This window comes from Morchella importuna (genome assembly GCF_003444635.1).
Source record: "Morchella importuna strain M04M26 chromosome Unknown Morimp01GS003, whole genome shotgun sequence".
Taxonomy (NCBI): Eukaryota; Fungi; Ascomycota; class Pezizomycetes; order Pezizales; family Morchellaceae; genus Morchella; species Morchella importuna.
Genome location: NW_025763400.1, coordinates 622,379 through 895,037, shown reverse-complemented (window position 1 = coordinate 895,037; position 272,659 = coordinate 622,379). Strand labels below are relative to the sequence as shown.

Here is a 272,659-nt window from a genome sequence, read left to right as displayed (position 1 = left end):
CACGTATTCTCTATCTATCTCTACGTACCTCTCTACCCTATCCTCTAGCTAAATATATGTATACTCCTCTGCATGCAAGTTATCGATATCTAGTCTCTAATCTCCAATGACCAGCCTTAAATCTTGATCCCCAGACAGTTTCCAATCAGTCTTCAGTCCAACCAGATCTCCAGTCAGTCTCTCTCGCCTCTCTCCACCTATTGTGTAACGATTTTGGTGAACTCTCCTTCACACCCCCTGTTATTTCGTGCACGCCTGCTCATTCCCCATGCAGCTATACGGACATATGCTCTTGCTTGTTTGCCCCACATGCCAGGACGCGGGGCATCATCACTTGACTCGACGTCATGAAATGAAATAAAATAGACCAAACCTCAGAAAGAGCTTCTTGACTAAACCCTCATGTACGATCATGATTCTTACATACTTACCTACATACATACTGTACTCTACAGGTACTACATCGTTTCCAATTCTTCAATCCTTGCCCATTGCGCAATCTACCTACTACCACGATCATCATCCCTTCCCGCCCGTCGGTGGCCCCGGCTTTCATCAATCACTCCGTCTTTCCCGGTTACATATAATATTATTATGATCCACATAGGTACTTACATGATGTACTCTCGTGTGTCCTAACCTCCCACCCTTTCTCTGGATCTAACCAGTTGCAACCAATCAGAGTCTGGATCGAAAAACAGCTATCTATCCAACAGACTTATCAATATCACCCTACCTTAAGTTCACCTACCACAACGTACTACACCTACTACTAAACAAACATTTTTTCCTATTTCCCACGTGGGTCAGAATGGCGAAGTCGAGTCGTGTCTTCTGCTGCTCGGGGAATTACTTACATCCCACAAAATCTTACTATGAATCTCCCAAAGAAATTAAATGAGGAAACAATACTGGCAATCCCTTTACATTTCAGCTACAGCTACCTCCAATTATCACCACGGCAAACGACCCCGCGTCACTTTGCGCCAACATTTTATTTTTCACTGCATGCAGCTAGATTTCCTCTCTGTAGCTACCCGTCCAACCAAGCCATTGTGTGAAACCCACACCGCAACCACTAAAGAGCAAAGTCCCGAGCAAGTATTTATAACAAGAAACATTTTGTACTATTGCATGGCGTACTTGACGCCTCGATGGCTGACTGGTTGGCCGTATTTCTAGAAATATGGTGTGTGGTTGAGGATCGTCCGTTCGTTCGTGAGGCGACTAATCGAGTGAGGGTGTGTGTTAGTTGTGCGGGTACCCGCACCTCAACGCATATATGTATAGCGGCGCCGCTTTTAATGCCTCAGCACCCCTCGAACGTGCCTCTTATGCCGTAAGGCCGCGACCGGACTGCAAGCGATCACTATATGTATCTCCCTGATCGTTGGATACAGCTGAGGTTTTGGCCTCGCGGGCTTGCTTTCACATGTAGCGGAATCGCTCACTCGAACGAGTCGGCCTCTCCGGTCAAATGGCCGGCGGGCTCTGCCATACACAGAAAATACCCTCAATGCCTACTTTCCCCCTTTCCTGTTATGTTACTCCTTGATTTCCAACCAGTCCACCGACCGACAGTCTTGAATCAATTATATTTTCTTTTCTAGCTAACGAGATATTTCCATGGGGATCTCCGTTCATCTGTGCTATCGAAGGTTCTCCTCCCGCTCTGCTATCATATCTTTATAGCCCTCGGCATTCACGATTTCCGCGATGAAAGCTGGGCCACTCATCCTCTCGCAGCATCGAACAAGGGCAAACTGAATCTCCAAAACCAAAGAGTTCCCAAGAGATAAGACGAGACATTCTTTCTGTCCGGGCCGCCGCAGCTTCTCTTAGCCTGTCAATTATGGTCTCGCTTTTTATGCCCTATCTATTCTAAATCATCTTGCTTTTATAGATTTTTTAGCCAAGGGGTAATCAAAATATCCACCATATTCATTTACTTGAACGTCACTTTGCAACCTCTCTATGCAGATACTGTGTTGCACAAACTCTTGTTTCTTCGTAGACCTTGCAGAAGGCATATAGATCAAATTTAGGGCTTACCGGTCTGTAAACAGGACTGCAGAAGCGGAAATAGGGAGCAATGTGGAGAAGATTCAGTAATCATCATTGGCCACTTAAAAGGGCAATAGGAGGCGAATTTCACTTGAGACCTAACCACCATAAACGCCAAGAAGAGGCGAACTCTCTTTTGAACCGGGTTTTTAAATATGCTAAACGATGAGCGTGCAAGTACATTTGAAATAAGGTGTCGGATGCCGAGCAGATATGCTACCATATGTGAAGGTTGAGTCGGTCACATGGGAATTTCACAGGTTATCACTCGATGGTTTAAAGTCTTAGCAAATTTTCCCTTTTTAAATAATCCAAGGTCATGCATGTCTCGTGATCGACCGGTAAATTAAACCATGTGATAAGCCAGCGAATTGGAAATTGATACAGAGATGTTGAGGGGAACACTCAATCAGGTTCTATATACCGAGTATTATTACACTTTGGTCTTTAGATCATCATGCGTACAGACTTGTAGGGTTGAGTAAGTACATGATGTAGTATGAAGGTTGTAGGTTTGAAGTATGAAGGCAAATAAGTGGATATAGTATTAGCAGATGATCACTGGGCACGGTCTCTGAATACCTTGCTGGTTTGCTGGCGGCTGGAATCGTTGCATCGGCCATCATGTATGCTTAACGCCACCCAAACACCGGTTTTCCACTGACACGTTCATCTGTTTTAGTTGTATTTGAGCTGGGCTCTGGGGTGATTTGGCTTTTTATCTTCTCTTCAGTCTTGACAATTCTTACGAACCATTCGTGAGATCCGCCTATCCCTTAAATCTTCCATATATGCCCGAGACGTGTAAATCATGCCAGATTCTTCTTTCTGTCCAAGTTAATTCTCAATTGAAACCAGGAAATAAGATTTTTGGACTTCGGATGGACACCAATTCTCTTGAATACGGATAGGCCATAGCCTACAAATAATTACCCTAAAATAATGAGCACATGACAGGTGATCGGAGGTAGCTTCTATCTTCGATTTCCTTATATGTTCTGTTCTATTGCCTTCTGCCGCTGAAACCTGAGCCCGTTGCCGAGCGGTACTGTATATCTTTGACACATAAGTCATGAATAAGACAACGAAATCCGGCTCCCTCCCTAATCCAACGGGAGGCACTGCTTTTTCTTCCCTGTGGCCTTGAAGACCACTCAACCCGTGTGGTACGAACTTATTGATTCCAAATCATAGAAGATCCGCACATCACCCTAACCTAGGCGGGGTATGTTATATCTCATTTCGGATTGCGGTATTGAACTATGTTGGTGTCTGATGAAATAGTTGGGCAATATATCACCAATATATCTATTGCAAATAATTAGAGAGATCACCCAATGATGTACTCTATCAAGAATCATTGCTGTTATATCTACTGCAATAATAATAAGTGGGCTGATCTGGCTGATACTTCACTCCGAAAGTCTAACAGCCTTCTTGCATATTCCAAGACAAAACTTTCACCTGATGGCTGAGACTGATTCACATATTGACGCCTACATGAAATTGGTAGATGATATATCTGGTATATTAAGGTTGACCAACAAATCGCCAGATCCATGCGCCATGATTACGGTGAGTTTTACCATTCTTACTTTTATGAAACTCTTAATGTATCTCACACTCGTGGCTCCCCGTCAGAGCATTTACATGTACTTGCTCGGCGTTTTATCAAGAACGATTAATCAGCTAAAGCTAGAACTAGTGCCGGAGGGGACATATACAACCAATCAATATTCAACTTCAGAAAAAGGTCAGCTTGGAGATATTTATATTGATATCTTCAGCTGCATAGATCTTTCCCTCCTTCCTAGGCTTCTTTCCCACCTGAAGATCAGTGGTAGAGTATATATATGTATCTTCTATTTTACAAATAGATATATACATATACGTGTTACAAGAAAACCAGTAACCGTATGCATTCCTATTGCTATATATATATCCATACCCCATGTTCTTTATTCTATAGATCATCTCATGGCCCATGCATTTGTGCCTTTATAATATGCCCCTTTCATGTCAACAATATGAGAAGAGATAATTGTCCGAAACCGTGCCAGTGTATGACGTTAGGAGCAATTGACACCGTATATATTGAGCTGGTTGACGTTGTCGGGGAATACCATTCAGATGACAGCTAGTACTCACGTACGGAACGGTATTGATCTGAATCTGATCGATGTTTTACCATTTATTTTAATTTTAATTTAGCCTTTGGGAAGATTGGGCGCACAATGCTTGATGTAAGGGTATCCAATAGAATTAAGTGACCGCACAGTTCCATAATAATAATTGTCATCACTATTGCATCGAGTCAAAGCATACACAAAATAAAGCATCCAATCCAGCTGCCCAAGAGTTCGTCAACGTACCACAAGGCCCACCACCCCGATTAAATCTTCCTCTCCTATACAATACGGAGAACACAATCCCAACCCCCATCTGCCTCGAGCTCTAGGGTATTGGATTAGACTGTCTACATGTATACAGGAATTGTGAAACAACGTGCGTACGTACGTACGGTAGTTTAAGTTCTTATTGGGGAAGGGGAGACGGAGGGTCGATCCGGTCTGGGTAGGGTCATGTGTGACAGGCTGAATTGATTGAATGCAGTGTGACGTGACAATCACTCTACTCATTGCTCATTGCCTCAGTCAGTGTGTCAGGGGGTGAAAGGGGGGTAGAGATGATGGAGTAATGGATTCTTTACATGAAGTCTAAATGAGAGGTGTGGTGAAGTAGTGCCTGATTTGGTAGAGAAACCTTTTCCTCCACATGCAGCTCAGGGCACCCTCTTCCTTTTATAATTAGTCTTTATTCTCCGTAGCTAGGGGAGTTAGTGTCGATGAGAAATCGATTATTTACTCCAGTATGATTCACTGATTCAATCATCCGGACCAACCAACACACTCAGTGGGCTTTTTCATCTTCATATCATGGCGCAGTCAATGCAACTGAGACATATAATGATAAGGCTAGATGTTGATAACCTAACTATATTATAATTATAGGTCGAAAAATTCATGTTAATTTCTAGTCCACACCTAGCTCAAGGCCTAGGGGCTTATCTAGCCACTATCAAGGAAATATGATCGATTGGTTTATATTTAATTTATAAAAAAAAGGCTTCAATATATCACATGAATCAGAGGTTCTCTTAGAATTCAATAGTTACTAATCACGATTCACTTTTCCACTGTGAACAAGCCCCATTTCATCGGGGTGCGCATCTAGAACCCTCCTCAAGTAGGAAATCCTTTACTTACTGGTTAAAGATTACAGTTAAACTCACTTCGATATACCACGTCAATGGTAAGATTGCATTCTACACATCCCCGGCCCCGGCCCCTGCCAGCTGCCCTTGAGTGGCATCATCGAGTGCGATGTCAGAGATATAGCCTTTGGTAAAATCCTCTGCAGGTATAAATCTACTTTTCATGCGGCATGATCCATGTGGATGCGAATATCAGATACGTATCTTTACCATGAAGGGAACGTCGCGTGGTTTCTGCTCATTGGTAACTGAATCACAGATAATCACTCGGCCACGTTTCTTGCAGAGGCATCATAAAAGTATCATGCATATTATCCTGTCAGGAAAGATATTTCTAGCTTGTATCAATGGATGAAACCTCTCCTCCATCTAATCTGTTTGCTTGTCTTGAAACGGCATTTTATAAATATTATTACATTCCAAGACCATCCATTAATTTGGGGGAGGGGGATACTAAGATACTAAGTGGCAGCTTGCGATCGGACGCGCCACTTAATGTAGTAATAAAATAGCACTCTAATGTGCACTTTCTTTTAGGTATTACCTAGGTTTATCTAAACATATACGTATATACGGTCAACGTGTATGGGAACACAGCGTTAACAAAAGAGTCTGTTTGTGGTATGCATTGCGGGGAATAACGGGTGCAGCGCGGCGCTGAACCTCGGACACTGGTCGGCACGTATTCATGCATGACATATGCATGTACAGCTTGGGGAAGAAGCATAGGAAGATGAATCTCAAGTGCTACCATAAGTTAACACCAGTGCTTAGCTACGTACATCAGATAGAGATCGGTTCCGACAGGACAGGAGGAGCGCACATATATGGTCTTTATAATCATGGATTATTGTGCCGAGATCTCCATATAGCTAGAATCTTTAGTGAAGTGCAAGTGCGTATAATCCTCTCATTCTTCGTTAAATACCGGAGCCAACTGATATCGGAAGACAAAGTACATGTAACAGCCATGCAATATGTCGGGTTGTTGGATACTTTGGGCTTCCTATCAGAATGTTTGCATGTAGTTCAGTAGGCTATCATGACTCCTCGCCCACAGCGAGATCCACAAGGTCATTCGAGGCGAGGAATAGCTAGGGATGCCAACAAGGTACCTTGATCTTACCTGCTTCTAGCCTTTCTCAGCCTAGGGGCCCTAGCTCTAGCTGTGAAAACGACCCAATGGCCAGCTCAAGATCGAGGTATGTTAGACAACCTCGTGGCTCTCAGCCTTGTTTAACATCCCTCGTGACCTTATAGACTGTACTTTTTCATCCGAATCAATTAGATACTTTCGATTAATTCCCCATGAATTATTATCAGTCGTTCCGGGCGAGGCTTCAAAGTGCTTTTGTACATAGATGTAGTTTTATGTAATCCAACTCAAAGATGATGTAGTGCGGCGGAATAAGTCACGTTCTTCCCTTGACCAATTAATCTGCAGGTTGCCCTTTATCGCACCGTTTAATTTCGCCCCTTTGTTCCAATCAGCTACAGGTATCTACCCACTCTCATAGTGCTAATATTTGTGTCGTACGTACTAAGTTCAATAGAATAATCTGTCATATATTTCATTAGCCATTCCACAAATCATCCTCACTCTATCTCGATGTGAGAAACTAGTAGTGTATTTCGAGTGTAGGTAATGTGGTCAATAAAGTACCTCAAGGCACGTGATTGGTGATTCGGTCGATCCATAGTGTTGCACAGATTTAAAGAGAATTATGCCTCGGGTTAATGCCTCGAGGAATGCGCCTCGGAGGCCTTGTGAACTAGCGCTGGGTATATGTCGAGTAATTCCGCCCTAGAGTCTATGGAACTTCATGCTGCATTAAATAGTTGTCCCCAGTAGATGCTGTATACTCTATAGACGCAGTACTAGTAGATGACAGTTGTCACCAGCAAAAACTCGGCAAATTATAAGTTTCTATACTAACGGCGGACTGGCATGGCCTGCTGTCTAGGCAAGGAGTTTCTTGGATTTTTAAACTATAGTAAAGGCATTTCTCCTGGTGTGAGATATATATATTCAACCTCGAAAGACGTGCGTCTACGGTTTCTAACAGAACCGGATGTGGCTCGATACTCGAGTGATTCCGAGTGGCAGGTGAGAAGTCATGGAGCTCTTTCCTTATCATTTCCACGTGCTAAGCCCCAAGCGGCATAGCTTCGCTAGTATGACACGTGAGCGAGTGATTAACTATGATGGGTAGCTAAATGTTTCAACCAGACGAAAGGTTGAAAACATAACTGTCAAGGACCGAAGTGAACCCAGAAGTATTGAGTCTACCGCGTGACTGAAGAAATCATATATATCTACGTGTGGCTGCCAATGATCAACCTGCTAGGCCTCCAGCCTCTCTTGGCTCGAGCTATCATTAGTTACCCGGCTTCAAAACTATACTAATCCCAATTGCAACCTACACCATTGCAACCCGTACCCCAGACACATCAAAAATCCTCAATGCTCGCCAGTCGCTTTCCCTGTCTCATCAATCCTCCGTGGCGGGCATGTATTCAATTTACAATAACCAGAAACAAATTTTCAGCCAGCACGCGTCACGAGTTAGACGGTTTAAAATGGACTAAACTTCGAACCGAACCGCTAACTAAAGCTCCAGCTAGCACTGTGTCGGCGAAGGCAGGGGAGAGTAAGAAAAGTATAGGAAATAATGGTACAACCACTGGAACAACCCAATCTAAGAAAAGATGGTTTTTCTGGAAGAAACCGCGACGTGATAAACTACCCACCAGTACTACTGTCAAGAAGAATTTAGGGACAAAGTCAAAGAAAACACAACCGAAGAAAACACAACCAAAAACACCGCCGAAGAAGAGAAAGAAGAGGAATATCCCAGAGGTTGGGCCCGGGTTGGGGGTACCTGAACAAGTGTTTGATGAATTAATACAAACACCAATAAATACCCCAGTTTTCGAAATAGACAGTCTAGGAAGACGCTATGAACTGCGATATATTGACTGTAAACCAGATCCAATGACTGCCAGGTTTGTGTTGATCGACCAATCTCTACATATAACAACAAATCGGGGCACCACTGATATATACATCTTCACCCCAGGATCTACCACCCAGAGGCTTCATCTAGCCTCAATGGAAAGATTCTCTATCTACCTACCACAATCTCAAATAGCTTCTTCCCATCTCACGACAGCATAATTTCGACTCTCTCTAAAATTACGTCTTCAACGATCATATACCCCGTCCCACCCGACACCCCCGAGCCCTTCCCGCAAAGCATTCACAACCTCCTTCGTATCTATGATGCCACTACCGATAAGGCGCCGACGGCCATAGTAACTTCAGGCATAGCAGCGACCACGGCCACTGCGATGGCGATGACCGAGCCAAACATCAAAGGAATCGGTATCTGGAGCGGAATCTTCGACCTCACAAAGTCCTCCGCGACCTCAACCCGCTGGAACCGGCCTCTCGAACACTGGGAGCACCTCCCGACCAATGCACTCCCGCCAGTCCCGGAATCAACCAATTCCCTCGCAATAACCCGAGATGAATTCAAGGCGCTGCGGCGCCACTACTATCCTAATCCGGAAACGTGGTTGGACCCGTTTGCGAGCCCGTTGGCCTTTTTCATGGGATCAAATGTGATATTCTCGCGCATGAATTTGACCGAGATCATGGGCGAGGACATACGTCAGAAGATGGCGGGAATGGTCAGTTATAGTGAGAATGACTGGGAGGCGGAGGTGTATATATATCCGCGCATCGACTTGATGTTACGGACATGGAACTCATTCCCACCGGCTAGTAGGAGGGGGGATTTCCCGAAGATTCGGATTGTCGTGCCGGAGAAGGAGGAGGGCGCGGAGGAGAATGGAAATGATGTTGCCTTTGCGCAGGCAGAGAAATTTGGAAAAACTGCGAGAAAGGGGCTGGCAAGTTGGTTGAAACCAAGGCTACGGTCAACGACGAATTCGCCGGGTATCTCGGCGAGTACGCCGACATTAGATGCGGAGTTAGATGAGGAAACGGAGGCCAAGTCCGAGGCAGAAATGATAGTTCAAGTGGACACATTATCCAAGGAAGATACTGGAGTAGAGGAGGTGAGCCTGATGGCACGTTGGATAAGATGGGTACTTGAAGGGCCGTCGGCAAGTGGGTAGACCTCCCTCAATACTGTATGTACTTTTATGCAATTCATAGCTATCAGGAATAACTTTAGCGGTTATTTAAATTCATAGACCAACTAGCGCTAGCATAGTGCTCGCGATCACTGTCTCTAAAGCTCTTTTTATTATTTTTTATAACTTTAATGCCTACCAACATCAAGCATGTACATAGCTGGCAGCGATTTAATCATAGGGCACATGTATGAGCTTGAAACAAGAACGATATTTAAACATCTGAGGGTTAGGGTTCATTTGTATTTAGCCATCTAGTGTCTACTATTTATCCAAACTAGGACTCTTGATGGACTAAAGTACTCATATCGATATTAGTTTAATCGCATGTACTTCTTAACTTGAATGTATAGAAATATAAGTTACCTGATACGTGTCTCTCCTGGTTCCTCTTCGTAACCTTGATTTCGTCACCAACATTAATCGTTTGCCCTATTAATTGCTCATGCCCATTAGCACCAACTCTACCCGTTAAGTTTTTCCTGACCTCTAAGATAGTACTTACCAAATTGCTCACAAAACCCATATTTTCCAAAACAGGGACTAAATGGATGCTCAGGGTTAATCCTCCTATCCTTCATCAGCTTCTTGTATACTTGCTTCTCCGGCGGCATCGCCTTCCCCGTCGCATAGTCCACATTGATACTCGTACACCTCGGCGTATTAAAGGTCATATCCAGCCTCACTGCCTCACCACTCCCCCCATCTTTCCTCACCTCCACCTCCGCCCATAGCTCCTCATCATACGCGTCCACCCCAGAACTAGTGGTGTCCACGTATATATTCGGCCTAAACTTCGTGATATCAAAGTCCTCGCCCGCACGGTTTGAGACGTCCTTCAATGAGACGTCTGTCGCGAGAAGAATAGGAGCTACGTCGGCGAAGGAGATTCCTTGTGGGTGCTGGGGAGATGGGGTGATTGTGGGGATTGTGGAACGGTGACTGGGTCCGATGTGGACAAGGTGTGCGGGGTACTTGAGATAGGTGCTGAAGAAGAGGGAGGCTTCAGGACCCATATCGTAGCCGGTGGTGGATGTATCACAGATGGAGATGGGATAGGTCTTAGTTCCAGCGGCGAATGTGGGGGTTAGGGGGATGGTGATGGGCGTGCAGGAGGGGGTGGATTTGTGCGTGACGTGAAGGGAGGTGAGGTCGTCGGAGAGGGAGGGTTGAAATAGACAGAGCTATGGGGCATCAGTATCATTAATTATATTGCTATTTATATTTATATTCCTAATTGAGGCCAGGGCTAGTAGGATGTAAAAGCAAGACCGAAAGATCATTTGGGATCTGATAAGCCATAAAATATATAGCGCAGGTGATACCATTTCCCAAACGATATCTCAGATTGCCCATAGCTAGATATAGACCCCGACTAACGGACTAACCTCTGGGTTATCCTTAACCGTCAAATTGACGACCTTGCCATCCTCGGGATCCACGCGGATCAGCATAAACGTGCGGTCATGCTGCAAGCCATTCGGCGTGATCGTGGCACTAGACACAGGGATGGGGAGTATTGATTTGATGGGATGGATAAAAAGCTACCAATCCTCTTAGCTATCACCCGCAACACAAAAACTATTAGAGAAAGTCGAACTTGCCTTATCGATTTTCATAGTTGCGATAATTATTAGTTCGTGAAGGAGGTGAAGAAAGGCTTTAAAAAGCGGAGGCACCCTCTGGCTAGCCGTGGCAAAGTAGCTCAGGGCTACAAGAGATGTGGGGTTAGTTAGCTAGAGTGTGTGGGGGTTGCCAATAGCGGGGGCGGAGAAACACCTGCCAAGGAATAGGGCTTAGGGTGCTGCTAACTCTGAGGATTGCCGCTTCTGTCGGGATTAGTACTGCAGAGTGAAGGAAGCTAGGCCCGAGGCGATTTGCTAAGACCGCTTCTCATAGGGAAGCCTCAACTCGAGCCATCCATGTAATAACGCTGATCTTATAAACGAGAAGGCTACTGATTACTGGTAGAAAAGGGCGTTATGAGACACCTATTATATCGCCCCCCAAGCACTATTCGCACGCCGTAGCTGTCCTCAGTAACCAACTGGGCAATAAAAATATTAGCCGCTAGGTCTGGCCTGACATTCTCAACGATACATGGCTGCAGAATCTAACCTCCATGCAGACCTCATTGTTACCCGCAGCTAGTACACCTTCAAACTCCGCCAAAGAAATCACATTGTCTTATTCACCTCACCCAATCCAATTTCTCTTCCCAGGCAAGTCCGACTCTCGTGCCACGCCCTCCCCCCTCCCTCGCCCTAAACACGCAGTCTAGATTCTCGGATAAGATTCAGCCGCGTTACATGGCTAAGCATGGCTACTTTCTTGGTGACTATGGAGAGGTAGTGTAAATGTAGTTCTGGCCCATCCGTCAACCCCTCCTCTCCACTAACCTTTGGCATACCGGAGGTTGTCAACTGGCACACCACCCATCAATTGCAACCCTCTCAATATATGATCATCGTCGTACCGACGAAAGCAGTTCTACATCAGCTCCAGAAGCGGATCCTTGAAACAACGGTGCTCACAAGGAATGAAGCGTAGCAGCAGCAAGATACATGACAGAACACCTCTACCCTGTGACGTGGACAATGTCGGCTCCCTTCTATTGGATTTATTGCAGTCTACGCTAATCCTACCACCTATGTTTGCAGTGTAGCTTAGCCCCCTCATCCGAAGGGACCAGTTTTAAACACGCGTTGGCCACCTCCATAGGAAATGAAACCCTCGCGCGGAGAGTTTATCGGTGCCCTATTCGGCTCAAAAGTATGTGCTAGACAGGAATCTCTCTAGACGACACGTATGTGTATCAGTTAGGGGCAGAATTGTGCTGGGAGATCCACCACTAGCAAGCCCGCCAAGGGCGTATAGACTACACTACTAAAGCACTAAGTTTTCGACAACTACAAGAGATTCCACCAACATATTTACCTCAATGTTTCATCTAATACGAAAGCAAGCTCGGAGATTATGTGATAATAGAAACGGGCAATGCATACTACCATCCACACCAAGGACAGAGATGGACAGCCCAGAACTTTGGACTGGGCCAGGTCTCTGGAATCTCAGCCCCATAGATGTTAAAACTTCGAACCATTGTGTTGGACAAACCATTATACTCTGTTGTGTATATTTCAAAGCCCTTGGGCACATGCTCTCGTGGTGACCAGAGCGATGGCATAATCTTTCTTCCTTTTTTTTTACGACCAAACGCCTTCAGAATCAAAGGGACGCTTAACAGCCCCATACCAAACCTCCCCGAAAGGTTTTCACTTACCCTAAGGGTAATTAGTGCAGTGAGAGCTAGCTGGCGTCAAGCTTGCCCTAAATTTGTCGGAGACTTTCATTTCTCTCATTTTTCATCATCTCCTCGCTGCAGCAAGTCGACAGCGGAAAGAAGAGGCATTCTAGCTTCTAAGAACTTACCCTTTTAGATTAACCATTCTCCTACTCTCTACGGGTAGTTTTCTACGTACCGTATGAGCAATCACGACAGTATAGGTCAGCTAGGATAGAGCCTCCATCTGGGGTTTTCTATTTAACCAGACGCGTTTTCGCGTTTTCACCTTTTCACCATGGGCTCGTCGTATCCAGAACAATGAAAAAGAAGCACAAGCGCAAGCATTCCCCAAAGATATGATTAAGTAATGAAGGCACAGAGAGGCAGGTATATATGAGTGATATTCCATGACTGGGCCTAGGATCTCTTTCCCAGGAAACTGGCGAGTATGCCCTTGTATCAAATCTGGAAGACATAGAGTACCTACATACGCTCTCCTCGCTTATTACATCGTTCAACCTGGCCGGTTTGGCTAGGGTTTGCTGACCGGGATGTGACAAAAAGAATTTCTGATCTCTCTAGATTCCTATGTCTGGTGCTGCATAGCTGCCTGGCGTTTGTTTTTCGGGACATTATTGCTGTTCTCGGTATGGTTAGCTTGACCTGTCAACGATAATCCCACATCCACTATACTAGCTGGCCGTTTCCCCGGGACTCCTTGTCAATGTCCCGGCCGGTTGGCTATATGCATGTATGCGCACGAGCTATCGGAGCACATACCCACCTTCTGCTTTCGGCGCGGTTTTGATACATATCACCACCATAGTGCTAGCGAAATAGCAATACTGAATGGGGCCGCGAGAAGTAATCAAAACTGAGTATATATAGACCTCGCCAACTTCACTACCCCTAGCTCGGTGAATCAACCTCGCATTGCATCACAACCTGCACTCCATTTTAAACAAAGGTCACAACAGCCCCTTCAAACGACTGGTTAATTCGACAAGCCGATCTGATAGAAGTCCCTTCTGTTCCGAGCGACTAAATTACTTTTTTCAGTGAAGATTAGGTACGGGTATCTGCGAAGCGTAAAGATTCTGGTCTTGTGCCAGTCCAACATAGAATAGTAGGGCCTTTATATGAGATCCTGGAGCCCCAATGAATTGGTTTCACATGATCATTGACCCTACCGTGTCGAAAAAGAAAAAAAGGTGAACTTGAGGATCGAGCTCATACTTCCGCTGAGAGGCTTCCACGCTTCGTTATTTCTCATTACCTCCTCGCCGCGGCCAGAGGATAATAAAAGCAAAGGAAGAGGCGTGCATGAAAGCCTTATGTAAAAACATCACTATACCGGCCCTTAGAGCTACCTTATATCCATCCTATCTTTCCAGGTGCCGCAGTAAACAGCTCCTTCACGGAAGGACGGACACGAGACCGCTTCAAGGGTCGATGAAGGTTGATCGGCTTCTAGGGCCCTTTTACTAAGAGGCTTTCAATCCTCCCCTAAAAGGACCTACTAGCGGCGTCAAAAACTGATGGAGCTTTTCTTCGTGATGTAGGCACAGATCGGCGCTGTGGAATTTGACGGTGAGGAATGAATGGAGGGGATGTGTTGTTTAAATAGTTTTGGTGAATTGGTGCCAAGGGGAATGTTTAGCCAATTCTAGAGCTATTAGGAGTGATGGCGTGACTCTATTCCCTTCTTTGGATATAGAGATCTTTTCTGGGTGAAGGCTTTGATTATATGTGGGTCCATGATCTCAAAGGCACTAGTTGCAATTGGGTAGAGTACTAATTGGAGAAAGCCCAGCATAATTTAGTAATCAGCAACGCCTTCAACCCCGCAGTCACTATCCCCAATTATGCCGTAAATTATAAAACTACATATAATTATCATTATTCTTTAACTACTATTTAACATTCATACAAACTCCGTATAGGTATAGTTCTCGTTCAAAAATCATGGGACAACGCAACCACGAGTTGCTACGGGGGCTTGTCCCAGGATTTTTGACATGGAGTTATACATATAGCCCTCTTAACTACACACACAGCACCAACTCCCATGCCTTCCCGATACCGTAGCTTTCAAGGATCATGCCTGGTATAGCGGGTCGGCCCGAGACCGCAGTGTCGGACCAGACTAGAGTATACGCAGAGGAGAGCAATTCTTTCGGGCCGAGCACCCCGCGCGCCTTGGCTTTCTGGCCGGATACAAACACAGCCCTGCTTTTCCCTCAGCCCAAGAGCACACTTTACTCCACCTGGCCATTCTTACCGGGCTGCATCCACATACATGTAGTGCATACAGCCAGCCCTCTTCACCCAGTCTCCAATTCTTCCAACCGAGTAGAGCAATCCTTGAGAATCGAGCTCAATTAGCCATCTAAATACTCTATGGACATGGAAGTACTGTCAATGATCCTGCACCTTCTTGAGCGAGACTAAGCGCGTTAAAGCGCTTACGCGGCGTGGGTTTTCCACACTCTGGGTGCTGTTGTAGCGAGGAGAAGAGCCATGGTACTCTCCGTGTAAGAGATGCAGTGGGTGCATATGCGCCCATGCATGCAATGCATTTCTACCAGCACTACCATGGCAATATAAACAACCCTCCCCGGCCGCGGCCTTGGAAGCGATCGAGCTTGGGTGGCTTTTTTTCGCCTGTGGGAGGGTATATAAATGCTGCCTATGATCTCTGCGCTTCCCCGGGCCGTTGGAACTCGATTACTACTCAGCCCCACGACAAACAAAGATATCATTACAACTGTAAAGCTGCTTGCCGACCCGACCCCACTCAAAAACTACCTTTGACTCCAAAATGGCAGATACTCACGAAGAATCGCCTATTATAGTAGCTGATGTTAGTTCCTCTATGGATTCCCCCCCCCCCCCCCCCCAAATACTGCTTGACAAATCGTTTCTTTGTCAGCTGATCATGATAATACTCAACCTTTCAGGACGAATATAGCAGTACTTCTGATGATGATGGCTACTCATCCGGACCAAACAGCTATACCACCTCCCTAGCCTCGTCCATATTAAAGTACAAGTACGAGAATGGCCGCCGCTACCATTCCTTCCGCGACGGTCAATACGTGTAAGTACTCCCCCTCAGAAGAAAACACTCAAAACCTATCACTCACCCACCACCCGTAGCCTGCCCAACGACGAAGAAGAGCAAGACCGCCTAGATCTCTTCCACCACATCTTCACCATGATCTTTGAGGGCAATCTGCACCTGGCCCCAATCGGGGACAACCCCCAGCGTGTCCTCGACATCGGCACCGGCACCGGCATCTGGGCCATGGACTTCGCCGACCGCTACCCCTCGTCCACGGTCATAGCCAACGACCTCAGCCCCATCCAACCCGCCTGGGTGCCACCAAACTGCCAGTTCGAGGTCGACGACGCAGAGAGCGAGTGGTCGTACTCGGCAAAGTTCGACTTTATCCATATCCGCGCGCTTGGCGGCGCCATCACAGACTGGCCGAAGCTGTTCAGGCAGGCGTACAAGCACCTCAACCCCGGCGGGTGGATCGAGGTGGTGGAGCCGCAGCCGAGGCCGTATTGCGACGATGGCACGCTGTCGAAGGACGGGTACATGATCAAGATCTCGGACCTGTTTGCGGATGCTCTGAGTAAGATTGGGAAGATTGGGGACCCCGCGGAGAAGCAGAAGGATTGGTTGACGGAGGCGGGGTTCGTCAATGCGGCGCATATAATGAAGAAGGTACCGAATAATCCGTGGCCGAAGGACCCGAAGTTGAAGGAGTTGGGGGCGTATCAGTTGCAGAATATGCTTACGGGGATTGAAGCGTCAGTATTTTTTTCTTTCTTTCTTTCTTTCTTTATTTTGCTTCCTCGGGGTTATCTGGAAACGTTCTTTCGCTGATGGTGTGTGGTGGTAGGTATATGATGGCCCCCCTGACGAGAATACTGGGCCTGTCGACTGAAGATGCCAAGTTGATATGTGATGGCGCCTGCAAGGAAGTTGCAAACAGGAGAGTGCACCTTTATTCGAGAGTGTAAGTTTATCTTTTTTTCTTTTTATTTTTCGGTCCTGCCCCCCTCGTATGCCTATGCTTCGGTTTCTGACATCCATCCAGTTGGATTTCTACTGCTCAAAAGCCACTTGAGGACGAAGAGTAGCGGGTTTTGGTTTTTGGAATGCTTGGCCCTTTCCGATCTATATCTAGCATAATATATAAGGATATGGTGTTGTGTCAATGTGAAGGTCCCCTCTTATCTTCGTTTTGCAAATATATCAATGTCATTTTAGTAAGTAGCCAGCTTGCTGTATGTAGGTACAGCTCTGCATGGTTGAACTAGTCGGGAGGTGATCCAGTGTAAAATATTATCACAGCCCAGGCTCGGTGTATATATTCTTTTGGATACACTTCGATCGACAACATAACCCACAATTACAACCACTGGAGGTACCTGTACCTTACCTCTACTGTAGCACAAAGCGAGCCAGCAACCAACCAGTAACACCTCTCAACATGCACGCTAACTACTTCCAACCCCCATGCCCAGCCACCGACTAATTCAACATGCAGCCTCCGATTTAGACGCGGTGAGCGTGTAAATGAAAGAAAAAAACTACCGATGCTCTAGTCGAGCACCTAGCTATGGTGCAAGAGGGAGTAGACGGTGACCCCGCCAACCCTGTACACACCACTTCAGTCAATTCCTTCATTGGCTCCGGGGAGCAAACATTGAGGGGCCTCACCTTTAACCCGACTTTATGGCTGTAAGGGCTACAATACTGAACTGGTGTGAACAGGGATGGCAAGGTCGCCCCCCAAGGCCTCTCGCACCATAGGTGCATGTACCCAAGCCATGCAATTCCTTAGCTTTGTCGGGCCGGCCGGAATTCCAAAGTGGGGATGGCGTTGCTGCTGGTTTAGGTAAGCAAGGGGTCAATGATTTGTTTGCGGGTTATATGGATAAGGCCCTGTAAGTCGGGTTGGAGGTTGGTAGAGATGTTGTAGATGTGGTTGGGGCGGATGGAGGTGTTGAGAAGGGAGAGAGGGGGGGCAGGGGTAGGTGTGAGTCAATATGTGTAGAGGCATTGCTAGGCTTGAGCCTGTCACGTCACTTCTATCGGTCAAGCTAACGTAAACTGCGAGCCCAGACGGCTTATATGGAGTCAATACTACCCACAGAGTAACTGTGAGCCTGGAAGTTTACAATCTGTATCGTTCAACACATCTAGAGGCTCCCAGGTGGAGACTCATTGATGAGTTTCTCTCTCTCTCTCTCTCTCTCTCTCTCTCACGTCACTTATAGTTCTTTTACTATTCTCCATGATATCCTTCGGACCTAGTCTTGTCGCGTCTTGTGGAATGAGTGCATTTGTTTTGTTTTGTTTTGTTTGTTTTGAGATAGGTTTGAGAGAATCGAGTGAGTGGTTGTGAGCCAAGACTCCAACAAAACGCCTTTTTTCTTTTTTCTTCGTTTGTTTCATTAATTGCATAACAAAACGCTTTGCACGATAATACCTTTGGAGATATTACCTGTTTCTTTATCTATCTTCAGCTGTTAAAACGCCCATAAGACCTATGACATAGTATATTTTGGCAGATTTCAAGCTGGTCTCGAGACAAAAATAATATTTGGTGTCCTGTTCGAGACAAGGGCCTCGAGACAAGACTTCAAGAAGTTTTGTTTCATGAAAAACACTAAAGATTTTGCTATTCTCTCTGGAGAAGGCTCAGGAGCGACTGTTAATTACTCATTAACCTGGAATAATGTAATTGTGCACTGGCTGTGTTAATCACCAACTGGGCTCTCTTCCTCCTGGGATTTCGTGTTTGGTTAGGTAGAGCTACTTGCTGGAGAATCTACCGCTTAGTACTTGACCTTCGTTCAGAAAAGTTTCCAGATCTACGTTATATGCTCAAAGATTATTATTTGTGGTTTGTGTAAAAAAATGTGGTGATTAAATCTGCTTCCTTACAATTTTCTATCTCCCGTTCGGGTGGAGAGCCCAGGAGAACCCCCCGGTGGGCCGGGGCCCCAGAGTATACTTTCTTAAGAGGCCAGCGCCAAGACGCATGGTAATCCCTAACCCTGCCAATGTCAATGTCGAATTCGGAGAATAAAAAGCTTATTTCACTAAGCTTGGCATCTGATCCACAGGAAATCTGGCATACCTCTTCTTCTAGTTCTTTCCCATGTTTCCCTTATTTCTTTACGGCCGATCATCAGCGATCAACAAAGTTCGTTTCCCTAGGTGCTAGGCGATGATTTTTGGTATTAATGAACTTTAATATTATTTTCTAACGCTACTACTCACGCAGGTTTACGGTGGGGAACGCTTGATAGAAGACGAATCTACTCAAGTGAATACTTCTTTAAGAAGTAATCAACGGTATATTGTCATATATGATAGATAGTAAGTTCCCCGCCCCTTCGACCCCATGCACACAAGAACTTTGGGATTTTCCAGGGCAAACGACCCAGTGGTCAATGCTTGCTAACGATAGTCTTTTCAGGTTGGCTTACGGGAAATTGGGGTCGGGGACGCCCGAAAAGCAGTGGGGTGGTCTGAACAGGCCAGAAGTCGAAAGACCTTCTTACGGCATTGAGGATTTCTGAAAAACTTTCTGGTGGTAGAACATTGAAATATAGAAGGAAACTAAACACATAGTCCGGGATAGCGAGCATCTCCTAGTTTGCTTCACTGTTTGCCAGTCATCTCTCCAAGATTCACCCACAACCTCAACCCACATCTATAGGACGACCAGGTGATACCTTAGGGACTAAACGCGGAGAAATATGACGGAACTCGAGGGAGTTGGAGGTTCTCCTGGATTATTAAGGGCCCGCTCTTTGAGAATGTTGTTTCTTTTTAGTATCGAGTGCCAGGGAATCTCAATAGGACCCAAATCGAATGACGACACACTTTCTGGCCGAGCCTGTGCAACTCTGATTCTCTTCCCCATCATGAGTTGAAGAAAATGCAGTGCATTATAGAAACAAGTTGAATCCAGCGTTTGGACCAGTAACGTGCTGCGCGTTGTTGTTTAAATTGCAACTAACCAGTTGTCATAACTATATTACAGCATGGGGTATTCGAAAAAAAGTCCAGTTGTGGGTGGAGTCGATAAAGTTACTGAAATTATCTGTAGACATGGCAGAAACCCGTTTGTGCGGTTAGTTGACAGGATCATAAGAGATACCGCTACTATATACGCCTTCTTTTTGCTGAGGGAGCTTAGAGTTATCTGAGAACCAAGCCATAGATCCCTGTATAAGTGATATAGTTAATTATTCCTATCCAATGGCCCATCATGCCACACCGACCCCTTTCGCAGGGTCAAAAAAAAAACGTCTTGTGCCATAAATCTCTTATCGACCATTGAGTCTCTCGCCCAAACCTTCTGCGGAAGTTAGTTCCAATAACAATTGGCAATAATTGGCGGGCTATGGGACACCATGACATATGTGACGTAGCGGTTTGTCTCTGCGATTCTTAATCCATATGCCAAATATGACTCGTCCCATGTTACCCAAACCGAGATCCTGGGACTGTCAACAACGATCTGACTTAACGGGGATACTCTACACTAGATATGATCGAATGTGCCATATCGCTTTTTAAAGATTTACAACTATGGGGAACTATCCGGTGATGGTATACTGACATTTGGATTTCTCCCTCTATACATCGTTACCATAGGTATTTAAACCTGAAAATCTCAGAAAATCTCATCCCGCTGCTACATAACTCTTAATGGCTTTGAGGGCTTGTATATGGTATAATCTCTACGCGTATGTGGCTTTAAGTAATCACACGATCTGGGGGCGGACATGAATGCCATAAATTTGCGATCTATAAGTTTAGGTTTGTCTTATGTAGATACTACTGTGTTCAGTTCTTAAATATCGATGGCCTTGGACCTTTCATTCCTATAAACAATTGGTATTTCTATTCTTTCAACTTTGTCGAGTGATAACCCATGATTAGATGAAACATGTTATTAACCCCTTGCACTTATCCTCAGATCACCTCTTTTCATCTACCAATCACTCTTATTGTTGCTTCACAGTCCTAACTTTTATCTCACTGCGGCATTTGTTTCTGTTTTCTCTAATCTTGGCATTATGGTTACACTCGGGCATTTCACTATATACTACATACACACGGAAGGAACCGGTCCACTAACGAGGTATTCCCACAAACAAATCAGTTTCTCTTGAGTGGCAGAGTTTTGATCTGAACAGTAACTGGCAGAAACAGGAGCATTTGTCGCATAGCTAAATTCTGACGGATATGGATTAATGCCCATCTCTCGTCCTGCCCGCTCGTTTCCCCTCCTTGCGGGGCCATCTACTCTTATCTATCATCCCTACATCCACTACTACGCATGGCATCAAGACTCGAGGTCTAAAAGAACTAGACTCAATATGCCAAGTGATTTCATCTCATCCAGAGACACCATGGTCTCGGAGGTTTGAACCGGATACAGTTAGTAAAGCCGCTCGGGGTTGATGACAGGTTAAAAATCAAAGTTCCAATTAGGCAGATAGGTAAAATGACTGAGTGAGTTGGTGATTTATGTGCGGGGAGTGAGACGTGGCACAAGGCGTAAAACCAAAGGAACAATTCGTGATGCGAATTAGCAGAGGTCGATATACTTACCCGCCTATGTGCTTCAACGCGGTCTAGGGAGTATAGACGTGCAAGTCTGAACAAACTGAATGGGGGTTGCATGATCTGAGGAGAATTGGTAGCCACTCTATACCTTAGCTTTAAGGATTATCGAAACAGGTCATTACGTCTTTTGTGGAGATCATCCATGGTCATAGGGCAATCACTGCATACAGTAATTCAAGCCTGTCTGAAAAGCACGAATTCACAGTCAGAATGTTAACGGCGGATACCCACTTCGATCTTCAAAGGCCCAGGCCCTGGTCTCAAAGCACCGAATACGTCGGCCGGTATTGTATCGAGTGAGATCTCTTGATCCTCAAGTGTTTATTGGTTCTACCAGCTTCTTGACCTCAAAGCTAGGCAGTGTTTCTCTTGGCATACATACTGACCTACATATAAGTCGGTGAGACGGTCGGTCATATTCATGACCATGGGTTATATGTCGTGCAATAGAATTCTTCCTCGATCCGGATATGTGTCAGACTTGTCTGGATCCCACGATAGGGTAGGGACGGAGCGTAAATCCGTCTTTACGTCAGTTTCCAATCGATTTTCAGTGTATGAAATCAGGTGTGCAACATAAAATGAGGGGGAAGTGTAAATCTACAGGATTTGACGACGTCGATTGTGGTTGGGTATAAATGATCCAAACGTGACTGCTGTTTCTGATATGAAAATCCGGTTTTGGCACAAATGAAAGTGGATATGCATACAATGGCAAATTTAGAGTCCAATGGCACTATGACCATCTGTCAATATGAATTTCGACGGTAGAAACATTGAAATGTGTCTTTGCGTTTCTGTTCAAGTAAGTCAGTACTGAATCATATAGATACGTCTCTAAGATAAAAATAAACATTCACGTTGGAAGCACCAATTAACTCTCATCTTCCCATAGAATTAGACGAATCTACTTGGCCGTTATTGCAAAGCTGAGAAGTCTTTGAAAGTTGTAAGAATTTGAAACGAAGGTTGGGTACGAGCCGAGAACCGCAGGGGTCCGTTAGGTAATAGCGTCCAGCTGACAGATTCGTAATAAATTTTCTCGACGCCTTGTCTTTTGGTACTAAACGAAAACTGATTTATACAATTTCAATATAAACATAGAGGGAGTATGTTATGTGCTCTTTTCTTACCAATCATATACAGCCGTTTCTACCTCACATATAATAGTTGCCATATTCTCTTTTCGGCTTAGCTGTGTCTCATCTCACTCGTACTAATAACCGGGATTTCAAAATGTAGTGCCGAGGCTATCGTTCTACGCAGCCATCTCGTTTTCTATGGAATTTGAGCATATCCAAATCTTCACTTTGGGGAAGTGATACAAGCGATTCGGGTTAAATACGAGGTCGAGGCCTATGTGCGCCTGTTCAGTTAGGAATCTACAGTCTTCTACTAATTTCATTCGCACCAGGCGTTTCTCTCTCCATGGAAACCATAATGATTCCTTACCTACGTTTAAGTAAGGCACCCTTTACATCCTTCATACGTAGCAAGACAGACTCTGTATCCACGCATTATCACTCGCAGACTATACATGACTGGTAATTTCTTTGAAATCAAATAGATCTATGTCTTTAGATTTGTCATATTCAGGTCGCTTATAGAAGATTAAGTGGCAGAATCATCTGTATCTACGTTTTTTTCATTACTCGCCGACGCATCTCCCTCGCATAGGCCATGGTCTCAACCACTGAAACTAAGCTAGGATGAAGCCAGTCGGCGATTATTGTTTAAACTACGCCACACCGGTAGGACTTGTATTCGCAAAGTAGTTATATCGTATCTGTGACCTTTCTAGGTCCGCCATACATGCTACCATAATTACCCTGTTGAAAACGTGCCCCCCCCCCCCCCCCCCCGGTAAGTCAAGTACCGAATTTATCGTTGCAGTTAACAAGGTCGGAGCGGGGCGGGGTGGGGCGGGCGAACTTTCGGGGTTTCCGGGGCCCGATGCAGTGTCGAGAAGTTCGCCCTGCCACCGATTTCAACGGGGTGCGGTCAAATTATTGCTATCCGAGCGAGTTTCGGCGCCACATGTCAAGTAAGCTCGGCCTACACGATAAAATGCGACATTTTTTTGTTTTTCCTGTAACAAGGGAGGCGATGAATATTCGACGGATTCGAACATAAAAGTGCCTCGGCGATATGATTGTCTTAGGCGGAAGCCGATTAACGAATCCCGAGCCGAGCTTGGTGCCTAGGCAACTGTGCTTACCGTCATGTGCTCTCACTCGTGAGCCGGGTAAACGTGCGTTGTGGGTCTGGGTGTCAAAATTGAAATTGGATCCCTATATTGGCTGCATGATATAGGCTGACACTAGTTTGGGTTACCTAGAAAATCCATCAATATCTAGTAACTTAATTTGCTTTGTATGATTGGGGCCCTTAAGAAGACATCTCGTTGCACGCAACACTATCACCACCAGACGAGTGGCCAACCGCATACTAGTTACTGTGCCTCGGGAACTTGATGATATAACCCAGCTAGGTGCAATCGCATGTACCATAGATCAACAGATCAGTATATAGCACACGCGGTTTGCCGAGGTCGGGCTGAAGGCGAAACAACGCAGGCAACTGTTGGAAAAATACCGCCTCCAAGTAAATGCTCATCTCCCGGTGGAACAGGGTAAGTGGAGGCGGACAACTTTAAAAACCGCGCCCCTATTTTGCGTAAATAATGTGCAACACATCAATGACCTCCCAAAGCTCAAACTCGGTGGATCACTATCATATATTAGCCCCAGATTTCTTCACTCTATGTAGATACCCGGGGGTGTACCTACATGTGCCACCCTGCCGCACCGCACCGCATAGCGCAGTGCAGGTGCCCTTCCCCGAGCCCGACCCATGCTTTGATCTTGTGAAATCGGTACCATAAATTCAAAGCCGCCTTTTCCGGATTAACTAACTAGGTTCCTTCCGGTTGCACGCATGCTTGGTAAACCATAAGCGCAACTAAATCATAATCAACCATTCAAGGAATGCCTAGCCTTCGACATTTACCTACCTATTGCAATTTCACGATTAGAGATTCTAAGGATAATATGTGTAATATCATTATCATTATGAATTATGAAAGCGGCGACCCCCGATCATGGTTATCGCAGTGTGTGAATACCTTTGTGCAGTGTAAAATACCACTATAATTACGAGAGTACATAGTACATATCTGCAGACCAGGTTCATTGTAAATAGATTAGGGGTGAGGTGTGGATTTATTCTCTCTACGTCTTTATTAGCCCTCAATTAATCTATCACGAAAAAGTGTCAGGAGAAGTGGAAATGAAATTATTGGTGCACTACTAATTATAATTACAATTCAGCCTATAGCAATATTCTCTTAATGTACGTACATACATGTACCTATTAAGTAGATATGTAAGGTATGTATTCATGTACGTATGATGTGATACGTTCAAATTGTTCTGAAACCCTAAAAGTAAATCAGATGATTACTGAATATAATAACTCTCTCCGCTATCCGTTGAATGTTGGTCAGTGCGATCAGCTAGTGCAAATGGCGGGGTACTGAAAACTCGGGGTTGGGTAATAAAAAAAACAGGATATATACCTGCATAGCATATGGTTTCCTTTCACTATTCCCCTCAATGCCCATGACCACGGGGCTGAGCATCAGGCTAACTGTGGGCTTCGACATATCATAAGCCCTGTTTGCAAGTAAGTGGGCCCCCGGTATTGGTTCGAAATGACCTCTTTCATACAGCGGCTGGATCTTAAACCATGTGAACACGATCCAGCGAATCGATTGCCCCATAAACAAATGCAGTGCATCTCCTCTAGCCAATGCAAGATGATGAATCGAATGATCACTCGTAGACCCTACCGCCAAGGTCGAGGATAGATAGACAGATGGAAGAAGATAGGGTGGGTATTTCGGTACCCCTCGTTGTCGGTGTGGACGTTAACGATAATAAGGATGGCTGGTGAATCCGGCGGGGCAGTGGATGGGGGGATGAAGTGCGTTGATGGATAGATGGATGGGATAGGTGTCCGCTCAAATGTCATATGTGTCGCGATCGACTTTGATCAGCCCAGCGGTGGCTTCATCGCCCCCATAGCACGAACAACTTTCCTGATTATCGGGAGGTGAGAACGGTAGTTAAAAGAAGAGTACCGGCCGTTGGTTCGCGCTTATCCCGCTTGCTCCCAATCATCTTGTAGGTACTCTATGTATTACTGGCACGGCGTGATCTACTCCACTGGAGTACATGTAGTGTACATGTGCACCACACATTGCCCTACTGCCCGCTTCCTGCAGCTGCGGATATATGTACATGTATGTATGTAGCTGATCACTAGGTAATCCGACCTTCTCTCCGAGTTATGTAATTCCCAGTTACCACTTCTCGGTACCGGCACGGCTGTCAAGTGATGGACCTACTAGTACCATGTTTGTGATCATGAGGAGATATGTACTTGTAGATAGATAGAGTAGCATTTATGCTTTTGTGCCTTTGTAAACGCCACATGTAGCTACATGTGCTCAACTCGAATTTACAGTCAAGTCGAAAGGGAAGAACAATATGAACAAGAAAATAGATAACAATGCAGCACATACACAGTACGGATACATAGACAAAAAAAATACTTCTTCCTGTAGCTTTCCCACCACCACAACCTTCCTAGTAGGCCCCTATCATGATAGAAAATACACAATGAGAAAAAAAAAGAAAGAAAAAGCAGGATATACAAAAAAAAGGTATGAGCTGATAAGAGGAGATAATATAGTAGTAAAGAAAATTGTAGGGATTGTGTGATAGCAGTATCCAGATAATTTAGAGGATAGCATCAAATGCAAAAAGGTGTCGATGTAGAAGTTTAAGGAAAAAAAGGTTCCGCGATGACGGCGACGTAAAAAAGCAAAAGACCAACTGACCGTATTAGCCCTCCCCCACCCACCCACCAAGTCCATCTATCCCATGCCTTCCCGGATATGAAAGAAAAATGCTCCCAATAGTTAAAAGAAAAGAAAAGTGAAGTTTTTAAAACATAAGACAATATTTAAAACCAAATATAGTAAAAGCAATTCCCGCTCCCTAATGCCCAAAATGAAGAAATATCAAAAACCCAGATTATTGAAATATAAGTGGATGGAGAGAAAAAAAACACTCAACATCCAATAAAAATGGACAAGAAGTTAAAAGAGAATCACACTCAGAATGCTGAAAGGGCAGCATCCCAAAAGAGCGGACCATTGATGAGTGCGAGGGTACCCACCGGTAGACTGCCCATCAGACTCGACCAATCCGCTGTTCGAGCTGAAATTAAGAAAGAGCCGGGTGTCTTGAAGCTCAACGCCATAAATATAGTCATGACGACGAGACACGACCGCAGAAGAAGCCTGACAATCTTTTCGTACAACTCTAGACTCTCAGCTTCTCCAAACGCAATACAATCGATAAGAACAGCAGTCATTGTCGTCTTCCGGTATAACGGTTTCATATCCGCTGTGAGGAAGTGTTCATCGAGAGTGCTCATGCTAGAGCACTCGTAAACCGTAGGCGTCTGAGCGTCTTCCGGCGGCAAGCTATCGAGTTCTGCAGATGTTTTCCTACGTCTCCACCACGATGTGATCTTCCATCTCCAATCCATCCAGCTACTCGACGGGAATTTTCTCTCTTGTTTTGGTGAAAGAATATCCTGGAACAGCGGGAGATCATTGATTTGTGCCAACTTTCGTTCATCTGGCTGTGAAGTAATATCGAGATAAATTGTCTGCTTAGGGTCCTGGTGCGAGAAATATCGCGCAAAAAACCGAGGATTTGAAACCCGGACTGTCAGATGGGTGGGTGTAGGAGGTGGGGTTAATTCCGGTGTTGCAAATATCGGCTCAGAGGACAGCGTTAAAGCCCGAGGTTTTGGCCGTGTCTTGGACTGGAAAGTCACGACTTCCGCAACCTTGGTTGCATTGGACTCGGGCAAAGTCAAGGTGACTAAAAGAGGTTCATTGTAAGTTTCCACCCGGCACCTGAAATAATCCAGCCAGAGTTTCTGCATGCAACTGTAAACATTTTATGTCAGCGCCATACGATTTTGAATGCGATTTTTCTCGCAGAAAAGAATTACAAACCTCTCCGCTTTGGTTGCGTCTCTTTGACCACTTCCAACAAGGACCTCCGGCCTTGTATATACAACGGCCTTCTTTCTGTATAATTTCCATGCCTCATACATAGTTTCAGGCACTGCCAGAAACGTGTTATATCCCCATGTAACGACAATGTTTAACCCCCTCCATGTACTTCCGGTAACCATGTCAAATGATGGTGACACCGAAAAAGCCCTTGCAACCATGCTCTTCGTCCCGTCTCTAGCATGCACTACCATGTGCATATCCACCCTTGAGCCCTCACTTGAAAAATTATCCAGCGGATCCCGCACTTGGATGTGATAACTTCCTGATCGATGATTAAATGGTGAAATATGAAATGTCTTTTCCATTTCGCCTGCAAATGTATACCCTTTCCGGGCCGGTGGGTTCGCCGGGTTGTCGCTATGGAGAATATAGAGATGTTTCTCGCCGAAAGTGTTGTTTACCTCTAGAACAACGAGTTTAAGCTCCTGCTGAGCCGAATAAAGATAATAATAAGAGACAGGATTGAACGAATAGCCAAAAAAGCGAGGTGTTGTGACGATATAAGTGAATGGATATAGTGATGGGTCAATTCCCTATTTCAAAAAAAAGTCAGTTTCGGGGATTTTACATTAAAAGAGTCAAGTATTCAGTCTCATACATGATGAATCAAGACAGATTCTAGCTTCTTCTCGAACGGAAGTTCTGGGTTTGTATAACCCGCCGGGTCGATAGAAAAAAAGGTGAATCGATCCCTCGATTTCCGGCCCAGCTTCAAATTCTCCGCCTTCTCTGACTGTGACTCCACCACTGAAAATAACCCTCCTACAGCATTCTTCATAGTGACCGGAAATCCGACATAGAGTAGCGGATATTTGAATGTATGTTTCTTAGGCAAGAAACGAGCGTGTGTCGTTGAACAGAAAAAGAACAACGGCCTAAACTTTCCGGGAAACTTCTCCTCCAAGTTCATCCGACTGCTCCTCACGACCATCCAAACGAACGGAGCCACCTCGAATAGACATATCCCCAGACATACCAAGGCGAAATTCCTCAAAAACCCAAATGTCAAATCCCAGATGTCGAGCAATTGGAGTGCCGAGGCGAAGACAAGGGCGACAGTCGCGGTCCTGAGAGCTCTAGTCTGGAGTAGCGGTTTGGTTGCCAGTAGAACGGACGATGCGTTGAGCAACAACAACCCCCGAGTTAGGAGGTCTCCGTCGCAACACATCGATGGTAGCGGGATCAAGAGACTCCGAAAGCCTCTTGCACACTTCCTTTTCTTCCAACCACACACGCACACGCCTGATGTGAAATACTAAGGTAGGTATCGATAACACTAACGATATGTATGATTTCCCAGTGGACTGGTTTTGCTCGGAGTAGTGACAGGAAGGATTTCTTGATGTGCCTCTCTTTCCAGTCAGTGTTGCCTCTGCCCTCAGTCTGTGGTGTCTCCGGAGTGCAAGTACTGTTTTGCTGTGTCGGAAAATTTCCTGTATAGTGTTGTATCCCCGCGTAGGGTAAAAATGTGGGAGAGCCGCTTTTGTATATGTGGGAATGCCGAGAGGCCAAAGAGAGCTATCACTCCGTTGGGTTTGGGGGAGGGGGGGGGGGGGGTGCTTGTGGCAAGTGTGTGCAGCTAGTGGTGACCCACGGGTCTCGATTGGGAGGGGGGTTATAATTATAATGCCTGGGGGGGGTTTTATGTTTTATGTTGATGATGCGTGTTCGCTCGTGGTAGATTCGTTCCCTGGATGTCGCATGATATAGCTTTCTTATTCTGGCCCTTTTCCAATTCCAGGCTGTACGTGCGTCTGAGGGAAACCGCCGAGGTCTGTGTCTTGTATGTACGCAAAGTAGAGTAGTTATACTAAGAATTAGATGCGCCTACTTTTATGGTCCTATCGGGACTGTGCAGAACGACCAATGAGATATTATACAGTTTAAGGTTGGTACAGCGACGATATAGTATCGAACTGCAACCGCAACTGTATGTACTGTACTGACGATCCGGGTACTCGTAGCGGTGGAGGGCCCAGCTAGCCAAAACAGAGGGAGAGAGACAGAGGGAGAGAGACAGAGGAAACAGGTCCAGATTTGATGGAATTGGGGAGAGGTGAACAATTGGACAGAGTGATCGTCGACTGATCAGTGGACAGGTCCGAGGAGAGGTCCTTGTACGGACGCTATGTACGTACGTAGATACAGTAGACAAGGTAAGGTAAGGTATGGTATGGTATGGATGTACGAGGGGGGAGGGGTGTGTGGATATGGGTGGGATGTATGTAATGCGTGTGTGAGATTCTCGTCTGGACCTTGATGCGGGGACGAGAGCGAGGACGATAATGTCTCTCCTTCTTTGCTGCTTTCTTCTACCAGATCAATTCGGGATATTCCTACTAATACTCGACGAGACGATGCATAATTCTAATTTGGGGTAGATTGGTTTAAATGATTGAATTGCGAAAATGCAAGGAGTTCAGGGAGAAAGATGAGGAAGGTATGATGGTGGTGATATGATGATATGATGATGCTGGAGGTTTCACGATACCACCATATAGAATGACAATGAGGACAAATGGGAATAAAAGTACAACGCAGTGCAGGAGCATCTAGCGAGGAAGAGAACCGAACTTGAAAGCTGTCCCTCTTTCAGATTATTGAACTGTCAACAGCTGTGGGGACTTGGATCCACAGTTGGTCCGTCCCGGTCACAGACTGGGGAGGCAGCATTTCAAGGTACAGGGCAGCAATAGTAACCTGTGATAGCGTAAAGGGGGGTGTGAGTGGGACAGAGGCAGACTACCAGACTGACTGAATGAGGTTTGTCTGGGAAGGGGGGGGGGGGGGGGGGGGGGGAACTGACTTGTTGCTGAGGTTGGCAGGTTGGCAGAAGAAAAAAGGGAAAACACTGGTGTCCGTAAGGGAAACCATCCCCGAGAACCAAGACCGTCAGAAGCTTCAAGCATTTGTCCCTGGTGTCCCGGTATTCTGGTGTTATTGTGGTGGTAAACGGAGCTATTTCTCAAATGGGTCCGAGATCCGAGACAAGGCTCGGAGGAGGACGCCTAAAGCAGGAGCCAAGATACATAGCGCCTCATTAACGGAACCGAACCTTTTCGCTACAGTTTACTATCGCGTTAGTAGAAGGGGAAAGGAAAGAAAAGCACGGTCATAACTAGAGTTTTTCTTCATGAAACGGCTGAGTTTGGGCATTTATTTAGATGCAGATTGTTAGCTGACAAAATCTTTATTCAGCACCAGAGTTCTTCTCTACTGTATCAGACTACTATTTACTAGCAACAAAAACCGCAATTGATAAGTGTAGTAGCACGTGCAGTTCTACTATTTAGCTGTGTGTACCTGGATGGATGGATGGCTGACTAGTGTCGGAGGTAGGGACTGCGGTTGTGGAGCCTGGGCGATGTGGGGGAATTATTCACACGACGTTGCCTTGCTACACGACGTCGCCCTGCCTTACCATGCAATTCCTATATCAGTTCAACATCCGCAATCGAAAAGCCACCTTCCCAAATATAAGTCAGCCAGGTAAACGCTTACGGTCTCGACAACAGCTTCCACCTTGTGCTGGCTGACGATGTATGCGCAACCCACCTCTCGTTCAATTAAAGACCTCCACCCCCCTCCAAAAAGCTGATCCGGATCGCTCAACCGGGGTACCTACATACATACATCAATAAAGGGCAAAAAAGAAAATACAAGAGTACGCCCGCGGCGCCACTACAGCTGTTTAAGCTTGTGATCGTTATCCGCGATAAGGTGCATGGCTGGTAGTACCTGTGTTAGGCATCTTGACATGAAGGATGGGGCGACAAAACTTAATCGTGAGGGGAAAGATGAACGTTTTCCTCTCTACTTGCCTGCTGACGCAACTATTCCGCGATGCGTGATATTAATTATCATGTCAGGGGCCTTGGAAGTCAGCCAATTATTTTCTTTGTTCCATCTCGAGCTTTAATTAGGTGGTGGTGTGCGCAAATATCTGTATTATGTAGGTTTCCTGCCTGATGACGAACGAACGAATACAGCTGCATGCTTTGCGAGCTGTCAGAACTCATCGCTCCGCCTAATCAAGCCCCTCGGCGCCACCGCCATCATCATCTTGGTGGTTTAAGGGGACTCGGAAAATTCCGAGAACCCTGAACCTGAAATCTGAACATAACATGAGCCACACTCCTCCTAGCTAGAGTCATTCAGTACCTCTAACAACCTCCTTACCCAAGATGAACCCCGTTTTACGGCAACCTCACCGCGCGAGCACGACATGGACCAAAACGCAAACTGTCAAACAGCAAATAACCATGATCAAAAACCTACCTACCCTACGGGTCCAATCTTAAAAAGAAATAGGAAGGGATTTGAAAAGATAAAAATAAAAAAAATAAAAAATAATACCTAATAAAAAAAACAAAGCGTGGAGAAAAACGATTGCGAGTTTCGGCTTCTCTCCCCAGGGTCTCTACTATCATCGCATCGCCCTGATATCGCCCTACCATCGGCCTCGGACGACGATCCTTCCCGTCGCCTCACAATCGGGTTCCGTCCTGTTTGTTGACCCTCGCTTAGGTACTCTAGAGTTGAGTATTGAAAATTAATATATTTTCATCGCCCCCATCTGCATACATCGGGCCCCTGGTCCCCCGGCCCTTCTTGCCCTGCCCGCACCTTTCGACATGATCGACATCCACGATGCAAAAACCGGGCAAGGGGGTGGGGAAAGAAAGGCTAGATACCGAGACGAGATGTCGCCGGAGGCACTGTTTACGCTTACTTTTTCTAGCTGTCTTTTCTCCTCCTCCCTTCCCTTCCCTCCCCTAGCTCAACTCCTGACCTGGCCTGACTGCTGCTACTGCTGCTCGTTTAGATCTCGCGGTGTTAGATTTGCCCCAATTTGATTTGATTTGATTTGCGTGCACCCCAAGGAAACGGGAAACAGGGCTGCAAGGGCTTCTCACCTCCACTCTAGCTTTTCCTCGATCCCTGGACTATTGCTTTTTTTGTCTTGTGAGCCATCTGTCTGTCTTCCCAATTCAGGGGAAACTCCCCGAGATTTCATAGAATTAACCCACTTTAACCGCTACAGACAGAGCAGAGAAGTGGTACACAAAGCAATCGTCATGCAACAATGGCATTACACTGCCTTTTCTTTACTGTCTCTCAATCGACTCATATTCTGTTTCGTTCGTCGATAGCAGATTCTCGTTTGATAGTCAGTCAAGCGCAGTGGGGTCGTGCAGCCGAGTTGGGACCGGGAGGGAGGGGTGGTGGTGATAGTAAACGAAACGTTTTCTCACCGCTCACTCGCGCGAGCAAAAAACACCGACTCACTTACTAACAGACACACACACACACACACACACACACATACACGCTAGAGGAATATTGACAGCGGCGCACGTGCAACTGTTTTTTATTTCGTTTCACCGCCAGAACCACAAACAATCAAGGCCCCAGAATTACCTGCCTCCCAGGGAAGAAAAAAAGGGAAAGGATATTGGAAAGTAGTAATAACACCGACGACCGGGAGATCCAGGCACAGCGGGTCACGACTCACAAAACCTCTTTCTTTCACTCAAACCCTTGCGGCGCGATATTTACTCATCACCATGAGCAATTGAGTCGACGGCAAGTCCCGCCTAAGAAATAAAGACAAAAAAAAAAAGCTAGACGGCATGTTAATATGTAAGTACACCTACCTAGATCTCAAGGTGAGACTACAGCACATACGATCTGGCCGCCGCCGCCGCCCCCATCCCTCCGGAGGTTTCCCAGAATGAAAGATGGGGGTTCGAGGTATGTGAGGTTGATGGCTGAATCTGAACCCCTTCCCGAAAGCTCAGGGCCACCAAACCGATTATTTCACCACCACCCCTCACCCCGTTTTGATAAGAGGAGCAGTGCATGATTGCAATGGACCGATGAGGATTACTAACGATGTCGACAAAAACTAAAAGAGAACAAAAACCGGCTCTTAGAAATCATTGACCGGTAGATGGATTCAACCTGAGCTGACAGTTGCATATAAAACTTATATAAACACCATCTATATATATGCTCCACGCGTTCGGAGTTTAATTGGGACAGAAAAAAAAAACTGTCATCCCCCCCTAACTAAATAACGTTCGTACCTACATTCATATGTATGAAAAACCAGGTATGGGGGTGTGACATACAGGCCATACCCAGAAATATAAGAAACAAGCACTACATATTATACGCTGTACCATCTGTGGTCGGAATTCGCTAGTGGTTACACCTTTCCCTTACCAAAAGCAAGGCGATGTAACGGGAATGCTATATCTCGTATATCAAGATCAGATCTCTCCGCCGCGGGGAACGCGAAAAATTCCGGGTGACGTTTCGTTTCGGAAGGGGACAACATGTAATCTATTATCTATATCTATATTACCGAAGAAAAAACAAATGGGGTTTTTGTTTTTGTTTTTGTTTATATACATTTATATATTTATATATTAGTTTTCATGCAACTGTAGCTGGATGGAATGGATTGGAAATTAGGCTTGATGCATACAGTATTGTACATCTCATGTTGTGCTACTGCTACTGCTACTGCAACGAATACGTGCCTGGGTTTATGGATTTAAGGTGATGTGATATTGGTAATTTATGTAGTTATATTGTTGGTGGTAGTGGCCATGGTAGTGATGGTTATTGCCGGTTATTTTAATTGGCTGCAGTAGCTAGGTAGTAGCTTGCTTACCTAGCTACCTCGAATTTTCATCTCTCCCTAAGTTCCTAAATATATAATTATAATTATAGCGAAAGAAATTGGCATCTCCTGCGTTGCTTGCAGATCTTAACATTAACACTCATCCCTTCTGAACCCAAAACCAAAACCCAAAAAGAAGCGCCTCGAAGCCCAAAAATAAGCGCGCCACCGCCAAAGAGAAAGGGCGAGAGCAACGACTGGTTACCAATCTCTCCTTCCCTCCTCTCCACAGTTCCCTTCCACACTTCTGCATTTGTCTTCTGCGTGCATCATCCATCCAAAGGGGGAAACACACCACACACTGACACACACACAGAGACAATACAAATTGGTACCTGCGTCTACACGCTAACGAACGCTAACCCTCCGCCCATCTCTCCACGGAAAATTGCGTTTGCTGCGCGCGCGCGCGACTTTGACTTACTAAGGGTCTTGTAGTTTCCTGACCTAAGTTCGCCCACTATCCTTGCTCGCCAGTGCGCAGACGTCGTCGACAGGCAGACAGACAGACAGACAGGCGGTTGCGCGTTAGAGCCGTCGACGACAACGTTAGTTTTAACGCTCGAGCCACATATTCCAAACAGGACCCGCACCCTTTTTCCTGTTGGAAGTGCTGGGAGGTGGAGGTAGTGGAAAGCCACCGTTAGAGGAGTAGGGGGTGGGAATTTTCAAGAGATCAGGGCAACAGGGACGCAACAACCCGGATTCCGACAGGGCAGGCTGCAGGATCATATCAACTAAGGATGGGGTTGGGGTTGGGCGCGCCCGTAATATGGGTCAGTGCGGGTTGGTCTGGCTGGGTGAGTGTTCGCCGTCCATCTATCATGCAGGAAGAAGGTCTCGCTACTCTAGAGTACTCTGCTCTAGTTAGAGAGCACTAAAGAATATCGCGATGCAGTAGAGTAATAATGTTAGTGACATTGCTGTCTGTTGCTCCACTACAACAGCTCGACTCTACATCGCGATCATCCAGATGGACTCCACAAATAACGAATGTTCCACTCCCCTGATTCACCTCCACGAGGGTCACGCTCTCATTCCTGCCCCTACTTTTAGAAACACGAGAGGGAGAGGAGAGGAAGGAACGCAAGGCGGAAGAAATAAAAAGGAACGAAAGAAAACAAGGAGAAAGGGAAAAAAAAAAAAAAGACCGATCGACGCAAGGGTTGTGTGTGAGTGTGTCGCTAGCATAGGTCGCGTGGTTGATGATCATCCGTCACACAAGCAAGGGCGGGGCAGGGCAGGGGGTGCACGTAAATTCAAATTCTGCTGCTCATTTGCCCGCCCTACGTACGCCGGCCATCGTTTTTCCCCACCCGCCTGCAAAGACGATTCCCGAACGAAACAAAGGGTTTCAAGCCTCATGAACGCCCACAGAGGAAGAAGATGCAGAGGAAGAAGGGGTAGGATTAAAAAAAAAGGGTTCAAGAGTTATTTGTAGAATTCCTCACCCTTTTGGGGAGGCTCATTCGCAAAAATACACAGCACGACGCACAGCTCGAAATCTCGGTACAATAGGGGGAGGCCGCCGCGATCCGAAGTCGCAAGTAGGAAAATCATTCAGAACGCCTATCGTGCATGCGCCACGTGGATCTAGGGGTCGAAGAGAGGAACTGCACTGGAGCGAGGTCCCAAGAGCTTGTGCTGCATATTCAACTATCACGCCTTTGGTCGTTGTAATAACTATTATGTATGTACCCTACATAAAAGCGCCCTAATGAAAGGTCTACTGTCAAGAGTGGGGAGGGGATTGGGCAGGTGGGATATCGTAGAATCGCCTTATGATACGTCTATGGCCTCTGATTGATTAGAGTACAGCATATACTAAAGCTATAAGTATACATAGTAACGGCCAATACTCCTTGGAAGGGTCTTACAACCAAAAAAAGGGCGGCAAGCATAAAAATGATTCGTGCGGAAATGTAACCGGAAGATCCCATCTCAGGAGGAGGGGGAGTCTTGGAAGAATGACAAATTCGGACCTCGCCAGATTTCCTTTTTTGACGATGATGGTTGTCTTGACATATCTTGCATACATCGAACATGTTGGGTTCTTTCTGGTTTTTCTCGTCATGATCTTCCGGGAACGAGTCAGAAACCTACATTGATTCTGATATATGCAGGTCACCCCAAACATGAGAGTGTCTGTGACCCAGGGCGGGTTCACAACTGTCAAGACTTTTTTTTTCTCTCGGAAACCAGTTGCGTGATTGTAGGCGATAGGCCTCCGCTCAGCTATGGTTGGTTACCTTTAATTAAGGTCAGGTACTTTTACCAATAGGTGTCTGTATCACCCCTAGCCCTGAACGAGAGAACGTCTTGCATATCTTTGTGATTCGAAGCATCTTTAAAAACGATGTTCCTAATCCGCGGTCTGGACTTGGCCCCCTTTCAACAACGTGATCTCCAGTTCAGTTCATCAGAGACACACAGGTACCCGGGTGATTTCCAGCTATGCATGGATTCACTCTTCTTTTTGGGGCGGAGCTTCCCATGAAAATCGGAAGAACAGAACCTAATCAAGCGCTGCAGCTGTATGAAAAAATATCCGCGAACGTTGAACCAGTAGATGACGAGCTGCATGGGTTGTCACTCGAGGCGAAGGGCCCTCTGGCCCAAGCCAAGCCAAGAATCCCCCCAAGAGAAGGGAGATTACGCACTCGTGTTACCGCGATAATTGCCGAGATTCGCCGTCTTGACCTTGGGGTGTTGTTATTACAAGGGGATTTCCTTTTTTTCTTTCTCTTCCTTCTCAGCTCCGTACATAGTCTGTAGTGGGATTCTTTGTGTCCTAAATATAGGTAGAGAGATATATTGCAATTGCAATAGAGCTGCCAAGAGTCGTTGGGGTGCATCCTAGGGAATTGATAGGTCCCAGGGGCAACGAGGCGGATACAGGGTACAATAACAATCAGCTCGGACAAAAGGATGTAGAGATATAGGTCTCATATTTCTCATGACAGCTTTGTATGGTAGATAGCTCAATACATACCGATATAACCCCCCCACAACCTCGTGTAGTATTATGTACCACGTCAGTAATAACAGGGGTGTAATAGGTATGTACTAGTAGAGTAGGTAAGTACCTAACAAGTACTTGGGATTCCAACACAACTGGCGAAAAAGGCGGGCGCATCTGCACAGTACGTAGTCGGGCATAGGAATTTTATCACGCGTCGTCAGGGTCCTGCTGTAGGGAGGAGCAGATCGAGACGCTGCCGGGTGTTGTTCGCGCGTCAAAATCTCCCCCACAGTCTGTTGTAAGCAAAATTTCGTGCATCGGTAGGCACTGATCTAGAGCATTGTCTTGAAGCTGTTGTCAGAGTCGGCGGGATGGGGGAGGGAGGGGTGTGAGACTGCGCGCGCACAATAGGTACATACACACATGTCAGACTTTACCCTTCTTCTTCTTCCTCAGCAATTGCGCATATGTCGGAAAGACTTGACATGTATCGCCTCCGGCATCTTGTTATTAACGAGTTGCAGGACGCTGTGCTAGGACGTTGAAAGAAGCTATGTCTTGCCAATGTTTGTGGCTGAAATCACGACCCGTATCGGGCTAGACCCAAAGCGAAACCCATCAAATTCCTGTCCCTTTTTTATTTTTCCAGATCCAATAATCGCCAATAATTCGGTTATTTGTGCCCCTATTGGTCGATAAGACAGCCTGTCGCCCATCGCCCGTCACCTCCGCGTTTCGACTAACCAACTATCACTCTCCTGTCATTATCTGCAGGGCCATTTCCAAGAGAAAATAAGTAAAGTACCTCGATAGATGCCGCACCATCCGTAGAGGCTGCTGAACTATTGCTGCTGATGATGGGACTTTTGGGTATTTGATAGGGTCTGGGATTTTCCGTGCATAAGACTAAGCGAAAGCCCAGCCAGCCAATGCAAGCCGGGGGGGGGGGGGGGCTAGGTAGCTTATTAGCCTTTTCCCTGGAATTCGAGATTGATTGATTGCCATCTTGGCGGTCTTGGGAGTGAGGGTTTGAATCGTCGAGAACAGATAGCTAGCCAAGGGAGTGAGCATATTATTACAAAGTCAAATTAGCACTTACGAGAAAGGCCATGGGCCTAGAACAACAACCCAATGACCCCGGTGCGGCAGACGTATTTGTAATCATGGATTATCACTCGCTGTCGACATCGATCGGTTTTGGCTGCCTTACTGCAACCATCGTGATAGGCAAAAATTTCGTGATGACTTGCCTTAATTGATAGTCCCGACAGTGTGTTACTGCAAGAAAAATGTTCCGTTGACCATCTTTGATCGCCGGTGTGGTATTGATCATAGATAACAGCAGCCGCTAGTCTACGAGGCCGAGGTGCTTCGTGCCTAGCTCGCGTCGAGATTCCTCCTAGGCCTCCTGGATAAAAGACGGAAGATTTTGAGTATGATTGAGTACAAAGGAAAGACGAGGCTGGATGGAAGTTTTGTCAAGTAGGTGCCGGGATGGATAGTCATGTGAGAGAGAGAGAGCAGTTGACAGCAAACTCGCTGTCCACGAGTACATGTAGTTCCATTCCAGACAGACAGATAGGCAGACAGACATCCGTTAGAGACACTCAGCAGCTAGCAGCAGGGCAGATGCACCATGACTGCATGTTCGACTGCGCTACCACATGTAGGCACAGGGAGATCTGTTAAACTCAGACAGCAGCCAACGTCATCTTTCTGCACTTCCCCTTCTTCTTCCCCTTCTTTTTTTCTTTCCTTCTTTCTCTCCTCTTCCTCTTTCCATTCCACCCCCCCTTTCCGTTCCAGTGATCGCCGACCAAGCCATACCAAAGCATGCAAGGGCCACACAACACACCCACATACTGAATCATGAAAACTCACTCACCCGCCCTGCAGTTCTTGGCACGCACCCCCGTGCTCTGATAGGCTCTCCACAGCACAGCCAATGGAAGCGAAGCAGTGCTGCACTGCAACTGCGCCGTCTATATACAACACCCCATCAACACCACCACAAACATCTACACTTCGGACATGACGTTTCACCCCCAGCTAGAGTACGTCTCTACCACAACGACGGACCTCTATTTTGGGCGTGGTGGTACGTACGTACGTCGAAACCGATCAATCAGCTCATGGCTCGGCGGCGCGTATGAGATTGCGACAGTTCGGCGTTGGGACCGTATGTCGGTCCAGACAGGTAGATCACAGCATAGCCCGCCCCGGACCCGGGGCTCGTATCAGAATGGGACCTTAGAGGGCCAAGGCTCCGGGTGTGGGATTGCAGCATTCAATAGGCTTTGTCGCTATCGTAGCAAAATATTGGGATTACCGGCCGCCTGGGCCGGAGGGGCTTTGCAGATCGGGTAGGTGGAGCTATCCGTACCTGCGGGGGAAGGCTCCGGTTCCACCCGCTGCGGTCGAGCGGTCATAATGCGCCCGGTCGGGTAGGCCTGGATGTCGAGTCTGAGGGTATCCGGCTCGTTTGCAGTAGTAATAGGAAGAGTGAAACAGAGAGAAGATATCACTAATCCGGCGGGCTGCCGCTCAAGATCGCACTGCACAATGCTTTTTCAGCGTGCTGACGACAACTACCTAGATGTATATAGTTGATCCACGGCTCCAAGACCCGTCTCTTCCTTTTGGATAAAGGTAAAGAAGGAGTTCCTGTTTTGAACCTAGAGCCGACAGGAATTGTTTATATAGGGTAGGATTTATCTACTACAATATATGAATGTTTTAATAACTATGGCCCTCATTGGCCATAATGGCGGAAACCAACCCTCTTCCTAACATTGAAGGTTATCTAGACATCAAGTGAGGGGGAGCCAAACCTACTTCCGAGTTGTAAAGTGGCAGGTTCATGGTATCTGTACATAACCTACCCCCATAGTCAAGGTAGTCTCCCCTTTTTGAGAGACTCGAGCGAGACCATAATCTCCTAGCTAGCTGCAAGTTCTCGATATAAACATCTCGGTCTCCCCAATTGCTTATTATATTAGTACTTGACCGCATCGCCGCCCCCAGAGACAGAAATAAATTCCCGATATACGTTACTTAGCTAATGGTTAGCACCACAGGAGATAAAACTCGGATCTCAATTGACGCATTATCATTTTTTCTTTTTACCTTTAAGCCTCGTCTAGTATTTGAACCTTACCTCGTAGGTATACACAGAGTGTATTACTCCCGGCAATATTAGACTACCTCATATCTATCTAAATAGTAATGGTGGTGATATTAGAGATAGCCACATCACCTACACTTCCGAAGACTGATCGGTACCACAGTGAATTTACATCATGATATATCACTCGCACCATAAGACCGTCCGGCTCCTATCATTGATACACCGCCCCTATTACGCTTGATGATAACACCCCCGGTTTTAGAATAGCGCGGTATTGTATCTCTCGATGCCACTATCCCTCCGTTGTCCCAAGGTGAGCTGGTTAATGTATTAATAACAAGTTAATATCCCAAGGCAGGCTATCAACATGATTCGCTGAAGTGATACCCATGATCCAAAAAAAAGCTCAATTCAAACCTTCCCCATAGTCCACCACACAGTCGTCTATAACCTATAGGTAACGCCTCTACTTTTCCAAGGATTGGGAAGCGTAATCGTTCCCCTCTATCTATTTCTAGGATTTAATTTAAACAGCAATAGTCACGAATGTAGTATAAGATATATACTCATGCCCACCCACGCCCACACCGGCCCAACCAGGCGCACATGGCACCAGAGCCTGCTGTGGTGCGTGTCGGGAAGATCTGGCCCCACAACAAAAGAAGTAATGACCCCTCCCGAGTCTCTCAAACAGCAGAAAAGCAAGGGAAGGGGGAGAGGGGGAAGGGGGGAGGGGGGGGGGTATTTATTGACGGGGTGCTGCGGCTGATGAGCAGCAGCAAGCTGTATCCCACACAGTGGCGTGAAATCTACCAAAAACAAAGCTCTTGGAACTAGAAAAAAGGTCCTACTAGGGCAGGCAATGTAGGGGTAGTTAGAGCGAGAGGGAGAGAAATGCCAAAATTACACGCAAGATTTGCACCAGGAAAAAAAAAAAAGCCAAAGTAATGCACTGTAGGAAACGATTTAAACGAACTAAAACGAAGATTGATAATATCATGAGCCATCATGTCGATTGATCAAGCTCAAAGAAGAGGTTGCCCTAAAGAAATAGTAACAGTGATCTCATCCGTGGCAATAGCAAAACTTTTTTCGTTCCTTCCTTATCCTCCCGTACTAACTAGTTGGTAAGTTATAAAGGAGTAGGATTGTAAGAGGATTGATATGCCGAAATAATATTTCGTTGATATCAATCAGGAGACACATAAAAAAGAAAAATTTGAAACTACAGAAAGGTCCCCCAACCAAACAGGTAAAGAAAATGATATAATAACAGAAAATGGGGTATGCAGACCATGTACGAGGTATACTCCTCTACCCTGTTACATAAACGTGATCATGAGAGATACTATGATGTAAGAAGAGTGAAAGAATGGGAAGGATGGACACACCGCCAAGTAAGCACGCATATTCCATGCGTACGCTAGGTAGGCACACAAGATAAGAGAGGATATAAAAAATAGAGCCGTAAACTAAAAGGAAACAGTGATGTGCAGCCAGATAAGCGGTGAATAGATCGGGATCTGTTCGCCAAGCTTTTGGAAAATGGTAAAAAAAAAAGTCCTAGTAGGGCGATGCTGTAACGGAATACTGTGTTCGACATCAGGATATCAACGCTCGCTGCCTTATCACCGCAAAACAAACATCAAAAGTAGGAAACAAAAGAAGGGAGGGAACTGTTACCCATGGATATTAATTAACCCCACTCACACCTCCGCCACCCCTCCCACCACCTGCACCCTTACGTCGTTCCTTCTTCTTAACAATTCGTCCTCCTCTTGGCCGTTTTGGCTTCGTAGGTCCAACTTGAACTCTGGGTTGTTGTGGCTGCTGGTTTTGAACAGGCCCCGGAGGCTTCCCGTCCGCAACAACCTTATTCACCTCACTGGTTGCATTGGGGGTTGCTTCAACTGGTTCAACACCAGAGCTCATACCTACATTCTGCTGACTGTCGTTTGGTCCAAAACCATACATCCACCCTGCATTCGCATAATCCATGTGCCCAGGAACCCAATGCATTGCCTGTGGGACTGGTAAACCCCCACCCATGAACGCGGGGCCCTGGCCTTCATCGTGCTGCGAGAATACGGGTGACGGCTGAGCCGAATGTTGGTATTGCGCTTGTCCTGGGTACCATGGCTGCGCATTAGGATCTCGTATATTGGTATTTGGAATCATGGGGAACTGTTCAGCCCAGGGTGTCTGTGGATGACCTGGTGCCATGGGATACCCAGGTCCCCAGCTCATATTGGGACCGCCTTCTGAAGACTCCGGATAACCCTCATTGCCATATCCCCACCCTTCACCTTCGCCTTCACCTTCTTCTTCACCCTCCACCTCACCTTCCTCGCCATTTTGCTCATCCCATGGCTGCTCCATTCCTGTAGAGAAATCGCTACGGGAATTACGGTGCTGGTGCCGAGAGTTCCAGACATTCCCCCGATCCTCGAGCCGGAGCTGCGAAAGGCCATGATCATCCGCATCGACAGGGTTGTTAGCTCTTACGAGAGTACATTCAACCGCTTTTCTTCCCCGCGTCCAGACATCTTCCAGGGTAGCGCTGATACCCGTCCATTGAGGTTCTGCTACTATCGCTGCCTTATAAGAGCCCCCAGGCATGTAATCAATTGCATCGCCTCTCAGACTGGAGGCCGCTCCTTTCAGACTAGACCCAGCAGACCGTGTATCCCAACCATCCTCCTTCTTGACAATTGCCTCCTTTATTATACCAGCCCTTCCTGTCTCATCGCCATCACGGTAAAATCTCTGCCCATCCTCCCCTAGCATTTTTTCATCATTTTCTTTTTCAGCTGTTGGCTTCGGGTTCGTCCCCGGGAAGTAAAGATGATCGCCGTCCCTTGCCGCACCGAACAAACCTAATATAGTAGATATTGGAGTACTTAACGGTAGCTTCTCGGTCCTCAATACAATACTTTCACTTGGGTTCGTCGGGAGCGGAACTGTTATACGAAGTTTAAACCCTTCTCGTGGCGGCGGTCTTTTGGGTAGAAACGGGGGAAGAGCATTTGATTTCGAATTGACAGAAAGAGGAGGATGCGGTTGGGTCCCACCACCGTCTTCATCTGATGATATCTCGATTGGTGAATATGAGCGGTTGATTACACGTGTAGGGCCAGGATCCTGTGTCGGAGGGTTTTTATGAATATTGACTGCAGATGAATTCTGTTTAAGATTATTACTCCTTTCGAGTAGCTTCCGCCGTAACTCGGCTTGACGGGACTTGATAAACTCGGTACCCGAAAGCGGTTCTGGGGCTACATCACCATTCTTTGCAGCTGTCGAGGCAGCAATTGTATGGGGGGAGGTGGCGGTGGTAATTCAATTTGTGCAGGGGGCTGAGGATTTGCAATTGGGCCAACAGTTGGAGGAGGGGTGACCCTTTGCCGCTTCCCTTTTCCATCAACAATGGCAGTCTGTCCCTCAACCAGCGGCGAGGATTTTCGTTTCCGAACCCCACTCTCTAAGAGTTTACGTCTTAACTCGGCTTCTAGTGCGGCAGGTGTCTTAGAAGACTTGACCTCATCCTCTTTGATTTGGGGGGATATCGGTGCAGGGGAAACAGGCAAGGCTTCTCCTCCAATTGGTGATTGTACCGGTACGGGGGCTGGGGACTGTGGATGAGAAATACGAGGTAGACGTGGAGGAGGGGGAGGAGGAGGTCTTTCAATTTGTCTTGAAAGCTTCTCGCGCAACTCAGCAGCACTAGTTGAAGGCTTTGGTGGGGGTTTGAGTTTTGGCGAGAGTGTAGCCGTTGAACCACCGCTACTACTACTGCTACTACTTGTGTTGCGTCTTGGTTCTAGTTGTTGTTTCGGTACTGGCTCGTGTTTCTTTATTTCCGGCTTTTGATGTGGCTCGGGTTGGTGGTGCTGTTGAGTCTCCGACGTGGTTTTCTGTTCTCGCTGTTGTGATTTCCGACCGCAGTCTTGCGGTAGTGATGTATGAGGCTCGTCCGAAGGCAAGCCTATCGACGCCAGTAATTTGTCGTAGAAGGAATCCGCGTCTGTCATCGCTTCTATTGTGCCTTCCTCCAAAGATATCCCACTATTGTTCCAGAAAACTGCAGCACCAGCAGCTCAGTCTTCCTCTAGCCCTAGGCAAAGAAGCCACTAATATTGCATTTACTTCTGTTGATACACGGAAGGAATGTTTATTGTCAGCGAAGCCCTGCCAAACGTTTGAGCTATCACAAAACAGAATGGATGGGAAAAGAGGAGGAGATAAAGATAAAAGAGCCCGAGAAAGAGAGATGGAAAGGGTCTCTTTCAACGCTGCGAGAGGATAGGTTTTGTGAACCGTTTGGGATCAACGCACCCCAACGGATCAGATAGTAAGCGAAACAAAAAAATCTGTGGTATGTGGGCGACCAGGGAAGCAGAGACCAGGCAGAATGTAGATGGTGAAATAAGGTAGTGTGGTGAGTAAGGCCAGGACAGAGCAGGAAAGAAAGAGACGATATTCACTAAGATCCTGTCGAGGGAAGGCGCATTAATTTGGACACCAAGTGGCTTGTTCGTGCGTTGCAGTGGGGTTCCTTTGTGGCAGTGCAATACATGGTGCTTCTACTAGTAGTAGTAGATTACATGTAGTCGACCTCGAATACGCGGAGATAGTACATGTACTTACCCCTCCTTTTTACGATTTACAATATATCCACTTGCTATTCTTTACATAACCCGAAGTTAATAGTTACAGGCGCTAGCATTCAAACATATCTTCCTCCAGCATTTTCAGGCCTAGCAAAATGGGGCTCCTATCACTTCCTCCTGAACTTTTTATCCAAATCTGCTCTTACATCCCTCTCCCTTCAGCATATTCTCTACTCCTCGTGAACAAGCATTTGTTCCACTTGTTATACGGACATATCACGCACTCGTCATTTGCTCCATGGCGGAAACATTATTTCAGGTATCAGCGTATCTACACGCGTGTTTGCAGAGAAGCAGATAAATACATAGCACAAAAGCAAGATATGATGCGCAATAGAGACCAAGCTACAGCCGCTCTTAATGGGCAGGAGCAAATCGGATTTTCGATAGAGCTGGAACTTGAAGCTATTAGTCGGGAAATGGCGGGGCACCTTGGCCTGCTTCCAAAGCATAAAGAGATCTCAGCTAGCAGCAGCAGCAGCAACAGTAGTATCGACCCTGGTGCAATCTCGCTACCTCAAATTACCATCAATAGCTTGTTCACTGCACTTCAACATGTTTCCAACCTAGAGACCGGATTCCAAAGACTGCAACCTCTGGAATGCCCGCTTTCTAGTATTATCGAGATCCTGCACAGAAAATACCCCCATATAGAATTTGTCCAAAAGCTCTGTCCTGTTGCTCTCATACCAAAATCATCAACATTTACCATGCCACTTGAGACAGCAGCAACATATCGAGTCTTCACAGCCTATCTCTTATTCACCTCTCTCACACCTCATGATATTCTTGAGATACTGTCGGATGCATTGCTAGCCAGTGAAAAAAGCACCTACTCCATGGACTCTATTAGATGTTCCCAGGAAGCTGCATTAGTGGAATATTTCCATTTTCTACTTTTATTTCTCTCCATGTATAATTTTGATTATAGAATTCGCCACCTTGAGACTTTACCCCTACTAGACAAGAATATCAGCTTCCACGCGCAGCGAATTCTCAGCTGGAGGTTGACTACATGGATCCAGGGATACTTTCGCCCAGAAAGACCTCTATTTCCGCCCCCATTGAAAATGGAGAGCGATGGTATACCCCAAACAGAGCTGCCGATAGGCATTCTGTCGGGGAGGGAATCAATGAATACTACTCCTTCCTCCCCATTTCTGGAAATGGGTTCGGTGCCTAGCGGGGCATCGTCTTGGCCGACCTTGAGATCGCCTCAAACATATCCAGCTGTCGCTCAACAGCAGCAGCAAAATCCAGCATACTTCTTGACGCAAGAACAGCAGAAGGTTGTAGACACAGATGTTAGCGTGGGTGAACTCATGCATGTTATAGCGTATGGTGGGACAGGAAAGACCATATGTTTGGCGGAGTATGCAAAAAAAAGGTACGGCCTCTACGCACATATCGCCCAGTTTTCAAATTGATATTTTGAAGGCCTCATAAACGTTTCCTGTATATTACTTCCAGTAGCGTCGCCGCGTCAAGTGCGGAAAAGAGGTTCCCCGGTAATATTGCATGTGAGTTTCGTTTCCTGGGGCATGCTATTGAACTGTGGCCACTTACTCCGTAAAATCCATAGGTAAACCCATGTATTCCGTCGCGTATGACGCTATAGTAGCGGGTGCCTCTAAGACTAAGGGCTCCCTTCCCGATAGCGGAAAGCCTCTCAAAGAGCGACGCCATGATTATGAACTCGAGGAAGTAATTGGTGTATTGGGCCTGGACGAAGAAAAAATCGGATCAGCACTTATAAACCCACAAATGCATTTGCAGCCAGGCGCGAGTCGTGGCCGTGAACAAACAGAAATGAAAATATTTCCTAGCGTTAAAGAAGTTGCGTTGATGGTTCAGAGAGTGTTGGTGAAGTACTGGGAATCCAAGGATGTTGAGATTGGATTGACTAGTCGTTTTGTGGAAATAGACAATATGGGGCTAAATAGAGATATTATAGTAGAATGGGCGAGGCAACTCTGGAATGAGATGCTTAATACAAAGTATCTGCTCCATGACGCATATACTAAGATTCTACAACTCAAAGGAGGACTGCCAGATGGATCAACTATAGGGCAGGGAGATGTCGATACGTTGGCTTTCGGAGAATACGATATCATCATATGGGATAGGGCACAGGTACATTCCCTAACTTTATTTCATTAGTATAGTATGGAATCAAATGAACTGATATTGGGGTATCAGTACTTGAGTGGTAGCGTGATAGAGATTTTTCTTCGACAGCGCTTGCGGGCAGGCTTAATCATATTAGGTGACCCTTATCAAAGGATTCACGGCCCCGAAAGGAAGAAAGATGAGGCTTCAGATATCAAAACCTATAAGCCGACGTATTCTTACTATCTCACGCACTCCTTTCGTTTTGGGGATGCGATTGCAGGAGTTGCCAATGTACTCTTAGGATACTTAGGGGAGGATACTGCTATCAACGGTGTTAGAAAGCATGATAGTGTGGGTGTGAGCTACTCACATATAAGCGGGAAAAGTTTGGCTCAAAAATCAATTATACTCAAGCCTGGTCCTACGGAAAATGGAGGAAGTGGGAAATACACTGTAATATTCAGACGGGATGCTGGTAGGTTCATAATCCTCTCTATTTAAAGCTCCCGGCTTCTTTGCTTACCTTTGTAAATTATAAAGATCTGATTGACTATGTCATTGAATACTGTATGCTCCACTCGAATTCTGGGCATCGGATTAGTCTCGGCACGAACTGTGGCTTTAACGGGAGCAGTCTTCTCACTCTTCTCAGAGATGCATATACTATCTATACCGGGGGGGCCGTTACACATGGCGTCCTCGCAGAATACAAAACGTGGAAAGCTCTCGGAGAAGCTGTCAATTTACCTCATAGTGGCCCTGCCCTCGTCAAAGAATCCAAGCTTCAAACTAGATTTCGATCGACAGATTTCCTCAGCACTCTTGAGCTTTGTGAGAAGATGGTCCTTGACGATTCCTATAAGGAAACAGAGGCAGATGTTATATTTATCACTGTTCATAAAGCAAAGGGTCTTACATGGGACCGTGTTTTCGTTCCGGACAGTGTCCTTCGGTACCGTTTTAATCTTTCGGCGGAGAACCTCAACAAGAATCAGAGACACTGGTTTTCGAGGGATAAAATGTCACTATTCTATGTAGCAGTGACAAGGGCAAAGAAAGAGCTCATTATAGGGAAAGGGATTGCGAGCTGGTTGGTAGCAAAGATGGGACTCTATCGGTTCTATCTTAGCCCAATACAAGGGAAGGGTGCTTGCCCTTCATGTTTGGATAGGATAGAACAGGGTGGTGTTCATGGGGAGGCTAGACCCAAACGCGAGGGTGTGGTCATTGGCTGGGAGTATCTACTCCCACAAAAAAGCTTCGGGGTTACTGCCGACAGTTATGGGAACTCACTCCCACAGAGCCCCAAGAAAGATGCGGTTGCTTGCGATATCTGTGCAAAAAGTTGGAATCGTATGGCGAGGGCAGCGCATATGGAGCTGAAAAAATTCGCGAATCCAATCACGAGAGCACTCGATGGGCCTGATAGTGCTATGAATCAAATTATCCTCCCGAACATACGATGGCGGCCACCGCGCGCACAGGTGGGGCGCCCAAATTCGAGGCTGTTCAAAACTATGTACAAGATGCAGACCGAAATGGTACAAGATTGCGATGAGACTCCGTACATGCATGTCATGCCTACGCGTACACGCCGACTATAATAAACATAATTACATACAAGTATCTGTAAGTAGTATATGCTTGGTTATTTACATGTATTACTCAAGTATTTGGCTGTTTGAAAATTGAAACTTGCCGGTGTATTCCTGATGTTATTACAATTAAGATTGAAGTATGCCAATTATGAAAAAATAAGTACATGTACATGTACATCTTCTACATGTACACAATTATTTGTACAGTCGCAATTACTTATTTGGATATGTATTCCAAGAAATACAGATTATTTGACTTGACGATAGATAATATATGTAATGCAGTTAAACACATTAATAGTCCGTGGCCATAGCCAGGAATAAATTCATCCCATGGGGGCGCATCATCATAGCACCACTACATGTAGTATCATATACTAGAAGATGAATAAACACTCACTTCCAAAGCCCCAACAATCCAGAAGTATCCTTCCCCTGCACCGGATCATCTTCGGGTACCTTTTTCTCCACCAAATCCCCTCCGGGGTGTTCACCGCCATAGTTCATATCCCACTTCTTCGCTCCATCCGGGTAAGCTCCTACCATAGTGAAACCGTCTTTTTCACTAATACATCTATGCGCCACGCCAGCAGGAATGATAATCACATCGCCCGCTTTCACGTCCTCCTCCACACCCTCACTAGCATTTTCCTTATCGGAAACGCCGAATCGTAGCCTCGCACTTCCAGAAAACACGCCGAGAGCCTCATGCGTGGTCGAGTGATAATGGGATTGGTGAAACATGGAGTAACGCCATTGTGGGATCCAATTATTTGACCTAAAATGGGCTTCAATTGCTTCTGTAGTGGTTTCAGGCGGAAAGGCAGAACGGTAGAGAAGGAGCGGAAAGGCCGAGTTGGGGATGAGAGATGTTGGGGATAGATTGATCGTGTGTGGTTTTGGGAAAGGCATGTTGAGTTGTAGGAAGTACGCTAGGCATCTATCCTTGAAGAATTGGATTGCACTTTGTGAATGGATTGCTAGCTGCTTAAATAATAGTAGGGGGTTAATAAGTGACGTCATACTTCTCTTTATGGCAATACCTAGGTCGATTATCGTCCGGCCACTCTACCTGAGTCTCAGGACCACACAAATAGGTCGACTTCTTGACCTACTCGTTTGGCATCTACTGCGACAATCGAATCATACATGGAGCAGGCGCTAGCAGGTGGTACCACTAACGTACTTCACATGCAAAATTAATAAAATCACTCGAATACCAAAACGCATTAAGAAATCTGCATGTTTCAGTTGGGTTGGATGGATCACCAATGCAAGTAATTTACCAGGTACTCATAAACGAGTGCTATTTACTTCCCCCGTGACTGAATTTGTACATGGCACGAGATGATCTACTATGGTCCTTATGTACTATAAATCAAATTAGGTGTTTAGATCTAGATCTTAGTCGGCTTTATAGCGCCATACAAATTTAATTCCGACGACCGCCAACTTAAGACCTGGTCCACACACTACAACCTGTTGTTACAATGATTGAGAAAGCCATGTATGTACAAGGCTCTGGCATTTAGTTAGTGGACGGATCCCCACCTATCAATACCCCCATGTAGTTCGCTCACTTAATGCTAGGGCCTTGTATATACACCTCTATAGTATAGTACTGTAGTGTTACTGAAACCGAGATGCTACTAGATCACATATGACCACTCGATCGAGTCTCTGGGAAGAGAGATTAGCGATTAGTACCAGTGGCTACGGTTGTCTACTATATCGGGGCACTTTAAATGGGTAATTTGAGAGCACTGTAGAGAGTATCGGCCTATAACTACGGTGAAACTTGATTCGCACGCCGAACTAGTCAATTATACAGCTAAATAAGGTCGAGAGGTTTTATTTTGATATCATGCCATGGAAGGGAAATGCCGAAGGCAAAGTGTCTAGCTAAACGTCTTAGGCGAATGAAGATAATATCTCGAGAATTAGCAAAGTTAAAACTGGCGTACATTTATCACATCAAGAAAAAGTTTAATAAAAGAAAGACATCAACTCCTGTTCCCCCAATCCCAGCAACCCTTTCTAAAATCGCAAAGTAATCCGTCTCAATCGTCTACCGGTACCCTCAGCATACATATATGGGGATAAAAATAGTATGCCAACATCAACTACAAGTGGCCTTTTGTTCCCAACGCTTCATAGCTGCTCAGAATCTCGCTATTCTCATGCGTATCCTCTTCAAACCCAGTGACTTCCGCAACAGCTTTTGCCAGTCCCTTTTCCTTAATGAGAGCTTTCAAATCCTCGCTCTGCGAGTCATCCGAGTTCTCGTACCGCAAAGCTGCGGCAATCCCCTTGATTAGGTTGTCGTACTTCAATCCGTACTCCTCCGCCATCTTTACCGGTCCAATGAGACGGTCATCGGGAGCAAGTTTCCGCATAGGCTCACGCCCAACACGAACGACATCATCGTGGATGTATGGGTTGTGGAATCGGCTTTGGATCTTATCGATATACTTTTCGTGCTCCTTCGGGTCAAAGCCATGCTTTTTGCAAAGCGCAACCCCAGATTCGAGCATAGCTCCTCTCACAATCTCTTCGATCCTCTTATCACCTAGAGCTTCATCAACGGTCGAATAGCCCTTCAAGAAGCCTAGGTATGCACATATCGCATGGCCGGTGTTGAGGGTGAATAGCTTGCGTTGGACAAAAGCGATAAGGTTATCAGTCAACTGCATCCCTGGGATATTGAGCTTAGGACCCTTGAGGGCGGTCTCGTCGACAATCCATTCGTGGAAATTCTCGACGCCGACTGCGAGGATGCCCTCGCTTTCTTCGCTAAATGGTGGGACGATGCGGTCTACGGCGCAGTTTGGAAATCCAATCTTTTCCGCAACGTATTTCTTATCTTCTTCTGAAGTAAGGTGCTTCAGGACTTCATCGTGGAGTAGAGAAGATGCGCCGGTACGGTTCTCGCAGGCAATTATGTTGAGCTCAGAAGTTACACCAGCAGCGCGGCGTGCTTTCAACCCCGTTGCGATGTTGATTGCGACCTTTGGTAGCACGTTGGGACCAACGGCGGTGGTAATGATCGAGGCTTCGGTGATAATCTTTTTGACATCTGCTTCGTTCGTTGTGAGGATTCCAGAAACATGGTCGACTGTATCTGTCTTTCCTTTGTGCTCCTGGTCGAGTATGTGGATTTTGTAGGAATGGTCCTTATTTAGGGCGGTGATGAGAGGTTCGGCGACATCGGCAAAGGTGACTTCGTAACCTGCGTTTGCGAGAAGATCACCAATGAAGCCACGGCCAATATTGCCTGCACCGAAGTGAAGGGCTTTCTTTCCCGCGTTTGGAGACATTGAGAAGATGGAGGAGAAAAGGTGTTTCAAATGCTTTAGAAACTTCATTGTAAGTACTCGTGCTTGTCGATACATATTTGTGTTTGAGGGTTTTACTTAGATCTGTAGAATCCGTGAGAGTAACTGACCAGGTTTTATATAATGTTACCAAGTCTCGCAAACTGATAAAGCCCAATATTATAAATCTCCGTAATAACAAAGATCTGGGAAATCCGTTGTCAGTGAGATGTTTTTTACGCCCAATAAGCAAACAAGCCACTAAGCTTGATATCTAATTAAAATATCGCCGCACGCAGGAGGGCTTAGAAGAAGGAGAGAGAGCGGTGTTTTTACCGATGAGTTTAATCTTTTAATTGGCCGAACACGAACTTCTCAACGCAGTTGTCGAACGACTTTTATCTTCCAAGTCAATCGAACCAGCGATGGCGGGTGTAGGTAGGCTGTCAGAGATAGCTAAGTCAAAGATCTTTTTCACTTAATCGGGTCAAGGTGGAAGTTTGGGGTATGGTCAGAGAAGATAAATAAAAGGTTGTCAAGGGACCGAGAGGCCCTTAATTAACCACGAGGCCATGAGCTGATTTTCCCTTATCCCCCTCCTGCGCTCGCGCAGGTACGTTGGGGTTACGTCAAGAAGACCGAATCGTTTTTTTTTACCGCAACGTCATTCTCGCTGCAATTCGCGCCGGCAAGCCGTAAGCTGGAAAAGCAGGGCTTTTTTTTTTTTTTTTTTGCGCAGATTAGACAATAACTTTATGAAATTCAGAATTGTGATATCGGGTGAAAGATTCCAGACAGGTAAAACGGAGCTCTTGTACTCTACTCTGTACAGTTGTGTACCTTGGCACTAGTTTATAACTACACCTAGCCCTGCATCGGCGGCTCAAGTTTGAAATCCAGCACCACGCCAGGACAGTGTTCGCCAGTGAATTGATCACTCACCGCCCTTTTTATTTTGCTCTCTCTTAATTCTCGAGTGAAAATTATTTTTTATGTGCCCCATCCGGCTGCATCTCCCAGCTACCAGAATTAATAGATCATGATTCATGGTTTGAAGCGACTTGAATTATGAGGCCCAGGTTCCAGGCAAGCTAGCCCGCGCAGCGCATCGTTGATCACGAACCCCAGTCCAGGGTCGTGTTGATCTGTTACAAGGGTGATGACGACGTCAGTCAGCTACTTACTTTGACGAGTGGAGTGCAAGGAAATCTTAGATGAACACATTTGAGACTTCGTAAAGACAGACACAGATCCGCTAGTATACCGTCATCGTTACCTGTTTATGTACCCATGAGCATCGCGGGTAGATGATAATTGACAGGACTAAAAGTAGAACCGGCCCGTAAAGATGCCAGGGGAACGGGATGCAGCGGCTACTTTTCACTTCCATGACAACCAAAATGCAGCCTTCCCAATCATTACCCCGCAAGCGTCACTATTTATTAGTAAGTCATTTTGACACCTCGTCAAGGTGTTACCTTCGGCCTTTCCCAATACAAATCACAAGATAAGACTTTATCACTATTAATTTAACCAAGAGAGTACCAGTGAACAGGTTTTTATAGGATTCAACGCTTGCATCTCAGCACTAGATACGTAGGTTTTCAATTACTGGCCATATTAATATAGTAGCCCAGTATGCGGCAGCCAGGCTACCAGTACGTAGACTGCGTATTATTTGGCATCAAGTGGCTGGGCATGAGGCGGCTATTGGTTTACATATCCTTCTTTGAATTTGTCGTCACTAGCTAGTGTCCGAGTGAGGCAGGTGGTCTTATCGAAGGGGCGGGATACAAATCTATAAACCCAGCATTACTAACTTATGAGAGTGGAAGTGGTACATATTATGAAGGTATGGCTGGGGGGTGGGGAGATTGTAACTGAGATATATGTATCGGATGTGTTTTGGCACGGAGGTTGATCTTCCCGGCGCCGAAAGGTGAACAAGTGCTGCACCCGGATATAATAGTTCCAAACTTCGTACCCCCGGCGCTTTCGGATAATGCTCGTAGTACTGCTACTTGCGGCTAACTTACTTTTTACCCTTCGAAGATAGCGAGTGCACTTATAAGTACACGCAGTCTTAATTATAGAGCATATATATATACTGACTATAGGTTCTAGTATATAACGAGTCATGTGAAATCACTCGTTTAGCTGTTCGCATTTGCGGGGCTGTGCCAGGAGAGTAAGGCACTGCGGCATTTGCTTCTGGTATCGACATGTGTCGATATATAGTACACGTACCCAGGGGTGCCGGAAAGTGATGCAACGGTCAAATAGCCCATACTTCTCAACAACCAAACTAGCTAACAGAATGTGGAGCAAATCTATGGTAATTTAAAAGCTGGAGACCATAGTTATGGCGAGAGTTGATGTGGTTGACTGTTGCTTCTCCTTTTATTACTGTCTCTTGTCACAAGTTGTCCTTCCCCAGGCTAAAAACCCCAAACCAATGACCTGAAAAATTGCAGACTCTGTTCTAGAGACTCATTTATCATGGGTATGACTAAAATATCTATCCTGCCCAAGCATTGTGCTGTGTTAAAAGTTGAAGTTCTGAGTACATTTCGGCGTTGCTAGGTCAAGCGTTGCATCACTTTCCGGCACCCCCGGGTACATGCAGCTATTATGCGTAGCTAAGTCTCATACCCATCCACTACGAGAAGCTTTATAATATGTGTTGACTCGAACACACAGGTGTCACCACCCTAGGGTTCTCTACGTGCATGTGACAAACCACATGCACATGTCGTGTCCGCACAAAATCAACGCAAAGCCTTTGATAAGTATAACCCTTATCGGTTTTTTTTATGCGAAATGTTGTGACTTGTATTTGCTTATACATATATCTCTTCCGGGAGCATCGATTCCTGCTTATGCCTACTAACAAAGGGCGGGAAATTTGTGAGTGTACCGAGAATAGCGAGCTACCCGTATACTAAGAGATAGGCACAATATTGCAACATTTGGGATAACATCCTAGTTGGGTAATTAATTTTTGCAGTTAATCTGCTTTGGCGTAGGTAGTGCAGGTCGAGTGATATATCATGATGGAAGATTGGTTCGGTATGATTGGTTTTCATCACACTACATTTATCCCTGTTTATTTCTTTGATCTACATGCATAGTATCTGCCTATACCCGGCTGATACCCTTGGGAATGTGACTAAAAGACAAAGAAAAAGATGGCCGGACAAGCGGTTTGTAAAAAGCCGGAAGCTTTTGGGGTTGGGGATGGACTACACTTATGAAAGCAGAACGAACCGTTCAAAGCCTTGATGGCTCTGGGCAAATGTTTCCTTATACTTTCGTGGTGTGGGTGTGTATATATATGTCACAACAATGGCGAAGAAAGTACGCCGAACATGAGGCCTTCTGTCACTAGTTAAAGCTACATATAAGGAAGTGAAAAACACAGAAATCCCGAAAGATATGTATATAGACTAAAGTATCGAGAGCATCTAGATACTTAGTGTAGAGATGTCCATGTGTTCTGCACTCCGCTTATTTACCTTAAGATTAGTGCCAAGCATTGTAGCATCGTGATGAAGCTATGTATCTCTAAAACTTTCGCTTCTTCTTTGCAGGCGCCTTCTTTTTAGCTTCCAGCTCTTTCTCCAGCTCTCTTCGTTTTCTATCTGCCTTCTCGTCTTCATTCTCCTCCGGCGTTGGCTCTCTCGGTGCCGGAGGGGGCGGTGGTGGTGTCGGTGGTTTAGAAACCGTCTGCAATATACAAAATCAGGACATAGAACGACTTGGGCGTTCATTAAGATGTGGTGACATCAGTTGATCGGGCGAATATCAAAACTCTATTCCACGCCCACAACAAAGACAAAGACTAATCAGGAGATCTGATAAGATCTTTGATTTTCATTTGAGTTGCGATAAAGCTTGAATAGCATACAAGTTTTGGTAGTCGCCCGACTTTGTTGATTTCACGAAACCTTGATAAACACTCAACCAGGAAGAGAATATAACTCACCGATGGGCCCCCTCTATCGCTCTCGGTTTTAGTTTTACCAATTCTCCCAATTCTCCCAACTACCTTCTTGACCTCTTTGGGCGGCTCTACCTCCTCATCCTCCGTGTCATCCGGAACTACGACCGGCTTCTTTTTCCCGCCAATTACCATCTTCTGTTTCGGCTTTGCGACACTTGGGACTACGACTGTGTCTGAGTCTTCCGTTTCATCATCTGCAGCCGTAGCCGCTGCGACGGGAGTATAACGCATTGGCTCATCGACGCTTCTTCGGGATTTGGGAGGAGGACTGAGACTAGGCTTTTTAATGAATTTTCGTGGCGGAGGTAGGTCGAGGGTGTCGGAATCAGACTAAAGAAAGGATTTAGTAGAGAGACAATAATATTAAGGAGACAACTTACAGCAGTATCATCGGGTTCAGGTGCCACAGGTTTGGGTGGAGGGGAGGGCTTCTTTAGTGTAAAGGCGTGATAAGGCTTTGGTGGAGGTGTTTTTTGGACCTAAAAAATATTAATATCATCCTTAAAACTATTACATGGAATTATTTCTCGGCAAGTGGGGAGATATGTACCTCAAAATCATTATCCTCATCATCGGAGTCGTCAAACTTCATTCTTTTTGGCGGCGATAAGTCTCCACTGGTGCTTTCCCTCTTGGGGGAAGCTATTCTCCTTGGGGATATATCCCGCGTCAATGATCTTATTCCGTCGTCTGCCCGTCTCGGTCTTTCGCTCGACTCCCGCTTTTCAATCTTGGGCTTGTTTTCATCCTCTTCAATGGTTGTCCACCATCCTTCTACCATTCCCAGGCCCCTCACTCCCGGCGCTTCCCCGCATCGTACGCCCTCTCCGAATACCTCTTTGACTACCTCCCCTACCCGTTTCTCTCCTTCCTGAATATAGTCCTCTCTCCAGGCCTCCACCTCGAACCTTTCCAGGCCGCGTCTCCTCGCCCTGCCCCCACCCAACAAGTTCTTTACATCCAGACCCTGCTCGGCGACTTGGTCCGTAAGGCGCTCTATTATCTTATCTTTATCCTTTACCACTCTCACGAGACTTTCAACCTGGTCAGCAAGCGTCGACACGACACTCAACACCGGCAGGAGGAACAGATTTGTAAACTCTGCGTCTGGAAGTCTGGTAAGGGTAAACACCCATTTTAGCTCTTTGAGTGGCGGGGGAAGCTCTGTAGACGTGTGGATCTGGAGGCCGCCGGTGTAGGTGGAAGTAAGCGTGACGTCTGTGTGGGCGGAGGCTGTTGACAGGGCAGATTCTAGCTTTGTAAGGAGGATCGTGAGTTGCGAGGTTTCGGTGGGGTCTATGGAGGACTGGAATGTGTCTGCAAGAGCAAGGATGGCCGGTTTGGTGGCAGTTGTGCTCCAGATATGCACAAGATCTGTAAGGAGGATCGTGTAGGTAGAGGAGGTAAAGGTAGACTGCAGGAGGAGTGGTGGGGCCCCACGGATCGGAGTGGTGAGGGGGAGGGGGTGCCAGGGGGTTTTGCTGAGCGGAGGCATTTTCAACCGTCTTGAAGCAGGAAGAACAGTATCACAGGGGACTGTGGAAACAGTGACCTGGTGATACAGGCAAGAGTTGTGGGGAATTGTTTACACAGCTCGCATGGAGTTAAGGCCCCTGTAGCTAGGGCTCATCTAGAGCCGCAGCAGACGTCACAACCGCAAAATTCACTTCATAGATGATCATTCGGTCGTTTCAAATCTTCGGTCTCATAACGGACATCCATCTTGCACTTCAAATTCCAAAATCCAAAGGGAAAAATATCATTTCGCCTATGCCCTTGATACCAAATAATAAAAAAGAAAAACAGAAAAGACAACTCCGCGAAAAAAAGCTTTTGTATTCCCGCTTTTTTAAGACTTTTTTTACATTTCTCCCCCCCTCCACCGTACACAGAAGGGTACCTAAAGAAAAGAGGAGTCTTCACCAGCACCAAGATAGATGAGATGAGAAGAACGAAAAATATTTTTATTTTAATTGGTCCCCCATTGATCCCGATCCCTCTATTTCTTCTTGGCAGCGGCTTCCTTAAGGACCTGTATTCAGAGGATTTAGTTAGTGTTTCTGTTATTTTTCGCCGAATATCGATATTTGCGGGGGAAGCTCGGATGCTGACCTTCTTCACAATCTTCTGCTCCTCGATCAAGAACGCACGTACAACGCGGTCCTTGACACAGTTGGCGCAGCGAGAACCACCGTAGGCACGCTGAACGGTCTTCTGGGGCTTGGAGATTTGTGAGTACTCACGGGGGCGGAGAGCAGGAACCTGGTAGCAAGGGTTTTGTTAGTAATTATTGTGTCAATATCTCTATAGATATTGGCTTTTTCTCCTCCGCTTCGACTGGCTGTGGCTGGAGGTGGAACAGCTGGGGATCGGTGCCGCGATATCTCCAATATCCAGTCCATATCTTAACCTCCAACCATCATGATACGCCCTCTTTCTGCAATGTCCCAACTCAGCACAGCAAAACCCCATCCAACCTATCCTACCCGTTTCATTCATCCAACCAGCCAACCAATCCAGCAGTCGAGCCAATGTCGTATCCAAAACCGAAGGAATTCATAAACTCACTCCAGGAAGCTTGATGCCACAGTCACCACACTTGGGGGCAGTTCCCCTCTTCTTGATGTGGAGGTAACGAAGCTTTCCACCCGGGGTCTTGATGACGCGGACCTTGTTGGAGCGGGTGTTGTACCTGTGAGCGGCCGACCGTTAATATTACGCCCCAAAACCGGCGCCCCGGTTCCTAATGCGTCGAGCGAGAGCACTTACGGATTCCTCCGCCTCTATTGTCAAAAAGTCAGTAAAGTTTCAGTTTCCTCATCCGCCCCTCCGTTCGCGGAGGAAAAAAAAACTCACGTAAGTCAATCTAGAGCTGGCCATTGGAAGAAATGTAAACTACTCCTGGGGTGGGTGGATGGTTAGTTGAATTTTTCGTCGTTGGCGTCGAGGTTGGTCGGTGGGAGGAGATGTGAATTTTCGTGATAGTATCCAAGTAACCGCAGTGGGGGAACTTGCGTTGTGGGGCGCCACACAGAGCAAATCAGGGAATAGCAGTCACGTCAAGGGGCTGTAACCTGTGGCGCGCCAAAGCGTGGCTAGCCATTGATGACTAATGGCTCATCCCGGTCACTTTAGCCTCAAAGCTTGCCTCCTGCGCCACTTAAGTTAAAATCTCAAAACGGGTAATTTACTTCAATTTCCTCCAAATCCAGCAATCGTGACAGGCAGGCGCGACCTTCTGCTTCACATCGCGTTTTTCTCCCAGTCGCCACACCGAAGTGAACACCTCCCCTCAAAGGATCATCTACCAAACTAACTTCACCCGATACTTCAAACCAGCTTGACTCCAAATCTTAATTCCCAACTCCCTTCCTTCCCGCCATTGACTATGGCTTCTCTGCCACCACCTCCTCCCCCAGGCTGGCAAGGTGCCTCAGCTCCCGGCGCTCCTCTTCAACCTCCTCCGCCAGGCTACAGACCCCCAGCGGATCCACAGCAAGCAAAATTCGACCAGAAGAAGAAGGAATGGCTGCGGATACAGAAGAACCGATTCGGAGAGAAGAGGAAAAATGGTTTCGTTGATACTCACAAGGCGGATATGCCGCCAGAGCATCTTAGGAAGATCGTTAGAGACATTGGAGATGTTAGTCAGAAGAAGTTCTCGGCAGATAAAAGAGCTTATCTTGGAGCGTTGAAGTTTATGGTATGTCCATTTCCTTTCTGTTATGAGTGGCTCTCGAGATGGAGACTGACGCGATTGTTTGTAGCCTCACGCGGTCTTGAAGCTCCTTGAGAATATGCCTATGCCTTGGGAGAGTGCCAGGGAGGTTAAAGTGCTCTACCACGTCAATGGATGCTTAACACTTGTGAATGAGATTCCTCGTGTCATTGAGCCCGTTTTCCACGCGCAATGGGCGACAATGTGGGTATGCATGCGACGAGAAAAGTCCGACAGAAGGCATTTCAAGCGAATGAGGTTCCCGCCGTTCGATGATGAAGAGCCACCATTGTAAGTCTATATCTTCCTACCCCCAGTCTAACATGTTGACCTCGAATTGTTTCTGATAGGGCTGCTATGTTAGGTCATGGAGCGAGAATATCGAAGATGTGGAACCCCAGGAGCCCATTCAGATGGAGCTCGACGAGCACGAAGATTCACCTGTGATTGAGTGGTTCTATGATCACCGACCATTATTGGATACTCCGCATGTAAACGGGCCATCCTATAAATCATGGAATTTGGATCTTCCTCAGATGGCGACACTGTACCGTCTTTCCCATCAGCTACTATCAGATTTAGTGGACAAGAACTATTTCTACATGTTCGACAGAAAATCATTCTTTACAGCCAAAGCCCTCAATGTCGCAATTCCTGGAGGACCTCGGTTTGAACCTCTTTACAAGGATATCGACCCTAATGATGAAGACTTTGGCGAATTCAACGCAATCGACCGTATCATCTTCCGTTCTCCTATTAGGACAGAATACAGAGTTGCGTTCCCGTATCTTTACAACTCCCTACCCCGATCTGTACACCTATCGTGGTACCACTACCCACAAGTCACCTATGTACGGGCCGAGGATCCCGACCTTCCAGCATTCTACTTCGACCCTGTCATCAACCCCATTTCTTCCCGTAGTGTAGCGCCCAAGAATCTTACTGTCTCACATGAGGACGAAATCTTTGGCTTCGGTAATGATGAAGACGACTTTGAGCTTCCGGAGGAGGTGGAGCCATTTATGTCGGATGAGGACCTCTACACAGATAACACGGCTTCAGCTATTGCTCTCTGGTGGGCTCCTTACCCATTCGATCGCCGTAGTGGAAAAACTGTGCGTGCAGAAGATGTGCCGCTAGTAAAACAGTGGTATCTAGAGCATTGTCCTCAGGGCCAACCGGTGAAAGTCCGAGTTTCTTACCAAAAGCTGTTGAAGACCTTTGTATTGAATGCCCTACATACAAAGACCCCTAAAGCACAAAATAAGCAGGATTTGTTCAGGACCCTGAAGGGGACCAAGTTTTTTCAGACGACTACTATTGATTGGGTTGAGGCTGGTTTGCAGGTGTGCAGGCAGGGATTCAATATGTTGAACCTGCTGATTCACAGGAAGAATTTGACTTATCTGCATTTAGATTGTAAGTTTCCCTTTCTCCCATGGGATATGGGCTTAGCTAATACATCCCAGATAATTTTAACTTGAAGCCCGTTAAAACACTCACAACCAAGGAGCGAAAGAAGTCTCGTTTTGGAAATGCTTTCCATCTCATGCGTGAGATTTTGCGCTTAACAAAACTCATCGTCGACGCGCAGGTGCAATACCGTCTCGGTAACATCGATGCCTTCCAGCTCGCTGATGGTATTCTATACGCCTTCAACCATGTCGGTCAACTCACCGGTATGTACAGATACAAATATAAACTTATGCACCAGATTCGTGCATGTAAAGATCTCAAGCACCTGATCTACTATAGGTTTAATTCTGGCCCCGTCGGAAAGGGTCCTGGATGTGGTTTCTGGGCTCCCGCTTGGAGGGTGTGGCTGTTCTTCATGCGTGGTATCCTACCCTTGCTTGAAAGATGGCTTGGGAATCTCCTTGCAAGACAATTCGAGGGACGTCACTCAAAGGGTGTGGCAAAGACTGTGACCAAGCAGAGGGTAGAATCTCATTTCGACTTGGAGCTTAGAGCGGCGGTCATTCACGACATTACCGATATGATGCCTGCGGGTATGAAGTCGAACAAGGTCAACACAGTCCTGCAGCATCTTTCGGAGGCATGGCGTTGTTGGAAGAGTAACATTCCGTGGAAGGTTCCCGGACTACCGGCTCCCATTGAGAATGTCATTTTGAGATATGTTAAGAGTAAGGCGGATTGGTGGATCTCTGTCGCGCACTACAACAGAGAGAGAATTAGGCGTGGCGCTACCGTAGACAAGACTGTGGCAAAGAAGAATCTTGGACGTTTGACGAGGTTGTGGCTCAAGGCTGAGCAGGAAAGACAACACAATTATATGAAGGACGGGCCTTACGTTTCCTCTGAGGAGGCAGTGGCAATCTATACTGCGGCTGTTCATTGGCTTGAGTCTAGAAAATTCTCCCCAATTCCTTTCCCTAGTGTTTCGTATAAGCACGATACAAAGATTTTAATTCTTGCCTTGGAACGTCTCAGAGAGGCGTACTCTGTCAAGGGCCGTCTTAACCAGTCTCAGCGAGAGGAGTTGGCCCTTATTGAGCAGGCATACGATTCCCCCGGAACTACACTTACACGTATCAAGACTGCGCTATTGACCCGTCGTGCATTCAAGGAAGTTGGAATTGATATGAATGACAATTATAGTAACATCAACCCTGTATACGATGTTGAGCCTATTGAGAAGATCACAGATGCATACCTTGACGCATATCTCTGGTACCAAGCTGATCAACGTCATCTGTTCCCGGCATGGATCAAGCCCTCAGATTCGGAGGTGCCACCATTGCTCGTGTACAAGTGGGCACAGGGTATCAACAATCTTCACAATGTGTGGGAAAGCGCCGATGGCGAGTGCAACGTTCTCATTGAGACACAACTGTCAAAGGTCTACGAGAAGATTGATATCACTTTCCTCAATCGTTTGCTCAGGTTGATCATGGACCACAACTTGGCGGATTACATCACGGCAAAGAACAACGTAGTACTCAACTACAAGGATATGAACCATACCAATATGTACGGTCTCATCCGTGGACTCCAGTTCTCAGCCTTTGTGTTCCAGTACTATGGCATGATTCTCGACTTGTTGATTTTGGGCTTGGAGAGAGCAAGTGAGATCGCCGGACCCCCACAGAGGCCGAATGAATTTTTGCAATTCCAGGACCTCAACACCGAGACCAAGCATCCAATCAGGCTGTACACTAGATACATTGATCGCATTTGGGTGTTCTTCCGCTTCACTGCGGATGAAGCTAGAGATCTCATCCAGAGGTTTTTGACTGAGCAACCGGATCCAAATTTCGAGAATGTAATCGGATACAGAAATAAGAAGTGCTGGCCTAGAGATTCAAGAATGAGGTTGATGCGACACGATGTCAACCTTGGCCGTGCGGTGTTTTGGGATTTGAAGAATAGGCTTCCGAGGTCTGTTACGACCATCGAGTGGGATGATACATTTGCGAGTGTTTACAGTCGTGATAACCCGAACTTGCTGTTCTCCATGTGCGGCTTTGAAGTCAGAATTCTTCCCAAGATCCGCAACAACAATGAGGAGTTCCCGGTCAAGGACAGTGTTTGGTCGCTCGTAGATAACAACTCTAAGGAGCGCACTGCGCACGCCTTCTTGAGAGTTACTGAGGAGGATATTGCGAAGTTTAACAACAGGATTCGTCAAATTCTTATGTCCTCTGGGTCCACTACCTTCACTAAGATTGCCAATAAGTGGAACTCTGCTCTCATCGCGCTATTCACCTACTACCGTGAGGCAGCAGTCCAGACCGAGCAGCTGTTGGACACAATTGTCAAATGTGAGACCAAGATTCAAACTCGTGTTAAGATTGGTCTAAACTCCAAGATGCCTTCGCGTTTCCCGCCGGCCGTCTTTTACACCCCTAAGGAGTTGGGAGGATTGGGTATGATTTCTGGATCGCATATTCTCATTCCTACGAGTGATCGCCGATGGTCGAAACAGACGGACACCGGAATCACCCACTTTAGGAGTGGAATGACCCATGATGATGATGTCTTGATTCCCAATATCTTTAGATACATTCAACCATGGGAGAGCGAGTTCATTGATTCCGCCAGAGTGTGGTCCGAATACGCACAGAAGAGACAGGAGGCGAACCAACAGAATAGGCGTCTTACTTTGGAGGATCTGGAAGACAGTTGGGATAGGGGTATTCCTAGGATCAACACCTTGTTCCAGAAGGACAGGAGTACCCTGGCGTTCGACAAGGGTTGGCGTGTCAGAACTGAGTTCAAGATTTACTCTATGATGGTAGGTTGCCCTTACGGAAATACTAGAATTCGAGCTAATATCACGCTGTAGAAATCAAATCCTTTCTGGTGGACGTCTCAGCGCCACGATGGTAAGCTGTGGAACTTGAATGCATACCGTACAGATGTTATCCAGGCCCTCGGAGGTGTTGAAACTATTTTGGAGCACACATTGTTCAAGGCGACTGCATTCCCATCTTGGGAAGGATTGTTTTGGGAGAAGGCGTCCGGTTTTGAGGAGAGCATGAAGTTCAAGAAGTTAACCAATGCCCAGAGATCTGGTTTGAACCAGATTCCCAACCGTCGGTTTACGTTGTGGTGGAGTCCTACTATCAACAGAGCAAACGTCTACATTGGTTTCCAGGTTCAATTGGATTTAACGGGTATCTTCCTACACGGAAAGATTCCTACTTTGAAGATTTCCTTGATCCAGATTTTCCGAGCTCATTTGTGGCAGAAGATCCATGAGTCTATCTCTATGGTTCGTATGAACTCTTCTTCTAGTTTGAATATTTCTAATTTTCTTGTAGGATCTGTGTCAAGTCTTCGATCAGGAGATGGAGGCGTTGGGTATTGAGACGGTGCAGAAGGAGACTATCCATCCCAGGAAGTCCTATAAGATGAACAGTTCTTGCGCCGATATCCTTCTCTTCGCCGCGTACAAGTGGAACGTGACCCGTCCTAGTTTGCTTCACGATACCAAGGATGTCATCGAGCAAAACGCGACCAACAAGTTCTGGATTGATATCCAGTTGAGATACGGAGATTACGATTCCCACGATGTGAGCAGATATGTACGTGCCAAGTTTTTGGATTACACCACCGACTCGCTCTCAATCTACCCTTCGCCCACCGGTGTTATGATCGCGATTGATCTGGCCTACAACTTGTACGATGCATATGGTCAATGGTTCCCTGGTCTCAAGCAGCTCATACAGCAGGCTATGGCAAAGATCATGAAGGCGAACCCTGCTCTGTACGTTTTGCGTGAACGCATCCGAAAGGGTCTCCAGTTGTACGCCTCTGAGAGTAACCAGGAGTTCCTGAACTCCCAGAACTACTCTGAGTTGTTCAGCAACCAGATCCAGTTGTTTATTGACGATACAAACACCTACCGTGTCACCGTCCACAAGACATTCGAGGGTAACTTGACTACCAAGCCCATCAACGGTGCCATCTTTATTCTCAACCCCAGATCTGGGCAATTGTTCTTGAAGATTATTCATACCTCTGTCTGGGCTGGTCAGAAGCGTCTTGGACAGTTGGCGAAATGGAAGACTGCTGAGGAAGTAGCGGCGCTTATCCGTTCACTCCCTGTTGAAGAGCAACCGAAGCAGCTCATTGTTACAAGAAAGGGTCTTCTGGATCCTTTGGAGGTGCATTTGCTTGATTTCCCCAATATTTCTATCAGAGCCTCCGAGCTGCAGTTGCCTTTCCAGGCGGCTATGAAGATTGAGAAGTTGGGTGATATGATTCTTCGCGCGACGGAGCCCCAGATGGTATTGTTCAATCTGTACGATGATTGGACAAAGACCGTCTCTTCGTACACTGCCTTCTCTCGTCTCATCCTTATTCTTAGGGCATTGCACGTCAACCAGGACAAGACCAAGTTGATCCTGAGACCAGACAAGAATGTCATCACTCAGGAGCATCACATCTGGCCCACCCTCTCGGATGAAGACTGGATTAAGGTTGAAACATCCCTCAGAGACCTGATCCTGAACGACTATGGTAAAAAGAACAACGTCAACGTGTCTAGTTTGACCTCCAGCGAAGTCCGAGATATCATTCTTGGTATGGAGATCTCTGCACCGTCCATGCAACGCCAACAGGCTGCCGAGATTGAGAAGCAGCAACAGGAGCAGGCACAGCTCACTGCTGTCACCACACGGACTCAGAACGTCCACGGTGATGAGATGATTGTTACTACAACCTCCAACTACGAGCAGCAAGCATTCGCCTCTAAGACCGAATGGAGGAGTCGAGCCATCGCCGCAAGCAACCTGAGGACTAGGTCAAACAACATATTTATCTCGTCTGATGATATCCCTGACAACGGCCAATACACGTACATCATGCCCAAGAATATCCTTAAGAGGTTCATCATGATCTCGGACCTCCGCATGCAGGTCGCCGGGTATCTATATGGCTCCTCACCCCCCGACAACGATCAAGTCAAGGAGATTCGCTGTATTGCCATGATCCCGCAGATTGGCTCTCTGAACACCGTCCAGTTGCCCCATCTCCTCCCGCAACATGATTACCTCACCAAAGAGAACGGCCTTGAGCCCCTTGGTTGGATCCACACATGGGCACAGCCCAACGAGACCCCCTACCTGAACGCGTTCGACACCACTCAGCACGCGCGGCTCATGTCGGCGCACAAGGAATGGGACAAGAAGACCATCACCATGACCGTCGCCTTCAAGGCTGGATCCGTCTCCCTTGCGGCCTACGGGCTCACCCCCGCCGGATACGAATGGGGTGCGCAGAACAAGGATCTGGGCAACGACATGCCCCCGGGCTTCCAGACAAACATGGGCGAGAAGTGCCAGCTGCTGCTGTCGGACAAGATCATGGGCTTCTTCCTGGTGCCCGAGAGCGGCGTGTGGAATTACAGCTTTTTGGGGGCCAGCTTCAGCTCCGAGGCGGAGAAGAGGCAGTATCATGTCAAGATTGATACGCCGGGTGGCTACTATGCCGATATCCATAGGCCGCTGCATTTCCAGAATTTTGCGGAGTTGGAGGACATTTGGGTTGATCGGAGTGATAATTTTGAATAGTTTGTTGGCGAATAGTTTGGGTTTTAGGGTAGGGTAGAGGAGGAGGGGGTAGGGGGGTAAGGATGAAAAAAACAAATATATGCTGTCATGGTTCTTTTTTACGTTTGTCTTTTTTTTTCCTTTTTATAAAAAACTAGAGATCATGAATGGTGGAATGGGTTGTATCATACGTACGAGCTGATGTGGTTTTTTTTTTTTATTTTTCTGTTGCTTTTTGTTCTCTTGTGTTGTCTTTATGGGCCGACTGGGGGCATCGTTCATGGTTTCTGGCTGTATTACTATTGATTTTTTTTCTTCCGTGTGCGTCGTACTGTTTTATATCTATATCAAATTTTCATGTCGGTAATCATGCACGCGGCCGGATGGATGGATGTCTGTGAGAACAAATTGATAAGTGCTGCTCTGTTTGGCATCAGCCCTGTGAGAGTAAATACTTTAATGGTAACAATATCCAGGGTAGTGGTAGCACACAGTGCACACACAGTCAGCTATTTGTTGGTAGCGAGTGAGTGATAGTGCACAGCCACCCGCACAGGGCTTTGTTCAGCAAACATTTGGAAGCACGGATCTGCAGGGCGCCCGTCCACTGCCGTTTCCTCCACAAGACAACAAGACAGACAACAGAAGACAGGGTTGCGCCAAGACCCCGATCTAGCGTCAACCTATTTGTCATGACGCAAGCAGCAGCACGGGTGGGGGAGCTCTGGATATAAAGAGGCCGAACCCAAGACACTCGCAGCAAACATCAGAATCTGCAAAATCCAGTCTATCAATCCACTGCAACATTGACCCGCCCACTCTCGCCCATCCACTTCCTACTACTACTGCTACTGCTACTACTACTCATACCAGCAATGATACCAAACCTCCTCCAAAAGCTCATGCGCCCATTCTCCAGCGCCACCATGGGCGTCGCCGGCCCCATCGGCACCGGCATCGGCTCCATGCCCGCGCACACTGAGAAGCTGACTATCGCCGCCGGGTATGTTTGTCCTCCCAATCCCTTCTGGGAAAATAGTTGGGGCAGCTAGTTAATATGCAAGTGTGCAATAGGTGCTTCTGGGGCGTGGAACACATCTACCGCCACCATTTCGGCGGCGGGAAGGGACTGCTTGATGCCCGTGTGGGCTATATCGGCGGTAACACGGAGAACCCGAGTTATCGTGCGGTGTGCTCGGGGAGTACTGGCCGTTTGTCTCCCCCTCCCCCTTCCTTCCTCTCCCCCGCCTCTCCTCGCCCGCCATATACTAACTCTCAGGATATAGATGCGGAAGCGCTACAGGTCCTCTACGACCCCAGCGTCGTCTCGTACGAGCGCCTGGTCGAGTTCTTCTTCCGCATGCACGACCCGACGACGGCGAACCGCCAGGGGCCCGACGTGGGGTCGCAGTACAGGAGCGCCATCTTTTACCACTCGCCGGAGCAGGAGGCGGGGGCGAGGAAGATCTTGGGCGCGGTGGAGAGGGAGTGGTTTGCTGGGAAGAGTGTGGCGACGGAGGTGCTGCCCGCGGGGAGGTGGTGGGATGCGGAGGATTATCATCAGTTGTATTTGGTGAATAGTGAGTGCTGCTCTTTTCTTTCTGTGTTTGAGGGGAGAGAGGAGAGTGGATGTGCTAACGGTTGTGATAGATCCTGGGGGTTACGAGTGTCCGTCGCATCATGTCAGGAACTTTCCGGAATTGTCGGTGTTGTAGTGCTGGCGGCGCGGAGTGCGGGTGGCTTTGTGATTTTCTTCTCTTTCTCTCTTTCTCTTTTTTTTTATGTTGTAGACAAAAGGGTCTGCCCATATGTGTTATTACAATTACAACACTACGTGGGATAGAATCCATTGAATTATATCTTCACCTTGACCAATTAATCGCGGGTGCTACGCCATGGTGCATCAAGCCCGGGCTCTTGAAGACAGAAAACCACATATCCATGAAGCTATCTTACCCTCAAGGCAATGTTTGAACCTCTTAACTCATGTAGACAGTTTCGTACTTTCCGGGCTTGTTTGAGATTGACACTATAATGCACATTCATCACCCGGTTTCTATTCAAGTCCCATACATCTCCGCTGGCCCTCATGAGCGGTGTGTGCGTAGGGCGGAGAAAGAGAAGACCTGTCAATGCAAAACCTACAGCAGCCAGAATAACAGTCCCTTGATTGACAAAAACAACCACAGTCGCTGTCGCGGGGGCGGGCGGATTGTAATCGGTGCTAATCCAACAAACAACCAGCACGCCCGGCCTATGCGCTCCTTCATGAGATATCACTCGCACACCAAACCCCCCCGTTAATAGACTTTCAATATCACCCACGCAAGTTATGGTAAAGTGAGAAACAATGAAATGGCTTATGTCATGAAAACAAAGATACATGGCCCCCGCGAGTGATCTCTCGTTAATTCACCGCTTTCCATCCCACACCCAGTCATGAGCAAAGTAAGCCAAAGACATGCACCAAACCATATTCCCCAGCTCACCACAGCCAAATAAGGCCCCGCTTCCAAACTTCCAAAGAAGAACAAGAAAACTTAGTAGAAGAGGATTATCTTGCGCTATAAGCTCTTGTGTATAAAGGCTCACACGCACACAGCCACCACTGGTATACCGGACACAATCCAGCGGCTTGTGGTGCACCTCATAAGTAGAAAGATTACAGGTTGCTGGTTGTAGGACGCAGGTCTAAGGGTGGCAGTCATTAGCTACATGTAGAGTTCAATAGAGTGTTATTCCCCGCCACTGGTGCAAGGCTAGCTGTGGTACTCAGAAAACCTCGCTCGCTGTGACATCTATTTGGCTATAGCATTCTAGATACAGGGAGAAAAAAGATGCTTTGTACCGTAGTCTTTTACCGTTAATATGTTAAAAGAATTATACCAAGAAAGAACAAAAAGTACTGCATTTATGGTCTGGGCCATATATACTACTCCCACCCCTGGATTGAACCATGAACCTTAAGCCATAGCACAACCTCGCGGTGTTCCGGAAGGCAAGTGATAACCATTAGACCACCACTCGCCCTTGTGTAATTAGAGCTGGCAATGATAGTTCTGCGCCAAGTCTGGTCGTAGGCGTCTACTGAATTAGGCGCGCCAGTAGCTCGCTGATGTGGCGCTGACTTAACCCCCCCCCTGCAATTCTGTGAGGCTGAAATCTAAACAACACCAAACCAGATCCGCACGTTCAACAACTCATCCAGAGCTATCGATATTAATCTCCGCCCACCCCACAAACCCCACAAAAAAGCTCAAGCTTCACCAGCAAAAAACCCCCCCGCAATGCTCATATCTCTCACTGTCGGCAAGGTTGATGCCGGCCTTGCAATTCTCCTCACGGAGGAGAAGCGTATGGTACAAAAACACACCCCCGACCTGACTCCCCGACTCCCCCGACCCCGCGAGAGCTCGCCAGTCGAAAACTAACCATATCTCCTTCCACAGATCGAATTCCCCTCTGTCCTCCTCCCAGCCGGCATATCCAGCGGGTCCATAGTCGACATCCAGGTCTCGCGCAACCACGCCGCGGAGGCTGCCCAGCGCGATGCGTTCCACTCGCTCCAAGAGGAGATCTACAACCTCTACGGAATAAACTCCCCCTCGCGCCCCGTGCTCCGCGTCCGCAATGCCACGCAGACCTCGGTGGTGCTCGAATGGGACCCGATCCAGCTCGCTACGGCAACGCTGCGCTCCCTGACCCTGTATCGGAACAACAGCAAGGCCGGGTCCATCCCGAACCCGACCACGCACACGAGCACAAAGATCTCGGGTCTGGCCGTGGACACCGAGTACTCGTTCCATCTCGTACTGCGCACCTCGGCCGGCACGTATAGCAGTGAGAAATTGACTGTCCGGACCCACAAGATGACGGATCTCTCCGGGATCACGGTGTGCCCGGGCATCATGCCCGGCGAGATCCGGGAGGAGCTGGAAGTTGTCCTGGCGAGGATTGGCGCGAAACCGCTGCAGGACTTTGTCCGCATCGATACGACGCATTTCGTGTGCACGGAGGGCCGTGGGCAGCCGTGGGAGCGGGCTACGGAGATGAATATCCCGGTCGTGAGGCCGGAGTGGTTGCTGGCGTGCGAGAAGGATGGGAGGATCGTGGGGGTCAGGCAGTTTTACCTCAGCGCGGATATATCAAAGATGCGGCAGGGACTACCGATGCGCGAGCGTGCGCAGACCGGTGCGAGCGTAGCATCTTCTGTGAATCAGCAATCCCAACACAGGCCTACGCAGTCTGTCAGCGAGATACGATCGGAAGCTGTTGTTAGCCCCCCTCCGGTCGAGACTCCGGCGAAATCTCCCTCGCCGCCGCCAGTTGCCGAGAACCCCAGGCCAGAGCCTGAGGCGAAGACCCCCGAGCCAGAGGCAAAGGTGGAAGAAAAGAGTCCGGATCCAGAGAAGGCTACGAGTGGCGATTCGGGGACACCTGAAGTGAAAGCGAAGGTGGAGGAGGGGTTTGAGGATGTTTCGCTCTAGTAGTAGAGAGTATAATGTATCAGTTATAATTAGTACCTGAGTTCTGCCGCCCAGGCCTGAGCTTGACAGCTTTAGGTGTGCGGAAACCTGGACTATATAGCAACTTTATCCAATACCTTTTGCGTTCGCAACTAAAATTAATACCACTATTTCGCAGTTCCTAAAAATACGTAATTGTGAAAAGCTGATATCTGTGGTAAAGGTTGGATTCTAATACATGTACGGATAGCCTATCATTGGATGGTCTAGCTGTATGTAGAGTAGTAAATCATGTTCTTCATGAGGCGGTCATTCGACTTCCGCGCCTAGTGAGCCACTTCCGCGATAAACTTAAATTGGCATCGTAGAGCTTACTTGGAGCTTCTCTAGTTGCTACGAGTATTTTTAAGGGGCGATTATTGCTTCCACTAACGTCGATAAGCAGAAATCTAATTACTCTACTAGAGTATCGAGTATACTGACAAAAGCATTCCAGCATGGTTTGGGCTACTTCACCAGGACGATTTAAGCTCCACGACAAACTGTGTCCATAATTTCAAGTATGTGGAGGGATATGACTTGCGCCTGCGTTACGAGAGAATCCAACACTAATATTGTGATACCTTCACGTGTGTCCACGCAGAAACAAGAACTCCAGAGAAAAAAACAGAAAAACAATAGTAAGAACCCGTATATTCCATCTAGAAATACGAAGTCCGGGCCCGCTTCCCCTTCCAGTTGCACAAAAGACCTCTGTCGAAAAAACCCAGCAGATACTGAAAATTCCCTTTTTCATATGTTTACAGAAGGTAAAAAGCACGCCCAGAAGTAAGAAGAAAAACCCCCTCCCTTTTTTTATTTAATGACAGAAAGAGTAGAAGACCGACAAAACACTTAGGCCTTGGCCGCAGCCTTCCTGACGTCGAACCTCCTCTGCTTCCTCAGCACCATGACGCGGAATCTCTCGAAATCGGTCAGCTGTCGTCTCCTCTCCTTGGCGACGAGCTTCTGGGCCCAGGCGGACTTGTTCCACTGGTTGTCGACCTCCTCCTTCTCCCAAACCTTGGTAACCTTTCCGTTGCGGGCACCACGAGGAAGGGACTTGCAGACAATGGGGGTCAAGATAAGGTGGGCGAGAGGAATCGAGTGGCGGACGAGCCCGGTGCAGGAAGGAGCATCAACGAGGACCTATTCATTAGGTGTCAGAATAATGCATCTGAGAGCAAAGATGAAAGCTAGTTTTCTCGTATTATACGTACACGCTTGTGGTCGATAACCTCTACGATGATGGCCAGTTTACCGGCGTATGGTCCCTCCTCGATACGGACGATACGGCCGATCTGGACAAGGCTATATTCAGAAAAGAAAAAAAATACGTCAGCGCCATCTTCTTTCAATAAATGAAAAATTCCGCCCCTTCTCCCCCACTCGGTTGCAAGCCCAATTCTCCCCTCCACTTCCAAGACCGCCGGTCTTTCCCCCAAACCATAAAAAACCAGGAAAATGAAAAATCGGAGACATACCGCCAATTCGAGGTCTGAACTTCGGTGGACATAGTGGTTGTGGGAGGTTACCGGTTAGTCGATTGGGCTCGGGATAGTTTGTTGTATTGATGGTCGTGATCGTGAAATCGAAAAGAGCACACACTGGAAATTCGCCGGGGTTCTCTCTGCGTGGCTTGGCAGAGGATTCCTGACTTGTGGGTGTGTACAACAGGGGGTGTGACGGTGGTTAGGGAAGGGTTAGACCTAGCGAACTCTTGGCGGGGCTTTAAATTCTAACTGACTTTTCTTGAGACCAGGAACGCAACCTCATCAACACGTCTTCCTCCTCCTTCCTGTCGCGTGCGACTGTGACGCCGTCCGCGAAGAGAAGGAGGAGGTTATAAATGTCAAGGTATGTCCACTATCTCATCATTCCCATTTCCCCATTGCCCTGGATTTCATGTGATGAAATAATTTGCGATTGAGTGCCAACTCGGCGAGTTCACGCCTGATCTCAAATGTCGACTGGCACTTATGATATTCAATTCTTACATATTCTGATACCTTTATCCCCCTCCCATTTTTCTACATCATCCTTTTACTCTTGTTTCCTGTGGATCAAAGGCTAATGGTCTTGAAAGATTTCTAGTTGACCGACAATAATGCCCCGGAAACCGCCGCCCCACTTACTACTGACTTGAAAGGTTTGTCTACCCTCCTCTCCTGATTTCCACCACCCACAACCCTATGCCTGTGATGATATCTATGCACATAGATAGTATGCGATCCTTCGGGAAATGCGCTCTCTTTTAACACCAAGATCACTGAGGACACATCCTTCTACACTTTTATGCTTTGAAAAGTTTTGTAGTGGACGTCAGCTAATTCGAAAATCAGATAGATATAGGTTCACTCTCTCAATGAATCAATTCAGCTGGTCTGAATAAGGGATTATTATGTCAATAGTAATAAAATAAATATTTGCAAATATAATTTTCTCCCATATATAATTTAACATAATGTGAAATTCAGAAGTTGTCTTTCTTTTGGTGTAGCCATATCCCGCTCCAAACCTATATGCGAAATGAAGATATTATATTAAGTGTAAATGTATTTCTCGTATTGAAGTGCCATGACTACCTGACGAACTATTACATATATTAATCGTCCATCGCCACGACGAATAGGGATCTTTAACAAGGCAGTGGTGTCCAGGGTCGAAAGTAGAGTATCTACTATCTAATTGGCGGCGATCTGTATTTTATCGTTGCCCTCCATTTCATTCGACCATCATATCATGTTCCAAATCATATCATCGGTGCATGCACCAACGTGGATTAATGTTACTTTAGAAGCTTCTTATCCCTTCCAGTCATATTTAACTCTCAACCCTTAATAATTTGTGTTCAAGCCCATGTTCACCACTTGATGGTTGCCCTGCATTATGTCTCATATATGATATCATCTACCATGCACATAATTACCCTACCGTAAGCATATAAGGTTTAAAGCTCCCATGCCAGCAATATATGACTCGAAGCTTAATCAAGCTACGCATGGGATTAAGCAAACAATGACAACCATCGAGGCTTCCCAAAGCCAAGTCAAGCTCTCACTGCCACTGGTACGCTCTTGTAGTTCCAGGAGGAATGTGCTGGTCGTTAACATAATATAATTAGGAATACCAAAAAGACTTATTCCATGAAATTGGTCAGGAAGATGAGCTTGTAATCTTAGCGCGCGGACTCGGTCTCCTCCGTGTCATTACAAACTTTCTCCATGCGCATGATGCTGCGGGTGACAATCTTATTCTAATTGTTGGCGCTGATGAAAGAGAAAACGGGTGGATTGGGGAAGGTAAGTTTGTCTATATCATGAGTTATTTTACGTGAATATATGATTTATGATTTCGTAGCATTGGCAGAGAAGGCTGCTGTATCTCAAGCCGTGAAGGCAAGGGGGTTAAGTATTGTCAATACAGAAAGCCAGACCGTTGCAGCGAGGTACCCATCTATCTAGTCTAAAGCTGAACAGTACTAATAGCTATGGGTACATGTAGGGAGAAGTTATATGCTAAAGGTGGAATCTTCTCGGTAACGTCGAGAATATTGGTGGTGGACTTATTATCGAGTATGATGTCAAAACGCCAGTCGAATATGCGAATGGATTCTCACAATACGCAGGCTTAATAAAACCGGAGACTATTACGGGCATCGTAGTGCTCCATGCAGATAAGTAAGACATCCTCTATTAATCAGGATTCTCTAAAGCACTCGATGCTCACATAAACAGAGTGATTGCAACCTCTCTCGAGGCATTCATTCTTCGTATTTTCCGTCAAAAGAATAAGTCAGGTTTTATCAAAGCCTTCTCCGATAATCCTGAACCATTTTGTACAGGATTCGCCCCACTTGCAACTATGATGCGCAATCTCTTTCTTCGGAAGCCCTCACTTTGGCCACGCTTCCACGTAACTGTTGCAAAGTCACTAGAGGTGAAGCAAGCAGAAGTAGTTGAACTCGAAGTAGCAATGACGGACTCCATGCGGGAGATTCAAACTGCTGTACTCGAGTGTATCGAGGTTTCTATATCTGAGCTTAAGAAAGGCAATACTGTGCTCGATATGGAAGATTGGAATATGGACAGCGCTCTCCACAAGAGTTTTGATATCATTATACGACGACAGCTGGATCCCGTGTGGCATAGAGTTAGCTGGAAGACAAGGCAGATTGTGAACGATTTAACAGTGCTAAGGGGGATATTGCACTCTCTGTTGACCTGTGACTGCGTTACGTTTTATCAGCATCTTGAGACAATCCTTGCAACGCATTCTCCGCCTGCAGGGACGACTCGGCAGTCACAATCTCCATGGCTGTTTTTAGATGCTGCCCATACCATCTTCAGTGTTGCGAAAGCACGGGTGTATACAGGCACTGCGAGTAAAGCCGTGATTAATAGCAACCCAATTGGAAAGATCCCGTCAGCTCTCACCCCCGTATTAGAGGAACAACCAAAATGGTCTTTGTTGACAGAGATACTCGAAGAGATTGAGAGGGGAGCTCATTTTAATCAAGTACCCCAAGACTCAACATACGGGACTACACTCATTATGTGTAGCGATGAAAAAACATGTCGTCAAATACGGGAGTATCTACAGACTATGAACGAACGTCCCCTAGAGGATGCTGGTGATAATGATACCGACGAATCTCTCAAGAAAGAATCATCTGCAGCATTTATGATGCGCCGACGACTCCGTGGGTATCTTACTTGGAAAAGTGATTTCAGTAAAATCAGCGCCTCCCTTTTTGCTGAAGATCAAAAGGCAAGACTCGGCGGTAATCCCTCTTCCGACGGACCTCGACGACAACCAGATTCCTTTCGTGGTAAAGCACCACCCAACAAACGAAGAAGAGTCCGAGGGGGGGCTAGTGCTGCATCTGGACCAGGACGCAGTGCCACCGGGGTCATTACGATTTCGGAGGATCAACCTCTAAATGTAGCGGAGCTATTGTCTGGAGTAAAACCAACGGAAGAAGAGAAGGCACTCAAGCAAGAAATCGGAGTAGATCCGTTCGATAATATGGAGGATTATTTTCAGCCATATGAGATGGGAGACCTGATTGTAGTACATCCATATGATGGTGATATGGATGAACGCGTCCTTGAGGAGCTAAAGCCTAGGTATGTAATTATGTACGAACTAGACCCGGCATTTATAAGAAGAGTAGAGGTAAGTAAATCTAAATTAATTCTTGCATGAACATGGTGTGGTTAATACGTTTTTGACAAAGGTGTACCGGAGTTCGCATAGAGACCGCAATATCAGGGTGTATTTTATGTATTACGGGAACTCGGTAGAAGAGCAACGCTATCTTAGTACCGTTCGAAAGGAAAAGGATTCATTTACAAAACTAATCCGTGAGAAGGGGGTCAGTTTTTCCACATGATTAGAAGGGCCGACGATCACTAACAGATCTAACAGAACATGTCGGTCACCCTTACTCTCGACTCAAAGGGTGTAGACGACCCACAGGAGATGTTCCTCAGAACAGTCAATACTAGAATAGCGGGTGGGGGGCGCCTAGTCGCGACTGCAGAACCTCCACGAGTCATCGTTGATGTCCGTGAGTTTCGTAGCTCTCTTCCTTCACTTCTGCACGGCCGCAACACCTTACTTGTGCCATGTACTCTAACGGTGGGCGATTATATCTTATCACCCGATATATGTGTTGAAAGGAAATCAATCAAGGACTTGATCGGATCGTTTAAAGATGGGAGACTCTATAGCCAGTGTGAGACTATGCTACTACACTACAAGTCTCCAATGCTTTTGATTGAATTCGACCAGAACAAATCCTTTAACCTGGAGGTACCGTCGATCATACGTTCTCACTCGCATTCAAGTTGAAGCGAAAAATAAGCTAACAAAAGACGTTGGAGAGATATAGCCATTTGCAGATTTAACATCTACTATTGGGCAACATGATCTTCAGTCCAAGCTGGTGCTCCTGACAATCGCGTTTCCAAGAATCAAGATTATTTGGTCATCTAGCCCTTATCAGACCGCGGAGATCTTTGAGGAGCTCAAGGTAGATTCCCATTATCAGAAAATTTCTTTAAATTAAATCTAATATGTCCGTGAGAAGAAAAATCAGCCAGAACCTGATCCCCTAACAGCGATCAAAATCGGTCTCGAGGATGGGGAGGACTCCACAAACCCACGTGCACATAACCAGGCCCCACTGGTAAGTATGCCTTCTCTGTCCTGCTCGCATCTAGATTTTAATGGCTTTATTTTTTTACCTTAGGATATACTCCGAGCGATTCCTGGAATAACGTCCAAGAATTACAAGAATATCATGATGGATGTGGAAAATATCGTAGAACTTAGTAATATGGAAGAAAAGGAGGTAGCTGCACTTATTGGCCCTGAAGCAGCTAGGAAGGTGTACAGATTTTTTAATAAATCTGTATTTGAATAAACTTTGCGCGCGTTCTACATAATCATTATCTGTCATTACAGACTTGTTAATGGCTTGAATTCTCGTATTCGATAAGTAGCTATTAGTTAGTACAAACATAATCAATATAGGCAGGTTTGACGACTCCCTTATTCTCTCACCAAGGTCGGCGCCCAAACCCTGCCAGAAAGCCTCGAAGTGGCAGAAATATGCTTTACCATTGGTCACATAGATTGCGCATGGGCACTTGGTTAGATCGAGATTGAGAATGCATGCCCTGCAACTTCGAGGGCTCTATCTTCTTTAGATCTAGTAAATCCCGAGAGCGCTTCGCGTCTTAGGCCACCAATACAAATGACTGTCATACATATACTCTCTCTCAACTTGACTTTATTTCAAATTTATGTTCGAAACGCCACGATTACTGAAGACAGCGTGCTGCCTACTCTGCATGATAGGGGTCCCATGAGTGGATCATCTACGTATGTCATCGTAACCCCCCTTATACACAAAGCCTCAATTAGCTCTCTCCAGCGGGTGTTTTGTCTCGTTACGTTTCTTGTTCTATTCCTGTCCCCTTAGTTCTTCCTGTGCTTCTTTAGATAATTCGAAAGATCTGTACAGAGGGTCGGGATGGAGGACAGCAGTGGAACGTTGATCCCTAAACAAATACCGTTTTGCGCGGCTTTCCTATTCGACTTCCCGAGTAAGGTTGCACGCAATTGATGAATTAAACAAAAAAAAAAAAATTTCGACTTCCCGAGATACATCACAGGCTATCACTCGATACCATTCGATCCCAGATCTCACCTGGTACGCGATAACGACGACTAGTACCAAAAATATTTATGCATAAAACTGTGGGTTGAGTGTCGATCTCTATATTGTCTAACGAATGTGCATAGGATTAGCAAATGTGTAATCGCTATCAGGGGGGCTGGGAAACTGAGACACGTATAGAGAATAATTAAACCCAAGTCTCGTGCTTAGACCTTCTTTTTACACTTTGGATGCAAAACTCTGTTCTCTGATGCATTGGGAGCAGCTAACGCTGAAAACCAATCCTCACCTTTCTCCCCCTCCCCATCAGAAACGGCGAAAAGAAAATCTACAAAAGAAAAAACCTCTATCATTACCACAATTTCCCGCTCCCCAGCTAACTAAACGATAAACACACCAATCTTATATAACTACATCGGAGGGTCATGGACATACGCTTATGCGACTATTGACCTGCCAAGAAGGTAAATATAGATAGCCCTTAGAGGAGAGAAAACCAAACAATTTGTTTTCTATGGCACAATTATTGTAGAATCTGTTGACGACCACAGGAGGCTAGTGTACCATAATTAGCGGCGGAATTAATAGTTGTATAGTCGATCATTGATGTATTACTAATAGTGGACGTTTATGCTTAACCTTTGAGGCGACAACAAGTGACGTAACACTTATCTCTCATGCTAATACGGACGACACGAAATACAGAGGGCCAATGCACAGTATCTCTTTTCTACATCCGATCCACACCCGACACTCCACGTTCATATTCTTTAATTCCCTTGTGTGTACCTTTAGAGCAGAAACCATGCACAGGGCAGTTGTCGAATTTAGGGACGACGTGTTTCTCATAAGCTCTCTATAGCCAGAACAGAATGGGCGACCAATACTTCCTGGAATAGCGGCCACAAATACTTGAACCCCACCACACCATAATGTCAAGAAGAAAAAGGAGTCCGTAAGATATTGGTGGATGTTTCATCATTTACAAACTTGAGCCACATCCATGCGTCGATAACAATTTGCCGTTGGTGTTGTAATTACGTGTGACAATACTCTACAGTGAAGGGCTATGGAAACATGGATATAACTTGCAAAATTTTGTAACTTATTTTTGGTAGAAGTAAACATTTCGAAAACTTGGTTGAGCAGTATGTAAGTTAGTGAGGTAGGTTAAATCAAACTGCATACACCAACAAAACATTGAAAAGTAAACTAGCGCACTGTAACCAGTCTTTCTCATTGATAACTCTGTTCTAAAACGCTAACATTATACAGAAATTTCACCCCCTACACTGCTCAAAAGAAATACTATACTGTGAATGGTTAAAGGAAAATGGTAAGGGGAAGGTACGGCAGAGAGAGATAGCCACCCAAGTATTTGTGCCTTTGAGGAATACGAGCCAAAGAAGGAAAACATGGTAACAATAAAACCAGGAATAATCAATCATCTCTGTAAACCTAATTAGCAATTGAGGCTCTAAGCTCTGAGACTTACTGTCCTCCATCTCTACTAACACCTACGTAGTCACCAAAGTTGTGGATGCTAACATCCATCCGTTCTCTTACAGTCTCACTCATAGGCTCATCAAAGCCGTGGCCGTTGACTTTAACCCCGTTCATTTTCAGCACATCAGCGACATCGCCCTCATTAGCAATACCGGCGGCGACAGCTTTGATAGCGGCTTCTTTTCTCTTCAATTTGGAAGTCTCGCCACGAATACTTTCGAGCTTTTTGAAGTAGGATGGATCCACGGGAGTGACGTATTCCCCGTTAAAGACTCCAACTTCAAAGTTCTTAATATGGCTGGAGAGAGAAGAGCAGGATTCAATGAGATCTGGGAGAGTCTGGTAAATGACCGCATCTGCACCGATATGCTCTGAGATTTCTTCTTCTGTTCGGCCATATGCAACTAGCTCTTTGGTATCGGCAAGGTCGATCCCGTAGATGTGGGCATTCCTATACAAGAATCTCAATGTGGGTGACTATGACTTTAACAAAAACTGGATCTTACCTGATGGGGGGTGCACAGCTGGCAAAGTAAACCTTCCGTGCACAGGCTTCCCTAGCCATATTCACGATTTCCCGACTGGTTGTTCCTCTCACGATACTGTCGTCAACAAGTAAAACGTTCTTGTCCTTGAACTCTTCTTTCATAGCATTTAACTTCCTCCTTACAGACTTCTGCCTCTCTTGTTGCCCAGGCATAATGAAGGTCCTTCCAACATACCGATTCTTGACAAATGCCTGGCAGTACGGAATTCCCAGCTTCTGGGAAAGACTGAGGGCTGAAACCTCCGAGGTTGTAGGGATAGGAATGACAACGTCAATCGTTTTGACAATTTCTGCGCCAAGCTTTGCTAGAACAGTGTTCGCTAAGGCCAATCCCATATTCTGCCGGGATCTATAAACCGAGATACCATCGATGATGGTGTCCGGACGAGCGAAGTAGACATACTCAAAGATGTCCGGAGCGTGATTGAGGATGGGATGAACCTGTCTAAAGATAGGTTTACACCCCTTCTTAATGATAACAGCCTCTCCTGTTGAGAATCTGTTAGTTTTATGATCAATTTACACAGGGAAGCCTCAAACCTTACCTGGGTTGATATTACGGTGGTTAGTGAAACCGAGCTGGTCCAGTGCAACACTCTCGCTGGAAAACATATAATCCATCCCACCATTAATACCATTTCTCTCTCCCAGAACGAGGGGCCTAATGCCGTAAGGATCCCTAAACCCGATGATTCCAAACCCTATTGAATGTCAGCTCTATCAGGCAAACATTCACAATGATTCCTAGGATAATTGGAGATATTACCTGCAAGCATAGCTATACAAGCGTAACCACCCTGGCACCGCCGGTAGATAGCCTTCAACGCAGTGAACAAATCTTCTTCGTTAACACGGAACTTTCCAGTCTCCTGCAAGGCACTAGCGAAAATGTTCAGCAGTGTCTCGCTGTCAGAATCAGTGTTGATATGTCTATGCGCTTCGTGATCAAGGTAGTCTCGTAGCTCTGATGCATTAATGAGGTTGCCATTCTGTTAATCATGTCAAAATACGTCGTTTTATACAAAGTGCAAGAAGGGGATTTACATGGGCAAAGCAGATCCCGTATGGCGAATTTACGTAGAATGGCTGGGCTTCGGCATTTGCTGATGAGCCGGCGGTAGGATAGCGCACTGTCGACACCCCAATACCATACAGTCAGACACCACCTCGTATAAAAATTTATCCATTCGAAAGACATTTACGTGGGAAACAATAACAGTGGGTGTATCGCTAGACAAGGAACAGGTTGGAGCGATGCAGCATGAACCGCTGCGATACATCATTTCAAATACGGGGATTGATATAGGGAACAAATTCAAGGGAACCATACAATGTCCAAGCCCCATGTTCCCTGGCAAATCCATAAGCTGTTCAGGGAACCTAAAGACCTCAGAACAAAGCCCATTGCCTTTGCGAGTATAAATTCGACCCCTCTGACCGCAGGTAGCAATTCCGCAAGCATCCTGCCCTCTGTGTTGAAGAATTGGAAGACCGTTATGGATATCGGTGACGGCAGATCCGTTAGGATCAGCAAGGATGATTGCGATGATTCCGCACATCTTATATATCTTGAGCCAAAGAAATATTAGCTAAGGAAGTTGTTGTTGTTTAGAAGTCGTAATGGATGGAAGGGGGGGTTAAGCAAGTGCGCAATCAAGAAAAATATTTCTGCAGAGCCCCTCAAGGAGACCTAGAAGTCTAACATAAAACATTCATGATGTTGTAGCAAGAGTAACAGTGTGAAACAAACGAAACAAAAATCTAGGTTTTCAACATACCCAATTGAACTCCGAAAAAACCTGCTATTTGCCCTATTTGTCGATCAATATAGCCTACTTGCTATGTCGAGGAAGCAAGTATGTTCTAAACTTGATGATAGACCTGTGGTTGCGTACGTGCTTGTGACGGAGGGGGAGGGAGAAAAATCGCCCGACCACAAATACAACCAGATGACCTCAACCGGAAATTGTTCTCGAGCTAGGGATCGGGGGGATCAGAAGTATAAAGAGAACGAACAGACTGAAACCCGGACTTGGCTGGTAAAGACGGGAGTAAAGTCACGGTTGTAAAAGGGTTCTCTCTCGCTGCCATCTTCCCCTCTCTGAGTGTTTGTAATTTCTTCGCTCCTGGGTGGAGTAAGAAATAGGGCACTGCGCGCCGGGCAACACGCAAAAAAAAAAATTTGTGAAAAATTCCGTAGTGCAAAATTCTTATCCACTAGCGCGCCAAGATCATCTAGGATTGATGATTCCCCCCACCTTTCCCCATAAACCAACCCCCCCTCAAGAAAAAAAAATCTAAAACGCGAACAAGCGAAATATCCACAGTGAACCAGAAAAATTTAATTTTTGCATGTAATGATATCCAAGAATGATTTATAATACAGCGTAACAATTAACTAAAAACATAACGTTTCATGTTCTGTGTAAAACTACATGTACATTACACCAAAAAATAAATCCTTTCAACCTACACTCCTATGGTTGTATACATGATCTACTGTACGTAAGTACATGTACATATATGTACTTATTAGTGTTACTTCCTTGCCTTCCCACGTCCCTTGGTTGAGACTCCGCTGCTGGCTTTTGATTTTGCTGCAGGTTTGCTTCTGGTCGTTTTGGGCTTCTCATCCTCAGAAGTCTTTCCCTTTCCCTTTCCCGTTACCTTCTTCGGGACCTTGACATATTTGTCTTTGCTTATATCCATTGAGTCATCTTCAGCCATTTTTGCTTCTGCATCTTCTTCACCAATGGCACCTTCATCCTCGCTTTCTACAATTGCGTCCTCAATGTCAGGGACTTCTTTTTTCACAGCCTTAGGTGCAAAGTCACTGGTGGCTTTCATAAATGGCATGGGGTGAGACATCTGGTTGTATCTGTATATCCGTTAGTATAAAGCTTTCCATTGTTTTGTGATCGAGGGATTATACAGTCTAGTAAATGAACTTTTCGTTTGAGAGGATATGTTTAAACTGCTATCAGCCATGGGGCCAACGCCAAGTTCTACGATAGCATCCCAATCCTCCTTTGTTAAGAAGTAATCATCCATGAGTTGAATGATATCTGGAATGACATCTTTGCCTTCAGACTCAAGACGTCTAACAATCAGGTTGTGCAAGGTTGGTATGTAATTTTGTCGGACTTCATGGCGGTCTCCAGACGCACGCAGCCGAATATGCGATTGAATTTCCTTAACATAACGTACCAGTTTGCCTAGAAGTTGTGGAATTTAGTTGATAACATCCAAGTATTACTTTCCAGACAGACTTACCTTGCTTGGAGTTCATTCCTAACCACTGCGTGAAAGAATATTGAGAGCCACCGTATCCGCCATACATATATGAAGATGGTTTCACAGTTGAAAACATGCCATGAACCGGCATTAGGCTCCATTGCTGCTGTGGCCCATGAATAAGCGCGTCAACCAAATCGCCATCCGAGATACTTTCAGCAGCATTATCCGCCAACTCTAGTAATTTCAAGGTTCTCTCTCTTCCCCTAAAATTACCAGCCCTCGCAGGATTGGTTTTGAGGTAATTCTCTTGAATCATGAGATACGAAAACTCGTGGTCGTTGAAATAAAGCTCTATTTTGTCATTGAGCGTCTTTTTACTATTAGGGTTGAACATTTCGGTGCTTAATAGCTTCTGCGCAATATCCCAAGGTTTGAGGATTACATGCTTTTCCCATGATTTAGCTCTACTTAGTGTCAGTTATCTCAAGGCCATCACTGTCTATAAGGCGAGGTTTCGTACAAATCTTTGCTTTCCTCAAAACTCATACTTGATTGAGTGGTGCTGTATGTAGACAACATATTAATGATTTGCCGAATATCGGAGTGTGTTCCCTCAACAAGTTGGTCAATGACGTTTCCGGGAAGTTTGATTCCCTCGCGATAAGCAATAGACATAATTCTAGAGCGGACTTCGTTGACATTTGGCCGCCTAAAAGGCATATCAAATGTTACATTGTTGAAAGGCTTCATTTTTTGAAGTTTTCGTTCATTGCAAATGCAAATTATGGGAATCTAGGATAATTAGATATTGGGATTTTCTTGATATGACCAAGGTCGAGAATATACCTGAGTTTTTCTACATAGGCTTGCAAGTTGGCCTACACCGCCGCGGTCACCGGCGGACATACCGTCCACCTCATCCATTATCATAACAAGCTTCTGCTTGGAGGCATCGACTTTCTGCTTGTCTCCGGCAAAGTAGCCCATGAGCGACCTATTATCAAGAACTCCACGAAGAGTTTCCTACTCTGATGTCAATTGTGATTCATCATTAATATAGAAAAACTCATCCATACCTCCATTAACTTTTTGCTTCGAGTATCACTGGCATTGGTTTCAACGACATCATAACCCTCCAACCTGGCAACTAAATGCGCAGCACTAGTCTTCCCGATACCAGGAGGACCATGAATCATGGCCACCCGAAAAATTCCGTTTCCATCTTCTCCTCTCTTTTTAAAACCAGACTTCAAGTTTTTTGGCCAGTTTCTGAGCCACTTTTGCAACTTTTCCACCTGACCTTTATTGCCACAAATTTGATTTATTTGTGTAGGGGCATATTTAACCGTCCAAAGCTGATCAGCCTCCTTTAGAGCCGCCTCTTTACCCTTCGACTTGGTCGCTTTATCCATTTCTTTTGCCATTTCGCGAATTTTGGTTTCTTCAATTGCTTTTTTGGCTTCGTTTGCCTTTGCGGCTGCGTGGTCGCCACCGTTCGCAGGAAGTGTGCGAATCAAGTGGAATAAACCCTCCTCTCCAATTGTTTTCAAACCGTGTTGTCGGATAGTTTCTAGCTTTTTTGGACCAGCATCGTCACCTAGGACTACGTAAGACGTCTTTTTAGACGGTGCTCCGGTGATTTTACTGTTGATGCGTTAGGTCATGGGTGGGGGAAATGTATGGGAGCATTACATACCCTCCATATTTCTTGACAAGTTGCTGGCCATCCTCCCTTGATAAGCTTCCTAGAACGCCCGTGAATACAAACGTTAAGCCAGTCAAACAATTTTCTTCACCCTCTGGCATTTCCACAGTTCCTTGTGCTACTGGGCCAGCCCTTTGTTTGAAGTCCCTAAAGTTAAACTTCTTTTCTTCCCCGGAACGTGGCGGGGGCGAAGGTGCTCTAACGGTGGGGACACTATCAAGTATTTTTCTAACTTCCTCGTCCTCAATGTGTTCTTCCTTCTTCTTCTTGGGAGCGGGAGCCCGTGTCTTCTTAGCAACTGGTTTTTTAGCCTTTGGCTTTAGCTTTTCATCCTCTTCCTCAACCTCTTCCTCTTCTTCCTCGTCCTCGGAGGGTAAAGATCTTTTTTTCGTCCTGATTGTGGGTTTCCTCCTTGGTTTCATTACAACTTCTTCATCTTCATCATCAGAAGGCAATTTCTTCCGCTTGCTACTTGAGGCGGCGGGTTTTCTCTTCGGTTTTGTTGCTTCCGCTTTCTCGTCCTCCTTCTCTTCATCTTTTTGCTCTGCGTCGGGAACTAAATCTTCCATCTCATCGTCCCTCTTTTCTTCTTGATAGTCGTCCTCATGCTTTTTGAACTGGTCGGCAAAAATTCCGAGATCGATATCGTCATCATCGTCAATGTAATTTTCCTCTGGGTTTACCTCCGGCTTCACTTTTTTCGGCCTGACTGGAGCAGTCCGCACAATTTTGTTTTTGCCGTTACTCTTGAAATAGTCAGAGGTAGTTGTGGGTTCTAATTTCTCCTCTTTCTTCGCAGATTTTGCTGTTGTTTTGGGTAATGCTATTTTCTGAGTTGTTTTCTTTAGAGGTTCTTCATCGTCATCATCAGAATCTGGTAATCAAGGTTAGATCGAGCCTGTAAATTGGATATGTCTAAACCGTACCGACGACCCTCCGCTTTCGAGCTGCAGCTTTCTTCTAGAAACAATCGTACTGTAAGTGCCTTGAAAACAGTTTCGATTCAATCCCGGGGGTGAGAGCTACCTTAGCAGGGGTAGATGTAGATTTGGCTTTATCATTGAGTGAAGGTTGGCTACCTCCTTTGGGAGCGAAGAAGCTTCTGATATCGGGCATGTTTATTTTTTTTCAGTACCTTTTTGGCTTGGACGGTGCTTTCTTTAAATTGTCGAAACTTGAGCAATTGGAGGCAAATAATAAATAGACGCGTTGAGAGGTGACGCGCCCAACTTTTCTTGGTGGAGCTGGTCAATTTTCTACTTTGGGTTAGACCAGCCAAGTGCAGTTACCCTGTCCATCCGTTTCACGTTCTCCCAGAAGAAAAATATCTAGCTAGCGAACCATTTTCATTATCGACATAATCATGAGCAAAAGACCTCCCCAAAATAACTCACACGAAATGGATAATTCCAGGAAAAGAAAACGGCCGAATACTTTCACTAGCGCAGGACCTTCCGTTGATATTACTACAGCTAAGCAATTGGAAAGTTTACTAGGTGACCTTTCAAGCCAGGAGGGTTTGGAAAAGGGTAAGATGAATCAACTAATTGATTTAGGATATCTGATTGGCACGCAAAAGATTAACACATAAAAATAGGCGCCCATCAGTTTTATTCATTCCTTATACAATGCTCTAGAATACACAATTGCTCCGAAGAAACCTTGCAACAAAATTTGAAAATTTTAAAGCAATGGTTGGAGACCCAAAGCAAGAGTGCCGGTGATACTGAAGAGGGGGAAGGTCAAACAAACGCATTCAGGAGCATTCTTCAAGTTTGCAGTTTTGCTGCACAGGTATTTACAAACTGCTCCTGGCCATTTCTTCAAAGCATATCTGAACAAAACTTCACCTTAGAAACCCTACCATACAGTAATGATGTCGGTCATGTCATCCCTGACTAGTCTTGTGCGCACGTGCTCGCAAAACGATGAGCTAAAGCCATACGGGACAGTATTATGCAAAGCCATTCTTCAGCCAACCTACTTGAAAATTGTGTATCAAAATTTGAGGTCCAATCACGACCGTATCTCCACACCAACATTAAAGTTACTCACTGAAATCAATAAGTTTGATTTTGGGAGTATTTGTGGATTGCTGCATTCGGCATTTGATTTTACAACCAAAGATATCACTAAAAACTTTGGAATACGAGGAGGGAAGGAGGAAGTCATGGTAGCTACGGAAGAGACCAGAAAACCTTCGGTAAGAACATCATTTGTGAGGTTCCTTCTTTCATTTTTCCAACATGGAAGCTCTTCTGTGAAAAATGAAGTGCTCCAACAGCGAGTATGGATTACAACACTATTCAAATATCTCAAATATGATGCACCTTTTGTTGTGCACGAGGTCTTGGAAGCCATTGGCAAGAGGATATTGGAGGATCGTGGTATTCCTCGAGCGACCAAAACAAGCATTTTCCATGAGGGGACACTTACCTCTATTCTCGCCCTATATGATCGCACTGATGTCGTGAATCTTGAAAGAGCGGGAAAGACTGAGGAAAAAGCAGTCAAGGAAATATCACACGAATTTCTGATGAAAACATGTACTACACCCGGCAATGGTGTTTGTTTCCCGGATTCTGGATGGTATCCGTTAAAGCGTGGCGAAAACGACGAAAAACGCGCCGGTCCGCTCAGTGTACACAATCGTGCCCTCGCATCGTTTATCATAAAAGTCCGTCCATATTTCGACATCCTACAACAAGATCTTTTGTTGGAAATTTTCAAAGCCTGCCCGGAACTGGTTGCAAGTTACTTTCAGAGTAATCCTCCCTTTAGCTTTGATCCAAAACTTACATCCACATGGATCGGATATTGCGCCTTCCTCACATCTACCGTACAACTACCTACACCAAAAAACTTTGGTATGAGCGAGTTGTCTGTCATTCCTCCACCGGTCAATATCGCCATTGAGAATGTAGTTCCAAAACCGCTCAACAAGGCTACGTTGACAAAATGCTTACAAGAAAACTCTCTTATTAAATTTTCTGTCACTCGTCTTCTCATATTTTCGTTTCAAAAGCTCCGAGCTGTACTTGATGCGATTGATGATGCGTCAAAGTCGATGGTTGACCCTTCCTCAAATTGGATCCGAGTTCGATCTGAGCTTATTGAAGAGTTTTGTAAGCGGGTACCAGATATGTCTTTCCTGGTGGGCCTAGTCCACTCTTCTTTCAAAGGCAAGAACCAAATTCAAGGAAAATTGCAAAAGGAGGCTTCCAGCAGATTACTTGCGGATTATTTTGAATTGTTACCAGAGGTTGCCACGGCCGGGAATTTTGATATCTCCACTGCTCTAGGAAACTTTTTTGCAAACAAAGATAATGTGGAGGACAGAGGGTTTAGGGTCCTAGAGATGGGGCATTTATTAAGGGTCGCAGAGGATGCCTCTGACATCAAGTGGTGGAATAAAGGTTCGTTTGAAAGTTTCACCTGAAACGGGTTTGGTTCTAACCAAGCACTAGGCTCAATGCAGTTTTCGCCTTTCGTTTCAATCCTCAACATATGTTGCGGCCCTGCGTCAAAAATGCCTTTAAAACAGATCAGGAAGCTTCTCCGCTCTTTTATCACCCCAAGCAATTTATTTCAGAGCGACACGATAGCATCGCCGCTCGAGACCCTGCTGGAAAGCCTGTCGTGCACACAAGACCCACTGGCCCTCAACTCCATCCTTTTATTTATCGATCAATGCGCGATACGTTGTATACGTACTCCCTTCAAATACACCGATGACTACGCCGAGCTCGCTCTGGAGACCATGAGATCGAAACCACTGACTGAGAAATTTCCTGCCGTAAGCCCTCTAACAATGACACTAGTGGAGCAATGGAAATTCTTCATGAAGTCGGACTCAATTCCTGCCGTAAAAGACACCGCTTCAATCTGGCTTGTAAGATTTCTTGAGTCGAGTGTGATATTAGGAGAGAATAAATATGTTCTCGCTGTATTGTGCGGACGTCTCGCTACCATATGCGAAGAGACGGGTCATTTAGATGGTAAGATAGTATTTACAGAGCTAAAGCTTCAGCTGGAAAACGAAAAGTATTTGGAGCTCGAGAGTGGGTCCTCAAACCAGATCGCACCCAATTCTCTAAACGATTCATTATCGACTAGAAGGTTATTCAGAGACCTGTGTCATTTCAATATTGCCAACATCGAGCGAGTAACGAAGTCTATTGAAGAAAGGGAAATTGATGTATCGCTACTAGATGTTGCAGTCGCTCAAAAGGCAATTATCTATGTTCTAGGATCCCAGAAGATAAGCTCTGATGATTCTTGCTTGGCATTGTCCAAGTTAATGGATCTTATGGAAGCCATTCTAGTACGCCTAAAGGAAGGAGAGGATACTGGAATCTGGAACGATGCCAAGAAAATGCTTGCAACTAACGAAGATTGGGTGAAATTATTCCTGGGACTACCTACAGAGCCAAGTGGAACCTCGACAAAATTACGAGATTTTGCAAGATATGCATACTTCTCAGAAAGTAAGTTAAATGATTAATCTCTAAATATACTCGGTAAATACTGACCTTTCTTCTCCAAGGATATTCAAATCTCCTTAGGGCTAGTTTTGATAGTTACGAGCCAATATTAAAAATCATTTGTGTTCAAGCACAATCTTCCATCGAAAGCCTGGGTCGTTATCTTGAGGACAATCCGGATGACCACTTTACAGAGGTATTTTGACGCAAGAGTCCTAATTTAAGATATGATGTTAATTTCTTTCTAGGTTCTTTCTACGTACAAGTGTATAATCACACAACTTTTTTCTTATGAGCACATGTTGGATTTCATCAAAACTTTTATTCTCGTTGAAAGTGAACCAAGTGAGCTTAAGTTCGAGATTCTAGCATTATTATTACAACAATTATCTTCAAGGGGGCAATACCTACCCCTTAAAGATTTGGAAACTCTTTTGGCAACAGGCGATGCCCCCAAGACATTTTATAATGCTCTTGCTGGATACATACTCTCTGTGCCGAAGGAAGAGATTGAAGATCTTGATATCGAGCATTACCATATGGATTTTGAAGCCGAATTGCACGAATGGATGGTCTCACTTGATTGTGCCTTGATAAAGCAGGTCAAGTCTGTGCGCGAAGCAGCCCTATCTACCTTAGACACGAATTTACGCAATGGAAAAAATATCCCGCATCTAGAAAGACATTTCTCGACACTCCTAGCAAGCTTTGCGGTACATAGGGAAGACGCTGCTGGATTTGAATGGGAGGAACCAACAGGCTCAGAGATTAAGGAAAAGATGGAGAGACTTTTCTCTGTGATCCAAGACAAGATGTTTGAAAATCCTCCTGATGCACCCCAAACCGAGGTCTTCCTGATGGCGGCATCGCTGTTGAACTCGATAGACAAAAACCGCCTTCTTAAATTTATCACAAGTGATAATCGAAGAAGCACTTTGACGGCGAATACAACCGCACTGCTTAACGTTTTGATTCGGGATATGAATTCAGGGGAGGCAGAGTCCGTCGAACTACGTAACTGGCTGTTAATGGTGTTTGATCACCTTACAAGGCGCTTTGCTGAGGACAAAATGCTCTCCGATAAGATTTTGGACTTCACTAAGCAACTAGGTATGTTCTCCTTCCAGATATTTCACTAGGAAAAATTCTAATGTTATCAGAGCGGTTGCTCAATCTTGGAACGATCAACCTCAATTCATCTGTACCACGACCAACACTGAACGCCGTGCTTGAAGTCGGTTTGGAAAACCATATCCACATACCGGAGGTAGTTTATTTCGCCGCCGTGATAGTTTCTCAGTTGCCGGCAAATGTAAGATACTAGTTTCTTCCTAATACGCTAATAAATACTAACACTTCAATTTCGAAGGCTCTTGAGGTTGCAAAACTACTACAGATTGTTCTTGGACATTCTCAAAATCCCCTCCTTCTACGAAATAACTACTTCGATACCCAGGAAATCTCATACCACACGGCGTTTCTTATCTACAGACTGTTTTCCATGGCCAGTTCTAGACAATCTAACGTCACTACTTTAGATGGGGTTTTGTCTCTTTATCGAGGTTCAAATGATATCATCGATGCCGCCTTATATATGATCATCTGCGATATCGAAGCGCATCTGGCGCGCAGTATTGGAGACCGAATCGCCTCCTGGACAGTTGTGGAGAGTTCAGATATACCTTTGGTTTCGCGAGTACGAGGACGTCTTACAGTCACGATTGATTCAAAAACACTGGCAAGGAGCGTTTTTCAATCGTCACCCAATCGACCAATAATTCCGAAGGAAAAACTGAAACAGCTAGAATTCTTCATGACCATATCAAAAAATGAGGATCAACATCTCTCCAAGACTTATGACCTTGAGTTTATTCTACCCGCTCTCACATTTTGTCTCAATTCAGAACAACAAGTTATCGAGATCACAACTATCATCGAAAGACACTGCTTGGGGTTCACCATAACAGGTCTTTGCTCCGACCGCAGCCGTGTGCGTGGTATGGCGATTGGATTCATTATGACTTCGATCGCAAAGTTAGAGGTAACAATTCCCTCCACTCCCTCCAAATAAATAACTAGATCTAACATCACTAGAAATCGTCACATCGCGAAAAACACCAAATTCTTGGATTGCTCTGTACACTAGTCGCCTCAATCAGCGATAAAGAGAAAAAAGATGGCGAACAAGGCTTGAAGCACCCGATACCAACCGTCCTTGGCGTCTTTTTCGCCCAGTGTGTTCAAATTGTTATAAACCCTGGGCATTTCCTCTATGAGAAAATTATGACATTGCTTCTTCAACAAGGACCCATTATGGATCTTTACGATCTGCCCTACATCTTACAAGTCGCAAGCCTAGAAAGAGGCGATGACTACTATAAAGAGATCTCGTGGGTCCTGGGGATACTGGTTGCAGGGCTAAAAACAACTCAAGTATAAACCTAAATTCGTCATTCCTATATCGACAATACTAACCAGAACACAGGACCTAGCGATCTATCACAACCGCAGGATTTTTGGTGGCTGTCTCAATGCTTACGTTGCACCCCACTGCAGCGACAGAGCTAAAGAGAGGATCCTTGAACTCCTCTGGAACACCGCCGCCGTTGAAGGGGGTGCAACCACACTCATCACTCGTAACGCCATCATGTCCTTCATTGAGACCCAGGCAAACAGTGCCGAAAAGGACGATTTAGTTCTGTTAAAGAGACTTTCGGCTAGACTCTATGAGGCGTCATCAAAGGGGCATGTAAAGGAGTGGGCAAAGGGTAATCTGGAGGCTCATTTAGAAGATATCTTCGTAAAATAGGTAGATACACAGAAATTAGTGATACCATGTGAAGCGAGAAAGCTGTTACTATCGGCTTTGAGATTTAGGCAGTAATTCAGGGCTTGTTAGATCGGTGTTTCCCTTTTTTCTTTTCATTTTCATGGCATTTCAATCATTGCCATGTGTTAGGATCATATCATATCACTCGGATCTCAATCATGACTAATTCAAAAAAAAAAAGTGTTATACATATCGTTTATCCCTTAAGTCGTCAGGACCGATTTCAATCTCGTTACTCATACCTGATGCGGAAGTCGTGATATGAACATCGCAGAGAAGTGATCATGATTCGTAGCTGCTCACGCTAATTCTTATCATTACAGCAAAAGCTTGCTATAACGGTACGCTCGGGACCGGAATTTGGTACCGTTATAGAGAGATTACCCTTATATAGGAGGTGCTGGTGCTGAAAGCCAGGCAAAAAGGACCGAGAAGTGCTACCGTTATAGAGAGATTACCCTTATAGAAAGTACCGTTATAGCAAGTTTTCGCTATAAATCGTGATAGATCTCCTCTGTGACGTTCATATCACGACTTCCGCATTAGGTATGAGTAACGAGATTGAAATCGGTCCTGACGACTTAAGGGATACTTCTCTTTCATTCTAGTGATAGGATGGTAGGTGCACTCAACCATTGGCTCTGCGAAATTATCAAATAAAAGTCGGCGGAGTCACGATTATGACTCTTTCACAACACTTGTGTAGAGTCATAACACTTAACACGAGCTTGTGTAACCCACATTAGCTTACCACGGATGCACACATAGCTTATCACGTGATATGAGTCATCACGCGTACCGCACAAGGTCCCCCGCGACGCGCCTTCATTAACGCGTCTTCCCCATGCGTGTTCCCAGGTGTCTCCCTAAGCTGCCATACTGCACCTCCGCAAGAGCTGTATATCCCCCCATAACATCACTATTTCTTTCCCGCAAAATGTCTTCCACGCCTAGAAAACGTAAGGCCGAAGCGAGTAGTAGCACCAATGCCACCAGCGCAAAGAAGAAAACTACATCTACCGCTACGGCTGCGACGGTATCCAATTTCTTCAAACCGGCATCCCAGAAGGAGCCGGAGCCAACGACGTGGAGACTGGTCTCAAAGTCGCTATTGGTCGGAAAGTACCAACCCAAGGGGACAGTCGGGATTGATGTAGCCGCGGCGGGGAAAGTGAAGATCGCTGGATTCGATCTGGTTAGTCAATGCCGTATCCACTGTCTAAGGAGAGATACATGTACCCGACAGTGCCTGAAGGCCAACTGACAGCGATTGAATAGGACTCAACCCTCATCTCCACACTTTCGGGAAATAAGTTCGCCAAAGACGCTACGGATTGGAAATGGTGGGACCCGTCTGTGCCGACCCGGCTTAAATCACTACAAGCCGAAGGCTATCAGCTTGTCATCTTCACGAACCAGAACGGCATTCCCGACCCGACCAACGAGTCGGTACGCCTAGCGGCGTTCAAGACAAAACTCGCTGCAATCTTTAAGACGCTGAATATACCGGGTATGTTGGTATATGCAGCGACGGCAAACGATCGATTTCGGAAGCCGAGGCCAGGAATGTGGGAGGAGCTCTTAGACGACCTGGACTGCGATGGAACAGTACCCGAGAGGGCTGCTGAGTTGAAGGAATGTTATCTAGTTGGTGATGCGGCGGGGAGAGAGGGCGACTTCTCAGATACGGATCGGTATGTGTGCCTATTTGTCCCTATAATTAAATGTCGACATACTTAACCGGCACAGGAACTGGGCAATTAATCTCAAAATCGGGTTTCACACGCCTGAGGAATACTTTCTTTCCCAAGCTCCAAAACCTATGTCCCACAGGTTTGACCCGGCACTCTACATAACCCCTTCCACCAGTAGTAACGGTAACGAATCTGCATTCACCCCCAACCCCCAATCTCAAGAGATCATCCTTTTATGTGGCTCTCCCGGTAGCGGTAAGTCCACGTTCTACCGGCGCCATCTCCTTCCCCATGGCTATGCGCACATCAACCAAGATACCCTCAAGACCAAGCCGCGCTGCCTTAAGGTCGCGCGTGAGCACCTCTCTGCAGGCAAGAGCATTGCCATTGATAACACTAATGCCGATATTGCCACGCGCAAGCTGTGGATTGATCTGGCGGGCGAGTTCAATGCGCCGATCAGGTGCGTGTACTTCGTAGCAGACGAGGCACTGTGTATGCATAACGCTGCTGTGAGGGCGTTTGGTGGGACTTTGGTGAACCCAGAGGGGAGGGAAATGTTGCCGAGGATAGCGTTTGCCGGTTTTAAAGGAAGATTTGTAGAGCCGAAAGTGATAGAAGGTTTTTCGGAGGTCTCTAGAGTGGCGTTTAAGTGGGAGGGTGAGGAGGAGGAGAGGGGTGTCTGGAGTAGATTTTGGACTTAGAGCCCTCCACTTCCTTCTGTCTTTCTTTTTTGTTTTAGAAGCCTTTCTAGTGTATTTTCTTTTCTTTCTTTTTCCTTTTCTTTTTTATATGTAGTAAAATGCGGATACCACTTTTTCTGTTATGTCACTCTGACTTTCTTATATGGGGGTATGCTTTTAGCAAGACTTTTTGTGGAACTAATTGTCTCCTCCTAAGCTCTCCTGATGGATTGGGTATAATGTCGCTCGATCCCCCTGGCTCCATAAGGGTAGCTTGGGCCATGTTAGCTTCATTCAAGAGCGAGTGATAAGTAGTGATTTGCAAACCAAAGGTATAGCTTAGAACGTAATTTTGAATAAGAGCAAAAATGGACGACCCTTTGGGGTGGTTAACCCCGGGTCATACATGTAGGTATTGTCCATCTCAATACATGTATTTCCATGTTGGCTTGGAAACTACACGTAGGTTTAGCCTAGGTTTAGCCTAGGTTTAATAACAGTTTTATTCTCGTGCTGACTACGTGTATTATATAGAAGGCAAGACCCTGTTCGGCCTGCCTGAGATAGGCTTGCTAATTAGGCCGATGAACACTTATATGGGAGCACACGTTGATAAACCTTAGCTCATCAAAAATACCGAGTGATATTTTGTGAGCCATCACGTGAAGAGGCTTTACCTTATCCGGAGAGGTTATGGGAGTTTAGAAACACACCCGAGAGACATCAACCAGGAGGTATTCCCTAGATCGAAGCATAATTCTTTGAATCAGGCAGGAAATTGTGAAATTATAGTATTTCAGTATTCTACTTTTTTTCATGGGATTTTCAACCGATACACGTCCTTGGCGCGCTAGTCCATCACCATCCTTATCTAAAGTGGAAACAACGCTCGACGCGTTGCCGCCGCGGGTCCGAGTATTGTCTGCAATCCGCGACACCTCCCCATATTATACGCAACTTTGCTTTTCCTCGGGCTCCCCCTGGTTTCGTTTATTTATTCTCGTCGGCTTAGACGTCGGTTTTCTTACCTTGCTGTCAGTGATAAATTAACGGTGCCATGGGTATCACAGGTAAAATACACCTTCACCCTTCAGCCTACGTAAATATTGTGCTTACCACCCTCTACAGGGCTCTACAAATGGCTCGATTCCATCAAGCGTGTAGAACACGTCAAAAAATACAACGGCCTCACCCTCGGAATCGACACCTACAGCTGGCTGCACAAAGGTGCATTCTCCTGCGCCCTCGAGCTCGTCCAGGGCACACCCACAACCCGTTATGTCGACTTCTGCGTCGAGCGCATCAAGATGCTACAGTATCACGGTGTCACACCCTACCTCGTCTTTGACGGCGATTACCTCCCCTCTAAAGCGGGTACCGAGGCAGGCCGCGAGGAACGCCGTGAAGAGAGCAGGCAGAAAGGCCTTGAGCTGTTAAAGACGAATAAGAAGGAGGCTATGGATATACTGCAGAAGGCGGTGGATGTGACGCCGGCAATGGCGCGTGCGGTAATACAGGCATGTAAGGAGCTCGGCGTCCAGTATGTCGTTGCGCCGTATGAGGCGGATGCGCAGCTGTACTATCTCGAGAAGATAGGTGTTATCGACGGCGTCATATCCGAGGACTCGGACCTACTAGTATTTGGCGTACGCCTGCTGGTGACCAAGATGGATCGTTTTGGAGACTGCGTTGAGGTTAACCGCGCGGATTTTACGAAGAATAGAGACATTACGCTAGCAGGATGGACGGATGCGGAGTTTCGTATGATGGCGATATTGTCTGGGTGCGATTATCTGCCGAGTATCAGGGGTATTGGGCTCAAAAAGGCACATGGCTACGTGCGCTCTCATAAAACAGTTGATCGTATTGTGCGTGCGATCAGGATGGAGGGGAGGATGACTGTACCGCCAGACTATCTCGAGAAGTTCAAGCAGGCGGAGCTTACATTCCTGCATCAGCGGGTGTGGTGCCCGAAGGCTGAGATGATGGTGATGTGCAATGAGCCAGATGAACCACTTACCGGGGAAGCTCTAGTATTCATCGGCGGGTATGTAGCTCACCCAATTCCTGCTTCCGCCTCGTCTTAACACCCAATAGAGTAGTGGAACCTCAAATAGCCCGCGGGATTGCACTGGGCGAACTCGACCCAATAACCAAGCTCCCTTTTGACCCTATCCCAACGACTACGCATACAGCAAGAGCCTACCCGTCACAGCCATGCATAACCGTAGGTCACCCTTCATGTTATGCCTACCTGTTTCTAACCCTTATCCCAGTGCTAACCCACCCGCAGTTCCGGCCCCGTCCCCGCCCACCCGCTGCAAAGCCTGTTAGCATCGCAGCATTCTTCCCCAAAACCTCAACGCCAAGAACACCACTCGCTGCAAAATCGTCAAATATTCAAGCCATTCGTAAAGCCTTCACCGCACCGAGACCATCCTCAGCATCATCATCATCATCGTCGTCGTCGTTTTCATGTCCGCCTAAGAAACGCGGTGCAGAGGAAGCACCCAATCCGGACACTCCAATCAAGAAGTCGCGGACGCTTGCCGCGGATGAGAATGTGAGGGTTACGGGAGAGCGAAGTGCCTTCTTCAATACTCCCAAACATCTGCAGTCGCGTCGCCCACTTGCCGTAACTGTGGAAACACCTACGACCAAGAAAACAGTCACCGAAAGCGCTCCAATTCCCCCAACCGTGGCGGACTCTGACCTGGAAAAAGCGATCCAGGCGTCACTGCAGCCCGAATATCTCCCTGACACGGAGATTGAAACCGGTGTTCAGAAAGTCGCACGCTCACTCAAAGCCGATTTTTCAAAGAGTGGTCATGGGAAACTGGCGAAGTTTGTTGAGAAGCAACGGGTTGGGGCGGCGAAGGCACGGTTGAGCACGAGTGCAGCGGGAATAAAGAAGAACGGCGGGTTTATGCAGCAGTTTAAGAGGTCTGTCGGGACAAAGATGCAGATACCGCATACGGTAGGCGTGGGTGAAGAGAGTCAGGATAGTGCTGGCGGCGATAGCCAGGGTGCAGGCCTTGGGCTTGGCGTTGGGGTAGAGGAGAGCCAGGGCAGTGACATTGAGAGCCAACGGGAGTTTGGACGTGGTTTGGAGGCGTTCAGGTTGAAGCGGTAACGGGTTTTTTCATCCAGAGATACACAAAGACTATTTTGTGCCTTTTTTGTTGTCGTTTTGTACTCAATTGGCGTTAGTCTTTTTTGGTTGTTGGTTTAAATCTCTTTTCTGGCATGGGAGCGTTTTATTCTTTCCTTTTTTTATATTCTTTGGATTGGTTAAATGAATGGGATGAATTATGGATATATTACAAACAAGTGTCATATCTCAATAAATTATAGCGATATCAGGCTTCTGTCTGAATTCGTTGTTAACTCTCGAATCCGTTTGTTTCTAATCCCATACCGCACCAGAATGTTCAATGACACTTCTGCCGTTTTTTATAGTTGACCCTCGGTAGTTTAGCGCGGGTAAATGACGTAATTCCACTTCTTATTGCATGCAGCAGCTTAACTCCGTGGATTAGATATGCTTCCCCGCGACAACATATCTCTGAATCTCTAATGCTTCTACCAAGAGCCAGTGTTCTAAAAACTCGACGTCTACTACAACCTCTTAAATTCGCGCAACAGTCTCGAGCTATGCAGATCAAGTCGATTCCAATGTGTATGTTGCTACACTTGTGCTCTAGGCCAGTCGCTTGAATTAATTTGATGTAACTTAGGGACCGGAAGCCATGATAACTATGCTTATCTGGTGGTAGACGACAAGACGAAAGATGCAATGATTGTGGATCCAGCGAACCCGCCAGAGTATGCCCTGCGGCGTCCTTGGGATTGTCTGTTGAAGAGACTTTATCTGACGGTGGGCGTGTAGGGTGCTACCGTACTTGGAGAAGACGCTGGCGGCGGAGGGGATTACCCTGAAGGGTATTATCAATACGCACCAGTAAGTTAAGCCTTCAGGGTGGGTCGGGCTGGATATAGCTAACTCAGGCATTTGAAAGTCATTATGACCATGCCGGCGGTAATAAAGAGCTGGTAAGCATCCAAGATGCTTCTGCCTTCCAGGCTGACTGCTAATATTCTCTCCCGCCAGCTCAAAAACTATCCAGTCCCAATCCTCGGCGGAAAAGACTGTGAGGGCGTGACAAAAATCCTCAAAGATGGCGAGACCTTCACCATTGGCAAGGGGATTAGCGTCAGGTCATTGCACACACCGTGTCATACTCAAGATAGTATCTGCTATTTTGTCCAGGATGGGGATGAGAAGGCAGTATTTACGGGGGATACTCTGTTCATTGCCGGTGAGTGGTTGTATATGTGTTGGACTAGGGAGTTGGTTTAATAATCGTGGTTTTAGGCTGTGGTAGATTCTTCGAGGGTACGCCAGAGGAGATGCACAAAGCATTGAATGTGACGCTGGCTTCACTCCCGGACGATACGAAGGTCTACCCGGGACATGAGTATACAAAGTCTAATATCAAGTTCGGACAGCATGTCACGGATACGGTGCCGGTGCAAAAGCTGGGAAAGTTCTGTGCAGAGAACGAACAGACACAAGGGAAATTCACTATTGGGGATGAGAAGGTGTGTGATGCTTCCCTGCTGTATCATTTTGATGGTGGTCTAGCTCATGTTACTTATACTGACGATTTCTAGCAACATAACGTTTTTATGAGAGTTGATGTTGGTGATATCTTTCTATAATTTGAATTTTGATGCTCTTAATGTCAGCTAATATAAATGGTGGTGTATAGGACCCGGCTGTTCAGCAAGCCACCGGTGAAATTGAACCAGTTGCGGTTATGAAGAAGCTTCGGGAGATGAAGAATAGTTTCAAGTAGTTTGGTCCTTTTATTTGACCTTTGTTAAACTACTTTATTCAATTAGTCTCTAATATTTGTGCAGACCTCCTGTGAAGTCTATATTGTAGAGTTGTGCGTGAAATATGAGGTTGTAATTTGAGTATAATTTTCGGGACTGGTGTGTTTAGTTTGTGTCTCGAGATTTAATCCATATCCCGGGGAGTCCATTAACGATTGACATAAGTTTGAACACTGGCTGGATATTTCCTAAGTTGGTATTTCGGGAGTGTTCGCATAATCTCAGCAGACCTAAAGAACTAATATTGATACAAGGGTTAGGGGTACGCTTTCGACTCATGAGGATGAGGCTCTGAGTCAACCCCGCGCCGCATAAAAATACCCCGCCATCCCATCTCGAAAGTCCATCGCAACGAAAAACCCCACCAACCATAGCACTTCCGCCCACAAACCCTCAAATCTAATAAAGCTCAACCTCAAAATTTAGCTTTTATGGATTTCCCCAAGGAAGAAGAGAAAATCCTCGAGTTCTGGAGGGAGATTGATGCCTTCAGGACCTCGGTCAAATTGTCAGAGGGGAAGACGCCGTATTCTTTTTATGACGGACCTCCGTTCTGCACTGGGTGAGTTGCTCTGAAGATGATTGTGAGCTTTGGAGCAGAAGCACTAAACATTTTTTGATCTGGGTGTATAGATTACCGCATTATGGTACACACATTCGCTTTGTAGTTTTCTTGTCTGTGTACTGACTTGGTTCGTTTGACCGAAGGCCACTTGCTCGCCAGTACCATCAAAGATATTGTCCCCCGTTATTGGCACATGAAAGGCCACTATATCGAGCGAAGGTTTGGTTGGGATACTCACGGTCTCCCCGTTGAGTATGAGATTGACAAAAAGCTTAACATCACCTGTAAGGACGATGTTATGAAGATGGGCATTGATAAGTATAATGCCGAGTGTAGGGCTATTGTCATGAGGTACTCCACAGAGTGGAGACAAACTATCGATAGGTTGGGTCGCTGGATCGACTTCGACAACGACTACAAGGTTAGTTTGTAAATTGCTGTTAAAGATCGGGCTGCAGTTTCGGCTACTGACAAGTGCTAGACCATGTACCCGACATACATGGAGTCCATCTGGTGGGTTTGCAAGCAGCTTTTTGACAAAGATCAAGTGTATCTTGGATACCGTGTTATGCCCTATTCAACTGCATGCACCACCCCGCTTTCCAACTTCGAATCTCAGCAGAACTATAAGGATGTTCAAGACCCTGCCGTAGTTGTCAGCTTCCCACTGGTAGAGGATCCCACTACCGACCTTCTTGCTTGGACCACCACACCTTGGACTTTGCCCTCTCACACCGGAATTGCGGTCCACCCAGACTTTGAGTACATCAAGATCAATGATCAGGCGTCTGGCAGAAACTATATCCTTCTCGAGTCATGTCTGAAAACTCTATATGGAGAGAAGGGGCTCAAAAAGGCAAAGTACACTATTGAGAAGAAGTACAAGGGTAAGGATATGTTAGGATGGAAGTACGAGCCGCTTTTTGACTACTTCTATGAGGACTTTAAGGAGCATGGTTTCAAGGTATTGAATGCTACCTATGTCACATCGGACAGTGGTACGGGGTTGGTTCATCAAGCACCTGCATTTGGTGAGGAGGATTACAATGTCGCGATGGATGCGGGAGTCATCACGGAGAAGAGGCCTCCGCCAAACCCGGTTGATGAGTCTGGTATTTTTACTAGCCAAGTTAGAGATTTCGCTGGGCTTCACGTTAAGGTACTTTTTCTAGCCCTCTCTCTATATAAATGATGTACTAACATGTGAATTGAAGGCTGCAGACAAGTCTATCATTAAACATTTGAAGGAGAAAAAGAGACTCGTCGTCGATGGTCAAATCACCCACAGTTATCCGTTCTGTTGGCGTTCAGATACCCCTTTGATTTACCGAGCCGTTCCCGCTTGGTTCGTCCGTATCCCCAGTATCATTCCCCAGATGTTGAAGAACATTGAGGGCTCGCATTGGGTTCCTTCAAACGTGAAGGAAAACAGATTCGCAAGTTGGATTGCAAATGCTAGGGACTGGAACATCTCTCGTAACAGGTATTGGGGTACACCGTTACCCATCTGGGTTTCGGATGATCGTGAGGAGATTGTGTGTGTTGGAAGTGTAGAGGAACTCAGGGAGTTGAGTGGATGCGGAGAGATTCCGGATCTCCACCGCGACAAAATTGACCACATCACCATCCCGAGCAAGAAAGGAAAGGGTGTTTTAAAGAGAGTGGAGGAGGTCTTTGATTGTTGGTTTGAGTCTGGAAGCATGCCTTACGCTAGCAAGCACTACCCTTTTGAAAACAAGGAGCAGTTTGAGGGCTCTTTCCCAGCTAACTTCATTGCCGAGGGATTGGACCAGACGCGTGGATGGTTTTACACTCTCCTTGTCCTTGGTACACATCTTTTTGGAGTCTCTCCATTCCAAAACTGCATTGTCAATGGTATTGTACTTGCCGAGGACGGAAAGAAGATGTCCAAGCGTCTCAAGAACTATCCTGACCCCACATTGGTCATGGATAAGTACGGTTCTGATGCTCTGAGACTGTACCTTATCAACTCACCAGTTGTCAGGGCACAGCCGCTGAGGTTCAAGGAGTTGGGTGTCAAAGAGGTTGTCGCCAAGGTGCTGTTACCGCTTTGGAACAGTTACAATTTCTTCGAGCAGCAGGCACAGCTGTTGAAGAAACTGACTGGTAATGAATACAGGTTCAGCCCTGAGTCAGGCGGTAACAAGAATGTGATGGATAAATGGATTTTGGCCAATTGCCAGAGTTACTTGAAATTTGTGAATGAAGAGATGACTGGTGAGCTCACTCAAGAGTTGACGGTTATTGTCCGTTGCTAATCAGCTTTAAACCCTTAGCGTACCGTTTGTACACCGTGGTTCCTAGAATGCTGGAAATGATCGACAACACAACCAACTGGTACATTAGATTCAACAGAAAACGTCTGAAGGGTGAATATGGCCTCGAAGACACAACACATGCTCTAAACGCACTTTTTGAGGTTCTATTTACGCTTGTGCGTGGCCTCGCCCCATTCACACCATTCTTGACAGATAATATCTACCAACGCCTGCGCCCCTACATTCCCGAGTCACTCTTACCCAAGGATTCTAGAAGTGTACACTTCCTGAGCTTTCCAGAGGTTAGGGAAGAACTGTTCGATGAGGATGTTGAGAGGAGATTTGGCAGAATGCAGAAGGTCATTGAGCTGGCACGTGTTTCCAGAGAGAGGAAGACTGTCGGCTTGAAGGTAGCTAGATCCAATAACTTATAAATCACTTATAAATCACTTTGACGCTAACTGATATTTCAGACACCTTTGAAAACACTTGTTGTCATCCACAAAGACCAACAATATCTCGACGATATCAAGTCTCTCGAATCTTACATCACCTCTGAGCTTAACGTCCGCGATCTTGTCCTTTCATCGGACGAGGATAAGTACGGTGTACAATACAAAGCTGTTGCCGATTGGCCTGTCCTTGGAAAGAAATTGAAGAAGGATCTTCCCAAGGTTAAGCAAGCTCTCACTAAGCTAACGAGCGCTGAGGTCAAAAAATTTGTCGAAGACAAGGAAATCGTAGTCGGTGGGATCACACTTGTGGCCGAGGATCTCAACGTTGTCCGCGAGCTCGGGGAGTCATCATCGGGGCATATGGAGACAAACACGGATAACGATGTCCTTACCATCCTTGACACAGAGCTACACAAGGAGCTGGAGAGTGAGGGACTTGCGAGAGAAATTTTGAACCGTGTTCAGAGGCTACGAAAGAAGGCGGGCCTCGTGGCTACGGATGATGTGAAGATGGAGTATAGAATCCTCAAGGACCCGATTGGACTCGAGGAGGTCTTTGTAGAGCATAGGGATACTCTTGAGAAGGCGCTCCGAAGGCCTCTGGATAAGGCCACTATCACGCATATTGAAGAAATAAATCCAGGTGAAGATATAGACAAGATCATTATGGAGGAGGAGCAAGAGGTTGGAGAAGCCACATTCTTGCTGAGGCTTCTAAAACTTTAAGGTTTAGTGATTCTTAGATATATTCAATTTATTTAGAGTTCAAACGTTTTAAGAAAACCTAAAGATACTTCGATCAAGGAAAGAAGAGAACCATGTAAAACTGGACTTCTATCATTAAAGGCACCCATGATGTATGATACCATGTGATACAAATAACTACAACTACAATTTCCACGCTGCACTAAACTAGGTTATGGCACGAGACCACATTTACGTATGTGTGAATACCGAGAATTCGAGTCCTCTGTACTTTCCCTCAATTTCTCGTGTAATCAGAGCCTACATGTATCTTATTACTCGCCACGTCTTTATTCAGGGAAATACGATAATTACTACTGGTTTACAGCACCTAATAAAAGTATTTTATCTATAAACTAAACAGCCATGACTAAATAATAGAGCTCTAGAGTAGAGATTATTAGCCTTGTCCCCAGGCCCTGGTTTAGTTCTGCTATACTTTCGATTTCTGGCTTCCGAGTCTGGAGGATATATTATTGCCGCACTTAGCCACTTCCGGTACGCCAAGAGTTATATGGGTATATCAAGGCCTCTATATACATTATATTACACGATATTAGGTCGGTCAAGCAACCAACTCTCGTACATTCCACAAATAATATAAAGGAGCTTCCCTTTACCTTCATATACCTATCCACAATAGGTAATTCCCGAGATAAAAATGATCCAACAATATGATATAAATCATATGACTAGATATCCTGTGTAGCTATAAATAATTCCAAATGAGGATATTCAAACGAGTGAAAGGCAAAATCAATAGCTGGGGGGTGATTCATGAAGACTACATGTACTCTGGATCCAGTCGCGCTATGGTTCTGGTACGCCAAGAATTATATTGGTATGTATAAGACCTCTATTATAGTAGTGTATGTAGTGAATAAAGAAACCAGTATCGTACACTTCACTTTACATGGATATTCACTTTTATCTTCATATTCCCGTATTTACTAGTAAGAGAACAGGACCTAGAGCTAAAAATCCGTCACTAAATGAAGGTAACGGGCATCATACGTGGTATTCAAAGTAGATCCATAACCAGAGCAACAAAAGGAATAGAAAGCTAAGCCTAATTAGGAGTTCTACACTATTGGGCTGCAGATTTCGCATGAAAAGTGCCGTTTCCGTAACTACAAAAGTTTTTCAAAATTGCTTACATGTAGCAAGCTAGACAAGATCGGAGATGTTGTTTTGTCGATCTTAACACTTGTTGATCATCATTGGCCATAGCCCGATCACCAATTACACAGGCGAGTGATACTCCATGCTTAAGATATACATGTATTGTAGTCTAAAATAATCTATTTTTGGTCGTACACGACATTACATTACATTAAAATAATCACATGCAGTGAGAAATATTCTCGCTAGTCCTTATACCTACCCCAACTCTCTATCAACAAAATCCTCCCCTTCAATGCTTTTCAGTGATGGAATATCCTTATCTAGGCGTCTCCAGGACGAACATAGTTAGATGAGCTCGGACCCCTGGGTTTAAGGAGCCACAGAGAGAAGATAGAAAAATGAAGAAATACCGCCCTAGGCAAAACAGACAAAGAAACCCAAGAAACCCAAGAACCCTAAGAGAGTAAGTAAAGAAATCGATGAAAAATTACAAAAGACGCCCAGCGTTCGTGAAACAGGTAGAAAAAATAAAGCAAAAAACAAGTCGTTATACAGATACAGCAAGTGAATAAGAATGATCGAAACGAAGAAGGAAATCAGCTGTTCCTAGAACAGGGGCAAGGGGTATTTCTTTGAGAGCGGGTGGGGCATAAAAAATAATTCGTCGCGCCGATCTAGCCTGTTGGCTATCTTATTCAGTTCATCTTTCCAGCTTCCACATCCATCAAGTCGTCAAATGCATCATCTTTCCTTACGCCCCACCATCCACTCTTCCTCCCAACAACCAATGCAATTATTGTTAGCGAAGCAGCTCCAAGGAACAATCCATCAAACCATCGATCGACGAAGGCGGGGTCCAATGGTGCCCCAAGCGCATCGCTAATCACAAAGCTCATATGTGAAGGAAGATTGCTTCTCAGCAAGAGAGCCGATGCAAGCATATAAACAGCACTGATTTGCGATACAAAAAGAGCAAAATTGGGATTGTCCCCTTTGCTTGCATGACCGATCACCCCAGGGGCTGCGCGGCTTAGCATATTGAGAGTTGTCATTACGGATCCAAGTGACCCTATGATAATGACACCGGAGAAAGCAAAGCCTATCATGCGAGACCAGGCAGCACGATCAAGATGCGGGTCCCAATGCTGGGCGAGAAGAGCCACTACATTATTGATAGGGTCGCTTTGAGAGAATGAAGACCTAGATCTATGCAAAAATGGAATATGTGCTAAAGACGTAGCAAATATTCTGTATAAGCAGTAAACAGAGAAGCCGTAAGAAATAGTTAATATAAGTCGACCGAGCACTGATTTGGATCGTTGTTGTACAGTTAGCCGGCGCTGAAACTCTGTAAATTCCGCTGACAATGAGGTTCGCATTGTTTCAAGACCGTTGATCTCACTAAGGAGTATCGAATGTTCTGCAACAATTAGCAATGCATACTAAGAGCCGGATTGGAATCAAACCTTGAAGGTCTGCATCCCCACGAACGGCAGAAAACACTTTGCTCATGAAGCCTTCTTGAGATGACTGTAACGTATTAGAATTTAGATGAAAACATATCTATGATCTAAGGCAGACAAACCTTCTTGTCTTGGATTTTTATTTCTAAGGTCCTCAGCCGTTTCCTTTTTTCATCCAACATCTCAGTCGCTGCAGTCAAACCAGCTTGGGCTCGGGAAACATCGATGTCGGTGACTGGTCTCGGTTTTGTTGTAAAGTTGTGCCATGGTGACGAGACACAGCCAAAGCCAGCTATCTCAAACATTAGGTTAAAGAAAACATTAAGGAATATTGAGTTTCTCACAAAGCAGTGCCATTAACTAGAAGTGGTTAGTATATCTATTTTTAAAAAAATCGGCGATTGGCGAACCTACGGATACCCCAATAACGCCAACTCTGGCTAAACACTCTTCCATCAGGGTGCGTGCTAGATCCCCACAATTAGCCTCACTCTAAATCGCGAGAGATACGATACTTACATGTTCCCCAAATAATATGATCAGCTCTCCTTATGGGCAACCTATCGCCCAAACTCCAGAATACCCACAACCACCCCGCAAATGCGGCAAGTTCAGCCATAATCACATATTGTCTCCTCCAACTTCCTATACCACTCCCCCCAACAAGACTGTGTAATTCTAATAGGGGAGTGATCACAACCAAGCAGACTAATAGAACCCCGACTACAATCGGGAACCCAAGACGGCGGCTTGTCACATCGCCCCATTCACTAACTTCACACAAGATCAACTCTGCCAATACACCTGTAGCTCCAAGGGTTGTTGAAAATGTAAGTGCTGCTATCCTCTTCCGCGTGCGATTTTCGAGGTGGGAAAGGTGTCTCGCGCCTGCTCCGCATAAGACCGGAAACAGTCGTTGCAGTACGGTAAAAAAGATGAGACAAAATGTCACGATGAATAGCGACGATGAGAGCAGCTGATGTGTGCTAGATTTATGCTCCTTCCCCCAAGGCGGGATACAGTCGTCTGTACAGATATCTGGCAGTTCAGACGAGACATCGTCGCCGGGTAACATATCGGCGGGTTAATCTTTGCTGCACAAAGCCAGGGGCGATTTCTTCTTGAGCGGTAACAACTTAATTGGATAGAGATAGTTAAATGCAGGTATATGTTGTGAAATAGTGAATGTCTAAAGGAATTAATTGATAGAGCGTGGGAGGTAAATATGTGTGAGTAGGGTACATGTACGTACGTACGTCTGTAGGTAGATGTTAGGTGTGGAGTAGCTGATCAGGGAACAGGAGTTGGAGGGTGACGACTCCCGTGGGCGCCTCACTCCTTGCCAATTTCAGACACTGGACCCTGGTTTCACACTGGGTTCCTCGCGTGTATGCACCCTCTCTAGGCCATCAAGGCTCTAATATCCTTGGAGATTCGCGTTCAAAGGTATTAACTTTTTACGACTCCTTTCCTTCACGCCTAAACGAAGAGTAGCGCAATAAAGCAAAGTACTCTAGAGTACGCACTTTGCATAAACCTTACTACCTATTAAGTACATGTACATACTGCAGATATACGGATATGTATGCATATGCTGCACATGTGATTTTTCCCGGAATTTAAGTGAGGGTACCTCTGCCGAACCTGCACTTGCTATCTATCCGAAGATCAATACCTATCTCCGCGTCTATTCTACCGAATTCATTACTTCACCCCCTCAACACTCCGGTCGAATATCTGGGCAAGTATAATTTGTTCTTGGGCATGCATTCGATCTAACTTTCATCTATACGGATCTAATAAAAATTGCTAAAATGTAGTCGGAATAAAAAAGGAAAAGGCAGGAGCTCTCCAAAGATGGCATGCCGACGCAATCAGATTCCGTGATTATAAGCGCCAAGTGATACCAAGACATGCCCAGACATGCCAAGTTACGCCAAGGTATTCCAAGCCATGCCAAGAAATAATACCATGCTACTAATTGGTAGTAGAGTCGCTAACGCCACCACCTCTCTAATCATGATGTGAAGAGAGTATTGAGTCGTTTTAGAATCATCTCCGGTTTGGCCATAATGACAACTCATGCGTGACTTTCAAAGCTTAATCAAAGACATCATGACATTTGACAGTCTTAGTTACAATAAACAATAGGTATTTACGAACAAAAAGATCTAGCTTTAGGGTAAATAGAGTGGGTTCCGATCTCTTTAAGAAGCCAAGAATCCAAGAACATCCAAGACATCCAAACAGCTATCTTTTCGTTCTAACTGCCTTACTGAATTATGCCAAGGAGCAATAAGCGCAGAATTTGCGTCTTGGTGGGGGTTCTTTGTATCATATCTCTTGGTTCGTCTCCCGTTTTTCTTGGACTTTTCTTGGAATTGCAGAAGTTAGACCCGGGTGGGCATATGATTGGATTTGATGACTCGATTTATTAGCTATTTGCGTGGGACATAAGAGTAATTCTTGAGATACCACATGTACATGTATTTACCCACAAGGCACTCTAAGGCTCGGCACCGTCACGGCCATCGAGAACTTGAGTGAAGTATGTAAAAAAAAAAAAGGACCCCACCAAGCTTGAACTTAATTTATGCCGTAGATTTCTGGGCGCTGCCGGGAACCTGTTGAGCCCCAAGGCAGCTTTCGAGTACAAATATGATGCCATTCCTCCCTGTTGTCCTCTTCTCTTCCTCCACTCACCAATGTTAACAGTCCCTGCTTCTAGCCCATTATATCTATTGCCATCATGGCTAGCAAAGAATCTGGACCCGCGAAGCCTTCTTTTTCCAGACCTGCTTATCAGCTCACTCCGGAGCAGGTTGCTCAGGAACTCCAGACAAATGTCGATACAGGCTTGTCTCCAGCTCAAGCCGAGCAAGCACTTAGCAAGTACGGCCCAAACGAACTAGATGGGGGCGAAGGGATTCCTATATGGAAGGTCTTTGTCAAACAAATTAGTAATGCTATGTATGTCACTGTTCCAATATATACTGATATAAAATGTTCATATTCTAACGGTTACTAGGATCTTGTATGTTTTCAAATTTCCCGGTCGTTTGAAATTATATATATGTCGTATTAACTGGAACTAGGGTCCTCATTCTTGCAATGGCTCTGTCTTATGGTGTCCAAGATTGGATCGAAGGTGGTGTTATCACTGCCGTTATTGCTCTCAACGTAACCATTGGTTTCTTTCAGGAATATAGAGCGTAGGTATCACTTTCTCATTAATTTAAAACATGTCTAATGTAAAACTAACAATTCATAGTGAGAAGACAATGGACTCTCTCCGAAGTCTCTCAAGCCCTACAGCTGCTGTCCTAAGAGACGGAAATGTCGAACACATCCCAAGCAAGACTGTGGTACCTGGTGATATCGTTGAATTGAAGACGGGGGACGTCGTTCCCGCAGACCTCAGACTATTTGATGTCATGAACTTCGAAACGGACGAAGCATTACTCACTGGTGAATCCCTACCAGTAATGAAGGACCCTATGTTGGATCTCAACGAGGAGACTGGGGTTGGCGACAGGATAAATATGGCCTTTTCTTCATCGACGGTTACCAAAGGACGTGCTCGTGGTATTGTCACTGGTACGGGTATGGCTACTGAGATCGGAGCAATTGCAGAATCCCTTTCTGGTAAAGACAAGAAGCCAAACCGATCAATGTCTCGTAAGAAGTACGGTACCCTTCAACCTGTCAAGGGTGCAGCTCTTAACACCTGGGATGCTATTGGTAAACTACTTGGGCTCACGGTTGGCACACCCCTTCAAAAGAAGCTGTCTAAATTGGCATATGTCCTGCTTTTCTGCGCTATCTTGCTTGCCATTATCGTGTTTGGTGTTAACAAGTTTAACGTCACTCATGAAGTTACTATTTATGCTATCTCGCTTGGTATGTAATATCAGCCTATATAAACCTTTTCCTTCCATTTTTTGATCCCGAGGGCCGCTTTCAAAAACAAAACTAACGCTATATTTAGGTATTGCCATCATTCCGGAGTCCTTAATTGCTGTCTTGACCATCACTATGGCCGTCGGCATGAAAAGAATGGTCAAACGCAAGGTTATTGTGCGCAAACTTGACGCTTTGGAAGCTCTTGGAGGTGTTACCAATATTTGCTCTGACAAGACTGGTACATTGACTCAAGGAAAAATGGTTACTCGTAAGGCTTGGATTCCGGGTATTGGAATCTATAGCGTCGACCGCACTGGCGAGGCCACCGATCCGACATCTGGTACCATTCGCCTTGGGCCTGCACCTACTGCGGCTTCAGAGGCAGATGCCGAAAAGGAATACCAACGGAAACAGGATGAACGTGATCAAGCTCGTTCTGCTCTCGCATTGAAGTTCGCCGATGAACCTAGACCCCGAAAAAAGCCTGAAGTGCCAGAAATGATGCAGGAACAAGAAAAAGGAGAAATATCAGGGGATCAAGAAGTGCCTGAAGTGGGAGCGGAGTTGGGGGCTTTCTTGCAGTCCTCTGCACTTTGCAACTTGGCAACTTTACGATTTGATGAACAGAAAAGCATGTGGCAAGCTACCGGCGACCCAACAGAAGTAAGAGGCAATTCATTCTATTTCCTGTTACATATACTAATCAATGTAGATTGCCTTGCAAGTTTTTGCACATCGATTCGACTATGGGAAAAAGAAGCTTACCTCTGATGGATGGAAACAACTCGGTGAATACCCTTTCGATAGTGACGTCAAGAGGATGTCTGTCATCTTCCAGGAACCAAACGAGGGGAAATACCTTATCTTTGCCAAAGGTGCTGTTGAAAGGATTCTTGATCTCTGTACCGATATTGGATTCGGAGAGAACACCCAGCCCATGACCGAGGAGCTTAAGGAGGAAGTCACTCGACAAATGTCGTTGCTCGCTGATCAAGGATTACGTGTTTTGGCAATTGCTCGTAGAGTTGTTGAAAGCCCTCCTAAGGACTGGACCGAATTTCCCCGAGACCAGGTTGAACGAGAACTCACGCTTATGGGCCTTGCTGGGCTTTACGATCCACCGCGTCTCGAGACCAAAGATGCTGTCAGAGAATGTACTGAGGCCGGTATTCAGGTTCACATGTTGACCGGAGACCATCCTGGAACTGCTCGCGCCATCGCTCGAGAAGTCGGGATCATTCCTAGAGACTTTGGATCTTTCCCCCCAGATGTTGCCAACAGTATGGTCAAAACTGCTGCCGAGTTCGATGCTCTTACAGATGAAGAAATTGACAATCTTCCGACGCTACCGTTTGTCATTGCTCGATGTGCTCCCAACACCAAAGTTCGTATGATCGATGCCCTCCATCGAAGGAATAGATATGCAGCGATGACGGGAGATGGTGTCAACGACTCTCCTAGTTTGAAGAGAGCTGATGTTGGTATCGCAATGGGGCTTGGAGGGTCTGATGTTGCAAAGTCTGCATCTGACATTGTGCTTACCGATGACAACTTCGCTAGTATCGTTAATGCCGTTGAAGAAGGAAGAAGGATGTTTGACAATATTCAAAAGTTTATTCTTCATCTTCTCGTTTCTAACGTCGGAGAAGTCATCCTTTTGATTATTGGACTTGCTTTTCAGGACAAGAACAACCTCTCGGTCTTTCCGCTTGCACCTCTTGAGATCCTGTGGATCAACATGTTGACAAGTTCATTCCCCGCGTTTGGATTGGGATTGGAGGCTGCTTCTTCCGATATTATGAGACGACCACCGCACGACTCTAAGAGGGGTGTTTTCACAAAACAAATTCTCGTAGACATGATCGTATACGGAACAATTATGGGCTCCTTATGTCTTTGCACCTTTGTAATCATTGTCTTCGGCGTCGGCGACGGAAACCTTGGAGTAAACTGCAATGCTTCCTATACGCCAGAGTGTGACCTGGTCTTCAGGGCTAGAGGCGCCGTATTTGCAGAGCTAACTTGGTTGATTTTGATTTCGGCATGGGAGTTCAAGAGCATTCGCCGAAGCATGTTTAGACTCGACCCTTACCAAACGGAACACAAATTCCCATTTTTCAAGGATGTAAGTACCCAGAAATTATCTATCTCCATGAACAGCATGCTAATTGGTGAAAAAAAGATTTACGAGAACAAGTTCTTGTTTTATTCTGTCTTCATTGGCGCCTTATCTGTCTTCCCAGTCGTTTACATTCCAACCTTGAACACGCAAGTGTTTAAGCATAAAGGGATCACTTGGGAATGGGCGTTGTCTATTGGTGCTGTTCCAATTTTTATTCTTGGAGTCGAACTATGGAAATTTACCAAGCGCTACACTGGCTGGTTTAACCGCGGCGAGTCTGATAGAGTGAAAAAAGATGCTTCACTCAGTTTGCGTCAAGGATTCTTCACAATGGCAAAGACCATCACACAACCAAACTCAATCCGATCAAGGAGAAACTCAATGAGTGGCGTCGGCTCCAGGACCACTACTATGGAGAAGAGGCCGGCCGTCGGAGACGAGTTGGTTTAATTTTTTTCTCTTTGGTTTCTTAAGCGATTGCTGGATTTCTTATTTCCTATCTTCTTTTTTTTTGTTTTTGCATGAGATTTTCTATGATTTTTTTGTATGGGTTTATGATGGCTATTACGAATGACTGTTGTTAATTCACAGTTGATGAATTAAGGAAGTATCTGTAATATAATTGTGGAAGAATCATTTGCCGATAATATTCGGGGGCCGCGCATGAGCCATAGGTATACCTGGCGGGAGATCTAGATTCTTGAACCCCCCGGCCCCGCACACCAAGGTTCCATATCATGTATGGAAAACACGGGCACACACAAGGCACATACAGCACATCGTACTGTAGTCCCGTCAAGTAAGTATCACTTCCTCCTAGTTCGGGGCTCCAGCTGACATCAATGCCATTAATCTTAATCCAATAAAGCCTAATTAATAAGTCAACAACTAACTATATTAGTAAAATTTGCTGAGACAATTGAGCCGAGTGATTTCTCATGAGCGCATATTGCGCACAGGCGCCCACGCACAGCGGATAATGGCTAATCTCGATCTCGCGGAAATTATTAAATAAGAAGCATATATTTGCTTCCATTTTCAAACCTTCAACAATCGCCCTTCTCCTCGTCCCGGGGTTGGAAGGTTAGTAATAGTAGGTATGTAGATGTATTTAGTACTAAGCTAATACTTAATACATGGTGATCTAAGCGCCTAGTAAGTTACTATATTAATCACATGTACATGTAGTATAGTAAATCTACCGGTAACTGATATTTTACCGAAGAAATGGTAATCCTGAAGTAAGTAACCATACGCGTATCTAGATATATATACCGAGTATGCAATGTGGATTTAAAAGGGTTTTATTGGCTGAGTTTTAGACCCTTTCTTTTCTCGAGCTATTTAGGGTGTCAGCTAAAAGGAAAGGTTATGTTATGTCCTTTTTATTGTTATTCTGTTGTTCGGTGATTGTGATATTGTTTGGGATTTTCTGGGATTGCGATATCCTTGTTAACAGCGCAGCTCTTTAGCAGGGCAGCGTAGGGGTACCGATATTTCTGGGATATACGCCCATGGGCTTAAAGCAAAGGTGGGAGGAAAACTGGTGGTGTATGCATATTCCCGTGACTTAAGCCAATCAGCAAGCACTTTCTACCAATACTTTGCTTTAAGCCCATGGGCGTATATCCCAGAAATATCGGTAGTACACCTCTCTAGTGACGATACACCCCTATTATAGCGCAGCTATCTAGTGACACTCTTTATTCTTTATTTCATTATCCTCACCAGCCAAAGACCGGAACCGGCTTGTATTATAGCTACATCTAGAAGTACAGTAAGTGCTCGATCGATATAAGTATGTACTTATAATGATCGAACAAATACATGTACAGCCGCATTCGAAAAGTACTGGCACCCTACTATATTGAGTCGTTCATGAATTGTAGCCCACCAAAATCCATGGCACTCGCGCATACTCAACTTATTGATAGGTATGACCGCAATAGAGTCATGGCAGCTCTCTCTGGCAATTGTCTCGAATATGAGGGTTGAAAAGCAGAAAGGACTGCCTCGTGAGTTTGGCTCGGAGGTGCCAATACTTTTCAAATGCGGCTGTACTTATTTTTTTTTATTTATATACATACTTGTTAACTAGCCGTCAGATACCTATATCATGCGCGAAAAACCTAAGATAAAGAAATATTTGTATTCAATGAATATACCTACTTCCTTGGTCTGTTGTCTACATAATTTTGTGGCGAGTTATCAGTATCGATGCATGTCCGGAATATAAAAATTCCCGAGTATCACGGCCAAAAATCCCAGGAAAGCGTCTTAGCGGGTTTCCCAGCTCGCGTGCGCGAAACCAATTATCAGGTCCGATTCACAGCATCTGTGGGGGGTTCTGGGGGGTTGGCTAGCCTGCAATCCTTCGTCACGAGATCCTAGCTCCGGCTGGTCTGTACGTAAATATTCAACATCCGGCATGAGCGTACATGATGATTCACATGTCCGAATCATAATTTATCACTCGATACAATTGGCATGTATGTTTGCTTTTTTTAACCGCCTTGGTGCCCCTATTTACCCCACCTTCTCGAAGAGCTCGCGAATTGACTCTCGCTCGAAGACTACCTATTCCCTTCACACATTTTTGTATATATCTGATCCGACTGGCGCCTCAAAAGCTTGGAGATATTTCCTAAATTGATTCCTACATAACCTTCGGCAATTCCCGACGCATACATGTTTGAATCCCCCACTCCAGCGATTCCCCCCTACCAGTCTAGATCTCAATAAGAGGCTACCGCAGTAGCACGACACGACAAACTAATTCTAAGATCCATAGGGACCAGTAGAAACCTGAATGACACTTTCGGCATCACCTTTGGCCTTCCGGAGCGATTGCGACATGTAAGTGCCCAACGCGCCCATGTCAGAGGACACCGACAACATATGAAACCCTTTTTGCGAAAACATGTGGGCTATGAAAAGTGCCAGTTTTCCCAGCGTGGGGAGGAAGGGCAATTCAAGTTAGCAAGACCACCAATCAATAACGTAAAGAGCTGTGCTAAATACGTGGAAACGTAATAAAAACCTAAGGCAATGGGATTGGGATTGGACAAACCTTGATCGCCATCAACACAGTAGATACCAGCCCTCTTTCCGGCCGCGGCCGCCGCATTGTAGACCTTTTCAATGGCGGCATGCAGGTTCGGATGCAACGTGTCGGAGGTTATTGGGTGTCCTATTCATCGGGATCAGTTAACGGTTCTATAGGTTTCAGATAGCGCGAGTTTTCCAAATCAGGACGCACCGATGGAGTTTCCAAGGTCGAATGGCCCGACGTAAAGGACATCGATACCGTCAACCGCTGCTATCTCATCCACCTACACTTGTTTAGAAAACTCGCGCGCACACACAATCTGCACTATAGTTTTGAAAGACTAAGAACTTTTGAGTGGGAAGGAGGGCGGGGCGAAAGCTTACGTTTTCCAAAGCTTCCTTGGTTTCAATTTGAACAATAGTGACAAGGCTGTCGTTTGCTTGTTCAAGGTAATCAACAGTCGACGAGATACCGAAAGCTCCCATCGGGCTATACTTGGAATTAGCTCATAATCGAGAACGAAGAAATGTTTGTGAATATGAAAACTTACAAAGGACTTCCAAAACCTCTGATTCCTCTTGGGGGGAACTTGGAGTATTTCACTGCAGTTCTTGCATCATCTGCACTGCTAATAAGCGGGACCATAATGCCATGGGCGCCAGCGTCCAAGGCACCTTTAAATCCAAACCGACATGATGTTAATTGGTTGGGCCAACCAGTGAGGTTCCTACAAGATATATAACTCACGTTTGAACATCCATCCTTCGCAAGCAGGAATACGAACTACTGGGCTAACACTGCATCCAGCAATCGCTTGCACCGCTTCATGCATAGCGGCGTCGTCGAGATTACCATGCTCAGTATCCACGAGGACCCAGTCGACGCCGGAACGGGCAATTGAACGTGCAAGGTGCCTATAGACATATCAGTAAGTATCTATAGCCATATTGAATTTTGAAAGACTTGCGTTCCAGGAAGCATCTGCCATGCGCCGAAAGATAGGCCTCTTCCAGTTTTCAAAGTCGTACGAAGACGATTTGCAGATTGCATTTTGTTGATATAAGAGCTTGATGGAGTTGATTGGATATTGGTTGTCAAGTTAAAGTCTGAACTGGGTTGATATTTTGGGGAGACGAAAATTTACTTCAAGTATGAGTGAGTATTTATATCGATTCTCGAAGAGAGATATAAACAAATTGCGGGGAAACGGCATCTAGTCACGATGGTGTAGAACAGCCTTACCTCGTCTATTCCCCAGACTTGGCAGATGTTACCAGCGCACAGGGCTTTGGGTCGCTCGCTTGGGCGGAACCGGAACGCCCACCGTGTCATTGAATACACATGGCGGAACCTCAGTTACGGGTCCCAAATGAAAAAACACAAGAACCTCATCACAGCTGGTCACTCTATTCCCAGATTGACGTCACACCAAATACACAACCTTCCAATCGTTAATGAGCAAAATCGTATTTGCTAATCCTAAACCTAGGCCCGGAAGATCATGTTGATAGTACGTGTGTAGTAAATGCCATCATCTAGCATGGATCATTGAATGCTTTCCACCGAGACGACGATGCTTGCATTAATTTATATTCCAATTATCATATCAATATCTTCTTTGTCTCCATGCTTGGTGTCGACTCTCCTGTTCCACCCAGGCGATATCTGTTCCTGCACGGCTCGGAAGCTGTACGGTGAAAATCATCTGGCCCTCCTGGGATGCATATGTGTACCCCACATCAAACTTTTTAGTCCCTCTCCCGCCCATGCCCAAAGACTATTGTCACTAGTGGTCTTTAAGCTCTAGCTGTTGCTTGCATGAGAGTTATTAGACACGAAAGGTGGATCCTATCGCTTAGAACCTGTATCTGCACGCACACTCTGCTGATGTCTATATTTGTTTTGTGAGATTCGAATTCCCAACTACAACAACATGCACTTGGGAAAAGCCCAGCCAGAGAGGGATTAGCGCGCAATATCTTAGCTTAGAGCCGCATTGCCGCTATCACCAAAGTCAACTCATGACTTGTTTCCATATGGTCATGGCCACAGGCCCCGCGGGGGGGGGGGGGGGGGCAAATCATCATAATAATTAGTCAACAAATCCCGTGGACTTCCCATATCTGTGACTAGCATGATTGAGTATAACTCTTACTCCCATTATTGATTAAAACGGATCAAAAATGTGCAATCTTGGTAATGGATCATGATCAATCACTCAGCAACCCGTATCGTGGCTGAGCAATCAGACCGGCATATCATCATCCTACACAAAACGCTATTTAGCCTATTTGTTTGCTCTATACGCATATCTGCCTTACACCCTTGTTATGGGAATCAAACATGCAATTTGATGGCTTTTGATAGTGTGACTGGTGTCAATTGCAGAAGGGAAGGCTGAATTTTGCCCGTAAATTGGTTCGCCATGTACACAAGCACATATATCTGCGGCTTGACTGATAAAAATTCAGCGATCAGCCATCCTGGCTGTGGGGTTAAAAACAAGCACAAGCACCTCAATCATCTATTCATTTGTCACGGTTATCTCGTCCGGTGAATTTTCTTCTAATTATTCGCCCGAGACTCTTGCCTTTAAGTGCGTACACTTCCAGAACTGGAACTAGGAATACGAAGACGTATTTATTTGCTTGTTAAGGAGCTGGGTAGACGGCCAGCTTCGACCATCCAGTACCTACGTTCTGGGTATGCTCCGGGGAGCAAAAAACTACATCATGCAAGACACTCGTACTCGCAGTTGTGATTGGGCCTCCTATTGGGAGCAGACGACAACTAAACCAGATCATCCACATTGAACCGGCAACCGTATATGGTAGGCATAGCAGGTTTTGGTGTTTTCTTTCATTTTTTTTTTCCAAAAGAAAAACGGAGTTAAATGGCCTGATAACTATAGCTAAAGGCTCCATCCAGTGTAGCATAAATTTAGCTAACCACCCGTTGGCGGGCTCAATCAACTACGTTGTTTTTCCTTTACACTGGGTATAGGTAACTCGGAGTTCACAACGGTCAAATTAACGGTTGGAACACTTAGCTGTGTGTACCTGTGCAAAAAAGCAAAAACGCAAAGAGATGTGACATCGCAAATCTTGAATCGGGCCATGTATGAGCGGGTGCCATTCAAATGGCACCCCTTAATAAATAAAAGACGAAGGTGTTTGGTTAAGCTCATTGGGTCGGAGATAATAATCTTTAAAGCATGCCTTCACAAAAAACCATGGCATATCTAGCTGAGATTGCAAAATTTGGGGTGAGATATCCTGCAGTTCATTGCCCGCCCAGTAACAAAAATCGATTCCGTAAAATTACCTGCTCGAATCTAATTGGTACGGCTTCGTGCGAAAAGAAAATAACAAGCGGTTTGATACATGGCGTATGTGTTATGTGTTGTGTCGGAACTGCATAAACCCTTAGGATTTTGGCGCTGCAAGGGCCAGTGCGAAGTCCGAGTTCTGGGGCAGCATGTGCGGTTTGTATTTTTACTCCAACTACGTATGTATCTACGTAGATATGCACGGGATGCTGAATCCTGAGGTCTAAATCATACCCACGCGCTCCCTCGCCAAAGCACCACACGGTGCGCACACAGCCATCCCAAAAGAGCAAGTCCTAACTACAGGATTCATTTATTTTGAAAGCGAGTGAGATATCGTGGTTTCGTGTAGAGTATGTGTGTACATACATAGCTAATAGCGTATACGCGCTGAGCTATTGACGATCATATGAGTGTGAGTTAGAGGTTACATAGTTCGAGGGGGAGAGAAAGAGGGGTAGTAAAAAACAAACCAAGTGCCTACTATTTCAATATGCTAGCTGAAGCTGATCTTTACTCGGAGAAAAAATAAGTTAAAACGTTTCGTCCACGGGAGTGGCGGAGAGAGGTTGGAGGAAAGAGCCATGCATGTGGGGTGCGGGTTGGGACATAGTATTGATTCTCGGTGCATGAGCTCAAGACGCAGGGCCTAATCTTTCAGATCTTTGGATGGATTTTAAGCAGGATTCGATATTTCATGCAGCCCTGCTACAAAAGTAGAGTACTCTGCGTGTCCTTGTACGTAGTTTCCCAACCTGACGTTTGTAAACTGGGCCGTTATTGCATACCATACAAAGTCGTGGACTTGACGCGTTTTTGTATGGGATGCAATAGTAGTCTAGTCTAAAAACGTCAGGAAAACACGAGTATGTAGGTTACTCCAGAGCGGATGTTGTGCATGTATTAACCTCCGGAGCAGAACAGTTTGGGAATGAGGGGAACGCGCATAAAACCAAGCTGCTGCAGGTTTTCTGGGTATGGTACTATTCCCCCCACCGGTCTGTAAGTGAGCACTTCCGACATCTCCGGGGACATATATATGTCAGAGAAAACCAAGACCTAATGATGATACTGAGGATTGGGGGATCGACTACCTATACTTCGTAAGTACATACCTATCAAGTCTTACTTTCTTGAAAATCAGAGAAGATTATGTACGTACATAGTTTGGATTTAAATGTGCACTTGCGTTAGTATGTACTGATTTCGCGTGATAGACGGCCCCGAAGAAAAATAAATAAAACGTGGGGAGTCGCATAGTTAGTCGATCATACGCTGAGTTGGTGTTTTGGATGTCATGCTGCTGCCAAGTCACAAGAAGAAGCAAGAAGATCCACATGATCAGCCGTAAAGCGATGTGTCCGAGTGATAATCTGTGACTTTCCATTCGGATAACCTAATTTAAAATCTTTTGCGTATTGTACATGTAGTCGTGAAATAACAAAACTGACATAGGGGGGTCGACGGGGAATTCGCCTCTCAAAGTAGAGAGGTATATACTCTCAGCCATGCATGATCTCTAATATTCTCTTTCAAAAAGACTTTAATGATCTGATTTGTCAATATTAGCACAATAGTTGCCCAGAATCCTAATAGTTTTTGGAATCAAACTAGCAACTGGAGACGTATGTGTTCAAGATAGTGGCAGCACATTGATAATCGGAATATTAATTGAGCCACCAGGGATGTTATCGTGCTTCATGCGGTACCTCTGATCACGATCTATTCCAGAACCATGTAACCGAACTAGGTAGCTATATTGGCTAGCGAGACTTTGCATGGCGGCATTTGTAGGAACTCTTGGCATGCGTTTACCTGCACAGCTATACCCCATGGATATGGCTATGTAATAGCAAGCTTTACGAATTCGAAGACTGTTTGATATATATGTACTCAATTCAAGACGGATCACCGAGAAGACTAGCTCAAATACGGGATTTACCGGCCCGTGAATAGATTTGCGTATGCCTCCACAAGAAAATGTCTTAATACTCTGTGTACATGTAGTTACAACATTATATGTCGATACTGTATAAGTACATGCACCTACATGTACACATGTAGGTGCTTGTATGTATTCTATCCTCGTCCTCTACGGGCTTCGGATTCGGCGGTATTCTTATTCTTTTCTTTCCCACTCGTTGCTCCCTGGTGAACATGCTGATATCATATCCATGTTTAATGAATACTAATCAACTGAGCGTACATCCGGATCTATATATTGCAGATTGCAAAAACCGAAAATTCTGATTATCCATTGGGTAGACCAGAGACCCCTGTTCTCTATTTGTTCCCCACGACTTTTTCCGGCGCTAGTCAACAAAGCGTGCATTGCGCATGGAGCACTTGAGTGTATCTCACCAATGGATGAGCGCCTCTTTACCAAATAGATACAATACTCGCAGTCCTTTTAACCTACTCTGGATAATAGATTGAGATACACAGATTCGTTGTCTAGAGTGTGGGCTGAGGCAGATTTATGCTCATTGGGTATTACTACACCTTTCAATCATGAATAGGTATGTAGCTCCTAGATTCCTCTCACTACCTCTGGAGTTGATAGGTTTAAATCTTACGAGTACTGAAGGCAGAGCGAGAACATGCATATGGGAGGCAATATCAAAGATACGGGGAAGTGGTATCAGGAAGACTTAGCAAGCCACAAAAGACAGCTATCCCAACTGGACCTTTAATGCACCAATCTCACACCGCGAGAAGAGAAGCTCCACTAGCTAGTGGCCCATATTCCAACGACAGACCCCGCAATACTTGGCAAGCTCATGGTTATGTTGATTCTATTAGTAACTTATTACTACCCCTCTAAAAGAAATTATAACTTCAAGCCAAACATGGATCTTCCTATGAAGATATTTATACAACACAGCACAGCTTTTTCTCGCAATACAAAACTACCTCAAGGCTGGCCCACCGACAGTAGGCGCTACTGAGCCACCGCCTGTAGCTAGACCCGTCATCTCAAACACAAGTGATACGTGGCTGAATTTCGAATTAGCTTCTTCACTGACCGTACATACCAAGAAAGAAAAAACAGGGAAGCATACTCATCGCCTGCAGTCACTACTCTATCCTTGGTCTGCACGAAACCCAAGATACCGCCTTCACCCTCGCTCTGATTGCCCCCCAAATGGCCCTTCCAGCAGCCCAACTCAGTTCCAGCCCTGACATCCCATCTTCGCAGGGTCCCATCGATACTACATGAAGTGAGAATCCATCCGTCAGTCTTGACAAACTCAACCTTCACAACAGCTTCCTTGTGTCCATCCTCTAAAGTCCTCCTCACCGGGAAACCCCTCGCCGCATCATAGATCACAATCTTGCCATCAACGCCTGCGGAGGCAAGAAGTGGTTGAGTAGGGTGGAAACACAGTGACTCGACAGACTCAGAATGGGTATGTAGTGATGCTATGATCTGTCCGACTTGACCACCACCGGTGGAACCTCCACCACCAGCTTGAGGCCGTCCAGCACCCCTTCTTTGTGCTCCAGATGCGGCCTGTGTAGATGATGGGAGCCCAACGACACGCATTTCACCAGTTGCACCACCGACAACCGCAACTGCACCCGACGGGGAGACGGTGACAGAGTAGAGCCCACCTTCGACGGCAAAGCGCTGGTCCGCACTCGTGAGCGCGACCACTGCCCGCCCGGAGTCAGTTTCCCATGCGTAGAAAGAGCCATCTTCGGAGACTGTGCAAAGTATCTTTCCGTCAGAAGTCCAAGCCCCTGCAGAGCAAGAAGCGGTGTGTGAGTAAAGCGCTTGCTTGATCTCCAAACCTCCAGTCTCCAGGGAATAGATCCATACGCTTCCGTCGTTCGCGCCAAGAGCAAATAGAGGTGCCGTGGGGTGTGGTTGGATCCAGTTGATTTCCTCGACCTCTTGTGCTTCTGCGGTTTTCTTCCACTTCTCGGCTTGCGCGTAGACTTGGATTTTCCCGTCAAGCCCACCAGTAACGGCATATGCACCGTCGGGGTTAGTGAATGCGGCAGCCGTGACGGAATCTTTGTGGCCTGATAGCCGCACAACCGTTTTTGATTCCCGGGGGGTAATATTTGCATCTTCTGTATTTGCGGGCATGTCGGGGGTCCAGATGTAGGCGACATCATCGCCACCCCCGGTTAGAAATATCGACGGGTCGGAAGGATGTGCAGCGATAGAAAAGATGCTATCTGAGTGTTTGTCGAAATACGCCTTTGAATCATTCGTTATCTCTAGCTCCTCGGCCTCGGCATCGTATTCTGCGTTCTCGTCGTCAGAGTCCATGGGAACGTCGCCGTCGGCATCCTCGGGGATCTCTTCGGCTGCTTCGTCGGGGTTGAGCATTTGGGGTTCATCTTCGGGATGATCCGGTGTAGAGTCCGTAGCTGAAACGGCCATTGTGCTATGTGGGTATGGGGGGGGTTGGTTGGTTGGTTGGTTGCAGTGGTTCTAGTTTTGGTGGGTTGTGGGCTTAGATGGCGGGGTTGAGGCTCTCTTCTACTTTTTTTTTTTGGTGGCAATGCTTGGCCAAGACAGCTTAGAAATGCTTTCGGACATTCTAGTAATATTTAATAATTATTAATTAAGATGTACCTGTAAGTTGCTAGTTAATTGGGTTATAAATTACGGGTGTTTGGGATTTGAAATTGTGAATAGCAATCCAGCAATTAATTATTGTGGTATCGGTTGCCTTAAATGGCCATTGCATACAGAGAATATAAGGTTAATGATCACTGTCGCTGCTATTTGGTGGAATCACAGTTGAGCACTCGCAAAGCCTAGCCAGATTCACAAAAAAAAAATTTAATTCATTAATTGCTGGGTTCATAATTAATCTTATACCCACAATAACAAATCGGGAGGAAGCTAAAGTGAAATACAGAAAGAAAAATCGAGCAATAACGACAAGTAAAAGAAGCACCTTTGCCCATAATGAAATTTAAAACTCGAACTCTAGGCGCTGCAGCTGCTAAAGAAAAGAAAAGGAAAGATTTAATTCATGAACAAAAAGGTCAAACTAAACAGACGGAACAGATAGTAGCAAGGCCTCAAATAAAATAGTTGGCAGTCTCGATGGAGTCCATTTCAAATTCCAAAATCCACAAGCTTAAGGCAGCTCGAATCGAAAAAATCGACAAGTCTTGGCCCTAGTATATATATGTTTATATCGCTACGTATAAATGCACATATATACGTACATGAAGGGTTAATAAAAGAACTGTAAACTTCATAATGGTTAAATAGTATGCCAGAAAATTGACAAACCTACCAAAGATCCTATCTACATGTCTTAGTCACCCCGAGGTACTTTGAAGATATGGTTGTCGTGAACCTCGTCATAGTCGTTTTGCTCTATTATCAAGCGCTCATGGGTGGAGATATCTTAATTTGCCACCATCGTCTTGTACAGTTTTCCGGGGTTTGCTGCTTAAAAACCGGAATGATGAAAGACATGATGAATTAGGCAAGGAGGGCCCTAGTTGGATTATTATTCCCCCACTATTATCTGTAATAGATACATGTGGGCATGCGCATTGAACATGTGATTTTATGATTCCAACATTAATACTTTGAACGTTAACTGCTACATCAAGTGCTGTATTACCCAGGGAGTTCGTGATAGAGGATTTTGGAGAAGGTTTCACCAAAGTAGCTCTCGGTAGAGTTGATGTCTGCGCCGTTTATGTTTTGAAGGAGCAATTTAGCTATCTCAATTTGGCCACACCTTATAGCGGTTGAAACTACACTATCTCCGATAATGCCTAGCTATGAACCAACTTCGCCTTGCGCTAATAATCTTTGTGTTGCAGAGTAATGTCCTAAGGCAGATGTGACCAGTAATTGACATAGTCTTCTTAAAAAATAGGACTCGGATAGAGAGTCGAGATCATCGGTACTATCAATCTTCGTCTCAAACGCCCATAAAAGTGGGAAATATATACATGTATGCATGCGGTGTACCAGGCGAGTGAATTGGTGCATGCGAATACCGTATATAAAGGAAAAAAACTCCTGCGGGGAGCTGTGTAACCAGTCTATATGTATATATAGCCCAGGATTTTTAAGAACTCGTAGCAGAAAGCCCACTGTCAACTCTTCTTTACACTCCATGATGTGACTCTTAAAATGTACGAGCACGTATAGCAAAAACCCCCGCATATTATGCTGGTATTCGCTAGCCCAAGTTGGTACGTGGGTGAAAATATCGAAAGCAAGGTATGTAGTGCACCCTATAGCCACTCTAAAGCTAGCATCTTCCGGGATACGTCTTCTCAAGAGATACTCTCGAATAGTATAATGCGCAAGCCTGACTATTCTACTGTTTTCGTCCTTCGTGACCAGACTAGCGCAGACATCCAGCAGCGTTTTGTTGCCAGATAGGTCGTGCTCATCTAGCTCGTATCTTTCTGGCTCTATCGATACAGCTATTCCAAATTTCTCGATAGTGAGAGGTTGCTTCGCGTGTGCAAGCCATGATAGAATTGTCAATCCTAATTCACGTCTATTGCTTGTCTGACTATATAATATGCTCATGGCCCTGTCGTAAGTCGGATCCAGGGGCCATAGACCAGAGGCTGAGCTTGAATCCCGAAATTTGTCGAGTTCTTTACGGATATGCCGTACTGTAGGTTGTTGACATATGTGTTCTATGTGAAAGCGAACCAACAGAAACCTATGATGTTTCGATATAAATTAATATAACTCCATATGTATTTAACTCCTAGGACGAAGGAGAGATATCTAAACTATATAGTCTTCCTCATCGTCACCAGGAACACTTTCTATTGGTTGTTTACTATTTCTAATATTGACTGCATATCATTACACAAGTAGACAAAGAACTACATGTACTCCCGGGATGGAAGGGAACTGGCATTAAAAGGCGTGTAGCTATTGCAATGGATAGATATAAAAGAACAAACACTGACAGAACTACAGCTATATTTTTATATATCAAGGTCGAATTTCCCTGATGGCATTTTATCATGAACTAATACTAAAACTGTTCATTGAATGACTTAGAGTGCATACTAGAGCTAATAAATCACAGATTACCTATAAGGAGAGATGGAGTTGAGATTTAGTCCGTGCCTGTACGTTTGGATGACCCAATAATCCAGAATGACAACAATAATCTAAGAAATTACTATCGCAGTACCGCCCACACCTTCATTTCCTCGCTACATTTGGGCGGCCGGAGGCCGCACTCCGCTTGTATAACATACATTCCTTTGGCACAAGATTTGAGTGCAGAAATGATATCATCTCTGCAGTTACCCTTTTCAACAAGCCGCTTTGCACATGGGTTATCATCTATCATCTGCTGTATATATAACTCAATATCATCATCTTGAGCAGCAATCTTCATTTTGTTAACTGCATTGGCGTCGAGAAAGACTTGGAGGTCTTCCGGGTGCGGCCGGCTGGTGAAAAAGACATTGATACCCTCTTTTGCCAGATCAAGAAACAAAGGTAAAAGTTCCTTTCGCTGGTTGCCTTGGTCACATTCATCCAAGGCGTCAAAAACTATAAAGGTTCGCTTGAAGAACTTTGATGCTGTAATTAGAGCACTGCGTAATTGCCCAGCTAGTGGGCGTTCTTCTTTGAGTCGGAATTCTTCATAGAGTTCATTTATCTCTTTGAATGACCCTTGATTACCGAGCTGCTTAAGTAAACTGGCAAGAATCTTGATAGGTTTTTGGTGCTCTTTATCTGCGTAATCTAGGTAGATATATGCCACAGCGTGGTTTGAGCTCAGAGCCAAGGATTGGGAGTAAAGGTAATCGATCACAGTAGAGCTGTATATACACCATATTTTAAGTTACTGCATCTGAGAATCTCAAAAGAGGTTTAGAAATATCTTAAAAACGTTTTCCCTACTCCAGCTATATATAGGCTTGTTCATAAGCCACCGAGAAAGACATTCAAGGTGCAGGTACTCAAGTTCAAAAACCACAATTAATGTGACTTCAGAAAATTTACATTGTTTTAAAAACAAAACAATATTTTCACATATGGGAGGGACCAGTAGCGATTGAACCTGAGCACCAACACTCCTACAGGATCAATAAGAAAATTTGGAGTTACCAATTCCATATCCACAAAGCAGAAAGAAATCGGGTTGCTCTTTAATCCAGTTCTTGAATTTGGGTTTTTGAAATAGCCATTTCCCAGTCCCGGCTTGCCTTTGACCGCTAATCTCAATGTGCTTTAAACTAGGGTCTTTAGGGTAGAGCCACTGGAGAATTTGGTTTCGTTGTTTTGCGAGTTGATCACTTTCCATCTTGGATATAAATGAATCTAGTGCCGCCGTCTGGACCTGGACAAGGTCTTTCATATCCTTTGTATCTTTTTCGATTTCCTTCAAATGATTTGCTATTTCCTTGGATAGAAGCCTGAATGGAAGTTAGTGGTGCAAGACGTTTTTACCAATAAAGTGGATGCAATTTACTATAGATTACTGACATGTGATCGAGTCCTAAAGCTAGTTTGAAGAGACTCTTGTCCCTCTCTATCCGTGATATATGTCCATAAGTTTCCTTTTCCTTCAAGAGCCACGTAAGAACCTTCATCTTGTCTCTCCACCCATCCTTGGGCTTTAGTTTGAGCTGTAGCAACTTCAGTCTCCAGACACATCCTTCAAGTGGTCCTTTCTGGCCGTTTAGTCTTTGTAGTGCTGTAAATTCGAGTTCCGGGTCGTTCTTGACTATATTCTGTAATATACGTAGAACGTGGATAAGTGAGTTGAGCTCTTCAACCAGTCTTTCAGCATGGTTCGATGCGTTCATCACCCCGCCTATATAACCATATCCTAAATTTGCTAATTTCCCTGCGAGGCCGATTACAGTCGTAATATTGACCACGAGCCCAAATATTTCGGCCATGAAGTTGTGTTTTGCACAGAGGAAATCTGGAATAGAGGGAAACTAGGATTCGGTGAAGCACGAAGAGGGTTGTGTTGATAATGATGTTTAATTAGCTCAGCCTTGCGCACTGAAGTTACGATTGAGGGCAAGTACCGAGGAAGTACGCATATGCGATAGGTCGTGTTCCTAGACGCCTTCACGGGAGTATGTAATATGGTACTCACGGGAGTATGGTGCATGCAACAACTAATAACGTCGTCAAAAATGAGGACAGAATACGTATACATGAACATCACCTAACAAAGCATATAGATAAATTTATCTGCACGAAATAAAGAACTCTGACGTCTTGACTTTCTTGATTTCCTCGATTGCCTCTCGCAATTGAGGAAATTAAAGCACTATATATACCCCCATGTAAACAATACCCCCGTGAGGGCGCCTAGACCTAACTACCTTACACTAATTGGCGCAACGAAAAATCGGATTCTTAATTGCAATGCTAATTGTTTTTCAGATAATGATTGGTCAACTAATACCTACTACATGTACTACTTAGTAGCGAGAATGAATCTTGGCATACATGTAGCGTACAGTACATATACAATTTGAACTCGGCCTATTGGAGGACTTCCCATAAGCAATAGAGCACGTTCTATCGCGCAATAGACCTTGTTTTGTCTTTCTATCGAATAGAACACTGGTGTCTAAGAAACTGGATAGAGCACCATCTTCGAGGGGGGGTCTATTGAATAGAACATTTTCTATCCACTTGAATAGAACTTTGTGTACTTTCACCTTCCCTTTTCGGTTAGAATACAGAACTCACTAGGAAACGTCCACTGCTACTATACCCTATCTGCCTTAGTAAATGAATGGAACAAGTCCGGCGAATAGAAACATATGGGAACTGGATCTATCTAAGAACCACCTGCTATTGCAATAGAACGTGCTCTATTGCTTATGGGTATTATGAAAAACGAAGTAAACCATTAAAATAGCGCATTAAAGAAGGTATTTTCTCCAATCCATTCTAGCCTTTCGTACTGCATATCGTAAGTAAACTTACCGCATATATCTGAAGCTGAATATATGGTCAAATACTGACTTGTCTACACGTAGTTACGTTCAGGAACTATTCAATCCAAAACTGTACCGATTGGAGTAGATATCTAGTTTGATAATTGTCACCGGCTAGCTCTAACAGTTCTTTAGAAAGCCAGATGAGTTATAAGTTAAAGATCATTATCATACCATTCAACATCCGAATTAACCCATGGAAGATTTTCTGTACGGGCACGATTGAATAGTGTGAGTAATACATGTCAACTAAAGATCGATTCGCTACCTGAGATTTAAACACTAGACTATGCGGGCAAAATTCTGTATGCAGTATGCGCTTCAACGATATGGCACGGGAATTCGGTCTTTCCCCGAATTTCCCCGTTGTGACTGTGCTCCTACACGTGCACGTATCGAAAGCTATGGGTCTAGAGCTGGGGGCCTAGCTAGGAAACGGGATTTGGCTCGACCTTACCCCCCCCCCCCCCCCCCAACTGCAGCGCATGCAGAGTAATCGTAGATTGTGTTTTCTTTTAAGCGATCTACTGGCAAGCCTTAGATTTTGGTAGACTCCTGAGTTTTTTTTTTTTTTTATTTGCAGCCTTATATGCCGCAAGTACCCTCAGACAGACCAATCTGTCGAGATGCCTCGTTTTGCCTTGAAGCCTAGTCGGAACTCTGTGGCACTCATCCTAATACTCTCACATTTTGTAGTTTTCGGTGAGGCACCGTTTTCTGTTTTTCTTATTTGTATACAGGACTAGGCCTCGTTGATCTGTGGGTAACCGGCCGTTGTGATGATTCCACTAGGCCTAGGAATGTCCGAGTGATGAGACATGACCGGGACCGGGGTGTCGGGAGTCATACTTCTGATAGTCCCGAAACCAATGGCTGGACTGTTACTACCCCAACTTCTACCCCAAACTTCAGCCCGATGTTAGCTATCTATAGTAGCTAGCCAATGAGTCCGGTGCTCGGGGGTATGTACTATCGGTAAAGTACTAGGAATGTACCTGCGCCCAGTAAGGCTGCGGCACAAATTTCAGCCTTGCGAAATAAGGCATCCAGGGCGGAAGCGATAACAACGCAGAAATAAGATAGGGTTACTTTACAGGATCGTGGGGTGGAGTGAAGTGTAATCGACGATGTACGGTCTAGATCAATAAACTGTAGATACATGCGTAGATGTTCAAGTGCCGTGGTATGCAGGCAAATATTTCGGTCCGAAATCAGGGTAGTTAGCCACCCACATACGTCATGGGGCAGTCAAGACCTGAGCCTTTCAACCAAGCGATGAGGCCGGTTGGGCCCCTAAAGAAGGGCAGATATCAATAATCCTTCGTAGAAGTGACAAAGGAGGACATATGACTCATAGTACATCTATTAGACAATGTTCACTCGAGTCATACTCTCATGCGACGGGGTTGTAGCCCTGCGCCGCAGCCCGCCAAACCCCCACCACTACCACCGCCCGTCAGTACTTCGCAGATATATATCGAGCTTCAAAGCACAAGTACTACATAAGAGCCTTCAACCACCCCGGCTTTGTGTATCGGGAGGAGGCACGCACCCGTCTATTCTCTCCAAGCAGCGAATAATTCATTCTCGTGTCGGAACAACCTCACCCCTCTTTTGCGCCCTCATCTTCTTCTTCCCCCCACCACCTGCTACTACCCCACCAACGCACTCCACCAACGCACGAGCAAAGCCAAAGCAAAAGCCACAAACCACCACAAAAACAATGGCTTCCACAACCGCTCCCTACACCCCACAGGACCCTGTCGAGGTCACAAACGTAATCAACAACCTCCGCAGCGCCTCCAAACAGGCCAAATGCAGCTACTCCTGCAAGCAATCCACATTCCCCATCACCGGCACCAACGGCATCTCGGTCGACTCATGGAAGTTCCGGGACTGGGACTACAAGAGGCGGGACCTGCCCACGTACGCGCGCGGGCTCTTCACCTACTGCCACCCGAGCAACAACACCGACGAGATCGTCATCCGCGGCTACGACAAGTTCTTCAACATCGGCGAGGTCACGCGCACAAAGTGGGAGTGGATCGAGGAGAACACGAAGGGGCCCTACGAGGTCACCGTCAAGGAGAACGGATGCATCATCTTCATCAGTGGGCTGCCGGACGGGAATCTGCTGGTCTGTAGCAAGCACTCGACGGGGGCGAGGGACGATGCGGATCTCTCGCATGCGGTGGCTGGCGAGAAGTGGGTGGATAAACATCTGGCGAGCGTGGGTAAGACGAGGAAGGATCTGGCGAAGGCGCTGAGGGATGCGAATGCTACGGCGGTGGCGGAGTTGTGTGACGATAGCTTCGAGGAGCATATTCTGGCCTATGAGGGCGACAGAGCGGGGTTGTACCTCCACGGGATCAACCTGAACCTCCCGGAGTTTGCAACATACCCGGCGGCGGAGGTTAAGGCGTTTGCGGACAACTGGGGGTTCAAGATGATTGACTTTTTCACAAAGCAGGATGTGGGGAGCTTAAAGAAGTTTTTGGAGGAGGCTGCGGAGACAGGGTCGTGGGATGGAAAGGACGTGGAGGGCTTTGTGATCCGTTGCAAGGCCCGCGTGGGCCCCGAGCATGAGAACTTCCCGGACTGGTTCTTCAAGTACAAATTCGATGAGCCGTACCTTATGTATCGTCAATGGCGGGAGTGTACAAAGCAGATGATCAGGGGCAAGGCTCCCAGGATCAGGGACCATGAGAAGGTCACAAAGCAGTATCTTTCCTTCGCGGCAGAGTACTTCAAGAAGAACCCCGAGGCGCAGAAGAAGTATGAGGAAAACCATGGTATCATCAGCCTCCGGAACGCATTCCTTGCTCACCAAGGCATCAAGGGAAGCGATATTATCAGACAGGAGGCGGAGGACAAAAAGGCCGAACGAGAAAGCATCACATCAAATCTCTGTCTTGTCCCCATTGCGACCATTGGCTGCGGGAAAACCACCGTAGCTGTAGCGCTCTCAAAACTGTTCGGATGGGGCCATATCCAGAACGACAACATCGTCGGGAGGGGGAACCGTGGGGCCAGATTTGCGTCCGCAATCTCAATGGAGTTCCTTAAGAAGTCGGTTGTCATCGCCGACAGGAACAACCACCAGAAAAGAGAGCGGGACCAGATCTTTAACGATGTTACTGGCGCCACTCCTGCTGCACGCTATGTCGCTATACACTATGTCCATGACCGTCCCGAAATGGATCCTCGGGATCTCAAGAGGCGCATTAAGGCTACTACAGCAGACCGTGTTCTTAACCGCGGGGATAACCACCAGACCATTGATGCAAAAAAGCTTCCTAGGCGAGAGCTGGATGGTATCATGCAGGGCTTCCTCGACCGATTCGAACCCCTCGATACCCAATCTCCCCCAGATGACCAGTTTGATTCTTACATTGACCTCGACCCCGAAGTTGAGTCGAGGACTAATCTGGAGATTGTTGTCAAGTTCCTGAAAGAGACGTACCCAAAAATCATTGACAAGCTCCCCACCTCCGAAGAATACGACGCGGCTATCCAGTCTGCGATGAAGGAGTACTCTGTTGATCGCCCCAAACAACAGCAGCAGCAGCAGGCCCAGAAGAACCCGAGGCAGAACCAGTGGCAGACTCAGAAAAACCAGCAGGCCCCTCCAAAGAAGAAAGCAAAACCGATCGATTACTATTGCATCAACGTCCCCGCCGCCCAGATCAACACGATCGTTGGAAACGCCTTTGCAATATACTCGGACGCCGGCGGCGACGACTCGTTCTACAAGTCCCTCTGCAGCAAGGGCCGTATCCAGCCGACATTTCACGTCACCTTGGTCCACCGCGCAAACGCCAGCAGAGACCCGCAAGTGTGGGATGCGTATGAGAAGAAGCTCGCAGAGTGCCCGGAGCGCGGTAATATGGGTGTTGCGAAGGTTACGCTCGATAAGATTGTCTGGAACGGGAGGACGATGGCGATTACGGTCAGCATTCCGGATCAGTCGATTGAGACTTCGAATCCGATCAATCATATTACGCTGGGAACGTCCTCGCAGGCGGTTAAGCCGAAGGAGTCGAATGATATGCTGCAGGCGTGGAAGGGCGGTGAGCAGATGCATGAACTGGCTTTGCCGGATGAGACGGTGGTGGAGGGTGTAATAAAGGCTATGGGGGTGAGGTATTAAGTTGTGGGGAATTTGGGGGGGACTTGGAGAGGATTTTTTTAAAAAGGGTGCATGGGAAATAAGGATGGCTCATTTCGATTCACGTTTTTACTTGTTTTTTTTACTTGTTTTTTTCTTTCCTGGGAATTGGCTTGTTCGTTGTAAATTTTGTCCCCATTGAGTTGAAGCCTGTAGCTGTACTCGTGAGCGCAAGTGATATCAAAAATAGTTAGGTTGTACTTGTAAATATTACTAGTAGTGATGATGTGCTTTAATTGCTTTACTTCGTTCCTAGTGGAAGACCAGAGAGCTTGCAAGATCGTCAAAGAATAAAAGGTTCTTGCAAAAAAGAGCTTCGGATATAAGAAACTATAGCACAGCTTGCCCGGGAGTCATGACATGACTTGATCATGGATTATCACTCGGGCAACGTTGTTGGTCAATGTAGGATATTTGGCTTGTCAAACGACGTCGAACCCGTAAAGGCAAGCTGTCCGAACCTGCCATGTCGACACTTGTCCAATCCGTGACTATAACAGAGTCACTTAACTACTTCATATCTCGCCGTAGCTGCTCTGCTCTTTAACGTCAGTCAGATATGGTGGACGACGGCTGACAGAAGTTGATTCCAAAAGGCTGATATCCTCTGGTATATATTCCCTGACTGTCCCTGCAGTGCAGTGTTCAGACGCCCACGGGCACTGAAAGCTAATAATATCCATAATAGAAGTATTTCTCTCCCCCGTGATATTAATATCTTATCCGGGAGTGCCAAGACCGACCGAGGGGCACTTGTGCAGAGCCTCACCCTGCACGCCCCACGAAAGTTTTTTTTCCTATTCTTTCATTCTTTCCTGCTCTCACACAAACACCAATTCTCACCACGAACCCACCCCCATTCGCAGCCCACAAAAGGGCAACTACAAACCACCTGAAATCTGAAATAAACCTCCAATTGAAGAGAAAAGACCTCTAATTTGTCCCCCAAAATCATGGACTACACCGTCTCCGACGCCCACTTCCTCTCCACGGCCTCCGGCCTCCTCCCCCCGACACAATTGCGCTCCTCAGCTCCCGCACCACAAGCACACAACTCTACCTCAGCACGCTCTCGCGCCTCGCGCTCCGCCCCGACCTCACCGCCCATGTCTTTTCCAGCTACGAGCCGCTCTTCCCCGACCTCTGCGCCAGATGGCGCGACACAACCACAACGGCAGCAGAAATCGCATGTGCGTTTGCGCGGGTGTTGCCGCTGGCGCCGTATCTGGCGGATGTAGCAGAAGAGTTTCTGGCCCCGGGGTCAATTGCGCTGGGGGATGGTCTGGAAGTGCTATTGGCGCTGTGGAGACTGCTGGTGTTTAGGAGGGAGAGTTTTGTGGGATTGGTAAAGATGGAGAGCGTGGCGCCGCTGCTGAAGCATAAAGAGCCCGCTGTGAGGTATTTGGCGGTGAGGGTCATGTGTATATTTCTCAAGGCGTCGGACTCGACGAGGGAGAAGATGTTTGCGCAGTATGGCGTGGGAAATGAAGCGGAGGAGAAGGTTATTGGTGTTTGGGAAGGGAAGGAGATGGATTACGGGTTTTTGGTGTAGGGGTTTCCTTTCTGCAGTTATCTTTACTTATAAATTGACTAACTGGCGGGATATATCACAGTCTCATGGAGAACAAACGCCTCGAAAAACTAGCCCAAGATGTACAAACCGCAAAACTACACACCCTCTCGCAAACCTCAGAGCGCAGAATAATCCCCACAGACGCACTCTCACCACTGACCGCCGACATCTGCGGCATCCTCACACCCCGCCTCCGCGGGCCTCCCTCAACACCCTCTAAAATAATTGATACCCCAACCACCCGCCACAACATCCACGCCACGGCCGTCTCCCTGCGCTCCTCCTCCCCAACCCTCATCACCGGCCCCGCCGGCTCCGGAAAGACCTTCCTCGTCCACCAGATTGCACACACACTCAACACCCTCAACACCCTAATCTCAATCCATCTCGGCGACCAGACAGACGCAAAGCTGCTGGTGGGCGCATACACCACCGCCGACACCCCCGGCTCGTTCGAATGGCGTCCGGGCGTCTTGACGACCGCCGTGAAAGAGGGAAGATGGGTCCTTGTCGAGGACATTGACAAAGCGCCGACAGAGGTCCTCTCGGTCCTCCTCCCGCTCATGGAGCGCGGCGAGCTCGTGATCCCGAGTCGTGGGGAGACGATAGTTGCTGCGCGCGGGTTCCGCCTTATTGCGACGATGAGGACCGCCGCTAGCACTACTAACAGTACGAAACAAGATTCACTGCACATCCTCGGTAGCCGCCTCTGGAACCGTGTGGACTATAAGCAGCCGGACGAGGCCGAGCTGCATACAATCATCACCGCCCGCTTCCCCGCCCTGACCGCTGTCGCGCCATCACTCCTGCGCGTCTACAACACCATCCAGCACCTCTACCGCGAGCCCTCGTTCTTCGCCCTCAGCAAGACATCCCTCGGCCGCCAGATCTCGCCAAGGGACCTGATAAAATGGGCCACCCGCATCGACGCCCTCTTTACCTCCACCGGCTCCAACGGCGAAGTCATCCCCGACGGCCTGTACGACGAGATCTTCATGGAGGCCGTCGACTGCTTCGCCGGGTCCCTGCAGACGCTTGACGCCCGCCACCTCGTAGTCCGCAAAATTGGAGACGAAATGCTGATCCCGCCACAGCGCGTGGACCTCTTTCTGAACGGACACATCCCGGCGTACAGCGCCAGCGACAAGACGCTTGCTATCGGACGTGCAAGGCTCAAAAAGCGAAGGCGTGGTAAGCGCGCGCAGGCGCAGAAAAGGCCGTTTGCGACGACGAACCATGCACTGCGGCTGCTGGAACAGGTTGGGGTTGCGGTGCGCGGCGGGGAGCCCGTGTTGCTGGTGGGCGAGACGGGGACGGGGAAGACGACGGTGGTGCAGCAGATGGCGGATCTGTTGGGATATGGGCTCACGGTGATGAATCTGTCGCAGCAGACGGAGAGCGGGGATCTGCTGGGCGGGTATAAGCCGGTGGATGTGCGCACGCTGGCGGTCCCGCTGAAGGAGGTGTTTGAGGAGCTGTTTGAGAAGACGTTCTCGCTGAAGAGGAATAAGCGCTTCTTGGAGGTGTTGGCGAAGTGTTGGGGAAAACAGCAGTGGAATAGGGTCATCACCCTCTGGGGAGAGGCCGTGAAGATGGCGGACCAGTTTTTTGCCGCGCCGACGCCGGAGGCCCAGGACGGAGAGGACCAGCCAAAGAAGAAGAGGAAGATAGACTCAATGGACAAGCCCGCTCTGCAAGCACAATGGACGCGATTTGCGAGTGATGTCGCAACACTAGAGAGACAAAGCTCACAGATTAGCAAGAGTTTCGCATTTAGCTTCGTAGAGGGGAGCCTGGTCAAGGCCGCCCGAAACGGCGACTGGGTGCTTCTTGACGAAATAAATTTGGCTGCACCAGACACGCTGGAGAGCATTGCAGACCTACTCAAGGACGGAAAGGACGGCGATGTCAGGAGCATCTTGCTCTCGGAGAAGGGTGACGTAGAGAGAGTGAAGGCGCATCCGGACTTTCGCATATTTGCTTGTATGAATCCCGCCACCGATGTTGGGAAACGCGATCTCCCGAGCGGGCTGCGCAGTAGGTTCACGGAGCTCTATGTAGTCTCGCCGGACCAAGATTTGGGGAACCTATTGGCGATTGTGAGGGAGTACCTTGGGCCGCTCGTTGCTGGGGATGAGAGAGCCGTAGCAGACGTTGCGGGGCTCTACATGGAGGCGAAGAAGCTCTCAGAGGGACAGAGACTCGTGGACGGCGCGAACCAGAGACCGCATTTCAGCATGAGGACACTCACGAGGACACTCAGCTACGTGGTTGAGATTGCGGGGGTCTACGGCCTGCGCAGGAGTCTGTATGAGGGCTTCTGCATGAGCTTCCTCACGCTTCTTGACCGCACTTCCGAAGCTGTGCTGCTGCCCGTGATTGAGAAGTTCATTCTGGGCAACCAGAGGAACGTTCGGAGTCTCGTCTCGCAGATCCCGAGGAGGCCTGTCGGCGCAAATGGAGAGGAGTATGTGCAGTTTAAGCACTACTGGATGGCGCGCGGCACCCAAGAGGTCGAGGAACAGCCGCACTATATCATCACGCCCTTTGTCGAGCGGAACATGCTCAACCTTGTGCGTGCCACGGCTACTCGCCGCTTTCCGGTCCTCATCCAGGGTCCGACGTCGAGTGGGAAGACGAGTATGATTGAGTATCTCGCGAAACGCACTGGCCACAAGTCCGTCAGGATTAACAACCACGAGCACACGGATCTGCAGGAATACCTGGGGAGCTATGTCTCGGACAACACGGGCACCCTGCGCTTCCAGGAGGGAATCTTGGTGGAGGCGCTGCGCAAGGGGTACTGGATTGTTCTTGACGAGCTCAACTTGGCGCCTACCGATGTTCTCGAAGCCCTCAACAGGCTTCTCGATGACAACCGCGAGTTGATGATCCCGAAACACAGGAAGTCGTGAGGCCGCACAAGGAGTTTATGCTCTTTGCGACACAGAACCCGCCGGGTCTATACGGAGGGCGTAAAGTGCTTAGTAGGGCGTTTAGAAATCGATTTTTGGAGCTGCACTTTGACGATATTCCCGAGGAGGAGCTGGAGACGATTCTGCGCGAGAGATGCGGCATTGCGCCGAGTTATTGTGCCAAGATTGTAAAGGTTTATAAGGTGAGTGATATTCTGTGACGCGGCTAGATTTGTGGTTGTCGTCGCGGTTGCTAACTGTATCGCGTTAAAGGAACTATCGGTGCTGCGACAATCAACTAGATTATTTGAGCAGAAAAACAGCTTCGCAACGCTGCGTGATCTATTCCGATGGGCAAACCGCGAAGCCGTCGGATACCAGCAGCTCGCCGACAATGGGTACATGCTCCTCGCAGAGCGCGTCCGCAAAGAGGATGAGAAGCTCGCGGTAAAGAAGGTTCTTGAGGAGGTAATGCGGGTCAAGATTGACGAGGCGACACTCTACTCTCCCGAATCGACGCCAGAGTACCAGCTGGTGATGAAGCTGGAGAGCGACGTGGTGTGGACAAAGGCGATGCGGCGGCTGTACTCGCTTGTTGCGCACTCGTTAAGGAATAATGAGCCGGTGCTGCTGGTGGGTGAGACGGGGTGCGGGAAGACGACAGTGGTGCAGCTGCTGGCGGAGGCGTTTGGGAAGACGTTGAATATTGTGAATGCACACCAGAATACGGAGACGGGGGATATCATTGGTGCGCAGAGGCCGATCAGGAACAGGACGGCGTACACGGCGCAGTTGGTGGAGGATCTTCTGGCGGTTGTGAGGGATCACTCGGCGATAGAACAGTATGGCGCAGATGCCGATTTGCAAATGTTGCTTGAGGCGTATTCGATATTGGACAAGCAGAGCTTGAACAGCATTCCAGAGGATCTCAGGTCCCGAATTGAGCTCAACCGGATACGAGTAAAGGCGCTCTTCGAGTGGAGCGACGGTAGTCTTATCCAGGCCATGAAGGAAGGGCAGTTCTTCCTGCTCGATGAAATCTCACTCGCCGATGACTCCGTTCTCGAGCGACTTAACAGTGTGTTGGAACCCCAGCGCGGAATCCTGCTCGCCGAGAAGGGGCCCGAAGGCTCCGCAGTCACCGCCGTCGACGGCTTCCAGTTCCTAGCTACGATGAACCCCGGCGGCGACTACGGCAAGAAGGAGCTCTCGCCGGCGCTGCGGAATCGATTCACTGAGATCTGGGTCCCCTCCATGTCGGACTATGACGATGTGCTCCAGATTGTACGCGCGAAGCTATCGCCGTTTGCGCTGCAGCACGCTGAGGTTATCGTCAAGTTTGCGCAGTGGTTCTCAGAGACCTATCATTTTGCCTCCTCGACCATCTCGATCCGTGATGTTTTGGCATGGGCGAGGTTCATCAACATGTGTGACCCGCACAATGCCGCATTCGGGCTGTTGCACGGCGCGGCGCTTGTCTTCATTGACGGGCTGGGCGCGAACCCGTCTACGGTCCTCATGTCGACTGCCGCCGAGGACCTGGCCAAGGAGAAGCGCAAGTGCATCCTGAAGCTGTCGGAGCTTTGCAGCCATGATTTGGCGTCCATCTATGACCAGCCTTTCAGTATGGCCCTCGACGACGCCACTCTACGTCTCGGCGGCTTTTCGCTCCCACGCAAGATCGACTCGGTGGCGGACGTCTCGTTCAATCTCGAGGCGCCAACAACGGGTGTCAATGCTATGCGGGTTGTGCGCGCGATGCAGCTGCGGAAACCAATCCTGCTGGAGGGTAGTCCCGGTGTCGGGAAAACTAGTCTAGTCTCGGCCCTCGCAGCGGCGTGCGGAAACCCGCTCACCCGTATCAATTTGTCTGAGCAGACGGATCTCATGGACCTCTTTGGCTCCGACGTTCCCGTCGAGGGCGGGCAGAGCGGGGAGTTTGCATGGAGAGACGCACCGTTCCTGCAGGCGATGCAGAGGGGACATTGGGTGCTCCTTGATGAGATGAACCTGGCATCGCAGTCGGTTCTGGAGGGGTTGAATGCGTGCTTAGATCATCGTGGAGAGGCCTACATCTCAGAGCTGGACCGCACCTTCAAATGCCACCCGGAGTTTTGTGTCTTTGCGGCGCAGAACCCGCATCATCAGGGTGGAGGAAGGAAGGGGCTGCCGGCGTCGTTTGTGAATAGGTTTACGGTGGTCTATGTTGATACGCTGAATCTGGAGGACTTGCAGTTGATTGCGACGAGACTGTATCCGGGTATTCCGCAGGATGATGTGGTGAAGGTTATTACGTTTGTGGTTCTGCTCGACCGTGAGGTCTCGCAGAAACGCAGCTTTGGGAGCCTTGGTGGGCCGTGGGAGTTTAATTTGAGAGATACACTACGCTGGCTTGGGCTTCTATCTACAACAGAGGGGCTTCTCGCTTTTCAGGATCCTTCAGAGTTTGTGGATATTGTCATCAAGCAGCGGTTCCGGACCGTCGAGGACAGAGCCCGAGTCGACGAGCTATTCTCTCAAGTCTTTGGTTTCGCACCAGCAAAGCGCCATCTCTACCACCAGCTCTCCAAAGACCACTTCCAGGTCGGCCATGCCCTCCTGCCCAGAAACAGCCGCGCCCAGCCAGTCCCAACTCAAAAGACCACACTCCTCAAGCGCAACCTGCGGTCTCTCGAGACCATCATGACCGCAATCCAGCAGCGAACACCCATCATCCTTGTGGGTCCCTCGGGGCTGGAAAGAGCAGCATCATCAAGCTACTGGCAAGTGTGGCTGGCGCCGAACTGGACGAAATTGCGCTGAACAGCGATATTGATACAACGGATATTGTCGGCGGGTTTGAGCAGGTTGACATCTCGAGGAGTATTTCGGCCTTGTTCTCAGAGCTCCAGAAATTCTTGGGTGAGTCGACCATCCACGCACTTCGCTGGGGAGTCGTCCCCGGGAGTGCGGAGTTGGCGCTCTTTGATGCCAGTGCCTCAGAGGCTACATATAATATTGAGAGACTCCACCGCCTGCACACCGCCCTCACGGCCATCGACCCACCGCCCAGCTCAGAGATCTCCTACTTCATCAACCAGTGCGAGCTCCTGATCTCTCAAGCGCACCAAGCCTCCACCGCCCGCTTCGAGTGGGTCGACGGCATGCTCATCCACGCAATCGAGCAAGGTAAGTGGCTCGTCCTCGACAATGCTAACCTGTGCAGCCCCTCCGTGCTCGACCGCCTCAACTCGCTGCTCGAGCTCAACGGCTACCTGGTCGTCAATGAGCACAGCGACAAGAATGGCGAGCCGAAGATCGTCCGGCCGCATGCTAACTTTAGATTGTTCCTGACCATGGATCCCCGCCATGGGGAGTTGTCCAGGGCCATGAGGAATCGTGGGATAGAGGTGTATATAGACGCGGGGGTTATGGAACCCATGCCGTTGGCCGCGCAGGAGGATGATGTAAGGCGAGTGGAGGAGGCCCGGTGGATGGCAGATGCTACCACGACGGAGGCGTGTATAGCGGTGTATAGTGACGTTGACAGACTGGCTGCTACTTCTACTACTACTGACATAGGTTCTTCTGATGCTGCTGATGCTGTGTATGATGAGCTGCTGCGGGTAGTCTTTGATCATTTGCCCCGCGACCAGATGAGCATCTTGAAGAGATGGAAGACACACATAGCTGCCGACAAGGTGGGCCCCGTCGTGGACGTAGTCAGTAACGTAGAAGACCTGAGTGCGCATCCGCGTCTGGCGGTGCTGCGTGCGGAGTTCTTGAGAACCGTGGCGGAGGAGTTGAGCCTTGGTCAGAGCTTTGGTGATGCACAGGTCAGTGGCCGTGCCGTATTTTCTTCTCCCTCTTCTTCGCTCTTGCTTTCGTTTGATTTGGTTAGCTTTTTTTGGTCTTGATCTTGATCTTGATTTGAGGCATTCATTTTCTCTGTCCCCAAAGATATAACTCCAAGTCAATGGTTTTATAATGAAATGAATAGTGAAAAATGGAACTAGTTTTCTTTTTCATTTATATATATGTATACTGATAGAAAACTCAATAAAGCCATTAAACCCCATCCGTAACACATCTCTCCTCTCCACCGGCATAAGAAAGAACAATGCCTCCTCCTCCTCCGCCATCACCACCTTATCGGCGATCCACGACCTCGCCCGCGAGATCCTCCACATCAAGCGCACCGAGGCCGACATCCTCCAGCGCTCCACAACAACACGTATGAAAGAAATGACCTTCCTCGAGAAGTCAGCGTCGAAATCCAAAGCCTCCTCCGCCATCTCCTCCGCACAATCAGCATCATCAGGCGTAGTGGGACTCCCGCTATTCGCCTTTCTCACCACCGTCCGCCGCTCCCTAGAAGCATGGCTGACGGAAGTGACCATCGAAACAGACACCGTACACTCCCCCCTCCCCCTCCTTCCCTCCCACCTTTTCCCCTTTCTTCTTCCAGTACTAACAAGCCGCAGAACACCCTCACACGCATAACAGAGCTCCTCTCCCTATGGCGTGACATGGTCGCCCTGAGCAGCACCCACAACCTCAACGAGAGTATCTTCCACGTGTACCTCTCGCTCCTCGAATCATGGATCCACACCTCCTCGCCCACCCTCCCGCCAGCAATACTCACCGCCACCGAGCGCGCGCTCGGCGGGTTCCGTGCGCCGCTACGGCTCACCACGGGATTCGCGATGGAGGCGTTGTGGGGTGCATTAAGACCGTCGGTTCCGGCATCTGTGGGGGCGTGGGAGGCGTATAACCGCTTGCGCGAGATTGCGGATCGGTTTGATGCGATTGTTGGAAAGTTGCAAGGTGAGTTTTTTTTTGGTGCCGCGTCATGGGTTGTCACTCGGTGGCTGGGTTGCTGACAGGGGTGTGTGTAGGTTCGTTTGAGACTGTGGCGGGGCTGAAGAGCTCGTTGATGGAGGCGCTTACAGCAGTGTTGACGTCGGAAGTTGAAGTTGGGGAGTTGGTGGAGGGGCTGGAGGGCGCGATTGTGGGGTTGGAGGAGAGGGCGGGGAGGAGTGGCGTTGCGGTGAGGGAGTCACTGTTGAGGATGGTGTTTGACTATTTGCTCAAGTTTAAAGCACTGGGCGGGGAAAAATCGGTAGGCGTAAGAGAGGCATTGGATTATGGGTTGAAGCTGACTGTGCGGTAGTTTAATGATACCTTGACGCTCGGCCATTTTGCGGGCAGAACTACAGCTAGCTTGTTGGGATACCAGGGACCGGAGACGACGCTACGTATGGCGACTGAATCTTTGGGGTATACATCTAGAGACTGACTATGGTTTAGGAACTGCCTATAAGCAAGTACTGGAGGATATCTACGAATATGACTTTACCTCAACAGGCCCTCAAGGCCTACTCCAAGGACGCTTTGCGCTGGAGATGCTACGCACAGGTCAAGCTGCCAATAACTCGTTTATTGGACAGCTCAGTAAACTCAACATCGAACTCGGGGCACTTTCAAAGCAGTTTACGCAATTGACTCAGCAGGTGACTAGTGATCAGCTGTTGCAGCTGAATATGCTGCTTCTGTCAAATACGAAGAAGGTAAGTGCTCTTTGAACATGTATAAGATAGTTATGGGGGCTAACATTCATTGCTCTAGATCTTTGAACTCCATTCCAGAACATACAATGAGGATAATTTCACAGTGCTCATTTCTGCGCTTGAGAAGCTAGAGCTTGCACTCAATGGGGATTCAAATTCCTTCGAAGGTCTTGACTTTGCCACGGCAACCTTAGATGTCGCATTCAAGTCCGTAATCGACGATCATCTCATCCACGTGCTCAACTGCCTTTCTACAATCCCCCAAACCTCTTCATATTCAGAAGCCCTCGAACTATCCGGCAAAGCTTGGACCCACTACGCCCTCGGATGCTTAAAGCTCTACGTCCCCAATGTCGTATTCGACCCCGCGATGAAGCGCCTCGTCCAGCGCGAGCGCTACCTTAAGCGAAAGACCGAGCTGCACAACAAGACCGCGGCCGAAAAAATCTTCGAGCTAAGGTTTACCGGCCAGCAAGACAATGCCCAGATCCAAATGCTCGAAAAGCGTCTTGCGGACCTCGGAGAGGAGCCGCCAAACTCGCTGGTTGTGCGCCCGGCAGAGTCGGAGATGACGCAGCTCCAGGGGGATATGATTAACCTTCTGCAGGTTGTTGTAAACACAAGCCCTCATGAGCGTTTGCTACCGTCCATTTTAGAGCGTAGAGCGAATTATAGGGATGAAGAGTCATTGTTCCAGAAGAACCTGTCGCAAATCATTGAGAGGCTGCGTCGCGGATATCCGCTTTATAAGGATCTGGTGGATCCTATCCTTGGCTTCCTGTATTCCTTGAAGATGGGTCTATCGCTTTCTGCCATGGAGGCAGACGATTCAAGCCTTGCTATAACCCTTATTGAGCCAAGTATTCCAGAGGTATTCAATCAACAGGTACTAGACGATCGGGAAGATATCAAGCTGCTGCGACTGTGGCAGATTGCAGCCCATCAGAACATCGAGGGCTACGAGAACACTAAGCAGACATCCAACAAGACAGTCCACAGCATCTTACAAGGTTTTTTCGAAGCCTGGAAAGTCAAGACCCAGAAAGAGCAAGAAGAGGCGGCCGCAAATGCAAGCTTGTACAGATACATGGGCGAAGAAGAAAATGCTGACGAGACGGAGCTTGCGGCGATGTTTCCCGCTTACGAAGATGAAGAGGAGAAAGAGAAGGAAAAGGAAAAGCCCGCTGGTTCTCAGCACCGAGAGCTTGCTTGCCAGATCGCTCTGTGCCATTCCGCAATTCATCTCAGCACAGGTTTAGAGTCTACAACTCTCTCATCATTAATTCAACGGGGCGTTTCAGCTCTGGTGAAATCTATTGGGGAAGAGAGCTCTTTCTGCATATCACCAGGAAAGACGGAGGCATTCTTACCAGCTATTATCCTCTCTTTGAAGGAGACATCACAATGGATCAACGGAGTGACCTCCCAAACCTACGACTTCTACACCGAGGAGAACCTAGAACAGGCACGGAAGCTGGTTGTGATTGTCGAGAAAGCCCACGCGCGGTTATCAGTTCTAGCCGAAGCATGGCCAGAGCATGTCACTATCCAAGATGCCATAGCGGTTTGCCAAGAGATACTAGACCTCCCCAACTCCACCCCGATTGCCCAGTCCCTCGTGAAGGTCGAAAAGCTGCACGAGCATTTGAACGAATGGCAGGGCGTTGCAAGCTCTGAATTTTCTGCCGCTGAGCACTTTGATGCTGTGACGCAACTGATCATCAGCTGGCGCCGCATCGAGCTGTCAGCATGGCCACGCCTGTTCGATATCGAAGACGAAAAGTGCCGCGCAGAGGCGAATTCGTGGTGGTTCTACGTTTATGAGAGTGCTATCGCGAACCCTCTTCAATTGCTCTCTGAAGGCCCAAACCTCAAAGAGCATGTTGAGCAACTCCTCACAACCCTAGTCGCTTTCGTAGAGACATCTTCGATCGCCCAGTTCCCACATAGATTGCAGCTTCTGAAGGCATTTGAGCAGCATGCTCTTCGTTTGTCTGATGAGTTCCCTGCCATGAATCTGGTACAGAAGGGACTGCACAACCTCATCGCGTACTTCTCACAATATGCATCCGAGGCCAAAGAAGCTACGGCAAAGTCTCGAAAGAAGTACCAAAAATCTATGAGTGATGTCGTCTTGCTTGCCAGCTGGAAGGATACAAACATTCTAGCGCTTCGTGATAGTGCCAAACGCTCGCATAAGAAGCTTTTCAGAGTTGTTAAAGGATACCGCCAGGCAATCAATCAACCCATGGCTCCGATTATTTTGGCCGGCATGCCCGAAGGCTCTGCCGAAAACTCTTCAACAAACGGAGCATTGCCAGAGCCTACTAATGAAATGTCTATCGATTTCGAATTGATCAAGGGAATCTACGAGAACTCCGTCAAAAAATGGACCGAGAGGCCAGCACGTCTTCAAGATCTCCCAGCAGCAGTACAGATGATGAAACGCGTTGCAAAGATCCCCGAAGACCGGGCCGAGACGATCAACTTTATCGAAGACTTTTCATCTTCAATCATCTCGACAATGAAGCAACTTCAATCAGAGACTCCAGGAACCCTGAACGATGAAACCAAGGATATTGCCAAGCATCTCAAGACTAGGAAACGAAAGGCCTTTGCAGATGCTCTGAAGGAGCTCAAGAACATGGGTCTTAAATCAAACCTGAGTGCTGCCCTACTAGGCAAGCAAGCAACCCTTGAGCGTATCCTGGCTATAGCCGACCCTCTTGAAAACAGCCAAACTGGCGTCCAGGGTCACTCTGAAAATCATTATTTCCTTCGCATCGCGGAGATTTTACCAAAGATCCGAAAAGCAGTTGTAGAGCATTCACCAGACTTGACCAGCGCAGAAGTCGCAAGAAGTGTGGGGTTCATCGAAAACTTACTTTCCCTGTCACTCGACCAGCGTTCTTCAATCTCGTCTTCACTGAAAGAACTTGAGCTAGCGCAATCCTCAATGGCCAGATACAATACACTCTCGAACCTGGAAATTGATAGTGCTAGCTTGTATGGAAACAAGGATCTTCAATCTTATGCCGACCTCCAGAGACGATTCCAATGGGTTCCAAAGATATTGGACTTAGCAGCCGAACTACTGAAAATTCACTCCGAGTTCAGCGACAAGACATTCGAAACAGCGAATGAGCTCATTAGTAGTTCTCAAAAATCTGCCACCGGGGTCAATGATCGATTTTCCGCCCAAAAGCAGCTTCTCATTCACAGTGGAATATGGGAAGATTCTGCGAAACGTTTGCTTGAAGAAGCCCAATCAACACTTAGCCTCATTGAGGGTAGCATGAAGACCATAGGAAACGACTACCCAGAGATTGCATATACCACAACTCAAGTATTGCCATGGGTTTCTCTTACCGCCTCGGAATTCCAACCGCAAACCAATGGCGCAGTATCTGAACCTGCGACACTTCAAGCTCTGGATGCGTCACTCAAGACACTCTCCGACTCGATCTTTGTTGCCCTCCAGCAGCTCAAAGAGGCTCAAGCAACGTATCCTCCCTCGATCGAAGAACCTGGATGGCTCCTTCAGCATCAATCCGCAAGCTCAGCCAGCCTGAAAGCCCTGCACACAAGCGCCATTACACGCAGGATTGACGATGTCATTGCCCTTACTTCCCGGTTACAGCAGTCTGATCTTTCGAACTCGCAAGCTGTTCGTGCACTTTTCGCGGCCTATCAGCCCATCATACAAGAGTACACTGAAATCTCTTGCAGGACAGTCCGGGAAGCGCTTTCACAGTATCGCTCTATCTGCAAGACTACTTATATCCTGAGTACTTCTGCATCAACACTGATCTCGAAGGGCTTCTGTATGCCCCAAGAAAAGGGCGATCCTGAAGGCGGTAACACAGATAATGTCGAAGGCGGAACTGGTCTCGGAGAAGGTGAAGGTCAAGATGATATCAGCAAAGACATTAAAGCGGATGAGGATCTTTCTGAGTTGGCACAGGAGAAGGACAAAGAGAAGAGAGACGAGGAAATTGAGGATGAGAAGGATGCAGTTGACATCGAAGATGAAATGGAGGGAGAAATTGGGGATATTGCAGATAAGGAGGATGACGAAAAGGGCTCGGGCGACGAGAAAGAAGATGATGATATGGACGAAGAAACCGGTGATGTAGATGACTTAGATCCTGACGCCGTTGACGAAAAGCTCTGGGATGGAGAGGCCGATGATGATGCCCGTGACAAGGAAGGAGATGGCATGAAAGACCAGCAGAAACAAGGAGAAGATATGGAAGCAAAGAAAGAGAACGGAAAGGAGAAACAAGGGGAGGAAATGGAGAGCAAAGAAGACGAGGATGGTGAAGAAAGTGAAGGCGAAGGCGCAGATCAGGAAGATGATGTCCGGCAGCAAGACGATAACGAAAAGACAGATGCCCATGTGCCAGAGGTCGACACACTTGATCTGCCAGAAGACATGGAGCTAGACGGTGATGAAAAGAGCGGAGGGGAAGAAGAGGAGGATGATATGAAGATGGATGATCTCTCAGACGTTGACGATGAAGGGGAGGAAGTGAAACAAGATGACAAGGGTGATAAACAAGACAGCTTCCCTGACCTTGACGATCCCGAGAAACAAGGAGAAGAGGGAGAGCCAGAAACTGAGAACCAGGAGGAGGGTCAAGAAAATGAGGGCGAGGAGAATGGTGAAGGAGAAAAGAATGATGAGGAGCCAGAGGAAGAAAACAAGGAGGAAGGAGCTGATGAGCCAGAACCCGACAGTCTCTTGACGATCCGCGACGAACAAGACGCAAAAGAGGGCGAAGACACTGCTCCTAGCGACTTACAAGGCGTTGAAGGAGGCAATGATGATCAAGATGCCAACGAACAAACCTCAGCCCAAAGGGAAAGCGGCGAGGATGCAAAGTCCGGCGAAAATGGTAAAGGAGCAGATGAAGCCCAGGCACAGGAAGAGACCACTGGACAAGCTTCGGCACAAGAGTCTGAACGTCCTGATGAAAAATCCAACAAAAAGGATGAACAGACTGAAGCGGAGTCGTCGTTCCGTAAAGTTGGTGACATGCTCGAGAAGTGGCACCAACAGCGCCGCCAAATCCTCAACGCTAAAGAAGAAGATGAGGAGCGCCCTCAGGTTGAGAATATGGTAAGATATATATATATCCATCCATCTATGCCACTCAGAACTAACACAGAAATAGGAAATTGATGCTCCCGAATTTGAACATTTGCCCAACGATGATACGAAAGCTGATACACAGGCTCTTGGTGCTACAACGGAAGAACAAGCTCACTCTTTAGACGAGTCCATGGCGATCGATTCTGGTGCTCAAGAAGCCCAAGACGCATTTGAAGACATGGAGCCAGAGGCAGCAGAGGATCCAGATGCAAAGGATGGCGAAGACAATGAAGCCCTTCCTGAAGCCCAACAACCAGCAAGCGATGAGCCGGAAACCCAAGCTGGTGCAATGATTGGTGAAACCAGAGAGCAACGTGCCCAACGCCAGCAGAAAACTGAAGAGACTATGGATCTCGACGAAGTTGAAGAAACGCCTGAAACTGCTCATGTCATTGACATTAACCAAGAATCGGCACTTACTGAATTCGGCTCAACCCGTTCAAGAGAGGAAGCACGTCAACTATGGCAACAGTACGAACAGTCAACTAAAGCTCTGTCTATGGGTCTTTGCGAGCAACTTCGTCTCATCCTTGAGCCAACCCTTGCAACCAAGATGCGTGGCGACTTCAGAACTGGAAAGCGTCTCAACATGAAGCGTATCATCCCATACATTGCGAGTCAGTACAAGAAGGACAAAATCTGGATGCGTAGGACAAAGCCAAGCAAACGCCAGTACCAAGTCATGATCGCTGTAGATGATTCCAAGTCAATGGCAGAATCAGAATCAGTGGCACTTGCATTTGAGACTGTGGCCTTGGTTGCAAAAGCACTTAGTCAGCTAGAGGTCGGGCAGATATCAATTGTTTCTTTTGGAGAAACGACCCGTCTCATCCATCCATTCGACCAACCGTTTACTTCAGAGGCCGGTGTGAAGGTCTTCGAGCGCTTCCAGTTTGACCAGTTGAAGACAAACGTCAGAACCCTCCTTGATACCTCTATGGGAATCTTTGAAACCGCAAAAGTCAATTCCAGTGCGGATCTATGGCAGCTAGAGATCATCATTTCCGATGGTGTTTGCGAAGACCACGAGACACTGAAACGCCTGGTTCGGAGAGCGCAGGAGGAGAAGATCATGATTGTGTTCGTCATCTTGGACTCTGTCAGAGATAAGAGTATCCTACACATGAAGCAAGTCAGGTTCGAGATGGGCGCAGACGGCACACAGGAGTTGAAGATGGAGAGATATCTAGATACTTTCCCGTTCGGGTTCTATCTTGTGGTGAACGATATCAGAGAGTTGCCGGGAGTGCTTGCGTTGGCTTTGAGGCAGTGGTTCGCGGAGGTTGCGGATGCGGGGATGTGAACTTAGATATTTCGTAGATAGCTTTTATTTTCCCCTGTTTTTAGAGTTGTTTTTAGAGTGTATTATTACTACTTTCCTTGTGCTAGTTTGTTAGATTTAATTCCTAAAAGTTATTTCGGTTGTGTAGCAAATCATCGTTTTCCTCGGGTTGTCCGTCTAGTGTTTTTATGACTATGGAGGGGCTACTTTATGTTTAGCGTACCCTGCTGATCGACTTTCTTCATCGTGACAGATCATCGTGATAGGTTTGTTCCCGTAAACATTGAACTCTCATTCTCTTAGTCTTAGACCTGTTGGGGGACAAAAGTGGTTGAAGAGGGGGAAGTGTATGGATAAGGGGGGGGGAGGGGTGGGGGTGGGGTGTTGGTAACTTTCTATGTTTACCAAAGTTCAAGACTTCGGGGCTTCACCTAGTACATGGAGTGCTCGGCACACCCTAGTCTCGTATCCGTCCCCTACGGACAGCTTGCTGTTCAGGAATACACATGCTGCAGGACAAACCCAAATCTGAATAAAACATTCACAGCATCAACACCACCGACCACATTATCTGCGCGGTGTGTATAGGCTAGATATTCACCCCATGCCTAGCTTCGTCTTGATACGGTTGCAATAGTTTATATAGCCCTAAGAGAGTTAACCTTTTAAGAGACAGAAAGAAAGAAAAAGCTCCATGTATAGCAAACCTCCTATTGGTATTAATCCAAGCACATTTCCACCTATGCGAGCGAAGCTTCGGGGTAGAATGAGCGCTGGAACGGATGAGCAAAAAGGCCACTCTTGTACCAACCCTAGAACATCGAGTGATACACTGTGATTCAAACCTTCGGAAAATAACATCCTACCCACTCCATAGGGACTTGGCCGGCATAGTTTAGCTCTGGCGAAGGGCAAAGTTTTAATTTTCCAGTCGTTATATAAAGGATCACTCGGACATCGATATCTTATCCATGTTGATTTTAACCCTAACCCTGTGCTAAAGACAACCCAACTAAATCTCACCGGTACTAGGGTTATGGGATTGCAGTCATGTTCGCAACTATTAAAAGCAGCTTTTTCCAAAGCTCCCAGGCGAAGTACTGTGTCTGCTGTTGAATTATTCAAGCCATAATTGAGCTTGAAATGCGTAATGAGTTTCGTTAGAGTAAGAATTGCGGCATTGCAACAACCCTAGCCCTGCAATATCTGCATGCGGACAAATAAGTTGAAATAACTCCTGATGGAGAAATAAATAACCTTACAGGCAGATAGTTATCCTCCTCACAGCGACCGGGTTTTCAACTTGGAGGCACCGGCACCCCGGCCCTTCACCCCCACGAGCTCCATTATTATTCGTGATTGGTTTGTAAAGCCGTTGACATATAACTCAGGGTCTTCTTATTCGGGGAGTTAGCCTATTGGAGGGAGGCATCTCAGCTCTAAATAAAGGGCCCCGCCGCAACCCCGCCAAACTTTTTCTATCTCCCTCTTCTGACCAGTCAACCTCTCCCCGCGACACTCATTCTCCTTAGACCCCCACCAGCCAACCAGGAATCCATATCTTCATCACAGCTTGAATTGAATTCACTGTAAAAAAAAAAATGGCTGCTCCCACTGCCTCACAGACATACCTCAGCACCCGAGGCGGCTCCACCGGGGTATGTTTTTGAATTTTCTACATAGCTGTTCCCCCGCCGCCCAATTCAATCGCAATTGACTAACCAGCAGAGAATCTCAAACACCACAGTTCTCCTTCGAAGCCGCCGTGCTGAAGGGCCTCGCCAGCGACAACGGGCTCTTCATCCCCGAGGCCATCCCCGCCCTGCCCAGCGACTGGCAGACCCGCTGGTCCAAACTCTCGTTCCAGGAGCTCGCCTACGAGGTTCTCTCGCTGTACATCTCGCCGTCCGAGATCCCCGCCGACGACCTCAAGACGCTCATCAACAAGTCGTACTCGACCTTCCGCCACCCCGACATCACCCCGCTCAAGTCCCTCATCCCCGAGGACAACCTGCACATTTTGGAGCTCTTCCACGGACCAACCTTTGCGTTCAAGGATGTGGCGCTGCAGTTTGTCGGGAACCTGTTTGAGTACTTTTTGGTCAGGAAGAACGCGGGAAAGAAGGAGGGCGAGAAGAGACACACTTTGACGGTCATTGGTGCGACTTCGGGCGACACTGGAAGTGCGGCTATCTATGGGCTGAGGGGAAAGAAGGATGTCAGTGTCTTCATCCTGCACCCAAAGGGCAGAGTGAGCCCCATCCAGGAGGCGCAGATGACCACTGTCCTCGACGCAAATGTCCACAACCTTGCCGTCGGCGGCACCTTTGACGACTGCCAGGTAAATCCCCCCACCCCCTTCTTTTCCACCTCCCCAATCCCTAACACCCCCACCAGGACGCCGTCAAATCCCTCTTCTCCCACCCCGTGCTCTCCAAAACCCACAACCTCGGCGCTGTAAACTCCATCAACTGGGCCCGCATTCTCGCCCAGATCGTCTACTACTTCCACTCCTACTTCGCCCTCCTCGCCACCCTCCCCGCCGGCGCTCCAACCCCTAAGATCCGCTACGTCGTCCCCACCGGCAACTTCGGCGACATCCTCGCCGGCTACTTCGCCAAGCGCATGGGCCTCCCCATCGACCGCCTCGTCATCTCCACAAACAGCAACGACATCCTCGACCGCTTCCTCAAGACCGGCCGCTACGAGAAGCAGCCCGTGCCCCCCTCCCAAGAAGCCCAAGGCGGCCTCCCCGCCGACGGCAGCAAGGCCCACGAAGCAGGCGTAAAGGAAACTCTCTCCCCCGCAATGGACATCCTCGTCTCCAGCAACTTTGAGCGCCTCCTCTGGTACCTCGCCCTCGAGTGCGAGGCCGCCGGCACCGACCACGCAAAGGCGGGCGCCGTCGTAAAGACCTGGATGGACGATCTCAAGACGTCGGGCACCACCGTCGTCTCGCAGGCGGTGCTGGACGCCGCGCGCCGCGACTTCGGCTCCGAGCGTGTCAGCGACGAGGACACCACCGCGACTATTCGCAAGATCTTCACGGAGGCGCCGTCGGCGCCGTATGTGCTTGATCCGCACACGGCCGTGGGCATTGCTGCGTCGCTGAGGCTGGTGCAGCGCACCAAGGAGGACGGCGAGAAGGACGTGCACTACGTCTCGCTGAGCACGGCGCATCCGGCCAAGTTTAACCATGCGGTGGATTTGGCGCTGGGTGGGCTGGGGACGTATGATTTTGAGAGGGACGTGAGGCCGGTGGAGTTCCGTGGGCTGGAGGCGAGGGAGAAGAGGGTGAGGTTTGTGGAGAGGGCGGATCCGGAGGTGGTGATGAAGGTGGTGTTGGAGGGGTTGGAGAGTGAGGGGAAGGAATAGGTGGATGGGAAGGTTTTGGGGGTACTGGGGGTTTTGGTATGACTTGTCCGAGTAGTTAGAATAAATAAATAAAAGAAAATGGGATTTTTCAAATGCAAATGTTTATAACTACTACTCTTGTTACCTCACTGTGTTGTTCTATGAGCTTTATGTGCTTGTGAGAAAAAGAAGTGACTTTTGCACTACGGAAGTTTCATTATCCGCATAGCTATAAACAACATGATAACCAATCACTGACACGCACCCACCGAGTGACACCCGATGACCCACCCACCCATCAAACCCACAACCCAAAAGAAAAAAGAGCCCAAACAACCAACCCAAACCAAAGACGAAAAACTTCCACCAAGCCCAGAAAACTAATACAAATAATACCCCTGCGTCAACGGCAGCCTATCCACCGGCTCAGCGGTACACGCCACGCCGTCTGCCTCCACTGTGTACGTCTCGGGGTCGACCCTCATCGCCGGCATAGCATCATTGAGCTTCATGTGCTTCTTGCCGATGTTCCTGCAGCCCCGCACGGCCTCGACGCGCTTCTTGAGCCCGTAGGACTGCACGGTGCCTGATTCGAGAGAGGCGGCTGACACCCAGGTGATGGATGTGCTGGGCACGAGCGGCGCGTACATCGGCCGCCCGATGATGGGTTGCACGGATGGGATGGAGCCGTTGGCGTCGCCGATGTGCGCCCAGGCGATTAGGCCGGATTTGAGTCTGCACGGGGTTAGTTGGGGTGTGGGAGGAGGAGGGGAGGAAGGGGGGGAGGGGAGAAGGAGAAGGATGAGCTTACACTAGGCTTGGTTTTGCGCCGAATTGTGCGGGGTCCCAGAGGACGAGGTCGGCGAGTTTGCCAGTTTCGACTAGAACGCAACTCACTCACTCAGTAACTGTCTCTTGGTCATAATTCTATAGCTGCTGTAGAGCAGAGCGGAGAGAGATAGAGGGGAGTTCTTACCGGAACCAATAAGATGGCTCATCCCCTGCGCAATCGCCGGGTTCACGGTGTACTTTGCAATGTACCGCTTGACCCTAAAGTTATCCGCGCCCGTCCCCTCATCCTCCTTCAGCGGCCCGCGCTGCACCTTATTCTTGCTCGCCGTCTTCCACGTGCGCAGCACCACCTCGCCGACACGCCCCATCGCCTGTGAGTCACTGGACATCATCGATATCGCACCCAGATCGTGGAGCACGTCTTCTGCGGCGATAGTCTCAGCCCTGATACGCGACTCGGCGAAGGCCACGTCTTCGGGGATGTTCTTTGACAGGTGGTGGCACACCATCAGCATGTCGAGATGCTCATCGAGGGTGTTGCGGGTGAATGGCCGAGTGGGGTTTGTGGATGAGGGGAGGACATTGCGGTGCTGCACGACGCTGATGATGTCTGGTGCGTGGCCGCCGCCGGCGCCCTCGGTGTGGTAGGTGTGGATGGTGCGGCCCTTGAAGGCGCCGATGGTCTGCTCAACGAAGCCGCTCTCGTTGAGCGTGTCGGTGTGGATGAGGCACTGGACGTCGTACTGGTCGCAGACGGACAGACAGGCGTCGATGGCCGCGGGTGTGCTGCCCCAGTCCTCGTGGAGCTTGAGGCCGACGGCGCCGGCGGCGCATTGCTCGGCGAGGCCTTGCGGCTGGCAGTCGTTGCCCTTTCCGGTGACGCCGAAGTTGAGCGGGAGGCCGTCGAGGGCCTGCAGCATCTGGCGGATGTAGGTTGCGCCGGGGGTGCAGGTTGTGGCGTTTGTGCCGGTACTAGGCCCGGTGCCGCCGCCGAGCATGGACGTGACGCCGGAGGAGAGTGCTTCGGCCGCTTGCTGTGGACAGATGTAGTGGATGTGGGTGTCGAAGCCGCCGTAGGTGATGATTTTGCCCTCGCCGGCGATGATGTCCGTGTTGCTGCCGACGATGAGGGAGCGGTCAACGTTGTCCATGATGTCCGGGTTGCCAGACTTGCCGATGCCGACGATATGCCCGTTCTTGATCCCGATGTCGGCTTTGTAGATGCCGGTGTAGTCAACAATGAGCGCGTTTGTGATGACGAGGTCGGCGGTCTCGCGGTCGGAGCGGCCGGACGCTTGCCCCATGCCCTCACGGAGGGTCTTGCCGCCGCCGAACTTGCACTCGTCGCCGTAGGTGGTGTAGTCCTTCTCGACCTTGATAAAGAGCTCTGTGTCGCCGAGGCGGACGAGGTCTCCCGTCGTGGGGCCGAACATGGCGGCGTATGCCTCGCGCTCCATGGTAGTTGGGAGCACCGCACGCTTGTCCATGGGCGCGTCGATGTGGGCAAAGCCCATCTTGACAAGGTTGTTAATGATGTTGGTAATGTTGACACGGTTGCGGTCGACGACGCCGCTGGCGATGCGGTTGCCGCCCTGGATGATCATGTTCCCGCCAATCTCGACGATATTGACGGTCTTGCAGTCGCCGGGCTCGAAGCGCACGGCCGTGCCGGCCGCAATGTCAAGGCGATAGCCGTAGGCCTGGATGCGGTCGAACTCGAGGAGCGGGTTGGCCTCGATGAGGTGGTAGTGGCTTCCAACCTGCACGGGGCGGTCTCCCTTGTTGACGATGCGCAGACGAGCCTTGCGGCGGCCCGGGTTGAGCTCAATGCAGCCCTTGACGGCCACGACGGCACCGGGCTGGCGGATGGCCTCGTATTCGGTGGTCGAGGTAATGGGCGGGAAGAGGGACTCGTCGGGGATGGGGAGGAAAGAGCCGTAGAGGGCTTTCTCGATGTTGCCGTCATCAGAGGCGATGGGGTTGTGGATGGTCACGAGATAGGTGCCGTCGTGGAAGGTGCCTTCAACCTGAATCTCGGCGAGGGCAGAGGCCACAGCGGGGAGGACATGCCGGCGACCCAGCATCTGCTTGCCCGCGTTCATGAGCGCGGCGACTGTGTGTGTGCCATCGCGGATGAGCTCATGGATGTTGTTGGCGATGAGGGCCGTGGCTTCGGTCTGGTTGAGGCGGACTCCGCGGGCGAGGCGCTTCTGAGCGAGGTAGCCGACCTGGGAGATGAGGAGCTTGTCGATCTGGGGGGAAGGGTTAGCTACGGCTTCAATTCAATTGGAGAGCACTACGTAGATAGCTATCTCATACCTCGCGGGGAACCAAATGCATTCTGAAAGAATTGATATGGGTGCAGACTCGTGGGGTTCTGGAGTTGTAGTCCGTGATCCAAGATCCAAGGGACGACGTTGGAATTAACGATGGGCCGAAGGGAAAGGAGGGGAAAGACAGCTGCAGCTCGCCGATAAGAGGAAGGGCAGCCGCCGATAAGATAAGCAACATGTCAAAAGTATGATTGATTGATTGCCTACAGGGATTGTTGCCCGGGGTCTAAGTCAACGGCAGGCGACATCTAATGACTTTGGCACTGTGTCGGCATTTGGATGGCCATTGAGTGTTTTTCATGTCAGGAGATACTCTCCGGTGAGCGAGGTTGAGTATCCTGACGGGTGCCTGTACATGTATGTATAATTCGTGACGTTGGGTAGTAAGGCCAATGATCAGCCTGCAGGTATCTCTCGAGCCCGCTATGTAGATGCATGTAGCACTGATAACAATGATAAGGGAAGCATACACCCGTCATATATGCACTTGCATGCATGTCAGGAACAGACACCTTATGAAAGCGTTTCCGATATGCGCAATCTGGGACATGTCTAAGACAGCTGGTTCTACCACTCGATGTCATTATCAGAACCGAGTGACCTCCCATGACGCAGGCCCAGGACAAGATGCATACATGTAACTACATGCCCTCTGTACAAGCGTTATTTTAGCTGAGAGAGTTTGGACGGGTTGGATAAATATCTGGCTGTTGTAGGAAGAGACATGTACTGGTTCAATTAGTAAGATGTGCAAGACCTTTGGTCCAGTTCTTGATAAAGTAAGGCACAGCTCGAATTGATTACGTACTGACGACGACGACGACGACGACGACGATGATGATGATGATGATGATGATGATGATGATGATGATGATGATGATAGAGGGAAGAAGAAATCTAGATAGATACACATAGGTGTAGTTGTGGCCAACGGATACGGTGGAGGTTGTGACAGAGGACAGGCCATAAAGATTACGGTGTCCTCATTAGCTAGACTTGTCTCCGCTTATTTCCAAACTGACTGTACTTTTGTATTGGAATTATTTTGGCCTCGGAACTGTAACTAGAAAGAGAGGGTCTCCGCTCTCTCTCGCTGTTTCTACCCACCAGTTCACATAATACATTCTCTACGTGCTCGGTTCTTTACCTTGCTTCACGAAGACCATCTCTGAAAACACACATAACACACGTGATGTCGACACCCATAGGCTATTAGCCCTAACTCATGTATACGAAACTGAGCAAAGGGGCTTGGCACTCCTCCCCACGGCTATAAAAACCCACGCTCAACCTCTTCTCCTTCCTTCTTCTCCAGACAATGTCAACACCGAGGTCCTCTCCCGCAGAGGCCACACCAACCCAGCATGCCACGGGCGTCAAGGCGAAGGAGAAGCACAGAGGCCATGGGGCCATGCTTCCCGGGGACCCCATACGCGGCAACCCACCGACCACCCTAGACCAGCCGCTCCCACAGCCTTTGGCAAGCTGTGGTGCACGCAGGTCGAAAGGTGGTCGCCTCAAAAACCGGCTCTCCCTCCTCCCCCCCATTCGCTTTCTGTTCCCTCCCTGTGGGGGAGCACTCTTCTTCCCCCTGTTGGTCCTTGGGCGTTGTCCGAGGGGCCGAAAGGAGGATTTTCCCTTGCTCTGTTCCTGTTCCTGTCCCTGTTCCTCCGTCCCTGTTGCTCCGTCTCTCGAGCTTGTGTTCTCCCCGCAAGGAGAGAACAAGGCCTCTTTTGACTCCTAGGTTCTGTCCGAGGAGTCGAGAGGGGTCTCTCGTTGTTCGTCTTCCCGTCCCTCCCCCGTTTCTTCCCGTCACTGTTTTTTGTTTCTCCCCCCTTCCTTCCTTCTTCCGCCCCGTTCCTTCTTCCGTGCTTTCGTGCTTTCCTTGGGGAGCACGATCCCCCCGTTCAGAGACCAAAGAGTGAGCCCTTTCGTCCGAACTTTCTGCCCCGTTGTCCCGTGCTTTTTTTTTTTTTTTTTTTTACGGAGGGAGCATAGCCCCCATCGTCCTCTGGGTTCCATTCGAGGATCGAAAGGGATGCTCATCTTTCCCGTCTCTGTCCCCGTGCTTGTTCTCTGTCCCCGTGCTTGTTCTTTACCTGGGCATCGGGCTCTAGGAGACGAGCTGTCCAGCTGTTTATATAGAATACAAGCCTCTTGCGCAACATCGTGGCGTGGTCGAGGGGTAATAGCCTCTACTACGTTGCATGACATCCCCGGTTCAACCCGGGATGGAAGCATTGAACAGAATGCCCAACATGGTAGCGACGCTCTTGAGGGATGATACTGTTCACGTAAGTCTTTTGTCACTCAGGGTTTTTTTCTTTTCTTTTTTTCTTTTTAGCGCACTACCTATATAGGGCACTAGGTACTATCACCTGTAGTAATAAGCGTGTTTGGGTGTAACTCTGTGGTAGGGTGGAACGGATTGCGCGCTGCCGCCTGGGGACGGGCACTGAGGAGGGGCATTGGAGAATGGAGAATCATGGGATATCACTCGACTGATTAAGTTGCCAAGAAACTGGCTAGCCAGCAAGGTGCGAGAACCCCGACAGACAACAGACGAGAGACGATAAGGTAGCTGCGCTCAAAACGTGAGTGTTAATCGTTACTGTAATATAAACCCAATTGAACCATTCTAACCCCACAGCCGTCCCCAATAATTTGCCTCACTACCTTACTTGTAGGTGCACCTGTTATGTGCCTGGGGGTAGATTTAATTATTCATTGATATATGTGCCCATAGCCAGCATACGACGGTGGAATGCTTTTCCTCCCTTGGGCTACAGGCTATGTATCCGCACGCTGTATTGTGAGAATCGGGTGAGAATCCATGATAGGGCTATATGAGTGTAGACGAAATTGGGAGTTTAATCTACATGTAGTTGTCAAAGTGCCAGAAGCCGCATTCTACTTGTATGTAAACCAGTGAGTGTTTCTAGTTAAATGTGCTTGTTGCATTCCTGATTTTCCTGGTAATCCAGACCGACGGCGGAGATCGAGAGAGACCCTTAATAGATATTGCGAGTTTACTCTGATTCTATATAAATGTCTCTATTTGAGCAGTTGGTTTTTTGGCAAGCATCTCATTTTCTTGCGGTAACTAGAGTACACCCGCCCAATAAAGCGCTACTTTTGGTGGGCTTCGGGGTCGCCGCATAGCAATAAATCCACAGAGCCAATGATTTTACAAAAGAAAGAAATGCGCTTTTATTCCCAGCTAACACTAATCATCTATCTATATACCACTCTCCCCCTCGAGCTCTAATTCCAGCTCTCCAACCCCTTCAACACACACCCCTCCCCACTCCTCGCCACAACCCTCCCCACCACCGCAACAGTCTCCCCCTCCTCCCTCAGCACCCTCACAACCTCGTCCACATCCTCCCTCGCCACCACCGCCACCAGCCCCAACCCCGTATTCCACGTCCTCGCAAACTCCAAGTCCGCCACATTCCCCGCCTTCTTCAACCACCTAAACATCGGCGACAGCTGATACGCGCTCACGTCCACCTCCGCCGCCAGATGCGCCGGCAGCATGCGCGGGATGTTCTCCGTCAGCCCCCCGCCCGTGATGTGCGACAGCCCCTTAATCAGCCCCCGCGTCGACACCTTCAAGATCTGCTTAACATAGATGCGCGTCGGGGTGAGAAACTCCTCGCCGACGGTAGCCGCGCTGTTCCACGGCGCGCGAGCGGTCCAGGCCAGCCCCGCGCGATCAACAATCTTGCGGATGAGCGAGTATCCGTTGCTATGGACGCCGTTGGAGGCGAGGCCGACGAGCACATCGCCCTCGACCATTTTGTCGAGCTTTGGCAGGACCTGGTCGCGGTTGACGGCGCCGATGGCGCAGCCCGCGGCGTCGTAGTCGCCGACGGCGTACATGCCTGGCATCTCTGCGGTCTCGCCGCCGATAAGTGCGCACCCGGCCTGCTTGCAGCCGTCTGCGACGCCCTCGACGAACTCGGCGGCCTCGTCGATGTTGAGCTTTGAGGTGGAGTAGTAGTCGAGGAAGAAGAGGGATGCGGCGCCCTGCGCGAGCAGGTCGTTGACGGACATGGCGACGAGGTCGATGCCCACGGAGCGGTGCTTGCCGAGGGCGCAGGCGATCTTGAGCTTTGTGCCGACGCCGTCGATGCCTGCGACGAGAAGCGGGTCGGTCCAGCCGGCGGCGTGGAGGTCGAAGATGCCGCCGAAGCCACCGAGTTCGGCGTCGGCGCCGGGGATGCGCGTGGATTTGACGGCCGCTTTGATGCGCTGGACGAGGGCGTTGCCGGCGTCGACGTCGACGCCTGAGTCGGCGTAGGTCATTGCTACCTCGGCGGGCTTCTGCTTGAAGGCTCTGCGGGGTGGGTTAGTAGAAGTTGGTAGGAGAAGGAGGCTGGGACTGACCTGTGGGCAATGTCCTTGCGGTAGAACATGGAATCGAATGAGATGGTGTTGACGCCCTCATATGCCTTCTTGACAGCGTCCTCAAGAGTGTCTGCAGTAGCAGTAGCAGCAATAACTCTTCCACCGGCGGTGACAATCTTTCCGTCGACCAATGATGTGCCGGCGTGGAAAATGGCGGTATCTATCATTACCCCACCGCTGTCAGCGTTTCGAAACAAACGTGTGATTTCTCATGACGCAAAAACTCACCAGGTCCCACAGGCCCCAACTTGATCTCCTTGCCCTTCTCGTACGAGCCCGGGTATCCTCCAGCAGCCACCACGACGGTCGCCGCAAACTGCTTGGTGACCTCGACCTTGACAGAGTCAAGATAGCCCATCGCACAGGCCATGAGCACCTCCGCAAGATCCGTGTCCTTGCTCAGCAGCGACATGACAGTCTGTGTCTCCGGGTCTCCAAAGCGGACATTATACTCCAGTACCTTCGGGCCATTCTTGGTCATCATCAGCCCCGTGAAGAGCATCCCCCTAAACGGATACCCCTCACGCCTCATCCCGTCCACCGTCGGCTGCAGGATCGTCCTATTGACCTCCTCCAGCACGCTCGGGCTCGCAATCCTCGTCGGCGCATAGCACCCCATGCCGCCCGTGTTGGGGCCTTGGTCGCCGTCAAAGATGCGCTTGTGGTCCTGCGCGGGCGGCAGCGAGACAATGTGGTATCCGTCGCTGAAGGTGAGAATGCTGAGCTCGTCGCCCTCCAGGAACTCCTCGATGACGACCTCGTCGCCGGCGGCGCCGAACTCGCGGTCGACCATGATCTCGCGCAGCCCTGCGTGCGCCTCCTCCTTGGTGGCGGGGATGAGCACGCCCTTGCCGGCGGCGATGCCGGAGGCTTTGATGACGACGTTGTGCGGAACGCTGTCGAGGTAGGCGCGGGCGGAGTCGTAGTCGGAGAAGTTGCGGTACTCGGCGGTGGGGATGGAGTGCCGCTGCATGAAGTCTTTGGAGAAGGTCTTGGAGCCCTCCATGCGTGCGGCGGCCTGGGAGGGGCCGAAGCAGGGGATGCCGACTGTGGGGTAGGGAGGGCTATATCAGCAATTGCCTCTTCTTCTTCTTCTTTCTCTAGGCCTGCCCGTGGGTTGATATGGAGAGAGCATACCCTTGCGGAAGTGGCCCTCAATGCCGTCCACGAGCGGTGCCTCAGGGCCAGGCAGAACAAGGTCTATCTCGTTCTTGACGGCGAACTCGACGAGTTCCTTGAATGCTCCCACGCCAATGTTGACGTTAGAGACGTTCTTGAAGCCACTGGCAGTCCCTCCATTGCCTGTATGAGCAGCAATTAGCATCTACATTAAAACAGAGAGTCGATAGCAGAATAAAGAAGAAAAAAACTTGCCAGGCGCAACATAGATGTGCTCGACCTTTGGTGACCGCGCGAGCTTCCACACCAGGGCGTGCTCCCGGCCTCCATTACCAACCACGAGAAGCTTCATTGTTTCTGTTTCTGATGTGTGTATTTTGTTGGAGGGGGAGGAACGGCGGTGGGGGAGGTGTTTGACGTCAGGAACAGGATAGGGGAGTTTTAATTTCGGAGTAGTAGACTCAGGTAGTGGGGCCAGTGGGGAGAAAGGAGCAAAGTTCAATTCACACCCCGCATGGAGAATACTTTTAATTTTTTTCTCTCTTCCTTGCTCAGTCACGGGATCTTGAATTTACTTTTTTTCTTTTCTTTCTTCTCTTCTGGTCTGTCAAACCTGGATGTCGTCTTTTTTTTTTTTTTTCTTTGCATCGAGGTGGGGGACGGGGATCTTATCGCTATCTTATCAGCGGGACAGCGCTCTTATCGCTATCGCGATCATCGCGATAAAACCCACCGCCCACTCAGCTGCAGAGCCAACGCATCTGGGGAACGGACATCCCCCCACCATTCATCGAATAACCAGAACGAACTGCATCCTTAGCTATCCCCACACATCTAACCTCCACCTACTTACAAGTGCACCCATGGCCTCCAAGAACGTTGAAAAGACGCGAGCCCGCCTCGAGAAACGGTACCCTGCCTGCCCCACCCAGCCCAGCCCAGTGCAGAGTGAGACAGGGGGAGAGAGAGCTAACTAACCCCGCCAGCATCGAGGAAGGCGCCTACTACGAAGCTCACCAGCAGCTGCGGGTCGTCTCGCAGCGCTACGTCAAGGCAAAGGACTACAGTGCCGCCATCGAGATCCTGTCGTCGGGCGCGCAGGCACTGCTGAAAGCTGGCCAGGGCGGGAGCGGGTGTGATCTGTGTCTGCTCATGATTGAGGTGTTCAAGACGTCAAACTCGAGCCCCACGGCGGCTTTGAAGGGTGAGTGGGCTACGGACAGCTATGTATATAGCTACTCTAGTGGATTGGCAGGTTTAAGAGGGATATGTATGGACGGGTGCTGATACTGGCGTGGGGATGGTGGGGGTGTAGCGCAGGTAATGCAGCTGATCACGCTGATCAATCCCGAGGAGCCCGGGCGGAAGAGGGTCATCAATGAGACGATAGCGTATGTGCACCACTTGCCACCATCTATCTAGCTAGCTAGCTAGCTAGATCCGCGAGGTTAAGCATTACTTGGGAACTGATCATTGACCCATTGATCCCTCCAGCTGGACATCCAAGCACGGCGAATTCCCCGCCGGCGACCCAGAACTCCACCACTTTATCGGCCACCTCTTCGCAAAAGGTACCTCCTCCCCCTCCTCCCCCTCTCTCCTCTCTCCTCTCTCCCCTCTCCTCTCTCCTCCACACACCCCACTAACACCCCCCCCCCCCACAGAGGACAACGTCTACGACGCCGAAAAGCACCTAATAGTCGGCACGCGCGACAGCGCCCCCGTGCTCACCGACCTCCTCTACAGCTGGTACAGCGAAGACGAGCCGCACACCGCACCGACATACATCGCGCGCGCCGTGTTCCCCTACCTGCTGATTGGCAACCTGCGCGACGCCTCGCGCTGCCTGCAGCTCTTCACGGCCGAGCTGGTCAAGCACAACAGCGGCGGGGGGCTCGTGGTGCAGGAGGTGCAGTCCGCAACGAGCGACTTCCGGGTGTTCCCCGCGCTGCCGCTGCTCAACTTCTTGGGACTGCTGCTGCTCGCGATCCAGAGTGGGGGTGCGGATGTGTTTAGGGGCCTCAAGAGCCATTATGCGGGGGCGTTGAAGGAGGTGAAGGGGTGGGATGAGGTGTGTGTGTTTCTTTCTTCCTCTCGCTCTATTGTTTTTTTTCTGCCCCGGGGGGGGGGGGGGGGACGGTTAGTGGGTGTGTACTAGCAGTGGCTAATAGTGGACGGGTGTGCGGATAGATTCTGGACCAGATTGGGGAGATATATTTCGGGATCCAGATCAGGCGGTCCAATAATCTGTTTGACATGATGGGCAACCTGTTTGGCGGGAACCCTGCGGCCGCAGCGCCAGCGAGACAGATAGGCGGTGCTGCCTCGGGAACGCAGCCCCCGTGGACCTAGATTGAGATTGGAGCACACACACACACACATAATTAACATAACATAGCTATATCCCCCCCTCTCCTCCTCTCTCTCCCGTGTCTCGTTTACATCGTGCCTCCCCACAAAGCAATTGACATAATAATTAAACAAAAAAAGAAACATTACTATTATATAAAGCTCGCTCGCTGCCAGCACCAATCGTGATCAATTATTCTATCTATGGGGTTTTGTTGTAGCCATGCAGTTCCTCATTAACGCCCGCGCCCCACGCACCCACGCACCCACCCACCCGCGGTAGTAGCAGTATGTAGGTGAAAGAAACGGAAAAGAGAGGGAAAAGAAAAGAACGAAGGGAAAAGAAAGAAAAAAACAGGAAACTTTTACACCCCCCACCCACACACTGCATAATATCATGGGAAGCTGTCTCTGCCTCGACCCAGTCCAGTACTTCCAGTTCTTCCAGTCCAGTGAAGCCATTGAAATTTGACAATTGCAAGGGTGACAATGCCAGTGTCAGTGTCAGCACTCCTCGTCCGACTCAAACATCCAGCTGTCCTGTGCCAGGGAGAGTACTTGTAGTCTCAGTAGCTCTGTAGAAGAAGAATAAACCCCCACAACCAATTAGTGACCCCCGAACGAACGAACGAACGAACGAACCCAAGCACAGTGCAGTGCAGTGCAGTGCCCCCCCCCCCCCCCCACTCCTGCTATTCCTAACTCCATGATGTTCCCAAACACCGTGGAACCACGAGTAGCAGCAGTAGCAGTAGCAGTAGCAGTAGCAGTAGCAGCTAGCTAGCTAGAACCCCCCCCCCTCCCCCGCGTAAAGACTGACTGACTGACCTGGAAGCTTCTTATACGCATCGACCTGATGCCTCTTCACCAGCTCCGCCGCCACGCGCTGCTGTTCCGCCACTGCCTCACACACCCACCGCATCAGCACTACCCAACACACCGCTCACACACCCACCACATTCCCCCTCTCAGGATAGACTTACGCTCCCTCCCAATTCCATCGAGCAACTGCGCATGCTGCGTCGTCGTCAGCGGCACCTCCAGATCCATGCTGCCGTCCTTGCGCCGCACCACAATACCCTCTGGCGCGGCGGCCTCGTCGTCGGCGTCGGCGTGGTCGGCGGCAGCACCAGCGACGGTGGCGGCGGGGATGCTGCTGGCGCTGGGCGAGCGTGGAGGGGCCGGTGCGGGAGAGGGAGCGGAAGAGCGTGCGGCGGACGTCGGTGGCGGATTTGGCGCGTGGGGGTGGGGGCGCTTTGGACATGATGTAAGGGGCGGAGGGTGAGACTTTAGGAAGGGGTGTTGGGGGGAGAGAGGAGAGGAGAGAGGGGGGAGAGAGGGGGGGGTTGTGGTGGTGGTGGTGGTGGTGGTGTTGAGAGGCTCTTCGCTCTGGGGAGAGAAGAAGAGAGGAAGAAGAGACCGGGTGAAGACGACGACGACGACGGCTCGGGTGGTCATTGGCTGTGGCTGGTGCGAAGGCCGGGCAAGTGAAGTTGAGTCTGTGCTCTCTGTGCTCTCTGTGCTCTCTCTGTGCAGATATCGTGGGTTTGCAATCAACCTCTCTCTCTCCTTCTCTCTCTTCCCCTCTCTCCTCTTGCTCTCCTTTCCTCTTGCTCTCCACAAGCTGTTTGCTCTCTCACGCCTGCACAAGCACCCAGTTATACATACAGCTATCCTCTCTATCTACAGACACCCACTCACTATCTATCCCACAGCTACTCCACAGCTATTCCCCCCCCCCCCCCCTCCCCCACAGCTCCCAATGACCTCCACCAGCTACCCCCTCCGCCCCATCCCCCCCCTCAACGCGCCCGTCCGGCGCCCACAGGTACTCCCCCCCCCCCCCCACACCCTCCCACCTCCCCCCATCAACGCGCTCTAACTCCCCTCCCCTCCTAGGAGATCACCCACTTCTCCTACGACGACACACACACGCTCGTGCACTCGGCGGCCTCCCTCAAATCCTACTACCCGCCGTCGCTGCCCGCGCAGCTCTCCAACGGCTTCTCCACCTTCATCAAGCACGACGACAACATCGACGAGCACCTCGACGGGCTGCTCTGCGCGCTGGAGCGCCTCGAGCGGCGCACGGGCGAGCGCACGCGCGCGGACGTCGTCACGTGGCGCGGCATGATGACCAAGTTTATGACGGCGCCGTTTGAGGGCCGTGATGGGTGGGAGATGAACGTGGTTGTGCTGCAGGTATGTTTCTTGGGGGTGGCTCTTGGGGGGTGATGGGGGGGTGAGGTTCAGGAGTGCGAAGGCTAATGTGGGTGCGGGGTGTAGGGTACGCTGTAGGTTGTTTCTACTGTGCGAGAGTGAGTGGGAGCGGGGGAAGCTGACGGGGCGCGGTGTGTGTGTGTGTGTGTGTGTGTGTATAGGTTTATTGAGGAGAACCATGCATACAAGCAGCAGAGTCGCGGGAAGCAGGACCGGCGCGGCGAGGAGATGAGCTACTGGGGGTACAAGTTTGAGGCGCTCTCGACGATCCCCGGCAACTGGGACGAGTGTCCGCGCGAGGTGATTGAGGCGCGCGACGAGGAGGTGGTCTCGAACGAGGCGCAGTTCTGCTCCATTGTCAAGACGGGCTTTGGTGACACGCGGGTCGTGATTGGGGGGGAGGTTGATGCTGGTATGTTGATTTTTTTTCCTGTTGGAGCGTTAGACTCATTTCTCCCAATTACCAGAGAGAGGGGGGAGCTGGGCTGGAAGGTAGGGGGAGAGTAGTATGTGCAAGAAAGAGAGAGAAGGAGAGAGGGTGCTGATATCCACAGTCTGGAACTCAAACCCCCCCACAGACCCCAACAACCCACCCATCTACATCGAGCTCAAGACCTCCAAAATCATCGACCTCAACAACCCACGCGACGGCGTCAACTACGAGCGCAAGCTCCTCCGTTTCTGGGCGCAGTCCTTCCTTCTGGGCATCGCCAAGGTCATTGTCGGCTTCCGCGACGACAGCGGCACGCTGCGCTCACTCAGGACGTACGAGACGCAGGAGCTCCCCGGGATCGCGCGGCGCTCGGGAAGGAACCTGTGGGATGCGAAGGTGAGTATTGACTTTACGGCGGGGCTGCTGGCGTGGCTGAGGGAGACGGTGGGGGGGAGGAGGAGGGCGTGGTGTGGAGGGTGCGGTTTAGGGCGAGGGGGGATAGGGTCGAGGTGGAGAGGACGGGGGAGAGGTCGTTTTTGACGGAGGGGTTTGTGAGGTGGAGAGAGGAGCTGGCGGCGGGATCGGCTGCGGGTGAGAAGTTGGAGGAGAAGTGGTAGCTGTAGGAGGAGTAGGAATAGGAGTATCAGTATGGGTATGAGTAGAGTATCATGTAGTTTTATGCGCCATGTATTAGTAGCTTTTCTGCTCTACAATATCTCGTTATGTAGTTTGCGGTATGCAGGACATCGACCCTCACTTCTCTCCTTGTCCCTGTCTCTGTTCTCTGCCTGTCTCTGTCTGTCTCTGTCTGTCTCTGTCTGTCTCTGTCTGTCTCTGTCTCTGTCTCTGTCTCGAGATCTCTCTTTCCTGGCGAGCGATCATTTCCCCGTCACGACTTCTCACTCGCAGCCCGGATCTCGCCGGCAATGGCAGCGCTGGCTTGGCATTCTTGATTTGTGAGCCATCAATCATCAACGTCATTGTTTCTGTAATCAGATCAGCGACGACACCCGGCGCAAGACCTTGACTTCAACAACACCACAGTCCCGCCCTGCTTTCGTGAGAAGTGAGTATTTACACAGCCAATTCCCCCCCCCCCCCCCCTCTCTCCTCTCCTTCTCTGATCTCTACTTCTCTATATCACTCTCACCTCTCAATTGACCTCTTCATTAACACTATACTGCCAATCCTCTAGCTCCCCACCAAACAAAAAAAAAATGTTTTCCCGCGCCGTCCCCGCCCTCCGCACCACCCTTCGCGGCCCCCCCAAACAAACCCTCCGGCGCTACACCACCGCCCCCACCCCCAAACCCAGCTCCTCCTCCACCCCCCTCACCCTCGGCGCCCTCGTCGCCGCCGCCTCCGCCGCCGGCTACTACTACTACAGCACCAACCTCGCCGCCCCTGCCGCCGCGCCCCTCCCCCCGCAATCGCCACCCTCACCGGCGACGGCGCCTGGGTCGACCTCCCGCTCATCTCCACCGAGTACCTCTCGCCCACCACCAAGCTCCTACGCTTCGCCCTCCCCTCCGACAACCACGTCTCGGGGCTCCACGTCGCCAGCGCGATCCTGACAAAATACAAGGGCCCCAGCGACGCCAAGCCGACTATCCGGCCGTACACGCCCATCAACGACGAGGATGTGCGCGGCCACATGGACCTGCTCGTGAAGCGCTACGAGGGCGGGCCGATGAGCACGCATCTCCACGACATGGCGCCCGACCAGAGACTCAGCGTGAAGGGGCCCATCCCGAAGTATGAGTGGGCGCCCAATAAGCATGAGCATGTTGTCATGATTGCGGGCGGGACGGGAATCACGCCCATGTGGCAGCTGATTAGGGCGATTTTCAAGAACCCCGAGGATAAGACGAGGGTGACGCTGGTGTTTGGGAATAGGAGTGAGGACGAGATCTTGTTGAGGAAGGAGCTGGCGGAGCTGGAGAATACGTATCCGCAGAGGTTTAAGGCGTTTTATCTGTTGGATAAGGCGCCCGAGGGCGAGAAGTGGGCGAAGCAGGGGTATGTGGATAAGCCGTTGTTGAAGACGGTGTTGCCGGAGCCGGGGAGTGGGAATAATAAGATCTTTGTGAGTTTTTCTTTTCTGTTCCTGGTGGAGGATTGGTGGGTTTGCTGACTGTGTGTGTGATTGGTTGTATAGGTCTGTGGACCCCCGGGACTGTACAAGGCTGTCTCTGGAGGAAAGAAGTCGCCCAGTGACCAGGGTGAGCTCACGGGTATCTTGAAGGAGTTGGGATACTCTAAGGACGATGTCTACAAGTTCTAGAGTCTAGAGGCCCAGAAGGCTTTGCCCGTTCTCCCCGCCTCTGCTTTTGCTTTTCCTTTTAGCTGTTTTTGTATCGCGTGTGATAGATGCGTAGATACCAACTTGGCTTGTGATATCAAGAGGGGATGGCAGTGGCTTGAATAAATAAATGATTTCAAAATGAATGCTCGAGTACGGTATGCTATATAGGTTTGAACTAGTGGTGAGAGTAGGAGGGTGTCTTTGGTCGTGTATGGTGTTTAGAGATCATTCCTTTCTCTAAGGTACAGTCTTGTAACGACATGATATCAGACAGACAGCGCATGGCAATCGGTGACATCTCCCTACATACTTATCCCAGTTGAAGCACCTCTTGTCTAGTAAGTATACATAGGATGGCCGCAAGATATTTATATCCGTTGCAAGTTAATGCTGAGTGATACCCTATGATCCAATACAATCCCCCCCGCATTTTGCAGTAAATCCTCCAATCACCTTACGGCTAGAAATATTATGCGGCAACAAACAAGGGACTGTTCGTAGTAGCGAGAGTCGTGCCTGGTGATGTGCATGCTGCTGAATCTAACCGCAATCCTTGCCAGGAAGCTTGGAAGCTTAGGACATCTACGTAGGTTTTGCTTTAGCCTTGACTGCGGCCCAGTGACAGAATCTGCAAAGGAATCTCAGGCTCTGTATGTAGGATCCAATCTTTGTATCTACTACAAGGGTGGCGGCCAGTGGGTACGTTCGTAGTAGATGATTTCAGGGTTAGGTGTCCCCCAGCTCACTTTTTTCCCCTCGCTCCCTTAAATATTACTTCCCGTGCTTTGACAGTCGTGTAGGCGAGGTAGTCTAGTGGTAGACGCCTCGTCCTGCTACACCGCGTGGGTTGAGCCACGACCACCCAGAGACGTCTGGGTCCGGAGACGTCCGGAGGTCGTGGGTTCAACTCCGGGGGTGGGAGTGATGCTCGGGAAGTACGGCACTTTCACGGGAAGCAGTGTTCAATATCTCGAATTAGAACCTGTGGACCGTGGGTGGCGTATAGTCGCAGCATCAACTTTTTATGTATTTATTGTCCGTTTTTGGTTTTTCTTTGGAGGGGCAGGAGGAGGGCCTTAGTGGATATACATAAATGTATCTAGCTGATAAGCTGATAAGATGATATGATAGATGATCCAAGAGACAAATTTCCATTTTATGTAGCAGCAAGTTATTTTCCTCTTTGAGCACCGCGTAGAGACTACATATACTTTAATAATCGTAGACCATTGTTATCTAAACTGTTACAATATGCTCCAAGGCGCACCCGCATCATCCTGTGCGAGAACATCAAAACATCACAATATAACTTCCGTCATATCATCTAGTCTAATGAGAGTACCATACTTATCTTAACTTCTTTCTGGTTAACGATACTCTATTGTAATAACGGCTTTGGGGGGTATCTGTCTCCCTGCGTGACGCTGTCAGCCAGGGAGCAGTTGCATCATGCACTATCACTCGGCCAGCTACATGCCCTTCCAGCACCTTCTCAGGCCATCCCACAACCTCCACAGGCAGCGAACAAGATGCAAAGGATAACAATCAGGCCACTTCAGCCCATTCAAACCTTAATTGTGCCCTGTCCCGTGGCCAGATAGCCCTAGAAAGTACAGTCCCGCCGCGGGTCTCCCAGCTGCCGCTTCATCCCACAGTAGATTTCGCCCACATATAATCCCACACCCGTCACTTTGTCTTTCTTAGTTCTTTCTCTCCTCCACTCACCACCATAAATTCCCATCCAACACTGCTTTCTCCTGTTCGTCAACAAACAACAATACATCACCATCCAACCTTTTTTACAGGCCCAAATCTTCAAACCCTTCCTCAACATGTCTTCCTCTGACTCTGACTCTGGTACCGCCCGCACTGGCACCGTCCTCACTGGCGTCTTCACCCGCGCCGGCGTCATCACCACCAACAACGAAGCCACTGCCTCCACTGGCCCCACCGTCAACAGCAACGAATCCATTGTCGAAGCCATCCGTGAAGCCGTCAACGACTACTCCCTGCGCAAGAAAGCCGCCTGCGCCGATGGCGAGGACTGGAAGAATGTCGCTGGGGCCCGCACCAGGGAGCTCACCGAAGAAGAATCCGCAAGGTTCACCAAGGCATTCGACGAAAACATGGAAGCCAGTGAAGACCTTGCAGCAGACTCCGACACCGAATCCGGCGACGCCCTCTGTGCCATGGCTGCAGAGCTTTGCAGCAAGGAGCCTGAGGCCTGCTGCAAGAAGACCGTCGATGAAGAAGCTAAAGACGCCAGTGTCAACACCAAGGCCACCGACGAGGCTGTCACTACTGCTGTTGACGGAGCTGCGGAGGTCGAAATTCAAGGTACACTATCCACCAGCCAAACCCTCCTCCCTGCCAGCGTGGCATGGTGGAAAAAAAGAGAATCGATTGTAGACTTCGCTGCTAACTACGGGAACAACCAAGCCGGCAACGAAGCCACCACCTCCCCTGCTGTTGAGGAGGAGGAGAAGGAGGCCAAGGACCTTCCCCCGGCGTATGTTGAGGAGAAGGCTGTTGAGGCTGTCAGCAGTGAAGTTGTTGCTGCCATCCAGAAGATTGAGGATTTGGCCATCAGCGAGGAGGAAGACATGTCTGTCAAGGAAGTCACCACCTCCGATGGTAAGCATGTTATTATTTCTCCTTTCGGCGACGTCGTCCCATGGGATGATTTCATCGAATTCATAAATGTACTCGTCACAGAATTCGCTGATTCGGATATTAATTTTCCCTTTAAATTTGAAGAGGTCAAGCAGGTCACTGAAACCACTGGTGGTACTCTGGTTGAGGTTGAGAAAACTGAAAAGGTAAGATAATTTCCCCCCCTCAGAGATACATCTCATTGCAAAAAAGTACTGACAAGAGTCTCAAGGTTGCTGGGAACGGAGGATGCTGCTCTTCTTGCCACTAATTGGCTCTGCCAATCACCTTTTCCTTTTTCCCCCTCAAAGGATAGATTCACGGTAAGAAGGTTCAGCTCTTCATTCTTGAATATTAAACTAATGCATTGCAGATTTAACGGCTTATGGGTTACGAAAATGAATTCTGCTGGTATCATGGGCTGATTTTTTTCTCTTACTTTTCCTTTTTTTCGATCTTTACCTTCATTTCAAAGTTTGTAGATATCTGCTTTGAAATATCAGTCTTTTTATGACTGACCTTCGTGCTGTCCTGTTTGACTGCGTATTAACATTAAGCTATTAATCAATGCGCTGAGAGTAATAAATGATAAGCTGGTCGTTACCGTAGCTACTACCCTGCTAAAGTTGAGCCCAATAAACATCGAGCTGTGTTTAAAAACACGCTGAATTAAATAAGGTCCAGCTGAAGGGCCTATATAGCATCCATTAATTCCACCTCCATTTATCTATAATAACACAGAAACTAGCCTCTTGCATAGGTTCTACTGGGAGTAACCAGGTTACACCTTTGCTCTGCGGGTACCCTTCCTCCTCCTTCTTCATCCCAGCCTCTGTGTAGCGTTCGCCACCAGGCAGGGGCCATAATACGATCCCGCATCTAACATCATCCCGCCCCCAGAGTTTCTACTGCATACGAGAGACGTGGCAGATATATAATCTCCGAAGCTCACCCTCCCCCGTCCCAGATCCACGGGACAGGTGGATACGATTCGAAGGCGCATCGCCTATCCCGAGGTTGAGTACTTGAGCTGCAGCTGAGCTGTAATCTTTCATGGACGTTTAGCCTAGGCTAGGGAGATGATTGCTCTTGCCTTTGCCCCCTGGTGGCATTTCCCGTCTGTCAGCTTAACCATACAACTACGGAGCTGGACTTCTGCCCCCTGTCAACAAGTTATCACTGAGAAGGGAATTAAAGCCGCTGTGTTCGTGACTCGTGGGTCCTTGGTGAGGGAAGGTGGGGAGAGAGCTCGTCGGCGTTGCCGTGAAGACAGGGAATTGGATGGTATATACGGTGTATTCTCTTTATACGCTTGGGATTGTCTCATAAGGACAGTATCATATAGGTAGGGATATTGGGTAGGGATATTGGGATATATGGGTACCGGTCTTATCGCATAATAGTGCTGATTCTTAGTTTCTACTTTGGTATTTGCAGGTTCTCTCTTTTTTCGGATTTAACTAACGTTTCGACGTAGCCGATGATCAGATATCCAGCCAAGTTCTACACTGATCATCAAAGAAGGCAACTCAAGATCCAATCGACGTACGGCAAGATTTTAAAACCAGCAAGCGTATGGTATACTCTTGCTGTCTCATTGCTTCCTCCTACTAAGTTTGGTAATATTTATCCTTTCGCTCTGCGCTATATAATATAAAGTGCTGGAAACTCTACTCGACCCCACTCAAATAAAGCTTAAAACACAGTACTTACAATTTGCCCCCCCCCCCCCCTCCCAGACAACCCCTCAAAGACAGGGAGAGGTTGCGTAGGCGGCTTGAGGCATTTTAACCCACGGGCAGTCTTTTGGTGTCCATGTGCTTTCTCTGCATATGTACATTCTTGAAACTTCCCTGGATAGTCAACGAGCGCAAAAAAAACAGACCTATATATACATGTAGTGAGTCAGATCGCACGGGCAAGCCCCGGATTACATCCCACATCACTTTTTTATTTCTTTCGAAACCTTCTCCCCACCCCCCCCCCCCCTTTTTTTTTACGTGTACTACTACGTACAGACCGGCCTCCATAAGTACGAGAGTTACACCATGGAAAACCGAATGCCAGGAAAATTTCAGGTTTAGCACCCAGGGTAAGAGATCTATGCAACTTGTGGGGAGGAGTCCTTTTCGAGACCCAGTAACCCATAACTGCAATCCAGCTTTAATGCAGTATCTGTAAAATGAAGCGTTCCTACCACGCCTACCTGCAGCGCTCTTTCCAAATGGTTGCATAATTTGTTTCAATATCCATTTCTAAAGTGGTACGCTTAAATTGATATAGACGGTTCCCCTGGCCACCCAGACACCCTCCTCACTCGGACATTCAACGTAAAAAAAGAGAAGATCAACGTTTTAAGTGGCTTCTGTACCTATCCTCCACCAATCATCATTGACTGCCCGAGTGAGGGGTGTCCGAGTGGCTAGGGAGGTCGTTTAATAAGTTTTTGAGAATCAATGGGGGAAAGGATGCATCTACTAATGAGGAAGAGCGTAACCGATTATTAATCATGAATGACGCGGAAGGTCAATGACTACCAATACGCCTTTTTGATAATAAACAAATACCTACGGTAAATTCATTCGAATGCGGCTAAAAGACTAAGAGACACTAAATTAAATACTTGGATTTGCTACTTGAAGATTTTACAAGTGGCTATGGTGAGACATAAGCTTTTGTACACACAAACTCTGATCTTAATGATGACTTCACCCCTCCGGTCCAATCCATGTACACACCAGTCAAGACCAGTTAAATTCCAACAACTTTGTCTGCAGGTACTTCAAAGTTGCTCCAGAGTCATCCACTAGACCCGCCAAGGAAAGAGCGAGATCGGAAAATCTCCTTGCACTAGATATATCAGTTGCGCTATTGCCATGTAAGCCCCCAATATTTAATATCTGCATGAACATAAAACCGCCACAGGTATTCATTCATACCAATGAAAGTCAACAGACCTATTCCAGGTAGATGCTACCCGCACGCACTATTATTTAGTGTTCAACATACACTATCGGGGAAATGCGCAAACCTGTGAGCCATTGAATCTCATCGTTTGGGTACTTTTGCCCGTCGCTTCTATTTTTCGTTACATCGATAACTTCAACTAGCAAAGCTTCCGTGACCTTTGGGTCCTTGGCAATCGATAGCTGCACTAAAGTCCTAATCCATCTTGAGAGTTTCACGATATCTGCCATCGGAGACGGAACCGTATAGTTCAATATGACCTGCATGATTATCAGCTTAACCCTGCTAGGGGCCTCGCAACTAATCAAAATATCCGTAACCTTTTCGAAAATGGATATGCCTTTGTCGGTGGATAACGCTGCCTCTTCCACGATGCTTCGGAGATTGTCCCAGTCTTTCAGCCTAGCTGCAGCTTCAAAATCGTAAGCCAGAAGAATTCCAAATTTCTGGCTTAGATCTTCAGCTTCCTCTTCTACCTTACTCCGGACACTTTCTTTCTTGCTACGGAAATCCTGTATGTGCCGTCGGGAAATTAGATAATGCTGTAACTGGGCCTCAATGTTATCCTCAACGCGAGCTAGCTCTATGCTAATACAAGCGCAAAGATAATTGCATAGTAATCTTCTATATGAAACTTCAGCTAGTGTAGGCTCGTCGATATCATCCGGATACAATTCCAAGAAGCGGATACAAGCTGAAATTATCCTATAGCTCCTAGATGAAGACCACTCAACAATACCCCGAAGACCAATGTTGTAAGCATTCCGAGCGAACCAATCTAATTCCTTGATCGTAAAAACAATTTCGATATGTTTATCAGAGGTCCTGGGCTTTTGTCTTGATCGTTTTGCCTGTTCCGCAGCTTCCATGAAAGTAAGTATGGTTTCTACGTATGGAAGTAACAATAACCTACCTTTCTCTAAAAGTAAGCATAGTGAATCAATTGTTGCATCAGCTTCTCTAGAGCCTTCGATTTCTGCCATTGTTAATCGAATGGCACATCTTAATATCGTGGGTATGTGGCCGATATGGGGTGCCACGAGCCCAATCTGATCGAGTACCAGTCTAAGTGCTACTAAAGCTAATTCCCGGTTTCCTGTCTCCTGTGCATCCAAAGCACAGCCGTAGAGAAGACGCCTGTCGGGATCGCTGCTTTCGCTTAGATGTTGAAGACATTTTACAGCTACCACAGGTTAGAATGTACCCGGCCTGAAGTTCCCCAGCTCCACATACCTAGGTCTTTGTCCGAAGTTCTCACCGCCACCTTAAACATTAGGAAACTGGTAAATGCTTCATTACGGGCTGCTTCAGGCATCTCTTGGAACGCTTCCATAGCCATTCCAAAATCTTTACTTTCAAGAGCGCATAGGATTATTTTTCTAATAAGGTTAACACAAACATGAATACCAGCGTGATGAAAACCGGGCTTACCGAGATATTTTTGCTATATTTGATCCCCCAGACGTGTCAAAAATGGAGTGTTGCGCTATTCTACACCAGGAGCCAGCAATCTGATATTTTCCCTGGGAAAAGAATGCTTCTGTGATCTTCCACAATAAAATCTGCGCAGCGTGTGTAGCCTTTGGGCTAAGTGCCTTGGTAAGTTTCTTCATCATGGAATCCAAGATATTTCGTAGAGAAGGTAGGATAACCTCATCATCCGCAGCTCGATCTTGAATAGTAACCCAAAGACGTGTAACAAATGTTCTTTCTATCCAGTCATCTCGCTCTAGAACAAGAATTCGTTTGATAAGGAGCTCATCTAGGCATTTGCATGCGAGACGAATGTCTTTCTTTGAAACAAGCACATGAATCCTCCCCATTATTACTTTGAAAGAATGCTCTGTAAGTTGGACAATAGACAACATCCTGGAAAGGACCTCACTGTAGCTCTGCATGTTATCTGGGCCTTCGGCAATAACCAAGTCTAATCTGAGCAGGTAGACGGTAAGGCGGGTTGGCCAGTCTTCATTCATCATATCGATAACATTCCGAGCTTTATCCAAACTTCCCTCCGTGGCATGCGCAAGATATGCCCTAGCTTTTTTTAAACATTAGAAAGTTGGCCCCTCTATGAGCGCCGCGGGATCAACCTACCAAGGCAATGCATGACAGCCAAACGAAGTTCCGCACCACTCTCCGAAAGAGATATGGGATCCATTTCACTAATCACATCAAAGGATCTTTGTAACCACTTTGTAGCTGCATCAAAAACACTTTGCTGTAGTAGCTCATTTCCAATCTCGTATAGTGCATCAATCAAGTTCTCGGACATCCGCGGATCAAGAAGAGACTGCTGCTGCTCTTTTGCCTTACTGTACATGTAATCTGCCATAGAGAGATTCGACTGCCTCCATGCCAACACGGTCCGGAGAGTGAAATAGTCGCAAGACAACCTACTACGCGTCTGCTGATCTTCCGGCTTGAATTCAGGAGAATCACACGCCTTGGTGAGGTCCTCCTGGTACTTTGCGGCCTTTTCCATAGTTTTCCATGCCCATTTGTCGTCTTGTTGATCTAGTTTACGATATCATTAGGTTTCTAAAGCCCTAACTTAAAGACAAAGTCAACTAACCTAGACATGTTTTCCCTGCTTTGACAGCCACTCTAAATAGTCGGATAGTATTTTGAAGCTTCCGAGCGGAGGATGGGTGTGAACAATCCAGCATGAAAAAGGCCAAGAGTCGGACTAGCAAAATCAGTTTCTATTGATCCACTGCTAGAGAATAAGAGCGTACCATGGAGAACATCTTTCCCCTTTGATGAAAGGGAGCTGTCCCCATCTTTAACTCTAGTAAGTGTGGTTGATAGATTCCACAGCCTGGTGGCTTGGGCATCTAACTCTTCAAATTCCTCGTCCAGTTTTATGTTCTCACGAGTAGACGCACATTTTTCAGCAAGTTTCATTGCCGCCTCGATTCGAACACCCAGTGATGCTTCGTTCGAGTTAGATGATAAGTCACGGTATATCTCAGCAGACGAAGCTATAGAAAGAATCAGTATAACTACACTCTTCTCAGAGCGGAGATTACAAGCGAAACACAAAACACAGGTGCTTGACCGGACAGCGACATGATCCTCTTCTGCAGCGTGGCAATAGCTGTAGCATTTGGGCCGTCGAGGGGAGGCATTGCTCATTCTACTTGGTGGAAACTCTTTCTTAGAACCGGAGACCGGTCTGAGACCAGGAGCTAAAAACAGTGTAACTTGCGAGAGACCTATGGGTGCAACCTTAAGAAGGAAGTCCCCCCCCCCCCCCCCCTACACACAGTCTTGTGGGTCCATTACTGGCACAGGATCGACTACGGAGCGAAGCGTGTAAAGAGCGGTGGCGGCTGGTTGACAGCTTTGGCATTGAAGTGCCGGTATATGGCCAGCCTCATACATGGGCACTCGCATTGAAAGGGCGGGACGAAGCACGGGTCTTCGGCTGGCTGCCTGCAACTTCAACCCTTATGTGGCTGCACAGAGCACGAATAGGGGAATGAGAACCTACTCACTCGTAAGATTGACCTCCTTTTTTTTACTCGAATAAGGTCATAAATTGTACACAGTGCTCTCTTTCCTCCCCCTGTTTGTTTAACCCCCCACTACCCCACCCACGTTATCACCGCCCTATACCACCAGCCTTGCGACTACCGTCTTTAAAGTAAGGAAAATATAGCCCATAAACAAAACATGAAAAAAAGCAAGCATTCAACTCCAAACTAGTCTGCACTCAACGCCGTGAGAAATATGCAAATACACATTGTAGCCTTGTGATACACCCCTTATCCTCAGCCTAGTATCTCGTTGTTGACGTACATGTACAGGAGTAATCTGACAGACATCAGGGATCCCCCCTCCTTCCCATGTCGCGCAGATAATCGAAGCATGGAGTATCAGCAGAAGGCCTTTGATTTGATGGGAAAACGACATAGAAAATTAGAAATTAGAGAAAGAAAAAAGTGGACTTTTCGAAGGCGATCAATTAGTCCGTTGGTTAGTTGATCTGTTGCTCATAGCTTTTTAGGATTGATTGGCATGAAATTTCCTATTATCAAGGCCGGTCTATCACATAGTCAGCCAGCTATAATTTTTGGGGGTTTCAGTCTGAAAAAAGATAGCTTAAACTAACATATCGTACATATCCCTCCGGATTGTGAATGAAAAACAGCAGTGAATAAGTTTCTGCTCTGCATTCGGGTCCGGGTTTCGCAAGTGACAGCTCGTCAACATGGCCTTTTGGCTCGTATCGAACGCAATTTTACCAAACTTTTCCCAGTAGCTAACTGCGGAGTCTTCCACCACTAGCTCGTAAATTGCTAATTTTCCCTAATCGTATGAGACATATCAAATCAGCTACCATCGGGATAGGTAATGTCTCGGATCTCAAACCCGACAAATCGGAACAGAATAAAAAGAAATTAAACCTGGGAGTATACATCTCGCATTTGTTCAATCGGAACATTGATTAATTCCGCAAATTCTTTGTTTCCTCTGAATATTTCTCCGGTTCTCCGCCAGAGGCACGCCGGAACAGCCATTGACGCAAAAACTCGGTCATATTCAAGCAATGACTTTTCAAACCATTCCTCCACATGGACCAGGTCTAAATCTGTAAGTTGGTGGGTCCTTTCGCGAAATTTTGGCCTGAATTGGTTTAATTGACCCAAAATACGTTTTCGAGATGTTGGTAGCATTTCTCTGTCCATATATTGCGATAACCTTGCATATCCCTTGACGTAGTTGAACGGCTTAAGTAGGCCAGCCTCCAGTTTTGCCTTGAGGACTTGTTTCATACGCTCTTCCGGATTGTTCTGAGATGGGTCTGCAGCGGTGAGGTAGTAATTTTCTCGAGCTCTTTCTGTCGAGGGTTTCTGGCTTGCAGAACGGGGAACAGTCGTCATAGTGCTGGTCGAAGGCGGTTGAAGCCGTTGAGGGTGGAACGTGGTGCCACCGTTGCTTGCATCAGGTTCCCTTGAATTATGCTGATTGCTTTGAGGTGGCTCTGAGAACAAGGTTGGACTTTGATCGTTGTTAAAGATGTCCTCGGAGTAAAGGTTGCCGAGAAAATCGCTCAGTAAATTGAATTCACTGGAAACCTCTGGTGTTGAAAACATCCACTGCTGATGATATGGGTTTGTATAGCTCGACTGCTGTTGAGGAGGAGGGTGGTCCCAGTCGGTGAAGCCCAAAACTGCCAACTCGTGTCAGTCAAAAGAGAGTTTCGGCTTGGGCTGCAACCACGTATTTATATATCAGGGACTCAACATACAGGCTTGAGAATTCCCATTCAGATTGGATCTGGGTGTCACAGAAACCGGTGATGGCGCAACAATAGAGGCCCCTGCGTTACTCCTTGAGGGTATGGGGGGAGGCGGGAGCGAAACACTGGAAGATCCTATTCTCGCTTCTTTCTGCTTGTCAAGGGAGTTTGGCATGCCGTCGACCGGAGGCGCTAGCAATACCCTGGGAGGGGACGTGTGCGAGTCCTCCTGATCGTTATCCAAAGTGTTGGCAGCTTCAGTTTTTGGTTTCTTAGGTTCGCGAGGCTCGTCGTGACAGAGATGACCTATATTCCTTTTCACGCAGCGCATACACGGCCGGTCTGACAATAGATTAATCGCATGTACCACATCAGCAATTGCACATGTATAAGTTCACCAGCCCGCCATTTTGGGGAGAGAAATAGGAAATTGGGTAGCCAAAATGCGCGTTCTTTCTGACGTACCATCATCGCATGTCATGTGTGATCTTCGGCAATACACACAAGCTATCACGCGACCATAAAATCAGTCTACGAGCCCTGGAATGTCTTCGGAATAGGGCTATTCAGAGCAGGTTCCAAATGTCCATACCATGATTGACCTTGCGCCGTTTTTTGGGACTACGTCCCGAAGAACTTTGCCCTGGAGTTGAGGTTGTTGGCGACTGGGAACCTGAGTGCGCAGGACCCCCGGAGCCCGCAGTAACAGTAACAGTGCCTGATACTCCCCCTCCAAATCCTCCAGCCAGAGAGTTTTTCTCAGCTGCGGATGGATGGGGAGTGATCACTGCAGCTCCATTACTACTGGTGGGGTGTTGAGCTTCAGTCATATGGGAAGAAAGGATTGGTTGAGGAGAATTAGTTTCAATCGATATTGAGTGTTCTGTCTCGCCGCATTCAACTGAGCGTCCTGTCCTAGAGGGACGGGTCACACTAAACAGGATGATGCGGTGATTGCTCGATCTTTGCTGCTGCTGCAATCACTCAACGTCGAGTGTCTATCGTGTAATTTTAAATTTTTTTTTTTCCTTTCCACCCTCCTCTTTTCTTTATTTTTTTATTTTTCTTTCAAACTCCTTTCGTTCTTGCCACGCAGATAATCGTGGAAACCGACAGCGTGGTTGTATGTATGTACGCGTGCTGTCGGTGGTGGTGGAGGCTCTGGGGGCTGGCTGTAAAAGGTGTCGCACGACCAAAAAAAAAACCAAAGTTGCAGTAGGTCTTCAGTGGGTGGACAACAGGCTGGAAAGTACCGACAAGTAGAGAGCCAAGAATGGTCTTTGGCCTGACCAGGGAAACGGGTCACCGAGTGACTGCTAACAACGTGAATTCAAAGAGCTGAATAGAATCAAAACAAAAACAAACAAAATAGAAGAAGGAGAAAGAGAAGAACTTGATACGAAGCTGCTCACCAGTGGAGGGGGAGTCTACAGCCAGCTTTGTCTGAATGAAGAAAGTACCACTAGGTCCTCTACGGTACGGAGCGTGCAATTGACTAACGTAGCGAGGAAAATGTATTATGTGATGCAGCCGATGATGTACCTGCACTCATCGACGGCGCAGAAAAAAAGAGAGCTCTATCAGCCTATTCCTAATTCCTCCAAGTCTACCGGTGAATCGTCGTCGCATGGCCCTTTCTGCAGCTGGACCCTGGTGAACTTCATTGGATCGACAAGTGCGGCTTTTTTGAGACTTTTGAGATGTTTCCTTTTTCTTGTTCGACAGCACCGCAGCAACGGTTGTTTTCTAGAGATTATAATTTGTCAATCATGCGGCCTTATGACGTGGGGAGGACGTTTCTATCTCGGCTTAGTACGTTAAGGTTTTTTTTTTTTTTGCGTGGGGATTGCTTCGCGATACTTGTTCACAGCTACAAAATGATAGGGCCAGTCACTACAGCATTAATTGACAGTCAAAAACCGAAACCGCATAAATTTATTCGCGCTTGTTCTTTAAACTCTTAGCCGCTACAGCCTCGGCTTCGGCCCGAAGGCCCCCGCCATCCACTCATCCGTAGAACTCCGAAACGCCTCCCGCAAAATTATCGTTACAATCCTATTATTTTATCATAGACCTTTTCCCCTGCGCGTTGAAAAAGAACTTCATCAACTGCCGCCTTACTCCTAAGAATCCATTCGTTTACTTCCTCTAAAGGCCCGCTGTTGCCTTGCATGCTAGAAAGATGTTGTTGTAACACTTTTGTGAGTGGGAGGATCTGCCGGTCTGAACTGACATCGTATGAGGATGCAACAGCGGGAATCTTGGAGCTTGAGAGGTTGATATCATTGATCCCATCTTTTACGCCTACGTCAGTTTCAGCTGCCTTCCGTAAAAGTGGATGCGTCTTAATCATGAGTCATTAACATTAGCATTGGAAATGATTGAAATGGTTGAAATGTTTAAAATTAAGTAGATGTCGCTTACCGATCGAGCTTTTTCTTTCCTGATTTTTTCTTGCGTAGCAGCGTTGTTCTTTAAATTCCTGTGAGAAGCCATGTCCTGATCCATGAGTTTTTGTTCTCGCTCAATTTCTGCCTCTAGATCGGCAATCTGACGGAGCTCGGGTTCTAATGTTGCTTCTAGATCTCGCTTGTAGGGTTCAGTGGTCCGAGTGAGAATAAGTGAAGAGATAACTTCAACTCACGTTCTTTGTAAGCAACTTCTCATAATTTAAAGTCATGTCTTTCCCCATAGGTGGCACGGGTATTTTAGGTAGAGCTGATTTTAATCTGGCAACGTCGGTCAGTCAGACAAACCGCAATCATGGTTATATTTGGAGTTTTAAGTCCCATACCTTCTCAATGCTCCATCCAAAACCTTTTGGGCTTCTGCCCTCTTCTTCTCGTTCCCAAAAGTCATAAGAACTGGCCTTTCCGCCACCTTCATAACTTCTAGAAACTCATCTTTTGCCTTCTCTGATAATAGCCCCCATTTGTTTTCCACGACTTCCTGAGGAATATTCCGCACCCTTGGCGTTAACATCGGCATCTTCACATACTCGGGACCTACAGAATTAATTAGATAATCTATCATATAACAAATAGCGGTAAACAGGTGCATACCATCAACTTCCTTCTCGACAATTTCCTCAGCTTTCCGTTTGTTTCCAGTCTTCTTTACAGGCTCCTCGGGTTCTTGAGCAAATTTGCCTGTCGTCTTTCGGACTCGCTTCTGGGCCGCTTTTGAGCTTTCGCTGTTTACTAGGCCCACATTTTGGCGCGATGACGAAGCTGCCGCTGACTTTGCAGGTGGTTCTTTGTGTACTCTTCTAGCATTTTGCTTTGACTTTGAGCTCGCTTGTGGTTTATTTCGTGCAGTCGCCTAGTAATTATAGTAATTAAATCATGTCCTTTAATTGATCAACTCGGTAACATAAGTAGGGGGTAAAAAGAAACTCACCATATATACTGCAGGTACAAACCTGGGGAGACGCGTCGAGGCAACGACAAAGGATTCCTGTAAAACCTGGGAGGACGTGATTGTTTTAACGCGTGACGTGGGGAGCGCCGATACCGATAGCAACTTATCACCGTGGAAACATCCCCACCAACAATCGGTTCAGCACGTTGCAACTGTCGTTGCTTTGTGGCTTTTCACTTTTTTTTCGCTGACTACCAATTGCGCTCCTCTCTTGTATCTTTAGATTTCATCCCCTCACCTTTATTTACTCCAGATTTTCAGATCTCGGGAGTCCAAGAATTCGACACCGAATTTCGACTCTTGCTTTCCCCGCAAGATATAAACTCGGAATCAAAATGGTGGCCATCAAGATTCGAATGCAGTACCTCCGGGGTGTAAGTCAATCCTATTACTTAGAGGATTCGATATTCGCTAACTTACGAAATAAGCAACTGGCCATAATCCGCAGTGGGAAAGGCGCTGCCATCATGGCTCCTGGAGTTAAGAGAATAGCTCTAGAGTTCCCATTTAAAAATCAAAACGGCGCCATGGGACCACGGTACATCCTCTTTCCCGGCATGCCTTCATATCCGCCCTTAAAGGACAACATCTAATACTAGTTACCATAATTAGAAAGTTTTGGCAAAAATACATGCCAGCTTTAAAATACCATAATCCGAATGTCCAAATGGATGTTCACCGGTCTAGGGATCCAATGACACCTTCAACGCTCACAATTGAATTTGGTATGCGCCAATCCCCAGACAATTGACACAAAAAACTAATGAGTATCTTTTACGTATACAGATGGCGATCGAAAGGAGGTCCTTAATGTACAACACAAAGATAATACCGACATTTGCACCACCGTACTAGAGCTCACAAAGGCCACCCCAGTCCCCACATCTGAAGAAGACGCCGCACTCATACGAGAGTATGAACAATTGAAGAAGCGTGATATACAGAAAGTCAAGAACAGGGAATCTAGGATAGCAGCGGAGAAAGAGGCGAAACGAACGGGTGCAGGAAAATCACCGCTGATGTCATAATCTCTAAATCCGCATAGATATTGTACTATTACTCATTTCATCAACTTTCATTCAAGAGTCGTTCGGTTTTTCAAACAGGGCATTGTTGTACATAAAACGCTGGCAGCCGCCAGGTGCAAAGAAATATGGCGTAAAAAAGAAAGTTAGGTATTCCACCACGAAAAGATTCCAAGACAGAAAAGGAGGACACCTGCATCAGCGATGATATTCGTCCAAATAACACTATAGCGGGCAATGGTAGTCAGGTAGGTTCCGAATGGGGGTGGCAAGAATCCGCCAATTGTGCTAAGCCATGAGCCTGGGGGGGGCGGCCCTAATTTAAACAACAGTTAGCAAAGTCCCACGAGGCCTATTTAGATAGAGCTATCCATACCTTCTCTAAGAAGAACCTAGAAGATTGAAGAACGAGCTCCATGGTTGTAAAATACCAAAATAACTGCTAGAGAACCAATCAGTATTTTATGCTCAAAACGTGTGGGTGTGAATGGTTATCAATACCGGTTTCTCGTCCATATCAAAATTCGCCGACTCCGCCCTTTGTAATGCGCTCCCCGAAAAGCTCCATTCTGTAGCTTTCACAGCCCATAGTCCTAGAAGGAGAGCGCACAGAGAATGTAAAATTCTCCACCAACTTCCCCAATCATTGCCTTGTTGTTGCGGGGGCATTCCCATGGCACCCATCATACCTTCCATACCTGGAGGCATTTGCATCCCCGGGCCTGCCATACCTGGCATGCCACCACCGCCAGCCATCATTTGTTGCAGCATCGCCATCATTGGATCCTCTCCTCCAGAACCACCCACACCCATACCTGGCATATTCATACCTGGTGGCGGGCCTTGATTCATACTCATAAGCATCTGCCGTAGGTCTGCATCAGAGGGTTGTTCGGAATTACGACCTGCCATGGGCGAATTAATCATATTTGCGAAAACGTTTTCTGTTTGGAGACGATCCTGCTGGCGGGCTTTAGGCTCGTAATGATGGGCAGAGATGTCAATCTCCGGGGGGTCTGGAGTAGGTTCATCCCGAGCTGGCGTCGGTTCTGGTACGGGGTTTCATCTGCACCGAAAATAGTCAACAAAAAAGAAAGGCTAGAGTCAAACGAGTACGTTTTGTTTGCGATTACCTTCCTGGCGAAATGTTTGACCTTGTGTTGATGTGATACGGTTCAATCGTGCGCCAGCACTAGACTTGACTTTGGCCTGGCGGCGCTCACGGCGTATTCGGGCCTGTTCTGCTGGGCTTAAAGGTGACGGGGGTACTTCGTAACCCATCATTGTGTATTTGTGTGATTTGCGGATTCTGCAGTAAATATCGTATGTATGAGGGGTGCTCGAACTTTTCTTATGGTCGACGTGGCGGGAGAGCAGTAGAGCTACCAATAGCTGCCGGGTAAGGGTAGTAGTTACTTGAGTTATGTAAACGTTCAAAAGTGAGATATCAACTTAATCAAAAGACCTGCCTATATCCTGAAGGAGAATAGGTGTTTGCACTCTGAAAAGAAATGGGATAAGGATTTAAATGCTATTGCCGGTTGTACGAGCCTTTTTCAGCCCCAAGGTCATGTTTAGGACACAGTTTTGTTGCAACCATTTCTCTCTCAGATCTAATCAGATTTACGAGCAACTTCCCACTTACATCAACACTACATGTAATTCCCCACTGGGCAGCACTTTGGTGGGTTCCAATATGAGCGAGTGATCACTTATGAGTACACATGTATTTACATATATCGTGGAAAAACATATATATATTTACATATGTACCGGTACATGTAGGTACATGTAGGTACAGCTACTGGTATGCCAATGCGATGAAATGGCATAGAGTTAAACTCACCTCCCTGAGTACATGTAGTTGTGTCTGTGTAAAAGATTCCATCAACCTCCCCTCCTGTGTAATATTTGTCGAGGGCGTTCGTTTAATAAACAGGGCTCAGTGGATGCATGACATTGGTAGCCCGCCAATAATTTTCCCCGCACATGAGTGATAAACTCGACTTTTGGTTTGAGTTTGGGAACAATGGCCCAGCCTACTGCACCCGCAAGTTGATCATTCTCAAGATAGTGCCAAGATATTAGGTGTAGCCAACCAGCTCAACTTAGACCCTGAGCCCTATATCCAGCGCGCTTCAAAATTACTTCGGCCACTGGATAGGCCAGCCCCTTCTTTTCGCGTCAACCTACCCTCGCCCATCGCTGCGCATCGCTTTGGAGATACAACAACATCTCTACCTCCCTCTGTCGTCAACTAATCGTCAGCCTTGTTGGACCAAAGTACTCTCTCACGACTATCCTTCCACGAATTTCTCACGACATAAGATCATCCTCAGCGATACCTAACTACTTATTTGCCTATCGCTTCCAAGGCGCACTGAGTGTCATCATTCTATTGAATCGACCTACAATAATACGAGATACATCATCATTGGGATAATATGTCTGACTACATGGCTTCAGCGACCGGTGGCGACGATATGAAGCCTGAATTTGCCGAATATGAGAAGGCAAACCGCGCTGCTATGGAGGATCCAGACGATTTTGATGCCTGGGAAAAGCTTGTGCGCGCGGCTGAACATCTGGAGGGTGGTCTGAACAGAAACAGTTCACCACAAGCGATTTCTGCGACGAGAAGCGTATTCGATCGGTTCCTAGCGAGGTTCCCACTGCTTTTTGGATACTGGAAAAAGTATGCAGATTTGGAGTTTACCATCGCTGGGACTGAGGCTGCTGAGATGGTACGTACCCGTGGTACGGCGTATACTTGTTAATCAAGATTTGCTGATTTTTATTATTGCAGGTCTACGAAAGAGGCGTCGCTAGCATTACCAACTCAGTTGATCTTTGGACGAATTACTGCGGTTTTAAGGTCGAAACTAGCCACGATCCGGATGTCATCAGAGAGTAAGTTAGGATTATTATGTTCCGCAAAGAGCATGACCAGGATTTGCTGTTTCCCTTTTATTTATCCTTCCCCTCGCCCCTCCTGCCTTAACCTCAGATGCCAGCCGATTCGAGCTGCATGCACATATTGAGGGCCTATCGGTGAGCTGTTGCAAAACTAGCCGCCTTCTCTTGACTTGAGATCTCACACATAAATTCCCAGACAATCGCGTTCCTTCCTTCATGTTTGCATTTTGCGTCTCGATGGTTAGAATAAAGAGATGGACATCAAAGAACTACTGATATTTTGCCGTATTTGCTCATCCTGTCCTTGTTCCTTCACTACCTCCTCTCCCTTGTCTCCATCAATCCATAGCTAACGTTTCTATCGCAGACTTTTTGAACGTGGTGCAAATAGCGTTGGTCTAGACTTCTTAGCCCATCCTTTCTGGGACAAATATATTGAATTTGAGGAGCGCCTTGAGTGCGAAGACAAAATCGTTGCTATCCTAGATCGTGTGATTCACATCCCCATGCATCAATATGCACGTTACTTCGAACGTTTCAGGCAACTCGCACAAAGCCGTCCTTTGGAGGAGCTTCTTCCCTCGGATACTTTGGCTCAGTTCAGACAGGAAGTCATCGCGGAACCTCCGGCAGCTGTTCAGGCTGGACAACAGCAGATGAAAATTGAGAGGGGGGAACTGGAAATCGAAAGGGAAATCAGGGTTAGAATCGACAACTTCCATCTGGAAATTTTCTCAAGAACTCAAACAGAGACAACCAAAAGGTGGACATACGAATCAGAGATCAAACGTCCATACTTCCATGTCAATGAACTGGATGAACCTCAACTTGTCAACTGGAGAAAATATCTCGATTTTGAAGAAGTTGAGGGCGATTTCACTAGGATCCAGTTCTTGTATGAACGTTGCCTGGTGACCTGTGCTTTCTATGATGAATTTTGGTACCGGTACGCTAGGTGGATGTCTGCCCAAGAAGGGAAGGAAGAGGAAGTCCGGAATATCTACCAGAGGGCTAGTATGACATTTGTTCCCATCACGTAAGTATACACATTCCTCTGATGGGTGTTCGCCATGTGCTAATGCCTAGTAGCCGAACTGGCATTCGTCTCCAGTACGCCCATTTCGAAGAGGCCCAAGGAAGGGTTGACATGTCAAGGGCTATTCATGAAGCTGTCCTCGAACAACGTAAGTTTTGCGTATATACTCTATGATCGCCCTTACTAATATTAACGTCAGTTCCCGGCCACATTGAAACTATCGTTTCCTGGGCCAATCTTGAGCGAAGACAAGGCGGCCTGGATGCTGCAATTGCCATCTACCGGGCTCAAATTGAGAGCGACAAGTGTGATATCTATGCTAAGGGTGCTCTTACCGCCGAATGGGCCCGCCTTTTGTGGAAGGTCAAAGGAAACGTTGAGGAAGCTCGTCAAGTGTACCAGAAAAACCATCACTGGTACCTCGATAGCCGATACTTCTGGATCAATTACCTGCAGTTTGAGATGGAACAGCCAACCAATGCAGAGATAGAGACAGAGAATGCCGCTAGGATCCGACAGGTTGTTGATGACATTCGCAAGAAGAGTCATCTCCCACCAATGACTATTCGCGATTTGACTCATTTTTACATGGTCTATCTTCTTGAGCGTGGTGGAAAGGACTCTGCAAAGGAGTATCTGTTGCTGGATCGTGAGGTCAATGGGCAAGTACCAATTTCTCTATCACCCCCCTAGTATTTCCTCCCCCCCCCCCCCCTCACATTCCAGGTTTTGTCACCGCAGCCCGTTGCGACGGCCCCTTGAACACGTCAAAATAAATCAGCAAAGGCCAAGTCTCTTATCCAGCCCCCCCCCCCCCCCAATCCTTAGGCTTGTAACCTATTTGAACCTACGACCCCTAATTTTCCCCTCTGTCCCCTTTCTTGTGTCAATTTCCAAAAACCTCCTTCAACTTACCTATTTACCCCATAATACTTTATTAGTATGCCCACCAGTTCCACCGCTCCCACCCCTCATAAACCTTAAGGCCTTTAGCTAACTTCCAACCATCTAATAAGACCATTCTCCGTGCAATCTGTCAACAAAGCCAAGCTAGCTGAAGATGGAAAAGAGTCCACAACTGATAGACGTCTCATGATGGAGAACGGCCATCCCGGTGTGGAGATTGACGAAGCTGCTATTGTCAGGGGAGAAAATCCTTACACGAAATATTTCCAGCAACAGGGTGAACAGCCAGTTCCAGCCAGCAGTCAGGTGAGTTCAAACATCCTTGGAGACATAGAAGCGGACGCTTTATGGAGATTGGGATTTTGTTGACCGTTGGACTGGGGCTTAGCAACCCACCCCCATTAGGTATCAGTAAAATAGTCCAACTTAAACGTAATCCTTCGCACTTCTGAGTAAAATATACGTTACTTTTATTCGGAATATTTTCATGCTCTGTCCTTCTGTTTAGTCATATTTTTTTCTTTCAAAAAGGGATTAACTAGGTTCACCCCTCCCCCCCCCCCCCCGGTTCTTATCATCCTATGTGTGTGTTTTCCGTTTCTCCCTTTGCTTGTAGGGAGATGGCTGTGGTGTAAAAAACGAAATGGAATTCATGGAGATTGTTCATCCCATTTTGTACTAGTAACTTTATGTTTCTGCTGCTTTCGATTGTTGTAGTTATACTCTTTACCTTTGCCTACTTGGAAAGGAAGGCGATGGATGATGGGGACATTAGGGACTGAAATAATATAAAAAAATCAACCTTTGAATAGTCAAGTTTAAACTGTTTTACTAAGCAGTTTGTCCAGTGCGATCCACGAGTACACTTGAGGCGAGCCCAGATAATGTCATTAGGGCTGTTAAGTCCATATAGATAGACTACATGTAGACTATACTACATCCCTTGTGTCATATCTTCGGGTCATTTCAAGTTGGCCTATTTCGAGCTTCCAAACTCCATCACAAGCAGTGACTCGCTCATCATCCACCAGATTTCGCTTGGCAATGGACTTGGATGGGGCGAATGGCTTGGCGCTGAAAGAACAAACTAGGTAGAGTGCTCTACCGCCAAATAGTGGTAATCAAAGTGCAGTTGAGATTTTCGAGTCGAGTTAAGATTTGACAAAGAAGGCAAAGTTTTCACCAAAGCGAGGATAGAGTAATTCGGGAACAGGAGAGGAACTAAAGAAGCACCCGAACCTATTTTGTAAACATCAACACAGGTGGATTTTCTGATTAGCCGAAAAACCTGCAAAGGTGAAACTAAAAGTCTCAATTCACCTCAACTGCACTTTGATTACCACAATGTATCCCTCAGACAATCAGGCATGATCCAAATCGTGCTATTCGACCGGATTCAGAAGTTATAATGCCAAAACTACAAGAATTTAGGAATTTATAATTCCTCGCGATTTCCCACTAGCCGTGTTTAAACGGTTTGTCATGACGTCTTCTATATCAGGCTAGAGTCACGCGAATAACTGAAGAGCGATTAAACTATCATCGCTATTATTAAGTTATGGGTAATAATTGGTTGAACATTTTATGCGAGTGAGGGTTCATGTCGCAACATATATGTTACGAGAAGGGAAAGGTGGCACTCCAAGTTCTATCTACTCTACTACTCGAGCTCCTACATGTAGTAACAACTGTCGCCTGGCAACGGTGCTAAATGTAAGGTACTGCATTTTAAACAAACGACAATAATCAAAGGTATATATATTGATGCAGTAAGCGTTTGAATGCTTTTTATTTTTTCTTTTGTCAGCTCGGGTGCTATTCCGGGGAAGAAAGAACTTAGGAGATGGTGATAGAAGATACATGTATATACCATGTGCTGTCAATTCTACATTTGTATGGGAGTTGTAACCTTCTATAAGATCTCCTTGAATTATGCGGTTTTCCGATTTTACAATAGGCCTTTCCAGGCGACTGGTTTTTAAGTCTGACAGGGTTCACGCTCCAAAGTGGTGTTAATTCAAAAACATTTCGTTAGTCCCACGCCCTACTAAAAATTCTCCTTGTGATAAACTCGCCCCTGCCTTTTACTCTTTGATGGTAGAATACATGACATAATAAGCTGCCTTAGTCTACAGGTGTAAAATGAAAATCTCGGTTATCCGCCTTGCTAGAGCTTCAACCCCCCCATCCCATATCCATATCCCTATTTTAGCGCTGGCCCCTCTCCCTTCGAGCTCTAACCTCCCTCAATGCCCTGCTCCCGCTGAACAATGCAATCGGCGCGACAATGAGTGACGCCCCAAGAGTCTGAAAGAGGTTCCACTGAGTGTAGTACAGAAAAAATATTCCTTCAAGAGTCACCAAAGATGCAAAGAACAACGGGTGGGAGACTGGTGCTGCCCCAAGAGCTTTCGGGAGGTGCGAAAAGTTTGCGCCGAGAATTGGAAACCACTAATGATGGATGTCAGCTTTCTAGTGAATTTCTTCTTGAAACCATTGAATAACCTACTACTACAAAAAGTCCAACAAGCGAGGCGATAACACTTGCTAAGAAAACCAAAGTAATGATCTTTGGAGGATTTTGGGGATCTGCTCTGAAGATGTGGCTGATCTCCTTCTTAGCCTTGTAAACGATGGCGCCCTCCCCAAGATCTTTCAACTTCTGTTTTTCGAGAAGGCCAAGAGCTGCTGCATCAAGAGCAGGTATAAGATTTCCGATAGGTAGGATAGATCCTGGTGTAGAACCGAAGGAGCCCAATGCAATCGAGAGTGAAAGCTTAGGCGAAGCGAGAAGGTGCGCAGGAAGATCCTTGTGCGTCTAGTTTATGAGATATAGAGTCAGCAAAAGCATAAATTTTTATAAAGGGAGGATTACTCGTACCAACTCGACTTTAGCTTTACCAGATTCCCCTTTGATAGTCAATGGGTAAAATGTCTCGAGGCCACTGGCCTCTTCCGAAACGAGAAGAAAGGCTTGGTGAGGGCGAGCAGCCTTGCTGTCCTCTTTTAGTGAAAAGGTGAGCTTAAGAGTTTCTCGCGGTGCTAGGGTGAGCGATTCTACGATTGGTTTCGTCGCGGAGAAGCTATAGTTGTCATCAGCTTGCCGCAATTGTGAATAGGAATAAGAACACAATTGCAAAACTTGGGGAATTGGAAAGCTTCGGAGAAGGGAAATAATGTGACGCTAAGAGTTTTTCAAAAAAGAAATCGAAAAATATTTACCTTCGGGACCCTTCAGCGACACCTTTACCGGAAATGGTAGCTTTACCATCCTCAAATGTCCATGTTCCAGTAGCAGCGGCCAATGTTGAAAGCGATAGGACGAAAAATGTCTTAAGAGACATATCAGCAGAAATTATTGAGCGCATTATGAGTTGAGAAGTGAGGTTGTGATTTTGGTTTGTTAAGATTCGTGTTCTCGTCTTCCGCCCTTTGAGTTCAAATAAGACCCCCAAAGGAAACGTGGTGTTGGACAAGGTGTACCTTGAGTCTACGCGGCTGTAACGGCCAGCGTTACCCGGCTTTGTAGAGCAATCCCGCTAGAAATCACTAGCGCTCACTCGACTCGGACTTAGGAATTCCTTGAGTTGCAATAATTTTGATGCACGCATATAGTACCTTCGATAGATTTGATCACTAATCTACCACTGGCGAGGAGTGTATCTTGGGCTCAACAGGTGTGGGGCGGTTTGCGGTGCCTTGCCCATCCCGTGATACTCATCAACAAGAGTACATGTAGCTTAATTGTATTAGTTTATAATTTATGATTCATTCGCGATCGACAAATTTGGTGACCTCAAACTACATGCATGCGTATACATGTATACATAGTATCGTACCCATCCGCTACTAGATATGCCTACAATACATGTACATGTAGTAACCTATATCCGTAAAGTACTAACTTAAGGCAACCTAATATGATATACGTATATACATGTATATATGTACTCCTAACTACATGTATGCTTTGAGCTCCGGCTTGAAGCACGTCCAAGAATTCCATCTTCTTATACAAGTAAGTGCACGCTTAACTATTAGTCTAAACCCGAGCGAATTAAGCTAGTTACATGTAGCTAAACGATGCCGTAGTGCGCAATAATAGGATTCTAACATGAATCAAAATGGCTGAAGTACGGTCACACAAGATTTCCGATTGTAGAGCTCGACTGGCGTTTGTCGCTTAATCAATTCGCGTCTTTTACCTCCTTTCACATTTACCTGAATACTCAATACCAATTACTCCAAACAACAACATGGATACTGGATCCAACAAAGGCCACCTAGAATCGAGCGCTAGTTCTCCATCTGAAAATGACTGGGAGGACATTGAAACAGGCTCGCACATTTTGTCTAAAATACAACACAGACTCCCCCGTCACAGACTTCTATCCTATACCTGCTGCCTTGGTAAACAAAGGCGTGCAGTCTACCCGTATTTCTGCAATCCTATAGTCTCGAAACTTTCCACCGAGGATGATCTGCAGACCTTTAGAAACACGGTGTTTAATTCAAGTCCATTAAATTCGGATCACGTCCTCAGCTTTAACATCACCGAAAGGCATCTTATGGAGATTTTGCCTCAGATCCCAGATAATCTGACACTGGGTTCATCCGCCATCCCCAAAGCCGCAGAACAGTCAACGAAGCTTGTGAAGAAGATCTCATTTAGTGAGCGAAATACTATTTTCACCTATGTTTGTAATCCTCTGTTTTCTCGTTGTAACAATTCTTACTGACATGTCATGATATGATAAAGAACAGTTACGAAAGTAAAAAACGGCCCCTTAGCCCACAGCCAGAGCCGGCTCGCCACAAAAGTACATTTGATTCCGCTGAGTGTGGTGAAGTTGTTGATTCAGTGCCTCTCTAGTTCCACAGGACATCGCCGGATGATACCATTGTTTTGTGATTATTTTCATGTTTGACCCTTACTTACGTGCCTCATATGGTGAGAGTTTTTATTTAATACTGATTTATCTTCGCTTCATTTTATTATTTTTTGTTGCGGGATTGTCTTCGTTTTATGGAGGTATGTACTTTACCTACATGTAGTTACAGAATGCATGTAGCTATGTACAGATCTAGAGCTGATAATGCAACCGTGATCGTCCAGAGATCAGGTGCGTGTGGGGGCGTTGAAAGAGTTTCCCACAAGATAAGCGAAAGAGCCTAGATTAGAGTAAGGTGTATTAGGATTGAAGTGGTTTAGCCGAAATTCCCGTCTCTTCTTCTAACTGCCGCGCATAGGCCTGTAGGGCTGAAGGATTATGAATTGATAGCTAGTAGGTCGCTCTACCACTCGCTCACTACATATGAATTCTTTACTTTGTTCTCGTATACCGATTGCAGGGGTTCAAGCTTTACAATGCTAGGGTACACCTATGATCATCGAGATGTGATACCAGTAGCACCTGGAAACAGTTGAAGTGGGGCAGTTAAAGATCGTCACGGGAGCATTGGGCACGCAGCCCAAGCTTTATACCTTATGTAGGTATGCTTAGCTCCGGATGAGACAAATGCGCCAGCTACCCCACTTAAAAGAGATCTAGAAGATGTTGATGATCATGACATGATGGCGTAAATTATGAAACATGCGGGGGAAGCTTGGTATTTATTCATTTCGCACTTTTCAGATTGCAGAGTGCGGGTGAATACATGTATTCATTAACCTTGACAATTGAGAACATCAACATACGTATTTATCGTAGCACAAATTATTGCAACAGAGGTCTGAAATAAGAGAGAAAATGGCATCTTGTGTGGGGATCGTATGATGAAATGCTAGGGGATGAGAGGAACAAAAAGGGTACACGAAAAAAAGGGAATAAAACATAATACCGAATAATAAAAAAAAGAACTCCAGAAAATGTTAAGATTCCACTCCCCGATGCGGATACAGGTGTTACCCATAAGGTGTCCGGCCCATAACAAAAGAAAAGAACATCCGTAACCATTAACTCCGGCCTCCCATAAAGAATTTTTGCCACCCTCTACTATCCCCTTCCTAAATTCAACCGCAAGATATACTCCCCAGCTAACCAAAAGATAAAAATAGAAAGAAAAAAAATTTGTCGAGAATTCAGTATGCTCTCCCTTCCATTTTCTGCAGGTGGTGCAAGTAATTTCTCAGCCGCTCATTCCCCTTTTTGAGTTCTTCCAAGTAATTTGCGGCGTGTATAAGAACGGCGCTTTTGCTATATCCTCCAGTGTTCAGCTCCGGCACCATGGAACACAGCTCTTCAAACCCTTGACGAATAAGATTTCTTCGTTTTTGCTCGCTGTGAATGTGGTTTTCTCTCTTTTGCGCTTCCGTCAAATTATCCCTTTTGGCTCCTGCAGTCTTCTTCTTAGCTGCCCTTGCAGCGGCGTCGGATTTTCGAGGTCGCGCCTTGCGGGACTTTGAAGACATATAATCGTCCATGCCATTCACGCGCCGTTTCATGGTGCCACCGGCACTCATGATAGAGGGCGATGTACTATTGTTGTCATCATCGCGATAATAAGGCCCATTTTCATCTTCCTCCTCGGTATCCTCCCCATTTCGCTCATATTTGACTTCAGCCGGGGAATTTACGGCAGTAGTCACCGCCGAATCGTTTTTGGGGAAAGCGGTGTAGATTTTGGAGCGGATTTCTATATCTTTGTCAAGTTGTACAGCAGGTGGGGGCGGATGGTAGCCTGTAGGCGCGAAGTTTGTGTCGGTGCCAAAGTTAAGGAGGCTGTGGTTGTTTAGCTGCGACGGCGAATGTTCATGCTGCCGTTGATGAATATCATGGTTGTTACTGAACGGGTTGATGTCGACCTGGGGTGGAGCCATCGATGGCGCAGAAGACACGGAATTGCTCCCAAGATACCCGTCGATGTTGGTATTCATATACCCATGATGGGAAGACAGGTCCGATGCTTGGTAGTTGCTCGGGGGTATGTCAGGCCAGTACGAAGTTTCGGCGGAAATCTCCCCCGAGTATATATGTGAAGGATCTACAGAAGAGGTATTGGTATTGAAGCCGTCGATCCAGTTGTCAAATTCCGACTTCTCTTGCGTGTCCAGCAGCGGCTGTCCAACCGGGGCGGGAGGGGAGGATGACACACTGAACGCTGCAGCAAATCCATCTGGGGAAGCAACGTCAGCACAAGTGTTACGGCTAAATATTTGAAGAAAACGACACGGTAGTACTTACAGAAATCGCTGTTGCTGTATGGTTGGTGGTGAGAAGAAGAAGTCATGGTGTCGTAATACTTGCTTTTGAGCTTTACTGGGTCGTGATTGTGTTGCGGAGTGTTGAGCATTTGGGAGGATTTGTAGGTGGAGAGAGTAAACGGAGATGAGGCAAGCGCGTTGGTGTACTAGCAGGCAATAATATGGGAGATATCCTCCTTTTCTCCACAATGTGGGGAGAAAGGGTGGGGCGGATCGGTGTGAGTGTGCGTGCGTGAGCGTGAGTGTGTGCTGCGGAGTTGAGACAGCCACACGCTATTCTAGAGTAAGAACTTCAGAGATATGGGAATTTAAGTTGAGCTTTGCCCGCGATGTGAATGGCGGTTGCTATGGGGTATGAAGTACGCTCTCGGCCGCCGGCTTGCGCGATGCGAGTTAGATATTGTTGCTCATTCACCACCTAATCACGTCTCGACACTAGGTAGGATCTTGGTCTCGCCAAATTGACAGAAGCTCAAACAAGAGGCAGTCCGTTTAATCGCTTCCACTGTTTCTCTCTCTCTCGAGTTCCTTTTTATTTCTCTCTGTATATATGTACCTACTTACTGAGTCCTTGCTGTTGATCTCGTGAACAATGACGTCCGTCGTGCTTTAGAGGTGGAACTGCATCTGTAGAAATGACAAGTCAAAGACCCGGACAGATGGATAGCTGCAGTAATGTTTATGATTGATGAGTGGCTGGATGGTCTGCTGATGGATAAAGTCCGTTGAATCAATCTGATTGATGGAGACCGTCGAGTCTGGGTCTCTTATTTGTCTTATGTGCCTGTCCTAGACGTATCTACATCTTACATATGACCTAGATTTTGTGGCTCAAAATTTTCTGCTCTTCATTTCATTTAGGGTCAACTATTCATCCATCTGGTTTCGTTGTTTACATGGAAATGTGTTCCTGAGTCTGACAGTAGAGGGGTTGAGAAACGGGGGGTCAGAGGACAAAGCACCGTTTCTGTTTGGAGTGGAGTTCGCCGTTTTGGTGTTGCCCAGGGCTGGCTCTGGCAGGTGCTCATCCTTGTCTGAATTACGGACCTTCACGTGTGTTGTGTAACGACCCACGTATTATCACTTCCTGGATTCGTTCCTCGGGTTCCTGCCACAGGCAGGAGAGTAGCATATGTAGGTACATACCCCCGTGTAGGTGGTAGAGCACGATATTGTGTGCAGTTTTTACCAGTTACCGGCAAATAGATACATGATATTTGCAACTATATATCTCCACGACTAATTCTCATGCAGGTGGTATAATCTACCTTATGCTCATCTCGACGCACTTCTTTGTAACCTATAGCTACTACCTTCCATATGTGCATAAATGTAGTTCAGACTTACCTAGCACTATGTAGTGCGTCGTTGAATTTCTCCCATGGGAAGATATTACATGCAGTACCCGGTTGATAAATGTGGTACTCGCAGTGCTAAAAAGCCTGGATTACTTACAGTACTAGTACTACTACTGCTAGTAACTACTAGTACTACTACTACTACTACTACTACATCCTACTGTAGCTAAAAAATGATAGGACAAGAAGGAGGAAGACCATAGAGTACATGAACATGTATGTACCTATCACTCAGCATTAACTTGGAATTATGCATAGTGTGAACGATGAGGGGCTGATTGATTGATTACTTAGTATGTACATATATAGTTGATCATGAAGGATCACACAGCATCATCCAGTAGTCACCTCCTCAAGTGAGGACCCAAGGAGTTTTTTCATTAGTACATGTAGATAAGGTTCAGATCATATCTACAACCCTAGCGCATCTTCAAGCAGTATTCAAACACGTGATGTGGAGACTTTCTGGGTCAATGGAGTATAGCCGGGTAACTGTCTAATCCGAATTATGAAATTAGTCATTCGCGTTTTTCTTTATGAAATTAAAAAAGCGGCTAGATAATTTCCTTATTTGTTAACCATTTGGTTGTTTTTATCATGTGGGTGTAAAGCTAAAGTACAAGTACCTAGAGTACATGACTTTAATTCTTCTCCGCCCTACCTCTTGATCATCTTCTTCGCCTACAGCTATGAGTAGCTGAATCACCGAATGAAAACTTTCAAGCATACGATCATGATGAATTGGTTTTAATTTCAATGTTTTAATTCATAAATAAAGTGCTCATTGAACGGCTGACATCGTACCAAAGGATCAGTAACGCGTACGGTTTGATTTGATGGAAGTGATTGGATAACCCTATTTCGACGAACCCCTGTTTTGCCATGCAATACAGGCGCTAGTTATCTTACCTACTCGATCTACACAGCACACCAAGCTTGCTTCCCCTTCTTTCTCGAGAACCTTTCTTACTCCTGTTTCTTTCAAGCCCGCATGAAGCCATCTGCTCCAGCTTTAGCAGTGCTCAATAGTCATTGGGCGCTTTATCGTTAGTCATTGCATACCGAGTTTGAGGGTCCTCCACCTATCAATATCAGTATCACAAGCTACCGCGGCGATTGAGTAGCTAGGCAACCAAAAAAAAAAAAAAAAAACTCAGAATAACAAATGTTCTCTTAAAGAATTACAAGCTATTCACAACAACAATGGGTACGCTCGTACGCAAACAGGAATTGAGGCATTTCAATCATAGTTTTCTTCGCCCGTTAGTTGATATCCTTACTCCTTTCTGTATACGTATCGCTATAATATGAATTATGTTACTGACGTGACCCTACCGGCTTTCTGACATACTAGTTTTCTACGAGCATATGGGCTTGGGTTTCTGTCCTATCTGAGTCCTCGACTTTTTAGTCTTCTGCTATCAAAGGCAAGGAGGAGACGCAGCAACAAACAGAGCCGTGCCCTTGTGCCCGCAGTCAGTAAAAATACCCTTTACCCTATTTCGTATCACAGAGCTACGGAACATGAAGCGGTTGCGGAATAACAATCACTCTAATCACGATTTTATTATAAGGATTATAGGTTCTAGACATTTTCAAGAAATCTCTCGAACTTCATCGATTTCCTGCGTTCTGTGGTGTCACAATCGGCGGATGGCACGTTTTGCAACCACTTTTTGACAAATTATTAGGGCACATCCCCGAATCGTCGGGTGTAGGACGATACGTCAATTACCACAGGAGCAGAATTGCAACCTTTTTAGCGTCCTCTACATCAGCTGCTGGGGCTATACAGCTGTTGAACACTTGCAAAAAATCACATGATGCAGGAAGGACATTAGACCTTACTTTTTTTGCTGTCTCTAAAGCCCTTGATGTAATAGTCGGAGAGCTATGGGCTAGGAGAAAGGCTCGCAGAGCTAGCTCTGGAAAATTTACAAATTTTGAAACAAAAATAGGAAACGCTGCAGATGCAGTGGTATTTGCTGCGAGTGCTGCAGCCATCACGTTTTCATGGTTCTATCTTCCAGATAGGCTTCCCGTGTAAGTTGAATTCTTAATTCATTTTGGGTTACTATATGTACATGTAGTTTTTGGTGAACGGTCAGAGTAAGAAGCACCTTAAGCTAACGTATCTATTTGCCGTTGAAGGTCCTATAACAAATGGATTACCGATATAGTAGATGCAGATAGTCGTCTGTTGGAAACATTACGCCGTATAAGGGCTGGAGTCTTTGTATATGGCAAAGACACAGGACAAGCACCATTGCTACAATCGATGTGTGAGGATTTAGGGCTACCCAAGGTGTGGGGAGACCCTGCTTTGACGAAACCAATACCTTGCGATGTAAGTTGGGTGACAAAAAGGAGCACTTCAATCACACTTTATCCATCAAGAATCTGGAGTTTAATGAATTCTGCGTCACTATAGATAGTCCATGGGGGTTACTCACCTAGCTGTGAAGCTCATGCCATATACAGATTTTGGAATGCATGGAAAGCAGGGTTTTTGATGTACCTGGGGTTAAATTTCCTTGTCAGGATACGAAATCCCAGTACCAAAGCATTGCTGAAGGCCCTTGCAGATTCCGCTAAATCAGCTGCGTTTCTTGGAACATTTGTCGGGAGCTTTTGGTACGCGATTTGCCTAACGCGGACTAGACTAGGGCCTTATGTTCTCCCATGGATTGATCAGATACACCTTGATAACTACTGTGTGAGAGTGGGAAGTCTGGCATGTGGCTGGAGCATCTTAATAGAGCCTGTTCACCGTCGAACAGAGATTGCCTTTTTTATGGCACCCAAAGCTCTTGCGACTTTGTTCCCTCGCAAATATAATAGAGAAGTAGGCGTTACGCCCTCCGTTTGTCATATCGTTTCACTAATTTAAGTTATATAGTATCTTTGGATAGAAACCTTGATTTTTGCGTTGAGTAGTGGGGTGGTTTATACAACCCTGAAAGAGAATCCAGAAAGGGTGAGGGGCGTTTTTGGGAAGTTATTAAGGAGAGTGGTGGCATAGAATAAGAACGGCGTAGTTATAGATTATATTTGATCGAGCACATATATCCTTTGATTAATTTCTTAATATAAGCTTCTGCACTTATCTCTCCCCACTGCTTGGTTGTGCTCTAAATAGTAACACTAGCCACATCATCACATCGGTCAATGCGTGGCGCAACCTTGTCTTAGCTCATTCGTGTCCCACAACCTGTCCTCAGCGAGTCGCTGCTCGAAAAAGAGAACACCTAGACATCCCACCACCATCACTTCTGGCACTTCGCCAGGCACTCCTTCTTCGCAACTCTATCAATATCTTTTCGTTAATCTCAACACAATCCTTTGTACGTCATACTATTAAACTACTCGCTGGAAATACCATAGAAACACCGAAAGCTCAATCTACGAATCCACGAAACAGCGAGAAAGGGAGCGCATCTAAAAGAAAAGATGGCCAGAATACGAGATATCCAAAGGACGGCCGCATTTGCATGGTCCCCTGAGGCCGCACCCTTCATTGCTACCGGTACCCAGGCTGGAGCTGTCTCCGCCGATTTTTCCGACAATACGGTTTTGGAGCTGTGGGACCTTGATCTAGAGAATGCTCAGGGCGGGGGTGAACTTTCACCGGTAGCGTCTATCAATACCGATAGCAAGTATGAATCTGTTTCGAAATCTTTAAGGATATCCCCAGGTATGGGATTTGTCTGGGAACACTTGACTAACCGGGAATTCAAGGTTCTACGATATTGCCTGGGGAAGAGTATCAACTGAAAGGCCAAGAGGAATCATTGCTGGAGCTTTGGAAAACGGATCTTTGGATTTGTGGAGCGCTGATGCATTGCTAAGCCGTAGCGAGTATGCTAACTGATTACCCACTGAAGGATTTCCCGCTAATAATGATGTTTAGTGATCCCCTAATCTCGCGAACAACCAAGCATAGTGGGGCTATCAAGGCCCTTCAATTCAACCCTTTCAAATCTGAGCTTCTCGCTACCGCTGGCGCGAAGGGAGAGGTATACGTTCCCGACCATCCCCTTACAGAGTAAGACTAACGCAACCCGATAGCTCTTTGTCTGGGATCTCAACAACACAGAGAACCCTTTCCAGCTCGGCAACAGGGCTGCTAGGGCAGATGACTTTGATTGCTTGGATTGGAACAAGAAGGTTCCCCATATCCTCGTTACTGGAGGAGGCGGGGGATTCCTTACTGTGTGGGATGTAAAAACGAAGAAAGAGTCACTCACGTTAAACAAATTCAACCGAAAAGCAGTTAGCTCAGTTGCATGGCATCCCGAGACGCAAACGAAGTTGATGACAGCTATTTTGGACGATACGAATCCTGTTATTCAATTGTGGGACCTGAGGAATTCAAATGCCCCAGAAAGGGTTTGTGAAAAACTTTGAGATTCATAATGCAAATGCTGATGAGGTGATTTAGACTCTTACGGGTCACCAAGCTGGTGTTTTGTCGCTTGCGTGGTGTAAGCAAGATACAGACTTGCTCCTATCTTGCGGCAAAGACAATAGAACGATTTGCTGGAACCCGCAGACTGGAGAAATGCTTGGCGAATTCCCCACTGTTACCAACTGGACCTTCAAGACGCAATGGAATCCTCGGAATCCAGGGCTTTCTGCTACTGCCTCTTATGACGGGAAAATTGTTATTCAAACCCTTCAAAACACAAACCCGAGTGCTTCCCCGGAGGTACCAGGCTCCGCCGGAGATGCTGATGATTTCTTCAGCAGAGCAAGCAATGCTCAAACATCATCATTTACTCTCAAACAACCGCCCAATTGGCTTCGAGTACCCGTGGGTGCTTCCTTTGGATTTGGTGGTAAACTGATTAGCTTCAGCACTTCAGAAGCCCAAACAGGACAAAAGCCTCACTCTATTGTGAAGATTTCAAAGTTTGCGGTTGATTCTGGTGTCAATACCGAAACGGAAAGCTTTGAAAATGCGCTGAAGGAGGGTAATCTTGAAAAAATATGTGACCAAAAAGTAGAGAATGCCAAGACGGACCAAGAGAAGGCAGATTGGGACGTTCTAAGAACGCTTTTCAAAGAGGATACCAGGGAAAAGTTGATTGAGTATCTCGGCTTCAACGAAGATGAGATAGCAGAATTGAAGAATGAGACAGAAGCTAAAGACACTAATGGCGAAGAAGCGGATGACGAGATCTCCGAGACTGTGGAAGCCGACGAGAAGCGACTGTCTTCATTCTTTGCCGATACTGGAGCTGAGTCGGAAAACTTTCTCGCCGATCTTTCTTCAATTCAATCAACTCACAATGCCAAGACAAACAATCCTTTCCAGATTTTTACTGGTGAAGAATCTGCAGCGGACAAAAAGATCACTCGTGCAGTTGTCCTGGGACAGTTTGATAAAGCTGTGGATATTTGCTTGGCAGAGAACCGTATCTCGGACGCTTTCATGCTTGCTATTTGTGGGGGTGAGAAGTGCATCGAGAAGGTAAAGACAGCATACTTTAAGGTTAAGGGACCAAACTATCTCCGGGTTTTGGCATCTATTGTTGGCAAAAATCTGTGGGATGTTGTGCATAATGCGGATTTGGCCAACTGGAAAGAAGTTATGATTTCACTTTGCAGTTTTGCAGAGGAAAAGGATTTTGCAGACCTCTGTGAGGCTTTGGGTGATCGCCTTGAAGACGAGTTACGACAAGGGCAGGGCGACAAGGAGGCCAGAAAACACGCCGCCTTTTGCTACCTGGCAGGTTCAAAGTTGGAGAAGGTCGTTGGCATCTGGATCGAAGAGTATCAAGAAAATGAAAGGTCTGGTCTGCAGGAAAACGACGGAGATTCTACGTTTTCGGTGCATGCCCGCTCTCTCCAAAGCTTCATCGAGAAGGTCACTGTCTTCAGGGAAGCAGTGAAGTTTGTGGATGAGGAAAAAGGTCTCTCTGCAAACTGGAAGTTGCAAGCACTTTACGAGAAGTATTGCGAGTATGCAGATATCGTTGCCTCTCAAGGGCAATTGGAGGTTGCGGCTCGATATCTCGACCTTCTTCCCATTGAATATCCTGCAGCCACGGTAGCAAGGAACCGCGTAAAGGAAGCTTCTGGAAAAATCCCAAGCGTAACTGCTACTCTTCCAGTCACAGGAGGGAAGCCGCAACAGCAGCCTATCACTAGTGCGTTCGCCCAACAGCGTACCACGACCAAATCTCCATACCAACCTACGCAGCCAATGCAAACTTCCGCGCCGAATGCTTACCAGCCCCAAGCTCCCGCTCAGACCCCAAACATCTATACTCCTGCCGGCACGGCTCCATACAACCCCTACACCCCTAATACATCGACCACTACCCAAAATTACACCCCTCAGGCACCTACAAATCCAAACTATTCCCCTCAGGCGACGACTCAAGCTTACAATAAACCCAATATATATCAGCCAACTCAGATGAACCAGACTACTGGTCCTTACGGCGCTGGCAGTGGCAGTGGTGGGTACCAGCAATATGGCCAACCCCAAACTTTCCAGCCTCCCCCACAGAGACCTGTCCCCTCTTCAATCCCCCCTCCATCGAGGGCTACAAAAGATGTAGGTAACTGGAATGATACTCCTGAGGTTGTCAAGATCCCCCCTCGTCGTGCGGCCTCTACAACACCAGGCCCACTAACGTCTCCCTTCCCCAATGTTCCTGGTGCGCAACCTTCACCGCCTATCTCAGGTAGTTTCGGCGGACTCCCAGCCCGTGCGCCCACAGCCCCTCCTCCAAGGGGTGCTTTGCCTCCGCAACGTATCTCATCACCTGCTCAGCACTCTAGGTCCCAATCGCCGGCTCTGCAGCAGCAACAACAGTCTGGGCCGTATGGCGCGCCAGTGAACCAAAGCTTCCCGCCGAATGCCGGATATACCACTTCCGCACCGCCACCTCCAAGCGGAAGATATGCCCCTACTCCTGCAGCGCCAATGTCGGTCCCTCCAGGGCGTCAAAACGCAGCTCTTCCACCCCCGCCTCAAGGGGCTGCTCTTAGCAGGGTTGGCGGCCTTTCATCAGGACCGCAGTACGCACCTCCGCCGATCAGCTTCGCCCAGCCATCTGGGTCTTCTCAATACGCACCCACATCTCAACAGCCTCCCAGTATGTATGGGCCCCCTCCTGGTAGTCAGCAACCTGGTCAATATGGACCTTCTGCTGGAAGCCAGCATGGCCCCCTTGGAAATATTCAGCCTACACCGCAGTCTCATCCGCCTCCTCCTGCACAACCGACACCACCCCCAAAGCCCCAGACGCCAGCGCCACAGGCATCCAAATACCGTGAGTCAAAGTTCTACCCTTTCAATTCTACGCTGGCATATTAATCTCCATGGTAGCTGCTGGTGACCGATCGCATATTCCCTCGCAATATGCACCCATTTATGAGCTTTTGACCATAGATTTGGAGAGAGTAAAACAACGGGCACCTCCAGCATTCGCCAAACAAGTCAAAGATACTGAAAAACGCTTGAATATCCTATTTGATCATATCAACAATGAGGAGTTGCTCTCCTCCGAAGCTTTGGAGTCTATGTTGTCACTCTCGAGAGGTTTGTTTTCAAGCCTTTCTGTTGGTTTCGTTGATTATGACTAATTTCATGTAGCTCTATTTGGCCGAGATTATGCGACCGCACACTCTATTCAAGTTGATCTTGTCACAAACCGGACTGCGGAGTGTAATGTATGGATGACGGGTGTAAAGAGGTTGATAGAAATGAGTAAGGCGACTCCTGAGTAGGATAGGTATCCTGCAAAAGAAGTACGTAGAGATTATTTTTATTCGGATCAATAGAGAAATTTATATCAAATGGCCCGGGGAAGGGGGGGGGGGGGGGAGGCCTGTTTTGTTTTCTAGTAGCCGGTTTATCTTTCAAAAAGCAAAAGGCATTGATCTAATTTGGTTTGTGTTTTGTGTTTTGTGCCCTTTACCCTACTGGACGCATGTGTAACCTCATTCACTGTCCCGTTAGCCTATCAGCTACATGTATTTAATGGTAAAGAATAGTTTATTGGTGAATGGCACCATTTGTTCTGGAACGTGAATAAGTAAAATTCCTAAAGTATATACATGTACCTACATTTACGCGTGTACTTCAGGCTTAGGCGGACTTGTAATTAACTGCCCTCACCCCGATCAGCTGAATATCGGTTTTCAATCGACATTTAGTAAAGTTTGTTATAAAATACATGTATGCGATTAAGTCCTTAACCCTAACCCCAAACCGGGCTGCGGCGGGTTCGCACTACATTCTGGTATTTTCTGGGTGTTGATGGCGGGGGCGGAGACATAGGGTTCAGTGACCAAGTACTAGTATGTAGGTACTGGCTGATCCAATGTTGGTGTGGAGCCTTGAGCACATGCATCCAGTGCGTAAGGAATGATAGGTAAAATAATCCATAGAGTTGTCGGCATCCCGAGCAATATGATTCTGATTTAGTACTTCGAGCTTCACTAACTTGGTACTTTATACATGTAGCCTGATTAGGTACTAATCATGGAGTGTGGTTTGGTTAGGCCTGGCCAGCTTATTGGAAATAGAGTACTATTCCGATTTATTTTCTTTATTCTGCATACTCTAGTTATGTATTTCTTTATCAAAAGTTTCTTCGGATCTAGTTCATGATACTACATGTACTTCTTTGTTTCAGAAGAGCGTATTTGGCAACTGTCGATTCCGACAATTGACAGTTCGCCGGCTGCAATAGCGGTTTGCCGAACCGTCAATTTTGATTGATGAGGGTATCGGCACAGGGTACCGGAACTTGGAGCTGGACTCTATCAATGCGCAAAAGGCCTTATCTCTCGATCTCGTCACCACTGATAATGGTCGAGATCTAGAGTTCGTGAAGTATAATGTCAATTTTGCGACCCGCAACTGTCAAAGCCGAACTGTCAATTGTCGAAATCGACAGTAGTCAAATACGCTCTAAACAGACTCTTTCTGACACTTACAATTTATACTCAAATCTGGCGCATTCGCCATTGCCCCAGAAAGAACTATAGGTAATACATGTATGTACCTAGAGTAGGTACACATTTGTAACATGTACCTGCCTGTCTGCCTTGTTGTCGCGTGCTCTGCATGTCCCGGATACTGAACCGAGAAGCAGGGAATCTACGGTAACCTAAAATATATTGAGGCTACATGTACTTTACCTTATGCGCCGTTGAAAAAAACACCAAACAAGGCCCCTTTCCCAGCTATATCGAACGAGACAACGCCTAAACAGAAGTGCACGACCCTACCCTTAGTCACAGCCCTAGATAGAAACACGCCATATCTGTCCGATACGTCACCGCTGAACTTCATCCTTTAGACGGGTTTACAGCATGGCTTCCCCGTTGACACTCGACCCGCGTCCGAGCTTTGAACCGAAAATCGTATCGCTTTACAAAGGCTTATTTAAGGTACGGGCTCGATAATCTTCACTTCGCTAAAGGTAGTCACAAGATTGAGTTAACGGGTGGAGGTCTTTTAGGAGGACGATGAGGAATACGATGAAGTGAAGTCTGAGGGTTTCTGGACGGAGTTCTTCTTGCTCAAGTGCCATGCCCCAGGCCTGAGGTCTATACTAGAACCATTGTCACCAGATGACCTACTTCATCTACAGGTATGAATGGGTTCCAGGACAGGGGGAAGCTTGTGTGGAATGGGAGGCTGACGGATGTTAGCCGCAAACAAGACAGCTGTTTTGTCGCGCCGTCAATTGTGTCAAAGCTGGCGCCAGTCCTTCGGATGAGATTGCACTGGATGTGAGGATACCCGCTGATTTATTCTTTAAAAATTTCCTTGTAGAGTTGGGTGTTGCGAAGAGGGCTGACAGCGATTAATTAACCACAGACGTTGAACGTATTCCTGAGAGAAGTGCTCTCAAAGAAATATACAAATCTCAGCTCAGATATCATCTCTTTGCTGACCGGGCTGGATAATGTTGATTCGATATTTACCGATTTTGTTGCTTCGCTGGATACGTGTATCAGGAGCGGACGCAGCGGTACGGCACTTTGAATCGTTTTAATCTAATGGAATAAGGTGTCTAATTAAATAATATTGTAGTCGAAGCGCGGCGGAAAGCTATACAAGTAGCTGTGTGTATAGCCTGTGGGGCCTTCCAAACTGGATTATTATCGTATTTTACACATCGGGATCTGTTTCCGGCCCTTATGAAGGTATGTATGAAATTGGTGGGAGATTCGAATATTAAAGGCTCATTTTGTAGTATATAAACGACCCGGAAACGGTTGGACTTTGTTATGAGCCGTTTGTCTTGCTTGGAGTCCTGGCTAATTGTAAGTTTAAATATGCTGGTATAAATAAGTTATTGATGGTGATCCCGCTAACAAATGCTAGACAACAAATTCGAATTCCAGAACCCATATCAGTTGCGGTTCGACGATTTTGTTAATGAGCCTACAATAAAGAGGATTGTGGCAGAAATAGGAAGCACTTGTGTCCGAACAAGAGCAGACTATATCTCCATTCATGACGATCTACCGGAAGGATGGTCACTCAATAACGTACTTACATTTGTTGGTCTCACGATCTTGTCCGGAGCCGGCCCAAGAAGTCGATCAACGTCGCCTGCGCCGGCAACAAACCCTGATGCACAGAAATTATCATTCAACACGCTGTACGTCTCTGTATATTTTTGGTGCATTTTGCATGCTAATTCATGATTACAGACCAGGGCCTAGGGCTGCACTTTTGCTGGCAACATATGACTTTGTCAATGCAAACAAGTTGTTTGCTTCTAACTTCGTAAACTATCAGGAATCCGATCCTAAATGTAAGTAGACTATCGGATTCTCTTTCAGCAATATTTTTAATATGGGATAACAGGCGAATCACCGATATGCTCTTACATATCTCTCACATCCTACCTCCTCCATCATGCACATCGTTCTCCTCGGTCCTCGCTCTACGCTCGCTTAAACCTCCTCGTTATCCGTATATTGCTAGAAGACCAGGCATTATGTAAACGGTTGACTAGTGACGAAACAAAGGCATTAGTGCGCCTATGTCGCCAAAAACAACCCCACTTACCCGTGATACGCACAAAACGGCCATTATTGACAGCAATAATCGATGCAGTTGTAGACGGAATCAACCACAATTTAAGGAAAAAGCTCGACGTTGATCTGTATAGTTCCTGTGTTGGAGTATTGGTTCGATCCGTATCATTTCTCATTAGAAGCAGAACTCGCCTGAGTAAGTCACTCAAAGTAACCCCCAATAGGTGTTAATATATTAACTCCACTAGTATATCACTGGTCCGAGCTCTGGCGGTGTATCCTTTCTCTAATCCGCTTCTTCTCATCATACACATCAGATCTGAAAGATCTACCCGGTATTCTAAAGTTCATAGACGATCTTGTAAACCTTATTGCCCTGGCTCTTTCAGCAGGTGATGCATTTCTTCCGGGGGCTGCCGAGTATGATGACTTGTTCTACAAGCTTGTCGAGGCTGGTGATGTCCTTGTCAAGTTTCGAGATGCCTGTATGTCTCGCCTTCTATCGTCCTAACCAATGGAGAAACACATGACTAATAAAGACAACCCTTTCTAGATGGCCTTGAAAACCGTACCTCTAACTCCATATCCACGCTCATCTCGGTATCTGAGCATTATTACCAGTTGATATCCGAGAACCAGACAAAGACAAAGTCGAAGAATCTTTCCCCTCAGCAGGTTAGTGAGGTTATCAAATCTGGGTATGAGACGCTTGCAATCACGAGCAAGGATGGACTGGATAGTTGGGAGCGGTATCGGGAGGCGGATGAGCGCGCATTCCTGAAGAAAGCGGCCCGGGTGGCCGTGGGTGATGTTAGAGAACTCATGGGGACTGAGTTGGAGGCTTTTGTTTAATCATCCCAGTTTTGTTGTCGAGAAGGTAATGGTTTGATTGTGTTTTCTTTTTGGCAGGTAATGGCAGGCATGGGGTTTATGAAGTAATGGTAGAGTGTAGAATTAAGGATTCCAATGAGAAATAAGATATTCCTTTAAATTGTTCATACCCCATTCATAAAAAATGTACATATCAAAGATAGTGAGCGCAAAGGATCTTGCTCCTTAACCATCAAATACCCAACTAAGAAAAAAATGTTAAAACAAATAAAAAAACGCCAGAACGCTAAAAGAGTGTGAAAATGTCTAGAACTACAGGTAACATAATAGATAGTAATGCAAAAATATTTACAGGAGGATTTTGATACCTAACTAAAGACCCTCGACGTCGAGCTAGTATATGCGATTGTTCCCGCGCCAAGTAAGGGCCAATGATCATACTACCGCATTTACTCACTATAACCTCGGCGTCTTCAAGTCCACATCCGCATACCCCGGAGAGAACGGCCTCGCCCCACCACCATCTGGACTCCCTAGCGGCGTAGTCCTCGAACTCACAAATGTCATCGGCTTCGGCGGGATCTCCCTTGATCTTGCCCTCTGCTCTAGCCCACTACTAGGCGACGAGCCCCTCCTTTGACCATCATACGGCATATCGGTATTGTTGTTTGAATCCGATCTAAATGAAATGTACTCCTCGTCCTTTTTACCATACGGTACCTTGCCCCTAAATTCTGCCCATATCCGGCGTATCTGCCGTCGCGACTCGCGGGTGGTGCCGAACACAGCGAGCATCAGGTACCCCGTGGACGCGCTGGCAAGGTAGAATGCCCAGTCTGCCAGCTGCTCGGAGGTTGTCCAGCCCAAGTGTGGGCGTGGTGCCAGGGGCTCCTTGAGGGCCTCGATGGTTTGGGCATATGTTAGTTGAGAGAGGAAGTAGGATGTTTGGAGGCCACCAATGACTGCGAATCCGGCCAGAAAACGGAGGAGGATATAGCGATCTTCACCATCGGTGGCTGAGGCGTTGGAAATTGTGCGCCGGATGCCGATTTGGTGACCAGGCTGATTTCTTCCGTGGCCGTTGTCGTAGCCGCGCCAGGCGCGGACTTTGTGGGTCCAGTTGGAGGTCCACATGACAAGGAGACAGCGTGCTAGAATAAGACCCATGAAGATACAACCTAATGTGAGGGTTATAGCCACTGATATCTATGTTAGCAGGCTGACTTAGATTGTTGGTGATAGGTTACTTACTGGTACAATTTCCAAATATCAAATGAAGAGTTGGGATCTCTATTATTGGCTCCAGATTCGTAAGGACAAGCTGAAAGATTGGAAGTATGAAGCAGAAGTATTTTGTCCCTGCCACGAACTTCTCGGATTTGAGTATTCTGGATTCAATCTCCCAGACGGAAACGAAGAGCATGAGACTCCAAAAAAAGAACAAGAGACTTTCGACGTTAAAGAAATATGTTCCTGGACTACATGTAAGCCTTCGTTTTTACTCGTCAATACGTATACTGTTTGTTCATATACTCACTCATTTCGAAGAGGATCTTAATAGCGACATTGGGCGAAGTCTGATAAACTATTGATGCCTCCGGATTGCGCCACTGCTCCATGTTCATCTCGTATGTTTCGATCTGAAGCAGTGGCCAAAGTGCTATTGAAAATGACTCTTGTGTTACTGTGAGTATATTCTGCAGGAATATAGACAATGACATCAAGGAAACATCTGTATATGCAGGATCAGCAAGAGTATGTGTTTCCTCTAGAAGCGGTTAGGACTTACAGACGACTTGTTTTCCATTTAATCTAAAGAGAAGATGTGTGAATCCGGCTGCAGCCACACTACCACAGGTATATATGATTATAAAGGTTGCGAAAACAATGACCTCTGGGTAGAGTTCTACAGAGGGCACTTCGTTGTCTGACATTATCGCGATAAAGACAGTAAAAGAAGAGAGATGTTAAAGACTGGTGCAATACTCTTCTCCGAAGAGCATGCACTGAGTAAAGAGAGCCGAATAGCAAGAAAAATCAAATGATATAGTAAAGAACGTAAAATCGGCCTGCCGAGCTGTATGGAAATGAATGACTTAGTTAGTTGTATGTAAGTTGCGCATCAATCAAGATGGCAGGAAAGCAGGTAGGTGGGTGATGATTTGGAAGATGCAAAGGGGACAGAAACTATGGTGGGGAGTTCCATTTCATTTTATTCAAAATTTGGACGTGTATTGTTGGAACATATCACCGGTTCACTAGCTCGCCGAAAACGAGCATGCGGTTTGAGATTTATACATGAACTAACTCCAGGTGAGCGAGCATGGGGAAATTTTCTCACCTTAGAAAGCTTTGGGGGCCTTCCGGTGTTCATAAAGGTACGCAGGTACATTGGTAGGCTTTGGTAAGGATTTCCGGCGAGCCTTCGCCCGGTACCGGAGGTGGTTGTGGTAAAAAAAGCTCGAGTGAGGCACAGACTGGAACATCTGAGAGGCTCTACAGTAATTCCAATTAAGGTAGTTTAAGCGACTCTAAACTTTATAGTAATGACTCCCGACGGATTTAATCGATTTTACGACCCCTCGTTCTCTGAGGATTGGAGTTTAGATGTAGGACGAATTAGGGAAAACTGCCGAGCCTCTGGTAATGACCAACATCTCAACTTTCAGATCCTGAAATATAGATATACTGTCTGACCCCGACCTGATACTTTATGAATTGAATTTTACATTCTCCTGTTGGTATTTATCTTTATAATTACTTTGTCTTCGCGCGATCGCAAACACCGCCTAAGAAAGGGAATCATGTCAAGCAGGGTTGCGCGACGCAGGTACCAGTAATGCTTACCCGGTAAACAGGACTCCTCAGCCACCCTTAACTTTTAAGGTCAAAAGGACTGTTTCTCCCCGCAGTACGCTGTGACTTCCCTCGGTTCTGGCGAGGTTCCCGGTACTACTAACTTTGGCTGGAACTCTGAAACACGCCTATAGGTTGTGAGTATTTGTTAGTAGGAGAAATGACTGAAGTTGGATATGACGAATTGTAAATCAAGCTTAAAACTGCTTTCTTATTAAGCTATATTCCATATCACTAAACAAGACGATCCATGTGGTAGGATGAGGTTTGTAATTATCAGGCGCCTCGAGTAATTTTTGATGTGGACGAGTCAGAATCAATGATAACTCGACAATATCTTCTTTTGTGGACTATGATGGATACATCCCATCCCGACTAAAACTTTAAAACCTTCGGAGAACCCTCTTTGCTGACAAATGTTTCCATTGAATGCATGTCGATCCGGTAGATCTCGGTGAGGGAACGGGCGTGGTGTGGCTTGGCCATCGCGCCACACCTACCCATGTCACCCAGTTTTAATCTTCTTAATTGTAAATGCAATAACTCAATTGAGGAGTTTATGCAATAAGACACCTGTGAGTTCATAAAATATATCGTAACCTACAGTAGAATCATCTGGCATAAACGTTTGTAATTTCTTTCACATATTATCACTCGGACCCAAGGTATTCAGGCGCAATCTTTAGAATCCAGTAGCTCCTGTTAAAATTTAATGTTACAATAAGTCAAGCTGGAATACGGAGACCAGCCCCACTCCCACTAAATTAAGTCTGCATTTCGATAGTCAATCTAAGATAGTTAACTATCGTATTTCTTGTACAAAAAAGGTAAAATTCAAGGAAATACGTGTTTAAGGAGCCAATTTGTATCGTTCAGTCATACCCAAACCAAAGAGAAAAAAAGACCGTATAGTTTTCATTACCATCTCCCATTCGCACCATAAGGAGTAGTTCCACCAAAGCCGCCGGCATATGGTGTTCTAGCGTCTTGGCCGCCGCCAGCACCATAAGGTGTCTCGTATCCCCCGCCGCCCCCCATCCCGCCCATCGAATAATCCTGTCCAGGGCTTCTCATTCCGTCACCGAAACCATCACCACCCTCGTTCTTATTGCCTAGAGTGTCGATAACGGATGCTAACTTCTCCTGGAGATACTTGATCCCTTGCTGCATGATCTCATCGGGGGGTAGGGAACCAACAGATTCAACATCAAGGTAGAATCGAGATGGTAAAGCGTCGTAGTTGAAGGGCTCGCCTTCTACAGGTGGCTCTTCCCAATCTGCATATTTGGATTTGGGCCTATCAAGATGAGTATGAATTCCACTACTTGTTTTAAAGTGAGGATGGGATGATGTCCTTACCATTCCGCCTCTGCGCTTTCCTCATACCAATAGTCAATATGCCTAAGTTTATTCCATGGATCGTACTCAAAGCCCATGGCCGACACAGGCGACCACTTTGCGTGCTCCTTTGCAATCCCCTTCTTCGCAATGCATTTCATTTTGAGTTCTTGCCCTTTTCTTAATTTGCAAATGATAGCTCCCTGGCCCTCCTTGTCTATCATCCATTATGCAGTCAGCGCTAACATCACCGTGAATGTGGTCACCTCTTCAACGTACCTGTGATAACCGGAGATCCCAACTGTGCCCCCTCCGCGACTACCAAATCTCTCGCGTAGACCGTGACATTACTCTCCCCAGTACAGCGGGCATGGAGTGTCAAGATGACTGAGCACTTCTCGCAGTACATTTCACACATGCAATCACGCGAGTAGATGAGCTTATCATCGATGTTGGTTGAGTCTAGCGGTATCATACCCAAGCGATGACATAAGAATTCGTCGGGAATGACGGAGGTGTTTGCTTCGATCTCTACAGTGTCGATAGCTAGAATCCCGTTTCGCTGTCAGTCGACCATTGGTATGGGGGATGGGATACGGATAACTAACCAACTGTCGGAACCTCAGCTAACATGATCCTTCGTAGCGAGTTCGCGAAGCTGCAGAAAGATGTTAATAACGCTATAAGGTATTGGGGGGAGTCCCACATACGCCAGGTCGCAGTTGGACAACACAATCTGAGCATGCTTGTTGTCGGCCTCTTTAATGGTGATTTGAGCTGTAGACACTGGTTAGCATTGCCGATTAGCCCTCTATAGCTTTAGATAAGCACATACGCCCGCGGTCAGAGCCGTAGAGTTGGTCGTAGTCATCCATTGTTGAATTATTGCGAAAGGAGTTGGAAGTGATGGATGTGGGATGCGGGTATGAGAGCGCAAACACCTGAGGATGCAGGTCTTCATGAGTAGCGGCTCTTCGCCAAGAGCCAAGAGTTGGTTTGTCAGAGCAGGCTTGCAGGGTTTAGGGTCCAGATGCAGAGGAGCGTTTACCCGGCCTGGCATGTCGATAGTCTCAACCCACCATATAATATTCTACGAGCTCGAGCAGCTTGCGCAATTGCTGCTAGTGAGCACGAACCTAGGAAATATTCATTCAAACTCTATCTCTATACTATGGTAGCGTTTTCTAGAGGAACGTATAAATAGGAATATTTCCTGGACCCAATATTATTCCCACCCTTGGTCCTAGGTACTAGGTGTCGCTTGTATTATATAATTATATTATACTCACTCGGCCATATGCATATCACGGATATATTTTTTTCGGATCAGCTTGGGGGAGATATAGAACGCAAATCCGCAACTAATCAAAATCATTCTCATTATCACTCTTGGGATAAATGATGACCATGTTATGTGACATCGACCCATATGTACAGCGCCATGCCATAAGTCATGGGAAGGCGCGAGGTCGCAACGCCTGAACACAAAATCTTTCACCACCACCGATGGCGCCCAGAGACCATGTACCCCGCCAGACAGCTAGGAGGGAATGACCAGCCTCCCTGTTGTGGCAAAAAACCGGAGTCTTACAACTCTGGTTGGAGGAGAATAGGGTAGATGTTCTGGAGGACTGGCTTGCCTATTCCATCCCATTGAACATGTTTGGGTACACCTCAAGAAGCTTTACCATCAACAGTACCCCCCATTTGGCATATGGTACTAGATCACCTTAAGTACTAAAGCCCCTCGTGGAGGAAGGTCTAATTCATTGCTGGGAACTGTTACCTGATGATTTATTTGGTAGCTAGTTGAGAGCATGCCTAGGAGAATAGAGCTGTTATAAAGGCAAGGGGTTGGTACACAAGATATTAAATGTCAAATTATTTTTATTTAGCTACTATTTAACAACTATACAAAAAACTAGCTCTCCAAAGGATCAATTGTGGTTGCTGGGTGGGTAGTCGTGGTGGCCCGGGAGGTTGCTACGCCGCGCCTTCCCATGATTTATGGCCTAGAACTATACAAACCTGATCGGAGAAGGCGATATTTAGGGGGAAATTCAAGCTTGACCCGGACTTAGAGCGCTAAAGAACACTTTTCTTGGCCACTTACTTGTATAATAGCGCCCAAGCATTAAGCATTCGAGTGGACCCCACCTTTTGATATTGTAAATATCATATCAAGAGAAAGGAGTAAATGTTTGTTAAGGTTTGTTAAGATGATTATTTCAGCAGATAAACATAACAGATTACCGGAAGCTATCTGAATTCTATTCTTTGTCAGTATTCAGGGGTGTGTTGAACCGTTATTCTCAACGTCTCCATCACGAGTGTGTTGAACCGTTATTCTCAACGTCTCCATCACGAGTTATCACTCGGACACAATTGGCTCTTTTCAAAATGTATTCCTTAACCTCAACGATATAGTATTGGATATTACGTGGTATAAGTTTAAACTGAGTTTGAGGAAATCAACGCTCGCGTTCGAGTTCCCCCTGGGGATTCCCTTGTGTATGTATTGGCGGTATTTCACATGCGAGCGGGTACCTGCGAAGAAACTAATAGATATGGGATTGACACATATCTAATTAACTAGCATGAAATGCCACTTGGCTTCGCGTAGTAATCTTTGGGATCTGGGAAGAAAGTGCATGAATGGTGCATGCACATGCAACACGGAACCAGAAAAGTGATGCATAAGTGCATGTTCGTATCGAACTATAAAGTAAAACAACCTATGGGTCGTAAAGTGCATTTTTACTCCTGACTCTCACCAATACCCTATTCAATCGCAGTTAGGGCGACTGATTATACATACATGCATTCATAATTGATGCTGATCAATTATCCCAGTGTAATGATCATCTCTTTTGCAACTTCTATTCCAACTGTAGCCACAGTCTCTTTTAGGAGTGAGTGTATAACAGTATCGTCTTCGAACCCAACCAGATCCTATTTGTTTTCCAATTAGATTCGGTATTCTGCATTTTGATATTGCACGCTTCATTACCTTTGCTTGTGCCCTGGTGCCTGCAACGTCAATATTGACATTTCCAACATCAAATTCCTTCAGTTGGCGATCCGTCAATAGACCAGGCATTTTGGTCTTGAAAACATAACCGGGGTCTTGAACCTCGTCATTCTCTTCGTTTGTTTCGTTCTCTTCTTCTCCTGGTTCTTCAATCCCCTTTGCCTTATCATTTACTACTACATTGTCACCCGAATGCATTCTAGCTCTGATCTCTGATGGGCAAACATATTTGCTTTTGTTCAGGAGATTTTTCAGATCGTCGTTGAGAGGATTCCACTCGTATGTCTCGGGATCTAAAAGATCAGAGGGACTGTATTCCATTTTATACAGCATCTTTGGGCAAGATTGTATGTAATACCCTAAAAAAGCATTAACATATAGTGTCGGGATAGCCTTTATCACCCGACAAGAGCAATCTATTGACATACCCATATTGTAATATCGGTAACCCCCTTCCTTCGCCAAAGCAGCTTCTCTACAAGCACTCAACTTGCCGAAACTCCATTTGGCGTAGTCTTGGTGATACATGAAGTAGACACCGCTCACAGAGTTTGGCAATAAGTCCAATACGGCCATTGCTACCAACCGTCCATCAACGCGATAGCATTGATGAAATGAGCCGAGCTTCTTATCAGAATTCCGAGGATACGTCAATGGTGACGCGCACAAAAACCGCCTGAAACCGCTCTCTGAAGTATCTTCCTTATGAATATTTCGTTGATAGTCTTCAAATAACGCGTACCTGAGGGTGAATTAGGACTTGAGGACTTGATAAAGGTAATGTATCAATTTCTTATAGGAAAGGAGTGACAAAAACCAGTGAGCAATCCAAGTCATACTTTTCTTTCGAGAATTCAGATGCCTCGAGATTAATTTCTAGCCGGTGCGCAGGCTCTGGAGGTGTTTGGTGCTGTATTGTAGAGTATTCAGGGGCATGAACGCTCTCAATAAGGTCGAATTCATTTTTTTGTTTCTTCTTTTCTCTATTGAACACCGCGTTTGTTATCAGCTATGCACAGTGCCAGGAAATAGGTTGTAATATTTATGTGCGAAGCCCTTTCGATTTTCCCTGAGTTAGAGGCTTTCTCAACAAAAGCGAACATACTCCTTGGATTTGGGAAACAGTTTTGCCGCTTCTCGTATATATTCTTCCCCGAGAATATATCGAGACCACTTATGCAAGCATTGGCGCTGATCTCGTGAAGGCTTGAATCTATGGGTATCTAATCTGCAACAAGCATTCCCGTTGTTATTTTGGGGGGCACTGGAACCTGGTATGGGAAATAAAGGCAAGACAAGTTTGCCGTTTATTGGCGATAACTTACCTGATGGTGTACTGAGGACAGCAAGTGATCTTCATATGCGGTTTGTACAGCAAAGAGCCGCTTCTACATCAGTAATAATTTTGTATCAGCCCAATTCTTAACATGAGAAAATACATTATAAAGAAATTAAGCGGACGTTCTCACCGTCTCCAACCACGGTTAATAAGTAGCTCATAATGATGGACGGATAGTTGTTGTGCCCTGAGGTAGAAAGAGCAACCTAAGGCAGGGTTGCTGTCAGTCTAGTCCTGGTTACTGCCAATGTGTGCTGCAGCATATAAGAGAAATCAGACCGCAACAGCATCGAGTCTAGCTAATTGGACAGGGTTGCTGTGCAGGGTAAGGAATTGGCAGATTTACTTCCGAAGGATGTCTTGCAGTAACCGCATCTATTACCCGATGATGAACCTGTGTTGCTCCCCGCCCCAGGGAGGGGTGAGTGTAAGCTGGGATGTTTCTAGTGGATAATGAAGAGCACGGGGTTGAACGATTCGACGAGAAAAGAGATGTAAACGTACCCACGTAGGAGATGAGAGTGACAGGATCGTGTGCGTCGTTTGACATTGCATACATGTAGATAGGTTGGTTCTCGCGAGTGGGGGGGCTAGCTTCCGATTTGTTGAGCCTTATGAATTAAATCAATTGGAGGGGGGAACGGGTAAGACTGAGCTTGGAGGGTTTTGGAGGAAAAGGAAAGGCCCTTGATGAAGAGGAATAACACGAGAGTTGAGGCTACAACGTCAATAGTGGATCGAGAAATGGAGGATGTCGGTGAGAAGAGGTTGGATGCTGCTTTGAATTCCCGATAGAGGGGTGAAGATCGAGGAAGCTCGGGATAGAAGTGGCGGTAAGGCACAATATGTAGGCTTCCTTCGACTGCCTGTAGCTAATGAGTGGGGAAGAATATGCCCATGATGTGAGTCTAAAGGCTATCAGACAATATTGCCAAACACCACGAGGAGCTCATAATGCTACCTGTAAACTCCAACTATCCTTACTGTGCTTATTGATTTCTCCCACATGTGCTCAATCTCCATCTTTATTGTAGATCTAACGTGGATCGAGTATTGATTAAATTCTCCAATTCAAATCCTCGATGTATTATGTTATACGAACGGGAAGCAAGCCTTTGCAAGTGGTGTTTCCCTGGCACCACAGCTATCGTGGCGGAGAATATTCCATCCAGTTTTCCCGGAGGATTTGTTTTGCTTGTAGACATACAGCTCTGGTACACGTTTGCGGGAACACAGTAGAAAGTGTCAAGTAAAATAGCTAGAACGCGCACACACGTTGTTCGTTGCACAAGGGAGAGAGCTTATTACTGGAATTCCTTCTTTCCCCAGATAAGACCTCTACCAAGATATATGGTGCCAAGGCAATCACTAAAGGAGTTGAAATAAGAAACGGGGGAAAGCAAACAAGATCGCAGTTTCGTCTACTTACCGACATGTATGTACGCATGTTGTTGTTCTTTTCGTCGCGTGGTTCTTACCGAATGGTAGCGAAAAAAAGAATCAAATTTGGATGACCCCGCGGTACCCTCATCCTTGTTGGGAGTAAACTGCCCCTCTTTGTTGTTGAATTCGAACCCTCAAGCCCGAGGCCGTTTCGTTGAAAACACACCCATAACCCATATGAATGCTACCATTGGGCCGCTCCTTCCAGATCTCTAAACCCTGCTTGCATTACTGCCCAGCCAATTCCTCCATCTCGTTTCCATCGCCAGAGTAGCTTGATTGGAGTCGACCCTACATACATAGCACCATCATGCTTAGCGGGTACATACGAGCGGCGGCGGCGCAAAGGCATGCACAAAGGCGAGACAGTTCGATCTCACTTTTTTAACCTACAGGCTACTACGGCAGAAAGTAATCCAACCCACGTCCGACGAGGTTCTTCCCTTCCCGTTCGAACGCAATTGAGGGCACACTCAGTTACTCCCCATGTTAAGCAGTGCCAGGCAGCACCAGAGTGCTTCTGCCTGCTTGCTGTCCATCATCTCACTGGCCGTGTCGCTCTTAGTGAGGAGTTAGGGGGGGGTTGCAGGAGTGGAGGGGGGAGAAAAATCAAACCAAAGACAGTGCAAGGGCGAGGGGTGTGAGGATATTGATAGAGCACAAGAGGATAGAAGTCAGAGCAAGAGATCGAATGGAACAGATGTTGTTCATCGTGCTGCACAAAGATTAAAGTTGCACTTCCTTCCTCCTTCCTCCTTCCCCCGTATAAAGCATGAAGGTACCTTTCCGTTCCCCTTCATGGCCATCTCCACGGACCCGCCCTTCACGCAGTATGATGTCTTCGGATCCGTAGTTCCACCAACGAAACTTTTCTCTTCTCTGCGACAAAATTTCGCTATATAGAGAATCCCATCTGTCCTCTTAGTCTTTTGTCGTCTTGACCGGTTCGTCTCGTCCACAACATATCTCTCCGCCGCGCCGGGAACCATCAAGCCCTCAAGCTCCCCCTCGCCTTGAAACAAAAGAGCATTGTTTTCAGCCCCACTTGCCAATCTATTGTGCATCGACCTGAATAGGATTTGCTTTGTGAACTGTCATCAACAAAAGTCCAACAAGGAAAAGGCCACGCCACTGAAACCGACTTCCCATATCATTCTATTCCACCTAGTAGTGAAGGCCAAGTGAACTTGAGATGGCTCACAGTCGATCCATGGAGGTCGGTTCCTACTCAAGGCATTTACTGCTATACGTGCATATACTGAGATACAGTTTTTCAGGCCCGCGTTGGGAGAGTCAAGCAAAGTATGTATCCTATTCGCCAATATAAAATTCAGCGCAACCCCAGAGCCCTTCGATTTGTCGTTTTATTCTAAATTACTTGGAGACTCATTGCTCACGTTATGGAATTTCCAGGATATGCACCCGACGGATCACGTCTTGTTGCGGGTGTTGTAGCGGTTTCGTCAGATAAGAAAAAAGTTCTTGTCGTTGAATCAACAAACCGTAAGAACCATTGGGTCTTACCCAAAGGCGGTTATGAGACGGATGAAGCCAATCCGGAAGATGCTGCAACTCGTACGAAAGCCCTTTCTTTTCTTTTTCTTCATGTCACGCCCAACCTCCGGGAGTGACGTTAACCGAACTTTATTTTCCGGCGTGCTGCGACGCTGCCCCTCCAGTTAAATTTTAAAAAGAAAAGAAAAAAGAAAAAAAAGAATAATATGCTAATTCAATGCGCTCCTCCGTTGACAGGCGAAGCTTGGGAAGAAGCTGGCATCACTGGAAAGGTCACGAAATCACTCGGCGAAATTAAGGATCCCCGCCCAGTAGTGCCTGAGAAACGGGTCCAGCGCTCGTTGTACTACTTCTTTGAGTTTAAGGTGGAAAAGGAAGAATCGGAATGGCCGGAGATGCACAAACGGAGACGCACCTGGTTGACCTACGAGGAGGCCACCAAGTGCTTCAAGGTGATGGGTAGACCTGAGCTACAAGAGGCGGTCGACCGTAGCAGCGTCAGTCGGTAGTCGATGCTCGAATTGATCGCACACGCAATACGGGCCAAATTGAGCATATCCTAGGCTTATCGGGAGAAGAAGAAAGAGCTTGGCAATATCTAACTCTATTGAAGGCTATTTTTGTTTCTGTTTTATGTGGGGCGTTTTTCCATTTCGTGCTTTTCTTTCAGAGTTCTTAGATTCCCAACAGCATTCAGCACTCGAGTTCATCCCGACAAGTACACTCGAGTCCGCAAAAGATTTGGAAGGCAGTGGCGTGTGGTGTTTCTGACTCCATTTTGTTCAATGTTAGCTTCCTTGATCTATGATGTTTGTTTTTGTTTTTGTTTCCCAATATAAAAGTTTGCAGCGAACATTCACATAGCGGGCATGGTACTATAACCAGGTCTGAGAAGGGTGCGTACAAATTGTCGTTATATGTGTTTCAATATTGTTGAATATCATTTTCATCTATCATAGAATCAAATGATTAGATGTAGGGATAACTATGGGGTATAGTATTTAGAACTTGGTGAAACTAACCGAAGCTCCCTCATCTTTCTTGTATTGATTGGGTAGATATTTTCTTAAAACCTCACAGGGTATACAAGTCTGAGCAAGCTTCGACCGGACTTTTTGGCAGATAGATACTCTTCAAATGGGGAAAGCCATCAATTTCTGATTACTGGTTTATCCCTATCATCCCGTGTTTTCTCCGGGGAAATTGACCGAGATCACTCGAGCTCAATGATCACAGATAGGTACGCATAAGATACTACTTAAGTCACCTGTAGTTATTGCTTTAGTAGAGCTATTACTTCAATAGTTTCATTTGTGGATTGAGCAGTAGGTCGGCCTCTACTCGCAATCAAACAAAGCCAGCGCCCTCTGTAAGGATATATAAAGAGAGCTCCATGGTTCTACAGATCTAACAGAAAGCGTACTAAAGCTAAGACAAATGTTGTCTCTAGCCACGTGCGCAGTTACCAGAACCGTGTCAACTATAAGCTTTAAATGGCTATTATCCAACTGTAACGATGTTAATTAACAACCAACAATTTTCGCTAAACAACGACTTACTCGCTAAGGCAGTTTTTTTTACTTACGCCAAGAGCTAATCCCCGACTATAGATTATTTAGTGTACAGTTCACCCGCTGCCACTTGGTACTTGGACTGATCCGACCAACTCGCATGCTACTCCGACGCTAAGTTAGTCACTGACTAGCTTTCCCGTTGCTGTGAGAAGCATATCTTTGATAGGATGCTTCCTCATGCACGAAATACCCCTGGGGAAAGTATATCTGGTGACTATACGTCATGAGAATTCTGGTGGCTGCGAGTCATGGATCATCACTCGGTATATTTAACTAAGGGACTTCAAACATCCCTGGCTGAGTATCAGGCAAACACTGAGCGCCACTCTCTAGAGTTATTTAAATTGAGGCTAAACGTGGAAACAGCCGGTTTTCTATCTAGTTCATCACCTAGTTCAACTATCCGTTATCGGCGAATTTCACTTAGGATCGTGATCAAATGTAGTCTCGTGCCCAATTAATCCTTTTCACCTATACTCGCCCAGATTATTGCGGTCTTTTCCCCATACAAAATAGCTTCATATAATTAATTCTCCTATCAAACTATTTCTAAGATGTTGAGCGCAAGGTTGAAATGACAACACTCATATCCCCCCCCCCCCCCCCCGCCTTAGTTGTATCGACGTTTCAAATTTCACCTATCTCATGGGCCGAGATATTGAGAATTTTGTTCCTTGAATTTTTTGCGACTAGCTTAAAATCGAAGATAGAATATACGATAAGATAGAATTCCAGATAGACTATCTGTTTGATACGGCACTTGCCGTTTTCAGTTCAGCAGCGCCCTTGCCGGCAACAACAAAAGATACATGAGAAATAGGATACCAAGCTTTGAAGAGATGTTTCACATTACTCACGGACCAGGGATGGCGGTCAGGGACCACTGGAGGGATGGCTATCTGTTTCCTAATAGTAATGGTCAGCATATACGTACCTTTTCGTCATCAGACAGAGAAATCCCTTGGCCCGAATCTAAATCATCATCACAGATCTTGGGACGATAGGTACTGAACGATATCTCGATATTCTCATCAATCTAAGCAAGAGAATTGGTATATGAGACACAGTGCGGGTGGAAAACTCTTTACGGATTCCTTCTGTCCGGCCGGCCGAGGCTTATTGTCAACGAGTAGAGCTCTAGTTCTGTCTCCTCGGAGCGCAGACCTCGATGGTAATTCGCTGCTGTGGTCAATCGTTATGATGAATGAAGTTCCTACAAAATATCACACGTAATACTCGTTTCGCCAAGTGAATGAATTCTCAACGGAAATCCCAGATCTCCACATGCAAGCAAGTGGCGCAATTAAAAACCTGCCCAAATCTCTGCATAAAATCGATCTTAATTAATTCGATCTGCTGGAGTAGGCGGTAAAAACCCGGTCAAATATCACCGGATATATTGCAAATTATGCAAAATGTCACCATTTTTAGTATCAACAGGAAAAAATAAAGTTTAAGCTAGAGCTTGTTAATTACATGTAGCAATACATAAAAACATCCTTTCTCAGCTTGGCCTCCAGCAACGTCATTCACCCTGGTTTTAGATTTCAATAGGCTGGCCGCCCTCCTCTGAGTTCCCTGTAAATTCGCGAAACTAATGATCAATCAACTTTTTCTTAACGCCCTGAACGAAGTGAAGGGTATTCCCATTTTTTTGTTTTTTTGTTTAATTCATTAATTGCATAAGGGTATTCCCATCATCACCAAGTGAGGTGTTCTGGAGTCTTAGTGGTCAACATAAGCCGAGTTTGCTTGAGCTCATGTCCACGCCGAAGTTCAACTAGCTATGTGCATAGACCATATGCCATGGGAAGAGCTCTGGGTCGTGGGAATCTATCCATTGATAGACCTAATGCGGGGCCGGTGGCTGTGGATACGGTTAGGTAAGTCTCGATATTCCGCAATAGAACACCGTTAACGTTACTACATACATTTTATACACAGTTATATGTATTTTATGTTGTGTTCTACGCCCCAGATCAGATCCTGCAATTACGCTAAACTCCAGGCTTGTCTCAAGCCAATTCATGTCCAACACTAACAAAAAAAAAATTTCCACCAAAGCTACTACAATTTAGTTTCCGGCATATATCTTTCGGACAGCAAACCCTCTTCTCAAGGCCAGTCAAATTAGTCAGGAGACGTATAAATGAGGACCAGGAAAACCCAATTTCGTTGTGCTCATAATATTGGCCGTATTCGAAGACTGGCGCTCTGCATCAAGCGCCGTAGAAGTGGTGGCATTCTAGACCTTTGCTGTGCCTCTAAATCCAACCTCAAAGCTGAGGTCTAGATCTGCCATAGTTGCACTTAGGTGCTGTGCATTCATATTCCAACATCTGATAAGAAGTCTGATATTATCTACATACCACACCCCCCGGCCTAAGAACAGGGGAGAAACCTAAGCTGGCGGACCCAGTACGGCGCCAAGAGAGTCCCTAGGACAAGGTGCAACCCTCAGGAGGTGACTAAGCTGCAATATAAGAAGTCTCAACTCTAGCCCTTGCGGTCTCAGTTCAGCAGCTAGCCGCTTGGTGTCTACTAGAGTACCCGAAAAGCACATCGCACTTGGGGTTTCCCCTGATTGAACGCGCACCAGAAGCTTACTCCCTTTTGCCGTCCTGATCCAGAAACTATAATTGGATCATATCACATCACTCGCTTACAAGCCGTGAGACTTCGGGAGTTTGACCAATGCCTAGAGCAGCAAGTTCATGTAACTTGATCATTGGTCGCTATCACTGATCTAGGATAAGCACATGTAACAGTCTGGATCGCGATGACGCAATATTTACGGTAGCGATGGTGTTGGATGGAGCGACAAACATGTCGATCAATATTAGATTTTTGGCAGGTTTCTTTTTCTTTCTCGCTGTAATGAATAGTTTTCATTGGGAAGGACCAGATTGAAAATATTTAGCTTTTAATTCAAGCATAAAGCCTTAGCTGATGACAGGCATACAAAATAAAAAAATCTCCAATCCCAAATATGGAATAAAAAAAAAAAGACAAAGGAAAAGAAGTTTTTAAGCTCTTATTTACAAGCAATACTCGAGCATAAAGAATGGAAATAATAATGAGCAAAAAAGAAACAAAAAACAAAACTATGTCAAAAACTCCTCTGATTAACCTCGATCACACAAAAAATTCCTAATGATTATCCGAATATCGCGCCGTACCCCTGCCTGTATGAGAAACGAAGAAAGAAAAAGAAAAGAAAACAATGTCGTAAATCAAGAAGAGAAAGTTCTAAGCATCTTGAATAAGCTCAACCGGAGGTCTCTGAGTGTGGAAAACACTGGCTGCCGCACTGATCTCAACTGGCGACCTCTCATCGCCCGAATCCGTGTAGTCGTCTACTGAGATAGCTGGCATTGACTTTCCATCCTGCTCCTCAGGCTCGAACAATACTACCGAGCTCGCGCTTCTCGGTCTCCTGAACCCCCGGGACTAGCTCCGACCTCTTCACTGTCTTTCTGGTACGGCTTGGTGTTGCAGTTCAACTTTGCAAGCGCGTGGGCCAGGTCCTCCGCAACAATGGTCGCATTTGGTGGTTCCTCGTTCTTGCTCTCCCATCCGTGTGGTGGGGAAGGTGGCGGGGAGATGAAGAAGAGCTTCTTGCTCTCCGGCGCCTGGAGGTGCTGGTCGACGGGCTGGATGGGCGTGTGTTCGCCGAAGTAGACACGGGTACGATCGCCCATGATTGTCTCGCCATCAAGAGCCTGGCGTACAGTGATTGCGTCCTCGGTGGAGGAGAAGGAGCATACGATACGGCGGAAGGACTTGAGGGGCGACCAGTAGACGACGGGGGCGGAGGCGTCAATGATTTCACGGAGCTGCTGAAGGTGCACGGGGTTGAATGTTTCGGGGTTTACTAGATTCTAAGTGGGAGGTTAGTTTGGATTCTACCTCTTCCATCAATGTTAGGATGAATGACGAGTGACTTACGGTGATGAGGAGAGTGTTGGTGGGGACGGCAGGCTGGGTGAGTGGGGGAAGGCTTGAAAGATCAAGGGTGAGATGGGAGCCTCTAGATGAGGGTCTTGATCTTGTAGGGCTGGTTGGAGAAAGCTGGGGGGATTGCTGGGGAGAGTCCATTGTGAAGATGGGTTTTAAGATGAAGTTGAGGTTGAAAGGAGGTTTTCGGTGATGGTTTGTGTTTTGTGAGGATGGGTTGTGAAAAGAGGTGGGGGAGTTGTTCAGGTATTTAGTAGCTTCTTAGCGTTGCAAGAACTTGGTTGAGTTTGATGTTTTGAGAATCTGGATGGAGTCGAGCGACAAGTTTTATAAGCTGTCAAGAACGGCCTACGAGTCCGAGACCTCCCCGACTGATAGCTCAGCCAACGAACAGAGTCTAACCAACTTGCAAACTGTCACTTGCGCAGCAAATATCTCTCGCTTTCTCACTCGCTCATCGGTTTCGCAAGTGTGTGAGACCTTTAAAGAGGCGCAGCACTTTGGGTCAACAACGCCGGAAAAGCAAAATCCCACAAGCTGCAGGCGAACGCTTGCCAAGCCCGTCTCTGTTTGTCTCTTGGTCCCCAAATTAACGGCACCTTGCTCCGCCCGGGGGGAAATTTCACTCGAGATGGAAGGCTTTTTTTTTTTTTTACTCTTTCTCTTTCTCTTCCTCTTCTTGGGCATTTCTTTCTTTCCCATTTTACGGGCTGAAGGGATTGCCTTTCGTGTGTTGTGTTCATGTTGCACAAGAGAGTAAAAAAAAGTGCTGTTTTGTCTTGAAGCCGAGCTCCCTCCTGAAGGCTCGCCTTTTTCCCCTTAATGATTATCTATTACCAACGCTTCTTAATTCTTTTCTTTTCTTTCTATGAAGTGCATCTTCCCCACCGGGAACATCCACCTCACTACTCTGATAGGTAGAGCACCACTAGCCAGGCGCAAATGCAATGCCAGCGCTGTATGGTACTCTGAAATGGGACATTTGCATTTTACAGTAATAAGTGGTGGGTGCCCTGTCCTCTCTTCTTACAAATCTGGGAGGGGAGGGGAAATGAGGGGGGGGGGCAGTAGATCTCGCGGTATGACTAAGAGTTACTGGGGCAAAATAGTAGCTACAAGCAAACCCCATGCCCACCGACGACGGCGGCGGCGGGGATTTGACATGTTCGTTTTCGTTCGGCCGAAGCTTCCAGAGTGTCCGGTGCTGCCCGGGGGTGGACCCTGGTGGAACCTTGCCGGATTCGAGGGGTGATTGACATCATTATTTTGCCTCCAATCTGTACTCGGCGCCACAGCTTGGGAATTTGGGATGGTGGCCCCCCCCCGGTCATTGGTGGGTGGGGGGTGGGGATGGGGCTTGTGTCAAGGGTGGCGCAGCCCGTTATTAACTACAGTTACGCATCGTAGAGTAGGGTTCAGACCGTTACACACTTTACGCGTTCCCCCGTGACATGCGCGACCTGCTCTCGTCCCTGACTGACTGAACCTGGCCACCGGGAATAGCAGCAGCAGCCTGGAACCCTAGCACAGTGCAACGTTGACTGTCACAACGACGACAAACGACGGACAAACACCACCACCACCACCACTACTACCACTACCACAAACGTTCTAGATCTTGATCATACCCAATCTTAACAAGATTTGCCCCCCGTCCGCAGCACCCGCACCTTACCCAGAACCGTTTCGCTTTCCCGACACCCAGGAAACATACAGTATTACGATTATTAAAAAACTTTATACCCACCACCCCCTACCCTGCCTCGTTCATTCTCATCAATAACCCATAATGCTCTACGTGGACAAACACAGACCACGGTCCCTTGAGGCTTTACACGTGAGTAGTTGACCTTGTAGGGCAGGAATGAATTGAACCTCCGCATGGACATGGCTGCAATTAGAGATCCCCCAAGCTGACAACATATCCGAAAACCTCAGTACCACGAAGGCCTCTCCACAAGGCTCAAAGCACTCGTAAAGCTCACTTCCCCCCCCCCCCCCACAAGGTCTAATCCAAGCCCAATACCATACCACGATACTAACCCCCCACTCCTTCCCCTAGGCACAATCCGGCGACTTCCCCCACCTCCTCATCTACGGGCCCTCCGGCGCCGGCAAGAAGACCCGCATCGTCGCAACGCTCAAGGAGCTCTACGGGCCCGGCGTTGAAAAGATCAAGATCGACAGCCGCACCTTCACGACCGCCAGCAACCGCAAGATCGAGTTCACCGTCGTCGCGTCCGTCTACCACCTCGAGATCACGCCCAGCGACGTGGGCAACCACGACCGCGTCGTAATACAAAGCCTGCTCAAGGAGGTTGCGCAGACGCAGCAGGTGGACCTCGCGGCAAAGCAGCGCTTCAAGGTCGTGGTCATCAATGAGGCCGACTCCCTCACCCGCGATGCTCAGGCCGCGCTTAGGAGGACCATGGAAAAGTACTCGCCGAACCTCAGGCTGATTCTGATTGCGAATTCCACGGCGGGGATTATTGCGCCGATTCGCAGCAGGACGTTGTTGGTGAGGGTTGCGGCGCCGAGTATTGATGAGATGGTGGAGGTTATGAAGTATGTGGCTGGTGCGGAGAAGCTAAAGTGGGAAGAGACCCTGGCCGTGAGGATTGCGGAGGAGAGTAATAGGAACCTTAGGAGGGCGTTGTTAATGTTTGAGGCGGTGTATGCTCAGAAGTAATCCCCCCCCCCCCTCCCCTCTCACCTCATTCTGGTTACTCCACCCCCCCCCCCCAGTCTCAAACCCACGAAAGAGGAGTAATACTGGCGCTAACACAGCACCACCACAGCGAGGTTGTCACCGCGAAAACACCAATCCCACCGCCCGACTACGAGTCACTCATCCAGCAGATTGCCGACGAGCTCCTCGCCGACCACACACCGCAGCGCATCCTCGCCGTCCGCGCAAAGTTCTACGACCTCCTGACGCACTGCATCCCCGCCACCGTGATCCTCAAACAGCTCACCTTCCGCCTCATCGCAAAGATTGACGATGCGCTCAAGACCGAGGTCATCAAGTGGAGCGCCTTCTACGAGCACAGGATACACCTAGGCAGTAAGGTCATTTTCCACCTCGAGGCGTTTGTGGCAAAGTTCTTGAGGATATTGGAGAGTTACCTGATGGGTATGGAGTTTTAGTGGTGGCTGGTGCGGTGCGGTGCCTGTGGGAAGAGGGAGGGGGCGGGGGTGGGGAGAGGAGGGTGAGGAGTGGTAATGATCTTTATGACCAAAAAAAAAGAGAGAGTCTAAAAAGGGTTTGGGCGTAGTAGGGTAGATAATATTATTACATACAGGGCCGTAGAATTTATTTTATTTTTTTCTTGCATCATAATACAGTAAACATACATATGTAGAACCCATTGGTGATTGTCGTGGCCGGTTTCAGAGGCCATGCAAGCTTGATCGGAATAAGGTTGAGTTGAAGAATGAGGGGAATCTTTGTTCTCCAGCACCCATTGCACGCGCCTAGCTCGGGCTTCGCAGCTATCATGTGCAGTTAGAGGTTTTCCCTTTCCACCCAGAATAAATAATCCGGAGACTTTTTCAGGTTTCTCGCACACAAGGCTGTGCAGGGGGGTCAGTGTACCTACCATGGCCAGCTTAGAATATGTCGTCGTAATGGAAATACGACAGGTCACTTGGCCGGAGGAGGTTGGAGCAGTACGTTGAGCAAGAATCAAAAGCACAGCCTTCTAAACCACGGAATGTCACTCGGCCTTGCTACATAAACTCGTATCTCATGGGCTGTGAAGAAATGCGACTCATCACATCTCACATATGACTCTCTCCGCACCAGCCCCAGCCAACCAGTTATGTAACTGCGCGTGTGCGTAACTACCAATGATCATTCCGGGTCTGCACCGCCACTCTGACTCGCACCAGCCATGGGCTCGTCTAGCCACACACCGAAGCGCAACCTCTCTCAAAACCTTGACCGACGACGGACGACATTCCCGCCTGAGCAGCAGCACACCCCACACAAGATGCAGTCACTCACCCGCTCGCTCGCCTCGCTGGCGCATAAACCTGCCTTCCCCCGCCTCGGTATTGCTACCCCTCAATTGCTCACGCTGCGACGAAGATCACGCTGACCTGACCCCGCCTTGGCCCGGATAGTAGCCCCACCACCGCCGCTGCGGCCGCATTCGCAGGTGTCTCGCAATGTCGCCCGTTCTCTTCCTCACAGCCCGCACTTGACTGGCTGCGTAAGAAGCTCCCCCGCCCCCCGCCCGCCCCGGGTCTCTACACGCACAAAACGAAAAACACTAACCCCACCACCGGCGCACCACAGGCCCCAAAGGCGACCCCAAGCCAGCGCAGAAGGGGCGGCCCCGCGTACCCACGGGTGGTAGTGTCCGCGGGACAACAGTGGAATGGGGTGACTACGGGATGCGTCTAAAGGACCACCACCGGCGGCTGTCTGCCATGCATCTCAAGAACGCCGAGGAGGCCATCAAGAAGAAGCTGCGTGGAATGAAGTACAAGCTCTACATGCGCGTGGCGTGCAACATTCCCGTCTACACCAAAGGAAACGAAGTGCGTATGGGTACGGGAAAGGGAAGTCATGACTTTTGGGCTACGAGGGTGGCAGTCAGTAAGATTATCTTTGAGCTGAAGGGGGAGGTGCACGAGCAGATTGTGAAGGAGGCGTTTAGGTTGGCGGGAGATAAGATGCCGGGTTTGTTGAGCTCCTTTCCTTACTGGTTTTGAAGGTTTGGTAGGTGCGGGTGCGGGGACCGGACTAATGTGTGTATACGCGCTGTTTAGGGATCTATGAGTTTGTGAGGAAGGGCGACTATCCGGTCATGGGCGTGACAAAGATGACGCCCGAGGCGGTCGAGAAGATGAACGCAAGGAAGTTCAAGTTCTATAACGTCAAGCCCACGCCCGAGAACCCAATGCCCGAGATCCTGCCATAAAGAGGATATAAATTATAACTAACTTTGAAAAGTGTATATTACTCTTTTTTTTCTTTCTTTTTTTTACTGTGAATATTCAAGACAAAAATGGGTTTTCCTTTCTCCGGTGACTTGAGGTTTTAGGTTTTTGACTTTATCTTTGTGGTTTGTGGTTTGAGTATATTTATCATTGGACACCTAGATTGGTTTTCTCATATGATATAGAAGCCCACATTGCAATTGCAATTGGCAGCCCGCAATAGGCGGCGTCGAGCCCGGCCCCGGCTCCGTTGACTTAAATAATCAACCTTTGGTTTTTTGTGCCAAGCCTGTTGTAAAAAATGCGGAAGAAGGGCCGCACCCCGCAACCAACCACCTGGGCCTCGGTAGCGATATTTATGTTTCTAACTGGACCCTGCAGCAGTTTCAGGCAAGCGTTTACCTGATCGATCCATTGCAGCAGCGGTTGCGGGGTGTTTGCGTAGATGATAAGCACAACACTGACAAGGCGAGGATGATCCCTTTCCGGGGTATGCGATAGGAAGATCTACTCTAGGTGGGAGAAAAAAGGATCAATGCGGGTGCGTGCGGTTGCTGGAATTGTTGTTCTGCTCTAGCTATGCGCTGTGTGGTCGACTTTCTAAGTATTATTAGGAGCCGTGCGTACTCGAACCTGGGCATCCTAAACCGGCTGGGAGCCGTGTAAAGCAATATGCCAGGAAGTATTTAAATAGTGAAAGGGCTGCAACCCCCGCTAGTATGTGATGCTATCCCTCTGTCTAACTATCGATGTTGACGTTCCCTCGTGTATGTAGGCGCCAGAAGCTACAGCATACCTCGATAAATTATTTGCCAAAGTTTGATTTAGATCAAGAGTTCTATTATAGTAGAACTAGTAGAATGTCTCGGCAGATCAAGGGGTAGGTACGCAGAGACCCAACCATGCAGAACTTTCTTCCGAGTGATATTTCGTGATTCACCCCTGCTGTTTTTTACACAGGTATTTGCGGTTTGTGGCCTCAAGCGGCCTTAGGGTACTGGTAAGCTCCGAAATTCTACTATACTTAGGATATAAGTTGTCAGGAAAGCTCATTCTCTCTCATAATTGAGGGCCAGCGTCAGGTCTCTTATTATGTAGCAGTACGTCAGCAATTTCGCGTTCTATGACAACGAAGAATGTTTATGATCAGCCTTATAGTACGCAGTATGGTTCACAAGGACAGGTTACCTTGTGTCTCACCTCGAGGGATACCCAAACATGTCGATCAATGTGCCTTGATACATATCAGTGCCCTCCTCGACCCGAGGAAGACCGAAGAAATTCGGGGCATACGTACACATATTCCAGATACGTATAGTCGAGGCAAACCCCCCCTTCGAGGCGGAGGAAACTTGGTGCATTAATTCTGGCCTCCCTGTAACGATGTGTCTCACGGAATATACCACAATTCCTGAGGTGATGGCTATATCTCACGCGTCAACCACGGCTTTTCGAGCTTCGGCTTTGTCCCATGAGCTCAAAATAGCTTGTCAGCAGGAGCGTACGGTGGGAATGGTAGCGTGGGCAGAGCAGGCGCTTGTAGGCCTTGCGTGTTTGAGTCCTCTATTTCAGGTGCTGGGTGGATAGGGTTTCGTTGTGGCCCCAGTACTTCTTATGGGTAGGTTGAGAGATACGTTGCAAGATGAGAATAAGGCTACGTGACATAAAGTAGATGGTAAGATGGGTTAACAACAAAAACAACAATAAGAAAACCGTAAGTTACGTGTCATAGTACTTACATGTATAGCTAAGCTTTTTACGCGCAGCTATCGCTCATTAATCATAAGCCCCCGCGCCTACGTGTGGTGGGGGTGTTAGTGCTATCTATGAGGCCGCTTGAGGATCTCAGGGAACCTCATTCTCATGGGGCCTTATCCTTGGTTCAGGCAGGTAGGTACCCTTTTTTGTGAGGGAAGGGGTTTCTTCTAGTGGTAGTGTGGGCTTTTATTGTGGTATATCAAACAGACCCGTAGAAAACCAAAGCCAGGGATATCCAGATTAGCACCGCGTTGATACAAAGAGAGAAGCTGGTAATAATAACAATAGCTTATAGCAAAAGATCTACGTTGTCATATAGGCCATCAGGTCAAATAAAATGGAGTACTGCGTATATATTCGTAATTCTAGAGTAATCCGCAGTATTATGTCGTGTAGACCCCAAAATCCCTTTTCCATACTAATCAAGCGTTTCTTACATTCCCAATGCATTGTTATTAACTTATTAGCTTGATTACCCACTTACATTTAGTTCTCCATCACAATCCGGCCTGTTGGCCTTGGGATAATTGGTGCTCGCAAGGTCCCACCCGTAAGGTTAAGCCACTAACCCATAGTCTAGATCTGCTGTCGCAAATGACTCGGCTTTTCTAATTAGTTAATTACTAAATAAACTACCCTCGCCAAGAATATGGGATAGAGTGTATTTCAATCATTGTCCTACGCTTACTACCCGCATCATGCTAAACCACATTGAATATCAAATTTTATCTATAAGCCCCCCAATGTGATTGCAGTATTTTTTTTTAAGTATAACTACGCCGAGCATCCAATTTATACCCATAAACCCTCGATGTTTAAAGAATATAAGAGATAATAATAATCGCTCTTGGATGGTATTATTGGCTTCGAAGTGGAGCTGCATGTATCTGGTGCTTGGCTGTTGGTGTCGAGTGCGAGTGATGGGCTATGATCCGGATTGGGATCAATTTCAGTTTATATACTAGATATACTCGAGTGGTTAGCTGGTCTCTGGTGGTCTCTTATATATAAGATGTGACTGGTAGGGTGTGGAGGATTGCTAGGAAAGTGGTCCTAAAGTATTTGTGGGCTGAGTGAGGGTATCATTTAGTATTTAACTGCAGAATTCTTATCAATGGACTATTAATTGTGGTCACTCATTGCAGTGATAGATTTCCTATATAACAATTGCATCGTTAAACATTGCCATAACTGTAAGGTTGCATGCAATCAATGAATTAAACCAAAAAAAAAATTGCATCGTTAAACATTTCATTATGTTCCAAACTATCTGTAATTTAGAGGTGGTTTGGCCTCTAAACTGTTACTATAAAGAGGAGCTTTCGCTCCCCCTCCTTTTTTCTGCTCATCAGTTGATACAGTACATTCTCTAAGTTCTCGGTTCTTCACTTTGCTTCACAAGGATCATCTCCGAAAACATGGGCTACTACATGTGCCCTCTTTTGTTTGAAAATTATTACTACATGTACTTCTACAACTACAATTTTATCACATTGAACTATAGTAAAGAAAGCGAGATTTTTTTTGATTCAATACTTTACAAAGCCACATGTAAGCTTACGCCGTCCATTAGCCCACTCTTGAGGTCCGCACCTAAACACTCGAATTCTTCAAAGTATGCCCCTTTTCCTTCATCACATCCTCCAAATACTTACTCCTCATCTTCACCAGCGGCTCCTCCTCCATCGGCGACCCAAACTTGATCTTCCCCGCATGCACCACCTCATCATCGACCTTATCCAACCCCGCCACACACCTCCTCACATAACTCGTGATCATCGCCAGCAACTCCACATCCACGTCCGGATCCGCATCAAACACATTCCTCCAGATCGCCCCCGCCAGCACCGCATCCCCCTTCACCAGCCCCTCATCATACCCCGCAATCATACCACGGTACTGCGCATACAGGTCCTTGAGGTACTTCTTCCTCTGCCCGCCGGACGTCAGCTTGTAGTCCTGTATCATCTTGCCCTCGCTGTCGTAAAAGAAGTGGTCCACAAAGTGCTGCTGCCACGTCTGCACGTTCTCTGGCTCGAAGGCGCGGAACCGCACGACGAGCATCCACATGTGCAGCACCGTGACCTGCGCCCAGGCGACGAAGGTGGGCTTGCGCTTGCACGTCCCGTACCAGAATTGCGCGGATTGGGAGAGCTCGGCGCCCTCGATGTAGGCGGCTTGTGCGACGCACTCGTTGTAGAGCTCTTGCGTGACGCCGTAGGCGACGTAGGTCTCGGTGGTGCTGGGCATGAGTGAGCGGACGGACTCGGTCAGGCGTTTGACGACGCCAGGTGTGTCGGGTGGGGGGGGATTGGCGGCTTGTGGGTCTTCGGCGGTGTTGAGTTGTTTGGAGGGGATGGCGGGGGCGGCATCGGCGGCGGTGGTGGCGTGGCGGAGGGTAAGCGTGAGCGGGAGAGGGGTGCGGAGGGTGAGGGGGACGGTGTGCTTGGTGAGTGCTCGGGGCGCCTGGGAGCTGTTAGTATGCTAGCATTGAGGAGGGTAATTGTGAATTGGGAATTGGGATGGTGATAAAGACATACCGACCGGGCGAGCATTCTCAGACAGTTCTGGGAAGCCATTATTGTTTTTTTTTATTACCGTATTAGATGCAATGTATTAGGGTATGTGATAGCCAGACAGGACAGTCAAGATGCACGGTGCCAGAGTCGATATCCCAACGTCTCACTCGTCGTTGTCCAGAGATATGAAAGGCCGAGAGAAGAGAGACCCGACTTCTTTCTATGCTGCCAACTACGCCCACCCGCACCGATGTCATCCCTCCCCACACCCACACCCACACCCACACCCACACACACACAGCCCAGCCAACCGGTGACTTCACCGCTCGCTTCTTTCTCCATGGCAACAGCAGCAAACGAAACGAACTAAACTCAAACTAAGCGACGACAGAAGCGAGCAAATGATGAAGTAACCAGCCAGCACGCCCGCCCGCCCGATCGGGGTGGTGGTGTGTGCTCTCCCAATCATTGACCCTCTCTCCTCTGCTCTCCTCTGTTCTCCTCTCCTCTTCTCTTCTGCACCGGCAATGATATCTCCAGCATGTAAAAAATTTCACTGTCTGGCGGAAAATAGATTTTCCGAGACAGGCGCACGTGATGTGAGGCTCTTCATGCAAGGGCTCTGCTCCCCCATCGTGCACGGACACTCTCGGAGCTCTATCAAAAACTCTTAGACTTTTTTTGCATGTCAAAACCGGGTGCTATTCGACAATAAAAAACATTGGAAAAAATAGAAAATAAACCCCAAAGAGAAAAAGAAAAGAAAAGAAAACCAAACGCCTCGTCGTCAATTCATAATTTACCTAGCTAGCTAGTAGAAAGCTAGGAACCCGGCCGACCCCCGAAGATACAACTACGACTACCCGCTCGCAGAGGAAGCAGCAGCGGCGCCGCCGATAACTGCCTTCTCCCTGATGGTCTCCACTATAGGCGTCAACTCGCACACGTACTGCGGATCCCTCATCAATCCCGGCACCTCCTCCGGCGAGCGCCCATACATTTTCTACCACCCCCCGCAACGCATCAGCACTACTCACCATCCGGACACAACCCCCACCACCAAAGCCCCACCAAGAGCAAAGAGAGAGAAAAACTCACATTCCGCACATTCGCATACGTCTCCTCCCTCGCCTGATACTCCCTCAGCACCTCTCCCGTCGCAAACTCGACAAACACCCTCGTGTCGCGTACACGTACTAGCACGCCGTCGAGCCGAAGGTAGAAGCGCGAGAGCACAAAGAGGCGCTCGGGGTGCACGCGGATCTTGACGCTTAGGATGGCGATGCCGTTGTCCGCCAGCTCGTCCTCGTACAGCACAATCTCGTCAAACAGCAGGATGGGGTCCGGCCGCTTGAGACGCTCGAAGGGTATCATCTCCTCTGTTGGCGCGAATTGCGGGGTTGCGGTCTCCTATACACACACACGGTAGCGGTAGGATTAGCTCCCTCCTCCTCATCCTCCTGTACCTAGCTAGCTAGCTGTAGAGTCCGGGGTTCGAGGTTCAGAAAACGTACCGGCACGCTCCCCCTATAAGCCGTGGTGTACGTCCAATCAAACGGCTTCACCACCTCCCTGATATCCTCATGCACGCGCTCCCTCATCTTTGTCCAGCTCTCGCTGTATGCAACCTTCAGCATGCTCTCGCCCGTCTTGTCGACGCCGCGGAGTGCGTCGAGCGCATTGAACGTGACCCCCCACCCGCTGGCGTCGTGCGCGATGCGCACGCCGTTGTGGCCAAAGATCATCTCGGGCGGTGCGATGCCGAGCGTCTGTGTCATGGCATCAATCTCGCCGGACTTGAGGATAGGCAGCTTGTGCGTGGTGATGGTCCAGCCGGCGATGGTGGTGGTCTTGCCTTGGTCAGTGGTGGTGGAGAGGGGGGTGTAGTATGACATGGTTGGGGGTACTGTGGGGTGAGTAGGTGAGTGAGTGGGTGAGTGAGTGAGTGGTAAAGTTGGTGAGTGAGTGGTGAGGATGGTGGTGGTGGTTGGTGGGTGGTGAGGATGTTGGTGGGGGAGGCTCTGTGAGGGGTTGCAGACAGAGAGAGATAACCCTGTACCTTTCAGGAACCGAACGCGTGAAGGTGACAACGCGAGCCCCTAAAGTAGCTACGGAATAACGAGGCGTGTGAGTTTCCCCGCGGAATTCAATTCTACAGAACGGGCAACTGTCATGCATGGAGACCTCAACCCAGAGAGAGTGTGAGGGGTTGAGTGAATTTGTTTATGTTGTACGTACAGACAAGCATTAGTGCGTAATATTAGCAGTGCCCTAACCAATTGTCATGACACCACCCACCCAGCAGAGGGTAAGTAACCTGAGAGAGAAAGAAAGAGAGAGAGAGAAAGACAAGTGCCAACTCCAAGTTCCCCGCCCGCCCTAGGATACCTAGAAGGAGAAGAAGGAGAGCGGGGGGTGGGGCGGGGAACTCCTGTCTAGGCCTCCCCAACTATTAACGAGAGAGGCCAAAGAGGATGAAGAATTAAAAAAGAACCGATAGTTTAAGAAAACAGTAAGTAGAAAAAAAGTTATAATACAGTTACGAAAAAAAAAAGAAAGAAAAAAGGTCGGAAAATCCATAAGGATCAAGAATGCACCACAGGTCGGGTCAGAGTGGGTATAATAAGAAGAAGCAGAGCTAGCTAGCTACACAGTAGCCCGCCAGCTAAGATACACCCTCTCTCCACAAAACCTGTGCACACGAGACGAACTATTTTATAAGTATACAATCCCACCCCCAGGTGCAGGAAGAAGCCGTGGGGAAGAAAAAAGGGAGGGGCAGAAAGCAAAGTCGCACCCATGAAAGACAAGAACGATATAGCAAAAAAAAAAAAAAAAGTAAAGAAGAGGAATTTAAAAGAAAAAAACCGGACCCCAACACCGATCAAGACATTAAACACGCCATCCAGAAAAAAAACTAGACTACCTGATAACTGCATCTTCCAATTTGCTTCGTTTTCCGCCTCGTCTCTTCAATGCGTCGAATACACCATCGATATCTTCCATCTCATCTTCGACTTGTTTTCTCTTTCTTCTGTTGGATTCAGCTGGAGCTGGGTTATATGCTCCCCTTCTCTTAGCCCTTACGGCCTCTGCTGCTGCTGTTTCCTCTTCCATCTTCCGTAGCTCCTTTCTGTGTTCAGAAGCTGTTACGTAGCGTTGTATGAGCCGGTGGTCATCGATTTGCTCCTATAATATGTTAGCGGCCCATTAAAGGAATAATGCGAGGAGAAGAATATTACCTCGGAGTCGTTCTTGCGCTTCACAGTTTTTGGCCACACCAAGCCGTAGATCTTACTGTGCCTTTCACAGCGTTTGCATGCTCTCGGCACATACCATTTATCGTCGTGTACGAAAGCTTTCTTGCAGTCGCTACATACACACTTGGTGCCTTCGTTGTTGAGATGCCAAGACAGATAATCCCCAGGGACGCGGTTGAGCGGTGGTTCTATGACCGCCGGCGGGACCGCAGGGAGCGAAGTACGCCGAGGTGCTGGAAGTGAAGAACGTCGGGGTTTCGGTGTGCTGGTCGGTGGCTTGGGCTTCTTGGCCTTTTTCGCAGATTTGGACCTTATCAATTTTGTCTTTTTCCGTGGCTTTTTGGTGGTGGAATGCGGAGCTGACATTGTGAGAATCGAATCGTCGATTTCAGAATCAGCAATATCGGTGAATTCCGACAACTCCGAGTCTGATTCATAGATTGTAGGCTGCGTCTGGGGGGCGGGTGCAACGGTCATCTCAGACAGTGGAGCTGAGAGTCCAAAGCTAAGAGTAAAATCCGGCGAGATTGATTTGACTGTGACAGACTCGTGAATCTCGTCGTCGGGAATGGTGGAATCCATCGATCCTTCCCTTTCAGTCTCAGTCCTTTCGTATCCGGCCATATCCTCCTCGTCTTTGATAGGGGTATCTCCATCCAAGTCCTTTGTTGCATCTCCATCCACCACTCCCGGCAAGGCTAGTAACGATTCTGCAACCTTCTCGGCTACTTCAACTTCCGCCTCAACCTCCTTTGCCACCTCTATCTCAGCTGGCGTAGCAGTTTCCGTTTTTGGTGGTGTAGCAGGGCCCTCCTCGGGTCCAGGACTGTGGCTACCACCTGGCGTACCCAACCTCCCTGCTACACTCGGTGCCTCACTCGCAGACACAGATGTCCCACGGTCACTATCTGGTGGGCTCAATACACCTCCTTTACTCTTCCTTCTCCTCCTATCCGGAACTTCCAGGCTTGTCATAGACGCACGCTGCTTCCTCGAAGATTGTCGAGTCACAATCGCACCGGGCACCAAGCTGTCGATATCGATCTCCTCCTCCTCTTCGCCACCAGATGGCGAGCCCGAGGCCCACCCATTCCTCATCTGCACTTCACATGTCCTGCACAAGCACTCCCTGTTCCCAACACCAAAATAATCATCCGCGTAGTTTACTGTAATCTCCTCGCCCAGCTCGATATCCCGCTCAACAATCAGTGTGACATTTTCCTTATTTGTTGTGACAAATTTCGCGTTCGGCTCACAGTCGTGATTTACAAAACGGGCCGGTCCTAGAAGAAGTGACATGCCTCCTACTCGGGAAGAATAGATAATGCTGAAGTCGGCCTGTGAACCCGCAAACTCATCCTCCTCGCTGGGGGTCATGGGGACCATAGCACCCGTGAGATATTTTATAGTGTCGCCACGGTGGAAGATACGTCGAGCGATGATGCAGGCTTCCGGTGCAAGTGGATTGTAGCGATTTGTAGAGCCAACCTCGAAAGGCGAGTCGGAGGCATACATGGAGAGGTATCGGCGGGCATGTCTATATAGTAATATATTTGTCAATTGAACTGTCCCAAATATGGGAGCAGAGGCATGGTAGAAGCGTACTTCATAAAATCGGCCTCAGCATTCGGATTCTTGTAGAGAACTTTATTCAGGAACTGCTTCACTCCGTTAAGCCTATTCCACGGTTCCTCCCTGTCAGTCCTGTCAATCTTTCCGGACAAGATGCGACTCACTCCATAAGCTTGTTCAACGCCCCCGATGTATTCTTATTCCGCACCACCTCACACACGATAATATTAACCACGTCATCCGTCTTTATACCCCGATTCGGGTGGTAGCTATGCTTCATTTTACGGATCTTTGTCCAGTAGTAGACCTATAAAATGAGAGGAGTATCATGTCAACAAACCTGGATTACCACCCCAAGCGCAAAAGGTGAGGATGGAAGAAAATGTATGTACTTACGCGATCGACAAGCGCATCTGTCAATAAATCGTCAAACTCAGCGAGCTGGCTGAGAGTTAACTGGTACTTTGCAGGGCGCGCCATTTGAGCAGACAGCGCTCTTTGACAGGAGGGGTATGAAGTTAGTGTATATGCGTGTATGTACGTCTGTATGATGTATGTATGTATGTGAATGTGTTTATTTGGTATGTATACGATGTGTATATGGTGTGTGAGTCGGAATGAAAAAAATAAGAAAGAGTGGTCGAGCGTAAGTGAGAGAGGGTGGGATTCAGGAGTAAATGGAAAGGGAGATATGATACAGGAACAGGTTTGGCCAGTCGAGGAGGGTGGAAGGGATGTAAGGAGGGAAGGAAGAGGGATGGATACAGTATGTATGGACGGATGGAGAGTCAGGACCGCACGCCGCTATGCATGTATCGTATTTACCTCCTCCACTCCCTTCACTTAATCACTCGCTAGCTCGCTTCACTTTCTCGCAACCTCACGATCCCACGATCTCAGCCCTTCAGTCTCACTCGTTCCCACTCTCACCTAGCTTACTCCGCTGGAACGCAAGAAGTAAAAGCGAGATAGCGGCCCTGGAGAGAGACAGATAAAGATCAAAAAGTTAAAAGACGAGAGACACGCGCCGACAAAACCAAAGCCAAACCACGCACCACCTCAAGCCAAGTAAAGCAACGCGGTGGAAGACCGGAAGAACAAAAATATAAATGCATGCATGACAGGGGCCCCACGGATGGAATGAATGGGGAACGGTAATCGAGATCTGCAGATTGGACAAGAGGAGCAGGAAGTGAGCAAACAAGGCCTCAGTAGGGACTTGGATTCTGGATTGCGCAAAGAAAAGAAAGGAAAGAGGGAATAGGTATCCAATCTATCACGCTTCGCCCACGAAGGGAAGCCAGATGCTCTCCCTCTCTTACTCGGTTGGAATCCGTGCCTGCCAGGATGCACGATGGTTGCTACGCCCTTGATCTACATGACGACTTTCTTCCCCACCACTACCTCCACACAGTAACCATCACCTCAATCATAGCCAGTGAACAACCACCGCATCGCAGGAAAGCAAGGCGGCTATGGTGTGGTACAAAGCCCATTTGTGGCTGTCGAAATGGAATCGAATGATTATCTGTCCATGTGTTTTATTTGCCGCAACTCGTTCATTTATCCTGGATAACTACTCGACAGTCCGGCGATCGAAATCCTCTTTGTGTGTTTCGAGAGTGCCCCGCGCTTTTTCCTGAACCTTATGGATCTATCCTATGCCTTGTGTTGCGCTCATCTCTCATAACCGTGTTGGTCACGAGAGTGTTTATAGACGACTCCTTAGCCGCGGATGTCATCCTAATACCGACTGTTGCCCCCTGCGGCTCTTGCCGGTGGCGTCCTCACGGTCCAATTCATCATTTCCGGGTCCAGTTGCAGCAGACCCTAAGATTCTAGCAACCGAGAAGTTCGAAGGTGTGTGGGGAACGGAGGGAAAGGGCTCAATAGTTGTGGATTATATTGAGGGGTTTAGGGGAGAGTTTCGGCAGTAGGTACGCGTACCCTATGGATCCCCGTAGAAATGAAAACACCGCACTATATCATATATATGCGGTGCGCTCACCCGCATACTCTGTATGTATCACTGCGATTATATTCGCTTCTAGAGGGTCGGCGAGAACCTCAGTGTACTCCGGTCGACATGTATGCGGCGATCTCAGCCTGAGACACCCGAAGTCTCGTCCGTCGCTAGCTCCACAAAGCACAAAACTACCCTATAAGTATTACCACCCTCAATTTTAGTGAAAATAGGCCTTCCCTATCGTTCTCTACTCGATAGAAAAACAAATCGAAATTTCCTGTTTCACGAGTGACAGACCATGACGCGAGTGCTACCTCATGATTCTGACCCTGAAAGGGCATAGTCTGTTCTTATACAAAAGGACCACTGAGATCTGAGTCAGGGTTGTTGCATCCGCAGTGGTGCATGGAATAGAGAGTGAAATGAAATAAATATGAATTCATGTCCTCTAACCTGGTCTTGTTCTTGTACTTCAAGGCTCTGAAGATTTGGGCGTTAGAACGAGTGCTCTTTAATATCCATATAGTCGACACCCAATTAGGATATTGAGGTTCATGAAGTAAGAAGAACATAAAATACTTGAAGATTTAAGGCAATCACTAGAGGACATGGTTATTATAAGAATAGGAGCCCACAGGTAATATGAAGGTATCACTGGAACCATGATTTCTATACTTGTCCCAGGGCTCTTAGTAAATCTATAGCATCATAAAGCAGGATTATTAGCACAAAGTTGTGACACCGATCTTGCTATCTTCCAACCTTGCTCATCTAGCCCGCTGATACCCTTGCACGTGACCTTGAGGTTAACGTCGTCCACAGCACTCTAACCGCATCCGGTAACGTCATACAGAAACTTTGAATCTCCACCATCATCTCGCAAAGTTCCGCCCGAACCTCGCTCCAACGAAATCCTCGAGCGCAGCTATTGAAGATGTTCGCAACCAGGCCCTTGGGCATGATCCAATTGAAGGCACGTGTTTTCCCCTTCCTAAGTCGGGCACCAGATCTGACCTACCTTCTCTTCACAGTCGATGCTCACATGCATCGACAATTCCGGCGCCGCACTGGTCGAATGCGCACAAGTACTGAAGCGGAAGAAGCCTGCTGGCATTGGTATCTCTCTCTTCGCACAACGCATTCTACTACGTTACCTAACAACGCCCAGGTGACAAGATTGTCGTGGTTATCCAGAAACAGCGGTCCCTCGGGCACGACTTGTCTGCAGCTGCACAGGCGGCTGTCAAGGTTAGGCGTGGAGATGTGTGCCATGCGGTTGTCGTGAGGACAAAGAAGAAGTACAGGAGACCGGACGGGAGCTACATTCGCTTTGACGATAATGCCTGCGTGTTGGTCAATAAGAGCGGGGATCCTTTGGGTACAAGGCTGAACAGTGGGCTCATCCTTTTCTTTTCTTTTGGAAGTCAGAGAGAGTGGGAGCTTGAGTGGGAGCTAACTAATCACGTGCATATAGGTGTCGTTGGAGAGGAGCTTAGGCGTAAGAAGTGGTCAAAGATCTTGTCTTTGGCTCCAATGAACGTATAGGTTATTTTTCTACTATTCTCATGCCACCATTGTACAGCATTCAACTCAGCAAAATGAATTTATTTGCATATCCGACCATTTTGCATTGCAATCTATTATAGAGTCTCTTCTTGTCATATCAGAAGTTTTCCATACGCCACCCTTGTATTAAATCATAAATCAATCAAAGTCCCAATAAAATCCGATAAAGGAAGCAACAACCCAAATGTCCTACCCGCCCATTCCTTTGCCCAGCCATATTATGTGCAAGTACTCATCCCACCGATGAAATATAAAAAATAATAAAAATAATAAAATAAAAAACGCCTATTTCCCGTAGTTCTCGTGAATCTGTCCACAAGTGCAGCACACATGGAACAACCTCTATGTCATCATTAGCACACTATTTTCCAATACCCATAGAATACATCATCAAAAAACGTACCATCTTCGTGTCCTCTGTTCTCTGCTGACTCTGGAAGAATACCGCCTCGGTCTCGTTGCAGTAGGGGCAGGCCTTGTTCGCTCTCGGTAATGTTGGGTCACTTCCGACATCCGTAGTGACACCAGCAGTCTCACCGGCTGATCCTCCAAGGACGTTGCGGAAGACACAGTAGTTGGACGCGGCCTCAGTCGCCTGGCAGGTACGGCAACGGTAAAGTAGTGTGTTGTTTAGACGGTCCTCGTGCGGGTAGAGCATGTTACTACTATAGGGGAGTCAATAAGGAGCTCCTAGAAATGCTTGTGAGGAAGATATATGTACCATTCGCGACAGAAACGGAAGGCGACCTTCTCATGACGCGCTTTGCGAGTCTCAGGAGCAGGAGTTCCGGTTTCAGACATGTCTATTTAGATTTATAAGAGAGTGAAATTGGTTGTGAGGTTTAGAAAAGAGTGGTTTAGGGTGTATATAATGGTTGGTGGAGAAACGAAGGTGCACGAGTGAGAGTTCACGGCTTGAGATGGAGTGATAGAAGATGGGAGATCGATGAGGAAGAGGATCAATGACCAGCAGACTCGGAAGCTTAAGCCTCACCCATCCATTCAATGTGGCTTGGCGAACCACAACCCACAATGTGGCTTAGTCACCGGCATTAGCCTCACCACGAAAAGTTTCAACGGCGTCTTCAACTCTCTCCGACCCACGTCAATTCCACTATCCTACACACACCCTGGTCCGTCTCCTGCGCAAAAGGAAACATCATCATACACAATGGCTCTCGCATCCAGGTGCTGTGCACGTCTCGCCCGTTCTGCCGTCGCTTCCCCATCTCTCAGACTCGCACCTTTCGCTGCGGCGCCTCGGCGATGGAACTCTACCGCCTCTGCTGATCCCAAGATCGCTGGCATTGTAGATCAGATTTCCGGTCTGACACTGTTGGAGACCGCTGACCTGGTCTCCTTGTTGAAGGTGCGCACTTTCACTGTCAATTGAGGCCTGCGAGGCCCTTTTCGATATCCCCCCACATCATCATATATATGCCCCACCTTCCACCCCGCCAAGGTTGTTTCGAATTGTTGCTGTTATTGACACAACTTCCGCCACTACAGACTCGCCTCAACATCCCCGACGTTGCACTTCAGTCTTTCGCACCAGCGGCTGGTGCGGCTGCTCCTGCTGCCGCCGCGCCAGAGGAGGCCGCTGAGGAGCCGGTCCTGGAGAAGACCATGTTCAATCTGAAGCTCCAGTCGTTCGACGCCGCAGCGAAACCTAAGATCATCAAGGAGGTTAAGTCTCTCCTCGGCCTGTCACTGGTCGAGTCGAAGAAGTTTGTCGAGTCCGTGCCAAAGATGCTGAAGGAGGGACTTGTCAAGGAGGAGGCCGAGAAGATAGCGAAGACATTGAAGGATCTTGGTGCTGTCGCGATTTTGGAGTAAGGGAACGAAGAGATGTTTATTGACAGGATTTGGGTGTAAATATACATTTTAGAAACAGCAAACTCCGTCATCAAAAGTCGGGCATACCGTTCTTGGGCCCAATTGTACAAAATCTTTCCCCCAAGGTTTTTTAATGCTCAGTATTCATTCCGTCCCTTAAGTTTGAATCTTACTGTACAGGTAGTTATAAAAATATAGAAGATATGAAGAAGTAAGAGATGTAAAGTTACAAACTACCCTAGCCTAGAACGCCACACAACCCAAAGGTCCCTCAGTACATGTAGCTACATGTAAGATGTAGTAATAGCAGTTGGGAACAATAAGAAAAACCCAAAATAACGAACAAGTCATCATCATTATCGAATGCCCCTTAGGATATCCTCAAGACACCTCATGACGTATTCTCTCCTCAATGAATGGCGGGTTGCAAGTCCTAGTTTGTCTAGGCGATTGAAGAAGCCAATGTCTGGTTCTCTTCGCGCATGATCTCGTAGTCGTCTGGATTCAGGTCGCTTGTTTGGTCCCACGCCTTTTCGAATTCTGGGTTGTGGCCTTCCCACTCCGGGTATCCGACCGCCCAGATGTTCTCGCGCAGACGTTTATGCTGCACAATTTCAGTCAGTGGCCAGCAATAACCCACGAATTTCCACCCGGAAGAAAGACTTACACGCTCTCGATCTTCTTCCATTCGCTGTTGGATGATCGCATCGTCGAACTTCCTCTTCGTGGCCGGACCCCTGCCCTCGCCGCCAGGTTCCTCGTCGTCGTCATCGTAGATACTTTCGGCCGGAGATGCGATTGCAGCCCTATCGTTTCTCAACGGCTTAGCCAATTCCAAGATATAAAGACACAAGGAAACAAGCAAGAGACATACTTATGTTCAGCCTCCCTCTCCGACAACATCTCGCCCACTTCCTGCATCATACTATTCTCCACGACTCCCTTATTCCCTAGGCTCTGAAGAATCTACCAACTCTGTCAGTATACCTCCTTGCGCGATTCCCATAAAGAAATAACAAACCTTCCTAACAGTTCCCACATTTGCGGCGCCCTCCGGATCGTTTGGAACAACGGTATCGACAATCTGTATGAGATCTCTCTGGATCATCTTCACGTAACCCCGGTACTCAGTCTTCATGCTCATATCACAAAGAACCTCAATGAAGTAGAGCATATTGACGCGGGTGTTCATAGTGCACTCCTCCTAGCTTCCAATTAACTCCTAGTAACTTCATAATTAACAAAGATTGGGTGGAAAATAACATACAGATTGAAGTTGCTCTAAAATGACACTGAATAGGTCCTCGTCGAGCTCTTTGTTTTTCAGCGCGAATTGCGCGCATTGTTTCGACGCGCCGGCAGAAGCATTAAGGCGCGAAAGGAGGCGTGTAAACTGAAGACGACAGTTGAAAGGATCATCGGTGGACGCCATGGTAAAATCAAAGCTACTACCAGTTGTTTCGTTGCAGAGCTGTTGGCTCCCAGGCTCTCCGTGATGTTTAGGATCTTCGGACATGTTGCGCTAAGGGTTAGGGTATATGCTTATCTGATAAGGGCTATTGAATACCGCCTAGGGTGTTGTAATCTGGTTTAGGATGTTGTAATCTGGTTTGATGACTTTTGTGGAGCTTTGTGGTTATAAGGGGGGTGAGACTTCTTTTTGGACCTTACAGTTAGGCTGGGTGGGAGGGCATTAGGGTACGGGCTTACTTGTGTCGAGCACCGCATTCCGTGGCCTTGCCATACAATGGGATGTAGGATCTAGACGTTACTTACATGTCCTCGTGCTTCCGTAACATACTTGAGTGTTTGAAAGAGCTGAAACTCTGAATTACGGGAGGTATTAGGTTTTAGTATGAGCAAGAATATACCAAATAATTCCGTCGTATCTAGATGGACCCAGCTATATGAATATCTCAACTAGACTATATCTCTATCTGGCAATTTCGCATCACCAAATGTGGTTCATATATGTGTAGATTCATGCGTGTTCTAGGTCAGTTGGATTTGGTCAATAATTGTAGCTACATCATTAAAATTTGGTTACTAACGTCAGGGGTGACCATAGAACAACACTGCTTAAAAAGGAGTAGATTTAGCTTTACATATCTTTGTGAAATGAGGGCTAGGGGATTCGTAGGTTTAATCAGAGGATTTTTAAATTTATATTCACCGCTTGTATGTCACTTTCAATTAAGCGGCTTCCGTCTGTTAGGACAGCACAAGACGATGTCGAAGTACACTTATTAAGTATACTTCAGTTCGAACTTTAGAGCTCGTTATTTTCCAACTAGGGTTTCTCTTGTATTCCAGCCCAATTTCTGAATAGCGATATCCAGTTCTACGCAATTGTCGGAGGGGAGTACACTCCCTACATCATTCATGAATGGCTTAGTTTGGAGTGAATGTTGAGCGAGTGATATCCTATGAACTGAATAAAAGGTGTGTGCCAGGTCATTGCTTCCAGCCAAGCCAATTAGCTTGCATTTACCTTTTGAAACAATCCCAAGGTCTGTCATATAACCTATTATGGATACACGTAATGATGTATATTCCGGCGACCAAATCTTACATGTACTCCGGATCTCACTAGAACTACATAACGCATGTAGTCTTGGAGGAAGGCGTCAACATCGAAATAGCATTCGTATAACCAAGGCAAAAATCGGAGACACTGATATTTCTTAACTACTCTCACCCTTAGCAGAAAACCGATGTAAACTACTTTTAATTCTACTTTTAAGAATCATCTAACCAAATCCAGATATGTATCTACGAAGATAAAGATTTGTCTAATCATAGCAGTATTGCTGAAGACAGATTCTTTGGGCGTACTACATGTAGCTGGTCACAATTGGATGTGGACGATGTAGTATTGTATTTCAAGATAGATCTAAAGATGGAATGCATGAAGCGCCCCTTTCACGAACCTAGTATAGTTACAGGTGCTTGGTGGGCTAGCTTATGGGGAGTAGTAGATGTACTATTTTGTGAAGCCTTTCATAGTTTTCCAGGCTGATGGTTTTGAGAGTTCTAAGGAATGGTATGGAAGAAGGTGTATGTAACTATAGGCCCCATCTCATTGTATTCGGTACTTGATTGTTCTTTTTACGAAACTAAATCTACGTAGGCCGAGACCAACAACTAGAAGTATACAGATCTAAATATATTGGACAATGGCCCTGGGCTACCAATTACTAGAAATAGGGAGTATTGACTAGAAAATGCTTTATGTTCTAAATAGTTGCTCATTATCTCCGGGATATGTGCACAAGGAGGGGCGTCTTCAAAAGTTGGTCCCTTTTAGAATGGCATCCAGTATTTTCAGATTCAACTGACTATTGCTCCTTAAATTGGTACGTACATACATATTTGCTATAGGTCTGTCCCAATCGTTTTTGGTACAAATATGTAGCCATTTTTGAGTTGGTCTCAGGGTTCGTGAAAGTGCGGCTAATAACATCATCGCCAGGACAAGAAAGAAGAAGATAAAAGAAATATGTACTCCCTTCTCGAAAAGAAAAAAGAAAATCCATCCATCCAGAAACAAACAAACAAAACTTTTGGCTGTACATGAATACAGGCATCGTTTTTTTTAAACGTCTTCATCACTAACGCTCTCGTCCTCATCACCACTGACTTCCTGGTTCTCCCTCTCCTTCTTGTCCATCAGAGCCTGCAACTCAGCGTCATCGTTCTCGGTGACCGCCTTCGGTGCCATTCGTACGACGCAACTTCCACCGGCTGCGGTGATGCTCTTCTCGATTTCGACAATAGCCTCCTCGAGGACCTGGATTCCAGTGTTCTTGTCCAAGCACTGCGAAGTCAAGACGTATAGCGGGGGAGAGACCAATTTGACTTTTACTGGAGTCTCGGGTGTGTTCTTGGCCTCCGCTTTTCGGAGGGCCTCCTTGACGGCGTCGATTCCCTCATATCCAAAGCATGTAACCTCGACATCGGCACGGACCTTAGTTGGCTGAGGTGTAAGACGCTTTGAAATGTAGGTAGTAAGCTCAGCGCGGACAGCGTCAGATGGGAATTCAATGCCTTCCCAGACATCAGGGTTGCTATTAAATTTATGTTAGGAGAATCTCTAAAAATACGTTAACAAGGGACCCTCACGTAATGGAGAACTTGAAGGCATCAACGGCATGTCCGTATTTTTTCATCAATGGCCAGCCGATGCTTTCGTAGAGCTGTTCGATAGGCTCTTTGGTTTTTTCGGCGACATGTCGCAGGATGGAGTGAACCATCTTTGACTTGTTGAATCGCTCTTCGCACTTGACGACATCCTCCGCGGAGACACGACGCTTGGAGAGATCGATGTAACCTTCATATCATCTTATGTGTTAGTGATTCCTTGCCATCTTTAGATTCAAAGGAAAATTTTTGATAGCATACCCTTCTCTTTGTCAACACGCAAGACAACAACGACTTCGTTCCGGCCAACACGGATAAGCTTCTGAATGGACCTGATACGTCTTCGAGAAAGCTCGCTGAGAAGAATCATTCCATCGATGTTGTCGTACTCAAGGAGCTTGACATAGGCACCCATCTCGGCGATCTATGACACATGAGTTCTCTAAACTATATAAGAGACAGCATCCAGTGAGAATAGAATCATACCTGCTTTACGTTGACCATAACATAGCTATCCACTTCTGGATACTTCTCGGGGTAGTAGCGCGAGTTTGTGAGCGACATGGTTTTCGGGTGAGAAAAGCGGATATGCGGATGTTCTTTGGTTTCTGGTTTCTAGTCTTCGAAGAATGATAACCACAGTATTTGCGACACAGATAGTCGAAGATGGTTGGGTTTAATGCTGTACTTGTTGTGGGCTAAATGTGATGTTTTGATGTTGGTTTGGGAGGGGCTCGGTGGGGGGGGTGGGGTGTGGTTGTTAAGAGGGAGTCATCCCACCATTGAATTTTTCTTTTTGGAGAGCCTCACTGTCATTCTAGCTTTAAACACAAACAGCTGAAAATAATGGAATACGTCACCGAAGGCTGGAATTGCACTTGTTCAAAACGCTTTATTTCTGACGGCTGTAGTTTGATGGCGAAGTCGGGAAGCGAAGTCGGGAAGCAAAGTGTCGCGATACATATATTCAGTCATGCGCGCAGTGTATTTACATGTAGTGTCCTACATTGTGAAATAACACAGTATCGTACCTACATGCACACACATGTGGGTTTACTATTTATCGACACATTACTTGAATTAGACATTGTTACCGCGGCGTAATAGCCTTGCCGAATATCTCACGTACTTTCCCCCAAGAAATGACAGACACTGCAGCCTATATTGTATTACATGCAGGCCTGTCGCTCATATATGTGCGGCAATGATTGAAGGACCCTAGGCCCTGATCCTTCTATTAACCTCGAAGCCTAGCCTCCGCCGTATACTCAAAATGAGACCGAACAAGAAAGAAAAGAAAAGAAATCACTTGCACTACAATTAAGGCTGCTTACATTAACCTAACGCTTTGCCAATCTCCTAACCTTAATTTCTGTATCCCCAATTCGTAGTTAACAAAGAGTTCTCAGCTTCAGAGTAATAGAACATACCAAGCTCTCCCGTCCATTCCTCGAGTTCTTTCACAACAGCTTCTAAATCGCCGACTCTCTCATCAAGCACATCGACCTGGTTCTTATACTTTTCGATATCCGCGTCTGTAGGCGCCTCTCATCAGATGCCCTTTCTTCGCCGTGAGCAAGGTTAATTACATTTTTGGGCTAAATACTCGCTATCAGTCTGCAGCCCTTCAGCCGCATTTGCCATAGCCTGGTACCGCTCCTTTGCGTGGAGGTTGATACGGTTCAGGAGGTCCAGATCTCCTATGGTTGCTTCTGTATCTGCGCGTATCACATTCTCCAGACTCTATCGAAAGTCAGCCCAGACCTGTGTACTGGGAAAGAAATCAGTAGCATACGGCTAGCACATCATTCACACTGTTTGAGGTTTTTTGAGCAGCCATGGGGGTAATATTGTTTATTGTTTGCGAGTAAGTACAGAGCATGCCCGAGGCTCGTGGCCCCCTGTCATGGTAACCCACATCCTTCTATCCATGCGCCAAGGCGCTCATCACCATGTGCCAAAATTTTCGACTGAAGAGTGGGAGAAATATTGAAAAATCTAAACCCCACCACCACCATCACCTTAATCCCAACGTCAACACTACCACCTCCAAACATAATTTCTATAGACCCTCTACATCAAGGAAAAGTCGTCTAAAGCCTATCCGAAATGTTCCGCCGTGCTCTCCTCCAGCAATCCCGTCAGTTCTCATCTAGGACATTTGCCGCCACGGCGAAGCCATCACTCTCAATCGTCCTTCCATCCATCCGACAATGCGCCCCTACACTATCCCGGGGCCGTTTTATGTCTACAGAGGCTTCATCAGAGAAGGCTGCTGAAGAGTCAAAGCCTGAAGCTGCCGCTGCCTCAAACGGTAACGGTAACGGAAACGTAGATCTTAGGGCTGAATTGGAGGCTTTAAAGAAGGAGCTGGAGAAGAAGACCGAGGAGGCAAAGGACTTTAAAGTAACTTCACCCAAGATCAATATCTCCGGAATCATATCAATTGGGCCCGTACTGATTCAATTGGAACCAGGATAAATTCACCCGCACCGTCGCCGACTTCCGTAACCTCCAGGACCGCACCGAGCGTGACAAGAAGGCTGCCAAGGACTACGCTATTCAAAAGTTCGCCAAAGACCTTGTTGACAGCGTCGACAACCTCGACCGTGCCCTCTCGGCTGTTCCCGAAGAGAGCCGAACTGACACCGAGAACAAGAAGGAGCTCGTGGATCTCTACAATGGGCTGAAGATGATAGAGAGCATTTTGTTGAGCACGCTGAAGAAGCATGGATTGGAGAAGATCGACCCTATTGGCGAGGTGTTCGACCCCAACAGACATGAAGCCATGTTCCAGGTACCGATGGCCGATAAGGAGCCTGGTTCGGTATTCCATGTGCAGCAAACTGGTTTCTTATTGAACGGGCGAACCATTAGGGTATGTTACCATCAACGAATTACTTCAGATTAGAGCTCGAACTAATGATTCTGGATATAGGCTGCCAAGGTCGGCGTTGTAGCAACCCCGTAAGAGGTTCTGCTGAAGTCTTACTTGCTTCTGGGGCGTATCTGATAGGTTGTGGAACCAAAAAATAATTTCTGGCTTTCTTTTCCTTTTTTCTTTTGTATATCTATACGGTTTCTTACTTCTCTTCTCTACTTCTGGTGTCTATATTGATGTAAAGTATAGTGTTCACATCTCCCTCCTCCTCTTAACTATTCATCTCACTAGGTAAAAGACATATTGTCGACTGTAAATATAAAACGGGTTATCATCGGTCAACTAGGGAAATCTCCATTGCTTGCTGAAAAGTGCAATACGTGCAGTGATCTCTTGTTCGAACAATTATACTGAGACCATGGACCGGCTATATGATCTAGCCCGGATAACTAACGGACTACGGCTTATTATGAGAGTCCTACAGTTGAGACTCAGGTTTTTTCTTTCTTTTTTTTTCTTCTTTTTGAGTTTATGGACAATCCACGGCCTGTATGAGAACTATAACTCTGGTGTGCTGAAGTACTACAACACAAACAATTCATAGACTTATGATGAATATGAGAAAACACATTCTTTCTCCTTTGTGGTCAACTCTCCCTACTCCGTCATGAAATATCACTCTGAACCTTGGTTTCTTTTTTCTTTCACTGCCTCCATCTTCTGCGCAGTTGTTCCCTCCCTTCTTCTAACTCCTTTTCTTAAGCTTGATATGCTTTTCTTCTAGTTTTCAAACTGTCATATTTAGCAATCTTTCTCTACTGGTGGGGTATATCCGGAGAGTATTCGTCGAGAAATTCGGACATTGAGGCCAGTTCAGTTAAATTCGGCATATGAAACATCTAAGGTCTCTGTTTTAAAGCTATTCAAATCATGATTTCAACGGCTTAAATCATATCCCCAATTCGGATTTTTATTTACAAAGGTTTTGTAATTTGACTACTTAGGTTAAGAAAGATACTAATCTGTTCTCAACATTCATCTACAATCTTGGACGAATACGATGTCAATTACAAGTTGGTTAAAAAGTTATATTAGGAAGCTACTTTGAAGGGGAAAAGCGTTCTCTTGAGCTGATGGTCTTAGTATCTACTACAGGGATGGCCAGTGGGATGTACGTTGTGGTAGATGATTATAGGGTTAGGTGTCCCCCAGTTCACCTTTTCCCCTCGCTCCCTTAAATATTACTTCCCGGGCTTTGACAGTCGTGTAGGCGAGGTAGTCTAGTGGTAGACGCCTTGTCCTACTACACCGCGTGGGTTGAGCCACGACCACCCGGAGACGTCTGGGTCCGGAGACGTCCGGAGGTTGTGGGTTCAACTCCGGGGGTGGGAGTGATGCTCGGGAAGTACGACACTTTCACGGGAAGCAGCGTTCAATATCTTGAATTAGAACCTGTGGACCGTGGGTGGCGTATAGTCGCAGCATCACTTTTTGTGTATTTATTGTCCGTTTTTGGTTTTCTTTGGAGGGGCATGATGAGGGCCTTAGTGGGGTATGTGTGATATCGATTGGAGCTCTCTCTAGCCGGCCTATAATTACAGATTTAACTACCTTAGCTTATCGCTCATTATTTGGCTAATCGGTCTCCAGGGCCGGACGTAGGATTAGGCCGGTCTAGCGAAACTCTTCCAGGCCATATTCTTTTATAGTATAGTAGATGTGGGTAGGTTGTGACCGGCGCAGTATCATAGTGGAAATCATTATTGTTCGACTTTCTATGTCTTGTGACCGTGAGGGGAATTCTAGAGCTAGATGATAGAGGGGATCTGGCTGTATTTGCGTTCCTCCAAAGGTACTCGAATCAGTTAAATAGGTTTGTTATAGTTATTTTTACAAAGTATTGTTAACAATTTCATTTTGAATCCATCGAGACACAGGGCTGGAGTAGAATATGACCAAATAGACTAAATATTTTCACAGGTTAGGATGAAGTATTACTCAATAGACATGAGCTATTATCTATGTTGTGTATGGTCCAATATTTCCTAGTAGATCTTATTCCACGGGTGAATATCAACTTATTATGAAGGTGGTGTATACTCCAAATATTAAGTGAAGGGATTTGTTCGATATACATATAGAGATGGTGCATATAGAATCCTATATAACAAAGGTAGCATTCTGGAGGAGGAATTTGCAATAAATTAAAGACATACATGACGGGACTCTCTAACTAGATCCGCTCATAGATCCTACTCACAGATCGAAGTTGACTGCAGGCTTGGTGTCGCAAATGGTGTTCCTCCGCTAGGTAATCTATACTCGACCGTAATCACGGATCGGACTTTGACATATATGAATACCTAGATCTATATAAGATGTCAATATAGGCATGTGGTCAAAAAAAAAAAAACACCGGCACCAACATCAATGCGGGATTAAGAATTCCTGCCTAGAAAATGATCTGTTCGGTATAACTACATAGTTGGTGTAGTAAATTTCACTTGGTTAAAGTGATCGTACGATCGAAAATTTGGGAATGTTTCATGAGGCAGCACAAACCAATTTATTTCAGTGTTATTCGGGGCAGGTTTAGGCAAGGTTTTATGTAGGCGATAAGCGCAGAGAGAGAGGCGCTTTACAGATAGCTTACAGCACGATTGTAGGCGAATTCCCGAAAAGTATCTCCGTCACTAATAAAGGAAAAACGGCAAGATACCTCCCAAATCCACGTAATATACATGATAATGTAGCCGCGCATTAGACGGGACGAGGTACATGTAATATGCTTACATGTATGTACGTGCACTTGATTTTCGACATGACCTGCCGTGCAGTCTCGTTGTCTTTTTCAAGGCTATATCCAACAACGAAAGCAAAGGTAGGACTCAATATACGGGCGCTACCCATACAGTGACCCAAAATAGGCCTAGGAATTCCCTTCCACGTGTGCTCTTTATTCTATCCCCGTATCTCCATCAACACATCTACATACTTGAAATATAGATGCCGGCCTATTTGGGAGGCATATGGCCAGTCAAAGGTTGGAAGGGGAGAGTTACACGGCTTAGGCTCACCACTATAAGTTCTTCATTCTGGTAACTTTGACAACTCGTTGGCTTACCAGGACACAAACAAACATATAGTCATCTATCCAGACTATATAAATTCGGGTTATATTCACGGCCCCATTTACTCCCATGGAGTGCAGCAAATCATGTAAGGCTACATGTAGTCTGAACTAGAGTACTTGACACCCACACCCAGCGCAAGGAAGGTGGCACATTGCAGTACCACATCGCATAAAAAACTGCATCCCTTGATTACACATCAAACACGCCTCGTGGGATATTCGTCCCTTCTCCGCTCAATGGGAGGTGCAAATAAAGTTTCGGACGTTTTTTGTGTCTCGGGTTTCGTACATGCAACCCATGAAACTAGGCATTGTGCCGCGGGTGATTATGCATGATCCTGCCAATGATTTGCGCCAACAGAGGGTTAGGGTTTCTGAGATGTCGCAGAGCCGCTAAAGTTCAACTCCAACCAGGTACTGTCCCGCAGCGCCGGCCGACCCCAAACCCCGATCCAGGAACGAAAATTCGAGATGCGGCTGTATTCGTCAAAGATACTGTACGAGGCCTCTGCTTGGGGAGGAGTAGGGGGCGCACAGTCAATTTTTCGTGTTCGTCAAGTCTCTGCGCTTGGACAATGGCACAGAAGGAGAAATTTATCCTCAAGTCTGTCTCTGTCTACTGCTACTATATATATAAAAATAAAAGATTACATGCGCTGATACTTCCAGCCTGACACTCTCACAGAGCCCTCAATTGAGCTCGAGAATCAGCAATTCCCTACGGACAGCTGGACAAATCTTCCCCCGCACATAGCCTCCGCCCTCCCTCGAAAGCTACACCTACAGCCCTCACATCCCATAGCCATAACCCGCAAGCTCATCGAGTCCCGCTTCCCCGCTGCCACCTACAAGCCCTACAACGATCTCTCTCCCATTGTATCTGTTCACCAAAACTTCGACTCCCTCGGCTTCCCACTTGAACATCCTGGACGTAGCAAGACTGACACCTACTATGTCAATGCTTCCACCGTGCTACGCACCCACACGAGCGCTCACCAAGCCGACACATTCCGGGCGCAGGAAAGCGATGGTTTCCTGATATCTGCGGATGTCTACCGCCGCGATGCGATCGATAGAAGCCACTACCCGGTGTTCCATCAAATGGAGGGCGCGCGCATGTGGTCACGGGACGAGCATGGCGGAAATGTAGCTGCTGCTGTCTGGGCCGACTTTGAGAAGCTCCCGAAACACGACATGGTAATTGAGGACCCCAACCCTACCATACACCCTGAGAGGAACCCCCTGCAGGACCCACATACAGCAGAGGAGGCGGAAGCTATCGCGGCGCATCTCAAGCGGAGTTTGGAGAACGTTGTCGTGGAAGTCTTTGGGCAGGCGAAGAAGGCCGCTATTGCGGCGGGGGAGGCAAAGGGTGACGAGGAGCCATTGAGGGTGAGGTGGATCGAGGCTTACTTCCCGTTCACGAGTCCTTCATGGGAACTTGAAGTTTTCTGGCAGGGTGACTGGCTGGAGCTTCTGGGGTGCGGCGTTGTACAGCAGCATCTTCCCACAAACGCTGGTATGCAGCACTACCATACCAACCCCAACAAAGCAAAACTAACTTTTGTGCAGGCGTCCCTTCAAAGTTAGGGTGGGCTTTTGGAGTTGGTCTTGAGCGTGTCGCAATGCTACTCTTTGGCATCCCCGATATCAGACTATTCTGGAGTCACGACCCCCGCTTCTTGGAACAGTTCTCGGAGGGTACGATTAATCGCTTCGTGCCATTCTCAAAATACCCACCTTGCTTCAAGGATATTGCATTTTGGCTCAAGAGCTCTAGTAGCGCCGCTGGTGGTGGTGTTGGCGCGGGTTTCCATGAGAACGATATGATGGAGTGCGTACGCGGCGTTGCAGGGGATCTTGTGGAGGATGTTAGGCTGGTATGTGCCCTCCCACTCCCACCTAAAAGAACAATGGGATAGACTGGTAACTTACATGCGTGGCGGGTGAATAGGTCGATGAATTCACACACCCTAAAACGGGTAGGAAGAGCGTGTGCTTTAGGATCAACTACAGAAGCCTGGAGAGGACCCTGACGAACGAGGAAATCAACAAGCTGCAGGAGGACGTGAGGACTGCCGTTGTTGAGAAGCTGGGTGTGGAACTCCGGTAAGCACCCGGGGGTTACTACCTAAACATCTTTTTTACTTTCTACTACCATGGGGGATGTGAGAATCTCCTCTCAAAATAAAGACCTAGCGTGGACCAGCACCGAGTGACAAGCCATGACCATGCCCTCTCCCTTCCTTCCCAAACCTAAACGAGAGCCCATCTGATGAGTTGTCAACTGCCCAGTGATCATGGGTGGAACAGGAAAGAAAAAAAAAAGGAAAAAAAAGCCCTCCCCCCCAAGCCACACATCATGACGTTATGACCAACCCAACAGACTAAGCGGCGCTCAAGCCTCCCGTGTGGGGGTTTGCGTAGGGGTTCCAGACCTCGGGACTCAGATCGCGCGCAGGGAGCGAAGGACGAATGTCTGTGCTGTTTTATCGCTAACCTGACTCGTGAGATCGATGTCTTAATTTAACCTACCTCTACATATATCCCGAGATAGGATGATGCGATGCGATTGATAAGATGACGGCCAAGAGTCCGTGAGACCCTCGATGCAAACTTTCGCCCACTGCCTAAATGTACCTACATGTGAGCACTAGTCTTGCGTGATGGAGTACTCTAGAGTAGAGTAGAGCACCCAGACTAGAATGCATACTCTAGCAGTATGTACATGCACATGTAGGTAGATAACCACTAGCCAGGAACGACTAGAAATCTATCCCTCCTCAATTAAGTATCTGAACAAAACACTGAGGCGATGACTTTTTTGTTTTGAGCATACATGATGTAGTTGAACAGAAAAAAAAAAAAAAAGGTATAAAAAAAAAGTAGGGCCCATAATAGCCACTAACCACTGTAGCAATATGAATATATCAAAATAACGATATTTCGAGGTCGTAACAATATTGCAATTCCAATCCAATCCACACCTCCCAAAAAGAAAAGGAAAAATAAAACGAACGCCAGAGAGAGAGAAAAAAGAAGATACACATATTCCCCAAATAAACCAAAAGGTAAGTATTTCTACTACAGCAAGATAGACTGCACCACCCTTAAGCCTCCCACAAGCAAAAATAATGAGAAAAGTAAAAAAATATATATCACTCAGAATAAAATAAAAATAAAAAATAAATAAAAATCCATCAGCAAAGAACGAGAGGAAAGACCATTACAACAACCCCAACCCAACCCGAAGCCACTAATATAGCTAATACCCATCCAAGCTCTTCGGCTTCAGGGCCACCAAGATCCACTCCTCCCACTTCCGCTTCACAAACATCACCGCACGATACTCGGCGCCCCTGCCATCGTTCTTCTCCCCGAGCAGCACCTCGGTATATATCCACACAAAGACCAGCACCCACCCCGCCGCCGCCACCACGCCCGCCAGGAACGGCCCAAACAGGTGCACCAGCACTAAGCGAACGGGGTCAAAGTCGTCAGGCGACGGCAGCGTCGACGTGGGCTGCGGATATATCAGGCGCATGTGCACTAGCAGCAGCTGTGGAAGATATGGCGTTGATGGGTGTGTGGCCAGGGTCTTGGGGAGGAAGAAGCTCCGGATGGGGTAGGTTATGAGGACGGCGAGGAGGACGAGGAGGGCGTAGAGGGAGCAGACGAGACAGAGGAAGGGATTGATAAAGGCGAGATACACCTAAAAGTGGGGGTGAGTGAGGTTAGCTATATGCTGCATGTAATCATCCCTCCCTCCCTTGATTGGTTTTTGTTCCAATATGTTGATTAGATGGTATATATATGACGTGGGGTAGCTAGCTAGCCAGCTGGCTGGGGGGGATGTGGATGCAGAGTGATTCCTCATGATTAAGAACCGTGGTATTTAACCACGATCCACAACCACGACCATCACCACCAACCCAAACCACCAACCACCAACTAGCGCTGGGGGAAAACATGGAAAAACTCGGCGTTTCTCGGAGTCCTTACCAAAATGCGCCAAACATATGACGATGTCTCTCTTGTCCCAGATCCACCAACATTCTCAATGTCGCCCAACGACTCAATTGACCGCGGCCTCTGCTGTCTAGTATGGATAGCAGTCGCTGTACATGTCGCAGCAGCAGGTGATACGACACGCTCCACCACCACCACCACCGCCGGCCTTGAATCGCCGTCGGCGTATTCGTGCTGTCTCCCTTGCTGTCTCCCTTGCTGCTGCTGCTGCTGCTGCTGCTGCTGTTGCTGCTGCTCTTGAGTCTTTCCCACCGAGAAAGTGACAGCCAGGTTGTTCGGCACCGCGGCCGCTACGACCCCACCACCATTACCAACTCCATGTCCTCCAACACTACTACAACCTCGTCCAGTACCACCACAACTGCATTTCTCTCCTTCTCCTCCACCAGCACCACAGCTAGTACCTCCGTCACCACAGCTCCCACCTTCAGCCCCGACCGCAGGCTGAAACTGCACCAATCCCTCGGATCGCGCCGCTTCAGCCGAGCTCTGGATCTCGTGTGACCGCCCGTCGACACTGGCAGCGACGTCAGGGCTCTGGTTCGGATGGGCCGCTAGGCCTGACGGCGGCGACTGAGAATTGGGCGTCATGCAGGGAGCGGCAGGGTGGGTGTGTGGGTTGTGTGGGTGTGGGTAGATACGTAGGGTAGGTTATGTTGAGTGCAAGTAGAACGCGACCGACCGGGGGGGGGGGGGGCGGACGAAACAGACAATACGATATGAGCTACGATTCAGAGATTCCAGAAAACCGATCAACCCCGGGAACAAGAATGCAGCGGGCGGGTGGGAGGGATGAGGATGGGGGGCAAGGGACCATTTCCTTCCTTCCAGCGTGCGAAGGGGAGGGGGGGGGGGTACAAGAAGGTAAGTTCTTCGTTTTTTTCCTTTCCTTCCTAATAATCAAAAAGGAAAAGAAGAAGAAAAAAGAATGGGCCAGAGGGGGGGTTCAAAAAGGATTCGGAGGGGGAAGGGAAAAAAGGGAAAAGGAAGAGAGAGGATGATGGGGGACCAAAAAACTCTCTCTCTTCTCCCCCCCCCTTCCCTTCCCTCCCTTTCATGGCCATGTCTGGTATGTGTGGGAAGCACACACAGCGCCGAGAGAAAACCAAGAGATCCATACAACCCAACAGCGCTGTGGCCAAGGCGGTGGTGAGAATTTCCGCACATATGCCAAACCTCTGGGCGCTGGGCAGCCTGGGCGTTGCGGCAACCAGACCGCATGCGAACAACAAACTCGGCTGCTGTCTTAACTATGCTGGGCATCTACCACCGCAACACTACCCCCCCCCACAACCACTACAACCTCTCTACTGGCACAACAACCACCGCAGCAAACCGAATTCAGTACTTACCCAGAGGTACTTAATAATGAGAAATTAGTACATCCATGGCGGCAATATTAACAGTTGCAATAATAACAACAATAATAATATAATAACAAGCAGCCAAGAGATGTTACAGTCAAACCGGGTATGTGCTCTATCTACTATCTATCACCCAAGTATCTCCTACTAGGAGGTAAGGTACTGTTATGGTTCTGGTCTTGATTTAAAAAGTGATCGTGATTCTTTTTTTTCTTTTCCCGCTCTCAATAGTTGTACATACACGCTTCAGCCAAATCTTTCAACGAAAAGAAAAAAAGAACACACAAAGTAAGTAATAGTAAACAGAAAAGAAAAAGAATATTGAGAAAAGTAAAAGAATAAAGAAAATAATGACTCCCCAAGCGCCATGCGGACATTGAAACAACGATAGCATTCTGTGCAGAACTCCCCTATACCGAGTCCCCTTCACCTCAATAATGCTTTTCCTAACAAGTTTGAACTCAGATACCCTCCCCCCCCTACCGGTTTCGTTAATTTCCGTCATCAATCTTTACGACACCCAGTTATTTTCAGGCTCGCTGTGCCCACTACCTAATCTACCTAATCCAACCAGTTCTTCGACTCAAGAAAAAAGTTCCGAAAAATTACATGAACACCAAAAAAAAGAGGATAAAAGAAAACACATGAAGACAAAGTAAACTAACAAAGGGTGAGTAAATAAAACAAAGGGAAGAAAGAATTTTAGAGCAGTAAGGTACGATAATAACAGAGGAGCTTCAGTCATAAACCATGTATTGCCCCCCAATAACTACCGTAAAAAAATATTTTTATTATTGGGAGGCAGACGCAGCTTATAGCACTACCTTGCCTGAAAACCGTACATACCAACGAAGGAGAAAAAACGCTTTAATCCGTATCCAAAACATCACTACCATCGATCACCTGCGCTCGAAACGGTCGAGACTAAAGATCGCAGCTTTTAGTAGCTCTCAAACTCAATTGTCGCCTGAGGGTGCACTAGAAATTCCGTTGGGGCCTTCAGTGTTTTGCCCCTTGCCTGAAGGATCCCTTTCTGAATCACCCATCTCCTCATTATCATAATCCTCGTCTAGTTCGACCTTCCTAGCAGGTGGCTCGATAATTTCTTTCCGGTCCTCTCGGGGGGCTGTTTCCGACATTCTTAATGCCTCTGTTCTCGACTCTGTCATAGGAGGGAGTTGCTGGTGACTAATCGGGGGAAGGGAGTTTGACGTGTGATGATTTTGCTGGATGTTTATCTGAGAGGGAAGCGACGGCTGACTATGATGATACTCCCCTCCCCCGGGTCTTTCTGATGAACTTCGCCTTCTAGACTCTTGATGCGGAGAAGAGATACGAACAGGCGGAGATGGTCGATGATGGTGGATATCATCCAACCTTGCTTTGTTCTCGTCTGATGCCGGCTTCTTGATGTGCTGTGCTTCTTCCTCCTCCCATTCCCTTGGTCTTTTGCCGTAATGAAGCTTCTCATCCCGGTCACTACCTCGCTCACCCCGTTCGCGCGCCGCCGCTTCCGCCGCCATTGTGGCTGAGGCTGGCGGCGGTGCGCCACCAGCGATGCCGCCCTGCGAAGATGAATGGTGAGGGTAACCTGTGTTTGGTGAGGGGAGGTGCTCGTCAACAATGGGTTTAACCTCCGGTGGAGGGCTGTTATGAGCACCATACGGTGGAAGGGTCATTGGATTACCATTCGACGCAGGTGGCAATATAACTTGTGAATTATGGTGAGGATTAAGAATACGACCAGGAGGTGGCTGCTGCTGCTGCTGGCTTTGTTGAGAAGGCTGGAATGGACCTGATTGGGATGGGTGGCTCGAGAATTTTGGCGATGGTGACAGCGGCCTTCTAAGGTGGTGCCTGTTATCATCAACACGCCCGCGCATGAGGTCAGGGCTATGGTCCATATGTCGTTGCGGCGGTGGCGGTGGCGGGGGTGGCGGGCCGGACTGGTCCACAGGGCGATATGGTGACGGCTGCTGCTGAGGTTGCTGCAACTGCTGTTGCTGGTGTTGAGGAAGCTGGGGGAGTGGAGGAGGAGGGTGCTGTTGCGCTCGAGCTTGAGGGGGGGCTTGAGGGGCCTGTGAACCCCATTGTGGCCCTGGAGGACCGCCAACCCCCGCAGCCTGATAAGCCTGAGGATGCACATCCTGTGGAGGAGGCGCAGATGCTTGATGAGCTACACCAGAAGACTGGCCATTTCTCAATAGCTGGAGGCGGGCTTTGATATGTTGGTTTTTGGGGTCCAGCTCAGCTGCGCGTTGGTAGGCATCAAGCGCATCATTTGTCTGGTTGTTACATGATTCATACTAGGGTAACGTGTTAGTGAGGCTTAATTTGTAGTATAAACAAAGTGATTCGTACCAGCGTCCCCAAATCGTACCAAACTTCGGATATGTAGGGGTTCAGCCTAATTGCGCGGGAGTACGCATCTAAAGCGTCACGGTACTGGTTGATCTGATAGTAGAGAACACCAATAGAGCACCAGAATGTTGGGTTGCGGCCATCGCGATAGACAGCTTGTTGATAAGCTTCATACGCCTTGGGGTATTTCTGCTGAGACATGTAGCATCGTCCAAGGAGGTACCAACTTTGGGCATCCGAGTTATCTTTGCGCGTGGTCAGTTATATCTTTCAAATAATTGGTTTTGGGATTAAATGCATACCAGCGCTCACTGATTTCTCAAGGTACTCAATGGCAAGCTGTTGGCTATCAAAGTTGTTGCTTTGCTGATGATGAAGCCAGCCAAGTTGCTGCAGTACCTTGGCATGGTTGGGATCTGATTCAAGAACACGCATGTATGCGTCTTTCGCGGCATTATACTATGATTACAAATGTCAGCCTCAGATACGAAATCAATCAATCTTGTCAATTGGAGCCGCTAACATCTTTCTGCTGTTCATATACATGTCCGATCTGAAACCAGATGTCCTCCTCAGTCAACGGGCGGGGCGGGTCATTGACGATGTAGCGGAAACACTGAATTATTTTAGGTTAGCGCATTTGTGTGCCAAGATTTAAGGGTTCAATGTGGGGGGTGAAATCACCTCAAGACTCTGCTGATATTTACGCTGCTGCTTATAGATTATACCCAATCTGAAATAGATTTCGTTTGCCTTCTCAAAGTTTGGCTCCATGCGCATCACTTGTGAGAATGCCTCTTCAGCATGTTCAAGAGACCCATAGCGATCGTACAGAATTCCAATTCCGTACCAAAGTTTCGGTTCCTAGAAAAAGGGGTTAATATGTTTGAGCGCAGTTGTAAATATGACGTGAATATAATTACTTTTGGATCGCGAAGATGATACAAGGCCTGTTGATAGGCCGAATAAGCTTTTTGCAGATCATCCATCATCAAGTAGCAATGCCCCAAAGAGCCCCAGATATCGCCATTGTTTCCGTCCAAATTCAAGATGCTCTGAAGATATTCTACTGCCTTTGAGAACTGCTCTTTCGTACGAAGAATGCACGAGATGGAATTCATCGCCGGAATAGAGTAAGGATTCTGGCGAAGCGCGTTCTCGTATGCGGCCATTGCACGGTCCAAATCGCCCATTAACTCCGTCAGGCTGCCTACGTGGGGGGTAAGTCGGGGGTACGAATAAAGATGATCATTTTTCGAGGAAAATTTCGGGGGGGCTTACCGATTTGAAGCCATACTGTTTCATTTACATGCTGCAGATTTTGGAATGCTGTTGGCCGTGCCTGTTGTTGTTGCTGTTGCTGGATCGGCTGCGGTGGGTGACCGTTTGCTTGATGTAGCGGCTGGGATTGCCCATGACCAGGCGAGGTGGTATGGCTCGCCATCCTTTGATTCAATCAGATGGATTTACGAGTGTTGATGTCCTGACTTGTGATAAATCAATAGTGTTGAGGATGGTTTTATCGTGAAGGCGACGTTAAGTTGGGGTCGTTGACAAATCTGCAGGGGCGAAAATCGAAGTTGCGTATACTTGAAAGTATATTACGGGGAATTTTAATCGATAAAATTTATTTCGGGACACGCGGGTGGTGGTGCGATCACTTTCAACTCTAACGGGGGGTGATCGGCCGGGTAGAACTATCTATTAGTGTCAGGGGCGGTTGTAAGCTTCACGGGGAATGTAGGGCGAAAGACGGGAAGCCACGACTACACGGGACCAAACACCTAGTATAATGGGAGAGGAGTGGGGATGAGTGCCGCGGGGAAAGGATGGAATAATGACAGAGTATAGTGATGAGTGGAGATGGTAATGGGCAAGCGGAAATGTCAAAGGTGAATGGTGATGGGGGCGTGATTGGGGGGGGGGGGGGGGGTGAGTGATGATGATGATGATGATGATGATGATGATGGGGCTCAACCGTACCACAGAGCAACGGGCTATAGCGTATGCGTGTATTTCTTCTCTTTTTCTCTCTTGGAACCTCCTTTCTGTCCTTCAACCTGTTCGGACGGAACAACAGACCAGACTTCTCTCGAAGAATATCAAATGCGTTGAGGAATGAGAGACAGATGTTACAGATGATCGCGACGCGACAAGAGTTAGGGAGGGAAGAGCGATGACGGTTGTGTAGTGTGTACTAGTAGGAGAGGGAGAGTGATGGATAGAGATTGGGGAGGGGGGGGGGGGGGGGGGGTTGTGATGAGTAGTAGTGAATTACTACTGACAACGTTGGCAGTGGTAGTAGTAGTGGTGGTGGTGGTAGAAGAAAGTAGGGGAGTTAATAGTACGGTATTGTGGTAGTGGTAGTGGTAGTGGTAGTGGTGGCAGTAGTAGCAGAGTCTTAGAAAGCCCCAAGCAACAGACAGACAGACACACACACACACGCAAGAGGCGAGGGGAGCGAAGAGGGTAAGAGGAGAGAGGAAAGAAAGAGTGAGAGTGAGGGAGAGAGTGAGAGCGGAGCAGCAGAAGCAAGCAAGCAAGCAAGCAGCAGCAACAAGCAGCAGCAGCAGCAGCAGACTGCAGCAACGACAGGACGCACGGCGGTGAGGTTGGCGGAAGAGTGGTATCGAAAAAAAAAGGCTCGGGGAGGGTGGTAGCACAGAACGGCAGTACTGCAGGCGGCAGGGAAGAGCGAAAGGGCGGAGAGAGACAGAGGCAGCAGCCACCCTCCCACTTCTTCCCTCCCACACCGCATCCTGCTCGTCTGGGTGAAACTCGCACAGCTATCTTGGCATGCATGCCCTCTTAGCGCAGACTTCAGGGATTTACAGAAGAAGGGGGTGCGGTGTGCTGCAGTGCTGCACCGGATTTTCTGTTTTTTTGTCTGCATGCCTGTATGTCCTGCACCACCATACACCAAGCTATCATAGCGCAACTCTTGATGCCCCACATTGGGTCTTCCCACCCACGAGGGTTAACGAACGAACAGCCAAAAACAAAACGTCGAAGAATCATCCATCCACCTACCTAACCCATACCCACATCTACCATACCCACATCTACACCCACACTGTTACACACCCACCCAGCCCTCATAGACCACTACCACCCTATGGATAGATACTCTGCTCGGAGTCACTCTCTCTTACCCCTACCCTACCCACTCTACTTTACCATTCTACTCTACCCTACATGCCCTACAATAAATCATTATATTAATACCCTACATACCCTCACTTTCCTCCCCCCCCCCACCCAATACCCATCGAAGATCCTCCTTCCCTTCAGGCAAGAGCACCCCCTCGACCCAATGGTACTTTTTCCATAGGCCTTCCTCCCACACCCTTCCCCCCCCCCCCCCCCCAAATGCAACACATGGTCGGCACCCACTCTTTGCTTCTATGAGCGCTCTCAGCGCTTTGATCACATTCGGGGATTATTGTTTTTCTGGGAGTAGGTACATGTAGGTCCTGCAAGTCGCAAGACTGCAACATTCGGATGCTTACTTTTTATATCTGCCGCCACCCGCTTCCATCTAAAAGGACCGATCGTAGTCACGTGTAGATATCCCATATTAGACTTTGCTACCTACATTTCGGATAGAGGCGATTCGTGGTGGTGGTGGTGTTGCTACAATGTGTCGCAGAACACTGTTGTGGTGGTTGATCCTTTGGTGAGCTGAAAATAACGAAACGGGAGACTGCAGAGACACAAACAAATCTCTTGGGGAGGGGAAGGGGTGTGGTGGTGGTGGTGGTGGGTGCTGAGGTGCAGTGTTCGGATCGACTCGCCGCTTGATGGATGTTGTCGCGAGGCCGGGGTGGTGGCGCCGGGCGCTCTAACACTTGGCATATCTCGTGTAAACCCTAACCCTTGACTAGTGCACAACCGGGTCGGGCAGAAGCAAGGGATTGAGGCTCTGTCGGGTATCCTTGCGCTGACGACACACGAGTGGTCGCTTCCGCTCCGCTGCGAGTCTTGACAAAGCACACGTCAACATCATCTCTTGGGTGCGCTATAAACAACATCGGGAAGCCCCCTTCTTTACGCATTCCTTCAGATTCTCTCTCCACCATGGGGAAAATCCCAACACACTTTTTTTTTTCTCTCGCTAATTTTTCCAAAGTGTTTTTTTTTTTTCTTTCTCCTTTCTCCATTTTAAAAATATTAATTCTCTCCTTTTTTTCCCCTTCCTCTTCTCGCTTTATCTTTTTTCTTTTTTCATCCAAAAAATTAGTAGTGTCTTTAACAAAGATGTCGAATTAAGGTTTCGTTGTTGCCAAGGTCATCTGAAACTTTCTATTCGTTATCCCGATGTCCAAACATAACAACCCTTTCTTTTTACTTTTCGCTCCTCTCCCTTGAATTTCTCCGAAGGTTCAGCGAACCTTAACCATTTAAACTGAAAGAGCCCACCCTTCATATATCCCCTCCAAAACACATTCTCTGATTGTTTTCATAAAATCGTTAACCCTCTATGACGTAAGCCACGTGAGGAAGGTTTATGGGTGAGACGATGATGGCTGCAAGATATCTCCCTCGGCTGCTAGGGTTCACAACAAAAATAATCTTCGGGCTTTAGGGTAACCTAACACAGAATCATGGAAACAAGCTCGTTCCACCCCCCACCCATCGAAAATAATATTTTGTTCTTTGCTCTACCTACCTGCACTTACATATTACCGGGGGGAAACGTTGTTCTTGTGTTCGGACTTACGGAAGATCAGGCATGCCCTATCGGTACCACCCAGGCTGTCTGATCTTACCTCCCCCCCACTCCCTTCTGGTTGAATGAATATTATCCTTGCTGGCACCAACAGACGATGATATCGCCATACCAACGGCCAACACTGCGACATTGCTTCCCTGTGGTAGAGTATCCATCTCTTCGTGCTAGTATTCTGGTGGAGGAAGAGGGGGAGGAGGGGATGGTATTCGCGCTTTATTAATCATCAGTACCAGCGGCTGTAGGAACAAGGTTGTAGAAGAACCGCCCACGATCGGTAGGTAGATATGTGTTTTTCCAATCTGGGCCTGCACTTTCTCATTCTCGAGGCCAAGACTCTACTCTCTTTTGCCCATAGAACACCATGTATCAACACCATCTCCTTGGTAAAATCTCACTGGCGCCAACAATCCCACATCCTCGCGTGGCAATTATCGTAATTCAATCACGGGGTTGAGGGTGTGTATGTAGTGGGGAAAAGGGCTAGGCAGAAACGCCTGCCTAAGGAAGGATGCTCGAAAGAAAAAAAAACTCCTGTGCTCTCCCTCTATCTCAGGAGGCGTATATGCACGTGTGTTCTTACTTCTCCCGTGGAATTGGGGGAGGAGGGAAGAGGTCCGCCTTGCCTTGCCTTACTTGACGCAGCGAGCCATTCGAGCAGAGCAGCAAAGCAGAGTATAATTATTTAATCCAAACCCCCCCCCCCCCCGGGGGGGGGGCTGCGTGCATGTAGTATGTTGTAACTGATCAGCACCCGTCCAATTTTGGGATCTTTCTGTGGTTATTTTTTCGCTCCAATGTCCGGGCTATCCTTCGATCGGGAATCGAAGTGAATCGATGATACCCGAGAACGACCTAGTCACCCGGCCTAGAGTAAGAGTAGGTCCTTGGTACCTTGCCCTGGCTCTGGCTCTGGCTAAGGCTTGTTGTGTTCTGAGTTACTGGGCAAATCCCGGGGTTTGCGCGCCCGGTAACCACAGCTCCATGGTCGGTTGCATCGTGGGGAAAGAAGAAAGGGACAAAAAAATAAAAATAAAGAAAGCCAACCCAAATCCATCGGCGAGATGCGACATTTTCTAATCATGGATGGAAGAAGAAGAGGAAAAATATCGGTGGGTGGTAGAGTATATAGGGTAGATACACATCGGTATATATCTATCCTACGGATTTTACGCAATGGGAATCTTGGAGCACAAGCCGACTGAGAGTTCCGTCCGTCTGTCTGTCTCTGTTCTGTCTGCCTGCTGTCTGTCTGTCTGTTCTATCTGTGGGCCTCCGGCTCCCTCCACCAACGCCCCCCCTGAAGCGGGGTACCTATCATAACCGCCTCCTGTCATGCACATGGAAAACAACGCAGAATAATTGAAGGGTCCAATGGCAATGGCTCCCTAGGAAATTGGCCACTTTCGTCGTCCTGGTACCTCCCCTAGCTAGACAAGAAGTGAGATCTAATCCGTATCGCGCCCAACGACCCAGCCCGACCAAATCCAAATAAGATTATCCCATTTCCACATATGAAGCGAAATAATAAGGGATCCCATCCATGGACCATGATCCACCCCCCCCCCCCCCCCAATGCATCACGGAGGATCACTCGATGTTTTACGTAAGTTGGGAGTGATCTAGATTTTCTTTCAGCCCCATCAGAGTGACAGACCCAGGTCTGCGTCCGTCAATGACGCACAAAGATTTAGACTCCATGCCGTGTGATCGGGTTCGGGAGGGAGTGGGGTTTTACATACGGAATCTTCAATTTGGAGTAGCGGCGCCCCCCCTCCCATCACCTCCCCCCCTTTCTGTCGAGGGGGGGACTGCTTTGACCGCCGCAGCAGCACAGTTTACAGAGCCTCTAACGCCACCAATCTTGGGACAGCCGAAGTGTTTGCACGTATCTACGTCGTTTGCACACCCCGATCTGGGAATGCGCAGGGATGCGTTCCACACGGGATTGGCATCGATCCTGTTGGTGGTTCTGGAGACGTTGCCAAGCATTCTCACATCACATCAAGACTTCCGCTCAAGAAGTGATGATATACTCGTTTACCACGAAAAGAACCAGGGATAGTTTGTATGAGAGATCACCGCCACTCCATACAAATAATCCTTGCCCTGAGCAACTGCATTTTCTAGTTCTTTTCGTGGTAAACAAGTACATGTAGCTACATATATATAATGTAGTAACGAATGTAGCAACATCCGTGGGGTGCATACATAAAAAAGGTTTCTTCCTTCGAAAACGAGGCCGACCAAAAAAGTTTAATGTAACTTCACTTCCCCGGTTTCATATCCAGGAAGCCTAAGCTTGGTGGATTTGCGCCGTGAAAAGCGAAACAAGTTGCAGAACTTAAATATATCTCTATTGCAAAGCTTGAGATGTATCACCAAATTTAGTATATAGCCTGGAGTAATAATTGTACAGAATATTACTACAACCCACTCGATCTGCATTAATCAATGCCTGCCAGATTCAAAACATCGTCTCACGCCCGTCCGCCGCCCGTCCGCCGCCCGTCCGCCCGTCCGCAGGCACATACCCTACTACGTACAACCTATATATCACGGGAGTGGGGCAAGAGACCCTTTCTGTGTCTGGCGGGCAGAAACACGTGGTAGATGGACTAAGACCTTTTTCTTCCCTTTCTTTCTTTCTTTCTCAGTATGAAAACGATTATATGCATGATGAAGCCACTTCTGGGGTGTTTACGGTTGGACGCAGTTGGGGAGGTATGTCCTTTTCTTTCTGGGGGGGGATGGATGGATGGTATCAAGGGGTATTATGATCTTCCTTTGAACGAGGGCTGGGGGGTGCACTGTTATGGTACTCCAGGGACTCACATGGAGCCGGTGCATACAGTATCGATTGTATTATTGACAGACGTCTACATACAGTAGCTAGGGTAGGTATATGCCAGGGATGAAGGAGGCGAGCTTACAGCCAGGCACGCACGTACGGTAGGAAAGATCTAATTCCGCCATGATAACCTAGCTGTAGACGCCGGTGTTTGGTTTTAGCTTTCTAGCAAGTAAAACGTGGTGTTCGATCGCATTTTACAGTCGCTCACCTACTGACGGCGGATCCTGTCTGATGGTTCTGTTTGCAGTAATTTGCCCGTGGCGTCCAAAACCTAACTCTTTTATTGGCCTCAAATCCCTGACCGCCATTAGACAGGATCCGCCTTCACCCCGTGAGTGACTGTACTATAGTTTGGCACTCTGTGTATGTACTCTGAAGTAGGTGTACCGCGGTAAAAAGGTGTTGCAGAGATGGAATTACGGCCCTAAACATTTGCATCTACATGTAGCCTACATGTACCCACCGAGAGGGAGTGGTCCGTAGTGGGTAAAGCAGCATGAGAATTCCAAACTGTGGATTACATATACATTACAAAGGTACCTGTACTCATGCGTGGATGGATTGGACCGAACTCACATGCCCAACTGATCTTGTGAATCGTGCAGTTGACTTCGGCGCGCCGGGGGGTTTCCGAACTCTACCAGCGTGAGAAGTGTCCTTTCCTCACCTCCCCTTTGCTTTATTTTACCAGGCAATGCGAGTATGACATGTCCTCTAGCCTCTAGCCTCTAGCGAGAGATCCGGGGAGGGGGCAGAAATACATGTAGGTACATGTACTTCTTGAGTGAGAATCCCCTTTAGAGTTCAGCCTCAAAAGCCGATCTTGTTGAGAAATGGCTTAAGAAGTATCCGGGCATGCTACCATGTAGGCATGGACCTACATAAAGATCTCATCCCCGTCCAGCCCTGCAAATTCGCCGTTCTAAGCCGATGGGGGGGGGGGGGGGTGTAGATGCTGTAGGTAGAGTAGAGTAGAGTATGTAATGTATGTAGGTACCTATTTCTCTAGGGCGGATATTTGAATGTGTGATGATCATTGCCCGTCAGCAGGGCATCAAATCATCCCTT

At 47.4% G+C, this 272,659-nt stretch overlaps 66 protein-coding genes across 66 annotated transcripts; 30 read left to right on the top strand and 36 right to left on the bottom strand.

Annotated features, from left to right (window-relative positions):
- Positions 1 to 8,333: 8,333 nt before the first annotated feature.
- LAJ45_01745 (uncharacterized protein) lies at positions 8,334 to 9,579 on the top strand (the record flags this gene model as incomplete). Its single annotated transcript, XM_046111338.1, has 3 exons — positions 8,334 to 8,344; positions 8,419 to 9,473; positions 9,560 to 9,579. The coding sequence occupies 3 exons, from the start codon at positions 8,334 to 8,336 to the stop codon at positions 9,577 to 9,579; spliced, it is 1,086 nt and encodes a 361-aa protein (XP_045975282.1).
- A 197-nt stretch (positions 9,580 to 9,776) lies between these two features.
- Positions 9,777 to 11,118, bottom strand: LAJ45_01744 (uncharacterized protein; the record flags this gene model as incomplete). The annotated part of the gene is made up of 6 exons (XM_046111337.1): positions 9,777 to 9,793; positions 9,866 to 9,931; positions 10,005 to 10,042; positions 10,100 to 10,683; positions 10,888 to 11,043; positions 11,104 to 11,118. 6 exons carry the CDS (start codon positions 11,116 to 11,118, stop codon positions 9,777 to 9,779), a joined length of 876 nt encoding a protein of 291 aa, XP_045975281.1.
- A 4,488-nt stretch (positions 11,119 to 15,606) lies between these two features.
- LAJ45_01743 (uncharacterized protein) lies at positions 15,607 to 16,937 on the top strand (the record flags this gene model as incomplete). The annotated part of the gene is made up of 5 exons (XM_046111336.1): positions 15,607 to 15,648; positions 15,746 to 15,885; positions 15,945 to 16,604; positions 16,697 to 16,813; positions 16,895 to 16,937. The coding sequence occupies 5 exons, from the start codon at positions 15,607 to 15,609 to the stop codon at positions 16,935 to 16,937; spliced, it is 1,002 nt and encodes a 333-aa protein (XP_045975280.1).
- Positions 16,938 to 26,634: 9,697 nt separating this feature from the next.
- Positions 26,635 to 28,391, bottom strand: LAJ45_01742 (uncharacterized protein; the record flags this gene model as incomplete). The annotated part of the gene is made up of 3 exons (XM_046111335.1): positions 26,635 to 27,481; positions 27,551 to 28,146; positions 28,212 to 28,391. The coding sequence occupies 3 exons, from the start codon at positions 28,389 to 28,391 to the stop codon at positions 26,635 to 26,637; spliced, it is 1,623 nt and encodes a 540-aa protein (XP_045975279.1).
- Positions 28,392 to 42,085: 13,694 nt separating this feature from the next.
- On the bottom strand, positions 42,086 to 44,424 carry LAJ45_01741 (uncharacterized protein; the record flags this gene model as incomplete). The annotated part of the gene is made up of 1 exon (XM_046111334.1): positions 43,669 to 44,424. One exon carries the CDS (start codon positions 44,422 to 44,424, stop codon positions 43,669 to 43,671), a length of 756 nt encoding a protein of 251 aa, XP_045975278.1.
- A 962-nt stretch (positions 44,425 to 45,386) lies between these two features.
- LAJ45_01740 (uncharacterized protein) lies at positions 45,387 to 48,779 on the top strand (the record flags this gene model as incomplete). Its single annotated transcript, XM_046111333.1, has 5 exons — positions 45,387 to 46,450; positions 46,501 to 46,583; positions 46,646 to 47,196; positions 47,263 to 47,650; positions 47,716 to 48,779. 5 exons carry the CDS (start codon positions 45,387 to 45,389, stop codon positions 48,777 to 48,779), a joined length of 3,150 nt encoding a protein of 1,049 aa, XP_045975277.1.
- A 390-nt stretch (positions 48,780 to 49,169) lies between these two features.
- LAJ45_01739 (uncharacterized protein) lies at positions 49,170 to 49,685 on the bottom strand (the record flags this gene model as incomplete). Its single annotated transcript, XM_046111332.1, has 1 exon — positions 49,170 to 49,685. One exon carries the CDS (start codon positions 49,683 to 49,685, stop codon positions 49,170 to 49,172), a length of 516 nt encoding a protein of 171 aa, XP_045975276.1.
- A 1,211-nt stretch (positions 49,686 to 50,896) lies between these two features.
- LAJ45_01738 (uncharacterized protein) lies at positions 50,897 to 52,090 on the bottom strand (the record flags this gene model as incomplete). Its single annotated transcript, XM_046111331.1, has 1 exon — positions 50,897 to 52,090. One exon carries the CDS (start codon positions 52,088 to 52,090, stop codon positions 50,897 to 50,899), a length of 1,194 nt encoding a protein of 397 aa, XP_045975275.1.
- A 3,561-nt stretch (positions 52,091 to 55,651) lies between these two features.
- LAJ45_01737 (uncharacterized protein) lies at positions 55,652 to 57,585 on the bottom strand (the record flags this gene model as incomplete). The annotated part of the gene is made up of 4 exons (XM_046111330.1): positions 55,652 to 55,813; positions 56,073 to 56,420; positions 56,471 to 56,569; positions 56,641 to 57,585. The coding sequence occupies 4 exons, from the start codon at positions 57,583 to 57,585 to the stop codon at positions 55,652 to 55,654; spliced, it is 1,554 nt and encodes a 517-aa protein (XP_045975274.1).
- Positions 57,586 to 58,089: 504 nt separating this feature from the next.
- Positions 58,090 to 58,970, bottom strand: LAJ45_01736 (uncharacterized protein; the record flags this gene model as incomplete). The annotated part of the gene is made up of 5 exons (XM_046111329.1): positions 58,090 to 58,122; positions 58,203 to 58,352; positions 58,659 to 58,782; positions 58,860 to 58,873; positions 58,947 to 58,970. 5 exons carry the CDS (start codon positions 58,968 to 58,970, stop codon positions 58,090 to 58,092), a joined length of 345 nt encoding a protein of 114 aa, XP_045975273.1.
- Positions 58,971 to 59,478: 508 nt separating this feature from the next.
- LAJ45_01735 (uncharacterized protein) lies at positions 59,479 to 66,845 on the top strand (the record flags this gene model as incomplete). The annotated part of the gene is made up of 6 exons (XM_046111328.1): positions 59,479 to 59,793; positions 59,858 to 60,099; positions 60,173 to 61,227; positions 61,278 to 64,063; positions 64,115 to 64,543; positions 64,593 to 66,845. The coding sequence occupies 6 exons, from the start codon at positions 59,479 to 59,481 to the stop codon at positions 66,843 to 66,845; spliced, it is 7,080 nt and encodes a 2,359-aa protein (XP_045975272.1).
- Positions 66,846 to 67,699: 854 nt separating this feature from the next.
- On the top strand, positions 67,700 to 68,539 carry LAJ45_01734 (uncharacterized protein; the record flags this gene model as incomplete). The annotated part of the gene is made up of 4 exons (XM_046111327.1): positions 67,700 to 67,827; positions 67,899 to 68,035; positions 68,111 to 68,404; positions 68,475 to 68,539. 4 exons carry the CDS (start codon positions 67,700 to 67,702, stop codon positions 68,537 to 68,539), a joined length of 624 nt encoding a protein of 207 aa, XP_045975271.1.
- A 1,572-nt stretch (positions 68,540 to 70,111) lies between these two features.
- On the top strand, positions 70,112 to 71,311 carry LAJ45_01733 (uncharacterized protein; the record flags this gene model as incomplete). Its single annotated transcript, XM_046111326.1, has 2 exons — positions 70,112 to 70,183; positions 70,274 to 71,311. The coding sequence occupies 2 exons, from the start codon at positions 70,112 to 70,114 to the stop codon at positions 71,309 to 71,311; spliced, it is 1,110 nt and encodes a 369-aa protein (XP_045975270.1).
- Positions 71,312 to 72,184: 873 nt separating this feature from the next.
- LAJ45_01732 (uncharacterized protein) lies at positions 72,185 to 72,845 on the bottom strand (the record flags this gene model as incomplete). The annotated part of the gene is made up of 3 exons (XM_046111325.1): positions 72,185 to 72,478; positions 72,550 to 72,640; positions 72,814 to 72,845. The coding sequence occupies 3 exons, from the start codon at positions 72,843 to 72,845 to the stop codon at positions 72,185 to 72,187; spliced, it is 417 nt and encodes a 138-aa protein (XP_045975269.1).
- Positions 72,846 to 74,347: 1,502 nt separating this feature from the next.
- LAJ45_01731 (uncharacterized protein) lies at positions 74,348 to 77,759 on the top strand (the record flags this gene model as incomplete). The annotated part of the gene is made up of 11 exons (XM_046111324.1): positions 74,348 to 74,398; positions 74,454 to 74,631; positions 74,690 to 74,777; positions 74,834 to 74,904; positions 74,958 to 75,009; positions 75,067 to 76,507; positions 76,569 to 76,706; positions 76,760 to 77,146; positions 77,226 to 77,366; positions 77,424 to 77,522; positions 77,586 to 77,759. 11 exons carry the CDS (start codon positions 74,348 to 74,350, stop codon positions 77,757 to 77,759), a joined length of 2,820 nt encoding a protein of 939 aa, XP_045975268.1.
- Positions 77,760 to 79,962: 2,203 nt separating this feature from the next.
- On the bottom strand, positions 79,963 to 86,629 carry LAJ45_01730 (uncharacterized protein; the record flags this gene model as incomplete). The annotated part of the gene is made up of 19 exons (XM_046111323.1): positions 79,963 to 79,968; positions 80,040 to 80,475; positions 80,531 to 81,059; positions 81,117 to 81,272; positions 81,338 to 81,560; positions 81,616 to 81,701; positions 81,902 to 81,938; positions 82,010 to 82,139; positions 82,350 to 82,382; positions 82,467 to 82,548; positions 83,130 to 83,449; positions 83,504 to 83,786; positions 83,845 to 84,272; positions 84,329 to 84,600; positions 84,655 to 84,831; positions 84,885 to 85,452; positions 85,505 to 86,387; positions 86,440 to 86,473; positions 86,540 to 86,629. The coding sequence occupies 19 exons, from the start codon at positions 86,627 to 86,629 to the stop codon at positions 79,963 to 79,965; spliced, it is 4,773 nt and encodes a 1,590-aa protein (XP_045975267.1).
- Positions 86,630 to 86,912: 283 nt separating this feature from the next.
- On the top strand, positions 86,913 to 92,806 carry LAJ45_01729 (uncharacterized protein; the record flags this gene model as incomplete). The annotated part of the gene is made up of 10 exons (XM_046111322.1): positions 86,913 to 87,042; positions 87,111 to 87,307; positions 87,369 to 88,929; positions 88,981 to 90,000; positions 90,060 to 90,193; positions 90,246 to 91,107; positions 91,158 to 91,309; positions 91,367 to 92,038; positions 92,092 to 92,430; positions 92,483 to 92,806. The coding sequence occupies 10 exons, from the start codon at positions 86,913 to 86,915 to the stop codon at positions 92,804 to 92,806; spliced, it is 5,391 nt and encodes a 1,796-aa protein (XP_045975266.1).
- A 958-nt stretch (positions 92,807 to 93,764) lies between these two features.
- LAJ45_01728 (uncharacterized protein) lies at positions 93,765 to 95,225 on the top strand (the record flags this gene model as incomplete). The annotated part of the gene is made up of 3 exons (XM_046111321.1): positions 93,765 to 94,022; positions 94,106 to 94,521; positions 94,577 to 95,225. The coding sequence occupies 3 exons, from the start codon at positions 93,765 to 93,767 to the stop codon at positions 95,223 to 95,225; spliced, it is 1,323 nt and encodes a 440-aa protein (XP_045975265.1).
- A 1,036-nt stretch (positions 95,226 to 96,261) lies between these two features.
- Positions 96,262 to 98,337, top strand: LAJ45_01727 (uncharacterized protein; the record flags this gene model as incomplete). Its single annotated transcript, XM_046111320.1, has 4 exons — positions 96,262 to 96,274; positions 96,333 to 97,251; positions 97,302 to 97,431; positions 97,498 to 98,337. 4 exons carry the CDS (start codon positions 96,262 to 96,264, stop codon positions 98,335 to 98,337), a joined length of 1,902 nt encoding a protein of 633 aa, XP_045975264.1.
- Positions 98,338 to 98,858: 521 nt separating this feature from the next.
- On the top strand, positions 98,859 to 104,128 carry LAJ45_01726 (uncharacterized protein; the record flags this gene model as incomplete). The annotated part of the gene is made up of 18 exons (XM_046111319.1): positions 98,859 to 98,883; positions 98,942 to 99,029; positions 99,094 to 99,165; positions 99,224 to 99,257; positions 99,316 to 99,523; positions 99,580 to 99,806; positions 99,879 to 99,905; positions 99,977 to 100,059; positions 100,128 to 100,134; positions 100,213 to 100,295; positions 100,358 to 100,365; positions 100,530 to 100,665; positions 100,737 to 100,750; positions 100,812 to 101,089; positions 101,150 to 101,827; positions 101,883 to 102,906; positions 102,966 to 103,357; positions 103,421 to 104,128. 18 exons carry the CDS (start codon positions 98,859 to 98,861, stop codon positions 104,126 to 104,128), a joined length of 4,092 nt encoding a protein of 1,363 aa, XP_045975263.1.
- Positions 104,129 to 105,966: 1,838 nt separating this feature from the next.
- Positions 105,967 to 107,809, bottom strand: LAJ45_01725 (uncharacterized protein; the record flags this gene model as incomplete). The annotated part of the gene is made up of 6 exons (XM_046111318.1): positions 105,967 to 106,691; positions 106,738 to 106,801; positions 106,857 to 107,026; positions 107,079 to 107,094; positions 107,149 to 107,201; positions 107,254 to 107,809. The coding sequence occupies 6 exons, from the start codon at positions 107,807 to 107,809 to the stop codon at positions 105,967 to 105,969; spliced, it is 1,584 nt and encodes a 527-aa protein (XP_045975262.1).
- Positions 107,810 to 109,483: 1,674 nt separating this feature from the next.
- On the top strand, positions 109,484 to 113,209 carry LAJ45_01724 (uncharacterized protein; the record flags this gene model as incomplete). The annotated part of the gene is made up of 7 exons (XM_046111317.1): positions 109,484 to 109,704; positions 109,763 to 109,768; positions 109,830 to 109,946; positions 110,006 to 110,634; positions 110,723 to 111,300; positions 111,350 to 112,762; positions 112,820 to 113,209. The coding sequence occupies 7 exons, from the start codon at positions 109,484 to 109,486 to the stop codon at positions 113,207 to 113,209; spliced, it is 3,354 nt and encodes a 1,117-aa protein (XP_045975261.1).
- A 2,328-nt stretch (positions 113,210 to 115,537) lies between these two features.
- LAJ45_01723 (uncharacterized protein) lies at positions 115,538 to 117,140 on the bottom strand (the record flags this gene model as incomplete). Its single annotated transcript, XM_046111316.1, has 7 exons — positions 115,538 to 115,686; positions 115,830 to 115,949; positions 116,019 to 116,091; positions 116,192 to 116,297; positions 116,359 to 116,482; positions 116,556 to 116,722; positions 117,091 to 117,140. 7 exons carry the CDS (start codon positions 117,138 to 117,140, stop codon positions 115,538 to 115,540), a joined length of 789 nt encoding a protein of 262 aa, XP_045975260.1.
- A 4,905-nt stretch (positions 117,141 to 122,045) lies between these two features.
- LAJ45_01722 (uncharacterized protein) lies at positions 122,046 to 123,532 on the bottom strand (the record flags this gene model as incomplete). Its single annotated transcript, XM_046111315.1, has 2 exons — positions 122,046 to 122,133; positions 122,199 to 123,532. 2 exons carry the CDS (start codon positions 123,530 to 123,532, stop codon positions 122,046 to 122,048), a joined length of 1,422 nt encoding a protein of 473 aa, XP_045975259.1.
- A 3,667-nt stretch (positions 123,533 to 127,199) lies between these two features.
- LAJ45_01721 (uncharacterized protein) lies at positions 127,200 to 128,019 on the bottom strand (the record flags this gene model as incomplete). Its single annotated transcript, XM_046111314.1, has 2 exons — positions 127,200 to 127,530; positions 127,601 to 128,019. 2 exons carry the CDS (start codon positions 128,017 to 128,019, stop codon positions 127,200 to 127,202), a joined length of 750 nt encoding a protein of 249 aa, XP_045975258.1.
- A 2,785-nt stretch (positions 128,020 to 130,804) lies between these two features.
- On the top strand, positions 130,805 to 149,744 carry LAJ45_01720 (uncharacterized protein; the record flags this gene model as incomplete). The annotated part of the gene is made up of 13 exons (XM_046111313.1): positions 130,805 to 133,224; positions 134,282 to 134,797; positions 134,863 to 137,665; positions 137,728 to 137,940; positions 138,011 to 140,403; positions 140,484 to 141,552; positions 141,782 to 142,129; positions 142,201 to 142,543; positions 142,615 to 142,838; positions 142,890 to 142,974; positions 143,027 to 143,286; positions 143,345 to 148,408; positions 148,464 to 149,744. The coding sequence occupies 13 exons, from the start codon at positions 130,805 to 130,807 to the stop codon at positions 149,742 to 149,744; spliced, it is 17,019 nt and encodes a 5,672-aa protein (XP_045975257.1).
- Positions 149,745 to 151,324: 1,580 nt separating this feature from the next.
- LAJ45_01719 (uncharacterized protein) lies at positions 151,325 to 153,098 on the top strand (the record flags this gene model as incomplete). Its single annotated transcript, XM_046111312.1, has 3 exons — positions 151,325 to 151,381; positions 151,471 to 152,064; positions 152,121 to 153,098. The coding sequence occupies 3 exons, from the start codon at positions 151,325 to 151,327 to the stop codon at positions 153,096 to 153,098; spliced, it is 1,629 nt and encodes a 542-aa protein (XP_045975256.1).
- Positions 153,099 to 153,457: 359 nt separating this feature from the next.
- LAJ45_01718 (uncharacterized protein) lies at positions 153,458 to 156,209 on the bottom strand (the record flags this gene model as incomplete). The annotated part of the gene is made up of 4 exons (XM_046111311.1): positions 153,458 to 153,812; positions 153,889 to 153,958; positions 154,054 to 156,121; positions 156,189 to 156,209. 4 exons carry the CDS (start codon positions 156,207 to 156,209, stop codon positions 153,458 to 153,460), a joined length of 2,514 nt encoding a protein of 837 aa, XP_045975255.1.
- Positions 156,210 to 159,466: 3,257 nt separating this feature from the next.
- On the bottom strand, positions 159,467 to 162,086 carry LAJ45_01717 (uncharacterized protein; the record flags this gene model as incomplete). Its single annotated transcript, XM_046111310.1, has 5 exons — positions 159,467 to 160,544; positions 160,595 to 160,775; positions 160,844 to 161,662; positions 161,753 to 161,917; positions 161,990 to 162,086. The coding sequence occupies 5 exons, from the start codon at positions 162,084 to 162,086 to the stop codon at positions 159,467 to 159,469; spliced, it is 2,340 nt and encodes a 779-aa protein (XP_045975254.1).
- Positions 162,087 to 162,597: 511 nt separating this feature from the next.
- Positions 162,598 to 164,086, top strand: LAJ45_01716 (uncharacterized protein; the record flags this gene model as incomplete). The annotated part of the gene is made up of 6 exons (XM_046111309.1): positions 162,598 to 162,644; positions 162,721 to 162,938; positions 163,050 to 163,125; positions 163,229 to 163,305; positions 163,399 to 163,805; positions 163,925 to 164,086. The coding sequence occupies 6 exons, from the start codon at positions 162,598 to 162,600 to the stop codon at positions 164,084 to 164,086; spliced, it is 987 nt and encodes a 328-aa protein (XP_045975253.1).
- A 501-nt stretch (positions 164,087 to 164,587) lies between these two features.
- Positions 164,588 to 165,541, bottom strand: LAJ45_01715 (uncharacterized protein; the record flags this gene model as incomplete). Its single annotated transcript, XM_046111308.1, has 3 exons — positions 164,588 to 164,658; positions 164,912 to 164,983; positions 165,067 to 165,541. 3 exons carry the CDS (start codon positions 165,539 to 165,541, stop codon positions 164,588 to 164,590), a joined length of 618 nt encoding a protein of 205 aa, XP_045975252.1.
- A 304-nt stretch (positions 165,542 to 165,845) lies between these two features.
- On the top strand, positions 165,846 to 169,020 carry LAJ45_01714 (uncharacterized protein; the record flags this gene model as incomplete). Its single annotated transcript, XM_046111307.1, has 9 exons — positions 165,846 to 165,911; positions 165,983 to 166,285; positions 166,370 to 166,377; positions 166,465 to 166,715; positions 166,858 to 167,164; positions 167,224 to 167,349; positions 167,738 to 167,795; positions 168,052 to 168,822; positions 168,895 to 169,020. 9 exons carry the CDS (start codon positions 165,846 to 165,848, stop codon positions 169,018 to 169,020), a joined length of 2,016 nt encoding a protein of 671 aa, XP_045975251.1.
- A 1,853-nt stretch (positions 169,021 to 170,873) lies between these two features.
- On the top strand, positions 170,874 to 172,072 carry LAJ45_01713 (uncharacterized protein; the record flags this gene model as incomplete). The annotated part of the gene is made up of 4 exons (XM_046111306.1): positions 170,874 to 171,743; positions 171,799 to 171,860; positions 171,926 to 172,016; positions 172,067 to 172,072. 4 exons carry the CDS (start codon positions 170,874 to 170,876, stop codon positions 172,070 to 172,072), a joined length of 1,029 nt encoding a protein of 342 aa, XP_045975250.1.
- A 2,362-nt stretch (positions 172,073 to 174,434) lies between these two features.
- LAJ45_01712 (uncharacterized protein) lies at positions 174,435 to 177,791 on the bottom strand (the record flags this gene model as incomplete). Its single annotated transcript, XM_046111305.1, has 11 exons — positions 174,435 to 174,561; positions 174,651 to 174,666; positions 174,725 to 174,920; positions 174,981 to 175,522; positions 175,574 to 175,843; positions 175,894 to 176,039; positions 176,092 to 176,701; positions 176,758 to 177,177; positions 177,236 to 177,349; positions 177,399 to 177,644; positions 177,722 to 177,791. 11 exons carry the CDS (start codon positions 177,789 to 177,791, stop codon positions 174,435 to 174,437), a joined length of 2,757 nt encoding a protein of 918 aa, XP_045975249.1.
- Positions 177,792 to 178,658: 867 nt separating this feature from the next.
- Positions 178,659 to 180,738, bottom strand: LAJ45_01711 (uncharacterized protein; the record flags this gene model as incomplete). The annotated part of the gene is made up of 6 exons (XM_046111304.1): positions 178,659 to 178,710; positions 178,778 to 178,974; positions 179,085 to 179,839; positions 179,918 to 180,250; positions 180,374 to 180,415; positions 180,501 to 180,738. 6 exons carry the CDS (start codon positions 180,736 to 180,738, stop codon positions 178,659 to 178,661), a joined length of 1,617 nt encoding a protein of 538 aa, XP_045975248.1.
- A 1,217-nt stretch (positions 180,739 to 181,955) lies between these two features.
- On the bottom strand, positions 181,956 to 183,310 carry LAJ45_01710 (uncharacterized protein; the record flags this gene model as incomplete). The annotated part of the gene is made up of 6 exons (XM_046111303.1): positions 181,956 to 182,252; positions 182,333 to 182,497; positions 182,553 to 182,637; positions 182,703 to 182,913; positions 182,971 to 183,229; positions 183,308 to 183,310. The coding sequence occupies 6 exons, from the start codon at positions 183,308 to 183,310 to the stop codon at positions 181,956 to 181,958; spliced, it is 1,020 nt and encodes a 339-aa protein (XP_045975247.1).
- A 353-nt stretch (positions 183,311 to 183,663) lies between these two features.
- On the top strand, positions 183,664 to 184,356 carry LAJ45_01709 (uncharacterized protein; the record flags this gene model as incomplete). Its single annotated transcript, XM_046111302.1, has 4 exons — positions 183,664 to 183,702; positions 183,757 to 183,866; positions 183,941 to 184,053; positions 184,115 to 184,356. 4 exons carry the CDS (start codon positions 183,664 to 183,666, stop codon positions 184,354 to 184,356), a joined length of 504 nt encoding a protein of 167 aa, XP_045975246.1.
- A 241-nt stretch (positions 184,357 to 184,597) lies between these two features.
- Positions 184,598 to 185,637, bottom strand: LAJ45_01708 (uncharacterized protein; the record flags this gene model as incomplete). Its single annotated transcript, XM_046111301.1, has 4 exons — positions 184,598 to 184,669; positions 184,730 to 184,795; positions 184,855 to 185,402; positions 185,487 to 185,637. 4 exons carry the CDS (start codon positions 185,635 to 185,637, stop codon positions 184,598 to 184,600), a joined length of 837 nt encoding a protein of 278 aa, XP_045975245.1.
- A 1,160-nt stretch (positions 185,638 to 186,797) lies between these two features.
- Positions 186,798 to 189,631, top strand: LAJ45_01707 (uncharacterized protein; the record flags this gene model as incomplete). Its single annotated transcript, XM_046111300.1, has 7 exons — positions 186,798 to 187,097; positions 187,160 to 187,263; positions 187,637 to 188,305; positions 188,359 to 188,453; positions 188,505 to 188,967; positions 189,322 to 189,517; positions 189,617 to 189,631. 7 exons carry the CDS (start codon positions 186,798 to 186,800, stop codon positions 189,629 to 189,631), a joined length of 1,842 nt encoding a protein of 613 aa, XP_045975244.1.
- Positions 189,632 to 191,419: 1,788 nt separating this feature from the next.
- Positions 191,420 to 192,579, bottom strand: LAJ45_01706 (uncharacterized protein; the record flags this gene model as incomplete). Its single annotated transcript, XM_046111299.1, has 4 exons — positions 191,420 to 191,662; positions 191,721 to 192,029; positions 192,093 to 192,294; positions 192,434 to 192,579. 4 exons carry the CDS (start codon positions 192,577 to 192,579, stop codon positions 191,420 to 191,422), a joined length of 900 nt encoding a protein of 299 aa, XP_045975243.1.
- An 888-nt stretch (positions 192,580 to 193,467) lies between these two features.
- LAJ45_01705 (uncharacterized protein) lies at positions 193,468 to 194,084 on the top strand (the record flags this gene model as incomplete). The annotated part of the gene is made up of 2 exons (XM_046111298.1): positions 193,468 to 193,908; positions 193,971 to 194,084. 2 exons carry the CDS (start codon positions 193,468 to 193,470, stop codon positions 194,082 to 194,084), a joined length of 555 nt encoding a protein of 184 aa, XP_045975242.1.
- Positions 194,085 to 195,293: 1,209 nt separating this feature from the next.
- LAJ45_01704 (uncharacterized protein) lies at positions 195,294 to 196,504 on the bottom strand (the record flags this gene model as incomplete). Its single annotated transcript, XM_046111297.1, has 2 exons — positions 195,294 to 196,327; positions 196,396 to 196,504. The coding sequence occupies 2 exons, from the start codon at positions 196,502 to 196,504 to the stop codon at positions 195,294 to 195,296; spliced, it is 1,143 nt and encodes a 380-aa protein (XP_045975241.1).
- Positions 196,505 to 198,976: 2,472 nt separating this feature from the next.
- On the top strand, positions 198,977 to 200,795 carry LAJ45_01703 (uncharacterized protein; the record flags this gene model as incomplete). The annotated part of the gene is made up of 6 exons (XM_046111296.1): positions 198,977 to 199,035; positions 199,128 to 199,248; positions 199,356 to 199,816; positions 199,925 to 200,120; positions 200,205 to 200,618; positions 200,673 to 200,795. 6 exons carry the CDS (start codon positions 198,977 to 198,979, stop codon positions 200,793 to 200,795), a joined length of 1,374 nt encoding a protein of 457 aa, XP_045975240.1.
- A 428-nt stretch (positions 200,796 to 201,223) lies between these two features.
- On the top strand, positions 201,224 to 205,516 carry LAJ45_01702 (uncharacterized protein; the record flags this gene model as incomplete). Its single annotated transcript, XM_046111295.1, has 7 exons — positions 201,224 to 201,429; positions 201,512 to 201,631; positions 201,684 to 201,789; positions 201,842 to 202,162; positions 202,215 to 205,059; positions 205,116 to 205,328; positions 205,383 to 205,516. 7 exons carry the CDS (start codon positions 201,224 to 201,226, stop codon positions 205,514 to 205,516), a joined length of 3,945 nt encoding a protein of 1,314 aa, XP_045975239.1.
- Positions 205,517 to 207,109: 1,593 nt separating this feature from the next.
- LAJ45_01701 (uncharacterized protein) lies at positions 207,110 to 209,644 on the top strand (the record flags this gene model as incomplete). The annotated part of the gene is made up of 11 exons (XM_046111294.1): positions 207,110 to 207,187; positions 207,259 to 207,390; positions 207,452 to 207,532; positions 207,621 to 207,774; positions 207,837 to 207,949; positions 208,000 to 208,069; positions 208,131 to 208,410; positions 208,463 to 208,566; positions 208,620 to 208,988; positions 209,041 to 209,277; positions 209,346 to 209,644. The coding sequence occupies 11 exons, from the start codon at positions 207,110 to 207,112 to the stop codon at positions 209,642 to 209,644; spliced, it is 1,917 nt and encodes a 638-aa protein (XP_045975238.1).
- A 435-nt stretch (positions 209,645 to 210,079) lies between these two features.
- Positions 210,080 to 211,557, bottom strand: LAJ45_01700 (uncharacterized protein; the record flags this gene model as incomplete). The annotated part of the gene is made up of 4 exons (XM_046111293.1): positions 210,080 to 210,822; positions 210,875 to 211,096; positions 211,161 to 211,283; positions 211,413 to 211,557. 4 exons carry the CDS (start codon positions 211,555 to 211,557, stop codon positions 210,080 to 210,082), a joined length of 1,233 nt encoding a protein of 410 aa, XP_045975237.1.
- A 1,840-nt stretch (positions 211,558 to 213,397) lies between these two features.
- Positions 213,398 to 214,692, bottom strand: LAJ45_01699 (uncharacterized protein; the record flags this gene model as incomplete). Its single annotated transcript, XM_046111292.1, has 6 exons — positions 213,398 to 213,776; positions 213,839 to 214,034; positions 214,097 to 214,363; positions 214,426 to 214,475; positions 214,528 to 214,594; positions 214,653 to 214,692. 6 exons carry the CDS (start codon positions 214,690 to 214,692, stop codon positions 213,398 to 213,400), a joined length of 999 nt encoding a protein of 332 aa, XP_045975236.1.
- A 1,969-nt stretch (positions 214,693 to 216,661) lies between these two features.
- On the bottom strand, positions 216,662 to 219,634 carry LAJ45_01698 (uncharacterized protein; the record flags this gene model as incomplete). Its single annotated transcript, XM_046111291.1, has 12 exons — positions 216,662 to 216,769; positions 216,828 to 217,207; positions 217,277 to 217,590; positions 217,688 to 217,831; positions 217,954 to 218,076; positions 218,174 to 218,236; positions 218,318 to 218,393; positions 218,534 to 218,619; positions 218,910 to 219,095; positions 219,149 to 219,223; positions 219,290 to 219,398; positions 219,631 to 219,634. The coding sequence occupies 12 exons, from the start codon at positions 219,632 to 219,634 to the stop codon at positions 216,662 to 216,664; spliced, it is 1,668 nt and encodes a 555-aa protein (XP_045975235.1).
- Positions 219,635 to 219,858: 224 nt separating this feature from the next.
- LAJ45_01697 (uncharacterized protein) lies at positions 219,859 to 220,694 on the bottom strand (the record flags this gene model as incomplete). The annotated part of the gene is made up of 3 exons (XM_046111290.1): positions 219,859 to 219,921; positions 220,011 to 220,019; positions 220,413 to 220,694. The coding sequence occupies 3 exons, from the start codon at positions 220,692 to 220,694 to the stop codon at positions 219,859 to 219,861; spliced, it is 354 nt and encodes a 117-aa protein (XP_045975234.1).
- Positions 220,695 to 220,840: 146 nt separating this feature from the next.
- On the top strand, positions 220,841 to 221,654 carry LAJ45_01696 (uncharacterized protein; the record flags this gene model as incomplete). The annotated part of the gene is made up of 4 exons (XM_046111289.1): positions 220,841 to 220,846; positions 220,908 to 220,932; positions 221,044 to 221,205; positions 221,383 to 221,654. 4 exons carry the CDS (start codon positions 220,841 to 220,843, stop codon positions 221,652 to 221,654), a joined length of 465 nt encoding a protein of 154 aa, XP_045975233.1.
- A 4,314-nt stretch (positions 221,655 to 225,968) lies between these two features.
- LAJ45_01695 (uncharacterized protein) lies at positions 225,969 to 226,817 on the bottom strand (the record flags this gene model as incomplete). Its single annotated transcript, XM_046111288.1, has 3 exons — positions 225,969 to 226,155; positions 226,203 to 226,600; positions 226,668 to 226,817. The coding sequence occupies 3 exons, from the start codon at positions 226,815 to 226,817 to the stop codon at positions 225,969 to 225,971; spliced, it is 735 nt and encodes a 244-aa protein (XP_045975232.1).
- A 1,648-nt stretch (positions 226,818 to 228,465) lies between these two features.
- On the top strand, positions 228,466 to 229,823 carry LAJ45_01694 (uncharacterized protein; the record flags this gene model as incomplete). The annotated part of the gene is made up of 4 exons (XM_046111287.1): positions 228,466 to 228,513; positions 228,615 to 228,650; positions 228,739 to 229,349; positions 229,475 to 229,823. The coding sequence occupies 4 exons, from the start codon at positions 228,466 to 228,468 to the stop codon at positions 229,821 to 229,823; spliced, it is 1,044 nt and encodes a 347-aa protein (XP_045975231.1).
- Positions 229,824 to 230,569: 746 nt separating this feature from the next.
- On the top strand, positions 230,570 to 231,604 carry LAJ45_01693 (uncharacterized protein; the record flags this gene model as incomplete). The annotated part of the gene is made up of 4 exons (XM_046111286.1): positions 230,570 to 230,729; positions 230,837 to 230,890; positions 230,977 to 231,363; positions 231,453 to 231,604. 4 exons carry the CDS (start codon positions 230,570 to 230,572, stop codon positions 231,602 to 231,604), a joined length of 753 nt encoding a protein of 250 aa, XP_045975230.1.
- Positions 231,605 to 234,974: 3,370 nt separating this feature from the next.
- On the bottom strand, positions 234,975 to 235,960 carry LAJ45_01692 (uncharacterized protein; the record flags this gene model as incomplete). Its single annotated transcript, XM_046111285.1, has 3 exons — positions 234,975 to 235,206; positions 235,261 to 235,847; positions 235,922 to 235,960. The coding sequence occupies 3 exons, from the start codon at positions 235,958 to 235,960 to the stop codon at positions 234,975 to 234,977; spliced, it is 858 nt and encodes a 285-aa protein (XP_045975229.1).
- A 799-nt stretch (positions 235,961 to 236,759) lies between these two features.
- Positions 236,760 to 237,795, bottom strand: LAJ45_01691 (uncharacterized protein; the record flags this gene model as incomplete). Its single annotated transcript, XM_046111284.1, has 3 exons — positions 236,760 to 236,903; positions 236,999 to 237,310; positions 237,415 to 237,795. 3 exons carry the CDS (start codon positions 237,793 to 237,795, stop codon positions 236,760 to 236,762), a joined length of 837 nt encoding a protein of 278 aa, XP_045975228.1.
- Positions 237,796 to 238,822: 1,027 nt separating this feature from the next.
- Positions 238,823 to 241,212, bottom strand: LAJ45_01690 (uncharacterized protein; the record flags this gene model as incomplete). Its single annotated transcript, XM_046111283.1, has 5 exons — positions 238,823 to 239,089; positions 239,143 to 240,697; positions 240,766 to 240,837; positions 240,897 to 241,039; positions 241,129 to 241,212. 5 exons carry the CDS (start codon positions 241,210 to 241,212, stop codon positions 238,823 to 238,825), a joined length of 2,121 nt encoding a protein of 706 aa, XP_045975227.1.
- A 2,420-nt stretch (positions 241,213 to 243,632) lies between these two features.
- On the top strand, positions 243,633 to 244,243 carry LAJ45_01689 (uncharacterized protein; the record flags this gene model as incomplete). Its single annotated transcript, XM_046111282.1, has 4 exons — positions 243,633 to 243,671; positions 243,730 to 243,814; positions 243,867 to 244,091; positions 244,173 to 244,243. The coding sequence occupies 4 exons, from the start codon at positions 243,633 to 243,635 to the stop codon at positions 244,241 to 244,243; spliced, it is 420 nt and encodes a 139-aa protein (XP_045975226.1).
- A 306-nt stretch (positions 244,244 to 244,549) lies between these two features.
- LAJ45_01688 (uncharacterized protein) lies at positions 244,550 to 245,065 on the bottom strand (the record flags this gene model as incomplete). The annotated part of the gene is made up of 3 exons (XM_046111281.1): positions 244,550 to 244,606; positions 244,668 to 244,929; positions 244,986 to 245,065. The coding sequence occupies 3 exons, from the start codon at positions 245,063 to 245,065 to the stop codon at positions 244,550 to 244,552; spliced, it is 399 nt and encodes a 132-aa protein (XP_045975225.1).
- Positions 245,066 to 245,435: 370 nt separating this feature from the next.
- On the top strand, positions 245,436 to 246,100 carry LAJ45_01687 (uncharacterized protein; the record flags this gene model as incomplete). Its single annotated transcript, XM_046111280.1, has 2 exons — positions 245,436 to 245,633; positions 245,774 to 246,100. 2 exons carry the CDS (start codon positions 245,436 to 245,438, stop codon positions 246,098 to 246,100), a joined length of 525 nt encoding a protein of 174 aa, XP_045975224.1.
- A 442-nt stretch (positions 246,101 to 246,542) lies between these two features.
- LAJ45_01686 (uncharacterized protein) lies at positions 246,543 to 247,616 on the bottom strand (the record flags this gene model as incomplete). Its single annotated transcript, XM_046111279.1, has 5 exons — positions 246,543 to 246,704; positions 246,768 to 246,906; positions 246,975 to 247,066; positions 247,122 to 247,304; positions 247,368 to 247,616. 5 exons carry the CDS (start codon positions 247,614 to 247,616, stop codon positions 246,543 to 246,545), a joined length of 825 nt encoding a protein of 274 aa, XP_045975223.1.
- A 2,079-nt stretch (positions 247,617 to 249,695) lies between these two features.
- On the bottom strand, positions 249,696 to 250,804 carry LAJ45_01685 (uncharacterized protein; the record flags this gene model as incomplete). Its single annotated transcript, XM_046111278.1, has 4 exons — positions 249,696 to 250,167; positions 250,223 to 250,430; positions 250,502 to 250,664; positions 250,727 to 250,804. The coding sequence occupies 4 exons, from the start codon at positions 250,802 to 250,804 to the stop codon at positions 249,696 to 249,698; spliced, it is 921 nt and encodes a 306-aa protein (XP_045975222.1).
- Positions 250,805 to 251,580: 776 nt separating this feature from the next.
- Positions 251,581 to 252,080, bottom strand: LAJ45_01684 (uncharacterized protein; the record flags this gene model as incomplete). The annotated part of the gene is made up of 4 exons (XM_046111277.1): positions 251,581 to 251,612; positions 251,671 to 251,775; positions 251,830 to 251,983; positions 252,036 to 252,080. 4 exons carry the CDS (start codon positions 252,078 to 252,080, stop codon positions 251,581 to 251,583), a joined length of 336 nt encoding a protein of 111 aa, XP_045975221.1.
- Positions 252,081 to 252,349: 269 nt separating this feature from the next.
- On the top strand, positions 252,350 to 253,211 carry LAJ45_01683 (uncharacterized protein; the record flags this gene model as incomplete). Its single annotated transcript, XM_046111276.1, has 3 exons — positions 252,350 to 252,646; positions 252,717 to 253,118; positions 253,179 to 253,211. 3 exons carry the CDS (start codon positions 252,350 to 252,352, stop codon positions 253,209 to 253,211), a joined length of 732 nt encoding a protein of 243 aa, XP_045975220.1.
- A 3,514-nt stretch (positions 253,212 to 256,725) lies between these two features.
- LAJ45_01682 (uncharacterized protein) lies at positions 256,726 to 258,628 on the top strand (the record flags this gene model as incomplete). Its single annotated transcript, XM_046111275.1, has 5 exons — positions 256,726 to 256,858; positions 256,940 to 257,773; positions 257,827 to 258,134; positions 258,209 to 258,363; positions 258,550 to 258,628. The coding sequence occupies 5 exons, from the start codon at positions 256,726 to 256,728 to the stop codon at positions 258,626 to 258,628; spliced, it is 1,509 nt and encodes a 502-aa protein (XP_045975219.1).
- Positions 258,629 to 259,519: 891 nt separating this feature from the next.
- LAJ45_01681 (uncharacterized protein) lies at positions 259,520 to 260,874 on the bottom strand (the record flags this gene model as incomplete). The annotated part of the gene is made up of 2 exons (XM_046111274.1): positions 259,520 to 259,966; positions 260,257 to 260,874. 2 exons carry the CDS (start codon positions 260,872 to 260,874, stop codon positions 259,520 to 259,522), a joined length of 1,065 nt encoding a protein of 354 aa, XP_045975218.1.
- A 1,729-nt stretch (positions 260,875 to 262,603) lies between these two features.
- LAJ45_01680 (uncharacterized protein) lies at positions 262,604 to 265,452 on the bottom strand (the record flags this gene model as incomplete). Its single annotated transcript, XM_046111273.1, has 8 exons — positions 262,604 to 263,238; positions 263,335 to 263,953; positions 264,009 to 264,253; positions 264,311 to 264,467; positions 264,532 to 264,624; positions 264,693 to 264,872; positions 264,932 to 265,218; positions 265,290 to 265,452. The coding sequence occupies 8 exons, from the start codon at positions 265,450 to 265,452 to the stop codon at positions 262,604 to 262,606; spliced, it is 2,379 nt and encodes a 792-aa protein (XP_045975217.1).
- Positions 265,453 to 272,659: the final 7,207 nt, after the last annotated feature.